General features: G+C 48.0%; 10 protein-coding genes across 33 annotated transcripts; 7 read left to right on the top strand and 3 right to left on the bottom strand.

Annotated features, from left to right (window-relative positions):
• Nucleotides 1-4,516: 4,516 nt before the first annotated feature.
• On the top strand, nt 4,517-5,847 carry LOC310667200 (mediator of RNA polymerase II transcription subunit 22-like). The gene has a single exon (XM_083418906.1). The coding sequence runs from the start codon at nt 5,113-5,115 to the stop codon at nt 5,596-5,598; it is 486 nt and encodes a 161-aa protein (XP_083275032.1). The 5' UTR covers nt 4,517-5,112; the 3' UTR covers nt 5,599-5,847.
• Nucleotides 5,848-73,702: 67,855 nt separating this feature from the next.
• NR1I3 (nuclear receptor subfamily 1 group I member 3) lies at nt 73,703-94,465 on the top strand. 4 transcript variants are annotated; one of them, XM_083418596.1, is made up of 10 exons: nt 73,703-73,848; nt 74,242-74,318; nt 75,934-76,149; nt 76,801-76,931; nt 83,196-83,392; nt 84,496-84,710; nt 88,308-88,453; nt 89,642-89,758; nt 91,112-91,217; nt 93,072-94,465. In XM_083418596.1, the coding sequence occupies exons 3-10, from the start codon at nt 75,947-75,949 to the stop codon at nt 93,208-93,210; spliced, it is 1,254 nt and encodes a 417-aa protein (XP_083274722.1). In that variant the 5' UTR covers nt 73,703-73,848; nt 74,242-74,318; nt 75,934-75,946; the 3' UTR covers nt 93,211-94,465. The 4 variants fall into 4 exon arrangements, with proteins under 4 accessions (XP_083274722.1, XP_083274720.1, XP_083274721.1 ...); XM_083418594.1 differs by having other exon boundaries at nt 91,097-91,217; XM_083418595.1 differs by having other exon boundaries at nt 73,704-73,848; nt 74,242-74,332.
• A 402-nt stretch (nt 94,466-94,867) lies between these two features.
• On the bottom strand, nt 94,868-109,252 carry TOMM40L (translocase of outer mitochondrial membrane 40 like). The gene is made up of 9 exons (XM_083418630.1): nt 108,516-109,252; nt 106,872-106,939; nt 105,611-105,703; nt 104,224-104,325; nt 102,674-102,779; nt 98,928-99,050; nt 97,398-97,474; nt 97,204-97,306; nt 94,868-95,664 (listed from the first exon to the last, which is right to left on the bottom strand). Exons 1-9 carry the CDS (start codon nt 108,619-108,621, stop codon nt 95,525-95,527), a joined length of 918 nt encoding a protein of 305 aa, XP_083274756.1. The 5' UTR covers nt 108,622-109,252; the 3' UTR covers nt 94,868-95,524.
• An 8,825-nt stretch (nt 109,253-118,077) lies between these two features.
• APOA2 (apolipoprotein A2) lies at nt 118,078-124,018 on the top strand. The gene is made up of 4 exons (XM_083418699.1): nt 118,078-118,277; nt 120,436-120,517; nt 121,844-121,994; nt 123,766-124,018. The coding sequence occupies exons 2-4, from the start codon at nt 120,466-120,468 to the stop codon at nt 123,878-123,880; spliced, it is 318 nt and encodes a 105-aa protein (XP_083274825.1). The 5' UTR covers nt 118,078-118,277; nt 120,436-120,465; the 3' UTR covers nt 123,881-124,018.
• Nucleotides 124,019-127,042: 3,024 nt separating this feature from the next.
• UFC1 (ubiquitin-fold modifier conjugating enzyme 1) lies at nt 127,043-131,065 on the top strand. Of its 2 annotated transcripts, none has more exons than XR_014506138.1 (6): nt 127,043-127,212; nt 128,395-128,462; nt 129,164-129,227; nt 129,573-129,649; nt 129,756-130,257; nt 130,627-131,065. XR_014506138.1 is itself a non-coding variant. In XM_083418679.1 (6 exons), the coding sequence occupies exons 1-6, from the start codon at nt 127,090-127,092 to the stop codon at nt 130,875-130,877; spliced, it is 495 nt and encodes a 164-aa protein (XP_083274805.1). In that variant the 5' UTR covers nt 127,045-127,089; the 3' UTR covers nt 130,878-131,065. The 2 variants fall into 2 exon arrangements, 1 of the variants encoding a protein (XP_083274805.1); XM_083418679.1 differs by having other exon boundaries at nt 127,045-127,212; nt 129,756-129,846; nt 130,806-131,065.
• Nucleotides 131,066-136,247: 5,182 nt separating this feature from the next.
• USP21 (ubiquitin specific peptidase 21) lies at nt 136,248-164,629 on the top strand (the record flags this gene model as incomplete). Of its 5 annotated transcripts, none has more annotated exons than XM_083418499.1 (15): nt 136,248-136,446; nt 141,923-142,016; nt 143,011-143,821; nt 144,956-145,048; nt 149,230-149,289; nt 151,951-152,074; nt 152,880-152,991; nt 153,117-153,254; nt 155,970-156,034; nt 156,489-156,592; nt 157,545-157,631; nt 157,897-157,975; nt 161,535-161,642; nt 161,750-161,864; nt 164,402-164,629. In XM_083418499.1, the coding sequence occupies 15 exons, from the start codon at nt 136,248-136,250 to the stop codon at nt 164,490-164,492; spliced, it is 2,280 nt and encodes a 759-aa protein (XP_083274625.1). In that variant the 3' UTR covers nt 164,493-164,629. The 5 variants fall into 5 exon arrangements, with proteins under 5 accessions (XP_083274625.1, XP_083274626.1, XP_083274627.1 ...); XM_083418502.1 differs by lacking the exon at nt 136,248-136,446 and adding an exon at nt 136,820-137,013; XM_083418500.1 differs by lacking the exon at nt 144,956-145,048.
• Nucleotides 164,630-167,260: 2,631 nt separating this feature from the next.
• Nucleotides 167,261-181,207, top strand: PPOX (protoporphyrinogen oxidase). Of its 5 annotated transcripts, none has more exons than XM_083418549.1 (14): nt 167,265-167,465; nt 167,764-167,809; nt 169,212-169,305; nt 170,974-171,108; nt 172,329-172,444; nt 172,562-172,694; nt 174,287-174,431; nt 174,543-174,733; nt 176,415-176,475; nt 176,580-176,698; nt 177,473-177,586; nt 178,089-178,238; nt 179,536-179,578; nt 180,526-181,207. In XM_083418549.1, the coding sequence occupies exons 3-14, from the start codon at nt 169,219-169,221 to the stop codon at nt 180,660-180,662; spliced, it is 1,431 nt and encodes a 476-aa protein (XP_083274675.1). In that variant the 5' UTR covers nt 167,265-167,465; nt 167,764-167,809; nt 169,212-169,218; the 3' UTR covers nt 180,663-181,207. The 5 variants fall into 5 exon arrangements, with proteins under 5 accessions (XP_083274676.1, XP_083274675.1, XP_083274677.1 ...); XM_083418548.1 differs by having other exon boundaries at nt 167,267-167,335; XM_083418550.1 differs by lacking the exon at nt 167,764-167,809 and having other exon boundaries at nt 167,261-167,335.
• Nucleotides 181,208-182,502: 1,295 nt separating this feature from the next.
• On the bottom strand, nt 182,503-201,356 carry B4GALT3 (beta-1,4-galactosyltransferase 3). 9 transcript variants are annotated; one of them, XM_083418560.1, is made up of 8 exons: nt 201,267-201,330; nt 198,397-198,430; nt 197,970-198,277; nt 193,371-193,606; nt 191,895-192,085; nt 190,922-191,044; nt 186,371-186,475; nt 182,503-185,121 (listed from the first exon to the last, which is right to left on the bottom strand). In XM_083418560.1, exons 3-8 carry the CDS (start codon nt 198,220-198,222, stop codon nt 184,524-184,526), a joined length of 1,506 nt encoding a protein of 501 aa, XP_083274686.1. In that variant the 5' UTR covers nt 198,223-198,277; nt 198,397-198,430; nt 201,267-201,330; the 3' UTR covers nt 182,503-184,523. The 9 variants fall into 9 exon arrangements, with proteins under 9 accessions (XP_083274686.1, XP_083274680.1, XP_083274684.1 ...); XM_083418554.1 differs by having other exon boundaries at nt 198,364-198,430; nt 201,267-201,326; XM_083418558.1 differs by lacking the exon at nt 198,397-198,430 and having other exon boundaries at nt 201,257-201,356.
• A 3,976-nt stretch (nt 201,357-205,332) lies between these two features.
• Nucleotides 205,333-227,154, top strand: LOC310667010 (palmitoyltransferase ZDHHC3-like). The gene is made up of 9 exons (XM_083418628.1): nt 205,333-205,522; nt 207,735-207,823; nt 212,900-212,982; nt 214,525-214,637; nt 215,578-215,639; nt 217,242-217,362; nt 218,898-218,970; nt 220,766-220,895; nt 221,680-227,154. Exons 1-9 carry the CDS (start codon nt 205,350-205,352, stop codon nt 221,769-221,771), a joined length of 936 nt encoding a protein of 311 aa, XP_083274754.1. The 5' UTR covers nt 205,333-205,349; the 3' UTR covers nt 221,772-227,154.
• Nucleotides 227,155-229,594: 2,440 nt separating this feature from the next.
• Nucleotides 229,595-247,472, bottom strand: ADAMTS4 (ADAM metallopeptidase with thrombospondin type 1 motif 4). 4 transcript variants are annotated; one of them, XM_083418492.1, is made up of 11 exons: nt 247,301-247,472; nt 246,685-246,758; nt 244,453-245,109; nt 238,458-238,781; nt 237,093-237,225; nt 236,537-236,704; nt 235,825-236,111; nt 234,766-234,952; nt 234,184-234,359; nt 233,781-233,956; nt 229,595-232,404 (listed from the first exon to the last, which is right to left on the bottom strand). In XM_083418492.1, the coding sequence occupies exons 2-11, from the start codon at nt 246,718-246,720 to the stop codon at nt 231,990-231,992; spliced, it is 2,559 nt and encodes an 852-aa protein (XP_083274618.1). In that variant the 5' UTR covers nt 246,721-246,758; nt 247,301-247,472; the 3' UTR covers nt 229,595-231,989. The 4 variants fall into 4 exon arrangements, with proteins under 4 accessions (XP_083274618.1, XP_083274617.1, XP_083274619.1 ...); XM_083418491.1 differs by lacking the exon at nt 247,301-247,472 and having other exon boundaries at nt 246,685-247,049; XM_083418493.1 differs by lacking the exons at nt 246,685-246,758; nt 247,301-247,472 and adding an exon at nt 245,644-246,302 and having other exon boundaries at nt 244,453-245,180.
• Between the last annotated feature and the right edge of the window lie 34,587 nt (nt 247,473-282,059).

Raw genomic sequence — 282,059 nt, 5'->3', positions numbered from 1 at the left:
TGACTGGCAGTAGCTCTCTAGTGCCCCAGGCCAAGAAAGACCTATCCCATGCAGTTGGGGGTGGGTGGGTTAGGGTCGGGAACTATTTTTAGACTGAGGGCCACATTCCGTTCCAGGCGTTAAGGCAAAAGTGCTGGCATTCATGTCTCGGAAGACAATGGAGTGTGCCTTTAGGTTGCAAAAGTCAAGATGTTATAGAAAAAAATGGGGTTTGCTTTTACAGCCCAGCTCTCCATCAATGGACTCAGTGCCCCCTAAGTCCATCATCAGTCAGACAAGAATGGATAGAGACAGGGTTTTGTGAAAGCATGGCAGATCTTTATTTTTCTGTTGCATAAGAGTTCCCCACCCCTTGCAAGGAGGTGAGGACCCAGAACAATGGTGTGCATAGCTTTTAAAACTTCAGAAATTGCCCAACCCCTTAGCCAAAGACCACCCTAAAGTCCCATGCATATATCACAGAAAGAGACATTTAAGAGAGTGGCTTATCTCCTGTCTGTCAAGATACTTGATAATGGTCACAGATTGCATTACTGGGCAGTCTGGGCCATTCTTTTGAAATGCTAATACCTTAGTTCTTGAATCCAGGTCATAGGACTACCCTATTCACACACAAAATATACCCTTAAAACAGAATTTGCAAGTGAAAAGAACCATTTGGAGAGATTTTTCCAAGACACTTAGTTCATTAAGAGTCAAGATGGCTTCAGGATTGCTCGCCTGTACTGTTTCAGGCATGTGGTTTTTGTGTGCACTTCTGAACATTCGTTTTATTTATGGCCCCTTGGAATTATTATAACATTTTCCGGTCACGCTAAATCATTCAAGGTGTGGCGGGGAGCTGGTGAGGGGTGCAATTTAGCAAGAGGGGGTGTGGTCTGGGGAGAGCTGAAAAGGGTTAAGGCTATAATCTTCCAACAAAGCAATTTTTATCTCTCCACTTTAAAAGTCAGAGTGGCAAAGGGCTATATCAGATGTTGGCTGAAGCCCATCATTGGGACAGCTGTCCCTCCATCTCCCAGCAAATACTGCACTCATTGTTGCCTGGTAAGCATAATCTTGACACAAGGGCTAGAAAATAGCAGTTAAGCTTGTGTGATTGACCCGCAGCAGATTGTCAAATGTTGTATAGGGAAGGGGCAACAGGCTGAAACAAGACCCAGGAAGAACTGACAGGTGAAAGAAGAGGACTTAAGGGAGGGCTGTCAGAACATTTTGATCATTGACACAAAAACGTAAAGATTTTCTACAGGGGACTGGAAACAGTCGGTGCTGTTCTACGCTCTCCTAGCTGCAGTGCAAGCTCTCCGCTTAAGAAATGGAAACCCGGGTTGAGTCACTCCTACATCATCACCAACTAGGGGCCTGTCCAATTAGCTCAGGCTAGTTAATGCAATTACGGACACCAACTTGATTACATTGCAACCCCCAAGAGCGTCCTATTAGCACATCTAAATGCGTTTGCTAGCTGGCTTCAGTCGGAAGGCAGTCACCGGAAAACAAGCTCAGCAAGAAGGGGAGATCCTCTCGCTCCTGGGAGCTGGAAGGTTTCCAACCAGAGACACCAACTTTTCTTTTAACAAGCCATGAAGCTATGCATGGAAAGCTGCCTTATAGCAAGCCAGAGGATTGGTCCTCTCAGCTCGGTATTAGACTTGAATGGCAGCAGTTCTCCAGCATTGCAGACTGAAATCTTTTCCCAGGCCTACATGGAGATGCCGGAGATTGAGTCTGGAACTTTGTGCATGCAGGACAGATGCTCTTCGGCTGAGTTAGGGTCCTTCTCCTAAAATAAAGTAAGATCCCGGTTTTCATGGTTCCACATGAATGCCTGATACAAATAAGAATACAGTGGTACCTCGAGTTAAGTACTTAATTTGTTCTGGAGGTCCGTTCTTAACCTGAAACTGTTCTTAACCTGAGGTACCACTTTAGCTAATGGGGCCTCCCGCTGCGCGATTTCTGTTCTCATCCTGAGGTAAAGTTCTTAACCCGAGGTACTATTTCTGGGTTAGCAGAGTCTGTAACCTGAAGCGTCTGTAACCTGAAGCGTCTGTAACCCGAGGTACCACTGTATAGGAAACTGGCCCATGTACCCTTGTGAGGAACGCTTGAAGGAGCTGGGTATGTTTAGCCTGGAAAAGAGGAGACTGAGAAGAGATACGATAGCCATTTACAAATATTTTAAGGGCTGTCACATGGAAGTTGGAGCAAACTTGTTTTCTCCTGCTCTGGAGGGTAGGAACTCAAGCCAATGGCTTCAAGTTGCAAGAAAGGAGACTTCGACTAAGCATCAGGAAGAACTTTCAGACAGCAAGAGCTGTTCAGCAGTGGAACAGACTTCCTTAGAAGGTGGTGAATTCTCCTTCCTTGGTGGTTTCCAAGCAGAGGTTGGGTGGCCATCTGCCATGGATGCTTTAGCTGAGATTCCTGCCTTGAAGTGGGTTGGACTAGATGACCCTTGGGGTCTCTTCCAACTCTACGATTCTATGATTCTAGCTCCGTACTGTCCACAGTGACTGGCAGTGGCTTCTCCACGGCTTCAGGCAGGTGACATTCCCAGATCTACCTGGAGATGGTGGGGATTGAAACTGGGACATCCTGCATGCAAAAAGGGGGGAAACTGGAAGGTTTGTTGCATACCAGCGAAAAATCCACTTTAATTAACTAACTGGTCTGTATGTGATTAATCTGCAGAATAGCAACAATCTGAAACATCCTTCATTCAGTGTATCTGAAGAAGTGTGCATGCACATGAAAGCTTATACCCAGAACAAACCAACTAAATCTCTAAGGTGCTACTGGACAATTTTCTTATTTTATTTATCCTTCATTTTGACTCACTTAAGATCAGGGCATAACATCTACAGAGGCTGATAGGTGTGTTTTTTTTGCTCTCTCCTAGCTGGAAATGTAAAGTGGTCAAAAGAGCCTGTCTGGCACTCTCCATTTGTGTTTTTTTCACTTTTCATTTCAAAGGAACCAGGAGATAAGAGGCACTGCACTCAGCAGCCTGTCAGGAGAAAGCAGGGAGATAAAAGGTATTCAATCATGTTCTCCTGACCTTAGTCTACTACTAATTGGTGATGCTTCAGGCAACACCTGGTCTTAGCGGAACCCCAAAATTTAGATTATAATGTGTATAACTTTACTTGTGGTACTTCAGCCCTGCGATGTCTGGGGGCCACTCCTGCTTGCTCTCCTGCAAGGGGGTTTAGACTTCTGCCCTAAAGTCCGCTCCTGATGATGTCATTACTTCTTATGTGCCAGAATCCAACTTGACTGGAAAGAAGTACAGATTATCAAAATTCTGACACACCCCACCAGGTATGTAAACCAGTAAACCCAACCTCAAAACCCAGACAGCATTTCCTTGAGGTTCTGACAGTACCAACACCCAAGGGGAAAACCAATCCTTTAAAGTAGTAAACTGCTCCCACTTTGTCCACCCAGCCTGAGCCAGGTGATACGGAAGGGGGGGGGCATGTCTTCTTCACCTCCTTCTTTGCTACAATATATCCATTTATTTCCAATTGTCAATGTCAAAAGGGACTAAAATCTATAAAATTCATAGAAAATCAACATGCCAATTTGCTCAATTTCTCTAGGACTCCATGACACCTCCCCTGTCCTCCATAATCCCTCAAGCAAGGTGTCAAGACCCTAATCCTGTCAAATCACTCTGCCAAGCCTTTCCTCTGGGCAATGCCAGGTGGCAGACTATGCATACATGGACCATTGTCTTCTCATCACCGGTACTCAGGATGTGCTTATCTGCGCATATCTCCAGCTCTGCATATTCCCCCCTCCCTCCTCCATATGTTAATCCTGTGTAACCCAACCTCTTCTTAATGTATTCATGATGTAACTGGGCTGTATTTTGCACTTCTGGGACATGGAGGGAAGTTTCAAAAGTTCATGTCACCCCTTTCTCGCTGTTCAATCTCACCTCGAACCTGTTGCGCAATAAACATGGATCTTCTGCAGTTTGCTCCTGTCTCCGGCTGAACTCATTTTCCTCCGCAGGGACCCGCGGACTTAGTCCGACGAGCTGGGTGGCAGAGCAGCCTCGCACCCAGATTTTACCATAACACAGGAGATCTCAGTCTGTACTCTGGATGTGCCCAGAATCCCAAGTATGAAGAGCTAAAGGACCAGTCTCTGCTTCTGGGCTCTCACACACTAAAAATGAATTATTATTTTTTGAACAGCATAAGACTAGCTGGCTAAGATAGCTTAGCTGGCTAGAGCATGGTGCTGATAAATGCCAAGGTTGCAGGTTCAGTCCTTGTATGGGACAGCTGCATATTCTTGCATTGCAGGGCTTGGGCTAGATGATTCTCAGGGTCCCTTTCAATTCTACAATTCTAACACCTGCATGGTGTTCCCAATCCTTTTCACTCCTGTTTACTGGCCATCTTTCTTTTTTTTCCCTTTTCCTTTCCTCCGCCCCATGAATTGGACGTAGCCAATGAAGGAGGACTTATTCGCAAGAGTCAAAGGAAAAATGGCTGCCTGTCTTGAGGATTACATGTACTGAGTAAGCGAATGTTATAAGAATTCAAAGGTCCCAAATATAAAATAAACATTCATAAATGTACAAGGCAAACACTTAAGTATATAAACCATGTGTCTGTAATAGTACAGGAGAGCAATCCTGAAGCCATTTTGACTCTGCCAGTGACCTCAAATATTCCTCTGCAGTGAGGAAGAAAATGAGAAAACTTCCTTATTGTCTCTTTACTCAAATCCTGTCTTGAGGGTGTATTTGTGTATGAATAGGGTGAGCCTGTGACCTGCATTCAGGAACTAAGCATTTAGCATCTCAAAAGGCATGGCTGGGCTGCCCAGGTGGAGCAGTCAGTGACGATTGTCAGCTATCTTGATAAACAGGATTCTGTTGGGGACCGCCTCCTCCTGTGATGTATGTATGATGTTTTGGGGGGGGGGGTCTTGAGCTACAGGATGGGCAATTTCAAAAGTCTATATAAGGGCTTGCACACCATTATTCAGGGAACCTACTCAAGGACTCTATACGGGCTCTTGGATACACCATAAGGGGAAAGGAGCGTTTTTTTCTATAACACTTAAGATTGTCTCCTTGCCACCACAATGTCGCAGCAGCGCATGCTCCCCCAGAGCAAGGAAACCTTCCTTCAGTCTTACAACAAGAGGCTGAAAGATGACATCAAGTCGGTCATGGATAACTTCAGAGAGATAATCAAAACTGCCAAGATTGAGGAAGAAACCCAAGTTTCTCGGGCAACCCAAGGTGAGCAGGACAACTGCGAGATGTATGTCAGAGCTGCAAATATTGTTCGGGCTGGTGAGTCTCTTATGAAGCTTGTCTCTGACCTAAAGCAGTTCCTGATCCTCAATGACTTCCCTTCCATCAATGAAGCCATCAACAATGGGAACCAGCAGTTGCGCAGCCTTCAGGAGGAATGCGACAAGAAGCTGATTGCCCTGCGTGATGAGATCTCCATAGACCTCTATGTGATGGAGGAAGAATATTACTCTTCCGGCTACAGTCTGTGTGACACCAACAACCTCCCGCTGTGTGAAGCATATTGGAGACAGGAGCCAACCATGGCCTAGCCATGCCTCTGGTGGCTGCCATGCATGGAGAAGGCCTGATGGAGCAGGCCTGAAAAGGGAGCCCGCAATTCTCCCCAGCTTTGAGGCATTTTGACAGTTGAACGGTCTGGTGGTGCCAGTTCACCTGAACACTTGATTGCAACATGTTTGTGGCGTTGTTAAAAGTAGGATTTTGTGGGGGGTGTTAATTGTAAAAATGTATATTCCTCTAATTGTTAATAAATTGTTTGAATAAAGTCAATTTTTATACATGCAAAAAAAACAACAACACCAATTTCCAACACAGCTGCAAACTGAGGAAGACCCCAGCTTTACAAGGCTGGATCACGTTTAGCGTTTGGCGGCTTCCTCCGCTCGCTGATCACCTTGCCAACTCGGATCCCACCCTGCTCCGCCTTGCAAAGCTGCCCAGGCGTGGCCTCCTTCACCTCCACCCTCCCGGCCCACATCGGGCCTTCGCCCTTATTTCTTGTTCCGGAGAGTCCTTGCTACCGATCGTTGGGTTTTTTTTAGTGCAAGGGGGATTTTGGAGAGGTCGCTTGCGCCGACTCTGCGCTCTCAGCTTGGCTAGAAGTGCCATCATGCAAGGTAAGCTGGTTTCCCCCACCCCCTGCTGACACCCCAAAGCAATATCTATGAGCTTTGTTTTGGGGTGTGTGTCTTCCTTCCCCGAATTGTGCGCCACGGGACGCAGCTGAGCGCATCGTGCGCCGTGTGGATTAGGAAGGTGGATTTGTACCGAGTCGGACTGTTGCTGCATCTGGTCCAGTATTGTCCACACTGACTGGCAGCAGCAGCAGCAGCGTTCCCCGGGGTCTTCTCCCTGCCCTACCTGGAGATGCCGGCGATTTCTGCATGCCAAGCAAGCGATCTAGCGCTCTGGGTGCTCGGTTTGGAGACGGGTAGTTTGAAAAAGCGCGCCCGGCTTGTACAGTAGAGGGCGGAGGCGGGCAAGGGCATCGGATGAAGAGGATCTTGGATTTACCGAGCCTGCAAGTCTCGGTTTTGCGGCTGGATCCAGGCCCTGTTTACTCCCGCCTATCGATCCCGGCGGGATTTATCACTCCTCCGGAATAGGGCGCCATCGATCGGGTTGGGATATTTGTAAGACGTGTCAGAGCCCGTGATCGATTTCGCTCCTGGAGAAATTGCTGTCTAGAGTTGCGCTGCAGCCTCTTGGGGATTTGGGGCTGTCTAGGGTTGTGGCAGCCGCCTTTGGAAGAGCTGTACAGATATTTATTACGTTTTTTTAGGGAGGCCTGTATGCCGTTTAATAAAAACAACATAGATGATATAAAATAGCCATTAAAAAGCATTAAAAAGAGACTTTTGAGAACAGTGCATCATAATTATCGAATTATAGATCAAATAAACAGATTTGAGAAACAAATGTGCACAATGCAAACACTGTAAGCTATAAAGGCATTGGGGTTATTATGATCCGCACCAGACCTACGGCTACTTTCCTTTAAGCTTGTCTGGAAGTTACTGTGCAGTATTTCCTATTTCCATTGAAGGATAAACGCTGTATTTGCTCAGATACACTCATTTCCTATGCTGCAGGGCTGACGATCGCTGGTACCCAAAATAGTTCCCAGGATTTAGCCTCCGTTAGTTCAGAGGCCATGGGGCATTTTCCCCAGTACAGTAGCTGGGAAGCTAATTGATTCACCGCCACCCAGGAATGAAATTCCATAAGGACTAGAAACGTCAGTCGTTGTTTTTAAAGTCACGTAGTTTAATCAGAGTATTTTTAATCAACAAACAATTGTTTCCAAGCCAGCACGTTGACGCTATAAGACAAGACCTGTGGGGGTGTCCCTGCAGAGGCAGAGATTATATGGTTTGCTTGAGAGAACGCAGGGAGGAGGGAGGGGCTGGTTGTCTTCGAAGTTGTGATAATATTATTAGTAATATTAGCCAAGGTGATTGCAAATGATTAGTGGCCAGTTACTGGGTGGCGCTGTGGGTTAAAGCACAGAGCCTAGGACTTGCGGATCAGAATCCCCACGGCGGTTCAAATCCCCGCGACGGGGTGAGCTCCCGTTGCTCGGTCCCTGCTCCTGCCAACCTAGCAGTTCGAAAGCACGTCTAAGTGCAAATAGATAAATAGGTACCGCTCCAGCAGGAAGGTAAACGGCGTTTCCGTGCGCTGCTCTGGTTCGCCAGAAGCGGCTTAGTCATGCTGGCTCATGACCTGGAAGCTGTATGCTGGCTCCCTCGGCCAATAAAGCGAGATGAGCGCCGCAACCCCAGAGTCGGCCACGACTGGACCTAATGGTCAGGGGTCCCTTTACCTTTTTACTGGTTAGTCAATGGCTACTTTGAGTAGAACCAACACTGAACACCCCTTATAGTTTTTGTTAACCCACACTAACTGTTTTTGTGAGGTGGGGGCACCCATATGCTTCTGTATTATTCCTTGACTCTGGGCCTCTGGAGGGAGATTCTCCTCGCAGTATCAAGATGGCTGGCATCCTGCTGAATGCGCCAGGCGGGCCTTGACAATATTTTGATGTTTTCTCCTTCCCGAGTAAAAATACCCATCTGCGTGAGCAGATTGGCAAAGGGGGTTTGGGGTTTCGCAGAGCATGTGTTCTGGAGCAGGGCTGGGTCCCAGAGGAGGCCGCAGAAAAGATGGCTTGCCTTAATTTTCTCTGTCACATGAAGTGCTTCTTCAGAAGAGCTGCGGATCTGCACGCAACGAACCAGCCGGCTACTTGTCTCGTTCCTGAACTGTGGAGGGTATTGTTGCGACAACCAAATTCAAGTCTTTCCTTTGGAATAACATCACAGCCAAAGTTGTTCATATCAGTTGCTCTGATGTTGCATACAGTGGTACCTCGGGTTACATATGTTTCAGGTTACATACGCTTCAGGTTACAGACTCTGCTAACTCAGACATAGTGCTTCAGGTTAAGAACTTTGCTTCAGGATGAGAACAGAAATCGTGCTCCCATGGCGCGGCAGCAGCAGGAGGCCCCATTAGCTAAAGTGGTGCTTCAGGTTAAGAACAGTTTCAGGTTAAGTACGGACCTCTGGAACGAATTAAGCACTTAACCCGAGGTACCACTGTATTTAAATTAGCACGCTTGTGGAGAGGGGGACTGTATTTTGGGGCGGGGGCCAAAGAAAGAGAAGAAAAGACAGTGAAAAAATGCATTTTCATTGGTCCAAATCTGTGTGCATTGCTGTTTCAGTAGCATTTCTGCCAATGATAATTTTAATGTCTCTCACTTGCTTTATGAGCGCTCTGTATTGAGCACTGCAGTCTCACATGATCAGGAAGCTGTCTTGTGTGGAGTCGGGACTGTTAGCCCATCATGCTCAGTATTGTCGACTCTGACTGGCAGCAGCTCCCCAAGGTTGCAGGCAAGCATAATTCCTGGTCCCAGCAATTATTGCATGCAGAAGGTCCCAGGTTCAAAGCAGATGCTTTGCCACTGAGTTAGCAGCCTTTGAAACAGGAAGCTTTTTATACTGAATCAGACTATTGGTCCACCTGGCACAGTGTTACTACACTGGCTGGCAGCAGCAGCCACAGGTTTCACATCGGATATTCTCAGCCCTACCTGGAGGGAGATGCTAGGGATTGAATCTGAGACCTTCTGCCTGCCTGTGCTCTGCCACTGACTTATGCCTAGTTCCCGATTATAGCACAGTGCACCATGTATCTTTATACATCATCAGCGTAGAATTTTTTTGGCTCCATGTGTCAGGACTTCAAAGCTCACAGCAGGCAGCAAGATACTGATAATGGGAAGAGATATTTTTTTTTTCTTCCTTTCAAAGGAAAGAGACTCTTCATTATCAGCTTTTTGTTGTCTGCCCTTTGTGGTTGAACTGAGCAGTTTCAGATGCGCAGGAGTGCGCTCTTGCACACCCAGAACCAGCAGGATCACTGTCCTGTCACATCAGCCAGTGGGGGTGGGAGAAACAATGCTGCTGGATTTCAGCCTCAAACAAGAGCACAGGGGTTGCTTTAAAGTCCTTTGCCCAAAGCACCCTGGCTAGGGGTCAGCAGATAGGGGAGCAGAGGTTGTGAATGGGCATAGCTCATGAAATAGTCAGATCCTGTTTTTCAATTATATTTGCATTGCTTCTTTCAGTTTCTCATATTGCATTGGATCATTTGTTTATTGTGTCTCAGATTGTTTTCTGTGGGATTCGAATGTTTATGCCACAAAATGCAGTGTAGGAAAGGAAATGCAATTAAAAACTATGTGGCATCTAGCGCAGTAAATCAGGCTACAACAGGGAGAGGAAAACCATTAAGTGACTTACCGAGGCCCTCAGCAATTTTAAAGCGGCGGGGCTTTAAGTTCTGGGCCTCTACAGCCAAACCTTGGTTCCTGAACGCCGAAAGCAACTGCTCCAGTTTTTGAACGATTTTTGGAAGCCGAATGAGCTGTGCGCCTTCCGTTTTGAGTTTCCCTATTGTATCAAGGCTTCCGCTTTTGGTTCGGAAGTTGAACGGTCTTCCAGAATGGATTATGTTTGACAACTGAAGTTTGACTGTACTACTGTTTGGCCCAGTATAGGGCAGAGGTGGGGAACCTCAGGCTGGGGGTGGGGGTCAAATATGTTTGGAGTCTGGCCAACACCAGGCCAGACCAGGTCATGTGATAGCTGCCTGGCTTCTGCAAAAGTTTCTTGAGATCATCTGTTCTTGTGGGCCTGAGTAGGTTTTGGAGTGCTCCACATAGCAGCCCATATTTGGACTCAAATAGACTCCACAAGTGAGAGAGAGAGAGAGAGAGAGAGAGAGAGAGAGAGAGAGAGAGAGAGGATAGATAGATAGATAGATAGATAGATGATAGATAGATAGATGATAGATAGATAGATAGATAGATAGATAGATAGATGATAGATAGAGAGAGAGAGATAGAGATAGATAGATGATAGATAGATAGATAGATAGATATAGATAGATAGATAGATAGATAGATAGATAGATGATAGATAGATGATAGATAGATAGATAGATAGATAGATAGATAGATAGATAGATATAGATGATAGATAGAGATAGATGATAGATAGATGATAGATAGATATAGATGATAGATAGATAGATAGATAGATAGATGATAGATAGATAGATAGATGATAGATAGATAGATAGATAGATAGATAGATAGATAGATAGATAGATATAGGATAAAAACCAGGCACAACCATTTTCCCCCTGATTATTTTATTAACATGCTAAAAGTCAATCCACAAAGCAGCTTCTGTCAGTGCCCCGTGGTGACGCTGATTGCCATTTGCAGAGGGGCCCGTTGGAGGTTTTCCGCAACCAGAGTAGGGGTGGTGGAGCGGCTTGCCAGTGCTCGAGAGTTATGTGGCGGCCATCTTTGTAGCGGGTTCTGGCCCAACAGCAGGCTGGCCCTGGAGCAGAGGGCGCGTGGATCTCGCGAAGGACAGTCCTTTCCCGTCGGTGGGATTGCGGGGCCCTTGTCATTGGGCTGTAGGTTTAGCTCAGGGCTTGGTAATAGGGAAATGAGACCCGCTGGAATTAAAAATTGCTGATGGTTTAAGGATTTGCCCCTTCCCTCTCCCCGTCTTGTGGGAGCAGATCTGTTTCAGTTTTCTGTAGCCCAGGCTGCGTTATGCACCATAGTTTTGAAGCACATTGCTTTCCTCAAATAATCCCGGGAACTGTAGTTTGCTGAACTCACCCCAAGCTACAATTCCCAGCACCCTTAAACTACAGTTCCCAGGATTCTTTTGGGAGGGTGTTTAAATGTATGGTGAATATGCAGCCCCAGTTTTAATCCAATTATCTGGACCAGTAAATTTCCATTCTTAGTTCAGATCTTTTACTCCCTTCTCACTACTTCTGAGTCTTAGCAAATGGCTCTGAATTAGTAGCTGTTGTGGTAATGGTTTAAGGAATCGATGAAGGGTTGTTTTTTTGTCACGTCTGCAGGAATTGAGTATATTCGGGGGGGGGGAGATATAGTATGCAAGAGATCAGATGTCTATTAAGTCTATTAGAATTTCGGGGAACGCTCAAGTAGCATAAAGCTAGATGGAATTTGCTCTCTTGGCAGATTCTTTCACTGGCTTGCAGCTGACCTCTGGCAGATCATATCTTAATTGCGTATGTTAAATTTCTCTAGGTTTTTGTGAGGATAATATGGAGAAGGGGAGAGCCGTGTCAAGCCACCTTGAGCTCTCTGGAGGAACAGTTGGAATAAATATGCAATAATATTTAAAAAATGAGAGATTCAAAACTTGACAAGTTTGGCTATCTCAGTATTGATGATTTTGAAATCTGAACATTTGCTCTTATTTCACGTGAGGTGTGTTTTGCACACTGGGGCTGGCGGGGGGTGGGACTTGTGGATCGTGTCTCAATGGTGGCTTTCATGCCATTAATGTTTGGATCTAATACTATGGTGTTCAGTTTCGGAGCACAAAACCTGTAAATAACTTATGTGGATAGTTCATAGTTACCCTATGAATGTTCTCAGAATGGCTTTTTAATTTGCCATTTCTAATAGGAATTGCTTTCCTGATCCCAAATATATGTGGAATGCCGTCTCATCAGATGCCAAACAGATAAACAAATACATGACTTTTAGAAGACATCTGAAGGCAGCCCTGTATATGGAAGTTTTTAATGTTTTATGGTATTTTTATATTTTGCTGGAAGCCACCCAAAGTCAGATAGGTAGCATATAAATAAAAAACTATTATTAGAATTATATATCTATATATCTCTATATATTGGAGGGGGTGGGGGAAGAGCAGCTATAAGGCTTTTCATTTTGTTTACTAGCAAAGAAACAAACAAACCCTGAATTGGGCAGTGGGCAAGTCTGACCTGACCCGCCAAACCGCAGTGGGGGGGTAGCAGCAGGCTAATTTTTCAAAGTGCAGACATTGTTTAAAAACGCATTTAAATATTACAAGTCTAGCAATGGCTATCTTCTCTACCTCTGTCCCAAGGCTGGCCTGGCCCCTTCTCTTCCCTGCCTCTCCCCACCCTGCCCACTGCAATCTAGTGCTTTCTCAATGGCTTTCAGTGAAGGGACATTGGCTACGCGGCTATCATCATGGCTATTGGAAAGTGGGAGCACCCTCCCGTGGGTGTGTGGCACGTGAGCTCGAGGGTAGCCCCCTGTTTTGTTTGTTACCCCCCTCCCCAAACTCCGGAGAGGGTCCAAGCCCCACCCTTGCTTTGAATATATTACAGTACGTGCAAAAAAATAAATACCACTAGCCCCACCTAATATGGGTAGGATAAGGGGACGTTAGGGTAAGGCAGGCTGTGTCTCGTGGCAGAGGGGTGGGGGGTGGCATGGGAGACGGGAGAGGTGGGTTTGGTGCTGCTGCAGCTGCTGCCGTTCAGGGACTGGGGTCCTTTTTCCGTTTCTGGAAGCGCCGGAACTTCCCCTGGATGGCGAGGGCGGCCTTCTCCGTCTCGGGCGCATTCAGGTCAATGTCTACTTCCTCTTCTTCTGCTTCTACCACCTTCTTGGCACTCCCCGCTTTGTCTGTGTGGAGAATCAACAGGTGCACGCATTGAAAACACTGTAGGGAATGGCACCGTAGCGGACATTTGCGCAAAAGTGATCGAGAGGGTGGAGCAACCCTGCTGCAGGGGAAGGTTGCAGTGTTTCGGACTTCTTAGCTCAGAGAAAAGGCAAATAAGCAGCAACATGATAGAAGTTATAGGGGGAGGTGAGCTCTTAATTTGTTATTATAGCTGCACTTCCAAGTCCAACTTGGCAAATCTTCCCTGGAAAGGCTAATGCTTGATGCAACCGGTCTGTGAGAGAAGATGGCGTCTGCCAGCGGTGAAATGGACTTTTGGATTGATTCAGCATAAACACCAGAGTGTGAGGATATACTGCAAACAATAGGCTTACCAGCTGCAATAGTGGGAGAGTCAAGCATACTAATTTCACACAGAAGCATATCATTGTTTACTTCAACTCGCCTGTGGAAACAACTGAGAGGCCATGAAAGAAGGAAGGGAGGGGAAAAACAGGAAGATTTTTAGGAACTATTGGAAACTCAAGGCAGTAGAGATATAAGATGATCAAAGCCCCACCGAACTTGAAGCATGGGAAGTCCCAATAAAAATTTATAATTTGGCGGAATATTTGGACTATATAATATGTATTTGTATAATTTGGAATATTTAATGTGATTTGATTGGATTGTTAAAATGGAAAATTTAATTTAATTTTTTTTTTTTAAAAAAAGAAGTTTATAAAGTTATGCTAGGAAAGGAGAAAGTGGATATAAAGTTTTCCTCCCTCCCTTATTGTTGGCCGCTCTGAGCCCGGCTTCGGCTGGGGAGGGCGGGATATAAATAAAATGTTATTATTATTATTCTAGAGTTTGTGGACATCCAAGAAAACGGATGGTTCAGGCAGATAAAAGAATAAACCAGGTGAGGGGAGCCGATGGGTCTCAAACCCTCAATGAATTAGAGGCTTCCCCTGCACGGGAAGACAGGTTCTGGAGATTTGAGTGGACAAGACCAATAGTGGGTCCAATGGTCAGGAAGGCAGTTTCTCTGTAGAGGGAAGTGAGGGGCAGGTAGGACTCGTCACCTGGGAAGGTAGCTCATCTAGGAGGAGGAAAACTCTCATCCTAAACCTTCACTGCCTTGCGGCTGTACTAATCTGCGAAGAAGGCTTCGGGAGTAAACCCCGAGGAAAAATCCATACCCGCTGTCTTGTGGGACATCTTTGGGAAAAGAAAACCCTACACAAAAACAGAGTGGAGTCCCTAAGATGGTTGGCTGGGGCCTTGTACAGTGGTACCTCGAGTTACATACGCTTCAGCTTACATACGCTTCAGGTTACAGACTAACCCAGAAATAGTACCTCGGGTTAAGAACTTTGTTTCAGGATGAGAACAGAAATCGTGCTCCGGCGGCGCGGCAGTAGCAGGAGGCCCCATTAGCTAAAGTGGTGCTTCAGGTTAAGAACAGACCTCCGGAACGAATTAAGTACTTAACCCGAGGTACCACTGTACACCTCCTTCTGGCCACTCCTGCCAAATGTCTTGCTCTGCTTTCCTTTGGACCACATCAGAGATGCTAAGAAGGGGGTCTTGTCATCTGGGCAGCCCAGGACCTCCATACACACTGCCCAGACATGCGCCCCAGAGAGGTCATTTTGGTGCTTCTAATGCAGCAAAAACCATGCAGAAGGCAGCAGTTATGAGTTACGGTCATAGCTGGCACTGTGGTTATCAAGCAGTTTTGTTGTAAGTCAAAAATCTCAGGAGATAAGCTATTTTTGGCTTACAACAGTTTGACTTGGCCCCCAGAGATGTGCTCCATTGTCTTTCAAGAGAAATGGACGCTAACAACCTTCTCACTGGACTACAACTCCCATCAACGCTGAACATTGGTCACGCTGGCTGAGGCTGATGGGGATCAGAGTCCAACAACAGCTGGAGGTCACCACATTGGCGACCCCTGACATGACTGAAATGACCCTGTTCAGCACGGTATAACTCAGCAACTGTTGTTTGAAGGAGACAGAGGACCACGGCTTCTGTGTCCCCCGGCAGCAGACACCACTACAAAGAGGACTACAGATCCCTCAGCCAATTAGCCATTGGTTAGGTCAGAGTGTCAGACTGCAGCTCCCATTAACCCCACAAGTATGGCCCATTGGCTAGGGATAGAGGGAGCTGCAGTCCTACAGAATCTGAAGGACCACAGGTTATCCTGCCCATGTTTCACAGGCCTGAACAATATAACAATCATTTGCCAGCTACTAGGTAGTTTTGGTTCTTAAGAGCCAATAAACTCGGGATGGTGCCAGCCTTCACCCACATAAGCTGTCATGTTCAGTCTTCACTCTGCCCCCATTTTTGATGATCCTTCCCAACCACCCAAATCCTGCCCTGGATCTGCTCCTCCCCCCACTCCACAGGGTCAGTATATTTAAATCAAATTGACAGAGAGTGCCGAATTACCCAATAAACAGGCTTGGCACGTGCTTAGGGTGTCAGCTAAGAGCAGCAGCGAAAGAAAAAATTATTGAAGAATTTGACATTTGATATTTAAAAAAGCATCAAAGTCGTCATCTAGACGTCGCTGCTTTAATTTCAGCATGCATCTCAGTTTTGTGTGATTTTAAAAAACAATTTTTTATTGTACGGTTTAGCATTGCTTTCATTTTGAATTACATATGGGGGGAACCATATCTTTTCAGTGCTTAGGGCCTTAATCTGGCCCTGAATAGGCAGCTGCTGGTAGGCAGAAATTTGGATGAGGGTATTGAATGTGATGCCCTCAGATATTGTTGGACTACAATTCCCATCATCCCTGACCACTGGCCATGCCGGCTGGGGTAATGGGAGTTAGCATCCAGGAGGGGACCACATTGGTGTCCCCTGATTTAGGAAAACATGTACATGTGTCAATTGTCAGTTGTAAAAAATAAAATAACAATTTTATTATTTATATCCCGCCTATCTGGGTTTCCTCAGCCATTCTGGGTGGCTTCCAGCACATAAAAAATAAAATAAAAAAGCACTTTTTAAAAAAAGCATCCAAATGGGAAGCCAAAAAAGGATCAAGACACTTCAGGACATTTGAAGTAGCCATTTATGCCTGCCCTCCACCAGGGGTGCGGCCTGCGTGCGTTTTGAACTCGGGACATCAGTGCCAGAGCACAGTCTACTCTTTGAGTAGGCCCTGTGAGGGCGCTGACCTTCACAGCCTAGCCCTGCCCTGCCCTAGAGGTGGTCAGGGCAGCATGGATATTGGGTTGCCTAGCAACCACAGGCAGAGAGCTGCAAGGGCAGAAAGCATCGCAGCCTGCAGGTTGCCTAGCAACCGTTAGCTGACGGGGCCTAAGTACCACTGCCTCTATTCCTCCCACCCTTTCTTCCTTTGGCGTTCTGTGAATGACAGCCCGCCTTACTCAGGCCACAATCACTGTCTAGAACGGGGACAAAGTGTGTGGAGGGTGGGTGTGGAAGTTGGAAGGGAGGTGTGTGCTCACACATTAACTTCCCCACGTTTTTATCTATCCCATTAGCTCCAAATGGCATGGCCAGTTGTTCGGGAGGATAGGAGTCTTAAGTCCAGCAACATCTAGAGAGTCTCAGGTTCTTCTCCCTTCTAGTTGAACATAATTCCACCCCCGCTATCAGTTGATAGACCCTTTTTTTTTTAAAAAAAAAAAATTATATTCACAAATATAACTAAGTGGGGGGAGGGTAAGGACAATATATATAACATTTTTTTTAAAAAAAGGAATGAAAGGGAGCTAATATATGAATAACAAAAACCCCACCATCATTTCATATTAAGGATTTTAGTATTATTATTAATTATAATAATAATAGATATTCACACTTTGGGCTGCTGTCAACTCTCAAGTAGAAAAAGGTCCCTGGTTCAGTCCTCAGAATCTGCAGGTAGGACTGAGAGAACCATCTCTGAAACCCAGTCAGTTGCTGCCAGTCAGTGTGGACAATACAAAGCCAGGTGGGCTGATGTTTTCATTTCGTATAAAGCGTCTCCCTATGTTCCTGAGGTAATCCATGTTTGATTAAAAAGAGTGTGTGTGCATGTAGGAAAAACATTGTTTTGATTATGTTACCTGACCCAAAGCAAAGGCATGCGGTCAAGTTTAATAATGAAAAAATCAGTTGTAAGTTCTTAAGTTCTTATGGGCTGCTTAGTCATTAACTCTTTTGCCCTTAATTAAGTCTGAGAACATATTACAGGCTTAGCATGCATCTGGGTTGTTCTTTTTCTCAATTTGGATCAAAGCCAGTCTGGGCAGAAACACACCAGTATGCAATATTTCATTTTTAAAAAATGACAGGATCGATATGGATTTTGGCTCATGTTTTCTGTGCACTACTTCCAAACCAGCGATGGGAGAACACTGAATTCAGAGTAAATGGAAGTGTGATGGAAAGGAAGACAACCCACTCCACCTGGAAAAGGTGAGGTCACTGAACACACTCTTGGGCTGGGGCATTGTTTATGTGGTTTTGTGTTACTGATTTTAATTTTTTGCATCTTTATTTTTAGATCTTACTACGCTATACATATGATTTCTGTTGAAATTATTCAGTTTGGTTGTGCGCTTCCTGATGTGCTTTATTTATTGTTCATGACTACTTTTGTTATGTCTGTAAATATGTAAACTTTTTTTACATGTTGTAAGCCGCCTAGATTTCCCAGTAGTGATGTATGGAAGTGAGAGCTGGACCATAAAGAAGGCTGATCGCCGAAGAATTGATGCTTTTGAATTATGGTGCTGGAGGAGACTCTTGAGAGTCCCATGGACTGCAAGAAGATCCAACCTCTCCATTCTGAAGGAAATCAGCCCTGAGTGCTCACTGGAAGGACAGATCCTGAAGCTGAGGCTCCAATACTTTGGCCACCTCATAAGAAGAGAAGGCTCCCTGGAAAAGACCCTGATGTTGGGAAAGATGGAGGGCACAAGGAGAAGGGGATGACAGAGGGTGAGATGGTTGGACAGTGTTCTCGAAGCTACCAGCATGAGTTTGACCAAACTGCGGGAGGCAGTGGAAGACAGGAGTGCCTGGCGTGGTCTGGTCCATGGGGTCACGAAGAGTCGGACATGACTAAACGACTAAACAACAACAAAGCCACCTAGATCATGGTTTTAGCTATGGAAAGGTGGAAACAAATAAGATGGTGATGATGATATACACAGGCCTCTAATGCAAATGAATTTCAAAAGGAAGCTGGATCTCTGTGGAAAGTTGGAGGGGAGATTTTTTGGGGGTGCAGATTTTGCCAGCATTCCTTACTGCTATTCTTGCTGCCAAGTCTAACTCCCCATCATGCAGGGAAGAAGACCACCAACAAGTTTCACACATACTCCTCCGACTCCTGCTCCCCACTCGAAATAAAATACAAAAGAGGGGTGCTTTCTCCCCCTCCTTGTTCTGATGTAACCCCCACCTCTCAAATTTTTGCAGAACATTCAGAATTTCAAATGTTGGAGCAAGAATGTCCCAAACGTCCCGCTTCTCAGTACTGAGCCGCCTCTTCCTGCATCTAGCCCTTAAAGGAAGTCTCCATGGTCCTGATTACATTTGCTCTACATTTTGCCAGACCTGACTGCCGGTCTGGAGCAAGAGATGGAGACCAGGGTTCAAATGCCTCATTCAGCCATGAAGCACCTTGCAGGATTGCTGTGCGGATGACATGGGAAGAGGGAGAACCACACGCAGCACCTTGAGTGCCCTGGAGAAAAGGTAGGAGCTAACAGAACTAACTCTCAAGCAACAAGCCAGTAGAGAAGGGGGGGAGAGTTAATGGCAGCTCCTTCTTGGTCCTTTTATACCAAGACAGACGATTGGTCCATCTAGCTCAGCACTGACTGGCAGCAGCTCTCCAAGGTTTCAGAAAGGAGCCTTCTCCCGGGTCTACCTGATGATACGGGTGGTGTTTTGGGTTGAAACACAGAGCCTAGGACTTGCCAATCAGAAGGTCGCGACGGGGTGAGCTCCCATTGCTCGGTCCCTGCTCCTGCCAACCTAGCAGTTCGAAAGCACCTCAAAGTGCAAGTAGATAAATAGGTACTGCTCCGGCGGGAAGGTAAACGGTGTTTCCGTGCGCTGCTCTGGTTCGCCAGAAGCGGCTTAGTCATGCTGGCCACATGACCCGGAAGCTGTATGCCGGCTCCCTTGGCCAATAAAGTGAGATGAGCGCCGCAACCCCAGAGTCGGTCACGACTGGACCTAATGGTCAGGAGCCCCTTTACCTTTACTTAAGCAGATGATCAGTTGCGGAACTGCGACCCTTCCCCAACAGGAGAAGCTGCCTTATACCGAGTCTATGGAGCTCAGTATTGTCTACTCTGACTGGCAACAGCTCTCTAGGGTTTCAAGCAGGGGGCAATGATAAACTCTACACAGTGATGCCTAGGATTGATCCTGCGACCTTCTGCAAAGCAGATGTTCCGCCCCCAAGCGATCAAGGCCCTTCTCCTTTGCAGCCGAGTGTCTGGCAAGAGCATCCTAGAGGGATAAGCTGTCATGCTCAGCAAAGGGGATCTGTTAGCAGCTGCAGAGTGTCATTCTCCTCTGAGCCTTCCCTTCCTCTCCAGCACTCCGGGATGCCATTGCCTGCCCTTTTTTGTCCGCTCTCTCGTTACAGCAATTTGCCCAAGTGGCATTGAGTGCCCTCGGTCAGACCTTGTCGAGTCGCATTTCCATGGTTAGAGCACAGCAGCTCCCTTTAATGAAGGCTTAATAGAGGCTCATCAGAACAGAGGAAGCTGCCTTCTACGGAGTCTGTCTTATGGGTTGTCTCCTGTTATACACAGAGTAGACCCATTCAAAATAATGAGGCTAAGGCCACATTCGCGCCATACATTCAAAGCATTATCGTGCCACGTCAAGCAGCCCTGGCTTCTCCCCAAAATGCTGGGAGCTGCAGTTCGTTAGGGATGCAGAGAGGTGTTAGGAGACCCCAACACTCCTCATAGAACTACTATTCCCAAAATTATCTGGGAGTGGGTCTTAAACCACTCTGGGAATTGTAGCCCTGTGAGCAGAATGTGTGTGTGTGTGTGTGTGTGTTTGTGTGTGTGTGTGTGTGTGTGTGTGTGTGTCCCCTAATGACTCTCAGCACCGTTAACTAATTCTACAGCTGTTTAAATGTGTGGGGAGGGTTTTGTTTTTTGTTGTTTTAACTATTTACTTGTGTTTTCACCTTGTATTTTTATCCTGTGAACCGCCTTGAAATCTTGTGATGAAGGGCACTATTTAAATCTAAACAACAACAACAACAACATTATTTGTGGGAAGCCATGACTGCTTTAAATGTATAAACAAACAAACAAACAAACCCCCGTGTTGCAAAATATGACTCAGCAAAATCGAAAGCAGCACAATGGCCAGAAACAATTACAGTATAGAAAACTTTATGGAATAATGCAAAATATCAAAACTATCATACTGAAGTCTCTGAAAGTCCTTGAATAAGTCATGGTGCCAGACTTTACCTGGCGGAGACTACATAATCGCATGAGCATTGTTCCAGAGTACTTTTCATTTTCTAAATGCACAATTGTTTTAAAATCATCATGTTTTAAAATTATCATGAAGTTCAATTTTTTTAAATGCACACTTGTTTTAAAATCATCATGTTTTAAAATTATCATGAAGTTCAATTTTTTTAAATGCACACTTGTTTTAAAATCATCATGTTTTAAAATTATCATGAAGTTCAATTTTTTTAAATGCACACTTGTTTTAAAATCATCATGTTTTAAAATTATCATGAAGTTCAATTTTTTTAAATGCACACTTGTTTTAAAATCATCATGTTTTAAAATTATCATGAAGTTCAATTTTTTTAAATGCACACTTGTTTTAAAATCATCATGTTTTAAAATTATCATGAAGTTCAATTTTTTTTAAATGCACACTTGTTTTAAAATCATCATGTTTTAAAATTATCATGAAGTTCAATTTTTTTAAATGCACACTTGTTTTAAAATCATCATGTTTTAAAATTATCATGAAGTTCAATTTTTTTAAATGCACACTTGTTTTAAAATCATCATGTTTTAAAATTATCATGAAGTTCAATTTTTTTAAATGTACACTTGTTTTAAAATCATCATGTTTTAAAATTATCATGAAGTTCAATTTTTTTAAATGCACACTTGTTTTAAAATCATCATGTTTTAAAATTATCATGAAGTTCAATTTTTTAAAATGCACACTTGTTTTAAAATCATCATGTTTTAAAATTATCATGAAGTTCAATTTTTTAAATGCACACTTGTTTTAAAATCATCATGTTTTAAAATTATCATGAAGTTCAATTTTTTTAAATGCACACTTGTTTTTAAATCATCATGTTTTAAAATTATCATGAAGTTCAATTTTTTTAAATGCACACTTGTTTTAAAATCATCATGTTTTAAAATTATCATGAAGTTCAATTTTTTTAAATGCACACTTGTTTTAAAATCATCATGTTTTTAAATTATCATGAAGTTCAATTTTTTTAAAGAGTACTTTTCATTTTCATGTATATTATATCAATTCGAAAAAAGATTGGTTAATGAAGAAATTACACATCTTTCTACTTACGAGTGTTTGTTGAACTAATTGGCTGATGAATAACTGAATGAAATAGTAGTTGCTATCCAGAAACACTGTTCAGCAGAGTTCAGAGTTGGCCATCAGAATTGGACATTTGCCAATTATACAAACCTTTACAAGCTTGCTCTCCGCTGGGTAAAGTCTGGCACCGTGACTTGTTCAAGGACTTTCAGAGACTTCAGTTCGATAGTTTTGATGTTTTGCACTATTCCATAAAGTTTTCTATACTGTAATTGTTTCTGGCCATCATGTTGCTTTCGATTTTGCTGCTTTAAATGCATGGCATGAATGTGGCCTAAGTGAGTCATGTCCGTTATTTTCATGGCTCTGCTCGAAATAGGACTAATGTTCGATACCCAATGGGCTGCGGGACGACGTCACCTTCGAGACCCAAATATCTCAGAAGCCCACCCTATACTAAACTACAATGGGACTCCCTCCCCCTGTACTGTAGAACACCATTCCTGTCCAGATACCATAAGTGCCCCACTATCTGTGCTCTCCGGAAACAACAGAAGACATTTTTTGTTCCTATAAACTTTCCCAGCTGGAGGTCTAGGTCTCTTCCATGGGTTTCTACTTGCTATTGTTTTCAGATTTATCTGCTGTTATTTTCTGCATCATTAAAAAAAACGAAAACTATTTTCCAGCTGTTTTTAATTGCATGTTTTGCATTGCCTTGAAACGTGTGTCTAAGGCGACATAAATAAATAGCCTTGGTTTTTCCCAGGATGGGGCTGCGTGGGGATGATGCCCCTGAGATTGGCAGAGAATTTGGCAGCCTGGAACAAAGAGGAGGAGACGATGAAGTGTGTGTGTGTGTGTGTGTGCGTGCGCGCGCCAGCTGCTTTCACTCACCTTTTTCTTCCTGGCCTGGAATCTCACTGGGGGACGGTGACTCATTGGAGCTGAGCTGCAGAGAGACAGACAGAGAGAGAGAGAGAGAAAAGGGCACTCCATTAGAACGTACTGTATTTTCGGGCACATGGCCTCATTTGCCTCCAAGCTCCCTTGTCATTCAGACATCCCTGTGTGCGTGTTTGCCTGTCAACGTCACGCAAGGAGAAGCTTCCGGAATAGCTACCAGGGAAAGAGAGGAACTTTATATAGGGTGGGTGTCTCACAGGCACCCCTAGGGATGTGCTGACCTCTCTCTGTACATCTTTTGTTCCTCTTTAAAATGATTTAACCCTGAAACACTTTTCTGTTGTGCGCCAAGTTTGTCCCAATGATAAATCCCAAACCTTTCTTCCTTGTATGGGATTTGCTTCAGCCCCTTGATCATTTTGGATTTGATATCCCGCTTTATCACTCCCCTTCAGGAGTCTCAAAGCGGCTCACATTCTCTTCCTCCCCCACAACAAACACTCTGCGAGGTGAGTGGGGCTGAGAGACTTCAGAGAAGTGTGACTGGCCCAAGGTCACCCAGCAGCTGCATGTGGAGGAGCGGAGACGCGAACCCGGTTCACCAGATTACGAGTCTACTGCTTTTAACCACTACACCACACTGGCTGTGCTGCGGCTTGTTCCGCAAATGTGTGTAATATAAAAGTCCAGCAGGTGATCTACACCAGGCAAAGTCTCTTTGGGTGGTTTCAAAAGATGAGAATGTGAGAAGAGCTTGCTGGATCCAGCCCATGACCCCCCCGGTCTAACATCCTGTACTCACAGGGGCCAACCAGAAGTCTGTGGGAAATTCGCAAGCAGGACCTGAAAACAAGAGCACCTTCTCATCCTGTGGTTCCAGCAACTGGCATTCAGAAGCATTATTGCATCCAAAGCATGGCCAGCATGAATTTACCCAATCCTCTTCTAAAGCAAGCTATGTTGGCGGCCCTTACTGCCAGTGTGGTGTAGTGGTTAAGAGCGGTAGTCTCGTAATCTGGGGAACCGGGTTCGCGTCTCCGCTCCTCCACATGCAGCTGCTGGGTGACCTTGGGCCAGTCACACTTCTTTGAAGTCTCTCAGCCCCACTCACCTCACAGAGTGTTTGTTGTGGGGGAGGAAGGGAAAGGAGAAGGTTAGCCGCTTTGAGACTCCTTAAAAGGGAGTGAAAGGCGGGATATCAAATCCAAACTCTTCTTCTTCTTCTTCTTCTTCTTTTTCTTCTTCTTCTTCTTCTTCCTGCAGAAGTGAGTTCCATAGTTTAACTATTCACTTTGTGAAGAAGGACTTTCTCTTATTGGTCCTGAATTTTCCATTGTTCAGCTTCATTAGATTACCTCCGTGCTTTCTCTTCCTGCCATTTCCCCATTCCAAATCCTCTCCACACTCCGCAGATAGCTGGGTAAAAGTTATTTTAAGTGAAATTAAATTAAATGCTTGAAATAGATTTCAATTAAATCAGTTGTTTTTTTAAAAAACCCAGTTATATTAAATGCCACTTTAAAAAATGTGATGTAGCTTAAATACAGGCAGCCCCGTATCTGGAAGTTTTTAATGTTTTATTATGTTTTGATATAACAACAACAAAAACAATAAATTTATTATTTCTACCCCACCCATCTGACTGGGTTTCTCCAGCCACTCTGGGTGGTTCCCAACAGAATTATAATAAAGAAATAAAGTGACAAAACATCAAACATTAAAAACTTCCCTAAACAGGGCTGCCTTCAGATGACTTCTAAAAGTAAGATAGTTGTTTATTTCCTTGATATCTGATGGGTGGGAGCCACTACTGAGAAGGCCCTCTGCCTGGTTCCCTGTAGTTTGCTTCTTGCAGTGAGGGAACCACCAGAAGGCCCTAGGAGCTAGACCTCAGTGTCTGGGCTGCGCGAAGGGGGTGGAGATGCTCCTTCAGGCATATTGGGCCGAGGTTGTAAGGCGCCCAGAATGGCTGGGGAAACACAGCCAGATGGGCGGGGTGTAATAATAATAATAATAATAAAAGTCTGAATTTGAATACTGATAAGCAAGTTAAATTATAAACCAAGGATCCAACTAAGTCCTACTCAGAGCTGACTCATTGAAATTAATGCGTCTAGGTTAGGCTCTGTAATCACACCTGTTTACTCTGCATCCAGTGTGTTCACTACTGCTTTGGGTAGCGCCATTCACACAGCATTAGCCAAAATCCACATCTATCCTGTGTTTTTTCTTAAGAAATGCAATATTTTGATGCATTATCCCCAAGCCAGCTTCAATCTGAATTGATAAAAATAACGACTTAGATACTGTATTCACAGCCTTAGTCATGTTCCCTAATTCCAATGGGTCTGAGTATGTCTGACATTGGAAACAGCCCCACGTGTTGAGAGCTGTAGCAAAGAATGTGGCTCCGTAATCCATGTGGTTATTTACATTTCATCTCCTGGAGAAAAGTTGTTTTTCTCCACCAATTACTAGCTTTGCCTCTGAAAAAATCGGTCTGTATAGTACAGCCTGTTATTGATTATGGCCCTTGTCTTTAGGAAAATATATCTGTTAGTCTTGAAGACAGGGGTGGAGAACCTCCATAAATTATTGGACCTCAACGCCCTTCATTCCTGATCATTGGTCATGCTGGCTGGGGCTGATGGGAACTGGAGTCCCACAATGTCTGGAGGCCCACAGGCCCCCCACTTTGAGGTGATGTAATACTTTGCTGTTTTTCGTCTTCACAAAATAAAAAACTTCCTTCCAGTAGCACCTTAGAGACCAGCTAAGTTTGTTATTGGTATGAGCTTTCATGTGCATGCACACTTCTTCAGATTCTTTTGTCTTCACATAAGTGATCTTACTCACTGTCCTTGCATTTGTACAGTGAAATTGCACAGATCTGTTAATCTCACAATTGCCTCGGGTGTCTCAAAGCAGACAAAATTGGGTTGCTCAACAGACTTGTGACATGCATTCATTGGAGTGGTTTTGCATTTGGCTCCAGAGAAGTCCAGCTACTTAATCTGGTTGCAAACCATTATCTCTTGAATTTGTCATCGCAGCCGACGGGTATGCAGTCTTTATTTCAGAAAACGCATGGTTTACAAAATACGGAACCTGATTTAATCATTGGTTTCCCTCCCCTCTGGTGTTCTAAATTATTAGTTCAATTGCCTCAACTTAAATTAATCCTCCCTGACGGGGATGCTTTCAAATCTCCACAGTGGGAGGACAAGAGAAAGTCACTTGGGGGGGGGGGGTGATTTTGAGCTGGAAAATAGCAGAAAGGGCAAGGTTTAAGTGCCTCCTCCTGCGGCATCTTCTCCACATTTGATTGCCCCAAATGAAAGCAGATCTGAATGGGCTGTTGGGCAGCTCTTGCACACATTGGCATGTACAGTGGTGCCCCGCAAGACGAATGCCTCACAAAACGGAAAACCCGCAAGACGAAAGGGTTTTCCGTTTGCAGAGGCGCTTCGCAAGACGAATTTCCCTATGGGCTTGCTTCGCAAGACGAAAATTGGCGAAAATTTTTGAGGTTTTTTCCCGCTCCAAAACCCCTTTTTCTGAAGTGCTAAGCTGCTAAAAGCATTTTAGCAGCAAAACCGCTAATCCCTTAAGCCTTTAATAGGCGTTAATAGCCCTTAAACTGTCAATAGCGCTAATCTGCTAATGGGCTTGCTTCGCAAGACGAAAAAAACGCAAGACAAAAAGACTCGCGGAACGGATTCTTTTCGTCTTGCGAGGCACCACTGTAATGTGTAGTTCGGGCCTTGAAATACCAAGACTTGCCCAAGCCAAACGATGGGAAGTTGAGCTGGCATGGGCGAAAAGCCAGTGGTTCTTCATTCCATGCATCACTTAGCCTGTGGGGCTCACTGCCACAAGATGTGGCCACAGGTCACACCTGCACATTTAACACACTTTTAAAGCACATAGCTTCCCCCACCAAGAATTCTGGGAGCGCTAGTTCAGTAAGCGAGGCTGAGAATTGGAGCTTTGTGAGGGGTAGACCACAGCGTCCCAGGATGCTTTGGAGAAAATTCATGTCCTTTGAACGTACAAGCATGGCTGTGAGCCTGTAACCCTAATTTAGGCAGCTTTTAAAAATAATAGGGACGCGGGTGGCGCTGTGGGTTAAACTACAGAGCCTAGGACTTGCTGATCAGAAGGTCGGCGGTTCGAATCCCCGCGACGGGGTGAGCTCCCGTTGCTCGGTCCCTGCTCCTGCCAACCTAGCAGTTCGAAAGCACATCAAAGTGCAAGGAGATAAATAGGTACCGCTCTGGCGGGAAGGTAAATGGCGTTTCCGTGCGCTCCTCTGGTTCGCCAGAAGCGGCTTAGTCATGCTGGCCACATGACCCGGAAGCTGTACGCCGGCTCCCTTGGCCAATAAAGCGAGATGAGCACTGCAACCCCAGAGTCGGTCACAACTGGACCTAATGGTCAGGGGCTCCTTTACCTTTAATAATAATAATAATAATAATAATAATAATAATAATAATGAAGCCCATTCATAGAACATGGGGAAATAGTGGGACTTGCAATGATGTGTTGATGTGTGGAGCGTTCCCCTTCAGCCACGTCCCATTCATCTCTCTGCTTCCCCTCCTGCAAAAGACCCCCAGTAAATCTGCATTCTGTGGGTGACTGTTCATACTCAGTCCTCACTGGGCTGTTTTGGGGTTTCCCCCTCGCTTCCCCCTTGGGGATTTTATTTGTGCTTTTGCAAACCCAGGGATCCCACCTCTGAGTCTGCTGATAATGTCCCTCCTGAGCGCAGATGGTGCGGTTTGGGCTATGTAAAACACCGGCGCTCCCCAACCGAACATCAGCGGATAGACGGAATTGTAACTAACAAAGGAGATGAATGAGAAGATGAGGCGTTAGAGCCTGAGGGTGCAGTTGTGTCAGCTTTGAGGCGGGGGAAGAGGAACAGTCCGTATCCCAGGCTGGGCAGCTCTTTGGCTGGGGCTGAGCATCACAATGCAAGCTGGCAACTCTTTTTCACCCCCCCCCCCTCTTTTTGCATGGCTTGTGGAGGGATTGCGGTTGTGCGTGCGGGGAGGTTGCAGCATTGCAGCATCTGCTTCTTTATTACACCCTAGTGGGTGATTAAACTCTCAAGCAGCAATTAAGCCCCTGCTATGCAAACCTCAGCAGTCCTGGCGAGAAGCGCAGCAGGGAGAAGAACTGGGGGGTGGAGGGGTGGAGAAGCTAGAAGGCTGCAGGGCAAGGGACAACTAGTAAGGGGGGCCGAGGGAGGGGGAAATGGTTCACGGAAGGGCAGCTGCAGGGTTTCCAAGACCCTGCAAGTCTTCTGCTCTTCAGGGACATCCCCACAAAGCAAGCTTTGCCAACCTGGGGCCCTCCAGAGGTTTCCAGTCCATCTCAGCATCCTGTTTCCAAAGGCAAGGCCAGGAAAGCAGCAGCTCTCCCCTGTGGCTGCCTCCCCATTGACTGGTATAGACCGGGGTCAGCAAACTTTTTCAGCAGGGGGCCGGTCCAGTGTCCCTCAGACCTTGTGGGGGGCCAGACTATATTTTGAAAAAAAATATGAATGAATTCCTATGCCCCACAAATAACCCAGAGATGCTTTTTAAATAAAAGCACACATTCTGCTCATGTAAAAACACCAGGCAGGCCCCACAAATAACCCCAAGATCCATTTTAAATAAAAGCACACATTCTACTCATGTAAAAACACCAGGCAGGCCCCACAAATAACCCCAAGATCCATTTTAAGTCAAAGGACACATTCTACTCATGTAAAAACACCAGGCAGGCCCCACAAATAACCCAGAGATCCATTTTAAATCAAAGGACACATTCTACTCATGTAAAAACACGCTGATTCCCGGACTGTCTGCGGGCCGGATTTAGAGGGCGATTGGGCCAGATCTGGCCCCCGTGCCTTAGTTTGCCTACCCATGGTATACTATAGACTGCCCCTGACCATTCAGGATCCATTTCACAACCTTGGCTGCTAACTCTCGATTTATCTCCCTCCTCCACAAACCTATCCAGTCCCATTTTGAGAGCCGTCTAATCAAGGCTGTGACAGTCACAGTTGCGCGGCATCAAATCCTGCACATTATTATGTCGGTGTGAAAAAGTCCAATTTGTTGCACGTTCCTGAATCTGCCGCCGACCAGTTACTTATAATTGGCAGGCCCACACTAGTGTAACCTGAGAGGGAATTGATCTCTATCTGCTCTCTATCCATCATCCGTAATTTTACAAACCTCCCTCTTCCCAAAACCCACTCTAGACAAATAGCCACAAGAAAAAAACATTATCCTTTCCGTGCAAGGAAGAGACTTTCCTCCACCCCTTGGTGGTTCTGGATGTCCTCGCCTGCCCCTTTCCGAGCTCTGCTGTGTCCCCTTTTAGAGATGGGGTCAAAACCGATCTCCGCATGCTGTAATCTAGGTTATAGCCGCAACTTGTTGGATTTATATAATGGCATTATTGTTCCAGCTGCTGTCTTAAGCCTCTGCTCTGTGGCTGATATAATGAGGCCTCCCCAAATGAGACAAGCCATCGGTGGCTATTCCAGGGGTGAGGCCAGATCCCTATCTCCCCATACCTTGTGGGGAAACTGTGACAGGTGGAAGGACCTGGGGAGGGGGGGGTCAGCTTTCACAGGGGGGTGTAGGGAGATGGTCACCAAGCCAGGCTGAGCTCCCCCACGCATCAACTGGTGGGTGGTGTGTGGCCTGTTCAGTGGGTCCTGCAAGGCAGTGGCATTGCGTAGGTTGCCAGAGCCCATGGCACAGAGGGAGGGAAATGGCCGGAGTATGCAAGTGCATTCAGCTGCCTAACCCAGGAGAACCCAGGAGAAAATAAGAACTGTTCCATTGTCTGGAGAAGTCACTTCCTGCTTTTCAAGTTTTCAACAGTGCTCAGCGACGGAAGCATGCAGCTGTTTTGAGATAGCACCGGGTGCAGAAATTCTGCGCCCCTAACAATTTTGTGCCCGGGGCAACCGCCCCTGTGCTATGCCACTGCTGCAGGGTTTGGGAATATGAACTGAGCTCTCCCCGCAGAACTGAATCCTCAGCTTATCAGCTGATGCACAGAGAGATCAGCCCTGCTTTCTGTGAAGAGAGTGGCTACACGTCTCCTCCTGCCCCAGGTCTGGTGTCACGTGTGACGGCTGGCGGGCCAAATGCAGAGGTCTGGTAGACCAAATATAACCCCATGGGCAGGAAGTCCCCCACCCCTGGGATATACCATTGGTCCGTTGAGCACAGTGCTGCTTGCTCTAACTATGCATCCCTCTTTGGAGTGTTATCCAACTCTTGACCGGAAATGCAAGAGATTGAAAGCTGGACCATGTGCCTTTGCAACCTGTGTCCTGCCTCTGAGCAATGCTCCTTCCTAAGCAAATCCTTTGTGATGTGCGTATTCAAACATGACGGGAACGTGGCCTGTGTTGGAAACTCTGTCCTGCCATGTGACCCTCAAAATCTTCCTGATGCAGTTGCTCCTGATGGTTGTCAGTTGCCCATGACTTGCTTCCATAACGCAGCATGCGCAACACAGAAGCAGGGCAGCCCTTCATCTCGGGAACGCACGTTAGCTTTGCATTCTCCCGTGGCCTTTCGGAGAGGTGAGCCATTACACCAGTGGCCTTGCTGGTGGTCAACAAAAGACGTTTAAAGACTGTCTCAAAGCAAATCTAAAAAATCTTTTAAAATGTAGTATAAACACCAACAATTGGGAAACACTGGCCTGCGAGCGCTCCAGTTGGAGAACAGCCTTTACCAAAGGTGTCATGGGCTTTGAAGACACTCGAACTCAGGACGCAAGGGAGAAACATGCTAGGAGGAAGGCACGCTTGGCAAATCCACACCGTGATCAACTCCCGCCCAGAAACCAATGTCCCCACTGTGGAAGGATGTGTGGATCCAGAATTGGCCTCCACAGTCACTTACGGACTCATTGTTAAAACTGTGTTCTATGGATCGCCATAGAAGAAGAAGGCCTTGCCAATAAGCTTGTCAATGGAGAGGCTGCTGGTCATGGTGGAACCCAGGAAGACAAATTTTTCTACCACCTCAAGCGTGTGCTTGTCAAAGCTGATCAGATGCTGCAACCTTCCAACAGTTTGACTTCACCCTCAAAGGTCCACTCCTCCTGAGACAGACGGATGCCAACAACGATACAAACACACAATGGACAGCTTATTTTTTTTAGTGGCTCTTTTGTTAATAGTGTTTTAGAATCATAGAATCATAGAGTTGGAAGAGACCACAAGGACCATCGAGTCCAACCCCCTGCCAAGCAGGAAACACCATCAGAGCACTCCTGACATATGGTTGTCAAGCCTCTGCTTAAAGACCTCCAAAGAAGGAGACTCCACCACACTCCTAGGCAGCAAATTCCACTGTCAAACAGCTCTTACTGTCAGGAAGTTCTTCCTAATGTTTAGGTGGAATCTTCTTTCTTGTAGTTTGGATCCATTGCTCCGTGTCCGCTTCTCTGGAGCAGCAGAAAACAACCTTTCTCCCTCCTCTATGTGACATCCTTTTATATATTTGAACATGGCTATCATATCACCCCTTAACCTCCTCTTCTCCAGGCTAAATCGTAGAATCGTAGAGATGGAAAGGGACCCCAAGGGTCATCTAGTCCAACCCACTTCAAGGCAGGAATCTCAGCTAAAGCATCCATGACCAGGGGCATCTTGCCCATAGAGGCAAGTGGTGCAGGGCGCCAGGGCGCCAAGTTCTGGACGGTACCAGGGAAGAGGTAGTGGCTGGATGCGGCGCCTACCAGCATCAGGTCACTGCCCTCGCCCGCCTCCGCCATGCCACACCAAAGCAGTGCCGTGCCTGGAGCCTCTGCCTGGCGTGGCCACTGCGGCACGGGCGCCAGGGAAGAGGCGGAGGCTGGGCGCGGCACCTCCCGGCATCAGCTTGCCGCCCTCGCCTGCCTTGCTGAAGCAGCGCCACACCTGGAGACTCCGCCTCTTCCCCACCGGAGGAGCTGCCCTCCAGCTGCTGCCCCCGCCTCCTCCAGCCCCGCAAAGCTGCCGGCAGTGCTGTAAAAAGGTCAGCAACTCTGGGGAATGGGGGGGGGGCACCAGAGGGATCTTTGCACCATGGCGCCAGATATACTTAAGATGGCCCTGTCCATGACAGATGGCCACCCAACCTCTGCTTGGAAACCTCCAAGGAAGGAGAGTCCACCACCTTCCACGGGAGCCTGTTCTACTGCTGAACAGCTCTTACTGTCTGAAAGTTCTTCCTGATGTCTTCCTGACAGAAGAGCAATGTCCAGCCACTTTTGATTGATGGGGTCTGTGTGGAGAGGGTAACAACGTTCAGATTTTTGGGCATTGAATTACAAGAGGATCTGTCCTGGAGTGTCAACACAAGGGGGCTTGTGAAGAAGGCGCAGCAGAGACTGTATTTTTGAGAATACTAAGGAAAAACCATCTTCCGCAGAAACTGCTGCTTGCCTTCTATCACTGTGCCATTGAGAGTGTGCTCACTTATGGCTTATGTGTGTGGTACGGAAGCTGTACTACCCAGGACAGGATGGGGTTGCGCAGGGTTGTGAAGGCAGCAGAGAGCATTGTTGGCTGCCCACTCTCCACCTTAGAGCAGATTTATGCCACAAGGTGCCATAGGAAGGCACTGGACATAGTAAAAGATCCATCGCATCCTGGTCACTGTCTCTTCGAGCTCTTGCCGTCGGGACGGAGATACAGGACGATGAAGACAAGAACGAGCCATCTTAAGAACAGCTTCTTCTCCAGAGCAATCTCGGCCCTGAATGGGAAGCCCGGACTTTGAAAGTCATCTAATCTCCCTTGCTGTATTATACTGTATTGTTTAATTAGTGTTTTTATGGAGCAGTCAAGTAATTTCGTTGGCCCCGAAGGGGGCAATGACAATAAAGATATTATTATTATTATTATTATTATTATTATTATTATTATTATTATTTAGTCGGAATCTCCTTTCTTGCAACTTGAAGCCATTGGTTTGAGTCCTACCCTCCAGAGCAGGAGAAAACAAGCTGACTACATCGTCCATGTGGCAGCCCTTCAAATGTTTGAAGATGTCTATCATATCTCCTCTCAGTCTCTTCTTTTCCTGGCCAAACATAACCAGCTCCTTCAGCCCTTCCTCATAAAGGCTTGGTTTCCAGACCTTCTTGATCATCTTGGTTGCCCTCCTCTGCACAGCTTCCAGCTTGGTAACATCCTTCTTAAATTGTGGTGCCCAGAACCGGACACAATGTTCCAGGTGTTTTTTTCTGACCAAGGCAGAATAGAGTGGTACCATGACTTCCCTTGACTTGGACCCTAGACTTCTGTTTGTGTCATGTCTTCCGGCTTGTAAGCTTGCTGGCAGAGATTGTCATATTTTGCAAGCTGCTCTCTGGAAGCCTTTTTGGCTCCAGAGCAGGGCAAAAATAATAAAGTGCTTTAATAAGTAAAGGCATATATGCACATGTAATTCAAAGCTGCATATTTATAGCTGCAGGGCTGACTCCCTACAGCTAAGCAGCCACCCGCACTGACCCCAGGGAGTTCAGTCAAAGAGGTTTCCAAGGGGCTGGGCCCGTCTGCTGACCAGAGATCTGGACCACGGCTCTCCGAGAAGAGCTGCAAAAAAGCATTCCTGTACCTGGGCCTGTTATGGAGTGCACAACCACAGGTTCCTTCACCGCTTGCCACTCCGAGAACTACAGACACGCAGAAACTCTCCATTATTCCAAGGCAGATCAGCAATCTCTTAATCTGCTTAACTTTGCCTTGCTATTGCTCAGCCGAACCTCCCAAATCTCGTTATCTGCCCGGGATCCCGTCTTCCCGTTCCAGCTGGCACCCAAAGGCTATGCCTGGCCAAGCCTCCTCACAGCACCCTTAGGAGTCAGGCCAGTGCTCCATCGAGCTCCGTATCAGCTGCGCCAGAACCTCAGAAACAGCAGCTGAGTGGACTAGATGACACTCAAGGTCTCTTCCAACTCTACAATTCGCTAAATTCTAACTGCAGAGGAGGGGGAACGGAATGGTGTAAGTGAGGAGTTGGCGTGGCCGGCTGGCTGTCACAAATCCAGAAGAGGAGCACTATGCGCTGCAACATTTTGTTGCAGGCCCAGCTTGTTTTGAAAAATAAGCACAAAGCCCAACCAACTGCCTACCCAAGGCTCTGCGATGGCAGTTTCCAAACTCCCACCCTTCAGAGGCCACGCTCCCTGTTGAGCTATATTCTGATAAGCCTCCCAAATTCTACTACAAAGCCCCTGAGCCTCGCAGGGGATTTCCCCGGCTCCCGGCTGCACCGCCGTTCTGTGTACAGTGGTACCTCCCGCTACCACTGCACCACCGCCGCACAATTTCTGTTCTCATCCTGAGGTAAAGTTCTTAACCCGAGGTACTACTTCCAGGTTAGCCGAGTCTGTAACCCGAGGTGTTTGTAACCTGAGGTACCAATGTACTTCCACAGGGCCACAGGCTCTGCTGCCGACCAGTGGCGTAGCGTGGGGGGTGCAGGGGGGGGCCGGCCGCACCGGGCGCAACATCTGGGGGGGGGGCGCTCGCACTCGCAGCTCTCTGCCCCTACCTGGCTCACTCACTCTCTCTCATTACAGTGCTGGCTGTGTGAATCCGATCCGAGCCGCCGGGTCGCCACCCACTGTGGAGGGGAGGGTGCCAGGCGTGCGGTGCGGTGCGGAGAGAGAGCGAGGGACTATCTGGGGGAGGGACAGTGCAGCGGGGGGGGCGCAAATTACTTGCCTTGCCCCGGGTGCTGACAACCCACGCTACGCCACTGCTGCCGACTGCTTGTTTAGGAATCCCTGGCAGCACTACTATTTGTGGAACCCCTGGACATGCTAGCAAGGAACCCCAATAATTCCTCAGCATGCAACTGGGGAAACCACAGCCCCACAGGAAAGAGTTCTCTCTGTTGAGCAAAGGGTCTCCCTTTTGTTTTCCAACCACGTCTTGTTTTCCATGCCTGCTCCTTTCCAGAAATAGCTCGTATTATCATCTTGGTTTTCATTCTGCCACAATGTGTTCTCTCCCCACTGGGTCACCCATGGGCTGTACGCAGCACCGAGAACCAGCTGTTTTCCCTTCACTTTTTTTGTGTGTCTGTTTGACTGTTGCAGAGGCTGGACCCCTGCTGCGATAACATCACCCATCATCCTGTAGCCGTCAGTCAAGGACAGGCGAGCCGTGGGCTGAGGGGAAGGAGAGGGCTTAGCGATGGAGATGGGGGGGCAAACATGGGCCATTGCCTCCATCTCCGCACCCCGCAGATAGTAGCTGGAACTTCTCTTAATTTCTGCCTGACTTGCTGCAGCCATAGGCAGCCAACATTTCTGCCTATATTATTATTATTATTATTATTATTATTATTATTATTATTATTTGCTTCTAGGCTGCCTTGAGAGGGTGAAGACCTCTCAGGGTGGCCTATAAATTAAATAGAATAGAATACAGCAGAGATGGGGCCTTCCAGATGTTTTGAATTTCCAACTCACATCAGTGTCAGCTTGGACAGCCTACTGCTGGGGGTTGATGGGAACTGTAGTCCAACAATGTATGGAGGGCCGCAGATTCCCCCAACCCTGTAATGCAACTACAGCCATGAAATCACAACTGGCCAGAACCAAACAGTGCTAAATATTTCATTATATAACTATGACTGTCCATCGGCAGAAGAAGAAGAGGAGGAGTTTGGATTTGATATCCCGCCTTTCACTCCCTTTAAGGAGTCTCAAAGCGGCTAACATTCTCCTTTCCCTTCCTCCCCCACAACAAACACTCTGTGAGGAGAGTGGGGCTGAGAGACTTCAGAGAAGTGTGACTGGCCCAAGGTCACCCAGCAGCTGCAGGTGGAGGAGCGGGGAAGCGAACCCGGTTCACCAGATTACGAGACTACCGCTCTTAACCACTACAAAGAATAAAACAGAACATGAGCATAGCTTTGTAAAGTTGGAAGGGTTCCAAAGGTCATTTAGTCCAACCCCCTGCAATGCAGGAATATTGTCAATATCCTTCTTAAATTGTGGCCCCCAGAACTGGACACAGTATTCCATGTGTGGTCTGACCAAGGCAGAATAGAGTGGTACTATTACTTCCCTTGATTTGGACTCTGTACTTCTGTTGATGCAGCCTAGAATAGCCTTAGCCTTTTTGTTGTTGCTGCTGCATCATACTATTGACTTATGTTAAGCTTGTGGTCCATTAAGACCCCTAGACCCTTTTCACATGTGCGACTGGCAAGCCAGGTGTCCCCCGTCTTATATTTGTGCGGCTGGTTCTTCCTGCCTAAATGCAGAACCTTACACCTATCACTTCTGAAATTCATTTTGTTGGTTTTGGCACCTTTCTCCAATCTGATTCTGTCTCCTGCTGCATTACAGTGGTACCTCGGGTTACAAACACCTCGGGTTACAAACACTTCAGGTTACAGACTCCGCTAACCCGGAAGTAGTACCTCAGGTGAAGAACTTTACCTCAGGATGGGAACAGAAAACGTGTGGATGGGAACAGAAAACACAGCACACGAAGATTTGAATACTAAGTGAAATTTGCACTAAAATTCTGGTCAATACTTCCAAGGACTTAAAAAAATAAATCACAAACTGATGCAATAATGTGGAAGAATAGTCTTAAGACTCGGGAAAATTTAGAAACTGGTGAAAACTGAAATTGAGAGATTAGCACATCCCTACTTAGGAGATAAGCAGCAAAGGGAAAAAGGATACAGGTGGAGACAAGGCTTGGGTGTGTGGAGTTGACCTCTTCATCTTGATACTGTCCTTCCACTATGCTCAGGAGAACGAAGTTGAAAAAGTGGGAAATACCAGAAAGAAAAGGGGGTTGAAAGGTTGCTATGGTGTGCTTCTGTGTGTGTGGCTTTTGTGTGTGTGAGAGAGAGCGAGAGAGAGAGCGCAGTGTACAACTGGAGCACTCCATCTTGCGGAAAAATAAATTATCTTCCGCTTGACAGGCAGCGGTGCCTGGGGGCCCCTGCGCAGACAAAGAGTGCTGGAGCCTGTGCAGAGAAACGGAAAGCAGAGAGGGAAGCGGTTTTGCTAAAACTCCCTCGCTCCGCTTTTCTGCACCAGGCATGAGGGAGACGCACTCAAGGAATAAAGAGTTTGGGTCATGTGCTTGCTTCGGCAACACATACACTAAGAGTTGGGGCCCCAAAGATGCTTTCTCGTCACCAGAAGATGTGAAGGGACCTGGGGGTTGGCTAGCCAGGGGACTGGATGGCTGTCCAATTAACCCAGAGGGGTGGGAAATCTGTAGGCTCCTTCCAACATTGGGAGACTCCAATTCCCATCCATATGTGCCATCTCTATGGGGCTGAGGACATCTCAGCCTCCCAAAGTATTCAGGGATGGGGCTGAGGTCCCACCCCCATTCTTGAGAGGCTGGGCCCCTTGCAGCCTCCTTCCAACATGTGTGACATCAGATGTGCGATGTGACATCACTCATGCAATGTGACATCACTCATGCAATGTGACATCACATATGTAATGTGATGTCATGTGTATTCGACGAGGCCCCCCCACACAGACTGATCCAGGCCCCTAAATTTTCCCAGGCACAAGGGAGGATACTAGTAGTATGCAGGTAGTAGGATACTAGTAGTATCCCATTCCTGGGCCCCGCACACGTTGGCGGAGCGTGCATAAGCCCGCCAGGCCCCTCTAGGCCCCTGTTTTGCCCTCTTCCAGGTCCAAAAGGACCAGGACATCAGCTGTCATGTGTCATTTGAACGCACACAAAATGGCCGCCACCTGAACTAAAAACTCCTAGAGGGGCCAGCCAATGAAATTTGGAAGATCCGGGACAGACAGGAGGGAGGACTCCTTCACACACAGGGCTTTTTTCCAAGGCAGAATTTGCCAGAACTCAGTTCCGGCACATCTCAGGTGGGCACCATTGCTATTCTAAGAGAACAAGGGAGGTGTTCATGCTGAGTTCAGGCCCCTCTATTTCTAGAAAAATAGTATTGGAAAGAAGTGTGTATGCCATACTGAGCTCTGTGGAGAAAAGGTGGGATATAAATGTAATAATAAACATTTTTTTTAAAAAAAGAACCCAAGTCCATGAACTCCTACAAGTGACACTTTAACAAGGTATCCACAAATTGTGTTTTTGCCAGGAACTGAGAGCAGAGGTGGGGAACCTGCAACCTTCCAGATGCTGGGATTCCCGCTAGGGATGGGGAGAAATCAATTTAAGTTTGCATTTAAAGGCAAACCTGACAAATTCTCATTCTCTGAATCAATATGAGAACTGAAATGCAGTTTCATCCTTTGCAATCTGCACATCTCCAGATTCTGCAATGCAGTTTTCCCGTCAAGTAACATGGACAAAAACATATATACTAGAATAAACTGTGCATAGAAGCATTGGTTAGCGAAAATAACAGGCAAAAAAATGTATCGTGTGAGGGAAAGTAGCTTTGCAGAAAATGCGTCTAATGGGCAAAATTGCAAACAAAATGTGTGTAAAAACACATCTATTAGTGAAAATAGCATTATGTTAGGGGAAATATAAGAATCAGGGAAAACATGCTTTGCAAAAATGTCTGTATTAGGCAAAACTGCACCCCCAAAATGTGTATTTTAGAAGTTTACACTTAAATGCCGATGAATTTCTATGAGGATTAGATCTCACGAACTGTGGAAACATGGATAACAGACCTTCAGACTGGAAGAATGAGAAAAGGAACGGAAACACAATGGACCTGTTCACTCATTCCTACCTGGAAATGATCACAGCCCGAACTCCTCCTTTGCCCCCCTCCTGCTTGCTCTCTGTAGCGCCCCCAGGTGGCGAGACTGCAGTTGTGCCACGCTCCCTCTCTCCTCCCCACCTGCACCAATTGTCTTGGAAGCTGCGCTGTTTTGAATATTTCTGCTTGGGGCTGTGGGTCTTCTGCATTTGCCGTTGCCAAGGCAACTGCAGCCCATCCCATAATGATCTCAATTGCATGCAGACACACACGAAGACGAAGAAGAAAAGAAGAGGCATATGCTCTGGGTAATCTCCCAAGGAAGAAACAGCAGGCAGCGGGGGGAGATAATATAATAGAAAGCTATTAGGGGGCTGAGAAGCTTTTCCCCGTTTTTGTTCACAAGGATTGGATCAGCACAGCAATATATGTATATATATATAACTCAGAGAATTCAATAAGAATCAGAGCTCTTGGAACCAAAAAAATAAAAAAGGGGGGGCAGACAAAAAGGGGGGCAGGGAAAAGGAGAGTACACAAAGGTCCTATACAATTTAGGAGTCGTTGGCCAACTTGACTTTTCCCCACCCAGAGTACGGATCTTGTGCTCTGAGCTGCTGCATAACAGAAATTCAACAGGTGCCGGCACATTTCTTCCCCTCTAGCATGGACAAGCGGTGATAAGGGAACTGCAACTGGTGGATTTCTACCTGTTAAAAGCAAAGGAGTCTTCCCGGTGACTGCATTTGCCATTCAAACTGACAAGCCACCCTGTTTCTACCCAAATGGCTTAGGAGATAAAGTTAATTCAGGGCCGGCACCAAGCCGTGGCACTCTTGGGCAACGGACAGGGCCTTGGCAGTGCCTACCACTAATCCAGGCCCTCTGAGCAGCTGGTTCCAGGTTCCCGTGGCGCTGTGGGTTAAATCACAGAGCCTAGGACTTGCCGATCAGAAGGTCGGTGGTTTGAATCCCCGTGACGGGATGAGTTCCCGTTGCTCGGTCCCTGCTCCTGCCAACCTCGCAGTTCGAAAGCACGTCAAAGTGCAAGTAGATAAATAGGTACCGCTCCGGCAGGAAGGTAAACGGCGTTTCCGTGCGCTGCTCTGGTTCGCCAGAAGCGGCTTAGTCATGCTGGGCACATGACCCAGAAACTGTACGCCAGCTCCCTCGGCCAATAATGCGAATTGAGCACCCCAACCCCAGAGTTGGCCACGACTGAACTTAATGGTCAGGGTTCCCTTTTTTACCTTTACCTTTACCACTAATCCAGGCCCTCTGAGCAGCTGGTTCCAGGTTCCCTTTTGCTTTCCCACAATGCCCTCAAACGACAGCACCACCAGGGGCATTCTGGGAATTTGCTATGTTTGCACACACAGGGGTGAAGACAAAAAGGCGTATTAACAAGGTGGGAACTGACAATGGCTCAGAAGCTCAGTAACTCATGAATTATGGCTACTTCTCAGCCAGCCCCCCCCCCCCCCGCCCACAGCAGAGAGCACTTTGCCTAAGCCCCCCACCCCCAGCCTGGAGCGGTCCCAGGTCCCATTGACTTCAGTGGGGCTTAGACTCCCAGATAAATATTCATGATCTTGCAGTCTCGGAGGGCTGGCAGCCAAAAATGCGGCTGGTTATTCCTGATCAATATATGGAACTTAAGTCGTCTGCAGCTGTCGACTCTGTGCGCTTCCATTCATTCATCCAGCCTGCGTACATACTGTACTTTTACAGCACATTTAAAGCATATGCCATCCAAAACAATCCCGGGAACAGTAATTCAATTCTCACAGAGCTACAGTTCTCAGCACCCTTAAAAAAACAACACAAAACTACAGTTCTCAATATTATTGAGATGGGAGGCGGTGCACTTTAAATGTATGGTGTGTATGCATCCATCCTCAGTCTCTCATTTTCTCTTTCATTTGTCCTTGGAGGTCTCTCCTCTGCTTCTGTCTTAGGACTATTTCAGAGAGCCAGTGCAGTGAGGTACCTGGCCTTGAATTAATAACTGGGGAGACCCAGACTGACATTTGGCCATCAATGTTTACTGGGCAGCCTGGACCAGTCTCTCTCCCTCCTTCTTTAACCCACCTTACAGGGTTGTTGGGAAGATTCTGAAGGTCCCAGGCCTCAGAGAGGTTAGGCTGGCCTCAACTAGAGCCAGGGCTTTCTCGGCTGCGACTCCAATCTGGTGGAACGCTCTGTCACAAGAGACTAGGGCCCTGCGGGACCTGACATCTTTCCGCAAGGCCTGCAAGACAGAGTTGTTCCACCAGGCCTTTGGTCAGGGCCCAGCCTGACTCCCTCCTCTGGCAACCTGCACAGAATTTTGCTTAACGGTTGCCATTAATTTGATTTTAATTAATTTTTATAATGGAATGTTTTTAGAATGTTGGATTATTTGATTGTTTGATTATTTAATTGTTGTTAGCCGCCCTGAGCCCGGATTCGGCTGGGGAGGGCGGGATATAAATAACATTTATTTTTATTTTATTTATTATTATTATTATTATTATTATTATTATTATTATTATTATTAAGATTCAGCATTGCATGGGGGCTACAGCTTTGAGCTTCTTGGAGGAAAGTCAAAATATAACTATAATAAATAACCTCTTTCTTCCCAGACTCCGCTGCCTGGCATCGCGACCCTCACCAGCCCTGACCACCACCTCCTCCTCCTCCTCCTCCTCAAGTGATTTTGCTTGACTGCAAAGTGTTCTTGAACTGTGACAATGCCTCATGCTTGTCTGGATGGAGGACAGAGAGGGTCAGGAGTGGATGTCAGGAATAAACCACTTCCTTGTTAGAAGGAACAAGGCCTGCTCAGGGAAGCCAGGCCTAATGAGCACAGCGACTCTTCTTGGTAGGTCTTGGCCCTATGTTATGTACTGAGTTGAATAGGATCCAAAAGGCAGCGGTCTGATTGGTCCTAGAACAATAGGATCCAGAATGCAGCAGTTGATTGGTTCACAGGAGCCACCCAATCCAGCTCCAGGTGGAAGGGAATCAGCAACCGGATTGGCCTACAGGAGAATCCCGGAATTAGCCAATCACGTGGGGCCCATTGTGTAAATAATGTATATAAGGCAGACATTCTGGGGGAACTTCCATTCTTCCTCACCACTATGAGCTGAATAAAGAGCATGAAATCTACTCTCGACTCCGAGTATATTTCACCCTATGAGGCAGTTGCAGAGGCTGAAGATCGCCTTCCCACAGCTGCCTAAATCTCCCCTGCAATCTGACACTCAGCCTACTTGCCTGTCTCTGCTCCTTTCTCTTCATACCTCTTCTGGTCCTGGGAGCTTGTTGCAGCAGGAGAGGGAGAGACCTGGCTTCCTCATCAGCCTGACTTATCCTGGCCTCCTTCCTCTCTTGCTTCAGCTCACTAAACCCTGTTGCCTCTTCCTCTCCTGACACCTTCTCCCAGTCGTCTCCCTCTGCCCACTCATTGTTGTCCCACCACCAATCACCGGGCTCTGAGCCTTCTTCCCTTTGGGATTCCCCAGCTGGTGCCTCGCACCCTCTGCATCCAATACGTCCATGACAGAAAGGTGTGTGTATGTGTGTGTCAGGGCTGGATTTACGTATATGCTAAACAAACTATAGCTTAGGGCCCCACACTCTTGGGGGCCCCAAAAAAATTTAAAGGGGGAAAAACACCTGGATGTACATTTCCAAAATATAGGATAAAAAACAAATAAAATAAAACCTACATACAGCAACAGTGTTTTGTGTTGTGTAGGCTCTTATGATGTACGTAATGGGCCCCGCCTGCTGGACTGCTCCCTAAAATATCACTGGTTGGCTCATTTCTATATATAGGGTGCCTACATTCTGCATGGACTGGTTGCAGGGCAACATGTGCAAATGGCTTTTGATACTTATGAAGTCCATAAATTATCATATAGCATATATTTAACACAAAAAACAGCGACAATTTGATGTTGACAAAGGACAGCTGGACATATAAAGGGCCCCATTACCTTCAGTAGCTTAGGGCCTCATCAAACCTAAATCCGGCCCTGGTGTGTGTAGACACCTCTGATTTCTGTGTGGTTGGAATGTCCAAACGAGTGTTACATTTGTTGCTTCACAACTTTAACTTCTGGCTCCAACCCCAGTTGACATGGGGCTCCTGTAAGGTCGCCATGAGAGAATACAGTGGTACCTCGGGTTAAGTACTTAATTCGTTCCGGAGGTCCATTCTTAACCTGAAACTGTTCTTAACCTGAAGCACCACTTTAGCTAATGGGGCCTCCTGCTGCCGCTGCGCCGCCGGAGCCCGATTTCTGTTCTCATCCTGAAGCAAAGTTCTTAACCTGAAGCACTATTTCTGGGTTAGCGGAGTCTGTAACCTGAATCGTATGTAACCTGAAGCGTATGTAACCTGAGGTACCACTGTACAGCCCTTGAGCTGAAAAAAGTTCTCATAGCCCTGCTCCTCCACATCTCCTTCCTCCCCTCCTTCTTCCCTTGTTTCCGCAGGTTGCTCCTCCGTCACCCTCTCTTGCATCACAGCAGCCCAGCCAATGGCAGCCAGAGGCTCACCTGCTTCTTTGCTCATGGCCCTCTGGCATAAACAAGACTCTTTGACCCCTTCACTTCGCAGGGTGCACCTCCACCGCAAGGAAAAACATCAACACCTCTCTCTTTCCTCTGTGTTCCAGAATCGCTGCCAATCTTTCTGCCTCACACAAAATGCAGTCGTTTCCCTCTCAAAGAGAGCGATCCAGCACCAGAGCCTTCAAGCAAAGTGGCGCAGATTCCTCCCTGCCCGCTCCCTCTGGGCCGTGGGAAATTCCAGCCCAGCCGCTTACAGTGTCGTCTTCGTTTTGGATGACGGAGCACTGCAGAGTGTTGATTTTGGGGAAGGCGAGGGTTTTGGGTTTAAAAAAAATCTATTTATTTACAGCTGCACAATTTAGCTGATTTTACAAGGGGGATATTGCACAGCAACAAGTAAACAGTAGAAATTATTGGTAACCAGGTCAGCAACACGCAAACAGCTTCTGCTAGGCAGTTCCAAAAAAGATAGATAGATAGATAGATGATAGATAGATAGATAGATAGATAGATAGATAGATAGATGATAGATAGATAGATAGATAGATAGATAGATAGATAGATAGATAGACAGATGATAGATGATAGATAGATAGATAGATGATAGATGATAGATAGATAATAGGAAAATTAAGCTTTCAATACCTTGAACAGACATGACACCAGGGCAAAAGAAACAAGGATATATACAGGGAACACAAGCTTTGCCACAACACCTCCTAACTTCCAACTAAGAAAACAGACTCATTTTTTTTTAACCTTTCCTTCCCTCAGCTGTGCAATTTTAGAGCAGCACAGGAACAGGCACACAGGAGGTCAGGTTGGATTTATAGTGCTATCAGTATTTTAAAAAATAAGGCCAGCACCTTCCAGGAGGCAGCTTTGAAAATGTAGAACTAAATTTGCCCTGGCCCTGAAATCCACCGGATTTCAGTGAGGTGTCCCGCAAAGGTGGTCAGAGGAGGAGGAGTTTGAAGTCTCCAGATCTCAGGGCTTTTTGCAGGTGTGTTGCAGGCGTCCGCTGCAACATGTCACTGATGTAATAGCAGCACATTTGGGGGATGTATTTATGCTGGACTGTCCACACATCATTCTCTGTATTCGTTGTTCTGTAAGACTACCTCAGTGTTGCTGCATTATTTCCATCGGGTGGGGGGCACTTTTGAACTTATAGCACAGCAAAACCAGGATAATCTCTCCCTCCCCAGAGAACATTGAGGATATAGAAAGTTACAAGACTTCAGCAAGAAGTTACAGAAACATGCACTGACATAAAACAAAGCAGGATAACCACCCCAGAACTACTGCAGACGCAAGCAAGTATTGAAAAATTTGCATATAATTGCCTTTGTACCATCATGAGCACAAATAATCACAAATGCCCAATAAAAAGGATGTCTCCAGAGTGAGGAGCCAGGAGCAATCCATACATCATCCAAGCTTGTTTCCTCAATGGTCCTACCACTTGAGAAGATCCAAACCACAACACAATCTCCTTAAATTCTCTGCAACTTTGCATGAGGGGTGGATCTCTGCTAGTCATGTGATGCTGCTCAAGGTATAAAAGGGGCTCAGTTGAGCCAGAGGCCGCCTTGGAGCAACATCTGCCTTTCTTGGGAGCTCTCCATGGTCCTGCAATGCCCGAGGTAAGAACCCAGTTCGTAAACCAGGGATGGGGAAACTATGGTCCTCCAGATGTTGCTGAACCCCCTGGCCATTGGCCATGCTAGCTGAGACTGATGGGAGTTGTAGTCCACCATCATCTGGAGCTTAACCACCCCTGTTTTACACACACACTCCTTTGCAGGGCCAGATAACTCCTGTTCAAGGTCAGGCCCCTCCAGGCCTTGATTAAAACAGAAGCAACTATGTCCAAATCTTTTTTAAAAGCCTTTAAAAAGGAATGAAAGGAAGCTTTAAATAATAGGGCCACATAGACAAGTCTATTAATATTCAGCCAGTCAGCCTGAGGGGTAGAGATGGAAAAGGGTTGTAAAATACTAAGATGGCTACAAGATTAGCCACTGAGAACAAAACAGGCACTGCATGAAATTGCAGGAAGCTAACAGGCCAAGTGTGAACCCAATGGAAGCTCATAAACCAGGGACTCCTGTGGTCCTCTGGACATTTGGACTCCATTTCCCATCAGCCCCAGTCAGCACAGCCAGTGGTCAGGAATGATGGGAGTTGTAGTCAATCAACACCGGGAGGTCACGGGTTCCTCACCCCATACCAGAGTTTACAAAACTTGGTTCTCTGGCTGTTTTTCGACTACAACTCCCATCATCCCTAGCTAGCAGTTTGGGAAACTGTGCTGTAACCAAAGTGTTTAGGGGATCCTCTCCAGGCAACTCAGGCAAGTAAGCCAAGCTGCGTGTTCCAATTGGAATGGAGATGGAGGCAAGGCAGAGATAATTCTTTCTCAACACCTAATAAGGCAAAAACATAACAATAACCAACTCTACCCCCTAAATGAAGTCTTGCTTGGACACAATCTCATGCCGACCCAGTACCTACGGGACCGCCTCTCCCGGTATGCCCCACGGAGAGCCTCAAGGTCCATAAATAGCAACACCCTACTGGTCCTGGGCCCTAAAGAAGTTAGATTAGCTTCAACCAGAGGCAGGGCCTTTTCAACACTGGCTCCGGCCTGGTGGAATGCTCTGCCTCATGAGACCAGGGCCCTGCAGGATCTGATTTCTTTCCGCAGGGCCTGTAAGACAGAGTTGTTCCGCCTGGCCTTTGGCTTGGAGCCAATTTGATTCCCTCCCCCTCTTTCTTTTTTCTTTTTCCTTTCTCCTCCTGTGATGAGGCTGCATTTTAATATTTTAATGTTTCAATATTTTAATTGTTGTATTTTAATCTTGTTTTTAAGTTGTATTCATTCAACTTGTTTTTATTATTGCTTGTTAGCCGCCCTGAGCCCGGCCTTGGCTGGGGAGGGCGGGGTATAAATAAAAATTATTATTATTATTATTATTATTATTATTATTACCCCTATAGACAACTCTGACTTGAAATGACTGAAGTTCTTTGCCTGGTGGAAATATGAAGTCCTCAGTTCAGATTTGTTGTGAGGCTATATTGAAACATTATATGTCCATGAATACTTTAGAAAGATAAAGAAAATCACTGCATAAATGCTGCGAAAATTATTGGTATTATCAACTCTACCCTGTTCTAAGAAGAGTTTCTGGGAATCAAAAGTGGGGAGAGCTGTACACAGGTACCACCTGGCAGGTTTTAGTAGGACTGACATTTCCCAAAACCACCATGAGATACATCCTAGTTTGTGCTCAGTCCCCAGGGCAGTCTCCCCCAAATGGCTCCCCAACGGCTAGATGTTGCTGGACTGCAATTCCCATCAGCCCCAGCCTGCCTGGCCAATGGTTAGGGATGATGGGAATTGTAGCCCAAAAAATCTGGAGTGGCACCAAGACTGGAGAAAGCTGTACTTGTGCAAAATCTGAAAAGTCATTCAAAAGATATGAGCTTTCTATTCTGGTCTGAAAAGAGATTTCTCATTGTCCCTCCTCTGCTTGTTTCATTCCACCCGCCTCCCTCAAAACTGAATATTTATACCTTTGCAAATTTCATCTGCTACTTTCTTTGCAGATAAACAAAGTTGTGCCTTTTTTGTATTTGCCTTTGTATTCTTCCTCTCCCTCTCCCTCTTGATCTTCTCAATCCTTCATGTTGTTGGGACGGGGATTGGGGGGGGGGGCAGAACCGCTTTAGTGTTTGAGTTTCGCAAAGTGGATCCAGTTTCCTGGGACGTGCATGGATGCTGGAGGACAATGAATTCTGCAAATCTAGCACTTGCTGAGGCAATAAAATAAAATAAACCAACCTTCTAGTTAGAAGGAGGAGGAAGTGAGGGAAATGGACAGAGGCTTATAGTGGGCTTACAGTTTACGCATAACTCTTCTCTAGATGCACTCAGGCTGCGTGCACAGAACACATTTAAAGCACACACACTCTTAAAAAGGAATCCTGGGAATTGTAGTTTATCCCTCACAGAGCTACGATTCCCAGCACCCTTGACAAATTACTGTTCTCAGGATTCCTTGGGATGGGAGAATGTACTTTAGATGTATGGTCTGTATGCAGCCAATATCTCTCATCTCAAGAGAGAGAGTTGCCTCTGTCTTCATGTCTCCATCTTTATATCCTGCTCCTCCTCAAGTACCGTATTTTTCGCTCTATAAGACGCACCAGACCACAAGACGCACCTAGTTTTTGGAGGAGGAAAACAAGAAAAAAAATATTCTGAATCTCAGAAGCCAGAACAGCAAGAGGGATCGCTGCGCAGTGAAAGCAGCAATCCCTCTTGCTGTTCTGGCTTCTGGGATAGCTGCGCAGCCTGCATTCGCTCCATAAGACGCACACACAGTTGCCCTTACTTTTTAGGAGGGAAAAAGTGAGTCTTATAGAGCAAAAAATACAGTATTTCATCTCAATAGCAACCTTAAGGGGCAACTAAGTCTGGGAATGACATCTCTCCAAAGGCTACCCTGTGAGCTCCAAAACTGAGCAGGGAATGGACTCTGAGTTTCCCACAATGAACCCTTGTGCAAAACTGCCAGCATGCCAGCAATGCTTTATCCTCTGGTTAAGTGTTCATCTGCTTGTTTGTTCTTTCCAGGGGGAGGGAAACTTGTGCACTTCCTGATGTTGCCGGACTACAACTCCCATCCTCCCTGACTGTTGACCATGTAGGTTGGGGGCTGATGGGAGTTGTAGTTCAGTACAGATCTGGAGGGCGTCCAAGTTGTGAACCCTCAACGGGAAAGTCGAGGAGGGACTCCCTTAACAGGATTACAAACCACCTGGTCTCAGGGTAGGAGGGGATCAAGGTCTCGTGCGCAGCTGAGAAATTACAACTGTAGATGTTGCTTGTGGTGGAGGGGACTTTTTCTGCATATCTCTGCCTTTACCAAATTTAGTCCTTTACCAAAGCCTAACCCATTCTCTTCCCCTTAGCTGTGTTCATCAGAATAGATTACTAGCCCCCCCCCCAACTTAAATGCATTAATTCTGTACGCGTTGCACAGCACCTGGTGCACTCCTGCAGTTAAGTCGGCTGAGCCACTAGTGCATACACCTACACAAAAAGGTTATTGCTTACACACACACACACGCACGCACACGCCAGTCAGTTGTGACTTATTCACAGCCTTCAAGGTGGAAAGGAAGAACTCTTGTTTGGTAAAAGGGGAAAAAATAAAAAAAAGCTTTCTTCCCTAGTCGCCACGAGGAGATTCCGACTCGCCACAGGCGACCGGCGAGTTCCAAGCCTGGGCCCGGCGCCTTGCTGGTGTGAACTGCAGTGGTGGAAGGCGCATTCCCACCCGAGGACGATCAGGCTGTGGGAGGGTGTGAAGAGTTGGCAGAGCCTGGCGTGAGCCGGTTTAATCGGCTGTGTCCATCTGGACGGATGGGGCGGCGGTGCCAATTCCCGGCCTTGAGCCCAAAGCACCAGCTACGGTTCTTGCCGGGCTCTCCGAGGCAATTAACCATGATTAAGAGAATCAGCCCTTGCCTGCTCACGCCTAAATAGCTCCTGTCAACCCCGCTTAGGCACAGACCGCCTCAACGGCTCTCTCCACGAACTGCGTCTTCGTCTTCCTCCTCCTGCTCCTCTTCCTCCTCAGGAAAAGAGGTCCGTGGCTGGAGGCAAGTACTGCAAGCACCCGGGCTAGCCAGAGGCCTTGCCCGGGCGATCACACAGAGAGGGGAACATCAGAATCAGGACAGTGGCCCATCTAGACCAGCACCCTGTTTCTCACAGAGGCCACCCAGTTGCTTATGGGAAGCTCACAAACAGGACTTATCTCCATTCCCGGGGGTTCCAGAAATTGGTGTTCCCAAACGTACTGCCTCCAATACGGGTTGTAGCCCAGAGTGCCCCATAACAGCTGGGAGGTCTTCACAAGTGGTGCTTGCAGAATAAGTTTGCTAAGGAGAGAAGCTCACAGGATGAGGCTCACGGTCTGTCTGGCCCATCGCTCCTCTGGTGCGCACTTATGATGCCTTCAGAGACAGCTTAAAGAGATTGACAGTCTGTCTATTGATATCAGGTGCCGCTCGCCGCCTCCTTCCCTGCCCCGCTTGTGGGCTTCCCAGAGGCACCTGGATTATTAATGTTATTTATGATTACAATTCTATCCCAAGGAGTTCAAGGGGGACACGCAATGCTCCCCATTTCCTTCATTCCATCCCCATAACAGCCTTGTGAGGTAGGCCACACCAAGAGAGTATGATTGCCTCCCCCTTCCCAAGGTCACACACACCCCAAGGGAGGTTAATGGCTGAGTGGGGATCTGAACCCTTGTCCCCAGTCCAACTCTAACCACAACATCAACACCCTCTCTGTCAGGTTCTCTGGCACTGCAGTCACGAGGCTGGGCTACCTTTGGTTTGATCCTGCAAGGCAGTTCTTTACGAATACAAAAATTATTTACACAATGTGTGCAATGGCTAAACGGAAACTCCATAGACAGAGGCAGTCTATCTTCACTGACACGAATATAAGAGCAGCTAGGTAAGGTCAATGGGGACGCAGGTGGCGCTGTGGGTTAAACCACAGAGCCTAGGACTTGCTGATCAGAAGGTTGGCAGTTCGAATCCCTGCGACGGGGTGAGCTCCTGTTGCTCCGTCCCTGCTCCTGCGAACCTAGCAGGTCAAAAGCATGTCAAAGTGCAAGTAGATAAAAAGGTACCACTCCGGCGGGAAGGTAAACGCCGTTTCCATGTGCTGCTCTGGTTCACCAGAAGCGGCTTAGTCATGCTGGCCACATGACTTGGAAGCTGTACACCGGCTCCCTCGGCCAATAAAGCGAGATGAGCGCTGCAACCCCAGAGTTGGCCACGACTGGACCTAATGGTCAGGGGTCCCTTTACCTTTACCTTAGGTAAGGTCAAAGGTCTAGGTAAGGCCAAATGGTTGTCTTCCAGATGCCCACGAGCAACAGAGGCAAACAGTCATCAGCTCCCCCAGCAACTGCTAATCACAGATAGGCTATTCCTGAACGTGGAGGCTACCTCGATTAGCCACCACCTCAAGGCTGCAAATCCCAAACGCGTCTGCTAGGGAGTAAGCCTCGCTGAATGCAGCTGGGGCTTATTTCCAAGTAAATACCCTTGAGGATTGTCGAGGGAGCGAGCCTTCCTAAATCTGCCTAATTTATTTATTAAGCCATCAGCGCTTCTCAGGGCAGAGAATTCCCTACATGAATGCCAGATTGCTTGAGAGAGGTGGCTCCTTGTCAGGCAATGTCTGGTCCTAGTACTGTACTGCTCATCAGTTTTGTGGGGTGACCACCCCACCCCACCCCGAGTCCTTATATCACAGAAGGAGGGAGGAAATAAATAAGCAAATGCCCACTTCTCACACCGCACAGCTCACAGTGTGTTTACGCATCGCGCACAATCCCATGGCTTTTGTCAGGGTTTGCCCATCCGGCTCCAGACCTGGGGATTCCTCCTGCTAGATTTGGATCTCACACACACGGTAGGTACTAATGCAGGCTTCAGAGTTAACACATACACATGCATTTGGATAAGTGTGTGTGTGTGTTTGTATATGTGTGCAGAGAAAGAGAGAGATCGATTGGGGGAAGTGGTAGCCCAGTGCTTGGAGGATCTGCTTTGCATGCACACAGTCCCAGGTTCAATCCTGGCCTCCCCAGATGGGGCTGGGAATTTCCCCAGTCGGAAACCCTAGAGAGACTCTGCCAGTCAGTGTAAGCAATACAAAGCTAGACAGATGAACCAACAGTCTGACTCGGTATAAGGCAGCTTCCTATGTTCCATCCAGAGATAGAATTTGTGGATTAACAGACATGGGGTTGTATTAGACACACACTTTATAGTCTTCTCTCATATATATATATATACACACACAATTTCCTGCATGCACAGAGCTGTATCTCACTTTGGCATAAATACAGGATAGGGGTCTTCTTTGCACCCCTGTCACTCTCTCACATAGGCACCCTTCTATATGGCCAACCAGATGCAAAACGGGAATGGGTTGCTTGCTGTATCTCTGACTGTTGTGTGGAAGAGGAGATTCCCCCCATCTTTTCATTCAGGGTGGATTGAAAAAGCTGCACTCCCTGAAATTCCCTTCGCTGGAGAACCGTTTGCTTACTTCTCTGTTTATTTTAGCGGTTTGTCCCTATCTGGGCAGGGAAGAAGAAGAAGAAGAAGAAGAAGAAGAGGAGGAGGAGGAGGAGGAGGAGGAGGAGGAAGAGGCATCCCATACACACACACACACACACAAACACACACCCCAAACACACAAAACTTACAAAAATCAACATACAAGTGAGTTGTCTCTCTCTTATACTCTCACTACTCATCTCTCTCTCTCTCTCTCTCTCTCTCTCACACACACACACACACACCCCTTAGCCATGCAGGTTGCTAACCTTTCTGAACAAACACACTCTCTCCTTTTCTTTCCAGACGCAATCAGCTGTTTGCACAAGAGGATAGAGTGTGCGGGTCACACGCAGCCAGATGGATTAGACGGTGACAGCAGAGCCTGTCTTCCTCTCTCTGTATATACCCCCCTCCTTCCTCCCTGCACCCCAAATGCATCACACAGTGAAGCTGTCTGTCTGTCTGTCTGTCTGTCTGTCTGTCTCCCTCCACTTTGGTTCACGCTCCCCACCCCCCAACCCCATCCTCCAGTGCCCGGGGATCACCTCCGCCACGCAGTCTGCCCAGGGGATGCCGAGCGAGCGGCGAGAAGCCTCCTCCTCCAAATGGGCATCCCTTGGGGGCAGGCACCCCCCCAAAAAAACCCCTCCTGGCACAAACCCTCCTCAGAAGACGCTCTCCATCCCATCTCCTTCCGGATTCCCGCATCCCCTCACCTTACTCATGGCGCCGGGATGGTACCCTAAGGATGCTCCAAGAAAGATGCTCTGGTCCTCTCTCCTCTCTTGCGCGCTCTCTCACTCTGTCTCGCTCGCTCTCATTCACACACTGCCCCCCCTCCGTCTCCGGCTCACTCGCATATATAGCATATTGCCGGACTCAAAGATGCCCGGCACTTTGAGTGGCAGGTGGAGGCAGCCAATGGGAGAGGCCCGTGGTTTCTGCTGCATTTGCAAACTGGGTTAATACAGCGGGATGGTGGTAGTAAACAGACGCGGAGGAGAGAATTGCCACCTTGTTGATTCTAAACTATCAACGTGGTTCTCTCTCTTTCACCCATCCACGCCCTCCCCCCCCCCCCCAACTTCTACCAACCTGACATTTATTTATTTCTTCTTTCTGAAATCCAGAGCTGAGTGCTGGGTAGTTGCAAATCTTCAGACATGTTAAAAATGAATAAAGACAGTTAAATAAAAGGAAAAGCAATTCTGTATGCGATTTCCCCATAGGAGCTGATGATCACAGAGGCTGCAAGTTTGGGGATGGGGACCCGGTTAATTGGGGAGGGGGAAGTTTCTCCTACCCAAATCAAATGGCATCCTTTCCAGATATCTTAAAGCAGGGGCAGCCGATGTTGTGCCCTCCAGCCATTTTCGGAAGGTAATTCCCATCGCCCCTCACCATGCTGGGAGTGAAAAGAACTGGAGTCTATTAAATCTGCAGCTTACGGCATTAGCTACCCTTGTCTCAAAGGGACACATACAATAAATTCCACTTTTATGTCAGATCGCTCAGTTTAAAATAGTGACTACTCTCAGTGGCAGGACTTTGGGGAGACCCCAAATGCAGCAAGGTGGGCTTAAAAGGTAAAGGTAAAGAGACCCCTGACCATTAGGTCCAGTCGTGGCTGACTCTGGGGTTGCGGCGCTCATCTCGCTTTATTGGCCGAGGGAGCCGGCGTACAGCTTCCGGGTCATGTGGCCAGCATGACTAAGCTGCTTCTGGCGAACAGAGCAGCACACAGAAACACCGTTTACCTTCCCGCCGGAGCAGTACCTATTTATCTACTTGTACTTTGACGTGCTTTCAAACTGCTAGGTTGACAGGAGCAGGGACCGAGCAACGGGAGCTCACCCCGTCGTGGGGATTTGAACCGCCGGCCTTCTGATCGGCAAGTCCTAGGCTCTGTGGTTTAACCCACAGCGCCACCCGTGTCCCATCTAAGGTGGGCTTACTCCAAAGCAAATACACGGAAGAGATAGCTCAGTCAGTAGAGCCTGAGACTTTTAATCTCAGGGCCATGGGTTTGAGCCCCACGTTGGGCAAAAGGTTCCTGCATTGCAGTGGGTTGGACTAGATGACCCTCAGGGTCCCTTCCAAGTCTACGATTATGTCATTTATGACATTATAGTCTAAACAGCTCCCCTTCCTTCCAGGGTGACCCATTAGAACAAATACGCACACCATTTGAATGGCAATGCCCATCAACTGGGGGGGGCAGCCCCTTCAAATATTTTATTGGGGGGGCTGAAGGGACCTTGGTGCCTAGGAGTGGGCTCCTATAGGGAGAAAAGTCAAATGAGCTGGACCCGCCTCTCCTTGTCTCTGGCGCCATCTACTGTTGGGCTCCCTGCCTTCTCCCCTATCAGCCCCAATGGGCCCCAATCACCCCGGCAAGAATCCAGAGTCAGGATTACCCAACTGATGGCAAAACCCTAACCCTCTCTACTCAGATGTCCTTTTGAATTCGTTGGGGTTTACTCCCAGGTATGTGGGATTAGGCTTTTAGCCTGTGCCACCGGCTACACGATGATTTCAAGGGTTGAAATCGCACCAATAAAAATGCGCTGTTAAGTCCAGCCCTTTAAGGACTATCATAGCTCTAGTCTGTGTTTTGAACCCCAGGAAAAGCGAGAAAACCCTTGTTTTATTTATTTAACACGCACGCACACGTATATATTGCTCCATTTTTCAAAGAAATCTCTGAGCTGCTTGCAATATCGTAAAAAAGCACAAACACAAACGTAGAAGAAAAAGACCCCCATTGGAAAGAGGCAACAAACAATTAGATAAGATATCCTCTTAAGGAGAGAAAAAAAGTCAGTGCTGTATAAACCAATCATTGGAATGCAACGAGACCATAGTAACTTCTAGCAGATCCAAAATACAGGAAGACAGCCGAGACAGGCAGCCCTACCCACAATGTATACAAGCCTGTATTTATAGGGAGCAGCAAGATTCTCACTTCTGCGGCTGTCTCCTCAACCTGACATTAATCTGCCTCCTTCTGTCCTTCCTTCCTTTGCTGCCACAGGCAATCTTGAAACATACGCTGTAAACACTTGGGAAGAGGGACTTTTTATTTTATTTTATTATGTTTATCCCACTTTCCCCCCCAGTGCAGGACCCAAAGCAGCTTACAACACGAATTAAAAGCAGATGCAATTTCAAAAAACTGACTCCCCCAACCAATCAGTTTTAAATAAAAATGGTTTCCATTTGAAAAAACAGCACTGAACCAAAGCAACTTAAAGCCATTTAAAACACAGCAGAAAGAGAAGAAAACGCACAGCAGCCCACCGTTGAAAAGACCCTGCCCCAACAGTCCAACAAAAAAGTGTTTGCCTGCTGGCGAAAGGAAGGCAGAGAGAGGACCAGCCTACACTTCCGTGGAAGGGAGTCCCACAATCTGGGAGCAACCACCGAGAAGGCCCTGTCTTGTGCCCTCACCAAATGTTCCTGCGAGGTTGGTGGAGCCAAGAGAAAGTTGTCCCCTGAAGATCTCAAAGCCTGGGCAGGCTCCTACAGGGAAATACAGTGGTACCTCAGGTTACAGATACTTCAGGTTACAGACGCTTCAGGTTACAGACTCCGCTAACCCAGAAATAGTACCTCGGGTTAAGAACTTTGCTTCAGGATGAGAACAGAAATTGCGCTGCGGCAGCAGGAGGCCCTATTAGCTAAAGTGGTGCTTCAGGTTAAGAACAATTTCAGGTTAAGAACGGACCTCCGGAACGAATTAAGTTCTTAACCCGAGGTACCACTATATGGTCCTTTCTCTCTTGCTTATCTTACTAAGGCAGTGTGGTGTAGTGGTTAGGACAGGCTTCCTCAACCTTGGCCCTCCAGATGTTTTTGGCCTACAACTGCCATGATCCCTAGCTAGCAGGACCAGTGGTCAGGGATGATGGGAATTGTAGTATCAAAACATCTGGAGGGCCGAGGTTGAGGAAGCCTGGTATAGGATGTCAGGTTAGGAGCAGGAAGACAAATCCTCCCCTACTCAGCCCCTTCAGACTGGTTTGCTGTTGTTTTGCTGGTGTATTCAGTGAGGCATAGTGGTTAGAGCGCTGGACTAGGACCTGGGAGACCCAAGTTCTCATCTCGACTCCGCCCTGAAAGTCCCTGGCCCAGTCATTATCTCCATTGTCTTACAGGGTTGTTGTGTGAATAAAATGGGAAGGACCCGGCGTGCTGCCTTGAACTCCTTGCAGAAAATGTGGGCTATAAATGGAATACTAGTAGAGGTGATAATAAAAATGTCATTGCTGTAATAATAGTGCATTAGCGATGGATTTATAATGGACCAGCCACACATCATCCTGTTTCCTTAGTTGTCCTGCTGTGCTTCCCCAGTGTTGCTGCGTTACTGCCATCTGGAAAAGGGGCTTTTGTTTTACAGTGCGTCAAAAGCGGGATTAAAAAGAAGAAAAGGCCCTGGAACGTTTGTGGCGTGAAAAGCTACTGTATTTCAGCAGGAAGTTACAGGGCCCTACACGGGTTGGAAACAAAGCATTCTGTCTGCCCTGAAACTTTTGCAGTTGCGAACAGTACTGAAAGCAGAACCACGTATCACTCTCCCGATAACATCAGGTGCACAATTAATCATGAATGCACAACAGAATAGACACACATACGCACTCCCCCCCCTAAACTAATATTGTATTGTCCAATCCTTTTTTTTAAAAAAACCACCCGATTTAATGGAGTAATATTAATCAGGTAGGTGACCCAAGGGCAAATGGCCTTCATGCAATAGGTAAAGGGACCCCTGACCATTAGGTCCAGTCGTGGCCGACTCTGGGGTTGTGGTGCTCATCTCGCCAGTGTGGTGTAGTGGTTAAAAGCGGTAGTCTTGTAATCTGGGGAACCGGGTTCGTGTCTCCGCTCCTCCACATGCAGCTGCTGGGTGACCTTGGGCCAGTCACACTTCTTTGAAGTCTCTCAGCCCCACTCACCTCACAGAGTGTTTATTGTAGGGGAGGAAGGGAAAGGAGAATGTTAGCCGCTTTGAGACTCCTTAAAGGGAGTGAAAGGCGGGATATCAAATCCAAACTCTTCTTCTTCTTCTTCTTCTTCTTCTTCTTCTTTATTGGCTGAGGGAGCCAGCATACAGCTTCCGGGTCATGTGGCCAGCATGACTAAGCCGCTTCTGGCAAACCACAGCAGCGTACGGAAACGCCGTTTACCTTCCTGCCGGACCGGTACCTATTTATCTACTTGCACTTTGACGTGCTTTCGAACTGCTAGGTTGGCAGGAGCAGGGACCGAGCAACAGGAGCTCACCCCATCGCGGAGATTCGAACCGCCGACCTTCTGATCGGCAAGTCCTAGGCTCTGTGGTTTAACCCACGGTGCCACCTGCGTTGCCAAAATCGTTATCCTTTCTCGACTCTGGTAATTGTACTATTAACGTCTTTGTTCATCTCCTGTGGAATTCAGTGAAATATTAACAAGCAGAAAGCACACCCATGTAGAATCAAAGAATTGTAGAGTTGGAAGGGACCATGAGGATCATCTAGTCCAACCCCCTTCAATGGAGGAATTTTTTGCCTACCGTAAAGCTCGAACCTACAACCCTGAGATTAAGAGACCTGTGCTCTAACAACTGAGCTATCCCAGCAGTAGTTGTTTTTTTTAATAAACCACAGCAATTATTTATATCTGTTCTGGTCAGACCTCACCTGGAGTACTGTGTCCAGTTCTGGGCACCACAGTTCAAGAAGGACACTGACAAACTGGAACGTGTCCAGAGGAGGGCAACCAAAATGGTCAAAGGCCTGGAAACGATGCCTTATGAGGAACGGCTAAGGGAGCTGGGCATGTTTAGCCTGGAGAAGAGGAGGTTAAGGGGTGATATGATAGCCATGTTCAAATATATAAAAGGATGTCACCTAGAGGAGGGAGAAAGGTTGTTTTCTGCTGCTCCAGAGAAGCGGACACGCAGCAATGGATCCAAACTACAAGAAAGAAGATTCCACCTAAACATTAGGAAGAACTTCCTGACAGTAAGAGCTGTTTGACAGTGGAATTTGCTGCCAAGGAGTGTGGTGGAGTCTCCTTCTTTGGAGGTCTTGAAGCAGAGGCTTGACAACCATATCGTCAGGAGTGCTCTGATGGTGTTTCCTGCTTGGCAGGGGGTTGGACTCGATGGCCCTTGTGGTCTCTTCCAACTCTATGATTCTATGATTATATAACAAAGGCTCACTGCATGGTGTTTGCCAAGCCGCAACTCTCTTGGCCTCCTGTCTGCAACTTGCTGTTAGTCCGCCTTAAAGGGTTGTTGCAAGGAATCCAGAGATAACTTGCATGAATTACTCTGAGCACGTGAAAAGTGGGCTTTTGTTGTTGTTGTTGTTATTTAGTCGTTTAGTCATGTCCGACTCTTCGTGGCCCCATGGACCAGAGCACGCCAGGCACTCCTGTCTTCCACTGCCTCCCACAGTTTGGTCAAACTCATGCTGGTAGCTTCGAGAACACTATCCAACCCTAACCCTAACCCTAACCCCTTCTCCTTGTGCCCTCCATCATTCCCAACATCAGGGTCTTTTCCAGGGAGTCTTCTCTTCTCATGAGGTGGCCAAAGTACTGGAGCCTCAGCTTCAGGATCTGTCCTTCCAGTGAGCACTCAGGGCTGATTTCCTTCAGAATGGATAGGTTTGATCTTCTTGCAGCCCATGGGACTCTCAAGAGTCTCCTCCAGCACCATAATTCAAAAGCATCCATTCTTCGGCGATCAGCCTTCTTTATGGTCCAGCTCTCACTTCCATACATCACTACTGGGAAAACCATAGCTTTAACTATATGGACCTAATGCCAACTATTGCTGCCGAACATGCAGAAGCAGCATGGCCGAGGCCCTGGTTTTGACCCGGAGCACAAGGACAGGTCATAGCTCGGTGGCAGAGTATCTGCTTCACCTGCAGAAGGTGCCAAGTTCAATCCCTGACATCTCTGGGTAGGCCTGGAAGAGAATCCCACCTGAAACCCTTGAAAGCTGCTGCCAGTCAGAGTAGGCGACACTGGGTGAGCCGGTGAGCCTGACACTTCTTGGTTGCTTCCTTGCCACCGCCTTCCATCCCACTCCCAGCACGTCAGATGTCAGAGAGAGGCGGCGTGTGCCAGCTGCCGTCACCCACCGTGGCCCATTTAGAGCTGATTAAAGGCCTTTATTTTTGGTGGCTTTCCCTTTCTGTTTTCTCCTCATGTTTAATTTAAAGCCCAAGAAGCAGGTGATAAAAGATTAATGTGGCACAGCCAGACCCTGTGGGCGGGGGGGGGGGGGGGAGAGAGAGACAGGGAACAGGCCGAGATGGGAAACACTGACTCTGTCACTAACTCTCTTCATCCAGCGAAGCTCACCTCCCCAAATCAATGGTCCTTGAACCAGAGGAGGCAAGAGTTGGCTCCCCTTTCCTTCCCAGATCCCTTTCGGAAGCAAATACAGTGGTACCTCAGGTTACAGACGCTTCAGGTTACAGACTCCACTAAACCAGAAATAGTGCTTCAGGTTAAGAACTTTGCTTCAGGATGAGAACAGAAATTGCACAGCGGCAGCATGAGGCCCCATTAGCTAAAGTGGTGCTTCAGGTTAAGAACAGTTTCAGGTTGAGTACGGACCTCCGGAATGAATTAAGTACTTAACCTAAGGTACCACTGTAATGTTTTATTATGTTTTCGCAATAAGTGGCTGGGGTAACCCAGTCAGATGGGTGGGGTACAAAGAAGGAGGAGGAGGAGGAGGAGGAGAAGGAGAAGGAGAAGAAGAGGAAGAAGAAGAAGAAGAAGAAGAAGAAGAAGAAGAAGAAGAAGAAGAAGAAGCATGAACAGCCTTACATCGAATCCGCACTACATGTTTACAGCACTGTTACGCCACTTCTAAACAGTCATGGCTTCCCCCAAAGGATCATGGGAAGTGCTGTATGTTAAGGGAGATGGTTGCAGACCCCGTCCCACCAGAACTACAATCCCCAGAGTGGTTTAACAACGGATCTCCCTTCCCTGGGAACTCTGGGAAGTCAGCTCTGCGAGTGGCTGCACATATTGAACTGTGAGTGGTAGATGTTCAAGACCCAGTTACGGCAGAACTCAAATTCATGAATTTGTGTGATGAGGGGCAGCCTGCTTCCGAATTCTGTTGCTGGAGAACAGAGGAGGGAGGGACTTTTGCCTACCCCCCCCCCCATATGGTTCTTGGGCTTCTCGGAAGCACCTGTGGCCGGGCCACTTGGAGACTAAATGGGCCCAGCAGATCAGCCTTTGCCAACCTAGTGACTTTCAGATGCTTCGGACTGCAAATTGGGATGGGCAAATTTCGGGGTCTCTCGGTTTTTTGTTTTCCCACTCTCAAGTTCAGTTCTACACATTTTCACATTAGCTTGCAATTCATTGGTTTGGCTCTAAAAACCCCCAAGCTCTATTGAAAGTTCGCCAGCAGTGCCTGTATGAATCTCTCCTCTTTCTCCCCCCTCCTCTTTTTATTATTTTGCAAAGCGACTTCCGCCAATGCAATGCATTTTAGTACTTTTCTAACAAGTATGCATTTTAATACGCACTTCAGCCTAATATATGCCCTTTTTTGTGTGTGCACAAGCTGCTGGGCAGAGCAATTAGCAGTGCAAAGTTCAGTGTCATGGACTAGATGAATGCAGAGGTGCGGTGGGAGGGAACTGTTAAGTTGTGGGTGAACATATCAGACGACACAGCGATTCTTCAAACAGCTCTTGTTTATTCACAGGCCAGAACTGAACTGAACTGAAGGGCTCAGTCAGCCTGCTTATATAGAGCTCCAGTACCCCGTTACTGTAACAACTTTCTAAAACTATCCAATCACTGAACGTCACTTTCGATCCTTCATTTGCATAACTATCTACGGTATCCCCCTGCTGGCCCAGGGTGAGAACTTCAGTACATAACAGGAACCCCTGGGGAAAGAAGGCTCAGAGCCAGGGGACTGGTGGTGGGACGACAATGAGTGGTCAGAGGGAGAAGAGGGAGCAGACTGGGAGGAGGGCAGGCGTTGGAAGCTGAATAGGCAACAGGGTTTAGTGAGCAGGAAGCAGCTGGGGCAGAAGGCAGTCCAGAATCAGAGGCTGAAGCGGAGGCTGGAGAGGAGTGTGGGCCAGGAGACAGAGATGAGGCAGGCTGTCAAAGCAGCCAGGGAGTCTCCCCTTCCTGATGGTTTCCAGAACATGCAGAGAAATGAAAGGATCAGATTGGTTGCGTGCAGGCGCAGTCTCTGATTGCTTGGGAAAAGCCCTAGAGAGGACTTAGGCAACTTCAGTCCTTGCCATTGCCTCATTGGGTCAAGACCTACTGGGAGTTCCTGGGATCCCTAGGCCTGTGCTATTAGGGTTTCTTTGAATAAACAGTTATAATAAGGTAAAGGGACCCCTGACCATTAGGTCCAGTCGTGACCAACTCTGGGGTTGCGGCGCTCATCTCGCTTTATTGGCCGAGGGAGCTGGCGTACAGCTTCCCGGTCATGTGGCCAGCATGACTAAGCCGCTTCTGGCGAACCAGAGCAGCGCGCGGAAACACCGTTTACCTTCCCGCCACAGCGGTACCTATTTATCTACTTGCACTTTGACGTGCTTTCGAACTGCTAGGTTGGCAGGAGCAGGGACCGAGCAACGGGAGCTCACCCTGTCGCGGGGATTCAAACCACCAACCTTCTGATCAGCAAGTCCTAGGCTCTGTGGTTTAACCCACAGCGCCACCCTTATGCCCCACCTATCTGGCTGGGTTTCCCCAGTTAACTTCACTGGCACTGGAGCTTGTTTAACCTCCTGACATGCGGAAAAGCGCAGATTTTGAAGAACGGCCGTGTTTTGGTTTGCAACTTCCTTCAGAAAGTGTCAGACAGGTCTGGGTTTAAATGCATGCTGCATCGAATGCCTTCCACATCTGTAACTATAATTCCCATCAGCCCCTGCTAACCGTAGTTGAAAACGCCTGAAGGGCGTTGGGTTGGCGAAGGTGGACTGAAATCATGATCTTGCCCAGGTTTTGGGTCTCTCTCCAGGCATCAGGAAGCAAACACGGGTCTGTCTTGGGCTTCCTTCTTCTGCTACTCTGGAAAGGCTCCCTCTTTCTCACTTGGGGCGCATGCTTCAGATCTGACGGGGACAGAGCAGTGCGGATCTACACGTCCTTCTCCGATTGCAGCCTACCCAGCTGGCATGCATCAGCAGCTTCAATTATACTCCCACTGGTGAGCTCGCAGAGATGCACTCACACCCCCATATAGGCAGGCCCTGCTCATACGCTCAGAGAGAGAGAGAGAGAGAGAGAGGCTGGCTCTGAAATTTATGGCGAGACCGCACTTGGAAAACCACGCGCGGTTCTGGTCACCTCGTCCCAAAAAGGGTACCTATCGCAGAGCTGGAAAAGGTTCGGAAAAGGATGGAGCAATTCACTGATGGGGAAAGCAATGCTCCCTAATGGAGCAATTCTCTAGTGGGGAAAGGTTTCAACATTTGGGCTTTTTCAGTATGGAAGGGGGAAAGACACATACAGTCATACCTCGGGTTGCGAACGTGATCCGTGCGGGAGGCACGTTCACAACCCAAAGCACCGTGTCTGCGCATGTGGATGATGAGATTCGGCACTTGCATGCGCATGTGCATGACATAATTTTGTGGTTCATGCGCATGTGCATGACATAATTTTGTGCTTCTGCGCATGTGCCAAAACCCGGAGGTAACCCGTTCCAGGTTTGGTGCGGTCCGCAACCCAAAAACACACAACCTGCAGCGTTCGTAACCCGAGGTATGACTGTAAAAGCAAAAGAAGAGCCTGGCTGCTGGATGAGGCCAAAGGCATGTCCAGTCAAGAATCCTGTTCTCATAGTTGCCAGGCAGATGCTTTGATGGGAATCATAGAATTGTAGAGTTGGGAGGGAACCAAGGATTATCCCTTGCAATGCAGAAATCTCAGCTAAAGCATCTATGTGGGATGGCAGGGTTGAGGGCAGGGATAGATAGATAGATAGATAGATAGAGAGAAAGATGATAGATAGATAGATAGATAGATAGATGATAGATAGATAGATATAGATATATACAGTGGTACCTCAGGTTACATACGCTTCAGGTTACAGACTCTGCTAACCCAGAAATAGTACCTCGGGTTAAGAACTTTGCTTCAGGATGAGAACAGAAATTGTGTTCTGGCGGCGCAGCGGCAGCAGGAGGCCCCATTAGCTAAAGTGGTACCTCAGGTTAAGAACAGTTACAGGTTAAGAACGGACCTCTGGAACGAATTAAGTACTTAACCCGAGGTACCACTGTATAGATAGATACAGATATATATAGATATATGGGGAAAGTGGAGAGAGAACCATTTTTCTCCCGGTCTCTTAACACAAGAACACGGGGACATGCAATGAAGCAGAAGGTTCAGGACAGTCAAAACAAAATTCTTCTTCACACAGTGTGTAGTTAAAACAGTGGAATCATAGAATTGGAAGGGACCCTGAGGGTCATCTAGTCCAACCCCTTGCAATGCAGGAATCTTTTGCCCAACGTGGGGCTCAAACCCACAACCCCTAGATTAAGAGTCTCTTGCTCTACCAATGGAGTTATCCCAGTTCTTTTAAATAAGACCAAGCATGCCAAGTTGGGCCCCAGATATGGGGGGGGGGGGGCTGCTGCATGTGCATGACAAGACACGTGCGATGCCCTGCCCCCATTGGGCCACGCGTGCTGGGACGAGCGTTTGCCTGCTGGGACACACTGGCAATTGTGGAGGGCGGCTTAGAGGGTGAAAATCACCCTCCAAGCCCCTCACCTGGTGCACTGGTGCTCACCCAGGGCAGCAGGGGATGGTAAAGGTAAAGGTAAAGGTACCCCTGCCTGTACAGCCCAGTCTTGACAGACTCTAGGGTTGTGCGCCCATCTCACTTAAGAGGCCGGGGGCCAGCGCTGTCCGCAGACACTTCCGGGTCACGTGGCCAGCGTGACGAAGCTGCTCCGGCGAACCCGCACCAGAGCAGCACACGGAACGCCGTTTACCTTCCCGCTATAAAGCGGTACCTATTTATCTACTTGCAGGGGACGGTAGCCCCCTCAATATTGGAGGAGGCTGTACCCCCTGCTTCAAAATATTGAGGGGGCTGAGGCCCCTTGTGTCCCATATACCTGCCGCTGCTGATTAAGACCACAAGAGTTAGTGATGGCCACCAGCCTGGATAGCTTGAAAAGAGGGTTGGACAAATTCATGGAGGAGAACACAGCTACCTCTGTGTCGGAAGCCCTATGCCTCTGGTCTGAATACAGTGGTACCTCAGGTTACAGACGCTTCAGGTGACAGACTCCATTAACCCAGAAACAGTACCTCGGGTTAAGAACTTTGCAGGAGGCCCCATTAGCTAAAGTGGTGCTTCAAGTTAAGAACAGTTTCAGGTTAAGAATGGACCTCCGGAACGAAATAAGTACTTAACCAGAGGTACCACCGTACCTGTTTCTGGGAATTGCAAATGGGCAGTGTTGCTATGCGTTCAGGCTTCCCGGTCGTATCTGGTGGGCCACTGTGAGAATGCTGGACTAGATGGTGTTTGTGTGTGTGTATTTGTGTGTGTGTGTGTGCACACAAACACTAGGATCCCTGTGGCCCATCAGAGCCTTTTAAACTTGCAAAGCAAAAGTTCACACCCAGTTGAAGCATAAGTCATCTGTGCGGAGGCAATGCTTGCTCAGTTTAGCACCCTTTCTGCAGAAGCTTCAGGATTTTCTCAAGTGACCAGGCCCTATTGCAGGGTTCTTTGCAGAGGTTCTAGCAACTGTCAGGTCAGGGGTGGGGACAGCGGCAACCCTTGGGCTTTAATATTTCAATAGCACCCTGTGCAATGCCAAAATTTGACACTCCCCACCTCTTGTATTCCGTTGTCCGTCATTCTTGCCATGTCCCCTACGCGGCGCCCTCTCAGCTTAGCACCCAGTGCGGGTGAGCCAGTTGCGCCCCTCTAAATACAGTGGTACCTCAGGTTACATACGCTTCAGATTACAGACTTCAGGTTACAGACTCCACTAACATAGAAATATTACCTCAGGTTAAGAACTTTACTTCAGGATGAGAACAGAAATCTGTCTCCGGTGGCACAGCAGCAGCAGGGGGCCCCATTAGCTAAAGTGGTGCTTCAGGTTAAGAACAGTTTCAGGTTAAGAACGGACCTCCAGAACAAATTAAGTACTTAACCCGAGGTAACACTGTATGCCTCTACTGTACTGGGGAACCTCAGGTCTGAGGGCCTGAATGTGGCCCTCCAAACCTCCCTACCCGGCCCCCTGGATTCTCCCCAGACCACACCGTTTACCAGCCCTGCTGCGGCACCTTACTCAAGTGCTTTGGCCTGGTTGAAATGTGTCCTCGAACTCTGTGCCTTTTTCACTTACCTGGATGGAAATGCAGACCTGGGGCTAATGAATGGTTCCTCAGCCCTGAACTAGGCAGTCTATGAGAAACTGGGGAGGAGTAATCCGCCTCTCGCTCACCTATTTGTCAAGACAAGAGATCCACAGATCCGTATGTGCATGTTCTGCAACGTTGCAGTCTCGTGCAGCATTGAACAAGGAAGTAAGAGCCAGCATCTTGAGAGTCGTCTTTAAAAGGAAACAAGTTTCTAGTCCTTAAGATAAAGCTCTGAATATGTGTAGCTTGTGCCGGGCAGAAGGTTAGGCACCCTGATGGTGTGGGGAAATGCTGAGCAGGATTACCACCAGGGCCATCTGGAATTGCTCTTTGGCCACAATGACTGCACCATACATTTAAAGTGTGTGGCTTCCCCCAGAGAATCCTGGGAATTGTAGTTTATCCCTTACGGAGCTACAAAGCCAGCGACCTTAGATATAGTGAGGCAGCTGTGGTTAGGATGGATGAACAACAATGTGGGAATACTGCCCCCTGTTGGCTGTAGGTTGCACCTCTCTCTCTCTCTCTCTCTCTCTCTCTCTCTCTCTCTCTCTTTCCCCAAACCACCAATATTTGGGGCATAGCTTAGTGGTAGAGCGAAAAAGGCCCCCACGTTAATAATAATAACAATTTATTATTTATAGCCCGCCCATCTGGCTGGGTTTCCCCAACCCACTCTGGTCGGCTCCCAACCAAATATTAAAAACACAATTCAGCATTAAACATTAAAAGCTTCCCTAAACAGGGCTGCCTTCAGATGTCATTTAAAAGTAAGAGAGTTGCTTATTGCCTTGACATCTGATGGGAGGGCGTTCCACAGGGCAGGAGCCACTACTGAGAAGGCCCTCAATTCACAGCATCTCCTGGCAGGGCTGGGAGAGACGTGGATCCCTGAAGAGCTGCTGCCAGCCAGTGTTGGCTATTCTGAGCGAGATGGACTAATGGTCTGACTTGGCATCTACTCTGAGATTTTGGGGGGTCAGGGAGAGTTATATGGGTGATACATGAACCAAGAGAGACTTTTGTAACCTTGGTGGGTTCACACAAACTTCCCCTTGATGTAGGTGCCAACTCTATGGGGCTTAGGACACCTCAGCCTCCCCACCCCCAAAGTAAGCTGGGGCTGAGCCCCTCCCCCAGTCTTGAGGGGCTGGGCCTCGCCAGCCTCCCTACGTGTTGGTGGCAAGCCTTGTTGGGCCTCACAACTGGCAGCCGTGGACAGTCTTGTCCTCTGCTAATTCCTCCAATCCTCTTTTAAAGACATCTACGGTCACATCCAGGGACACGGGTGGGGTTGTGGGTTAAACTACAGAGCCTAAAACTTGCCGATCAGAAGGTCAGTGGTTCGAATCCCCGCGACGGGGTGAGCTCCCATTGTTCGGTCCCTGCTCCTGCCAACCTAGCAGTTTGAAAGCATGTCAAAGTGCAAGTAGATAAATAGGTACCCCTCCGGCGGGAAGGTAAACGGCGTTTCTGTGCGCTGCTCTGGTTCCCCAGAAGCGGCTTAGTCATGCTGGCCACATGACCCGGAAGCTGTACGCTGGCTCCCTCGGCCAATAAAGCAAGATGAGCGCCGCAACCCCAGAGTCGTCCGCGACTGGACCTAATGGTCAGGGGTCCCTTTACCTTTACCTATGGTCACATCCACACCGTACAGTGTAGCTCTCTGAGGGGCAAACTACACTTCTCATAATTCATTGGGGGAGCCATGACTGTTAAAGTGGACTAGATGTGTTTTAAATATATGGTGTGGATGTGGCCGTCTCTACCTCTTGTGGGAGCAAATTCTGCAGTTTAACTAGGCGTTGCGTAAATAAAGTTCTTTTGTCTGTCCTGAATCTTCAAACATTCCGTTTTATTGGCAAGCCCCAAGTTCTAGTATTATGTATCCAAATTTTCTCCCTCCCTCTCCTCTTTTTACCTGCTGAAGTATTTCCAGTGTGGTACCAAACTTAACACCATATCTGAATCCAGGATGCACCGCCTTATCAGCAAAGCAAACACACTCGCTGCAGAGGTAGAAAACCTGGAAAAGGAGAATGGTGCCTCCAAGGTGACAAGGGAGGCAGAGATTTACAGGGAGAGATCTCTCTTTTTCTCTCCCCTCAGTTGGAAGGAAGAAGAGAATGGATTGAAGCCCCAGGGGATAAAAATCTGAGCAAAACAGCCTCAGCCTGAGGAGGGAAACGTCCCCTCAGGGATGCAGGAACAAATCCATCAATTTTGGTTTCTCTCAGGTGCAGACACATTCATGACACTAGCCGCAATCCATATCTAGCTGGTCATTTCTGAGGAAATAATTCATTTTGATGTGTTTCTCAACAAACAAACTGCAATCCAAACTGAGAAACAGGGTGACCCAGCTGCATTTTAAGCTGGTAATGTGCCTCAGTTTCTAATTTTTCCAATCTTAATTTCAAGTCTCCATATATTCACAATAACACAAACCCAACACATTAAAAGGCCATGGAAAATTAATCAGCCAAAGAGGAGCTGGCGCAATGGCGTGCGGTCAGTGGACTAGAGGGCTAGGCTAGTCCCTTAAATGTTCCCAGTAAATTAGAGTATTAAACTATTAAAGTCTAGCACCTCCTCCCCAAAGCTAGGGAAGCTTCTGCCTGGTTTAGGGAGGCATGATGCTCACATGAGTGACGTCACGACGTCCCCACGCCCCTCAATCGCCCTCACAAACTGTTGCCTCTAGCCCTAACTGTTCCCCTGTGGAAAATTTCACTGCACACCACTGTAAAGATGTATAATGAAGGTTTCAGTCGAACCTCCCTGAGGAGAGCAATTCCACAAATGGGGAGCCACCACAGAAAAGGCCCGTTCACATGTTGCCACCCTCCAACCTCATGTGGAGGAGGCACATGAAGAAGCGCCTCAGAGGAAGATCGTAGGAGCTTGGTCAGCTTGGAGAGGCGGTCCTTGAGATATTGTAGTCCTGAGTCATTTAAGGTTTTATGGGTCAAAAACAGCACATTGAATCGGGCTCAGATGCTAATCAGCAGCCAACGCATTCGGGCCGGGATCGGCATAATATACTCAAAGCCTCTTGTCCCTGTGAGCAACCTGGTTGCCGAATTTTGCACCAGCTGAAGCTTCCGAACCGTCTTCAGAGGCAGCCCTAGTATAAAATGTTGCAGTAATCTAACCTAGAGGTTATCAGAGCCTAGGCAGCACTACAGTGGTACCTCTGGTTAAGAACTTAATTCGTTCCGGAGGTCCGTTCTTAACCTGAAACTGTTCTTAACCTGAAGCACCACTTTAGCTAATGGGGCCTCCCGCTGCCCCCACCGTGCGATTTCTGTTCACATCCTGAGGTAAAGTTCTTAACCCGAGGTACTACTTCCGGGTTAGCGGAGTCTGTAACCTGAAGCGTTTGTAACCCGAGGTAGTGAGAGTCTGTAGTGAGAGTCTAACCCCATCAAGAGCAGGCAACCTCCCATTCATCTTCCTCCCCCCACTCTGGCCCCATCCTAAGCAAGAGTCAGGTGTCAACTGTCCAGTTTCCGCCTGTGTCTTGCCGGACCTGAACCAGTCTGGTCTCATTCCCAGCTTGTTATGGGAGGCATTTCCCGGCAAGTGGGCCCTGGAGCAGAACTATGGAGGAACGCTGGCTGCGCCTGTGATCCCCAGAGGCATGGGACGGACAGCTCCGTAGGCTGACCGCCACCAGGCTGAGAACCCAGCAGAGATTTGGCCTTCCTGGAGCAGACAAGGCCCACAACCATTAAGGGAGGGGTCAGGCGGGCAGCACCCCCACCCCACCGACAGGAGCAGTAAGGGATCTGGGACGAAGCTTTGCTCAGGCTTCAGTGAGACAGGGTAAGTGCGTCACCTTGCCAAAGAATGCGTAGTTTTCCTAAGATTACTGGCTGTGGGAAGGGAGAGGGGGGACTTCTGTGCCTTTAGCAGGTATAATGATCGCAGCAACAGGCAAAGGGGCATGTCCCACAGGGGTGTGTGGCCCTCTGGTCCTCTTTGTTTGGCCCTCGTGCTCTTTGGTCATCTAGGCGGAGGATGGAGAGGGTGCGCGCGTCAAGAAATTAGCACCCCGTGCAAAGGTAAACATCGCATTCGTCGCTCCGCCCACTTTTCCCCACTGGCCCCGCCCATCTCTGCCTTGCAGCCCTCCGGGAGTGGTCCAGGAAGGAAGGTGGGCTGAAGGCATCACTGACTCCAGGGTTGAGGGCATGGGACTTCCTGGAGATGCCAGGGAATGAGCCAGCCCTGCTTCCCATCGTTCAGCCCCGAACGCTGAGGTCCAGCTCCGAGGGCCTTCTGGCGGTTCCCTCACTGCGAGAAGTGAGGTTGCAGGGAACCAGGCAGAGGGCCTTCTCGGTAGTGGCGCCCGCCCTGTGGAACCCCCTCCTATCAGATGTCAAGGAAATAAACAACTACAGTGGTACCTCGGGTTACATACGCTTCAGGTTACATACGTTTCAGGTTACAGACTCCACTAACCCAGAAATAGTACCTTGGGTTAATAACTTGGCTTCAGGATGAGAACAGAAATCGTGCTCCAGAGGTGCGGTGGCAGCAGGAGGCCCCATGAGCTAAAGCGGTGCTTCAGGTTAAGAACAGTTTCAGGTTAAGAACGGACCTGCGGAACGAATTAAGTACTTAACCCGAGGTACTACTGTACACGACTTTTAGAAGACATCTGAAGGCAATCCTGTCTAGGGAAGTTTTTAATGTTTGATATTTTATTGTGTTTTTAATATTCTGTTGGGAGCCGCCTAGAGTGGCTGGGGAAACCCAGCCAGATGGGCAGGGTATAAATAATAATAATAATAATAATAATAATAATAATAATAATAATAATAATTATTATTATTATTATTAAATGCAAGCATGTGCTCTGCCACTGAGTTTGGGCTGTGGAGAATAAGTGTGTGTGTGTGTGTGTGTGTGTGTGTGTGTGTGTGTGTGTGTGTGTTGCTCAGCGAATTTACAGAACCCCTTTTGATTTTGCCATCTCTCTCTATCTGACTTTGCTCCTGTGCCAACCGCATCCCAGGGGTCTGTGTGGCTGTGGAGGGAGGAGAGGGCAGGGTGGGTGGGAAGCTAGGATGTGATGGAGCTGTCATAGGAAAATGAAGACATCCTGTTCAAATATAATTATCCTCTCCGCCTCAACCACCACCGGCGAGATGGGGATGGGGGGTGGGGAGGGTGTGCGGTGGAGAGACGGCAGTGGGAAGAATGGATCGGCCCGGCTTGCCTCACTGCAGATTAATCAAGCTCTTCAAAGTTTCATTAGCAGGAAATTGGTCTTCATTGCCGGGGGATTGGGGGATTAATCAGACGCTGGGGAATGAAAGGATGGGATCTGGTTCATTTTTCGTTCTGCCCTGCTCCTCTCCTTTCTCCTCTCAGGATTGCCACCTCTTTAATTAGCCGTTAGCCGGAATTTTGTGGGTGAACCTTTGCAGAGCCCTGGAGAGGAAGGTTAAAATTGGCAGTGGGGTGGGGTAGGGACATTACAGTGGTACCTCGGGTTACATACGCTTCAGGTTACACGCTCCGCTAACCTAGAAATAGTGCTTCAGGTTAAGAACTTTGCTTCAGGATAAGAACAGAAATCGGGCTCCGGCGGCGCGGCGGCAGCAGGAGGCCACATTAGCTAAAGTGGTGCTTCAGGTTAAAAATAGTTTCAGGTTAAGTAAGGACTTCCGGAACGAATTACCGTATTTTTCACTCTATAAGACGCACCAGACCACAAGACGCACCTAGTTTTTGGAGGAGGAAAACAAGAAAAAAAAATTCTGAATCTCAGAAGCCAGGACAACAAGAGGGATTGCTGCACAGTGAAAGCAGCAATCCCTCTTGCTGTTCTGGCTTCTGGGATAGCTGCGCAGCCTGCATTTGCTCCATAAGACGCACACACATTTCCCCTTACTTTTTAGGAGGGAAAAAGTGAGTCTTATAGAGCAAAAAATACAGTAAGTACTTAGCCCGAGGTACCACTGTATCTGGCAAGTGTCTGCGTGTCAGGCAGTTGACTAAAGGCAGAGGAGCAGGGCCAGGGAGAAAATGTGGCAACCCTGAGGAGGCAGGTGCTGGCTGGGAAAATATGCTTGGCCCAGGAAGAAAGGAGAGCTGGCCGTGGGGAAAGGAAATCCACCATGGGGATTAGAACAGATTTTGAGGCCTACGGATCAGCCTTAAGGAGCCTATTTCAGCCTGAGGGCCACATTTCCTTCTGGGCAACTTTATAGGGGCCGCATGCCAGTGCTGGGCGGGGCCAGAAGCAAAAGTGGATAGAGCAAAAAAATGTAAATATTGCCTTTATACAGGCAAAGACTTCACCTTCTGAGTTTTTGCCCGATGTGCATCTATTAGTGCTGTTGCTTAAGCCAGCTCAGATGCCAGATTGAAATGCTCACCCCTTAATCCCATAAATGGTGAGGTCTGGTTTGTAATGAATAAAAATACACACTGCACACATTCAGACACGTGCTCTGCTCCTGATTCCTGAGAAGGCGCCACCAGGACACTTCAAAGCACACTTTGAGCCAGCGCAAAGTGTAAAACAGCGGGTTGTGCATTGCCTGGCTCATGCGCATGGATTGAGGTGCATGTGCAATAGAGCCAAGGGGCATTATTTCACTTCAGGAAACCCTTGAAGGATGGCCATGAGAGCAATATACAGTGGTACCTCAGGTTACATACACTTCAGGTTACATTCTCTTCAGGTTACAGACTCCACTAACCCAGAAATAGTGCTTCGGGTTAAGAACTTTGCTTCAGGATGAGAACAGAAATTGTGCTCCGGTGGCGCGGCAGCAGCAGGAGACCCCATTACCTAAAGTGGTGCTTCAGTTTAAGAACAGTTTCAGGTTAAGAACGGACCTCCGGAACGAATTCAGTACTTAACTTGAGGTACCACTGTATGCCCATCTGAAAATATGAGCGAGATGCACCCCCCCCAAAAAAAAAACCACATGGGGGAAATGATTTACCAGGGACTAGGAAATAGGGACCATTTCAGATAAATGACGTGGGATGCGGGTGGCGCTGTGGGTTAAAACACAGAGCCTAGGACTTGCCGATCAGAAGGTCAGCGGTTCGAATCCCCGCAACGGGTGAGCTCCCATTGCTCTGTCCCAGCTCCTGCCAACCTAGCAGTTCGAAAGCACGTCAAAGTGCAAGTAGATCAAAGTGCAAGTAGTCCAGCGGGAAGGTAAACGGCGTTTCCGTGCGCTGCTCTGGTTTGCCAGAAGCGGCTTAGTCATGCTGGCCACATGACCCGGAAGCTGTATGCTGGCTCCCTCGGCCAATAAAGTGAGATGAGTGCCGCAACCCCAGAGTCGGCCACGACTGGACCTAATGGTCAGGGGTTCCTTTACCTTTACCTAGGAAATAGAGACCACCTCAGATAAATAAAGGGAGATGGGAGCATATCTCCTGACAAACCACTATAGCATGGATGGGGAAGCTGTGACCTTCCAGATGTTGCCAGACTACAACTCCCATTATCCCCGCCCACTGGCCTTGTTGGCTGTGGTGGTTGGGAACTGGAGTCAAAGCACATTATTGAACTACAACTCCCATCACCCTGAACTTTGGTTGGGGCCGGTGGGAGTTGGGTGTTCAACAGGATCTGAAGAGCCACAGTTTCGTCATTGCTCCAGAATCAAAGAATTGGAAGGGACCTTAAAGGTCATCCATTCCAACCCCCTACCCCCTGCTCAATACCACAACCAGACCTCTCCACCCAAAATCCAATCCTGGTCACACGTTCAACTCCAAGTCATCCAATCAGTTCCATGCAGTTGTGAACAGATGTTTGTCAATCTGAACTGGTTTATGTCAGGGTTTCCCAAACGTGGGTCTCCAGCTGTTTTGGGACTACAGCTGCCATCATCCCTAGCTAGCAGGACCAGTGGTCAAGGGAAGATGGGAACTGTAGTCCAAAAACGGCTGGAGGCGCACGTTTGGGAAACCCTGGTTTATGGCGTAAGTTTGAAAGGTTGACATAACCTAATATAACAAAAGATACTTCATCTTGGCCTTTGCTGATGCTGGTACCAGTCTGATCCCAGCCTCTTGTCTCCCGAAAGGCATTCAGGGATATCTTGAGTTCCTCACACCTTGCAGAAAGGTCAGCACATGCAAATTTAGTTGCCAGAGTACAGTCTATTCAGCCCTTGAATGGAGACCATCAAGATAATGTTAGGATAAACTGAAGGGAAAGAGGAGTCGAAAAATAACTACAGTGGTACCTCGGGTTACATACGCTTCAGGTTACATACGCTTCAGGTTACAGACTCCGCTAACCCAGAAATAGTGCTTCAGGTTAAGAACTTTGCTTCAGGATGAGAACAGAAATTGTGCTCTGGCAGTGCGGCAGCAGCAGGAGGCCTCATTAGCTAAAGTGGTGCTTCAGGTTAAGAACAGTTTCAGGTTAAGTACGGACCTCCGGAACGAATTAAGTACTTAACCCGAGGTACCACTGTAGTTCAGTCACAGCCCACTAGGATGGGAGTCTTTCAAACTCTTAATTTGCAAGATGAGCGAGGTGAGAAACTCGGGGAGGGGGGAACAATGGAAACAACAGGAATTGCTCATCTTTCCCAGGAAGGAAAGCACATAAAGGAACCCTAAAAATGGTAGTCAGTGGCTCTCATAGCTCCAAGGAAGACCATCACTCAGCACTCACAAGGAATGAACTGAACACACACACACTTAAGGACAGGTATACTCTTCTCTCCCTCCCCCCATTTTCTTACCTTACTATCAATGTGGGTGGTGCCAGAGGAGGGGGAGGCAAGCACCCCCCAACAAGAAGCTCACCCCCAACTCCTTCCCCCGCTGCTGAGCTCCTGTCAGTAACATAAATTGATATTTCTCCCTTTCACAGAGCTTTAACATGTGGGACACAACTCACCCTACTAGAGATAAACTTTGCCCCTTCTCTTCCCACTCACGCTAGATTTCCCCCCTGCTGCCACCACTGCACATCAGGCTCCAGTACTTGTGTAGCAGCTGCGTGACAGGCCGAACTCCAACAGATGCAGCTACAAAGCAAGACAGGAGTGGAGCCCGCGGTGCCAGGACCCTGTTTGCAACACGACCCCTTTTATGATTCCACCCAGCCCTCATTTTTGCTCCCTCTTTTTCCATACTGGCTCCTAACCTCCCTCACCTTGTGCCCCCCCTGGTTTTTCTTGCCTCCGCCCTGCGGACGCCAGCTGTGCGTGCCCTCGAGGCCAAAGTACAAATTTCACTTAGCCTTATCAGAATCCAGATCCTTTTCTCTCTCCCCACCGGAGAAACAAACGCCAGTGGGGAGGCAAACAAGAAGTCCGGCGCTGAGTGGCAGCCCTGTGAGGAGACCCTCACCCTCCCAGCTGCCCCCCTTGTTTGCACCCACCCACTCACAAACACACACACGCTGCTGGAAACTCAACTGGTAAGCTCAGCTTTATGGGGTGGATTGTGGGGGGAGTGGGGTGGCTTTCAAAGAGTGGGGGAAGGCATGGTGAGGAAGAAGAGCAGGACAGGGGGAAAGAGGACCTAGGAAAGGTCAGAGGTCAGGAACAGCTGCTTCTCCCCAAAGCCCCCCTTTCTCAGTACACAACAGGTATATACCAAAAGTAAGGAAGGAAGGTCGTCTGTCTGGGAAAGAATGGGCAGAATGAACCAGGGCCGCAAACGGGGTTTGTCTTTTTTATTGCTTTCTTCTTCGCAGCTCTTTGTTTTTCTCCGCGAGCCGAGCCAGACACTCAGGAGAGAGTTGCTTTCTTCTCTTGACCTTTCCTTTCCTTTTCTCTCTCTCCCCTCCCTCGTTCTCTTTCCTTTCCAGGTTGCGTAACGGCTGCCCTTTTATCTACACCCAAAGGCGCAGGCGCTTGCAAGGAGCTGGACGTGACATTCGCACAGGTGGTAAACTCAAGGTGCCTTAATGCAGATTCGTGAGACACTGTAGGTTCTCGGGGCAGGCCCCCACCCCACCCCAGCTGCCCCAAAGAGGTGTCACTCAATTCCCACTTGCTTACAGCAAGGATGGGGCACTTCAGGCCTGAGAGGCTTATATGCCCCCTGCTAAGCTTCTCTCGCTGACTCTCGGAACAACCCCCAGGCCACACCCCCTCTTCCTGAGGCCACACCCCTCACCTGCTCCACACCTTCCGTACTGTTTTCACCTGCCTGCGATGTCTCCTTGAACTCCGGTAATGCCCCTTTACTTGCTTTGAAGTGGGAGAGCACCCTTAACTAGGAAGTACAGTTCCTAGGATTCTTTGGCATTAAGTCACAGAACATTTTAGAAGTGGTGTGGTAGTGCTTTAAATGTATGGTGCAGATATGGCCAAATGGACAAATTTAAGGCATTCAAGTATTCAGAGTTGGCCACATCCGGCCAAAAACCAGGGGCAGCTGGATTGTATGCAGGGGCAGCCTCAGCAACCACAATCAACTGGGAAAACCCTCCAAGTGTCTCTATTTTTCAGGGATGTCCCTGATTTGGAGAAGCCATCCCAGTTCCTATTTTGATCCCAGCATGTCCCACTTTTCCTTAGGATGTCTCTATTTTCACTACAGAAATGTTGGAGGGTATGGAGTTATCTGACCCCTGAGCCATCTGAAGGCAATCCTGCATAGGGAAGGTTTTTTAAAAAAATGTTTAATGTTTTATTATGTTTTTATATAGGTTGGAAGCTGCCCAGAGTGCCTGGGGCAACCCAATAAGTTGTGTGGGGTATAAATAGTAAGATTATCATTATGGAATGGGACGTCAGATTGACCACCCGTGCCTGTTCTGAGCCCACCTTTTTAAAAAACCAAACCTCTGCATGGCACTCTGAGCAGAACTGGATGGGCTAGTCTAGCCACCATTTTAGTGTCCCACAGGGCATTATGGGAAATTTAAATGGTTGGCAGACCCATCAACAGCTGGGCTTCAGTAGAGGGCGCTTTGCCCAGGGCAAACTCTCTCAAACCTTAGTGAAATGTGGGGATATGCTTAATAATAATAATAATTTATTATTTATACCCCGGCCATCTGGCTAGGTTTCCCTAGCCACTCTGGGCAGCTTTCAACACAATATTAAAATACAGTAATGCATCAAAAGTTAAAAGCTTCCCTAAACAGGGCTGCCTTCAGATGTTATCTAAAAGTCTGGTAATTGTTGTTCTCTTTGACATCTGGTGGGAGGGCGTTCCACAGGGCAGGTGCCACCACCGAGAAGGCCCTCTGCCTGATTCCCTGTAACTTGGCTTCTTGCAGTGAGGGAACCACCAGAAGGCCCTCAGAGCTGGACCTCAGTGTCCAGGCTGAATGATAGGGGTGGAGACGCTCCTTCAGATATACTGGACCGAGGCTGTTTAGGGCTTTAAAGGTCAGCACCAACACTTTGAATTGTTCTCTGAAACATACTGGAGTCCACCCCGCTACAATGCAGGAAATGCAGTCATATTCCAAAATGCTTGTTTGGAATTTCAGCCTCAGGCACTGATGTGGGCCTGCCTGTCACCCATTTTCCTCCCTTCACACCAGGACCGCAGCTCCCATGGCATCGGTGCGTGGGGTCGCCGTGCAGTGCCCCTCCGACGGTGAGAGCAGCTGCAGCGCAGGCAGCCCAGCCACCACGGCCTCCAGTCGCAGCGACACAGACCTCGACGGGGAGGAGAAAACTTGTGCTGTGTGCGGGGACCGGGCCACAGGCTACCATTTCCACGTCATGACCTGCGAAGGCTGCAAGGGTTTCTTTCGGTACAGTTCCCCATCTCGGTTTCCACTCCTTCTCCCACTTCTGTAACCCCAGCTTCCCTGCATGCAAAGACTCAATGTTTGGGTTCCCCCCACCTTTTTTGCGACTGAGGTTAGTGTGCTTAGAAAGAGATTAAAGGTAAATGGACCCCTGACCATTAGGTCCAGTCGTGGCCGACTCTGGGGTTGTGGCGCTCATCTCGCTTTATTGGCCGAGGGAGCCGGCATACAGCTTCCATGTCATGTGGCCAGCATGACTAAGCCACTTCTGGCAAACCAGAGCAGTGCACGGAAACGTCGTTTACCTTCCCGCCAGAGTGGTACTTATTTATCTACTTGCACTTTGACATGCTTTCGAATTGCTAGGTTGGCAGGAGCTGGGACCGAGCAACGGGAGCTCACCCCGTCGCGGGGATTTGAACCACCGACCTTCTGATTGGCAAGTCCTAGGCTCTGTGGTTTACCCATAGCGCCACCCGCGTCTCCTAGAGAAACATTAAAGAGACGTTTTTGTGTGTAGTCATCACTCACATGTGGCGTTTATAGGCACACTGTTGTCTACACATTTTTATACACATTAGTGGGTACAAAAGTCAGAGAAACGCCACGGTGCGACTGTGAGGTAATTTCCGTTCCCGCCCCCTTGTCTTGCAGGCGGACCGTTATCAAGGGCATCCAGTTCACCTGCCCCTTCACCCGAAGCTGCGCCATCACCAAAGCCAAGAGGCGGCAGTGCCAGGCGTGCCGCTACCAGAAATGCCTCGTTGCGGGCATGAGGAAAGACAGTAAGTGTGGCTGGCCAGTGTTGTTCCTTGCTTGGTTTTGGCCCCAGGCAATGTCAGCGGCTCCCGGCTGGTTGCCCAGGAAAGTATAAAGGCCAGGAAAAGTTTATTACGGTCCTTTTTTATTTCAAACTTTGCAGAGAGAGGTTATAGAACCCAGCCTCTTGGATAATGGTGTTGTCCCGAGTGAATCTCCACCCCACCCAGTCTCTCCCACTTCCTCATTCGTCACTTCTACGGCTGCCGCTAAGTGCCCTCTGTCTTTGAGCTCTTTGCTCTCCTACTTTTAAGGCTCGCCAGGTTCTGGGAGATGGAGGGTCTGGAATGCTTTCAAGTGACAATGTGTCAGCCAGCTGCTGTTCTGGCTCTGATTGCTCCTCCTCTCCCATTACAGTGGTACCTCGGGTTACATACGCTTCAGGTTACAGACTCTGCTAACTCAGACATAGTGCTTCATGTTAAGAACTTTGCTTCAGGATGAGAACAGAAATTGTGCTCCGGCGGCGCGGCAGCAGCAGGAGGCCCCATTAGCTAAAGTGGTAAGAACAGTTTCAGGTTAAGAACAGACCTCCGGAACGAATTAAGTACTTAAACCGAGGTACCACTGTATTTCCTAACTTTTCCCCTCATCTGCCTCTGAGCTGTGACCTCCCTCAAACCCCTGTTATAAATCTATACTGTCTTCCTCTTCCTCCTCCCTGGAAGGGTCAGGATGGGGAGGTGGTCTGCGGTCTCCACCACTCCTCCTCCTTCTCTGCCCAGTCCCTGACAGGCAAATTACTGTACCAGGCAAGGCAGAACCTTTTCAACCTTTTCAATGCAGAAACCATCCTGGTTTCTGATTTGATCCTGGAATGTCCCACTTTTCCTTAGGATGGCCCTATTTTCATTGCAGAAATGTTGGTGGGTATGGAGTTATCTGACCCCAGAGCCGTCTGAAGGCAATCCTGCATAGGGAAGTTTTAAAAAATGTTTTATTATGTTTTTCTGTATGTTGGAAGCTGCCCAAAGTGGCTTGGGCAACCCAGTAAGATGTGTGAGGGTATAAATAGTAAAATTATCATGATGGAACAGGACGCTCCTATTTTCATCAGAGAAATGTTGGAGGATTTTATTTTATTTATTTTATTTATTTACTCATTCAGAAAACTTCTACCCTGTTTTATAGGGGCTGTTAAAGTGGCTTACAGCAGATTATCACAATTTTCTAAAAAAATAAAAAAAAATCACATTCAAGACTAGTATCAGGAAAAGAAATAAAGCGATGTCCCTAGGGTGCTTTTGCGTGCAAGGCAAAAAACAAAAACAAAACTCCCTTTGAGATCCTCTGAGGTAAAAGAGTGATGCTTAGCAGCTGGGCCTCACTCAGGTCCTCATGGACGCCTGGCTTTCCCTGTTGGCGGTTGCTAGGCAACAGCTGCCATCCGCACCTGTTTGGCCACTGTGAGAAAAGGCCTTTGGCCTGATCCTGCAGTTGGACTGTTACTACTCCTAATCTTATGACTTTGTTAAGTCACTTTCCCCACAGACTGACGCAAAGTGACGTATATTAAAATGGATTCAGAACAAGCGAGTAAAACCCCAACAACACGGCTATACAGATAAAAGGCAGGAGTAACTGCCCCATTAAAAGCAGCCACAGTGCCCCCCCCTTCAAATGAAAGGCCAAAAGCCTGGGTAAAGAGAAAAGGCTTTGCTTGACATCTAAAAATAGATAAAGATGGCGTCTGGCGTGCCTCCTTGGGGAGAGCATTCCACAAGCTTATGTTCTTAGGTTCTCCCAGTAAGGTCTTCTGAGGCAAGCGAGTGGGACTGACACACACACACACAGAGAGAGAGAGAGAGAGAGAGAGAGAGAGAGAGAGAGAATACATATGGTTGTCCCGTTCCATCTTTGGACACCGACAGCCCCTCTTGCCACTCCTGTGGCTGCATAATGAAAAAAACATTAGAATTGATTGAATTCTAAAAATGGCTGACGGTACAGAGGCCAACTGTTCCCTGCCTTACATCCAGGGATGAGGGAGAAATTTGCTTCAGATTGCTTTTAAAGGCAAACCTGTGTCATTTGCACCTTCTAAAAACACTAGGGAGAGCGGAACAGAGCCATCCTTAGAAATCTGCGCTTCTCTGAATTTTGCATTGCTATGTGTTAAGGGAAAGTGTGTGTATAAATGCATATATTGGTGAAATTAATATGCAAAAATGTGTGTGTGTGTTTGTGTGTGTGTAGAAATATGCTTTGAAAAAAGTCTGTAATAATAATTTAATTATTTACAGTATATGCCACCCATCTTACTGGGTTGCACATAAATGTGTATTTTAGGCTAAATTTTGCACTAAATGCTAATGAATTTTCATGAGGATTCTGAGTAGTAGTAGTTGTAATAATAATAATAATAATAATAATTTCAAACTGATGTGGAACTCTGGGGAACTGAACTTAATATTGTAAAAACGAGAAACTGAAACTGAAATTGACACATTCACCCAACCCTACTTACATCCTATGGCCTAAACAAGTTCAGCTGTGGTGGTTTTGAATTTTCCTACCAGATCCCATTTGTGATACCCATCCTCCATATATTTGCCTATCAATAGCTATTAGCGTTAATGCAGCTGTCTGGTCAAACACAAAAGTCATACTAGACCTGGAAGGGGTTGTGGGGAAGAAACAGACTGGATGGCTTCTGCCCTCAGGCCCTGGCTTGTGGAGTTCTTTTTAATTCCTATTACTATATGACCCAGGAAGCCTCTCTCTCTTTCCCCACCCCCCAATTCTTTCGGTCTGGTCCTTTTGTCCTGCACTTAACTGCATTCAGCAAGAGAGGTTCTCCTTAAAGGTCCCTGCGTTTTGCAGGAGAGTTTCTCTTTGAAGTCCCAAAAATATCAGATGCCTTCTCCACGCAGGGCTGCCCCCATTTGTGGGACGCTATCCCATATAGAGATATGGCAGGCAGACCACTACTATCTGCACTTTCAGGAAACAGCTGAAGGCATGTTTGTTTTGATAGGCTTTTCCAGCAGGATGCAAAGGTCTCTGGCCTTAGGGGTTCATTTTGTATAGTTTCAAAACTCATCCTTATTTGTTGTTGTCAATGTTCTGCTTTTAAAGCTATTTCCAGCTGTTTTTAATGGCACGTTTGCAAATTGCCTTGTAAAAGGTGGTTCATCATTTAATAAATTATAGTATAAAGAGACCCCTGCTAGATCAGATTCCCAGCAGACGTCAAATATCACCGTCGGGGCTGCTCACATTGGTAGCCCTGTCCTCTGTGAATTTCTCCAGTCCTCTTTCAAAGCCTGGTGGCCATCGCTTCCTCTTGCAGATGCAGCTACCACAGTTTGGCTCTGCACTGTGCAAAGAACAACAGTGCTACCTTGGTTCTCGAACGCAACCTGTTCCGGAAGTCCGTTCGACTTCCAAAACTTTCAGAAACCAAGGCGCGGCTTGCTATCGGTTGCAGGAGCTTCCTGCAGCCAAGCGGAAGCTGCGTCGGACGTTTGGCTTCCGAAAAACATTCAAAAACCGGAACACTTGCTTCCGGGCTTTCAGCGTTCGGGAGCCAATTTGTTTGTTAACTAAGCTGTTCGAGAACCAAGGTACCACTGTATTTTCTTTTGCCTGTCCCGGATCTTTCAACATTCGGGCTTCATAGGTTGTCCCCGAGTTTAAATATTATGAGAGAGACCTCTCTGTCCATCCCCCCACACCAGGCCTCGTTTCACACACACACACACACACACACACACACACACACACACATCATGCCTGCTCCTCCTTGCCTTTTCTTGGAACTAAAAAGTCCCCAAATGTTGTAACTTTTCGTCACAAGGGAGCTTCTCCGGCCCTTTGTTTATTATTTTGGTGGTCCTTTTGGGAAACTTTTCCCAGCTCTATAACGATAGCAACAACATTCACACACACACACACACACACCCAGGTAAACAGCACAAGATGGGCACTCTCAAAGGATCTTTCGGTGTCATCCTGAGCAGAAGAAGCCTTCAGCTTGTTTGCTTCTGCAAAGCCATCCTCAGTAAAGAAGAAGGATTGGAAGCAGCTGTAGGGTTGTGCGGAGAGGGAGGGGTGAGGAGGAGGAGGAGGAGGCTGTCAGCAAAGCCGCATCCTCTCTCCAGGGAACGATACACTGCGCTGGAAAGCAGGGTGGATTTGAGGCCGCCCAGCCAGCTTTTCCTCCGCATCGACTTGCCCAAAGGGTCAGATTTCATTAAAAGAAACGCCAGAGAGGAGCAAGAATAGAGTCATCTCCCTCCTCTAGCTGCAGAAGCAAGACACTTAAAAGCAAAAAAGATCTCCTTCTCAGAGCAGGCTGGCAGCAGAGCCAAACCAATAAAAACAAAACAAAATGGGCCTCTGCCTGAGCACAGATTAATCTGATGGGGGCAGTGGGGTGGGGTGAGGTGTGTGTGTGGGCAGACAATAATCTGGTCCAGGATGAATCCTGCCGCACACCCCGGGGCTTTGTGGAGAGAGGAGCATAAGCGCTGTGCGAGAGACTGTCAGAGGGTGATGCATTGCAGTCTCCTTACACAAGAGGGTGTTCCGCGCTGCAGTCGGACTGTGATGTAGCCGTGGGCACACACACGTTGTTGTTGTGTGTGTGTGTTTTAAGAAAAGAAATACAGCCTGGATCTGCCCGCAAACAGCTCCCAATCGCACCTGACCCTCTCTGCAGAATTCCATTAAGGAGCTTCTAGCCAGAGGCACCCCCTGTAAAGTGAATTGAGAAGGGCGGGGGAGTGTTGCAAATCAATTGGGGTTTCTCTCTGCAGAATCTTAAGCAAGTTCAGCTGGGCACTGACAGCAGGGGAAGGAAGAAAGAAAGCAGCGCTGCAAAGAGGCCGATGCAGCGGCAAAACCTTTCTGACAGTGTTGTGCCCTGCCTGCCACAGGCGGCCGACCCCCAAGCCCAGGAATGATGCAACAGGGCTTAATTTGGACAGTGGCAAAGCCCATGGGGGTTTCAAGAGCTACAACCTAGCCATGGAATGTGTAATATTAATAATAATGGAGAGTGTGTAATAACAGAGTCGGCATGGCGCCGTGGTTAGGAGCTGGGGTAGGGAACCACCGGCCAGGGGAAAATTGTGGCCCTCCAGGGCTCTCTGTCTGGCCCTTGGGATGCTCCCAGACTACACATTTGATCACAGGAAGCTACTGGAGTAGTCCCTAAAGTGTGTATAGGAATGCATTTTACTAGGGAACTTTGCAAAAAAAAAAGTATATAGGGCAAAAATCCACATAAACATGTGTCTGTTAGGAGAAATTTGCACTAAAATACTGGTGAATTTTCCTGAGGACTTAAAAAAAAATCCACACACTGCTGTGGGAATGTGGAGAACTGTACTTGAAACTGGGAAAATGATACACTGAGAGGAACCAAACGCACCCCGCTCGCTCAGGGATGGAAGGATCAGTTCATTCCGATTCTCTCTGTTTTCTCATTTTTCCCGTTTTAAATTCAGTTTGCCACATTTTGCAGCAATTTGCGGGGTTTGTTTGTTTAAATTCTCATGAATATTCACCAGCATTTTAGTGCAAATGTCTCCCAACGAGCACGTATTTATATGGAGTTTTGATTAACGTACACATCTTTGCCAACAATTCCCCCTAAAACAGTGGTGCCTCGCAAGACGAAATTAATTCGTTCTGTGAGTTTTTTCGTTCTATGAGTTTTTTCGTCTTACGAAGCACCACTGCATATTGACGGTTTCCCGTAGGAATGCATTGGCGGTTTTTTTAAAAAGGCGCAAGACTTTTCGTCTTGCGAAGCAAGCCCATAGGGAAATCCGTCTTGCGAAGCAACTCAGAAAACGAAAAACTATTTTGTCTTGCAAGTTTTTTGTCTTCCGAGGCATTCGTCTTGCGAGGTACCACTGTATAATGTTTTTGTGCGTGTGCCATTTTCACCAATATGTTCATGCTTCCTTTCACCTAATAGATCCGTTTTTTGGTTGACAACCCGCGTAGTAAAATTCAGTAAAATAGTAAAATTCAGGGAAGTGTGAATTTCGGAGGATGGCTGTGTTATGGTCCATTCGGAAAGTGTAGATTGGAAAGATTCGGCTTCAGAGGAGACGTGAATCAAATCCCTCCTTCAGAGGAGACGTGAATCAAATCAAATCCCTATACCCACCCATACTGGTGGGGGCGTTTGGTTTATCAGGTCCCTGGTAGCCCCCTGCCCATGGTCCACACAAGCTTCTCCTTTGAGCACTGCTTCCTTTTCGTTCCTGACACAGTGATAATGTCAGAGGAAGCTTTGCATGTGCGGCGTGCGCTGAGGTGGCAGAAGAAGCACCAAGGACAGAGTCCGGCCTCAGTGGAGCCACCTGAGGAAAGCAGCCTCACACCGGAGCAGGAACAACTGATTGAGCTCCTCACTGAAGCCCACAAGAAAACCTTTGACTCCAGCTTCTCTCAGTTCAACCACTACCAGGTGAGCTTTGCAGGAGTTCCAGACGGTTTGTTTCAGGAATGGGGGGGGGGAGGAACACCCTATGGCCCCCCACGTGCTGCTGTTGGGCCCCAGCTCCCAGCCAGCCTGACCAGTGGTCGGGGTGATGGGAAGTGGAGCTCAGCGTCTCTTAGAGAGGGGTCCCTCATCCCTAAATTGATTCATGTACCAGGAGAGACCTACATGATGGTTTTCAGATGTTGCTGGAAATAAAATATCACCAGTCCTAAAATATCTACAGTGGTACCTTGGGTTACAGACATTTCAGGTTACAGATGCTTCAGGTTACAGACTCTGCTAACCCAGAAATAGTACCTCAGGTTAAGAACTTTGCTTCAGGATGAGAACAGAAATCGCACGGCGGCAGCAGCTGGAAGCCCCATTAGCTAAAGTGGTATCTCAGGTTAAGAACAGTTTCAGGTTAAGAACAGACCTCCAGAACGAATTAAGTTCTTAACCTGAGATACCACTGTACATTGGTTCCTAGTATGCTTCTGAGAACAATTCAAAGTGTTGGTGCTGACCTTTAAAGCCCTAAACGGCCTCGGTCCAGTATACCTGAAGGAGCGTCTCCACCTCCATTGTTCTGCCCGGACACTGAGGTCCAGCACTGAGGGCCTTCTGGCAGTTCCCGCACTGTGAGAGGCCAAGTTACAGGGAACCAGGCAGAGGGCCTTCTTGGTAGTGGCGCCCGCCCTGTGGAACGCCCTCCCAGCAGATGTCAAGGAGATAAAGAACTACACAACTTTTAGAAGACACCTGAAGGCAGCCCTTGTATAGGGAAGTTTTGATGTTTTACTGTGGTTTCATAATTTTTGTAAGCCTCCCAGAGCGGTGGGGGCAATCCAGTCAGATGGGTGGCATTAAATAAATAAACAAATAAATAATGATCCTTAACTCACTGCGATGGATCAGGCAAATGGCTGCCTTACAGGCCTGCTTGACCAATTTCCATGCATTTCTCTTGAGGACTAGATGCTTAGGATCAGAAGCTGGTGGGAGAAAGAAAGCAAGCTGAGATGGTCTTGGGGTTCAATGAAAGGAAATTTATTGTGAGCCCCACTTAACCAGCGTCTCCCCTCCAGCCAGCGGTGCGTCTCTACATCCACAGCCAGAGATCTCAGAGCCCCCAGGATGCTGCCGTCCCTCCCATGTGCCCCTACAGTCCTCAAGACCACATGGAGAGCTTTCCGGAGGAGGTCCTCCCAGATGTCTTCAACCTCTTGCCGCTCTTTGCCGACATCAGCACCTACATGATCCAGCAAGTGATCCAGTTTGCCAAAGCCATACCGTCTTTCAGGTGAGAGCCTTGCTCTGAATCAAAGGGTCTTTATTCACCCCCTGCAAAGTCCTATCATCCTCCAGGAATCAATAAAGGGACCCCTGACCATTAGGTCCACTCGTGACTGACTCTGTGGTTGAGGCGCTCATCTCGCTTTATTGGCCGAGGGAGCCGGCGTACAGCTTCCAGGTCATGTGGCCAGCATGACTAAGCCGCTTCTGGCGAACCAGAGCAGCGCACGGAAACGCCGTTTACCTTCCCGCCGGAAGGTACCTATTGATCTACTTGCACTTTGACGTGCTTTCGAACTGCTAGGTTGGCAGGAGCAGGGACCGAGCAACGGGAGCTCACCCCGTCGTGGGGATTCGAACCGCCGACCTTCTGATTGGCAAGCCCTAGGCTCTGTGGTTTAATCCACAGCGCCACCCACGTCCCTCCGGGAGTCAATATGTGACTACTAATGGGGAACTCTGATCTAAATTAAGGAAGCTTCCAGACTGTTGCTATTTTCGTGCGGGAGATTCAATCACATACGGACATATTTAGGTCATATGATTAAAGTCGCTCCCGTGCATCAGACCTGCTTCCTTCCCCCCCCCCAAAAAAAAATCCTTCCCTTTTTTTGCAATAAGAAAAAGCATTGCGGAAACACACTGTAAAGTGGGGGCGGCAATTGCTTGACGCAATGTTGTCTGAACTCTCCATGAAGGTTGTGCAAACAGATCAGGGTGGGTGCTCAATAAACCACTCATCCAGAGGTGACCTCTGTCCCGTGTTGCCTGCTGATAACTCATAGGTGATGAATGCTGAAAGAGTGTGTGTAAGGCAGCCAGCTCCGCTGTAAGACAATGAAATTAATCTAAGACTAATTATCAATTAATTATGGAACTGATTTTAAAAGGTTTGAGGTAAGGATCAGTTAATGGAGGGCATCCCCTGTCTTGGGGAAGGGGAAAGAGGTTGTTTATAGCTCAGCAGTCAGTGATTGATGGCTTGAATAATGGATACAGGGGGATTGATAATAAACAACAAAATACGGGGGGGGGGTGTTTGCTACTATGTTATGCATTTTTGTGTTTTCATATTGTAAACCACCCTGCAATCCTTGGACAAACGGCGGTATAGAAATTTAATAAATACAGTGGTACCTCTGTTGCGAACGGGATCTGTTCCGGAGCCCTGTTCGCAACATGAGCAGAACGCAACCCGCGCATGCGCAGGTCGCAATTTGCAGCTTCTGCGCATGCGTGTGACGTCATTTTGAGTGTCTGCACATGCGTGAGCGGCGAAACCCGGAAGTAAACCGTTCCGTTACTTCCGGGTCACCGTGGGACGTATCCTGAAAGAACATAACCTGAACCGAACTTAACAAGAGGTATGACTGTAATAGCATCTTAAAAAGCAGAGACATCACCTTGCCAACAAAGGTCCGTATAGTTAAAGCTATGGTTTTCCCAGTAGTGATCTATGGAAGTGAGAGCTGGACCATAAAGAAGGCTGATCTCTGTAGAATTGATGCTTTTGAATTATGGTGTTGGAGGAGACTCTTGAGTGTCCCATGGACTGCAAGAAGATCAAACCTCTCCATTCTGAAGGAAATCAGCCCTGAGTGCTCACTGGAAGGACAGATCCTGAAGCTGAGGCTCTAATACTTTGGCCACCTCATGAGAAGAGAAGACTCCCTGGAAAAGACCCTGACGTTGGGAAAGATGGAGGGCACAAGGAGAAGGGGGCGGCAGAGGATGAGATGGTTGGACAGTGTTCTCGAAGCTACCAGCATGAGTTTGACCAAACTGCGGGAGGCAGTGGAAGACAGGAGTGCCTGGCGTGCTCTGGTCCAGGGGGTCACGAAGAGCCGGACACGACTAAACGACTAAACAACAACAACATGACTGTAATAAAATAATAATAGTTCCCCCACATCCTCAGCCATTCCCCACCTGCCCTGCCTTCTTGCTTTCATCTAGAACTGAGATCTGCCAACCAGAACCAGGTGTAAAATAGCCACTCTGTGAACAGGGTGCCTCTGAGCACATGCTCAGTTGAAGTAACAAGAAAGGAGATTCCAGCTAAATACTGTATCAGGAAGAACTTTCTGACCATAAGAGCTGTTTGCCAGTGGAACAGACTCCCTCAAGAAGTGGTGGGCTCTCCTTCCTTGGAGGTTCTTGTCCCCCCCCCCAATTTTTTTTATTGGTTTTCACAATATTATAAACAAACAAACAAACAAACACACAAGACAAGCAAACATAACAAACATAAATCATAGCCTTATTGAAAATTACCGTTATTAACTTTGTTAAGTGACTTCCTCGCTTCCCCTTAGTTGAATTTCATTGCATATCCTTTTAACGGTTTTCCAAATCCCAATTTTTATAAAATTTAACTTAAACAGTAACATCCTTAAATCTTCACCTTATATAATTAAACATATTAATTCATCACTTAACATAGACAGAATCCTAAGCCTATCTGCAAGCTGTTTGCAGTTACCGTATTTTAACTAAACAAATTTAACTAAATAATCATTAAATTTATTTCATTCTTCCTGATATTCCTCCTCCTTCTGGTCGCGGACTCTTCCGGTTAGGTCGACTAGCTCCGTAAAATCCATCATCTTCACCTGACATTCTTCTGCTGTTGGTAATTCTTGGGTTTTCCACTTTTTAGCTAACAAAATACGAGCAGCAGTTGTGGCATACAGAAATAATTTAACATCTTTCTTGGGCAATTCCAAACCTGTTATTCCAAGAAGAAAGGCCTCTGGTTTCTTTATAAATGTATATTTCAACATTTTTTTTCAATTCATTATAAATCTTTTCCCAGAAGTCTTTCACCTTGGGACAGGTCCACCACATATGATAAAAGGTTCCTTCCTTTTCTTTACATTTCCAACATATATTGTCACAATTATGATATATCTTTGCTAATTTTACAGGAGTCAAGTACCATCTACACATCATTTTCATTATATTTTCCTTTAGCAAAGTACATGCCAGTCCTTGGAGGTTCTTGAGCAGAGGCTGGATGGTCATCTGTTCTGGATGCTTTAGCTGAGATTCCTGCATGGCAGGGCGTTGGACTTAGGTGACCCTTGGTGTCCCTTCCAACTCTACAGTCCTGTGATTAGAACTTTCCAAAACAGTCTGCAGACCAAAATGCAGCTGGCCTTTGAAATTTGCATTTCTCCAAGTTTTGCAACACAGTTCTCTAGCCAAGTCACATGTACGAAAAGGCTGACTTTAAAGGTTTAATAAATCAAGCATTAAAAAAAAATAGTGAACGCAACAGGCAAAAATGCATTTTTTGCTCTGCAAAATTATGTATATGAGGCAAAATTGCATACAAACGTTTATATTAGGAGAAGTTTGCACTGTTGTTATTTTTTAAATTAATTTACAATACTGATGCGGAAATGTGGAGGACGTTGGAAAGACGAGAAACTGAGAGAAACCAGAACTGACAGATGAACCAATCTCTAAGTCAAGGGTGATGGAGTAATAGTTCAACAACATCTAGAGCGTCACAAGCTTTCTACCTCAAGGCTAAGGATTGGTTCCAAAACTCTGAGCCTGTCTTACCGCTTAACGTGTTTTCTCTCTCTCCCCCAACCAGAAGTTTGCCAATCGATGATCAAATCTCACTCCTCAAAGGCGCCACCCTGGAGATCTGTCAGATCCGGTTCAACACAGTCTTCAATGAGGAGACCAAAGCTTGGGAATGCGGCCAACACTGCTACACCATCCAAGATGGCGCCCTGAGTAAGTCGCAGGAAGTCTAGAGAGTCCCACAGCTGCCATGTGACTGGGAGTAGGACACTGTCCATGGGCTCTCTCAGGCTTGACTATAACAGCGCCCTGCTGGATTAGGGCCACAGTCCAACTTGTCTAGCATCCTGTTCTCACAGTGGCCAACCAGATCCCTAATGAAAGCCCACAAATGAGATCTGAGTGGGAAAGCCCTCTTCTCACTAGTGATTCCCCTCCTTTGGTATCCTGAGGCACGCCACCTTCCAAGCGTGGGGACAGGACACAGTCATCACGGCTAGTAGACATTGATAGCTTCTTCCTCCATGAATATGTTCAATTGTTTTGTAAAACCATCCAGGTTGGTGGCTGTCACTGTGGGCCACGACTGGCCCAGCCCATTAGCATTTTTTAAACTTCCTAATATCAATTTCCTACGCTCTTTGCTAATTGTACAAAGGAAAGCTGTCTTGTTTTGCAGTTTCCAGGCGCTAGTACTTCCATAAATTTAGTATTCAGTCTGTACAATCCAGTTGTTAGCATTCCTACCAAACAGAATGTATGGAGCACAATTTATGGCTGCCGTGATTATGCTTCCTGGGCTGGGTTAGAGAGATTACCCTGGAAGCAGCAGTGTAGGTACATGAATTCATGGAGAATTCACATGAGCTATTGTTTTTTGTTGGTTTGTTATTATGTTGTGCATTTTTGTGTTTTTATATTGTAAACTACTGGTACCTTGCGATCCTCTGATGAAGGGCGGTCTAGAAATAATAATAATAATAATAATAATAATAATAATAATAATAATAATAATAATAATAATAAGCTTCTGTTTTCTGAGGCAAATGATGCTAAGTGGGAAAAAGAGCCCTTTTGGGGCGCTGAATTCCTTCCTGGGTTCTTTCACCCTTTGTTCTGGCATAGTCCTGATCTGGCCGCCTTCTGGAACCAATTTTGCTCATGGGGTTCATACAACCAATCTAGCAAGAGACCCATAATTGGATTACGTTGTGTGAATGCTCCCTCCTGTGGTCAGAGGGGAGTATTTAGCACAGCAGAGGATCCTGGAGGGGCCAGTCCTGTGACCTCAGATTGGTTCCTTCTGTGGGCAAACTGTTCCACTATGCTACATGCCATAAGCATCACAGGCCCACAATACACAGAGACCCACTTTATCACCATCCCTGTCTTCTCCTCCAGCTGGATTTCAGCAGGTCTACCTGGAGCCATTGCTGAAGTTCCACATCAGCTTGAAGAAGCTGAGGCTGCACGAGGCTGAATACGTTCTGCTCCAAGCCCTGGTGTTGTTCTACCCGGGTAAGTCCTCCGCATCCCAATAGTGGCAGATTGCACCTGGACTAAGACTAAGACCTGGCAGGTGAAAAGGTAAAGGGACCCCTGACCATTAGGTCCAGTTGTGACCGCCTCTGGGGTTGCGGCGCTCATCTCGCTTTATTGGCCGAGGGAGCCGACGTACAGCTTCCGGGCCATGTGGCCAGCATGACTAAGCCGCTTCTGGCAAACCAGAGCAGCACACGGAAACGCCATTTACCTTCCCGCCAGAGCGGTACCTATTTATCTACTTGCACTTTGACGTGCTTTCGAACTGCTAGGTTGGCAGGAGCAGGGACCGAGCAAGGGGAGCTCACCCCCTCATGGGGATTCGAACCGCCGACCTTCTGATCGGCAAGTCCTAGGCTCTGTGGTTTAACCCACAGCACCACCCGCATCCCTCCAAGACCTGGCAGACCAAGGTTCAAATCCCCACTCAGCCAGGAAGCTCACCGGGTGACCTAGTCGCAGCCTCTCAGCCTGGCCTTCCTCACAGGCTTGTTCAGAGGACAACAATAGAACCGTATACGCCACCTAGAGTTCGTTGGAAGGAGAGGTGGAATAAAAAATGCCTGTCTGTATGCGGGTGTGTTTATATATCTGTGATTAAAAATAAATAAATATTTTTTGTTAACCGCAGTATCATACAGGCAACGGCCAGTCAATACATGTCCCATTGGTGTGTGACCGCACGGGCGTCGCACCAAACCTGGAAGTGTCTTTAAAAATGGCAAAAATGGCCCTAAAAGAGCCCAGAAAAGGGGGGAAAGGCGCTTAGCAATTCTACAAGCCTTTGCAAGTGCAATCCCATGAGCCTTTGCACTGACCGTTGAGGCCCGTGGAGAATTGGGAGTTTGAGCGAGGAGGTTGGGAGAGAGCGATGGGGGTGTTTGCAGGCTTCCCCAATGGTGTTCCCAATATATGTAGTTTCAGTTAAACGTGGTGCCTTGTAACATAACCCCTTCGTAAATGGGGAGTGGCCTGAATCTCTTGTTCCCGTGATTAACTGAATCTCAAAAGGGATCCAGAGAAAACATGGGTGAAGTGCTGTTTGCTCATACACACACACACACACACAGCACAGTATGTCGACCTCATTCTTATTTCAAGAAGTCTGGCATTTCCACACAAGGGCCTCCGGGTGCATGCAGAGTACATCTTCCTCAAGAGGGGGACGTTTTTCTTTGTGCCTCTGAGCATGCACTAAGTAGCAACCCATTTGGGTGGGTGGGTTTTTTTTTTTGCCGGCGCTCCCTTTGGGTAAGAGGGGGATTCCTCACCCTTTGCCCCATATCTCCTCTGCCTTGTCTCTCACTGCCCAAGCCTGCGACTTTGCAGACCACATGGACGTCACGCAGCGAGAGGTGATTGACCAGACCCAAGAGAAAATCGCTCTAACTTTAAAAAACTACATTGACCAGCGACATGCTCTGCCCGAAGGAAGGTGAGCAGGGAAGGTGCTTTGTGGTGGGGGAGGGGGTGCTCTCTACAAGGGGTGGGCAACCTGTGGCCGTCCCGATGTTGCTTTGGGGCTTCCAGACAGGCTCTTTATTTTGCAAATGTGATTGTTTTCGCGCAACTGACCACACTCCCTGCTTTTTTAGGATTGCCCTAGGTGTTCTGCTGTAGTCAGTTTTTCACAGAACATTTCTGTTACGTATTTTCTGACCTGTCCCAACAGTTACTACTTCTCCACTCTCTCACAAACCCAACTTTCCTGCCCCTAGTTATCGTGCTTCACAATGGGCAAAATGAAGGTTTGTGCTGGGTGTGTGTGCTGCAATTCCCAGAGTGCTTTACCAATCAATCCCTCTTCTGAGGGGACTCTGGGAACTGTAGCTCTGTGAGAGGAATAGGGGTCCCTGAACAATTCTTAGCACCATAGGAACAACTCCTAGGGGCCAAGGTCCCTTCACCCCCCCCAATAAAACATTTGAAGGGGCCACCCACCCAAAGTTGGCGGGCGTTGCCATTCAAATGGTGTGTGTGCATCACGTTCTGTGATTGATTATGTGGGGCGGGGCTTACCTGGGGCCCTCCCCATATTTTATTCAAGTTGGCACCCCTGCTCAGCACAAACTACATTTCCCAGGATTCTTTGGAGGAAGCCATGATGTCTTAAAGTGGTATGATACTGCTTTAAATGTACAGTGTGGATGGAGGCCTTAGTCTTTTAAGATCCCTTAAGCAGCCTTTGCTTCCCCCAATGAATCCTGGGAACTGTGGCTTATTAATGTTATGTACTGAAGTTCTCACCCTGGGCCAGCAGGGGGAGACTGTAGATAGTTATGCAAATGAAGGATCGAAAGTGACGTTCAGTGATTGGATAGCTTTAGAAAGTTGCTGCAGTAACGTTGTACTGGAGCTCTATATAAGCAGGCTGACTGAGCCCTTCAGTTCAGTTCTGTTCTGGCCTCTGAATAAAGAAGAGCTGTTTGAAGAATCGCTGTGTCGTCTGATATGTTCACCCACAACTTAACAATTAAGGGTGTTGAGAATTGTTAGGAGACCCCCTATTCGCCTCACAGAGCTACAATTCCCAGAATTCCCTGGGAAGAGGAATGGATATTGTTAAATCCCTCTGGGAACTGTAGCTGTGAGGGGGTCTCCTGAACAACTCTCAGCGCCCTTAGCAAGTTACAGTCCCCAGGGTGATTTGGGGGGAAGCCGTAGTTGCTTAAAGCAACGTAACTTGAATGTGTGGTGCTGATGGGGCCCTAGGTGGTGCTCAGGCAAGGAGCAAATGGAAATTTGGTGTGTGTAATAGAGAGCGCCCACTCAAAGTGGAACGTGTCCAGAGGAGGGCAACCAAAATGGTCAAAGGCCTGGAAACGATGCCTTATGAGGAACGGCTAAGAGAGCTGGGGATGTTTAGCCTGGAGAAGAGGAGGTTAAGGGGTGATATGATAGCCATGTTCAAATATATAAAAGGATGTCACATAGAGGAGGGAGAAAGGTTGTTTTCTGCTGCTCCAGAGAAGCGGACACGGAGCAATGGATCCAAACTACAAGAAAGAAGATTCCACCTAAACATTAGGAAGAACTTCCTGACAGTAAGAGCTGTTTGACAGTGGAATTTGCTGCCAAGGAGTGTGGTGGAGTCTCCTTCTTTGGAGGTCTTTAAGCAGAGGCTTGACAACCATATGTCAGGAGTGCTCTGATGGTGTTTCCTGCTTGGCAGGGGGTTGGACTCGATGGGCCTTGTGGTCTCTTCCAGCTCTATGATTCTATGATTCTATGAAAGTATCAGGAACAAGAAGGACTGATGGCTGCCTCCTTCTCCCTTCCACTTCTCCAGGTTCCTCTACGCCAAGCTTCTCTTGTTGCTGACAGAGCTGAGGACGCTGAAAGTCGAAAATACACGGCAGATCCTCCACATCCACGACACCCAGGACCTCACCACCATGACGCCACTGCTTTCGGAAATTATCAGCTGAAAGCTTGCACCAGGAGAGTGCTGCATCTTTCGTTCATGTTTTGCTTTAGGTGTAAAAAGGGACATATGTGCTGGGAGACCGGATCCAGAAGTTTTCCAAGACTTCTCTCGAGATCCGGTAGTTTTAGGGATCTGCTGGAAAGTCAGGCATTGCTCCCTTCTGCTGCTACCCTGAGCAAGGGCTGGTTACTTTTGCAGAACCGTAGTCTCTTCCCCCTCCATCTGCTGCAAACCCATATTTCCCGTCCCCCGCTCCCCCACAAACAATCTAATCTTCCTTCCACAGCTAATCCAATAGCAGCCAACCCTGTTCCTCCCATCCTCACCCCCAAGCTGATCCTGGCTTAGCCAAGCATCATCATGAGCCTCCTTGCAGCCAACCTTGTCTGATCCACTGATCCTCTCTAAGCTCCCCCTGCGCTGCCCCTCAAAACCCTCTTTAGGCTTCCGAGATCATGAAAGCGAAGCCCGACTGCCAGGGCCCCCCCACCCCCAGACAGAGAGAATTTCAGGGCAGCTTTTGCATATCAAGCTGGTGTCCTGTGGGAGGACAAGAGCTCCCCCCAAAAAGTGATGGCATATTTGTGTGTGTGTGTGTGTGTGTGTGTGTGTGTGTGTGTTAATGTGTTTATTTACAGCTTGAGAAGGATTTCTGGGGGCACATCAGATGCAAGGCCAGGGCCAGACAGAATCAGTACAGGCACCTAGGAGCAGCAGGCTTCAGAGTATGGAAAGCTATCTTGTCTACTCTGCACCTAGACTCTTTTGGCAGCACTTTAAAAATGAGGCAGCGCCATTTTTGCTGCAGCACACACTTTTCCAAGTGACTTTCAAGCAGGAAAATGGGATGATGATAATTTATTATTTATGCCCTGGGCATCTGACTGGGTTGCCCCAGTCACTCTGGGTGGCTTCCAACAGAATATAAAAGCACAACGAAACATCGGACATAAAAAACTTCGCAATACAGGGTTGCCTTCTGAAAGTCGTATCATTATTTATCTCCTTGGCATCTGATGGGAGGGTGTTCCACGGGGTGGGTGCCACTACTGAGAAGGCCCTCTTCCTGGTTCCCTGTAGAATGTCACTTCTAGCAGTGAGGGAACTACCAGAAGGCCCTCAAGCTGGCCAGAATTAGTTACTAATAGACAGCGCACAAGAGGCTTCCAGCTAGCTCTTTGTGAGATTTCTTCAGGGGCAAGTGAATTGAACTGCAGCTCAAAGGCTTGAAGCCTTGATAAAATTTGCTCCTAGTACACCTTTGAGGTCTCCTGTTTCTTTCCTTCATTCCTATGCTGAGCTCTTCCAACACACCCAAGGAATTTTAACAGAACAGAACAGCAGCCCTCCTGGATCACCCCCAGGGTCAAGTCGAAAATTCTGTTTCCCATCCGATGCCTTTGAGGACGTGAATGCTTTTGAACTACAACTCCCATCATCCCTAGCAAACAGGTCAGGGATGATGGGAATAGTAGTCTTAAAAAACAGTCTAAAAACAGCTGGAGACCCAAGTTTGGGAAACCCTGCTTTAGAAAAAGTCAGCTAACATAGTAGATGGCAATGCCTTTGTTTCCTCCTGCCAGGCGACTGGGTGGGCAAAGTATATCACAGGCAAACCTTCTTGCAGGTCTCCCAAATAAGCACCAACAAGAGACACATTTTTGAGGGGGGATGAGATGTCCCCAGCATGATTTTAATTATATTCCAAGCCATCACTACACAGAAGCCACAGCCCTTGCCCTCATCACAGTCCCAGGCAAGGGGAGTGGCACGATGCCCACATGCATGCCACCCTCTTCAAAATTCAGAGTTTTGGGCCAGAACCGACGTAGTGATGGCATCGATTCCCAGTTCCTCAAGGGAATGCCATGATCGACATCCTCCAAGCCCCAGCAAATGAAGGCATCCGTCCTTCCACGAGCCCCCTGCCCCGTCACCCACACCATAACACCTGCCGCGGAGTTTATGCCTTGACCGATCTGGAAGAAAACAATACGTGGTCATGTTTTCGGAGGAGAGCGCATCTCCCTCCCTGCCACACCAATGACATTAAATGTCCTTCTGGAGACAAAAAAAATTAAATAAAAATCCATGGACCTCCTCAAGGCAGGGCTGTGATGCAGGCACGCTGAGAGGATGCTGGGGCACCCAAATCATCGCTGCCCCACTGCAGAAGTCTGTGGTGAAGTGCCCCGCTCTGCCCACACAAAACACACAGACACACGGACAGAACGGGGGTCCCCTCTGACCAAGCAGTTTCGCAAAATCAAGTCCTACTGCCTGGCGCAGTCGAGAGAGATGGATCCTCAGGGCGCTCAGCCCACGATGATGCTGAAGCCGCAATGGAACCGGTTCTTCCAGTGGTTGAGGAAGGCGCCCAAGGCCAGGGTGACGGGCAGCGGGGGGAGCTTCTTCTCCAGGACAGCCCCCACACACCAGCTACTGTCCAGGAAACCTAGAAAAGGAAAGAGGGGGCACATTTTGCGTAGGTTTAAATATTTACAAACTGTAATCTGATTTTTTTTTTTAAAAAAAAAGGATAATAAGGCAGCAGGGCCCTATGGAAAAATATAGTATTGCTACAATAGGATTGCCATACATATGGAATTTCCCAGACATAGTATGGTACTCGGAAACAGTGTGCGGGTGAAAATCACTGCAATGTCTGGGGAAATCTGGATTTAGGCAACCCGTGTTGGAAGTGTTGATTTTGGCGAATTTCCTTAAAAATAGCTCAAAAACTTTATTTTGTTGTTGGTGAGATTTTGGAAATATGGCAACCCTATTAACTATAACATCAATAAAGATTGGTTGGTAAAACACACACACAGAGAGAGAGAGAGAGAGAGAGAAAGAGAGAGAGAGAGAGAGAGAGAGAGAGAGAGAGAGAGAGAGAGAGAGAGAACTATATCTGAACTGTATGGTTTTTAAAAGGTGCCTCAAAGAAAGCAGGGTGGACTTCAGCCGGCCTTCACAGGGGAGGTCCTGTCACACTAGGGACTCAGCTCCTGGTAAAGGCCACCTGAACCTCAGGGGAGTGGGGGACCCCCAAGTTAAGATGCCAATAGCAGCCACACAGTTTACAATTCCCCACCGCCGGAACATCTCAAGCAAGCTGCTGAGATGCAGTCTTATCTCCTCTCTTAAAAGTCTGGCCAGTTTCTCTCAGACTCTGCTGGATGGGCTTGAGAGCCCCCAAGCTTGGCTTCAGGAGAGCCTCACACTCAGGGAAGACTTCCAAGATGAGGCATCTCTCTGAAAATCCGCTTAAACCCTTCCTGGGATTCAGCTCCTGGCTTCTTCAATCACCAGCCCTCCCCCTCCAGCTCAGAAATTTCTTGAGGCCCCGATTTTGCCCTCTTCATGCTGCTTGGGGTCATCTAGCTGCAACCTCCTGATGTCTTTTCCCCTCATCTCCTCAGGATGTTCCTGTCCCGTTTCCCCGCCCCCCCCCCCCCGCCATGACACCTCCACAGGGCTCACGAGAGATGGGAACTCAGGTTCCCTATCCCTGCCAAACTCATTTCCTGTCAATATACGATATATACGATATACGATATCTTTATTGTCATTGTCCCATGCAGAACAATGAAATTGAAAAACTACATAAAACTACTACAAAACTACATAAAACTACTACAAAACTACATAAAAACTATATAAAACATTCAAAAAACCCCTAAAAACTCTGAAACCCCATTTTAAAATACACTATACTATAGAGACCCCTTATGCTGCATTTAGAACCAGAATTGCATTTGCGTAGAAACTGTTTCTCAGGTGGCTAGTCCTGGCCTTTATAACCCTATACCTTCTTCCAGAAGGCAGAAGCTGAAATAGATCATTTCTGGGGTGCGTACTATCCTGTCACAGGAAGACAGGCAATGGCGAATGAAGGAAGGGCTTATGGGAAGCAGGGCCTGTGGCAGGAAGGTTCAGGCATTTGATCACACACTGGCCTCGCACAGGGAGGGCGTCCCAACCCCTCGCTCACCTCTGAAAACCATGTTGGCCTGTGGCAGCGTGAGCTGATATCCAAAGGCAAAGCTCGTGTCTTGCAGCCGAGTGTTGGCCTCAAATTCTACCCCGACCTGGATCTGTTGAGGGGCAGAAATCAAGAGGTCAGACTTGGCCAAAGAAAAAGTGGGGAATGGGCGGGGGCGCCGAAGAAACTCCTTTTTCACTCACCTGGTCATTGGCACGGTGATAATAGCTGGCGTGCGCCCCGCCATAGCCAAGGTTCAGGGTGGCTATCCATTTGAGGGCTACAGAAAAAAGGGGGGAAATACACACAGCACAAAGGAACATATTGAAATTCATGGACCCCAATGAGGGTTTTTGGGGGGTTGTGGGGGGAGCAGATTTGTGTGGCTTAATGACATCTTTGGAACAACACCTCTATCCTGCCTCTATTGCTGGCTAAGAGTGTGCCAGATTAGGGAGTGTTAAGACTAAGCAGACACTTCTTGACACAGCCTTCCTGGCTACAAGATTCCATTTGAACCGTTAGACAGTTTTCCAGGGAAACCAAAGTATCTGCTGTCAGACTGGGCTGCTGTTTTGAGGAAGGGAGAGTAGAATCCTTAGAAAAAAAGGAGGGATGGTAGATCTTTTTCCTTGCCTCTCCTTCCAGCTTCCTTCAGAAAGTAAAACACATTTATTTCACTAAGGGTGCTGAGAATTGTTAGGAGATGCACACCCCCCCCCCCGGTGTTCCCCTCACAGAGCTACGTCTCAGAATTCCCTGAGAAGAGGAGTTGATTATTAAGCCATCCTGGGATTTATGGCTCTGTGAGGGGAACAGGGAGATAGCCTAACGACTCTCAGCTCCCTTATCGAACTACAGTTCCCAAGATTCTTTGGGTGCCAGTAATTAAACATGACTGTTTGGAAGAGGTACAAAAGCGTTTTAAAGGTATGGTGTGGATGTGGCCATCACCTGGGAGGCCACAGGTTTCTTTATCCCTGCTCTCATATGTGTGTGTGTGTGTGTGTGTGTGTGTGTGTGAAGCTGGATTATTCACAGTACAGTGGTACCTCGGGTTATAGATGCTTCAGGTTACAGACTCCGCTAACCCAGAAATAGTACCTCGGGTTAAGAACTTTGCTTCAAAATTGGGCGGCGGTGGCGCAGTGGCAGTGGGAGGCCCCATTTGCTAAAGTGGTACCTCAGGTTAAGAACGGTTTCAGGTTAATAACGGACCTCCAGAATGAATTAAGTTCTTAACTCCAGGTACCACTGTATCTCCCAGATGCAAAGGAAGAAGGGGAAAAAAATAGCAGCTATAAACTAATTCTGCCCTTGATACTAAGCCTCTGACCCAGAGAGACATTTGGACATGTAGGCTTCTTCCTGCCACATCCCGAAACAGGAGAGTCTGAGGGCAACTGAGAAATGAGCCTTTCTGCAAGTCTTTCAATCAGCTCTGTGTGCTCTTGTTCAGGTGTGGAAAACCTTTAGCCATCCCGATGTTGGCTGGACTACAACTCCCATCAGCCCCAGTCAGCATGGCCAAGGACCAGGGATGATGGGTGCTGTAGTTCAGCAACCCCTGGAGGGCTGAAGGTTTTTCATGCCATTCGCATCTGATGCCGAATCGGGCAATATCAAGAAGCTGCTCTTTGAAGAACCATGATGGAAAATGGAGGCCAAGTATGTGGGGGACCAACGCCTGCTCCTCAAGTCACACCCCAAACCTTCAGCAAACGGAAACCAACCTGTGTACTTCCCAGCAAGCGTGACGATGGCCCCCTCTTCCCCCGGCCGCCGGTGGTATACCATTTCCCCGCCAAGGACTAACCGCGAAGTGATGCTCTGCAGGAAGTGTGCCACGACAATGACTGCAAAGAAGGAAGAGCAAGTCAGTGTGGTCCCCCCCCAAAAAAAAGACTTGCATGCAGCTGCAAAAAACACCCTTTGGAGAAGAGCTGTGGCTTAGTGGTAGCACATCTGTTTTGCGTATAGGTCCAATCCCCGGGATCTCCAGGCAGAGCAGTGCTGGGAGAAATCACTGCCTGGAACCCTGGAGAGCCACTGCCAGTCAGTGCAGGCAGTATGGCGCTAGATGGACCTGTGGCCTGACTCAGTATAAGCCAGCTTCCTGTGTCCCCTTCTAGACTGAGCTAACCAAGGGTTGGGGCAGCTACAGGAGAGATCAGCAGCCTCTTGGCCTCCAGGTCTTGCTGAGCTTCCAATTTTTCCCTTCCCTGGCCAGGGCCGATGGTAAAAGGTAAAGGTACGGGCCAGTCTTGACAGACTCTAGGGTTGTGCGCCCATCTCACTCAAAGAGGCCGGGGGCCAGCGCTGTCCGAAGACACTTCCGGGTCACGTGGCCAGCGTGACATCGCTGCTCTGGCGAGCCAGAGCCGCACACGGAACGCCGTTTACCTTCCCGCTAGTAAGCGGTCCCTATTTATCTACTTGGACCCGGGGGTGCTTTTGAACTGCTAGGTTGGCAGGCGCTGGGACCGAACAACGGGAGCGCACCTCGCCGCGGGGATTCGAACCGCCGACCTTTCGATCGGCAAGCCCTAGGCGCTGAGGATTTAACCCACAGCGCCACCCGCGTCCCACCAGGGCCGATGGAAGTAGAAACAAATAAAATCTGTGAATAATGGGAGGGAAGTGTATTAAACCTGGGAAAGTAGATAGTGACCGGTCTGTTTTGTGAAAAGGGAACTGCATAACAAGGGAGGCTAGGAGATTTTTTCTGGATGTTTGTGAGGTTTGTAAAACTCGGATATTATGAATGAGAGGATGTTATTGAGGAAATATGATTTTAAATTACGATTAATGATTTATATGGACAGATTAGCTCTACTTGATTAAGTGGGAAAATAGAAAAAAAAGTCTAAGCAGGAATTGAACAGGCAGAGTCAATGGAAATAGCAATGGATGGGCAAGTATTATAAAATAAGAAAAAAGTATTTTACTGTGAGCAGCAAAGAAGGGTTGGAAAAGAAGCTGAGGCTGATGGGAATTGCAGTCAAGCACCAAAGGTTCCACATGCCTGCTCTATAAGTCACACCAACTTTGGTCCATCAGCACGGACAAAGGGAACTTTTTCTAGTCCGAAGGCAACCTCCCAAGAGCTGTCACGTGCCAGCGACGGGCAGGCCAGAGGCCAAAGTAGACAAAGCAATGCATGCAAATTTGTACTTTGCACAGGAGGCAACCTTCTAAACACACAAACTCCTCTTTTTCTCCTCCACCCAGGCAAGCCAAGAGGCATTATCAGAGTTCAAGGGCATGATCTAGCTAGGGAAAAACACCAGGGTGGGGGGACAGCAGGGCCAGGGTGGGCTGTGGCCTGGGCAGTTTTGAGCAGAGCCTGGGAAGTTCGTTTTAAAAATGGAACTAGTTCAAGTTCAACATGTCCGAAAAGGAATCTAATTACAGTTCATGTCTGTCCCTTAATGAAACGACCTTCAACAACGTTCAGTAGTTTATCCAAGTGATCCAGGACAATTTCCCTGTTCCCACACCCAGTATTCAAAAAGCTACAAACAGCCATGCTGAAATTTAATGGAAACTTAAGAAGATGTTTTTAATTGTGGCTGCTTTTAGAATGCTTTTACCTGCAACTGCTTTGAGAGGTTTTCAACTGTTGCTGTTTTTAAGAACGTTTTACTTTCTTCCAGAATGTTTTTGCTTGATCTTTGTTTTTATTTGTTTATTAGATTTATTTATTAGCTCTATATCCTCATTGAGATCTCAGGGCGGTTCACAGAGCAAAAATACAGGATAACAACATGAAAAATAAGTAAAACAAAACAGCGAAACAATAACCTCCCCCATTCCCACGGACGGATTCAAAAGGCTGTAGAATATTAATCCATTTTAAAATTGTGCAAATCCGTTTGCCTCGGCTCCTTGGGAGAGGAAGAGTGGGACAGGAATTCAATAAAGAAATAAAATAACACACTAGTCAGGAGTTGAGGACTGAAGCAAATTTGTCCCACCAGGGAGGGGGGGCAACTGCTAGGCTGCTACTCCACCCCTCTCCAGGCATCACTGTAGGCCACAAAGAAGCCATGATGTTCTTGCCCCATGTTAGAAGCTGCCACCAGGTGACATAGGGCTTCTCACTGTCTAGCAGGCCCTACATTACATGGTAGAAACTCCATCCTTCTCTAGGGTTGGTTGCTAAGCAACACAGCAGCTGTGGGAGAGTCGCCCCCTCTAGTGGTCGTTTGAGGGAAACATTGGTCTTAGGGGCTCCCCCTCCCATTCTAGGCCTCCAAATGTCTTTTCTTTCTTTTTTTAACTACATTTATTTACCACCTTTTCCCCTGAGGTGGTTTACATGGTTCTCTTTTTCCCATCTTAACCTCACAGCAACCCCTGTTAGGCTGAAAGATACTGACAGGTCCAAGGTGACCTACAAGACTAGGACTTAGCCGCCTGAGAATTTCTATCCAAATGCGATTTTGGTTTTAAAGGCAATGTAAGGTAGTCTCTATGTGAGCATATTGTATTCAGTTATGGGGTATCAGAGTTTTTAGGGGCTAACCAGGCTGGGATAGGTGGGATAGCAAGCTTGTTGGTTTTTGAATGTCTGGTGTAGATTTTTTCAATTTCGTTGTTCTGTATGGGACAATGACAATAAAGATTATCGTATCGTAAGTGAGCTTCGTGCCCAGTGGGGATTCAAACCCTGACCTCCCAGGTCTTAGTCCAACACTCTTAACCACCACACCAGGGTTTCCCAAACTAGGGTCTCCAGCTGTCTCTGGACTACAGTTCCCATCATCCCTAACCAGTGGCCGTGCAAGCTACGGATGATGGGAACTGTAGTCCAAAAACAGCGGGAGACGCACATTTGGGAAACCCTGCATCGTGTCCTATTTATTCTGTGTTTATCCAGAGGGTCTGGCTCCCTCTCATTGCCTGCCTGTCTCTCTCCCCATTATGTCAGCCTCTCTCTCTGTCTGCTTCTCTACTTTTGTACAGGCAACTCTCCATTTGCGCACATTCAAGGTACATGTGACCACAAACATGTGCATCGCGCGAACCAGAAGGGGCAAAAACAGCCCCCGAAAGAGCACAAAACAGCGCCTATCAATCCCACAAGCCTTTGCAAGTGCAATCCCATGAGCCTTTGCACTGACCGTTGACGCCCATGGAGAGTTGGGAGTTTGAGGAAGGAGGCTGGGAGAGAGCAACTGCGGCGCTTGCAGGCTTTTTCCAATTGTGTTCCCAATATATGTGATCTCACTTAAATGTGTGGTGCTTCAAAAGGTAACCACTGCGTAAATGGAGAGTTGCCTGTATCTATCTATGCATACACATACACACACACACACACACACACACACACACACACACACTTGTATATTTTCCCGGACAAGCTGCCAATCAAAGAACTAAGATATTTTTTTCTTTAAAAGAGGGCGGGCAGGATGCAAAGAAACCTCCGGCAATTGCAAAAGGTTGCCAAGATGGCAGACGGGCACTCACTCACTCGACTCGCTGATCAAGTCAGGGTTGCCCAGCGTCAGGGTGGCAGTGTAGTCATCTCCCCGGTACTCGGTATCAAACTGCCAAGTCACGAATTTGGACTGCTGAGTCTGGAACACAAAAAAGTTGGGGGGGCGGGAACAGGGTTGGGCATGGACTATTACTCAAAACGAGTTTACAGCCTAGATCTCAGAGATGCAAAAGCTCCCAAGGGGCTGTAGGTCAGGGCTGCAGGGGTGGAGGGCACATGTTAGAGGAGGCTGATCCATTAGGGCAAATGGGGCACTGCCCCACCCATCTCATCTGCCCCCCCAGCTCCCACCTGCCTGCCTTACCAACCACCAGTCCAGGAGGTGGCAGTACAGTGGTACCTCAGGTTATGTACTTAATTCGTTCCGGAGGTCTGTTCTTAACCTGAAACTGTTCTTAACCTGAAGCACCACTTTAGCTAATGGGGCCTCCTGCTGCTGCCGCTCCGCCGGAGCACGATTTCTGTTCTCATCCTGAAGCAAAGTTCTTAACCCGAGGTACTATTTCTGGGTTAGCAGAGTCGGTAACCTGAAGCGTCTGTAGCCCAAGGTACCACCGTATGGCCTGCCAGCTTCCCCTCTCCTCAGTCTCAGTGTTGCCACTTACAGAACTCACCAGCAGGGAGGAGGGTGGTGGCAAAACTAGAATTATTTGGCTCTGCTTGTCTTTAGCTCTGGCGCCACCCACTGTTGGGCTCCATGGCCTCCGCCCTACCAGCCCCAACAGGTACCAGTCAAATGCTGCTGGGCTCCGATTCCCATCAACCCCAGTCAACAATATCTGGAGGGCCCCAGGTTCCCAGTCCCCTGATTTGCAGCCTATTCAACCTCTCAGACAGGATGCCGTTGTTAACGTGACAAAGCCTCACAGGCGTGTGTGATGCCACCTCTGAATTTCTTCGTTTAGGATTCATTTTTATTTTGAAAAATGTTTGCATACTACCAATTCATAAACAATATACATAGTGTAAAATGCCATTAAAAATGGGGTGGGGGGGAGATAAAAAGGTAAAGGGACCCCTGACCATTAGGTCCAGTCGTGACCGACTCTGGGGTTGCGGCGCTCTTCTCGCTTTATTGGCCGAGGGAGCCGGAGTACAACTTCTGGGTCATGTGGGCGGCATGACTAAGCCGCTTCTTGCGAACCAGAGCAGCGCATGGAAACGCCGCTTACCTTCCTGCCGGAGCGGTACCTACTTATCTACTTGCACTTTGATGTGTTTTCGAACTGCTAGGTTGGCAGGAGCAGGGACCAAGCAACAGGAGCTCACCCCGTCGTGGGGATTCGACCTTCTGATCGGCAAGTCCTAGGCTCTGTGGTTTAACCCACAGCGCCACCCACGTCCCTGGGAGGAGATAGGATGGTTTTTTTAAAAATTAACCATTGCATAGGCCTGTTGCTTGCCATTGAACACTCAAAAAAATATACACTGATGAGTTTTCAGCCTGGCAATAACGAAATCATTATGATCCTGCCTTCAAGCCCATTGGCCTCAGACCCAAACACTCCCTGTGTAGTTTTTACCTGGAATACAGCTTTTGTCCTTATCCGCTCAGCCAGTAGGTGGAGCACCTGAGCGTTGAGGCTCCCAGCATTATTAATGTCTCCAATGAGCGTCGGGAAGGCCTATGATGGAAGCAGGGAGAAGGTAAGGAGAGCCAATGGCCCGTCTCGTCTCGCTGTGGCCAAGCACTGAAATTTAGCACCTGAGCTAGAGAACAGTCTCCCCACCTGTGTGTTCCAGCAACTGGCATTCAAAGGAAGGAAGACTGAATGAGTTAGAAACCCATGCTCAAGAGAGCAGATGCTGCCATTTTTTCCTTCCACCTTATTCAAGATGGCGTCAGGGCGAGCAAATGTGCATGCCAGGTATCATTCTGGAAGCATCTCTGCCTCTGCAGAGGGGGTGACTAAGCAGCAGGATGGAAGGAAGAAAAGAGATGCAGCTTTTTCTTTGAGGCAATGGGAATTTTGGGTAGAACATATTTATTTCACTTTTAACTTGTATATTGCCTTTCTGTACACAAAGAGGCTTACAGGAACAAAATATATACACCTTCTAGTAATCTGATCCAATACAGAAAGTCATAATGAAACATAACTTCAAAAGTAATATTCAATAATCGATTAGAATATAATAGTACACAATACAATTAATTCTCAAATCAGCAGCAAATAATAATTAAATAGAAAATTGGGGGACTGGGCAACCTGTGGCTTCATGGAATGACCCCGAGTTCAAGTTCCACCTTGGGCAAAGATTCCTCTAAATCAGGAAAAAGGCCTAAATTTTGTCATCTTTCCTCACAGGGGAGCTGCTCCAACTCCTAGATAGTTTTTAAAAATAAGCTTTTATTAAGACTGTAATGGTTCTAGGGGTTGCTCATGCATAAGCCGGTGCAAACACCTGGCTGGGTTGCCTGAGTGAACCTTTTCTGTCCGGACAGCCACTCACCCGTGGCTGTCTCAATCGCTGCAGAATCCGTCAGTGGGCGTTTCTTAAACTTCTTCCAGCAAAGAAGCTCTTTGACTCCTAGTCTCCTCCTACTCTCTCTGCGCAAAAGCCTTCTGCGCAAGGAGGGCGTAGGCAGCGGAGGACCCCTACTCTCTCCTCTGGTCCCCGGCAAGGAGTCATGGGACTGCCTCGCCGCTTCCCCCATCTGCCCCCCTTCTCCCCTGGTGCTACGCTGATTCTCTTCCCCAGAAGATGGGCTGCCTCTCCCAATCCCGGGACGCTCTCTGGAATCCCTCTGGATTTTGCTCTCTCCGTCCGGCACTGATGGCAGTTCCCTGACAAAGACTTTTCACAACCCCCCTAAGACCACATATCTAGAACCATGTTGCTGTTTTCAGCTCTTTCCCCACTTGTCACAACCCCACCCCCCAGGAAAAAAATAAATGCTTTGCTCACTTCCGTGGGGCTCAACTGCTGGTCTCCCACATACGTTGTATTGAGATGATAGCTTGATTGTCCAATTGTGCTCATGTGAATAGTATGGGTCACCTGGAAGAAGGAAAAAAGATGCGCTCTGTTGATGGAAGAGAGTCTTATCGTCTTTGAGAAATGAACACCATGATCCAGCAGACAGCTCATACTCCAGGTTTGGGAGCTCTGGGATCTGTAAGGCTGGGTGCCACAGCTGGTCAGCACAAAAATACAGGTAGCACAGAAGTATGTTTTAGCATAGGTGGTCCCAGCACACAGAACCTGTTGTACAGTAAAATTTTATCTGGTTCGTTGGGTTGCAATGGCATACATAGAAGCCTTATATGGAGTGCATAGATCTCCATCCATCAGCAAAAAACAGACACCCCCCCTTCCTATTATTCCAAAAAGAAACTCTCTGGAGAATTCCTTTGGGGAATCAATCCCTAGGCAAATTATTTTTTGTTGGCATCCATCTGTCTCGAGAGACAATGGAGTGGACCTCCAGGGGTGAAGTCTAAGCACTGCGTTAGCAGCACTGAAGTGGTCTCCCAGGCTGCAAGTCTCTTCAGTGTGTATGGGGGTCCTGGGCTGCCCAGGCAACAAGCCCCTCCTCTTGGCCTTGCTGATGTGGTCCAGAGGAAAGCAGAACAAGATGTCTGGCACCAGCTTGGCTGCAGGAGTTGCTGGAGGGAGGCATACAAGGCGCCATCCAACCGTCCTAGGGATGCTATTCCGGATTTCCGGAGGGTTTACCCCATCGCTTTTTTTCTCCTGAAGATAGTGGAGGTTTAGGATCAGAAGTTTCCTTCTCCCATTGGACCTACCCCACTCAATCCTTCAGAGCCTGTCTTCGCGTGCAGGGGAAGCCCCTAACTCATTAAGAGTTTGAAACCCATCGGCTCCCCTCACCTGGTTTAGTTGCCAGGGTGTGGCCGCTGTCGCATGCTGACAGCTTCTGGGAGCCACAGGTGAGATTTGAGTGCAGGCTGGGGACCAAAGGTGGACAAACTGCCCCAGAAAGAGCATGGCATGTGTCCCCCACCAGAGGCACTACCCCTCCCCTTACACCTTACAGGGAGCAATATGGTAAATATTGAACAGTATTTCCCGCTCCCCGGTTTTGCCTGCAAACCAGACTCTGTTCCGCTGCACCACAGCGCTTCCCCTGGGAGCTGGACCCATTTCTCCACTTTTTAGTCATATAAAAATAGCCAGCGTGATTAATAGCGGCAAGGGTACGCACCTGAAAATGGCTGGTGAGGGATTTATTAATGATAAGCTTGACTCCTTCTGTCTGCTGGGGGAAGACTTCTGGAACAGAAGTAGGGAGGGAGAAGAGAGACAGAAGCAGTATTTAAGCTTACAAAATGAAGAATGTGAATGATCCAGGAATTCCTAGACCAGAGATGGAGAACTTCAGCTCCAAGGGCCAGATGCGGCGCTCCAGTCCTCTCTACCTGGCCCTTGGCCCTCTCCCCAGGCCACACCCCTCTTGAGTCCTGCTTCACCCCTTCCTTGAGCGTTTTTGCCTGACTGGAATGCATCCTTGAACTCCCCTTATGCCTCCTACATGCCTGGATGGGCGATAGAAGTGTGCACATGGAGAAGCTAGTCAATTGTCCAAAGGCAAAACTGTTTTGCAGCCACATAAAGTGAGAGGTTTCTGCATGCACATATCTCTCCAACCTCCACCCAGCAAGCAAGAGGAATGGCACGTAGCTCAAGGACACATTTCTAGAGGATTATTAATATTATTAGTAGTAGTAACCTGCCCATCTGACTGGGTTGCACCAACCACTCTGGGTGGCTTCCAGCATATATACAAAACATTATAAGGAAAAAAAACCTTCCCTATAAAGGGCTGCCTTCAGATGTCTTTTAAAAGTCAGATAGTGTTTATTTCCTTGACATCTGATGGGAGGGCGTTCCACAGGGCGGGCACCACTACCGAGAAGGCCCTCTGCCTGGTTCCCTATAACCTCACTTCTCACAGTGAGGGAACCGCCAGAAGGCCCTCAGAGCTGGACCTCAGTGTCCAGGCTGAACAATGGGGGTGGAGATGCTCCTTCACGTATACCGGGCCGAGGCTATCTAGGTCTTTAAAGTTCTGTACTAACACTTTGAATTGTGCTTGGAAACAAACTGGGAGCCATAGTAGTTCTTTCAGGACCGGTGTTCTATGGTCCCAGCAGCTGCTCTCAGTCAGCAGTCTAGCTGCAGCATTCTGGATTAGTTGTAGTTTCCGAGACACCTTCAAAGGTAGGAAGCTGCAGTCAGTATTCTGTGCAGATTAACATCTCCCGGCTTTATGCGGAAATACTTGGGGGCTGAATCTGGGGACCTTCCACATGGAACATAGGAATCTTCCTAATAAGTAGTCATTGTGATCCTTGTGGTTCGGTATGAATGAATTTCTCATGAATTTCAGCCACGGGGAAGGAATGAAGAGGGAGATCATGCGGGCAACAGGGAAAGCTTCTTGGGGTCTGGAAGTGTGCAGCAACTCCTGCTCTGACTGGCAGCAACTCTCTGGGGTCTCAGGATGGGTCTCTCCTTTCCTCTCCCCTACTGGTCCTTTTTAATTGGCGATTCCAGGGACTGAACCAGGGTCTCCTTCATGCGAAGCAGATGCTCTGCCTACAGAGCTATGGCCCTTCCGCGGCCACTCAAAACTACTCAAGGAGGGTGCACGGCAGGGTGAGGGCCAGCAGAGAAGTCCGAGGGCCAAACAGAGCAGCCTGGAGGGCAGCACTTGCCCCCAGCCCCAGGGTTCTCCACCCCAGCAATAGACCGTCATGAGGACTAGGGGGCTGCCTGCACCAAAGGCTTCATGAGAAAGGCGAGAGCTTTGAGGAGGGATGAGGAGGAAGAGCAAACGACGGCTTACCTTTGCATTTCCGATGGAGCTCGTCGAAGCTGCCCGGGTTAGCAAGCGGCTCCTTCCGATGCGACCCCCTGCGCAGCGCAGGCAGAGGGGACAGCATGTTCCCCATGGCCCTCTAGAACCAGGCTAAGAAGCTTAGCTTCGGCCCATTGCTTTGGCGTTCGTTTGCTTCTTAAGGTAGAAATCTATTTATACGAACTCTTGCGTCCCACTTCCTGCCTCTCAGTTTAAAGAAAAGAATAGAGTAACGCCAGGTTTTAAGTGGAGGAGCGCTTTAACACCCGCAGCCGCAGCCATGATAACCACTCCCAACATCCCAGGACAACTCGCTTCTTCGGATATTTATTGCCAACGAGTTAACGAAGTTTCACAAGAAGCTTGCCAGGTCAGAGACATAAAGCGGGACCTGGTTTGCGGGGTTTGCAAAGGAAGACAAAGGATATGAGGGTTCTGAGCAGGGGAAAACCTGTCAGTGCATGTTTTGGATGCTCACGAGGGGCTTCTAAAGCAAGATCTGGAGCATGCACAGAAGAAGGAGAAGCTCGGATAATTGGGCACATACACGGACACAAAACAGCAGGCAGCGTCCTGGCAAAAAGCGGGGGGAAGCTTGTGGTGGTGGGGAAATAAGGGGCATCAGCCAGAAACTAGACTCTAGGAAGAAACCCACTCTGTGATCTTGATGGGGGCAGCCATCTTGGGCCCCCCTTGACCCCACCCGCCCTCTTCCAGGAAGCGATTTTCAGCGGTTGAAGCCTAACATGTGCTTTCAGCCGCCATGTTTGAAACGGGCACGCAACACGCACACGCGCGCGCGCGGAGGAGAGGAAGCAAACAAGGGCTGTGATTGGATAGGAATGTTGCAATCGCTGTTGTTGTTTCCTTCTCCCCCCGCCCGGAACTGTTCTGTGATTGGGTGAAAATGTTGCCGCCGCCTTCTTCCTTCCATTCAACATTCCGAAAGCGCCGCTCTGGCTTCAACCCGCTAAATCAGGAACATCTGTGGCTCTCCAGATGTTCTTCCATCTGGGCTCCTTGGGGAGGAAGGTTAAAATCCATGCTTACTTTGGGATCTTACTTGGGATCCCTTCTGAGTAGGCATGCATTGGATCGGGCTGCAAACTTCCGCACACACTGAGCGCAACGGGTTCCCTTCGAAGTAAATGCTTACCCAGAGATTTTGTTCCTAATTGGTGTTCATCTTTCAGTTGGGTGGGAGACAACGTGTCCTTTTTATGCGATTGCAGGACGAGCGCTTTTAGTTAAAAGTGCCTTCTAATCTTTTGGTGGATTTTAATTTAGTATTGTATGCTTTTTTAAAAAGGGAAGGTTGTAGTAATTTTATTTATTGACATTTATATTCCTGCATTGCAGGGGGTTGGACTAAATGACCCTTAGGGAGGGGTCTCTTCCAACTCTACAATTCTAAAATCACAAGCAATTAGTGAGGGAGCTGCCAGATGGTGAGGCCAGGAAGTGTTGCTTAAATAAAGCCATAAGAACCAGACAGAGGCTTTGAGGGCCACATTCAGATTGCAAGGTAACCCTAATAATAATAATAATAATAATAATAATAATAATAATAATAATTTATTATTTATACCCCACCCATCTGGGCTGGGTTTCCCCAGCCACTCTGGGCGGCTTTCAACAAAATATTAAAATACAATAATCTATTAAACATTAAAAGCTTCCCTAAACAGGGCTGCCTTCAGATGTCATCTAAAAGTCTGGTAGTTGTTTTTCTCTTTGACATCTGATGGGAGAGCGTTCCACAGGCCGGGTGCCACTACCGAGAAGGCCCTCTGTCTGGTTCCCTGTAACTTGGCTTCTCACAGTGAGGGAATTGCCAGAAGGCCCTCGGCGCTGGACCTCAGTGTCCGGGCAGAACAATGGAGGTGGAGACGCTCCTTCAGGTATACTGAGCTGAGGCCGTTTATGGCTTTAAAGGTCAGCACCAGCACTTTGAATTGTGCTCAGAAACCCAGTATTTATTTTGGGGTGCAAGGGCAAAGAAACTTAAATTCGTGCCCTGCTGTGTCAAATAAGGAACCAGAATTTCGGAACCAAGTTCTGGTTCCTTAGAACACAAGGAGAGCCTGCTGGATCAGGCGAATGGCCCATCTAGTCCAGCATCCTGTTCTTACAGCAGCCAAACAGAGGCCCCAAAGGCAGGACCAGAGCACAAGAGCCTCTCCCTTGGATTCAGAAGCATCTGCCTTCTGACCACAGAGCCACCAAGGCAAGCAGCCATCAATAGCCGCCTGCATCATTTTGCCCAGTCTTCTTCTTTTTAAATACAGTGGTGCCTCGCAAGACGAAAAGAATCCGTTCCGTGAGTCTCTTCATCTAGCGGTTTTTTCGTCTTGCGAAGCAACCCCATTAGCGGATTAGCGGCTATTAGCGGCTATTAAAGGCTTAAGGGATTAGCGGATTAGCTGCTAAAAGGCTATTAGCAGCTTAGTGCCTTAGAAAAAGGGGGTGGGGAGCGAAAAAAAATCGCAGGAACTCGCAAGACATTTTCGTCTTGCGAAGCAAGCCCATAGAGAAATTTGTCCTGCGAAGCACCTCCAAAACGGAAAACCCTTTCGTCTAGCGGGTTTTCCGTCTTGCGAGGCATTCGTCTTGCGGGGCACCACTGTATAAATCTTTATTAGTTTAAAATACAATCATACAGTAAAGGTAAGTATAACAAAATTAAGCACAAAAAAAGAAAAGAAAAAGGATTTGTCACCTCAAAAAGGTCGAAAAAAGGTTTAAAAGTGACCAAAAAAAAGACAATTAAAAGAACCACATATTTACACAACATGTCTTATCCAATAAAGTTTTCTGTGAAAAACTTCCAATCGTTCTCATTATTCTTTTTCTATTGTCTTGATTTTGTCGCACAGTTTGTTTTATATCTTTTCCCATATATTCCTCTAAGCTGTTTATTCCATTTATTTGTTGTACACAAATATCATTCAATTCTGCCAGGATGGTATAATGTTTACAATATAGTCTTCTATATTCCTTAAATATTTTCCATTCTCCGTATACTTTTTGATTTAAGGCTCCCCTGGTTTTTCCGGTCAGCTTTGCTAATTGGAAATACTCTATCATGAGTGTTTACCAATCTGTTATTGTTGGTGTTTTTTCGCATTTCCAGCTTCTGGCTACAAGTATTCTTGCACCCCAATCTTCTTTTAAAGCCTTCTCGGTTGGTGCCCATCACTGCCTCTCCTGGGAGCGAATTCCAACAGTTTAGCTATGTGCTACGTGATTCTGCCGTGCATTTTTCAACATTCAGTTTCACTGGACGTCCGCAAGTTCTAGTGTTATATAAGGAGAGAGAGTGAAGCTTTTTGCTATCCACTTTCTCCATGCCAGGCATAAATTTTATAAACTTCAATCTTGTGGCGCAAGGGGTCAGTGCACCCGGCTGTTAACCAGAAGGTCAGTGGTTCAAGCATTGCAGGGGGTTGGACTAGATGACCCTTGGGTCCCTTCCAACTCTACAGTTCTATGATTCTATGCTACCCCACCTGCTCACCTTTTCACTAAACTAAAAAGTTCCAAAGAAATCAACCTTTCCTTACGGGAGTAGCTCCATCTCCTTTATTATTTTAATTCCTTTTTTCCCCCCTTCTGGGAGCCACTTTCACCTGTGCATTATTTTTTATGGCTGTTTTTTGATTCTGTTTCGTTGACATTAATATTTTGCTTGGGATTAGGATGTTTAATATTGTGTGGTGCTTGGGATTTGTTAACCCGTGTGGTTTTCTTTCGGAAATTAAGTTTTTCTTTGTTTTCCCCCCAAAATACTTTTCTCCTGGAGCTACTTGGAGCTTTAAGAAAAATGCTTTCCAGTTATTTCAGCTTGGATCAGTGTGGTCTATTTATTTTATTTTTGTCAAATACTGCAGGGGTGATGATTGCTTAACTGAGCCTTTGGACTGAAGAGCACACAGCGACTCTTCAAACACAGGGGCACATGATGTGCAGCGGTGACGGAAGAAGCAGGCTGAATGTGCCCACCATGTTTATGTACAATAGCCCAGGTGCCTGCCAACCCAATGGTTTGTAATGGACAATTTCCCAGAATTTTCGATGCTGGGGATGAAGCAAAAAGGGTTCCCTCCCCCCTCTTCTCCCTCGTTCCTTCCCCCCACCCACTTGATTCAGGTTCGTTACCCTCTTGTTTATGCTAATAAGAATATTTGGCTCATGCAAACGGGTTCCTCAATTAAAAACATTCTTCCGCCAGGGACAGTATTCTTCAGCCACCAAAAGCCTGGGTTAACAGGAACGCTGTCATATTCCTCCTGGTAATTAATAGTGATGGAGACAGGCGCACCTCAGTAGGGAAGGCATTGCACAAATGGGGAGCCATCACCAAAAAGGCCCTGTCACAGGTCAGTGCCAACTGGGCAGCCCCGGATGGCAGCAAGGCCTCCCCTGTTGTATCGTATCGTAAAACCTTTATTGGCATCACATACAACATCCAAAACAAATCAATACAGCATTACCACTTCCCCAGTGGCACAAAACATTTACTAAGAGGAAGGAGGCAGAGCAGTGTATCGTCATATCTCTTGGTCTCCAGGGAGATCAGACGTCTGCAGTGTATTTTTGACGACAAAACAACAAACAGAGATATTTAGCCACTAACCTGGGGCCTCACCTGTTGATTGTAGAGTTCGAGATGGAAGGTGCTGTTGATCATCAGGTGTTGAAGGCCTAGGAGCCCTTCTGCAGGGGGGAGAGTTGAAATCCTGATGTGTTTAATAGTTTTCATAGTTATGCGCTGATGTCTCCTGTTTGTTTGTTTGTTTGTTTCTTCTCTCACACACACAGACAGCCAAGCGCACTCGGATGTAAGAAGTACAGTGGTGCCTTGCAAGACGAAAAGAATTCGTTCCGTGAGTCTCTTCGTCTAGCGGTTTTTTTCGTCTTGCGAAGCAACCCGATTAGCGGATTAGCGCTATTAGCGCTATTAGCGGCTATTAGCGGCTATTAAAGGCTTAGCGGATTAGCGGATTAGCTGCTAAAAGGCTATTAGCAGCTTAGGGCCTTAGAAAAAGGGGGTGGGGAGCGAAAAAAAATCGCAAGAATCGCAAGACATTTTCGTCTTGCGAAGCAAGCCCATAGAGAAATTCGCCCTGCGAAGTGCATTGAAAAACGGAAAACCCTTTCGTCTAGCGGGTTTTCCGTCTTGCGAGGCATTCGTCTTGCGGGGCACCACTGTAGTAATTTTTGGAGTCAGACCATTGCCTCGTGTAGCTCAGTCTTGTCTACTGGCAGCATCTATCCAGGGTTTCAGTAAGGGATTTATCCCAGTCTTACCTGGAGGATGGAAACCAGGACCTTTTGCATGCAAAGCAGATGGCCTGCCCCCTGGGCTCCAGCCCTTCATGTGCTCTGAGCACCAATGCTCACTCTTTTAAGCAGGCAGCTCCCCCCGCCCCCAAGTAGAACAAGAACTTTGGGCATGGTCTTTTTTGAAAAATTGCACGTTTTGCAAACGTACACAAGTTGACCAAGATGAAAGAGTACAGAAGCAAGCACACAGGCTGTGCCAGTTTGAGAGTGGTGTACTATTCCCCAAGGCTGCCTGAGTCTTAGGGCCTGTCCATACCTAACGTGGATTGTGAACCACTCCTGCAAAAACCCAGAAATTCCCTGTATCCTGAAAAATCCGAACAGCAAAGCCACATCCATCGCAAAGGGAAATCTCTGGACTTGAAGAGGAGAAAGGTCTAGGGCAGCAGTAGTTGGAGGAAAACGCTGTAAGACTGAGGGGGAATTAAGGGAGGCACTTGGGATTCACAACCCACCTGAAACACAGGTGTGGGTGGCCCTTAGCCAGCTTTGCGAAGAGCAAATTACTTAAACCTGTGGTTCTCAAAGGGTTTGGTGTGCCACACTGGTGTGGCAGGAGAGGTGGTGGGAAGGTTCAAGGCCAAGCAAAGAAACATTTCAACATAGCATAGTACCAAAATAATTGTTTTTATTTGGAGGAAATGGATAGATATCTTTTCAAAATGAGAGCAGGAGCATCAAGTTAAACTGGAAGCTCACACCTCTCACTGAGTTTGTATACATACTTAAGGTACACATGTAAGAGGCTTGTTTATAATTATATTTTGGGAGTGATCCTTATGTAGCTGCATTGTTTCATACTTTCTGGCTGTCCCACGATCCTATTACAGTGGTACCTCGGGTTACATACGCTTTAGGTTACATACGCTTCATGTTACAGACTCCGCTAACCCAGAAATAGTACCTTGGGTTAAGAACTTTGCTTCAGGATGAGAACAGAAATCGTGCTCTGGCGGCGAGGCGGCAGCAGGAGGCCTCATTAGCTAAAGTGGTGCTTCAGGTTAAGAACAGTTTCAGGTTAAGAACAGACCTCTAGAATGAATTAAGTACTTAACCCGAGGTACCACTGTATAAAGGTAGTTTGTGTTCTACCGTATGTTCTAAATCAAGCACTGCTAGTTGCTGTTTCTTTTTGTTTCCCAACGTATTTGCTACCAATAAAAAAATCAGTGTGGCACAAGCTAATTCTTATTCTGAAAGTGTGGCCCAGAGGGGGGGGGGCTTAAGAATCACTGGGTTAAACCATTCCTCCATAAAACCTTTATTTGCAACTTCAAGCAAAACTACAGTTGCACATTCCATGTGAGGTCAAAGGGAAAGACGCCAAAGATTTGGATTTTGGTTGTTGTTGTCTACCTTTTTAATGGGGGGGGGGTAGTTGTTTGCCTGACAGGTTTCCCCCCACAGACCAGGTCTACTGAGTTTCTTAAGGACCTCTTTACACGTCCTGGACTCCCGGCTTCCTTTTCTGCTGACACTGTTTTTCCCCCTTTGTCTACTTCCACATCTGCCCCTATTAGTCAACCTGACATGTTGGAGGTTAATGTCCAGCGATAAGATTAGAGCCAAACTCTGTCCTTCACCTCCCAGCCATTAAACCCTGGCCAGCCTCATGTGAGCTGACAAGACCTTTTATGCTGCCAATTCTCGTTGTAGACTGAAATCTACAGGAGCCTGGCTAAAGAAACTTTAAAGACCGAATCTCCCTTTTGGATACAATTTGAATGAGTTTTCTGTTTGTGTCTTTTGTAGTAGATCTTGTACCTTGTTCTCTCAATTTTTGGATTATTAATATAAGATTTAGAACGTAGAATGGTTTGGTAGTGTTTTGTGTGCTGCCTACTTCATATCAGTCTCCAAATGTGGGCAGCCAATGGTCACATCCACAGGATGCATTTATAACATTCTTATGCCACTTTAGCAGTCACGCCATCCTGCAAAGAACCATGGGAACTGTAGGCTTGCTACAGGGCACTCTGGGAATGGTAGCTAGCTCTGAGCGGGGACTAGGGGTCTCCTCACAACTCGTTGCCCCCTTCACAAACTACAGCTCCCATGATTCTTTGGGGGAAGCCATGACTTTTAAAAGTGGCATCATAGTGCCTTAAATGTTGGTGCAGAATGCACCAATTATGTTTGCAGGTGAAGGGGCAAAAAACTTCCCCCTGTGGATTTCTGGAGAGCCACTTTATTTTAAAATGCACAAGAGCAGGCTAGGCCCCCTTCCGTCCTCATCAGCTGGCAACTGATGAGGGAGGAAGATTCTAGCACGAGAGGTGCACACACAGCATTTAAACGAAGAATTGTTTAGCAGAGCTTGCTCCAGTTCAGCTGCAGGAGATGCCAGGGTTGCCACCTTCCCACCCCCAACAAAGCTCCCATGCCTTTAACAGCAGCCACAGTTGGCAAATTCAGCAAGATAAAACTTTTCCTGGCATGGAAATGAATGGGGGGAGTTGAGGGGAAAGATGCAGAATTTGTTTCTTTTTATTGTCAGGACCGTTTATTTATTTTTAAGTCGTTAAACTTATTGAAGCATCATTTTTATCTGTCATGTGACAAACTTACTGTTCTGTACTGAAGTTCTCACCCTGGGCCAGCAGGGGGATACTGTAGATAGTTATGCAAATGAAGGATCGAAAAGTGACGTTCAGTGATTGGATAGTTTGTATGCAAATGAAGGATCGAAAGTGACATTCAGTGATTGGCTAGTTACAGAAAATGGTTACTGTTGCATTCTAGTGGAGCTCTATATAAGCAGGCTGACAGAGCTCCTCAGTTCAGTTCTGTTCCAGCTTACAAATAAAGAGCTGCTTTGGAAGAATCGCTGTGTCGTCTGATATGTTCGCCCACAACTTAACACGTACTATGTACACAAAACACTTTGTTCAGTTTTGGTCGCCCCACCTCAGTTGTTTTTATAAAAGGTTCAGAAAATCACAGCCAAAATGTTCAGGTGGGTGGAGCCGCCACTCTGTGAGGAACGATGACAACATTTGGGTTTGGGGTGTTTTAGCTTAGAAAAGATGTATAACACTACTCTATTGAGGGGGAATCAAATTTGAGGCCAGGCTCCTTCTGCACTTTACATTTAAAGCTGTATTGTATTACTTTAAACAAACATGGCTCCCCCCCCAACCAAGGAATGCTGGGAACTGACTGCAGTTTGCTAAGGATGCTGGGAGTTTTTCAGAGACCCCTGATCCTTTCACAGAGCTACTGTTTCAGAGTGGTTTAATAATCAACCCCTCTTCAGGATAAACTCTGGGAACTGTAGCGTTGTGAGGGGGGGTCTCCTAATAACTCTCTGTGCATTTTGCAATCTACAGTTCCCGGGATTCTTGGGGGGGGGGGAGGAATACGTGACTGTTTAAATACTCCTTGAATACTCCTTTAAATGTTTAGTGCAGGTGGGGCCAGGGTAGTTTTTCTCCTTGTGTAATACTAGAACTCAGAATCATGCAATGGAGCTGAAAATTGGAAGATTAAGGAGTGGACAGACAATATGAAGCATATACCGTATTTTTTGCTCTATAAGACGCACCAGACCATAAGGCGCACCTAGTTTTTGGAGGAGGAAAACAAGAAAAAAAATATTCTGAATCTCAGAAGCCAGAACAGCAAGAGGGATCGCTGCGCAGTGAAAGCAGCAATCCCTCTTGCTGTTCTGGCTTCTGGGATAGCTGCGCAGCCTGCATTCGCTCCATAAGACGCACACACATTTCCCCTTACTTTTTGGGAGGGGAAATGTGAGTCTTATAGAGCAACAAACACGGTAGTTAAAACTCTTGTGATTCCTTGACGGTACAAGGGGGTTAGAAAAATTAAGGGATGTTTATGGCTATTAGACAGTAACGTTTCTGGATACCAATCGTTCAGCTTTTAGCCTGATCCACTGCAGCTGGGCTCTTCTGTTCTTACTATCCCTACACAACGTCCTTGTAAGGTAGGCAAGGATCATGAAAAAGGAGGAAGTCAAAACTGCAAACGTTACTCTAGATGTGACTGCACCAAAGGTTTATATGAGGGCGCTTGCCTCAAGCCAGGGCTTGCATTCTGCATTAACTCTGATATGGCCACGATTCCCTTGCCCACACTAAATGTTATCACTGAAGCAAGTGTGGGCCTCTGTGTGTACTTAACCCTTAGACCCCGAAGCTGTTGACATGGGAATTGCCTTAGTTAGCAGTTGCAGAAATCGCACATTGCACTTCCAAGAGGGACAGTCGATGTGGTGGCAGGCTGAAGGGGAGGAGGAGGGACCGGACGGGACGCAAGCACCAATCAATAGGGAGAATAGATTGGGTGAAACAGGCTGGTCTTTTGATGCCCTATATAAGAGCCTACAGTCTCAAACTAGCAATCACTTCTCTGTTGACTGGCTCCTTGTAATTGATCTTTTGGGTAAGAATGAATTGACTTTATTTTATTTAAGAAGAAAGGGTTTGGGGTGGGGTGGAGCAATGGAATTGTCACTTTACCCCCTGGCAGAAATTCTGAAACTTTATCAGCTATGTGACACAGGCAGAAATCCAACCGGTGGAGCTTCTGTTAATAGAGCTTGACTTTTTTTATGGATTACGGCAGAATTCAAGTGAATCCACAAGCCCTGCTCTTGAAACCTTGATGTGTGCGGGCACTTGTTCTTTCAGTGGGTGGGTGAAAAAAACACTCTCCTGGGTGTTCATATGGGTCTGAGGTGTGGCAATTGTGCAACGGGTGTCAAAGCACAGAATTAAGCCCCGCTGTGGTGCTGGGGGTAACTGCCCCAGTTTAATTTTAGCCTGTTCTCAAGAGGGGAAGAAGGTGTCAAGGGTGGAGCAGTAGAAGGATGGGAAAGTAGAAAATCTAGAAGGAAGCTGGTGACAAATGTGAAACAGAGGGGCTGTCCCTAACAGTAGTTGTTGTTTGGCTACTGCTAGGCTGCAACAAAGGGTTGCAGCGTGAAGTGCTCTGATTTGGGATAAACCGGATCCATTCCGTTCCCAACAGTCAGTCTGTATTCTCAGTCCTCAACTGCTGCTACTGGTGTTTCCTGTAGGCTTCCCCTGCCCACAATGTTTTCTTTATTTTTGCAAACCTTGGGGTCTCCCCTAGCCTGCTGATATTACCCCCTCGTGCTAGGGTTGCCATATGTCCTGAATTTTCCAGATATAGATGGGATTTGGCAATCAGAAAGTGTCCGGGCGAAAATCGCTTAAATGTCCAGGAAAATCCAGACATATGACAACCCGTGTAGATTTTGGCAAATTTCCTTTTTTTAAGAAAAGGTCAAAAAAACCTCTACACTGGTCCAAACCTGGCTGCGTAAGCACTTGAACTAAGGGAAGTGAAATTACTATTGTTCCATATTCAACACCACATTTTAATTTTTCATTTAGAAAGATGCTGTGCCACCTTTCTGAGTTTGGGATTTCTAAATTACTTTTATTACGTCTGGGTGGTAGACGTAGATGGGTACAGCTCTCTCCTCCCTTTGTCCCCCCCCCCTCCTCTTCCAACACCTTTAGCTGTTCAGCCTCTTCTCTAACACAGGAATTGCAGCCTTCAAGAATGGCTGCTCTCCATTGACTAAAAAGGAGGGATACAATAGTTTCTAGTCCTCATGAAAAGTTTTGGGTTTTTTAAAGCGTGCCATGCGGTTGGGCAGGAAACGTGAAGCGTTTTTTGGGGAGGAGGGGGGAATTGTTCACAAAGTTCACATATTTACTATATTCTTTGTTTTTAAAGCAGTAAAGTATTTAACAAGCAAGCAAACAAAAAAACCTGCCTCACGAAAAACCTGAGAGTTCACTTGGCCAACTAAGTCTATACCAGGGTTTCCCGAATTTGGGTCGCCATCTGCTTTTGGACTACAACTCCTATCATCCCTAGCTAGCAGGAGCCAGTGGTCAGGGATGATGGGAATCGTAGTCCAAAAACAGCTGGAGACCCAAGTTTGGACAACCCTGCACTATACCTTTAAAGCAATGCTTCTATCAAACTATCTGATATGGTGGGCCATCGTGTTTCCCCAGCCTCATTGTGCCAGGGGCTGGCACCATATTTGGTCTCTGAAGCTTCCTACCCAACCTGAGCTGTGGGAGGGTTTACGTGGCCTTTGAGCAGATAGCTTGTGGACTGCCCATGGTTTGTGGGCCATCACTTTGAGTACTACTGGTTTCCAGCACATTCTTTCCTCCCAGAGAATTCTGGGCACTGTAGTTGACCCCTCATGGAGCTTCAGTTCCCAGTAACTCTTAACGAACTACAATTCCCAGGATTCTTTGAGGAGAGCCACATGTCAAATGTACACTGTGGGTGTAGCCTGCGTACACACAATGCCCTCAAAGCACATCATCTCTATCAAGGAATCCTGGGCACAGGAATTCACCCCTCACACAATTCCCAGTAATTCCCTTAACAAACTACAGTGCCCAGAATTATTTGAGGGGGTGGGGAGTGCTTTGAATGTTCTTTAAAGGTATAGTGCGTACCAATCAAGCCGTAGGGTGCGCGGGCTTGGTCTTGCTTCCTCACCTCTTTTCTCACAACCTCTCCCCGTCCTCCCTTTCCCCCCCAGAAAGTAAAGGAGTCCTCCAAGAGTGCCAAAATGAAGGTGTTCGCTCTCGCAATCCTGTTGGTCAGCGTCTGCTGCATGGAAGGTACTGTGGGACAAGGGGGCTGGCAGCGTTCTTCATTGCATATCGTGAGGGAATCAAAGAGTGCTTCCAGGTGGAACTTAATTTGCAATAATAATAATAATAATAATAATAATAATAATAATAATATTATGGGCGGCTCCCAATCAAGTGTTAAAAACAATACAGCATTAAATATTAAAAACTTCTCTAAACAGGGCTGCCTTCAGATGTCTTTTAAAGATAAGATAGCTGCTTATTTCCTTCACATCTGAAGAGAGGGTGTTCCACAGGGTGGGTGCCACTACCAAGAAGGCCCTCTGCCTGGTTCCCTGCAACCTCACTTCTCGCAATGAGGGAACCGCCAGAAGGCCCTCGGTGCTGGATTTCAGTGTCTGGGCTGAACGATGGGGGTGGAGACTCTCCTTCAGGTCATTGGCAACCGTTGAGGGTGGGTGTTTGTTTTCCACTTATTCGATTTTCTCCGGTATTGTTCCATCGGGACTGAACTTCGAACGACACAGTGTGGACACAGGAGGGGATACTGCATGCGTGAGGAGCAGAGCTGAAGCTCTCTAGGTAGAGCATTTGCCTTGCATGCAGAAGGTCCCTGGTTCAGTCCCCAAGGACATCTCCGTGAGCCCAGGGAGTGGTGGTGGGACGACAATGAGTGGTGAGAAGGAGGAGAGGGAGAAGACTAGGAAGAGGAGGTGCTGGGAACTGAAGGGGTAACAGGGCTTAGTGAGCTGGGAGAGTCTGTGGCAGACAGAAGTCCAATATCAGAGGCAGAAGCAGGAGAGTTGGAGGAGAGAGGCCAAGAGGCAGAGATGAATCAGGCTGCTGAAGAGTCATGGGTGACTCCCCGTCTTGCTGCAACAAACTCTGGTCTCCTAGAACCAGAAGAGGCATGAAGTGGAAGGAGCAAAGACAGACTGCATGCCAGCTCAGTCTCCGATTGCTTGGCGGGGGGGGGGGGAGAGGAGGAGACCTAGATGATTGTGGGGAGGCAGGAACCTTTAGTTTTGGCAACTGATTCACGGGGACAAAAAACCTGGAGGTGGGTTCCTATGTTCATTGGCCTGTTACTCAGCCAAGTCTTTGCAGATCCTGTTCTTGCTAATAAAGCTTTAACTCCAACATGCACTATGTGATTTACTGCTGGCTCGCTCCTGTCGTTCAAGTAGGGCTGGGAGGAACCCCTGGAGCGTCACTGAAGATGATACTGAGCTAGTTGGTCTGATTCATTATGAGGCAGCTCCCTTTGAACTAAGAGGGTGTCATGGTTAATGGCTTTTCCCCTTCCTACTGTCGAGTGACCCCCTGTTTACGAGTCTCCCCCTGTCCTTGCAGGGACTGTGGTCAGGCGGCAAGCGGAACAGGCTCCAGCCGAGACTTCTGATGTCGTGCAGCAAGTGCAGAGCTACCTTAATAGCTTATCTGACTACTTCAAAAAGGAACTCGTGCCACAAGAGAAGATAGAGGAATTCAAGGCCCAGACAATGTAAGAGCTCCTTCCCCCACTCACATCTTTCTTTCTTTTTAAATGTATTTTTATTAAAAGTCCAACAATTCAGAAACGAAAGGCGATTGAGCATGGCCAGGTAAGGAGATGAAGTATTAAAAATAAAACTTGTACAAAAGAGGCAATATTTTGATTCAAGGCAAAAACAGCGGATCAAATACTCATATACAGTGGTACCTTGCAAGACGAATGCCTCGCAAGACAGAAAACTCGCAAGACGAAAGAGTTTTTTGTTTTTTGAGTTGCTTCGCAAGACGAAGTTCCCTATGGGCTTGCTTCGCAAGACGAAAACGTCTTGCGCCTTTTTCTTAAAACCGTCAATGCATTTCCTATGGGAAACCGTGCTTTGCAAGACGAAAAATTCACAAGATAAAAAAACTCGCAGAACGAATTAATTTCGTCTTGCAAGGCACCACTGTAAATGAAACAGCACCAGATCCAATCACATTTCAACTGAAATGGGGTGAGGACCCTTTTTATACAATCCTAAAAAAAACTCTGGATCAGGTAACCTTCCCCTCCACTGCTCAATAAAGGCACCAAAATCTACACATGGAACCTGGTTACTTTTACCAAGGCCTGATGGTTATTGGCTGGTGGTGAATCAGAGACTGGTTTTTCCCCTGATGGCACCAGTGTTGTGGAATGCAATCTCCCTGCTGATATATGAGATGCTCCATCTGCATTGGCATGCTGCCGGCTTTCGCAGTCACTTATTTATACAGGCATTCCCTTATTCTCTCAGCCCGAGCCTCTTGTTTTAATTGCAGTTTCATTTTAATGGGATTGTTTCATTGCACATGTTAATTACGGTCATTTATATATTAATGTTTCAGCTGGATTGTTTTACCATGCATTTAAATTACACCGAATTTTAAACAATTAGTCTGTATTTTAACAATACACACAGGTCCCGCTATCGGAATGCTCCTTATCTACAAATTCCAAATATAAAGAATTATGCCCAAACAACAGCTGATTCAGATATCGGAACATCTGGAGTTTGCCCACTTCCTTACTTGTTTGTGCTTTACTGGTCAGTCGCAGCCATTTTGGGGCAGAAAGCATGGAAAAGGGGAACAGGCAGAGAGAAGGGAGAAATCAGTTTTTCCTTTGTCTCTCTTTTGCTGGTTGGCTGCGGCTATTTCAGGATGAAACCATGGAGTGAGAGAGAAGAGAGATTGAACAAATCACGGATCAGAAATGTTCCCATGGGAAATAATGGAAATTGTCGTTATGCAAACTCTTGCCTAACGAACGATTTCCTGAGGAACGCATTGCGTTCTGAAAACTGCATGTACTGTACTGTGCAGTTGGTTCTTACGTTTTGTAAACTGCTTAGAAGCAATCTGGGCATATATATGTAATTAATTAACTCATAATCGGCAATATGGCTAGGAATGGAACCCCCATGCCCTGGGGCAGTCTATCCAAAGAACAGCTGCTGAGGACTACCAAAGAAGGGGAGAGCCATTTGCCTTCATGCTCTGCTTGTTGGCTTTCCAAAAGTGTCTGTCATATCACTTTTGGAAATGGATAGGATTAGAGCAGGCACCCCCAAATTCAGCCCTCCAGATGTTTTGGGACTACAACTCCCATCATCCCTGACCACTGGTCCTGTTAGCTAGGGATGATGGGAGTTGTAGTCCCAAAACATCTGGCGGGCCGAGTACTGGGATGCTTGGATTAGAGGGAAGCCCTTGGCCTCATCCACCTATTCTTTTATTCGTCCGTTTATTCATTCTGACAGGGCTTACGTGCAGCGGGCACAAGAGCATGTGACTCCTGTCGCTGAACAACTCAGGGACCAGGCTACCCAGTTCTTCTCCAGCCTTTTGAGTACCATCCAGAAAAAGACCAAGTAAAGAGTGGAAGCTGCGTTCAGAGAGGCTCCGTCCTCATCAACTGCTGAAAAGGAAATGAGGGAAAATCTAGCACCTTCTTGTAATCCAAAGACTGGCTGGATCTCACTCTGGTTGTAATAAAGGCGCCTTATTCTCTAAGTGTGTGCATGTGTACATGTGTCTGGGTTTTGATACAGGCAGAGCATCCAAATTCTGCAGGCTCAGCGCAAGATATTGCGTGCCCACTCCACTTAAAATGGCGAGCAATGGGGTGGGTGCCAAATGGGGACCCCGAAGCCCCCTCCATGTTCATCTTTTTCTTGTATACCATGTACCCACTGGTACGTCATCCCAGTTTGCTGTTCCTCAAGCTGCTGTAATGAGCTTCAATTATTTAAACAACAACAACATTTGATTAAAAGCCGCACTGTACATTTAAAGTACTTTTCTGTGTATAATACTAGGGCTTTTTTTTAAACTTTAAAATAAGGTTAGAAATCTGGGGGCGTCTTATACACGGATAGTGTATATGCCCATTTTCTAAATTTGGGGTCCTCAAAAGTAGGGGGTGTCTTATACACTTAAAAATACAGTACATTTAATACACATCCCGAGGTAGACTGGCACTGTACACTGAAGGGTCTATTCTGAACAATGCTACAAGAAGAGCCCCCCCCCCCAACAGAGGAAAGGGCTGTTTCCTCCAGCTTCCTCTTTTCCACAGCGGTCAGATGGGTGCCTCTGGAAAGCCTGCAAGCAGGACTTGAAGACAACTGTCCACTGGCGGAGGAACAGGGGTGTGGAGGGAGCAGACCATCCCTGGCACCATTATTCCAGTAGGGTGCCATCACAGCGCCCCCCCCCGACATGTGACACGCAGTGGCATAGCGTGGGTTGTCAGCACCCGGGGCAAGGCAAGTAATTTGCGCCCCCCCTCCCGCTGCACTGTCCCTCCCCCAGATAGTCCCTCGCTCTCTCTCCGCACCGCACCGCACGCCTGGCACCCTCCCCTCCACAGTGGGCGGCGACCCGGCGGCTCGGATCGGATTCGCACAGCCAGCACTGCAGTGAGAGAGAGTGAGTGAGCCAGGTAGGGGCAGAGAGCTGCGAGTGTGAGCGCCCCCCCCCCCCGATGTTGCGCCCGGTGCGGCCGGCCCCCCCTGCACCCCCCACGCTACGCCACTGGTGACACGCCCCCCCTGGTGGCGCGCCACGCCCCCAAAACGTGTGCCATGCCCCCCCGCCTGCTCTCCGCCCCTGGTAGCGGAACATGCAGCTTCACCACTGCAACTGCCCTCTGAAGATATTGTTCACTAAGGTAGAGTTTGCTTTGATCCAGCAAACGCTCCGTTTGTTTAATATAAAACACACACGGTTTAAAATGGAAGCACCTCGTGTGGTTTACAAACGGGATTAAGCAACATCTTTAAAATACACTGCTGGGAGGGATAGCTCAGTTAGTAGAGCACAAGACTCTTAATCTCAGAGTCGTTAGGGTTGCTGTATTTCAGAAAGTGAAAATCCAGTCACAAAAGTGAGTGGTGTGTGTGTCAAAGTTGTTAAGCTTTTTTTTGGCAAAAAATAAAAATCAGCAAAGACACCCACTTACAATATGGATTGCCATATGTCCAGGTTTTTACGGACATTTACAATGGACGTTGAAAATTCCACCAGGAAGCCGTTTTTGGAAGCCAAATCCCGGCGATGTCTGGGATTTTTTGGACGTATGGCAGCCCTAAGAGTCATTAATTTGAGCCCCACATTGTGCAAAAGATTCCTGCATTGCAGGGGGTTGAACTAAATGACCCTCATGGTCCTTCCAACTCTCTAATTCTCTATGTATATTCCTGTACAGCAGAGATTTTCAACTTTTTTGAGTCTCCGGCTTCCTTGACCAATTACATTCTTTCTGTGGCACCCCTGTGAGGCTGGCAGCCTCTCGCTTTTTTCCCCCGAACACCCCCCCTTGTGGTGTGTGACTTCAGCCACCTCTCCTCTCCCCTCTCCTTGGGAGTCCTCTGTTGCTGCCCTCCCCAATCTTTGAGCTGCCCCCTGACCCAAAGAGATGTGCCTCCTCACACTGTCCATTCCCAACAACAAGGGCTGGTGGTCTGGCTGGCTGGGCTTCCTTGCCTGCTTGCTCACTTACTCCAAGGCTGCCTCAGCTTCTGGCAAACAGCACCCCCTGGCCAGCCCCAGAGTCACCATTCGCCTGAGGAGCTTGTAGCCAGGGCTGCTGCAACAAACAGCTGGGCAAGCCTTGGGGAGGCAGAGAGGCAACAAGGAAGCAGAGGAGGGGGGGAAGGAAAGAAGGACAGAGGCCAGGTTGCCCACGGCACCCCTGACCATCATTTAAGGCACCCTAGTTGAAAACCACTGCTATACAGTATATGTAAAAATGTAAGGCTGTCATCACGCTGCGGTTCTTGTGGATGCCAATAGGTGGCCATGGCAACTGCAGCTTGATGAAAAGCAGGCAGGCAAGTGAGGTGGCAAAAGTGACAAGCAACCCAGGTGAACTATTTAACAGAGGGAGGGAGGTTAATGGGTTAAAAATAAAATAAAATGAATACTACTTGTTAGCTATAGGTCATTGTAATCACTGCAAGAAAAATGTCAAACCAAACACATAGAAAAGATGGATGTGTGCCTAATGGTACTATATAACTCTCAAAGGGAGGCAATCATCCTGTAAACAGAGCTGCAACCCAAGAGTCGGCCACGACTGGACCTAATGGTCAGGGGTCCCTTTACGTCAGATTTCGGAGAGCTTACAGTTTTGGACTACGACTCCCATGAGCCCCAACCACCACACGACGACTGGGGCTTGATGGGAATTGTAGTCCAAAAGATCTGGCGGGCGTTGGGGTGAGGCTGGCTGCTCCAAGCGCATGCGGCGGAGAGGAATCCGTCCGCTCTCCCAGTCCTTTGATGTTGGGTAAAAGTGGAATCCAAGGAAACCACAGCGCCCTAATTAAGCCACGCAAGAAACAACTTCCACCAACAGCCTACATGGAGCCTCTAACTCTTTTCTCCCAGCTCTACGATTCTTCCTTTCCCCCGCCCCGCCCTACACTCTATTTCCGCCCTCAACAATCATGCTGGGGAAAGCGTCACGCGATCCATTTCCGCCCAACTGCTCACGTGCTGGGTAAGGATGACAACAACGTCCGACGTTTCCTCGCCCTGCCCAACGGGAAGCCATTTCCGGTTTGCGTACCTCAACAAAGATGGCGGACGAGGCTACTCGCCGGGTAGTGGCCGAGCTGCCTTTGCTGAAGACGAACGCGGGTCCGCGGGACAAGGAGCTGTGGATTCAGCGGCTGAAGGAGGAATACCAGGCGCTCATTAAGGTACGTGGTCCTTCGCGGTGAGGAGTGGGAGCTATGTGCCGGAAGGCTGACGTGGCTGCGGTGGCGACTCCGCTGCACTACGGTGGCTTCAGATGGTCAAGTATAGTCAGGCGTTTTCGTGCTGCTGCAATAGGAGAAACTTGCGGGGCCTGAGGCTGCAGGGCTGTTGCCACTTCCCTGGGAGTGAGCCCCATCGAAATCAGTGGGACTTGCTTCTGAGAAGACCAGCCTCCACCCACTCCGACGCCTGCCAGTTGTTTCGAACTACGGCTCCCACCGTGCAGGGCCTTTGGCTATGTTTCCTGGGGCTGATGGGAGTTGTAGTACGAAACGTCCTGGACTGATGGTCCCCGGCCAGATGGTTGTACAGTGGTACCTCAGGTTACAGATGCTTCAGGTTACAGACGCTTCAGGTCACAGACTCCGCTAACCCAGAAATTGAGTTAAGAACTTTGCTTCAGGATGAGAACAGAAATCGTGCTCCGGCGGTACGGCGACAGCAGGAGGCCCCATTAGCTAAAGTGGTGCTTCAGGTTAAGTACAGTTTCAGGTTAAGAACAGACCTCCAGAACGAATTAAATACTTAACCCGAGGTACCACTGTACTGTGATTCAGGAGGGTTTGTGCCCAGGAAAGCTACCAACCTAAGTGCCATGTTCCGCACGCTGCTCTGTGCGGATGGCACTCCTGAGTAAACACACCCAGCACTTGTGTCTGAGTTCACCTTTCTTTTTCTCTCTCACCCCACGCCCCAATTGTTTTCTGGAAGCTTACTGAGATGAGATCTTGGGGGGGGGGGGGAAACAACTATATTTTTAACTGTAACTACTTTTGTAACATTTTAACAGTTTTACTTAAAAAAAAAAAAGTGGGTAGGTTTGCTGCCCTGGGCTCCTTTGGGAGGAAGGGTAGGATTTAAATTTAATAAATAAACCCACCCTTCTAAAGAACCCTGGGATCTGTTGCTTACTGCTCACAGAGCTATGATTCGCAGCACCCTTAACAAGCTACAGTTCCCAGAAATCTCTGTATGTGTGTGGGGGGGAGGGGTTATTTTAAATATACAGCTGCAGGAATAATCCGTAACCTGCCTCTGTCAGATTTTCAAAAAATGTTCATTACAGACATCATGCTATGGAGGTTACTTTGCTGACTGTTTTATTTTATGGATTCTTTCTGTAGTATGTGGAAAACAACAAGAACGCTGATAACGATTGGTTCAGGCTAGAGTCCAACAAGGAAGGCACAAGGTGAGTACAAGGGAGACCCCCAAAACTTTGTGGAGAATCCTGGGAACTGTAGTTTGTTTTGGGGTGCTGGGAATTATAACTCTGTGAGGTCTGCACTCTGAACAAACTACAGTTCCTGGTATTCTTCATGACTGTTAAAGTGGCACAATACAGTGGTACCTCAGGTTACATACGCTTTCAGGTTACATACGCTTTCAGGTTACATACGCTTCAGGTTAATAGACTCCGCTAACCCAGAAATAGTGCTTCAGGTTAAGAACTTTGCTTCAGGATGAGAACAGAAATCGTACTCCGGTGGCACGGCAGCAGCAAGAGGCCCCATTAGCTAAAGTGATGCTTCAAGTTAAGAACAGTTTCAGGTTAAGTACGGACCTCCGGAACAAATTAAGTACTTAACCCAAGGTACCACTGTAGTGCTTTACATGTATTGTGAATATATTCTACAGCACTTGGAGAATGTTGAAGACACACATTTTTACCCTGGCTTTTGGCAATTGGGATGTATATTTTTATTTCTGTAAGTTGTTTAAACTGTTTTTAACACTGTTTTACTTGCTGTAACCCACCCTGGGACCTTGATGTGAAGGGTGGGGTGATAGTGGCAATAATAATAGTAATATTAATATTGATTATTATGTGGATGTGACTTTAGTGCGACAGGAGATGTAACTTTGTCTTATCTCTCTTTCTTTCCTTGCCAGGTGGTTTGGGAAATGCTGGTACATTCACAACCTCCTGAAGTATGAGTTTGCTGTTGAGTTTGATGTGAGTCCTTGCCCCGTGCCCTCCTTTGGGCTTCCTGGCCCTCCTGCCTTTCATTCCTCACTTTCTGTGTGAGAGCTGCTTCCTTTACTTTTATATATTTTATTTCAACAATTTGTATATCGTTTAATCACAGTTGCCTGTAAGCAGTGAACAAGAAACCCAATGCAATGTGACTGAAAATGAGTTAAAGCTATACAGTCAGAGTTCAATTAAAAAGCTGGCTGGAATGAAATGGTTTTCAGAAACCGTCGGATGGTCAGCTACCTGTGGATTTTGGTGAGGGCTAATTAGGTCAGCCTATGCAGGATTTCTAAGTATTAAGCTCTGCTTAAACCCCATTTGCAGATTCCGGTAACATATCCATCCACTGCACCGGAAATCGCCATCCCAGAGCTGGATGGGAAAACAGCAAAAATGTACAGGTCAGATGCTCTCCTCCTCTATTTTTGGTGTGGTCTAGATCACAATTTCCCCTTGTATCTGTCCTGTTAATGCCCCATCTTAATACCTCTGTGTGTCTTCTTGCAGGGGCGGTAAAATATGTCTGACGGACCACTTCAAACCTTTGTGGGCCAGGAATGTACCTAAATTTGGGCTGGCTCATCTCATGGCCTTGGGGGTGAGTTGTAGGTGTGAGAGTGTGTGTGCAGAACATGTGTTTGACTGGGCTGCTTGGGACATCATTTAGTAAGCCCCAAAGGGCTGATCTTGTCAAATGAGTAAATTGCATTGGCAGCAAACCTTCTGATTGAAAAACTGTGTCCTGCAAATAAGTATCAAAGCATGAAAACAACACGGGAGTCTTCCAGTTTCTTAAAGTTGAAGAAATGCATTGCATTGGTTTTTGTGGAACAGAGCTCGTGTCAGTTGTATCCATGATACATCAGGGGTGGGGAACTTATTCTGGTCTGTAGGCCAGATCTTTCATTCCGCATCAGCTGGCAGGCTAGGATCAGAAAGCCATCCAGAAGGGAATGTGGCTCTCAGGCTGAAAAATGGGTTCCTCACCTTTATTGTAAATAATACAGTGGTGCCTCGCAAGACAAAAAGAATCCGTTCCGCAAGTCTTTTCGTCTTGCGGTTTTTTCGTCTTGCGAAGCAAGCCCATTGGCGGATTAGCGCTATTAGCACTATTGACATTTTAAGGGCTAAAAACGGCTTTTTTAGGCTTAAGGGATTAGCGGTTTTGCTGCTAAAATGCTTTTAGCAGCTTAGCGCTTCAGGAAAAGGGGTTTTGGAGCGGAAAAAAAATTCAAAATTTTTCGTCAATTTCCGTCTTGCAAAGCAAGCCCATAGGGAAATTCGTCTTGCGAAGCGCCTCTGCAAACGGAAAACCCTTTCGTCTTGCGGATTTTCCGTCTTGCGAGGCATTCGTCTTGCGGGGCACCACTGTACTGAGCCTAGATAGGCAACTTCATATGTTGGATGTGAACTGGGAAGCCTTGTAATTGTAAATATTGTTTAACAATCCTAAAAATGGAGGAGAGGGCTATTCTCTGTCAAGTATGTCACATGGCCAAGGAAGGGGAAGGGAAGCGGCCCTGGTGGCCTCCTGACGGTCCTCTCTCTGTCTTGCAGCTGGGACCCTGGCTGGCTGTGGAGATCCCAGACTTGATATCGAAAGGCCAGATTGAGCACAAGGAGAAATGAGGCAGGCTGTGCGGCCTGCGGGTGGAGGCTAGGCCTCGGCTGTTCTCCTAGGCCTCAACCATCAACAGCTGCAGACTCAAACATGTGCCAGTGACTTTGTTTTGTGCTTCTCTGTGTAACTTCTGAACCCCGGACTTCCCACTGATCCACAGAACATGACTCACTAATTAAAAAGAAAAGAAAAGAAAGCCTTTCCTCAGAGCTGCTGTTTTGCTTGTCTCTTGAAAGGCCACCCGAACGCACTGTTGTGGCAAATCTTATTTATTTATTGAGAAAGATTGATACACCACTTCATCAGAAAATAAAACTTTAGATGGTTTACATAAAATGATAGGGAATATTTATTTAAAAATAGCAATAAAAGCAGACCTTGGGTTGTAACCAACTATGTTTTACTTAGAGTAGAACCGGTGAAATTAATAGAGCTAAGTTAATGCTGCCCATTAACTTTAATGGGTCTGCTCTGAGTAGGCACTGGATACAACCCTTTAAAAACGTAATAACATTGAAACAAAGGTGAAAACCAAGAGGTGTTGAAGGCAAATGTCTGCATTGCTTAGCAGTAATAGCGCTGCTCACGCATTCTAAGATACCCAAAACATCAGTGCGGTTTTGAAATTGGTGGCAAATATTGGTGCAGTTTTGAAAGCTTCAGTCCGCAATCTTGATTCAAAATGGCATTTGATTGTATGTAGCCATAGAGAAAAACCTGCTCCTTGATCTCCAGAACCATCAAGCAAAATTGGGTTATGATATCTTAAGAGGTATCCAAATGCATTACGAACTGACAAACTACAGTGGTACCTCAGGTTAAGTACTTAATTCGTTCCAGAGGTCTGTACCTGAAGCACCAATTTATCCAATGGGGCCTCCTGCTGCTGCTTCGCCGCCGGAGCACGATTTCTGTTCTCATCCTGAAGCACTATTTCTGGGTTAGAGGAGTCTGTAACCTAAAGCATATGTAACCTGAGGTACCACTGTACTTTCCAAATACAGTGGTGCCTCGCAAGATGAAAAGAATCCGTTCCGTGAGTCTCTTCGTCTAGCGGTTTTTTCGTCTTGCGAAGCAAGCCCATTAGCGGATTAGCGCTATTAGCGGTTTAGCGGCTATTAGCGGCTATTAAAGGCTTAAGGGATTAGCGGATTAGCTGCTAAAAAGCTATTAGCAACTTAGTGCCTTAGATAAAGGGGGTAGGGAGCGGGGAAAAAACCCCAGGAATCGCAAGACATTTTCGTCTTGCGAAGCAAGCCCATAGCAAATTCGTCCTGCGAAGCACCTCCAAAACGGAAAACCCTTTCGTCTAGCGGGTTTTCCGTCTTGCGAGGCATTCGTCTTGCGGGGCACCACTGTACATAGTATAGGTATGGTTTTGCAGGGAGCAGCATTCTATCTCTGCTACCTAGGAGGGATAGGTGTGTGTGCAGGAAGAGAGGAATAATCTATGAGGAAAGACTAGCTCAGGGTAGAACATCTTCCATCTCTGTGTGTTGCTGGGACAGACCTCAGCCTGAAACCCTGGGGAGCCGCTGCCAGTCAGGGTAGACGATACTGAGCTAGATTGATGCTGGAAGATTCAAGCCATGGGATTTGCTCCCACAATATGTTGTGGTGGCCACCAAATTGGATGGCTTTGAAAGAGGATTGGACAGATTCATTTTCATACCATAAATTAGGGTTGCCATACGGCTTTGGCTGTAATGTCTGGAAAAATCCGGACATATAGCAACCCACGTTGGAAGTGTAGGTTTTGGTGAATTTCCTCTGGATTTTCACTTTTTGAAATATGGCGACCCTACTATAAATGTTCAGGGAGGTAGGTGGATTGTTATATTTTTGTTGGTTTACATAGCAACAACTGTGTCCCTCCAGAAAGCATGAATGCACCACAGAAAAACTAATAAATTAGAATGGTGTGTGGGTTAGGGCTCAGTGATATATCAATATAAATCACAATGTGGAGCCAGGCAACGCCTCTCTCGATTTCTGCAGCCCCTGTTAACTCCGCTGGCTCAACTCTCCCCTGTGTCCTGCAGGGGGCAGCGAATCAGAAGAGCTTGTGCTGGCAAAAATAATGCAGGGAAAACCGTGAAGCCAGCCAGAGCCTCTACATAGCTCCACCCTTATTTCAGAAATCATGATATGTCAGAATATTGTGATGTTCTGCATGGTGATATCTTCTTCTTTTTCTTTATTGGTGATCACTCGTAGCAGAGTAAGGTTCTCTTCCATAAACACAGTTTTACCAATGAGTCCATAAGTGACTGTGGAGGCCAGTTCTGGATTCACACGTCCTTCCACAGTGGGGACATTGGTTTCCGGGTGGGTGTTGATCATGGTGTGGATTTGCCAAACGTGCCTTCCTCTTAGCACGTTTCTCCTTTGCGTCCTGAGTTTGAGTGTTTTCAAAGCCCATGACACCTTTGGTAAAGGCTGTTCTCCAACTGGAGCGCTCGCAGGCAAGTGTTTCCCAATTGTTGGTGTTTATACTACATTTTTTTTTTAATTGCCTTGAGACAGTCTTTAAACCTCTTTTGTTGACCACCAGCATTACGCTTTCCATTTTTAAGTTCGGAATAGAGTAGTTGCTTTGGAAGACGATCATCAGGCATCCACACAACATGACCAGTCCAACAAAGTTGATGTTGAAGAATCATTGCTTTGACACTGGTGAGCTTTGCTTCTTCCAGTACACTGACATTAGTTCGCCTGTCTTCCCAAGTGATGTGTAAAAATTTTCGGAGACACCGTTGATGGAATCTTTCGAGGGGTTGGAGATGGCGTTTATAAGTGGTCCATGTTTCACAAGCATCCAGTAAGGTTGGTAGTACAATAGCTTTGTAAACAACCATTTTGGTTTCCTTGCAAATGTCCCAGTCCTAAAGCACTCTGCACTTCAATTGGGAGAAAGCCGCACTTGCAGAGCTCAGACGATGCTGGATTTCAGCATCAGTGTTGGCATGGTGATATATCATCATGTTGAAAACCAGATATTGCCCAGCCCTAGTGTGGATGGTCCAGATAGAATCATAGAATCATAGAGTTGGAAGAGACCACAAGGGCCAACCCCCTGTCAAGCAGGAAACACCACCAGAGCACTCCTGACATATGGTTGTCAAGCCTCTGCTTAAAGACCTCCAAAGAAGGAGACTCCACCACACTCCTTGGCAGCAAATTCCACTGTCAAACAGCTCTTACTGTCAGGAAGTTCTTCCCAATGTTTAGGTGGAATCTTCTAAACATTCATCCACCATTGAGTGCTCTATTATTCCATCAGTGACATGTTGCAGAATACGCCCATGAAAAAACATCAGTCTGGGGGCTTCCTCAGTGTGACTGGATGAGGCCCTGTGTGAGTTTAATTCTGTGCAAGCAACACTGCCTTTCCCCTCAGTTGATATTTGCTGAGCCATTAATGAATGGGTGGAAGGTAGCATCCAGCTGTGGATGTCCGCAAGCCTGGTGCGCCCTGCAGGAGGTCCCGCCGGGTGTGCAAGGTTTGGGGCGGCAGCCTGCAGCCCAAAGCACGGGGCGAGCTGCGGAGCCCGCCCTGTGCTTCGGGCAGATGTTGGCTCGCAAGGCTTGCAGGCAGCAGCCTGTTCTGGGGGATGGGGTCAGGGGAAGCTCGGGCTTCCCCCACACCAGCCCTGCGCCTGGGGGGGAAATAAACATTTTTTTCTTTATTTCCCCCTCAAAAAACTAGGTGCGTCCTATGGGGCGAAAAATACGGTAACATGCCCAGTATCCTCTCCCCTTCATCTTCTCAGTAAGCTGATATGAAGCGAGTAATTAATACAGAGGAACGTGAGTACTGAGATGAGCAGATTTTTGCAAGCTGATCTAGGAGGGTTAGCTTACCACCATCACAAGGAAACAATTCTCCTCCTCCCTGGGAAAGAGGAGTGAATTGCCTCAGAGGCAACAAAAAGCAGAATAAGCATCCTCACAGGCTTGTTATGAGGTTTCTCAAATGTGGTTAGTTTGCATAAAAATGTTTAATGTTTTTCGATTACAGTATATGGTTCAAGGAAACATGGGTGTGTGTGTCCCCCTCCAAGTATTCCATTTTAATTAAAAATAGCTTTTAGGGCAGGTGTCGTCCGCTATACACTTTTGCTTAGGGGGTTCAGCCCTATTTGATTCGCTAGTGGTTGATGTAAGAACAGTAAGGCATGCTCACTTGCAAGGAAAAAGGTTTACTTCAGTGTTACAACAAACTCCTTGCTCTGCTCAGAAGTAAGCCCTGCCCTGTTCAATGGGGCTTATTGTCATGTAAGTGTGCATAGGACTGCAGAATGTTGTACCAGCAATGCAGTCTTGTCGCATTTTAAAAAGACTAATGTAACAAATATAGGTAAAGGTAAAGGGACCCCTGACCATTAGGTCCAGTCATGACCGACTCTGGGGTTGCGGCGCTCATCTCGCTTTATTGGCCGAGGGATCCAGCGTACAGCTTCCGGGTCCTGTGGCCAGCATGACTAAGCCACTTCTGGCGAACCAGAGCAGCGCACGAAAACGCCGTTTACCTTCCCACCGGAGCAGTACCTATTTATCTACTTGATCTTTGACGTGCTTTCGAACTGCTAGGTTGGCAGGAGCAGGGACCGAGCAACAGGAGCTCACCCCATCGCAGGGATTCGAACTGACGATCAGACCTTCTGATCGGCAAGTCCTAGGCTCTGTGGTTTAACCTACAGCGCCACCCGCATCCCAATGTAACAAATATAGCACATTATAAATCTATTTGTTAGCCTTCAAGGTGCAGCCAAGATCTGGAAGTTCTTGTTACATTTGAATTAACTCCCGTCAAACAAAGTGGATATAATTATGATTAAATATCCTGCAATTGCAATTCCTATGCATTTAACATGGAAGTAAGCCCCATTTGTTTATTATCATTTCTTATTTCTTAAATGATATTTCACCCTTCCTCACAAAGGAGTTCAGGACTGCAGACATCAACAATAAACATTAAAGCGCACGCACACGCACACACACAGCAACCTGGAAATAGTTAAATACATTCTGAACAATAGTTTAAAATTTAAATTTAAAAGCATTTCTATTCTGCTTAAAATTTAAAAAATCTCTTAAGTGGTGTGAATGACTTCTGAATAAACATTCATAGGATCTGGTTGCAGCTCGCGAATAAATCACAGCGAACGACTCCCAACTATACAATACATAGACCGAATCCGGCTTGCAAAGCGTCCAGCCTCTTTTTTTTTTTTTTTTTTAAGGCTACTGCGCCTTTAAATTTCCTGGGACGCTTCCCGCCGTTTCCATGGCGACGGAAAAGGTGAGAGTGGCAGGTCGGGCAAAGCAAAAGCTGACTGTGACGCTACCGAAACAACAAAAGGAGCCTAGGGAGGATGAGCTGCGCACGCGCAGGTCCCGTCAGTCCGTCGCCTGCGCGCGCGGGGCCCGAAAGGCGTGCCAGCGCCTGCGCGTTGCAGCCGCGCGAAGCCGGCCTCGGCCGGGCAAAAGCGCGGAGTGCGGCGGGGAGGGGGGAGGAACAAAGATGGCGGCCCGTGCTGCAGGAGTTGTTGTTGCCATGGCGTCCTGCAGGAGGTGAGGCCCACACACCTGAACTCCTTTGCGCCACCGGGGGCCTGTTGCGGGACGGGGTGGGGTTTGAGGGCTGGGGGGGGGCGAGGGCCGTGTAGCACGAAGGGTTAAGAAGGGGGCTCTAAAGGCTCGGTTAAAAGGATGCTATGGGGGCTCCTCTCCTTACTTGAGTCGTGGGGCCGGCTGTGGGTCTGCATGGGGGGTACAACGCGACATAGGTAAGGCCCACCTGCCTAGATGGTGTCTAGCGCAGGCGACATGCACACGCTGTGCCTGTATAACGCGAGGGGAGGGGGAGGGCAGGGAGCACAATTTGACATTATTATGTAATCGCGGCATAATAATATGTGGGGTGAGTCTTGACGGGGTGGAGTTGGGGTTTGTGGTTTTTATTTGGGGGGGGGACTTCCCTCCCCAGAGTCCTCGGTGAAGGGGGTGGGGAATGGGCTTCTCATGGGGGCTCTGGACTGCGAAGGAGGAGGGCTCTAGAGGTCGGCAGATGAGGCTGTGCCGCCTAGGAGTTGGGGTGGGCTCTTTGTGACAGCAGGAAGACCCCCCAACCTCTATGGAGTAAGTGGGTCTGAAGTGTGGCTTGGAAGTAAAACAATTGGGGGGGGGTGTTCTGGGTGTCAGTATGTTTTTTATGGCATTGGCCTTCAGCTGGTGGGTTTGGGGACTCTGCTAGTGAGTCACGGCTTGTCCCAAGGTGGGTTACAGCAGGAGCATGAACATCATGCAGATACACGGTAAAAATATTAGGGAATGGGTCCCGAAATGTATGAATGGGTTGAAAGTGGGTCCTGGGAGTGAAAAGGTTGATGACTACTGTTTTATGGGATGCATGGACAAGGGCTACTAGGAGGCTGCCTCTTGAGAAGGACATCGTGTCGAGGGCGAAACCAACTTCATCTATCTGCCAGTGGAGGATCAGCTGCTCCAGTCCTTGGTTTTCCTCTTCCCTCCTCATTCCATTTTCCTTTCACATTGTGTCTATTGAATTGTGAGCTTGTGGGCAGATATTGTCTTATCCTTTAATTTACAAACAGTGCTTAGAGAATTTTTGGAGCTTTGATAATGATGATAATATAGGTTTTAAAGTAGGAAAGGTATGGACTGTCTTTTTAAATGGGAAGATGCACCCCAAATCAGGAGATGGATTTGTGGAGGGTAATAGATGTGTTTTAGGTGTTTAGATATGTTATTGGGTTGTACCCAGGGCTAGTTCTACCCATAGAAATGAATAGGCATGGCTAATTCAGTTCCATTTCAATGAATCTACTCTGAGTAGAAGTTGGATAAAAACCTAGTATTTAAATGGTGTACAGCAGTGTCATTATCTGGCTTTATGGTGTTTATGAAGATTTGGTCAAATTCACAGAAAATGATAGAGCTCTGAGTGTCTCTTTGCTGCCGCAAGATATGACAGTAGTAAAGATTTGAAGGAATTTTTTTTTAATGGTGAGGTGGAGGCCACCAGGTGTCTTGGCTTCAAACAGGGTTAGACATACTTATAGGAGAGGAGAAGGCTGTTGAACTTCCATATCCAGTAGAGGTGGAGAACCTGTTAGGCCCTCCATATGTCATTAGACTACAACTTCCATCATCCCTGGCCATTGTCCATGCTTGCTGGGGCAGATGGAAATTGGAGCCCAGCAGCATCTGGAGGGCCACAGATTCCCCATCCCTGATGTACAGGTTGAGACTACCTTTGAATTCCCCAAACATGAATGGAAGATTGATACTACTTTATCCCTGGATGATGGAAGCTTTCTGGAGGGACCTGACTGGACAAAGTTTGTACTGGAGAACTGGACCTTTGCCTGACATTGGTGGGCATGATCTATCTCTCCCAATAATGTTTTGCATAACAATGAAGCTTTGGAACTCCCAGGGGATGTCTTGTTTTCCACAGTGAAAAGAAGCCAGTGGTGGTTGTCCTCAAGGATCACATCTGTGAGCCTCCAGATGTTAGACTCCAACTCCCCTCTTCCCTGGCCATTGGCCGTGCTAAGAGTTGGGTTCCAGTTAAGTTGCGGGGGAGGGAGACACAGTTGTGGACCGGCTGATAATAAAGAGAATTCTGGGATTTTTGTGTATGTAAATAATAAGCTTCTAGAAACCAAGGGGACGTGGGTGGCGCTGTGGGTAAAAGCCTCAGCGCCTAGGGCTTGCCGATCGAAAGGTCGGCGGTTCGAATCCCCGCGGCAGGGTGCGCTCCCGTTGTTCGGTCCCAGCGCCTGCCAACCTAGCAGTTCGAAAGCACTCCTGGGTGCAAGTAGATAAATAGGGACCGCTTTATAGCGGGAAGGTAAACGGCGTTTCCGTGTGCTGCGCTGGTGCTGGCTCGCCAGAGCAGCAATGTCACGCTGGCCACGTGACCTGGAAGTGTCTGCGGACAGTGCTGGCCCCCGGCCTCTTGAGTGAGATGGGCGCACAACCCTAGAGTCTGTCAAGACTGGCCCGTACGGGCAGGGCTACCTTTACCTTAGAAACCAAGGGGAAGTGCTCTTGTGCTTGAAGCCCGCTTGTGGGTTTCCCGCAGGCAGTTGGTTGGCCACTGCGAGAACAAGATGCTTGACTAGGTGTTGGCCTGATCCAACAGGCTCTTCTTTTGTTCTTCTTTTGTTTTTCATAGAATCATAGAATTGTAGAGTTGGAAAGGGACCCTGGCAGTCATCTAGTCCAACCCCCTGCAATGCAGGAATCGCAACTGAAGCATCATTAGATGGCCATCCAACCTTTGTTTAAAAAACCCCAAGGAAGGAGAGTCCACCACCTTCTGAGGAATTTTTGTTCTTCTGTTTCATCTCCTGTGCCTGTCTCTATTCATTCCTCTTTCCTCTGTGTCCCTATGAATATTTTAGAATATAAGCAAAGGACCACTCAGGCTTCTTCAGTGTCATTTATATAAATGGGACTCTCTGTATATAAGTAAATGAGGACGTGTCGAAATTCTGTGTGCCGAGAAAAGCTAGATTCTATAACCGTGGCAGAAATTATGCTGATAATACATTTGCATATTCTTTTTTCATCTACTCTCTCTTGCTTCTGCTGTGTAGTGACAAATAACTATACCGGTTACAGAATCTTCTCTTCCCCTGCTTGCTTTCAAGTCTTACTTTGCAAAAAAGGAAATGTTTTTCTGAAGGCTAGCTCTTTACTTTGATCCCCTATTCTGTGATTGGGTGGAATTTGTGTGTCCCAGCCTGTTTCCTGTGGGGTCTCAGTGGGCATAGCTCTGTCTCCCATAAGAAGAGCCCTGTTGGATTGCACTAAAGCTGGGGTGGGGGGGGGGCAGGACCTTGTGACCTCTAGATGTTGTTGGACTGCAGTTTTCATCTTTGAGTCCAGTATCCTGCCTTTCCTAGTGACCTGCCAAATGCTCCACAGTCAGAGCATGAAGGCACCGGCCCTCTTCTGCTGCTTATTTTGTTCCTCAAGTCTGCATAATTCATGTAATTCCCATAGTTCTGCTTAAGCAGAACTGAATTTGGCACAGAAAATTGGTTTTCCCTTGTTTTTAAATATGTCACTCAGAATCTTGTTGCCTCTGTAAAGACCTCCTTGAGTTTTGATTTCCAAAGAATTGCGCCCGGAATGCAGAAGAAATCCCCTTTGGCCAATGGTAGCAGAGGAAACTGAAGGAGAACCTCTGATGGAGAATGGTTAGCCAGCAGCTCTCTGAAGCTCACAAGCAGCTCAAAGAGGCAATAGCCCTTTCCTGTTCTCCGCTTCTTCAGCAGCTGGTATTCAGAGGTATACGGCCTCTGAACTCCACTAGCCTTCGTGGCTGCTACCCATTCATAGACTGGTCCTTCACGAATGCATGTAAATGCCTTGCAGTACCACCTAAAGTCATATAACTACACAATGCCCTAAAGCTGTTTGGCTGATACCACTGTGGCAGAACTTTGGGCCTGGGGGCCGAATGCGGCCCTTCAGGCTTCTCTGACTGAGCCAGGTTGCCTCTGGCTTGCCAGGATGGAAAGATGTGTGACCTTTGCGTGGCCTACTATACAAAGTAAGAGTTGCACCCATTGCTCTGCCTGGTTTACCACTGACTCAGCCCTGACACTGGCATGTGGCCCCTGGAAGACGCCCCATGAGAGAATGTGGCCCTTGGGCTGGAAAAAAATGCCTGACCTCCCTGGAGTGTTTGTGATTTTTTGGTCAACCTTTAGGTGTCCTGGTTATTGTAATAAAATGTCCCATTTAGGTAAGTAGATGCACATGAAGCTTAATTCATGAAATAATTTAATGCAAATGTGAGTGAGCAGCGACGCTGCCTATTCCCTCTTGCTGCTCTCGAAGCTTGGAACTCCCCCCTAAATATGTACACGGCGCCACCTCTCCTCCCTTCCTTCAAATCACTTCTCAAAATTAACCCTTTTCTAAGGGATTTTTCCTCCTGAATTCTTCTTTCCAGCTTTAACCAAGTTTTAGGCCGATGTAACTGCATCTGCCCACAATTTCTCCCCCCTTCGTTGTTTCTCCCATTGTCTGTTTTGGATTGGAAGCTCCTTGCAGGCGGGCACCTCTCTGCACACCTCTCTGTGACTTACTGTGCCCCAGGAATGGGAAGACTATGGCCTTCCTGATTTTGCAGAACTACAACCCCCCTCATCCCTGCCCACTGGCCATGCTGCCTTGGGCTGATGGAAGGGCCGCAGGGTCTCTGGTGCTCCAAAGCTTGCACTGACTGGCCATACTGGGCCGGCTTCAAGGCTCTTAACAACTTGGACACCTCAGGGTCCACCTCTCCCTTGTATCCCTGCCCGGTCACAGAGGTATTCAGGGGAGTCGCTGTTAGTGTTAGTTTCCCCCCATGGCTCAGATGCGCCACATTTGGTAATGTGGGCCCAGTTTTATGGAACCTCCTTCTAGCCAAGGTCTGACAGGCCCCCTCCCTGTTGAACTTCTGTGCCTTCTTAACTGGGTTAAAAAAATAATAACCCAGCAGGCATTTTAATTTAATTCTGATTTTGTAATTTTAATTGGGTTTTGGTGTCATTGTATTGAGATTTTTGTGAGCTGCACAGAGATGCTATAATGGAGAGCTATATAAAATGTCTAAGCAAATGAATAAAAATGTGAAGGAAACACCCATTATGTTACAGGTACTCCCAGCCAGGTGGCCTTAGGCTTTGGTTTCCAAGGTTTTGACAATCTGCGTACCTCCAGAGCTCCTTTCATGCCGTCCTTGGAATGACGAGAACTATTAAACCTGTATCGCAGAAATAAAGCCAAGATTCTCAGGAAGCCAGAAGCTGAGCTGAATCCTGCATTGTGTTTACAGACTATGCTCACCCTTGTTTCTGAGGAATTGGAGTTAAGATGTGGCCTCGGTTCCCCCTGAGATGCAGGGAAGCGCTTCCCTTTCCATTGGGACCACCTATCCTGGAATCTGGCTGTGGGGAGCATCTCTGAGTAAAGGCGGAGAATTTTACCAGTTTTCCTTTGCTGTTTTTTTGTCTTGCAGGGCATCTGCCAAGAGGAGCCCTCCTGCGGTCAGCCACCTCTGTGAGGTGTGAGCCAGGGGCCGGCGGGGGTGAGAGTCTAGCACTTTTTGAGAGGTGCGTTTCCAGCTTGCTGGGCTGGGGTCTTTGTGCTGCTTGGCTTTGTGCTGTCCATTTCTGTTGAGTGCCTGTTTTGAGGGGCTAAAAAATTTCCATGCTTTTATTAAATTGGAAACTGGGATTTCCCAAGAGTCTGTGGGCTCAGTCCTCTGAACTGACCTTTCCCCACAGTCTCCTGGTTTAATTGCTGCATTGTTTTAATGTGTATTTCACTTAAGGGTGTCTATATTGTAAGGTGATTGTGTAGTTTAATTAGGAATGTTTCTACTTCAGTGTTTTGTTTCCTTTATACACAGTAAAAAGCACAGAAGCCTATCCTGAACGTTAAGTGGCATATAAAGTTGTTAATAACTGATTCTATCCAGCTAAATCCTACTCAGAGCAGATGCACTTAAGTCAATGGACAAATTAGTAATAGCTATTTATTTCTCAGTTGGCTCCAACCCAGTATTAATAACCAGTAGCCTCATATTTGGCATTGCTCTGGAATGATAAGGAACCAAAAAACCAGTGCAGCTCTGAAAGGTTCAGTCTGCCATCTTGATTCCAAATGATGCCCAGCTGTATCCAACCATAGACAAAAGCCTGGTCCTTGAGTTCTGGAGGAACCATTATGCCAAATTTAGTTATGATATCTTAGCAGGTATCCGAATGCACAGCCAACAAATGGTACCTTGGTTTAAGAACAGCTTAGTTTATGAACAACTTGGATTAAGAACGCTGCAAACCTGGAAGTAGATGTTTTGGTTTGTGAACTTTGCCTTGGAAGCAGAACATGTTCTGCTTCCTGCTGAGTGTGTTCCATTTGTAAATTGAGTCCCCCGCTGCTGTGGGAAAGCACGCCTCGGTTTCAGAACGCTTTGGTTTAAGAACGGACTTCCGGAACGGATTAAGTTCGTAAACCAAGGTACCACTGTATTTCAAAAACGTAATGTGAAGAAACAGACCTGACCGTTTCCCCACTTCCCGCTTTTGTTTCTTTTCTCCCCAGGGCCCTCCTCTATCTCCTCTCCGCCATGCCGCAAGCCTCCGAGCACCGCATGAGCCGGGCGAGAGAGCAGTCGGTCATCACCTCTCAGCCGAAAGCCACCTCCAAGCTCCCCAATGGACACCGAGCCCCGAGCCAAGAGCACCGTGGCTGCTCCTCCGCCGCCTCCAACGGACTTTCCGTGGCGTCCAAACTGCGCCCGTTGCCGCCCAGGCCAAGCCCTCTGGATGACAGGGGCAAGAAGCTGGAGCTCGACCGAGGCCGGGCCTCCAAGCGCAGCGACACACTGCGCGCCTCCGCCTCCCGCCGCGGCCCCGTCAAGGCAGACCACGCCCTCAAGGTGCCCGGCTGCCCGCAGGCCGGCACCATCTCTGGCAGCGCCTCCTTCACCATGCCACCCGGCGTCCTCCTGGGCGGGCCGGACTCAGACTGCCGGAGCAGCAACCTGCTGCGCTCCAAGTCGATCAGCATCGGCGACCTGAGCCAGTCCGGCAGCCGCGGGGAGGAGCAGCTGAGCGCCGTGCTGAACCGGCTTGCTCTCCGGGACCGCAGCCCATCGTGCAGCCACAAACATGGCCTGGGCGCCCTGGCCCTGAAGAGGAGCTCGTCTCTGCGGAGAGTCAACGTCACCCCCGGGGCAGATGGGAGGCCGTCGCCCACGCTGCTGTCCGTCCGCACGGAGGGCTGCCCCAGGACTCGCGCCCTCGACCCGCAGGCCACGGAATACGCTCGCTCCCAAGACGTCCTGGTATCCACCAGCCCACCCCAGAGCAAGGGCCCTGTTCCGAGCAGGCTGGAGGAGAAGGCCACTGCTGTAAGGGACTGGCAAGGGGTGCCCAGCAATGATCCTCTGTGGGGGAATGGAGGGCTCCAGGCTTTACAATAGGGTACACGGTGTGAAGAAAGTAGATAGAAGGAACTTTATTAACCTTAGAATCCAGGGCTGTCTAGGAAACTGATTGGCAGTAGATCCAGGGGCAAACTGAAGAAAGTAATTCTCTGCAGCACATATAGATTCACTCTTGGCATCTCTGTATTTAAGCAGTTGCCTGGGAGTTGTAGGCACAAAGGAATTCCCTGTGGCAGAAGGCTCCTGGATTCCTCTTCCGTCCTGCACCCCTCACCATTATCCCTCCTCAGCCAAAATACTTTGCAGAATGCTTTCCCCTTCCTCCCTGGCTGCTAAGAATCTGGTGTCCTGGGTTTCCATACTAGACATGGAGGACCAGCCTCTTAGCAAGCTAGTGTTTAGAAAGCAAAGTGTGGGATACTTATTATTTATTCAATTTATATTCCACCCTTAATCCAAAGATGTCAGGACGGTTCCTAAGATAAAAATACAGGATAAAAGCACAAAATCGATAGTTAAAACCAAAATGAAACAATAACCCCACCCCAAGAAACACATTTAAGAGCCGTAACTTTTGTGGCACTCTGGGGAGTACGTTGCCATGAAGTGCAGTCGCAGTCGCCATTTTGGTTTGTCTTAAAGCAGGATTGGTGTAACCTGTGGCCCTGCAAATGCTGCTGAGCTCCAGCCTCCACCCTCCCTGACCATTGGCCATGCTGGCTGGGGCTTACGGGAGTCCAGCAACATCTGGAGAGCCAGAGGTTCCCACTCCCTCCTTTAAAGGAAGGAGAGAAGACAAATTTGTGGATGACTTTTGTTCATCTCTTGATCGCCTGATAAAGCTCCCATGTTCAGTAGCAATATACCGCTGAATACCAAATGCTGGGGACAGGCTGTTGCCTTCACAACCTGTTTGTGGGTGCCCCAGCATGAGCCAACTTCGTTCTCTCCTCTCCTGGTGCATCCCCCCTAACCCCCCCCCCAATAATTGCCCCAGAGGGTTGCGTGAGCAGAAACTCACGCTCACTGGATTTCCCTTGATGTTTATGCTGTCCGCTCCCGCTAGTTTTTAACTGCTTTGTTTCATGTTCCTCCCAGGCAGACATGCACGCACGCAGGACTCTCCTTGGCAGGCGGCTAAGTATCTCTAACAGAATAGACAGCCACAAGAGTTCCCAGCATTCCTTGGGGGTGAGTCTGTGGGGGGGGAGCACCGTAGTCGTTAAGCTGGTTTTAAGTGGCTCAGCTGCATTAGACACACTTAAGTGGGTTTATCGGCCATGGAACCTTGCGGGTTGGGCTTCGGCGAGTCGGACAGAGATCCTTCTCTGAGAATTCGCAGGAAGCCACCACCAAAGGAAGGTTAGGGGAACTGGTGGTAGTTTGCCTGGTTTAGATTTGAACTTCCCTTATACTACTAAGGCAGAATACTGGCCCATCTAGTTCAATATTGTCCGCAGTAACGGGCAGCAGCTCTTTGGGATTTTCCATCCCTACCTGGAGATGTCAGGACCATCTGTGTCTAAAAGCAGATGCTCTACGCCACTGAACTATCCCTCCAAAAGAATAATAACCATTGAATGGGTTCCTGTAGAGCTGCCCCTAGCTGTTTGCTTTCCCCTTTGCCTCACAGGAAGGCTGCCTCTGTATCCTTCATATCAATTACTTACAGTCCTGTAAATACTGGCAGGTGGCCAGCATGGATCCGGTTCCCCAGGGCAGGAGGGTGGAGTTCTGGCCTGACTCCCACCACATGCCAGCTGCTGGAAAGTGAGACAGCACAGGCATGGCTTCTTACAGCAAGGCGCTTTTGGTGTCGTTTGGGTGGCAGTGAGAAACTTAGGAAGCCTCTGTATACAGAGTTGAGTTTTATCAGAACTGACTCTTGAGGGTTTCAGGCAGTTGGCATCCCCAGGTCTACTTGGAGAGGCCAGAGACTGAGCCTGCAACCTTCTGCATGCAAGGCAGGTGCTCTTCCACTCAGCTGCAGCCCTCCTCACTCTCAACAGTGGTCCAGACAGAGAGGAGGGCATAAGAAGCTGTCTTCTACTGAGTCAGACCATTGGTCCACCTAGCTGCTCAGTATTGCGTACACTGACTCCAGGATTTCAGGCAGGGTTCTCTCCCAGTCCCACCTGGAGATGCTGCCGGGATTGAACCTGGGACCTTTTGCAAGGCAGATGATTTTCCCATTGAGCTATGGCCCTTCCCCAAGGAGTGATGGCTGTTCATTGTGCTGTCGCCCAGACACGTGGTTTTCTTTTCTTCTTTCTGTTTATTGCATGGTGAAAATCAGTGAAGCTTTTTGTGGACAAACGTCGTCTCAAGGAGCAGCCTCTGCACAGTTGCATTGCAAACTGCTTCCGCTGGTCCATCTGCCCCTTTTGGAGTCATCTCAGGAGATGCCTCCTTGTGGCCTCTTCAACACTTGAAAGCAGGAGGCAGATGGGAGGGAGGGAAAGGAGACTTTTCTTTGGGGATAGCCTATCGAAAATCACATTTGTTTCCATAGAAACAGATGCATGGAACAAAATGTATAGAGTTAGCAGATGTCTCCCCTAAATCTTTTCTGTGAGTGCAGGGACCGGTTTTTATTGGAGGGGGTGGGGATGGCTTAGGGGAAGGCACATTCTCAAATGTGCCCATTTTCTTCCACTGCTGTCCCAAGCTGGCAGTCCTTTTGCTGAACCTGGACTGATTTGGGGGTAAAATGTCCACGCCCAGCTCCTAGCTCACTATCTGCACCCGGTTCCCCTGCTAGTGACTCTGGTCGACTCAGGTGCTGACATCTTCCAGAGTTGTAACGGCTAATTAATTCCCTGGGGCAAGGATTCACTTGCGCAGTTTTTATAGGTCTGTGTAACTGTCCGACTTGCCCTGCTCAAGGTAGCTTTTGGGGAACGTCCCCTGTGCCAAGGTGGGTTGGCCCACTGAGAAGTCGTCCGAAGCAGTTACCCGCTGGGTCTCGGGGCTTTTCTCGAGGACGCTGCAGGGGCCTCTTGGGGAAGCTGCTAGCCGTAACCCTGGTCACCCTGAGCTGTGTATATTTGCTTTGGTTGTGTTTTTGTTTTGCCGCGCCGTTCCCTCCCTGGCTCCGCAGTTCTCCGAAAGCGTTGCTGCTCCCCAAAGTAGCTCTTCCTGCTAATTAATCCCGCCGAGATGAGCCTCCAGGAGGAGCCAGGAATAGCCAGGGGAAATCGGATCAGCTAATGAGCTGCTGGCTTATAGGGACGTGAGGGAGGGCCCGCCAGTCCTTTTCCCCGCTTGGCGCCGCGCAGGACGAGGGCTGCGCCTCTCTCTCGCCGGCTCTTCAAGCGGGAACGGGCAGCGGGGGAGCCATGCCGGGGCTCCAGGGGGCCACTCTGGTGGAACTGCCCCGGAAGCTGCACCGCACATTGGCCACCAAGCGGGAGCTTCATGGCCGAGCGGCGGACATCTCTGAGTCCGTGGTCCACACAGCGGTGATGGGGCTGCTGCTGATGACCAGTGAGGTAACCCTCCCCCCCCAATCTCTCCCCGTTGCTGCCCCTAAGTTGATAATGTCTGACGCGGCTTCATTGCGTGGCTTTATTGTACAGAGGTGCCCTGAGCCTCTTTTTCCGTATCCTTTACCTTTTACCTTTTTGGTTCTTTGGCTGGATTTATACCATTCCGTTCCACAGTTTTCATTGTAATGAAGGATGATTAAGAAACTTGACTATTAAAAAAAACCTGCTGTTTGCTGGGAGAATTTGAGGAACAGGGAGCTTTGGCCTATGGGACACGGCTGCAGCTGAGAAGAGCGTGGAGAATGCTTTTCCTTGATTTCATAGTGGATGAGAGCAGCGCTTGTTGAATTATTTGTTTCTGACCCAGTAGTTGCCTTTAATTCTGGCCAGCGACTAGGGACCCAGTTACAGTGTTTGTGATGAGATGTTTCCCTCCTTCTCCTCTTCCGTCCACTGCAAGAAGAGGAGAGGACATTTTTAATAGCTGTTTGAAAGAGTTTTTTCTTGGAGGATCTACCCTGTGAGAGAAACCTGCATTTGCTGCAGTTCCCTTCTATGTTACTAAATTCATACCCCGCTTTTTCCTCCCAAAGTTGTCCAGAGTGGAAAGCACACAAGCAAGAAAACAATCTGAACATCTTAAAAACACCACTCCAGTACGGATGCAGGCCTGCTTTTATTGCACCACACAGCTACTTAAAAATGAAGAGGCTTGGTCTTCTTTTGCAGTTGGTCTCTCTGATCTCAAGCTCTTCCTCCCCTCCACCACAAAAAAGGAAATTGAGTAAATCGACCAGTTAGTGATGCTGCTGGGGTGAAGTGGCTGTAGGTCAGGGCACAACCTTCCTGTCAAGGGCCAGTGGTCTAAAGAAGGGGTTGGCAGGATATGTGGGGCTGATGGACTCCAGTTCCAGATATTGCTGGACTCCCACCAGCCCCAGCCAGCAACATCTGCAGGGCCACAGTGCCCCCCTTTGGAGTATACAACAACAACAACAACTTCATATGCTCATACAGTTCTCTTACATTGGAAAAGGACCATAGTTCAGTTGATCAAGCCCCTCCTCTGCCCTCAGAAGGTTCAATCCCTGGCATCTTTAAGTGGAAAAGACTCTGAAGAAGGCATGGCTGTTGGTGTGGAGCCTATTGGGTCTTCTGGATGTTGCTCAGCCACCTCCCATCAGCCCCAGACAGCAGGACCAAGGTTAGGGAGTTGGAGTCCAACAACGTCTGATCCCAAAAACGTCTGAAGGGTGCCTGATTCCTTCCCCCTGGAGCTAAGGAAGGATTGGTATCCGGACTTGTTTGGGGGCATGCAGCTCCTGTTTCAGAGCTTCTTGGTTGCAGTCTTAGAAAAATGCCCCAAGGGTGCCTCTCTCCCCCCCCCCCCCAACTTCTTGATTGTGTTCAGATTTCCTTCCTGTCACGGCAAGTCGCACAATATAATTGCGTGTATTTAAATCCTCAGCGGTTACCGCTCAGGCTAACCTGCTTCAGAGCCGCTGTGATTTGCTCACTCCTTCTCTGCTCGAGACGACTAGGTAGGGGAGGTGGAACTCCTCCACAGCTGGAAGGGAGAGGTGGATTGATTTGAGAAGCCTGCAAAAGGCAGCTTGGCCAGAAAGTGCAGTGGAACGACCCCTAGACCATGGAGAGGAATCATGATGGGGGGTTGGGGAGCTCTGGCAATGCCACAAAAGAGACCTGTGCCAGTCTTTGGGATGCTCACTCTGTATGTGTACTTAAGTACAGATGTATCTGTCCATCCTGCATGTGGAGACGTGAGACGAGCCAAACCTATTATTCCCGCTGTCACAACACGCAAAGCATCCCTCCCTCTCTGTCTCTCTCGTTCACTCTGTCATTTGTTTTTGTTTTTTCCAGACGCATCACACTCTCCTGCTGGGCTCTGGGCACATAGGTCTCCGCAACCTTGGCAACACGGTAAGAAGTGGGCGCTTAGCCTCCCCACCCCCAGGTGAAGAGAACGTCCCCCCCTGCATAAGGGACTTGTCACAAAGGTTTCTTTTGAAAGGCCCCAACAATGTGCAATTTTTGTTATTCAAAAGATGCCTTAAAATAACCGGCATTGAGAAGTCGAACTTGGTAGGAGGCGAGGTAGCCGTGTCAGACTTGCCACAATGAGAGCAGCAGAAGTGATGTCTCTTATTGAGTTTGTTGTGCGTGTGTTTTAAAGCAAAGGTGGCAAATCTTTTCTGGGTTGGGTGAGATTTGCATCTTCCCCACCCCTGGAGGGCCACATTTGACAGGGGGGTGGGCTTGCCCACCTGCCAATTGCCTGGATCCACAGTGGCATCTTGCGATGCAGCGCTTTGAAGTCCTGACTTTCGGGACTTCAAAGCGCAGCGTGGGACTGTTTGAAAGCCCTTTTGCAAACCGCCCCAGCTGCTCTTTAAAACTCCAGTTTCAGAGGCCACATTTGACAACCTGGTAGGCCAAGATCAGCCTGTGGGTTCCCCACCGCAGATGATTTTGACCTTTCAACTTGTGTGATGTGTGCATATTCTGCACAACCGCTCTGTGCCGAGTGCAGAAAACAAGTTTGGAATTCTGCATCCAGGTGTTGTTGAGGGTGGTGAGGTTGGGTGGTATGCTCCACGAATGTTCTGCACTAAGCACCAAAATCGGACGCAGGACCCAACATCTTTGGAAACTCGGTGGGATTTTAGGTGCTGCCTGAAGGCAGCTTGCAACCCTGCCGCTACAGTCCCCGTTCCTAACTCTTGATCCCCATCTGGAAGTTGTGGGAGCCTAGTAACAAGGACACACACACCCAGCAGCTGTGCCAACCGCAGCATAACTAAGAGCATACACTGTGGTTGGTTGTTCCAAAATGGTAGCACACTCCTGTTTCCCACCACCACCAGGAGGGGAAAAGGGGAGAGCGTGGAATTGAAGTCAGGATTGCTGGCTAGGAATATGGGTGTTTTATTGCATTCTGCACTGGAGCACTAGGTAGCGAAAGTTCTGTTCACAATTGTTCCCCCTCCTGTCCAGGCACCGACTCACCTCAGGCCTTCTTTGCTCCAGCAAGATTTTATTTATTTAAAGGCATTTTAAAACAGCTTGTTTATTACAGTCATACCTTGGATCCCAAACGCCTTGCAAGTCAAACATTTTGGCTCCCAAACGCCGCAAACCCGGAAGTGACTGTTCCAGTTTGCAAACTATTTTTGGAAGCCTAATGTCCAACGCGGCTTCCGTGGCTTCTGATTGGCTACAGGAGCTTACTGCAGCCAATCAGAAGCCGTGCTTTGGTTTCCGGATGTTTTGGAAGTCGAACGGACTTCCGGAACGGATTCTTTTCGACTTCCAGCGTACGACTGTATTATTATTCACTAAACAGTGTGCAACATAAAAACCGCGGGTTGTAGCCAATGCAAATCCTATTCAGAGTAGACCCATTGAAATTCATGGACCTAAATTAGGTGTGTTGGTTTTTGAAATATTTCTTACTGTGTTTTCAAGAATAAGGAAATACATCAGCATAGGAAGTTACTTGTTGAGTAAAGTACCGTATATATCCATGTACAGTGGTACCTCGGGTTAAGAACTTAATTCTTTCTGGTGGTTTGTTCTTAACCTGAAATTGTTCTTAACCTGAAGCACCACTTTAGCTAATGGGGCCGCCATGCCACTGCCCCGCCATTTCTGTTCTCTTCCTGAAGCAAAGTTCTTAACCCGAGGTACTATTTCTGAGTTAGCGGAGTCTGTAACTTGAAGCGTATGAAACCTGAAGCGTATGTAACCCGAGGTACCACTGTATAAGACAATTTGTTTTTCCAAAAATAATGCCAAAATTTATGGGGCGTCTTATACACGGATATTGCCGACTGGCGACTGGTTTTTGCTGCGAGCAGGAATGTTTCATTGGCGATAGGGATGTTGATTTGTGTATGCGGCAAGGGCTGCTGCTGATAGGCTGCTGCTGCGGGAAGTGGGCAGTTGAATGGCAGTTGCTGGCGGGTGATTGTTTTTGGGCCCCCTCCCAAAAACCCTCAAAAACTGTGGGCAATCCACTCCAAAAAAAGCTGAACAACTGAGGACAACCCTCCGCAAAAAAACTCAACAACTGTGGGGCATCTCCCCCCTGAGTCCCCAAAAGGGGGGCATCTTATAGACGGCAAAATATGGTGTGTTGGTACAACTGTATTACACAATTATACTTCCACCAGTCAGCAAACAACCATTCGCAGAGCCTCTGTAACAAACTAACTAAATGAAACAAAACTAAAATCTCCTGCCATGTTGGTCTCCCCACCCCTCTGAGTTGAACCAACATTGGATACACCCCAATGGGAGGGGGGTTTATTCAACTTGTTTTTGCTCAGAGTAGACCCGTTGAAATTGATGGCAAAGACTAAGTAACGGCATTCTGTAATACAGGGGTAAGGATGGAAAATGTCCCGTTTTCAAGTCCCCGCGAGTAGAATTTTCCCAGCCGATTTAAAGGTTCTCCCGGGACTGTACAGGGCAGGTGACCTTTCAGGTAGCTGCATCCTGTGTGTCTTCACACCATCCCTTTTGGGGGAACGGGAATGCTGCAGGCCATGATGATAACCCCCATTGTATCTCCCCCTCCAGTGCTTCATGAATGCTGTGCTTCAGTGCCTGAGTAGCACCAAGTCCCTGAGGGACTACTGCCTCCGTCGGGAATTCCGGCAGGAACAGCCCAGCGCTCTGCGGACCCAGCAGGAGCTGACTGAAGGTAAAGGGGGGAAGCGGAAAGACCCTGCCCTGCTTTTTCTGTTGTTGTTTTCCCTCCCGTCGGCAGAGTCGGTTATGTAACCAGATCACTGTCTGAACGAGCTTCAGCTAAAAAGGATCCTTGCAGTGAGCCAGCAATCTAAATTGGTCTCTGGAGGGCCTTAATCCAATCCCGGTTGACCACTATTATATAAGTACCTCTGCCTTGAACAAAGTATTATATAATTAGAGGACCTAATTCCAGCACTGTCCTGTCCTGTCCCTTTCTCACCTGCGAGGTATTCATAGGCCACCGTCTCTGGCCTTCAGCTTGCAAACGTATTACAGGAAACACCTCAATAAATATTGTGGGACAAACTGCCCAGGCTTATAATCCACAATTTTGAGGGTGGGGTGGAATGGTGGGACAGGGAGAGGATTATGAAAGTCACTCCTAAAGGAGCGGGCGTTTGATATTGCATTGTGTTTGCACATCTTTTTCCATTGCTCCAGCCCCTCCTCTGACCCCCTTGATAGTTTTCCACCAGCAGGATCTTTGAGCCTGTCCTGTTGGGAGGGAGAGGGTCTAGGTATGAGTTCTGCCTCTGCCACCATCTTCCCTGTGCGGCCTTGGACAGGCCACATACCTAACCCCAAGCCCCAATTCCTCATTTGTAAGACAAAACCAGGAATGGTAGCATATTTGCCGCGTTTCGAGGAAGAGGAAGCAAAACGAAATTTGCTGAGTGTTTCCCCCAGTGTAAAAATGGAGAAGGAGAAAGGGAACAACTCCTTTATTTTCTTTTTTGTGGCTCTTCATTCTCCAGCCTTTGCAGATGTCATTGCCACTTTATGGCACCCCGATTCCACGGAGGCCGCCAACCCCAGCCGCTTCAAAGCCGTCTTTCAGAAATATGTGCCATCCTTCACAGGATACAGGTGAGGCAAGTTGGGGTGCCCATGGCCTTATCCCTGCCCCAGTGCGGTTGCACATTTCTTACCCACCCCAACATTTCCCCCACCCCGGCCTGCCCCCAACCCTTCTGCCTTTCTTCCGTTTCTAGCCAGCAGGACGCTCAGGAGTTCTTAAAATTTCTCATGGATCGGTTGCATGTGGAGATTAACAGGAAAGGGCGCAAGACTCCCAGCATCCTCTCTGACGCCAAGCGACCCTCAGTACTAGAGGACACGGACACCTTGAGGTGAGGGCAGAAAATGTGGTGCCATCTTGTGAGCTGGGCAGAAGAAACTGCTCTGTACCACAAATCGGAGCATGCTTCTATTTTTTAAAGGGGAGAGGGCAGGGATTGAACCCGAGACCTTTGGCTTGCGAGGCGGGTGCTCTACCGCACAGCTACAGTTCCTCCCTGAATGTGTCAAGCTGCTGTATACCAGGTCATCTATCCCTGTACAGTCAAGTTGCATCATCTGGGAATTTTACTTACACAAATTCAGCTTTACATGCCCAGCTGCGGCTCCATTCCAGCCTTTTTCTTCTGCCTCCATTTCTCTCTCTCTCTCTTACTCACCTCCCCCCCGCTCCCTTCTGCTGCTCACTTTCACATGGGGGAGTGAGGGGAGGTAGCAGAAACATGGGGGAGGCCTGCCCATGGGACTTCACCACCACCAGCAGCCAAATGAAAAGTAACTTTAGCTATGCATGGTTTTCACATATATATGCAACACCTGGAACTAAACCCTTGCATGTGATGCAACTTGACTGCATTGTCTGCTGATAGTGGCTCTCTACAGCCTCAGGTTTTTGGCAACTCTGCTATCTAAGAGCTCTTACGTTTTGTTACTGTTTACAGTCATATCTCGGGTTGAAGTCGCTTCAGGTTAAGGCTTTTCGGGTTGCACTTGGTGGCGACCCGGAAGTAACGGAGTGTGTTACTTCCAGGTTTCGCTGCTCACGCATGCACAGACGCTCAAAATGATGTCATGCGCGGAAGCGATGAATTGCAACCCACGCAGACACGGGGTCGCGGGTTGCGTTCGCTTCAGGATGCGAACGGGGCTCCGGAACGGATCCCATTTGCATCCAGAGGTACCACTGTATATAAAGTGATCGTTTGAATGATGCCAGTTTCTACTATTGACACAATATATGCCGCTTTTCAGCCAAAAGAGACCCGCAAGTCAGCTCACAAAAGAATAGATACACAAATGCCAACACAAATGATAAAAGTTCAAAATAATTAACATTTGAAGAGTGTTTGACTGCGTTCGTTTTCCTGCCAAAGAGGCAAAGAGCATTCCCTAGACACAAAAAATTGAGAGCAAGATCAAATCTTTAAGCAGCGGCTCCTCCTTATAAGAGTCCCAGTTAGGGGGCAAGGCAGGTAGAAAAGCTTGCCCGGGTTGATTCCAGGAGTCTTTCCCATGACTGGAGATCCTTGGAATTAGATCTGGAACTGCTACAGTGGTACCTTGGGTTAAGTACTTAATTCGTTCTGGAGGTCCGTTCTTAACCTGAAACTGTCCTTAACCTGAAGCACCAGGTTAACTGTCCTTAACCTGAAGCACCACTTTAGCTAATGGGTCCTCCTGCTGCCGCTGCGCTGCCGGAGCACGATTTCTGTTCTCACCCTAAAGCAAAGTTCTTAACCTGAAGCACTATTTCTGGGTTAGCGGAGTCTGTAACCTGAAGCGTAGGTACCACTGTGTATGCAAAGCACAGGCTCTGCTCCTGCTTTATGGCCTCCTCCCCTAAACACCGCCTCAGAAGAGAGAGGAGATAATGCTAGAAGGGGCTTCCCAAGGAAGCTGAATGTTGGAAGATTCAGGACAGACAAAGGAAAGTCATTCACTCAGTACAGAGAGTTAACCTGTGGAACTCACTCCCACAAGACGAGTGGTGGCCAGCAACTTGGATGGCTTTAAAAGAAAATTAGGCAAGTTCATAGAGGAGAAGGCTCTCAATAGTTGCTTGTCTGTGTTCTCCCTCCACCGTCAGAGGCAATTGCTGGGAAGCGCAACTGAGGAGAGTGCTGCCACTTGCAGGCTTCCCAGGGGATCTGGTCAGCTACAGTGAGAGCAGGCCTTGATGGGCCTTCTGGTCCTGCAGGGCTTTTCTTATGTTCTTCCAATGGGCTCATATTTCCTGGTCCAGTGGCCTGTCCTAGGGCAGGGTGTTTCTGGCCTACCTGGGCTAATGTGGTGAACAGTTGGGCCTGACCTCCCAGTGTAGCTGAACTACTAGCAGCGCTCAGAGTGTGTCTGAGCACATAAATGCTGGAGGCCGGGTTTCTAGTCACTGCTTGAAGCCTGATTCATACTTGCATCTCCATTGCTCAGTGCAGAGCTTGGATGTGAGAATTGCCATGCTTGGAAAGCGTTTGTGTGTGGAGGAGGTGTTTGATGAAATTTTCCCTGCGGCGACTGGTTGTTGCTTACTTAATAATAATATCCAGCCGTTCTGTAGCGCTCCAGTTTTCCAGTGACATTGCAGACATTCTCAGGTCATTTTTACAACGCCCCCGTAACCTGGACTGGTATCATCACACCCACGTTTCAGATGCAGTCTGAGCCTGGCTTGCCAAAGACCATCTAGTGAGGTTGCTCCTGAGGCAGGATTCGAACCAGGAACTTACAGGTTCCCAGCTCAGTTTCTTACCCCCATGGCAGCTATCAACTTGCTGCCTCTGAGCTTCCAAAGTTCAGGGGTTGATGGGCCTCCAGTTCACCATCAGTGCCTGGGATTGTAAGCTCATCAGGGGCCTGTTTTGGCTTTCATTCTTCGGCAGTGATGCATTGATACTGTTGTTGCTGAATTAAAATAATAATCGTTTTGCAGGTGGGCTCTGCTTCTGTTCTCTTCCCCAGTAATCAATGCCCCACCTCCATCCAACCCTCTTCCACTTCCTGCTCATGTTGCTCACACTCTCCTCTTGGGTTTCTTTCCTCCTCTTCCCCAGTGATGACGAACAAGCCAACCAGATGTGGAAGCGCTACTTGGAGCGAGAAGACAGCAAGATAGTAGGTGAGCAGGTGCTGTTTCTTGCACAACCTTGGGCTGCCAGCTCCCATCAGCTCTGACAGTTAGCAAAGGACTGATGGGAGATGGAGTCCGGCAATCCCTGCAGGGCCGCAGGTTTTCCCCATCCCTGCCCTACAGCGTGGGGATAGTCTGAGCCGAGCCATAAGGACGAAATGATTTGCCTGTGACTAAGCCAGTCTAAGAATCGCCCACCTGGTCACACAGGAACATGAGGGCCACTCGAGGGTAGACCCAAATTCAAATGCCAGTGTGCAACTCCTACAGGGTGCTTTTGATTCCATCTATATCAGCTTGAAATTCTCCCTTGGAGCCAGAACGCATGAGCTGTAGCAGAATGTGCAAGTCAAACGCTGTTTGCAAGCTGGCCCACACAGTAACAGAAGCATATCTCCCCCCCCCCCCCCTCTCTCTCTCTCTCTCCCTCCCTCCCTCCTAGATCTCTTTGTCGGCCAGTTGAAAAGCTGCCTCAAGTGTCAAGCGTGTGGCTACCGGTCGACCACGTTTGAAGTTTTCTGTGACCTCTCCCTGCCTATCCCAAAGGTAGGCTCCTAGTGTCGTCACGGCAGGCTTTGGGGCAGATGCTGTGAAGTGACGGATGAAGCTTCCTTACATCAAGTCAGATGGCTGGCCTGGCTAGCTCAGAACTGTCCAATAATATGACTGGTTTCTTAAGGGATCCTTTTTAACTGGAGAGTTAATCTGGGAATCCTCTGGAGTGTTTTCTCTTTTGACTGGTTAACTGGTTAAAGTATTAGAGTTGTCCCCCTGTCCTGTAAGCCAGGAGTAGGGAAGGTGGGACTTTCCATATGTTGCTGAACTCCAGTTTCCATCATCCCTGATGACATTATACTGGCTGGGGATGATGGGAGTCGGAGTCCTTTGAACTCTGGAGGGCCACAGCTTCCCAATTGCTGCTGTGAACCACTTCAAGAGAGAGTTTTTAGTATAAAAAAGAAAAGGTGGTGATTTTAAAATTAAGATTCCTGGTTGTCATTTTGTGTTTATCTACTGATGAGCAATGTCAGAAATGGGCCACCCCCCTGCCAGTCCCCTGGTGCTACACTGACATCAGGCGATGCTTCCTTTTGAAGCCCCAGTTGTCAGGACTTAGAAGTGAACCGTAGGGCTTCCAAAGCCCCCCACGTTTCTCTTGCAAACTACTGGACTGTGGGCCTTTCATGTAATTTTGCAGTGGCTCAGAAGCAGCAAGAAGGAAAACAGAGTGGGTTTGGCCATCTGAGCAAAGGGACTTGACATCCCCTTGAGCAGGGGAGGTAGGCTGAGCTGGGGGAGAAGAGGTTTCTGGGTACATTTTGGCACTTCCTGGCCTGGCAGTGGGGCAGAGGGACTGCTAGAAGTGGAGATCTTCACCCCTGCTTTTGTTTTTACGTGTGAGCAATGATGTTTGTAAGCCTCCTCGAACGTTCAGCCTAACGGATAGGGTGGTGGTAAAGGTGATCTTTCCAACGAAACCCTTGCCCTGATTTCACAGAAAGGCTTCACCGGTGGGAAGGTATCTCTGCTAGACTGCTTCAGCCTCTTCACCAAGGAGGAGGAGCTGGATTCTGAAAACGCACCAGTAAGTTCATTGTGCTTTTCTGCCACGTGGGTGATGGCATTAGCAGTAGCACCTGTTTTACTGAATTTGTGGTGTCTTTTTGTTTAAATGATAATTGTCACACTGTTTGAGAGGTTTTTAAATAAAAAAATCTCCAGTGGTTTATAAAAGCTTTTACAGAAATAAAGTGAAGTATAAGCATCTTCTTCTTCTTCTTCTTCTTCTTCTTCTTCTTCTTCTTCTTCTTCTTCTCTCTCTCTCTCTCTCTCTCTCTCTCTCTGAGCAGGTGTGTGACAAATGCCGGCAGAGGACCCGAAGCACCAAGAAGTTGACCATCCAGCGCTTTCCCCGCATCCTTGTGCTACGTATCCTTTCTGCATTCTCTCCGCCCCCACTTCCCCAACTTCCCCCAAGAATTGGGAGCCAGTCAGGGCTGCAGCTGGCGGCAGAGCGCCCAAAGTCTTCTGTTTGTATTTTATCTGCAGATGTAGAAGCCACTTTGCAGCCAAAGGTTGCCAAAGTGGCGTACAGAAAAATATCAAGTTGAAATCCCCAAAGAATTGCCAACTCAGTAAATTACAAAGCAACAATAGCAATTTCTACACTTGTACAATTGTTGTCCTGTAGTTAAGACTGCGCCACACCGCAGGGCGAAAGTGGCTGCTTAGAACAGTGTTAAAAATGTTAAGATGGTCAAACTGGCCTACTTTTCAGGCTGGTTCTGCAGAATTACACAAAGTACTTGTGAAAAGCGATACACACAGTCATACCTCTTGTTATGTTTGCTTCACGTTGCGGCTTTTCAGGTTGCAAACGTGGCAAACCCAGAAGTGTCTACTTCCGGGTTCGCCACACACGCAGACGCGATCTGCACGCTTCGTGCATGCGCAGAAGCGCACTATCATGCTTCGTGCACACACAGTAGCGGCACTCTACTTAGGGACTTTTCAGGGTGCGGATGGCATCCCGAAACGGATCACGTTCATAAGCAGAGGTACTACTGCAAATCGAAATCGGATGCTTTCCTGGGTTTCCTAAGGAATTTGGGATTGGCTTCTGCTGGCCTCTAAATATGACGCTGCCAAGGCTATTCTGGCTTGGGTTTTCTTGTATGAGGAAGCATCAGGTTATGCTGCACTGATGTGTGTGATACTGGGTATCTTGCTCCTTTCCAGTCCTGCTGAGTTTAGGGGGGAAGGCAAGAGGCGTATTCTACAGCAGTGGGACCAATGGTCAAAGTGCCCTCGCTGCACTCGGTACAGGCATTACAGTCCTTCTCCAGGTTGAGTCCTGGAGAAAACTACCGTATTTTTTGCTCTATAAGACCCACTTTTTCCCTCCTAAAAAGTAAGGGGAAATGTGTGTGCGTCTTATGGAGCGAATGCAGGCTGCACAGCTATCCCAGAAGCCAGAACAGCAAGAGGGATCGCTGCTTTCACTGCGCAGCGATCCCTCTTGCCGTTCTGGCTTCTGAGATTCAGAATATTTTTTTCTTGTTTTCCTCCTCCAAAAACTTGGTGCGTCTTATAGAGCGAAAAATACGGTATATATAATAAAAGAGCTTGTGCAAGGTTTTGCAATACAAGGTGGATGCCAGGAAGCTGCTGAAGCCCACCTAGTCCCCTAGAACAGCTTGACGCATGAAGCGACAAATTTATATAATATATATTTCTTTTTTTAAAAAAAAAAATTTTAAATTAATTTTCCAATACAATTGTACATTTCTATCCAAATTTTAACACATTATCTCTTTTTAAGCTTCCTTCAGCTTCTCTGATAACCATCCCTATTTATCTCTTCAGTACGCATTCCCTTTGTTTGTATTGCCATTTATTTTCCCTCCCCCTTCTATTTCTTTTGACAATACATCTCAACTTTTACAGTGCCTCTTGAAACCCCACTAGCGTTGTTTGTACATCACAAACATTTTTCAGATATTCTACAAACTTTCCCCAGTCTTCGATGAACTTTTGGTCTTGCGCATATCTGATTTTCCCAGTTGGTTTGTCCAGTTCCACATAGTCTGTCAGTTTCATTCTCCATTCTTCTATAGTCGGTATTTCCTCTTGTTTCCATTTCTGGGCCAGTAAAATTCTAGCTGCTGTAACTGCATATTGAAAAAGTTTACAGTCCTTTCTTCTTATTTCATTTCCTGTAATCCCTAAAAGGAAAGCTTCTGGTTTCTTTATAAAGGTATATTTTAACATCTTTTTCACTTTCTTACATTCCCACCACATATGATAAAACGATCCTTCTTTTTCTTTACATTTCCAACACTTATTACATGTCTTATACATTTTTGCTGATTTAACCGGTGTGATGTACCATCTATAAAACATTTTCATAACATTTTCCTTCAGTGCCATACATGCATAAAATTTTAAATTTTCCTTCCCGTTTTTCCCAATCATCAAATTGGATATTATACCCAAAATCTTTGGCCCATTGTATCATTACCGATTTAACCTCTTCATCTTTCGTATTCCATTCTAGCAATATTTTATACATTTTTGATAAAATTTTACACTCATTATTTATTACATGTTTGAAATTTTGACTCTTTTTCTCCATAGCCACTTTCTTTTATGTCTTTTTTAAACATTTCATTAACCTGAAAATAATGCAACCAATCATATACATATTCTTTAACTTGCTCATATGGTTTTATCTTCCATTTTCCCCCTTCTTTGATTACCATTTCACCATACGTAATCCAATTACCTCTCATATTAATTTTCTTTACACTCATAACTTCTAGCGGAGATAGCCAGTGTGGAACTCTTGGTTCCAGTAAATTTTTGTACCTGTCCCATATTTCTATTAACGAATTCCTGAAGATGTGGTTCCCAAAACCTTTGTGGATTTTCTTCTTATCACACCATAAATATGCATGCCATCCAAATCTGTTATCAAAACCTTCAAGATCTAATAATTCCTTATTTTCTAATTTTATCCATTCCTTTAACCAACATAGGCATATATTTCATTGCCTTTATATCCCACCTTTGCTCCAAGGAGCTCAGGGTGGTGTGCATGGTTGTATGCCAGTGTGGTGTAATGGTTAAGAGCGGTAGTCTCGTAATATGGTGAACCGGGTTCGCTTCCCTGCTCCTCCAAATGCAGCTGCTGGGTGACCTTGGGCCAGTCACACTTCTCTGAAGTCTCTCAGCCCCACTCACCTCACAGAGTGTTTGTTGTGGGGGAGGAAGGGAAAGGAGAATGTGAGCCGCTTTGAGACGCCTTAGGGTAGTGATAAAGCAGGATATCAAATCCAAACTCCTCCTCCTCCTCCTCCTCCTCCTCCTCCTCCTCTTCTTCTTCTTCTTCTTCTTCTTCTTCTTCTTCTTCTTCTTCTTCTTTTCTCCTGACCTGTTTTATCCTCACAACAACCCTGCAAGGTAGGTTAAGCTGAGAGGCTGTGACTGGCCCCAAAGGTCACCCAGCGAGTTTAATGACCAAGTGGGGACTTGAACCCAAGTCTCCCAGCACTTTTAATTGCTTTTCCATCACAGGCACAGCACAGACATATAAGGATCGTGCTTAAAAAGCAGGCTAAACCCGTGAGATTCACTTAGATGCACACCTGCCATCAGCTGTAGAATTGAAAGGATGAGTTTACCTTATTTTTTATTAATCGTTTATTTTCAGCATTGATGCCACCTTTAGCCAAAATGGTTTTCAGAGCAGGTTTACAAAAAACAAATACTATCCCTGCCGTGTGGCTCACATTCTTAAAGGACATGACACACGAGGAAAAAATAAAGGGAGGAGGAAAAAGCAAGCTTGAGTACTTCAAGTTGCAGCCAGTTATATTGGTTCATGTGTGTTTTTTTTTCATCATCGTCAACCACTTTGAGAAACAGACGGTGAAAAGCAGGATATCACTTTTGAATAAGCAAAATCCTTTAACTCACCCTATCCCAGACCTGAACCGGTTTTCCACCACCCGTTACTCCATTAAGAAATGCTCCGTGTTTGTGGATTTCCCCCTCCAGCAGCTCAACCTGAAAGAGTTTGCCAGCGAAAAGGCCGGTGAGTTGGCGTGCCGAGTCTGGGCCAATCCCTCCTGTGCCGCCTCGGGGCCTGCTTGCTGGAGAAGGGGTAGTCTGAGCTCCTCCTGTTCTCTCTCCCTGTTCCAGGTACCCCTGTGTACAACCTCTATGCCCTGTGCAATCATTCTGGCAGCGTCCACTACGGCCACTACACAGCCTTCTGCAAGGACCAGTCTGGCTGGCGGGTTTACAACGACTCCCGGTGAGCAAAGAGAAGACGATGGCTTTCCTTTCCTTTCCAAATCTCCACTGCGCTGATTCTAGTCTAGTTCTAAGGAAGCTTTCCTAGATCAGAAGCGGGGGTGTAAACACTCTCCAGGGTTTTGTAGCCAAACGACGCTGGTCGGGTGATCCAAATTCTGCAACCCGGGTTCGAAATGCGTAATTTCCTTGTTGAGTAATTCTGGGGAGGAGAATTCCCCGACACTGAAGGCCTCTTCCATGCATCTCATAGGGAGATGAGGAGTAAGACCGTTGGTCCAGATCGCTCAATATTGCTGCGTCTGTCTGCTATGGAGTCAGGCAGGTGCTCTCTCTCCAGGACCTGCCCGGGGGTGGATGCAAAGGATTGAGCCTGAAGCCTTGTGCATGTAAAACACGCACTGAGCTGTGGCCCGTCCTCCCAAAAAAGGAACCTGGAATATATAGGAAGCTGCCTTGTATTGAATCAGACCGTTGATTCACCTAGCTCAGTGCTGCCTGCTCTGACTGGCAGCAGCCCTCCAGGGTTTCAGGCAGGGGTCTGTCTCTCCCAGCCCTACCTAGAGACGCCAGGGATTGAACCTGGGACCTTCTGCATGCAAGGCAGATCCTCTCCCACTCTCATTCAGCTGCACTTGTTGAGGTTTCACACACACACACTCAGTCACTCACTTTCAGCTGTTTTGTAAGCATACGGAGTAGAAAAGTCCTTTTTTTGTTCTTAAATCAAACTGTGAAGGGCAGGAAGCTGAAAACTGCACCCTGTGTCAGCATTTTCCAACTCTACAATTCTGTGATTCCGCACCCGCTGTGGGACTGTGGCGCTCACCTAGGCAAGCTCTTTTATGGGTCAGAAGTCACTTCCTGAACCCTTCCTGCCTGTGGCCTGCTTCCTTGCACCATAAATCCTGTGCTCGGGACCAGGATGCTAATATAATTAGGTAGCTGTACTAACTAAGTAGCTTAAGACACCTGTTCCTAATGTGTGCCCTGCTTGGCAAGGGTTTAAAGCAGGCCAGGCTGTTGCCTGAACACCCTTGATCCAGCCTTGCAGCCAGCTGCAAAACCCAGCTGCCCTAGAACCCAAATTCTGCAGTGTGAACAGCTCAGTTTTGCAACCAATGCTAACAACAGCAAGAGGGTTGTATCCAACATAAGAGTAGACCCATTGAATTCATGACTGACTAAAGTTCATTGTTTTAATTAGCTGACTCTGAGCAAGAGTGAGCAACCAAAATCTCTGGTTTTCCTCACCGGCACGTTTTCCCCCTGCTCTTTTGCACGATACAATCCTCTCCTGCTCATTATGGGATGCTGGACATTGGTGCCCTGCCCTCCAACCTCTCGGAGTCTTCTTTAGCCGTCACAGTGCTTTCTAAGATTTCATCTAGCATAGCTCATGTATCACCACAAAATAAAAATGGCTACAGAAAAATAAGAACCTGGCAATTAGATTGATAAATTATCTGGCCCATGCTACACCCTGTGACTTTGGCTTTCTTCTATACACTTGGCAGTGGTTATTAATTTTATTTAGTATCCTCTACACACATGGAAGGGACGCGGGTAGCGCTGTGGTCTAAACCACAGAGCCTAGGGCTTGCCGATTGAAGGTCAGCGGTTTGAATCCCTGCGACAGGGTGAGCTCCCGTTGCTCAGTCCCTGCTCCTGCCAACCTAGCAGTTCGAAAGCACGTCAAAGTGCAAGTAGATAAATAGGTACAGCTCCGGCAGGAAGGTAAACGGCGTTTCCGTGCACTGCTCTGGTTCGCCAGAAGCGGCTTAGTCATGCTGGCCACATGACCTGGAAGCTGTACGCCGGCTCCCTCGGCCAATAAAGAGAGATGAGCGCCGCAACCCCAGAGTCGTCCGAACTGGACCTAACGGTCAGGGGTCCCTTTACCTTACACACATGGAAGTTTACAAAAGTACTGGGCAGGGAGGGGCGGCAGTACAGGTGACCCCAAATTTCCATTTGGTTCAAAATGCAATTGCTTATTTGACACTGGGAGGAGATCAGAGCATAAGCTGTGATCTCAATACCATCAGCTTTGGTTATTTACTGGTTTCTAGACTAAATCCAAAGTGCTGGTATTAACTTCCTAGAACCAGCACAGCATAAGGGCTGCCGTCTCCCATGTGACCAAGTCTGAAGTTCATCTTAAGAGGCCCAGTTTCATGTTCCTTTACTGTAAGACAGATGTGGGGAACCTGAACTTCAGCTCCCTATGAGCCCCAGCAGATGTGATCAGTGGGCAAGGATGATGGGAGCAGGGGCAGACTTTATAATTTCACCAGCGCCCTTTGTGGATCAACCTCTTGCTTTCCAATCTGCTCAGTTCAGTACATCAGAGTTGTGGTGCGCTGCTCAGCGCCCGGTGCGGCAGAACTGGTCACTCTGCCTAAATCCGCCTCTGAGGGGAGTTGTAGTTCTGCAACATCTGGAGGAGTATCCCAGGCGAGTAAGATGAGCAGGCAGGTAAGGTTTCTCTGCTAATGTGCCATCCTTTCTCTCTCCCCTCCCCCCCCCCTTTTGCAGGGTGTCTCCCATCAGCGAGAACCAGGTCCCGTCCAGCGAGGGCTACGTCCTTTTCTACGAGCTGGACGACATGCACTGGAAGAAGCAGTAATAGTATTGGAACCCAGCACTTTCGGCCCTGCCGCCCCTCTTACCTCATAGAGACTGGTGCTCGGGTCTTTTAAAAAAAAATCATTTTAAAAAAGCGACGACGACAAAAAAACACCAACAATAAAAAAACAAACGACACTGTGTGGGGTTTGTTTCTACGAGTGACCCGGGTCATCCACTTCTCCATATATGTTCCCAGGTTTCCTTTTTATTTTTATTTTCCCCCCTCATTTGTTCTTTTTTTAAAATAAAATAAAAATCACCAGGTCTTAAGGCGGGATGGGAGCGAAGTGGTTGCAGGGCAAGGCCTGGCAGAGAGAGAGAGAGAGAGAGAGTGTATGTGTGGGAGCTTGTGAAGGGATGTGTGTGTGGGAGGAAGAATGCACAGAGCCTCCATTGTCCGTCCGCTTGCCCCCCCCCCCCAAGCCCTCAGGGGAAATAACATGCGCTTACCCCTCAGTCTGACTGTGGCAGCCACTACTGATTTTAAACGACTATGTGACTTTGTATATATAATGATGGGTTTGTACATAGATGACAAGAGAAAAATGAAGAGGTTGAAACTTTTTTTGTGAATAAATTTACTAAGAAAATAATAACAAAAATGGTGTTTGTCTCACTTCTGTTTGGGGGAAGGGATCATGGGGCTGATGTTCAGGGGGGGGAGAAGAGACATTTTGGGGTATTGGATTAGACCAGGCTTCCTCAACCTCGGCCCTCCAGGTGTTTTGAGACGACAATTCCCATCAGCCCTGACCACTGGTCCTGCTAGCTAGGGATCATGGGAATTGTAGGCCAAAAACATCTGGAGGGCCGAGGTTGAGGAAGCCTGGTTTAGAGTGTCGGACAAGGACCCAGGAGAGACCAGGGTTCAAATCCCTACTCGGCCATTATGCTCACTGGGTGACCTTTAGGCTGGGGAAACTCAGGCACTGGTCCCTTTGGATGAGAAAGAATTCAGGTACTTAATTATCATTTTTATTTCCAATTGTGAAATGGTTTATAGGTGTGTGTGTGTGTTCATTTTGTGTGTATGTGTTTGTAACAGTGCTTACATCTTGGCACAGAGTTCTGTGCAATCTAGAAGCAGGCACATGTTTTCTTGTTGCAAGACAAAAAACACTGGTACTTTTTGTGCTAGCAGAATGAAGGCCGACTGATTCCTGGGCAACACTCTGTTGGAAGCGTTAGTTGGTTGCTGGGGTGACCCCACCAGAGTCCAATTAGTATCTCTACTCATTTGGGATACAGGAAGCCCCAGCGATGGGGTGTGCATTTCTCACTGGGTTACTTTTTCTTTCTAAAATTCTCTGGTGTGTTTATAAAAAGTTTTTCTCCCCCTAGCCCTGAGAGTGTCATTTGTCTTTATTTGAGACTTCTGTGAACTAAAATATAATTGTCTTTAACACAGGAGAAAAAGGAAATGTATGTGAGAGAGAGAGAGAGAAAGAATTGTATCCTAGAGATTATCAGAATGGCAGTGGAGTTTAGGGACTTCTGTTCGGGTCAAGATTTAATTTTGAAGGGCATTATTTTCACTGTTACTGGGACTGTGTATTTTATTATTATACCTTATGAATTACAAGGGGATTGCTTAATTTTATTGTATATTTCTTAATGAACTGTTTTTGTTAACTTGTTTTTTATTGTTTAAATTTTGTTATATTTTGTAACAGTGAATTATGGCTTTTCCACACCATGAAAAAGACACGATAGCCAATGCTAGTTGATGGACAGTAGATTATTATTAATAATAAGTAACTTTGTTAGTTTCTTTGCCCAGGGAAACCCAAAGATGAATTCATTTCAGTGGGTTTACTCTTAGTACAGTTAGTTAGCTACAACCCTGGGAGATTTAAACTTCAACGTGCCAAACTCAAAGCCACTTCCCATGCATTATCTAGTTGCTGTCCTTACAACAACTTTGTAAAGTAGGCTGTTGTTGTGCCCATATTGCAGATGGGGAACACTGAGGCTGAGTGTGTTTTGCTTAATGCCACCTCGTGAATCCTTGACCTTGATAGCTCCTCTTGAGTCGCACAGAGACAGGTAGCTCTGAGCATTTTAAATTCTGATGTCTATCAATCACTTATGTTGTTGTTGTTGTTTAGTTGTGTCCGACTCTTCGTGACCCCATGGACCAGAGGACGCCAGGCACTCCTGTCATCTACTGCCTCCAGCAGTTTGGTCAAACTCACGTTAGCAGCTTTGAGAACACTGTCCAGCCATCTCGTCCTCTGTCGTCCCCTTCTCCTTGTGCCCTCAGTCTTTCCCAACATCAGGGTCTTTTCCAGGGAGTCTTCTCTTCTCATGAGGTGGCCAAAGTATTGGAGCCTCGGCTTCAGGATCTGTCCTTCAAGTGAGCACTCAGGGCTGATTTCCTTCAGAATGGAGAGGTTTGATCTTCTTGCAGTCCATGGGACTCTCAAGAGTCTCCTCCAGCACCATAATTCAAAAGCATCCATTCTTCGGCGATCAGCCTTCTTTATGGTGCAGCTCTCACTTCCATACATCACTACTGGGAAAACCATAGCTTTAACTATACGGACCTTTGCGAACGGGTAGCTCTCAGTATTTTCAATTCTGATGTCTATCAATCACTTATAAAAGCACCCCAGGCCCCGCCCACCAGGCGGTGCGCGTAAAGTAGGAATCGCTACAGAATGCTCAACGTTCCACTCGCCCCGCCTCCCCTGCCCTTGCAGCCTAGCGAGTCGCCCGAACCCTTACGTCATTGTCCCTATTAGCCAATCCTAGGCGGAGGGGAGGAGCCCTGAGCTCAGCTGCGGGGGATGAGAAGGAGAGAAAGAAAGAGGGAAGTGGATGCAACGTGCAGCCATCAGAGTAAGGGGGCCGGACGTCGCCCGAGGACGGGGGGGGGGGGTACACGTGTGTTTTGTGTTCGTGTGAACGCAGCCAGAGAGTGGCGTAGAGGGCATATTGGTGTAGGAGGAGTCAGTCGCTGTAAATCGAGGTGGGTCGGTCTGGAGTGTGTGTTTATTATGGTAGAGAGAAATTACATCGGTGGCAACTAAAAGAGTCCTTGAACTAGGGTTAGGGAGTGCGTTGTAGAGCCGGTTGGGGGGTAACAGGAGGGGAAATTGGGGAAATTGTTCGAAGGGTAGGATATCGGGGGGGGGGGGCGGGGTGCACGTTACAGACAGGAAGAGAAATGTCATCAAATGACGGGTTGGAAGGCATATTTGCTGGTGAGGTTCTGGGGCAATTGGAAAGAGTTTTACTCATCAATTACTGCATTTATATCCTCCAAGGAGCTGAAGTGTGGTGTCCATGTTATCCTCGCAACAACCCTGCGAGGTAAGGCAGAGCTGGTGACTGGAGTCACCCACAGAGAATTTTGTGGCAGAGGGGGGATTTGAACCTTGGCCTCCCAGATCATAGTCCAACACTTTCCCCACTATGCCACCGAAGGCTTTCATTGTGATCACAAATAATCCCTGGTCTTTACAGGGTGCAAGGAGTGGGTGTGGCTGGCTAGGTGCAAATAACATAGTAAAGTGAATGGGGGTAGGGAAGAGAGCAATCTTCCCTGAAGGGGGCGGTTGGTGGGGTGACCAGACAGGGGAATTGTGTGATCACTTGAACTCAATATAGACTGCATGCAAACCACCCATTTAAAGCACACACACACCCCAAGGGAACTGTAGTTTGATAATGATGTTGAGAACTGTAGTTCTGTGAGAAGGCATACTACGTAAATTTCCCAGGATTCTTTGGGTGGGTAAATGTACCGTACTTTAAATATATTGTGTAGTCACAACCCCATTAAGTGTTGGCTACTTTGCTGAGCACCTCAGGTTGTGCAACAATTGGTTAACAAGCCACATTCATGAAGGTTGTGTGGGCTGAAAAATTTATTCTCATGTGTGTTAATAATGGCAACCAGGAGTGGCAGCAGAGACTCATCTGGGGGTGGGAAACTTTCAATTGCAAGTAAATATATGGGCTGGGGAGGTATTTTGAGGGGACGACAATTTCAGAGTGGAACATTTCCTTTCTATGATTAAGGTGCACATGGTGAGGTTAATTTCTTGATTTCATAAAATTTATATACTACTTGGTTGTAGAAAACCTCAAAGCGTTTACAAAAAGTTTATTAGTTAAAAAAAGCACACCTAAAAATAAAAACCAGCAATTAACTAAAAACACATAAGTATTCTAAATATTTATATTAATTTCTATTATTATATTTATATTAAATTAATTAATTTATTACACACACACGCCTCCCACCTGTTCTCTGAGGCGCTCAAAGTGTACACATTCCCCTCCAGTTTGACTGGGGTCACATCCATGCCTTGCCTTCAGAGAATCCTGGGAACTTTGGTTTTTTAAGGATGCTGGGAATTATAGCTCTGTGACGGGTAAACTACACTTCCTGGGATTCTCTTGGAGGAAGCCAAGTGCTTTAAATGTATGCTGTTAGAGGTGCCATGGGTACCTTCAGCCAGCCCACTTGTTATCTCTCGGCCCAGCCAACCTCTCAGGGTTGTTGTGAGAACTGAAGACGGCTGTCAATATGGATGCCACTGTGAGCTCCTTGGAGGAAGAGATGTAAACCGCTTTGAGGTATATGAATAATTGTGAAATAATAAATGTAAGTTGTGGAATAATAAATGTAAAAATAATAATTTGGGGGGGCATGGTGTGGTGGGTGACCCCCTGTATGTAATTGGATCCTTTGCCCGACTCTCTCTAGAATCCCAATGCAGAGGACCGTGGCTGTCCTTGGTGGGGGGGTGAGCGGCCTGGCAACCTGCTACTACCTCGCCAGAAGCCCCCAGGCACCCAAGGTGAGTGTGGGACTGTCTCTGAGGTACTTTTGCCCTCTGGAGGGCAAGGCCCGGAGGGAAACAGCACGGCATTTGCTTCTTAAGTTGGCCATTTTGTGTGTGCGGGTGACCAAGGCCACAGCTTTAGACAAGCATGGCTTCCGCCCCAAAGGATTCTGGGAGCTGCCATTTGTTCAGAGCGCTGAGAGTTGTTAGGAGACTCTTGTTCCCCTCATGGAGCTACAGTTCCCTGGGAAGAAGGGCTGAGCATTAAACACAGAACTGCAGGTCCGTGAGGGGAACTGGGATGTGCTAATAGTTCTCAGTACAGCGGTACCTCGGGTTACAGATGCTTCAGGTTACAGACTCCGCTAACCCAGAAATAGTACCTTGGGTTAAGAACTTTGCTTCAGGATGCGAACAGAAATCGTGCGGTGGTACCTCAGGTTAAGCACAGTTTCAGGTTAAGAACGGACCTCCAGAACGAATTACAGTGGTACCTCAGGTTACATACGCTTCAGGTTACAGACTCTGCTAACCCAGAAATAGTGCTTCAGGTTAAGAAGTTTGCTTCAGGAGGAGAACAGAAATCGGGCTCCGGCAGCACGGCAGCAGCGGGAGGCCCCATTTGCTAAAGTGGGTGCTTCAGGTTAAGAACAGTTTCAGGTTAAGTACGGACCTCCGGAATGTATTAAGCACTTAAACCAAGGTACCACTGTACCCTTAACAACTCTCCTCCCCCTGGGTGCTGTTCTGGAGTTTCTCTCAACACCTAATTTGCGGAATTCAAGGGGAGCAGAGCGGGGAAAGGCCCCATTGTACGTTTCCGAGCACAATTCGAAGTGTTGGCGTGGACCTTTAAAGTCCTAAATAGCTTCAGCGCTGTATATCTCATTGTTCAGCCCAGACACTGAGGTCCATCTCTGAGGGACTTTCACCAGTTCCCTCACTGTGAGAAGTGAAGGGAAGCAGGCAGAGGGCCTTCTCGGTAGTGGCACCCGCCCTGTGGAACGCCCTCCCGTCAGATGTCAAGGAAATAAAGAACTGTGTGACTTTTAGAAGACATCTGAAGGCAGCCCTGCATTAGGAGGTTATTAATAGTTAATGTTTTATTATGTTTTGGTATATGCTGGAAGCTGCCCAGGGTGGCTGAGGCAACCCAGTCAGATGGGCAGGGTACAAATAATAAAGTTGTTGTTGAAGCTCTTGTATGGGTTTCTATAACAGAACCCATACGTTGGATCTGGCCCATAGGAAACAAGGAAGATGGTTCTGATAACAGTCAGCCCAGCATCCTGACAAACATGGGTCCCATTTGATGCTATTTGGTCACATTCTCATGCACACGCTAGTGTTCAAAATCCCCCAAGTGCATTTTGCGATTGCGAACAGTCCACTTGCCACCAAATGGAGATGTCCCGTTGCCAACTTGGCATCTCCAGCTTCTGGCTGGCACGCAGAAAAAAATCTGGTGCTATACCACCTACGCAGCAGCAAACTTGGTGAGAGAATTGCTTTCCAGGGTAGAAACAACAACAGCAACAATAATGATAATAATAATAATAAAATTTCATTGTAAAAATAATTGTGGTGACCATAACCTAGATTTAAGGTGCCATTTGGCAATTAGCTTATATATCTGAGGTTTTTTTAACACTGACACCACCACCCCACCCTTTCTCTGTCCAGGTAATCCTTTTAGAAAGCAGCAGCCGTCTTGGAGGATGGATCCATTCCACCCGTTCAGAAGATGGGGCGGTTTTTGAACATGGGCCCAGGGGGATCCGCCCTGCTGGGGCCGTGGGAAAGAACACCCTCCTTATGGTATGTGTTTTGTAAATCGGAAGCCCTTTACAATCAAGCAGTATATCAGTTGTATGAAATAAAATAAATTGATAAGTTGAGGCCCTTGATAGCTCAGTTGGTAGAGCATGAGACTATTAATCTCAGGGCCGTGGGTTCGAGCTCCTCATTGGGCAAAAGATTCCTGCATTGCAGGCGGTTGGACTAGATGACCCTTGGGGTCCCCTTCGACTCCACAATTCTATGATATATCCCTGGCAAGATACTCCCAGCTGTGCTAGCCTGTCACTGGAAACATGGCCACTTGACCCAGAGACAGATGATACTTAAACCTAGTGGACTACTTCTGAAATCACCTGCTTGCCAATTCTCTCTTATTACTGGTTTTCCAAATTATTACAAATTAGTCCAAATTACTTTAATTTAATACAATTGCTTTTTTTTGTTATACCAGGTTTCCCACTCCTGTTGCAAACATATGTCCATTACTTCCCCGTGCAGCCACTTCATTCTTCTTTAATCTCCTCTTAATCCTTCTCTTGAATTCTCTTCCATTTTGAGAATTAGCAAGAGAAGGACCTGCTTGCCAGTTCTCAAAACAGAATTGGTTTGCCTCAAGCCGTAGGTCAGGCGCCAGAACCCTTTGGCTTTCCAGATGCTGCTGAACTACAGTTCCCATCAGCCCCCAGCAAGCAAGGTGGGAATTGCGAGGCCACCGGGGTTTGAACCTGGGAGAGGATGCTCTGCTACTCAGCGATGACACTTCCCCAAAAGCTGATCTGGGCGGCATTGGCTGCTGTTATCCATGCATCGTCGTCTACAAATGGTCTTGGGTCGTTTTATCTTTAGAAAGTTCGGTGTCAACTTTCTAAGTCCCACAGACTGCAAATCATTTCAGATCCGCATTGCTCAGGGAGCGAAACAGCCCCCATAAGCAATCATGTTTGCTATACAGTGGTACCTCGGGTTAAGAACTCAATTCGTTCTGGAGGTCCGTTCTTAACCTGAAACTGTTCTTAACCTGAGGTACCACTTTAGCCAATGGGGCCGCCCGCTGCTGTTGCGCCGCTGCCACACAATTTCCGTTCTCATCCTGAGGTAAAGTTCTTAACCTGAGGTACTATTTCTGGGTTAGCGGAGACTGTAACCTGAAGTGTCTGTAACCTGAAGTACCACTGTAATACACTATTTTGAAGTCGAGCATCTGCACTGGGGTTAAAAGGGTTGCGATTCCTTTCTAGGTCTCTGAACTCGGACTTGACGCAGATGTCCTTCCTGTCCCCGGTGACCACCCAGCAGCCAAGAACCGCTTCCTCTATGTCCGTGGAGCCCTCCATAAACTCCCCTCGAGTATCAGGTACTTTCCAGAAACCCTGGGGATGGCTCTCAGGAGCCCTGAGATCAACCCGTCCCTCCTATCTGAGCCCGGAAGGTGATACTTTCTCCGCTGTGTTTTGTGGGTGGCGATGTCCAGTGGCGTCGTGCGGACTGTTCCTCCTTTCACCCGCCCTCTGGTCTGGAGTGGCCTGAAAGAGCTCCTGTCGCCCCGCGGCTCCGAAACGGACGAGACCATCCACGCCTTTGTGAGGCGTCGCTTTGGCCAGGAGGTACGTGCCCAGAGGGGAAATGTGGTAACGCTCATTTGGGGGAGTGAGCCAGGAAGGTTTTCTTATGGTGGGGCATTTTGTTTTGGCTGGCACAGGGCAGGGGGGGAAAGGAGAAGCAGAGCAAGGGTGGGGTGGGGGCCGTCTGTCTTATCAGCTCCACACAGGGCCCGAGAGAAGGGTGGGTCACACTGGTCTCCCTGCCCTGCCTGTTTCTCTCACACAAAGCCTCCCAACAGAGTCAGGGCAAGGTGTTCTCAAAGATATCCTGTCCATAAAAGAACAGGGCTACTGTCTGCTTAAAACAAGGGCAGGGTACTTTCCCCGTCTCCCGCCGCCCTTCAGGAGAACCTTCCAGAAGCCCCACCATAAGAAAGTCAGAAAGTGTTTGATGACACCAGATTGAATGTAAAAGGTTATTAGTAAAAAATTTAAAGATTAAGAAAGATTAATTTCTAAAGATATATGGAAATGTAATTATATTAGGACATTAAGATAATGATGAAATTAAAATATGACAGAGGGAAGGAATTTGCTGACAGAATATATGACCTGGAATACAGAGAAGGGAGGTCTGGGGAAGTCGCAGAAACTAGTTAATGCAAAGAATATAAGGAGACAAAAATTGCTTTTAATATTTTTCTTTTTTCTTTTTTATATTTTCTGTTGTTTGGTGTTTGTATGTTGTTGTATTCTCTTTTTTGTTCTTTTCTTGGTTTGTTGTATTGTGTTTTACTTTTTGTTCACTTATTGTAAAACCTAATAAAAAATATCATATAAAAAAAAAAGAAAGTCAGAAAGAGTCAGAGGCAAAAGTCATAAGAGTCAGAGACAAAAGTGAGCAGAGCAGTTAATGTGAATTTTACCGTTGCGCAGAGAACTAGCTTGTACATGACACTCATTCACCCCTTTCTGTCCTGTATCGGGAAGTTTTTAATGTTTGCTGTTTCATTTTGTTTTTATATGTGTTGGAAGCCGCCCAAATGGGTGGGGTATTATTATTATTATTATTAAGGTAAAGGGACCCCTGACCATCAGGTCCAGTCGTGACCGACTTTGGGGTTGCGGTGCCCATCTCGCTTTATTGGCCGAGGGAGCCGGCGTACAGCTTCCGGGTCATGTGGCCAGCATGACTAAGCCGCTTCTGGCAAACCAGAGCAGCGCACAGAAACGCCGTTTACCTTCCCAACGGAGCGGTACCTACTTGCACTTTGACGTGCTTTCGAACTGCTAGGTTGGCAGGAGCAGGGACCGAGCAATGGGAGCTCACACCGTCGCGGGGATTCGAACCGCCGACCTTCTGATCAGCAAATCCTAGGCTCTGTGGTTTAACCCACAGCGCCACCTGTGTCCCTATTATTATTATTATTCTCCATCCAGGCAAGTAATAGGCCTGATCCAAGTTCGAAGACACATTCCAGCCAGGCAAAAACACCCAAGGACCAGCGAGAGGGATGTGGCGTGCGGGAGATTCCAAAGGGCCAGATAGGAAGCCTTAAGGGGCCACATTTGGCCCCATGGTCTGAGATTCCCCACTCTTGATTTTAAAAAGTGCTGCTTTCTTGCCTTGAGTGCTGCATCCTTGATCTCCACAGCTGGCTGACATCGTCATCGACAGCCTCTGCCGGGGGGTGTTTGCCGGAGACTGCCGGACCCTCAGCATCCGCTCCTGCTTCCCGGCGCTGTTCCAGGCCGAGCGGAGCCACCGTTCTGTCATCTTGGGCATGGCCCTTGGCGGAGGTGAGGTGCCAAGGGGAGCCGGAGAAAAAGAAGGAGGCTTTTGGATTGCGTGTTTTGTAATTTCAGGACACATAGAGTAGTTTCTGATATCCTAACTTCCTTATCTTGTAGGGAAAGGCCCCCCTGTGGATTCTCCTCTGATCCGCAGAGCCCGGGACGAGCGATGGAGCCAGTGGTCACTGCGTGGCGGCATGCAGACTCTCCCCGAAGCCTTGGAGGGCTTCGTGAAGCAGCGTGGGGTGGAGATTCACTGCGGCGCTCCTGTGAAGCGGCTGGAGAGGGCGGCATCCGGCTCCTGGAAGGTAAGAAAAGGGCCATTGGGGAGTGAGAAAGGAGCATAGGGTAGCTTCCTCTCTAGGAATCTCCCTTCAGCTGCTCTGGAGGAATTTTGCCCCACTCCTCTTTCAGTATTTCCGCAGAGGCTGTTCAAGTCACGTGGTTAAAGTGTTGGGCTCAAAGACCTGGGAGATGTGGGTTCAAATCCCTTTCTCAGCCATGAGGGTCACTGTGGGCGACCCTGGGCCCAGTCACTATCTCTCAGCTTAACCTGCCTGGACACTGAGGTCCAGCGCCGAGGGCCTTCTGGCTGTTCCCTCGCTGCGAGAAGCCAAGTTACAGGGAACCAGGCAGAGGGCCTTCTCGGTAGTGGCACCTGCCCATCAGATGTCAAGGAAATAAACAACTATCTGATTTTTAGAAGACATTTGAAGGCAGCCCTGTTTAGGGAAGCTTTTAATGTTTAATAGACTATTGTATTTTAATATTTTGTTGGAAGCCGCCCAGAGTGGCTGGGGAAACCCAGCCAGATTGGCGGGGTATTAATAATAATAATAATAATAATAATAATAACAACAATAATAATAATAATAACAACAACAATAATAATAATATATAACCTGCCTCACAGGGTTGTTATGAGGAGGGCGAGATCCACATGCTCCACTTTGAGATTCTTGGAAAAAAGGTGGGACTGAAGTGGGATGATGAACGGTAATAAATCAAAGTCATATGAATAAATAAGCCGCCATCTCCTTGTGGAAGCACCTGCAAGCATGTGTAGGCCTTAGCCTTAGCTGCCCCTGACTATAAATTGAGTTCTATCCAATTAAAGCATACTCAAGAATCAACCTACTGTTTTATTATTGCATTTTATCTTGCCACTTCCACCAAGGAGCTCACGGGGGGGGGGGGCATGCATGGTCCTCCCCTTCTCCATTTTAACCTCACAACAACCCTGTGAGGTAGGTCAGGCTGAGAGACAATGGTTGGCCAAAGTTCTACCAGTGATCTTCGTAACCAAGTGGGGATTTGAACCCCGGTCTCCCAGGTCCTAGTCCAGCGTGTTGGGTACTGCAGTAACCAGCGCTGGGCTTGGTGCCAAGGCTAATTTTGGGAACATCACCCAGAGTTTTCTGAGTGGTCATTTTTGGTGGTGGTAGGAGGTCTGGACTTCAGCCAGAGGGCCCTGGCTGTTGTTGTTTAGTCATTTAGTCGTGTCCGACTCTTCACTCCCATTTCTTTAAGAACTTGCCATAGTTTGCTGTGGTCGACACAGTCAAAGGCTTTTGCATAGTCAATGAAGCAGAAGTAGATGTCTTTCTGGAACTCTCCAGCTTTCTCCATAATCCAGCGCATGTTTGCAGTTTGGTCCCTGGTTCCTCTGCCTCTTCTAAATCCAGTTTGCACTTCTGGGGGTTCTCGGTCCACATACTGCTTGAGCCTTCCTTGTAACAATTTAAGCATAACCTTGCTAGCGTGTGAAATGAGTGCAATTGTGCGGTAGTTGGAGCATTCTTTGGCACTGCCCTTCTTTGGGATTGGGATGTAGACTCATCTTCTCCGGTCCTCTGGCCACTGCTGAGTTTTCCAAACTTGCTGGCATATTGAGTGTAGCACCATCTGGTAAATCACTGCACTTGTGTTAGAGACCCTTCTGCGGCTGGCGCAGCATTGATTGAGGCTGGCTCTGCGTTTCTCCCTTAGATAGCGCTTGAGGACGGCGTTGTGGAGGCAGATCACATCATCAGCGCTTTGCCCGCCCAAGGTAGGAGAATCCTCTGTCCTGGAACAGGGACTGTGGAGCCTAAGGACCACATTTCATCCTAGGCAACCTTGAATAGACTTAATCTGCCTCTTCTCTCTCTCCAGCGCTTGCTGAGTCGCTCCCCGGCTGGGCCGAACCGCTTGCCCAAGAGCTACTGGCCATCCGGGCTGTTTCTGTGGGGGTGGTGAACCTACAGTACAGAGATGTGCATCTCCCCGTCACGGTAAGAGGCTTTTTTGATGCCCCCTGCTCAAAACGCAAAGCTTGCTGGCTCCCATTGCAAGGAGCTTTAAGGGGCAATGCAAGCAGGGATAATGTTTCTCGTTTCTCTCAGGGGTTTTTTTCCTGTTGTGTCACACAGGAGAAAATCCGTACATGCCCATAGTGAGATCTATTGCTTTGGGAGCTGGGAAGCTTTACCAGGTGAATTTCTACCTGTCACAGAGTGCAACAGCTTTGAAACCAAAGAAAAGGGGGAAATGTGGCAAAAATCTCCACATGCCCATAGGAAGATGTAGCGGTTTTAGGAGGGGGTGGGGACACCTTCCCAGCTAGAAATTCAACAGGTAAAGTTGCCGGCGCTGTCACGGGAAAGATTTCTATATGTCCACAGAGAAATGGAGTGATGTGACAAGGACTGGTGCTTAAGACTTAAATTTTGAGAGCTCTGGAGTGTACATTTTTGTAATGTTAACTTCAGCTAGAGTCAGTGGTCCTTGCATGTCCTTGCAAAAGGCTGTGATCAGCCCTCCCCCTATTTTCTCAAGGGGGTGTGCCCACCCATGTGCCCACCTGTCCCTTGATCTGTGAAATTGGCTGGGAAACTCAGGCAGGGCCTTCTTCATAGTGGCCCCAACCATTAGGAATAGGTTTAAATACTGTGTGTGTTTGTTTGAATGGGTTTCGTTTGCGTTCCCAGAACCTTTAGGGCAGAGTTGAAGTAAAAATAAAGAAACCTACACTTTGTGTGTATTTTCTGCCAATCTCTTTCTTCCAGGGATTTGGGCACTTGGTACCCTCCTTCGAGGACAGCTCGTTGCTGGGCATCGTCTACGATTCTGTCGCCTTCCCCGGGCAGGATGGATCCAGTGGTCCTTGCATGCGCCTGACAGTAAGAGCCGGTGGGAGGCGAGGGGCTAACCTCCCACCCCCACTATAGGATCATGTTCTAAATATAGCTTAATGCAGGCTTCGTCAACCTGGTGCCCCTAGAGGCTCCTCCATTAGGGCAGATGGGGCACTCCCCCACTAACCTCAGCTGGCTCTGAGCCAGCCCCTGTTTCCTGGCTGTCTTACAAGCAGTCCAGGGGGTGGCACTGCTTGGCAGCTTCCTCCTCCTTAGGCTCCGTGTTGCCCCTGTAATTGTGCTCATCGGGGGGAGCTCTAGGATGCTGGAAGTGGGAACTGACCTGCAGAAATTGACCCACCCTGACCACTAAACCACCGCCCAGCTTCTCTCAGTCCAGCCCTTTTGGACACTCCGGCTTCCATCAGCCTCAGATAGGCTGGGAGTTCTAGTTCAAAATGGGTGCTGTGCCAAAATGGGTCCCAGAAGGCAATGCAGCTTTCAGGCTGGGAAACCAGCTTTTTAACGTTCCGCTCCTTTTGCCCAGGTGATGCTGGGCGGTGCGTGGTTTACATCGGGGCTCGGAGATCCGGACACCGTCCCCCACACTGTGCTGCTGAGCCGGGCCAAGGCAGCTGTTAAGGAGCACCTGGGGGTCTCAGCCGAGCCCTCCCGCAGCATCGTCAAGGTGCAGAAGGTACAGACCCTGGAGCTGAGAGAGGGAGAGATGGGGGGGGGGAGAGTGTCAGTCTTAATTCCACAAACCTCCTTCTGTGTTCCAGCTGGATGCACAGCTCCCATTAAGTTCAAGAATCACACAATCACAGAGCTGGAAGGGGACCCTGAGGATCATCTAGTCCAACCCCCTGCAATGCAGGAATACGCAGCTGTCCCATGCAGGCATCAAACCTGCAACCTTGACATTTTCAGCACCATGCTCTAACCAGCTGAGAAAAGGGAACTGTTTTATGATGATTATATTGATTTCCTTTATTTCACAAAACGTATAATAAATAATAATAAAAATAAATTTTATTTATACCCCGCCATTCCTGGTTCAAAAACCGGGCTCAGGGCGGCTAATAACAATTTTAAAACACTTAATTATAAAAGCAGCATAAAATACAGTATAAAAACACGAATAACAATAGAATTCAAAATTCAAAAATCAATTAGATAATCCCCAGGGCTAGCTGGCTGAATTGGTCCTACTTGGGCCAGCGAGGAGGCCAGGGGAGAATTAGCTGTGGGGTCTCAGAGCGGGTGATCTTCATAAAAGGGGAGGGGGAGGGAAGAGAAGGGAAATGAAAGATCAGGCTGAATTCAGATTAAAGGCCAGGCGGAATAGCTCTGTCTTACAGGCCCTGCTTGCAAAGAAGAAACCCTCAAAGTGGTTGACAAGCAGAATGAAAATGAAATTATCACTGTGTGTGTGTGTGTGTTTTTTTAAGTTAAAAGCAACTATTTAAAACTTTTTAATAATGAAAACCAGCATTCACTTTTCTGCTGGTGAATGGGCTGGGCAGCCTTAGACAAAGCTGCTGTTTTCAGCTGCTCCTTTGCTCCTGCAATTTGGGGAGGGTAGTGCGCCAAGATGGTGTAGAGCATGACATAAATGGAGAGCTTTAAAAATGCAGAATTTGGGCGGAGGTTAAGAGCCAGGGTGCTTTGACCCACCGTCTGTGTTGCTTTCGTGATGACACAGCCACTGTGCTGGCTGTTCCCATGGTACAGATGGAGAATTGGTGGCTTGAGGAGGCTGTGGGGATTTGAACCCAGCCTCAATTTCTGTGTCTTGTGTGTGGAAGAAGCAGAGGAGAGGGCAATGCATTGGGTGAGAAGAAGAGAGAAAAAGAGTCGGGGAGGGGTATTGAAGGGGAGAAGAGAAAGGGGTACAGGATCTCTTTTTATATATATAACTCCAATTTGTTTGAAAACATTTTGAGTTGCTCAAGACCACCTGCAAACCCCTTTTCCCCTTCCTGTCTCTGCAGGCCTGCATTCCTCAGTATACACTCGGCCACTGGAAACACATAGGTAAGCCTTTCTTTTTTAACTATCAAGACAATTTAATTCAGCTATTTTCATGTTACACAGCCTTCCAATATGAGTGTGTGTGTGTGTGTGTGTGTGTGTGAAAGAGAGAGAGAGAGAGAGAGAGAGAGAGAGAGAGAGAGAGAGAGAGATAGCGAGAAAGAGAGTTAGGCCTCAGCTTCATTAATCAAAAAATAATGTTTTGAATTCATTATAAAAATGCAACACCGGATGGCGCCAGAGAGCAAAAAAAATTCTAAGTGATTTTTGCATAGCGTTTTTTCTTTCTTTCGTTATCACGATTTAATTTCTGACTTATTTATAGCCTTCCCCCCCGCCCCGTGTGTAGCTCCATCCTGACAGAGAGAGAGAGCAGACACACAAACAGCCTAGCGCAGCAACACCTTTCTATGTATATTCTATCTATATTGTATATAAGAGCACAGGTCTTCAGCCAGGGGGTCGGGACCCCCAGGTGGGTCGCAGCACAGCTCTTTCTTCTTGCCATGTTGAACTCCAGCTACAGCTGACCAAACCAAAGGAGTGCAGTGCATGCGGGATGCATCCTTATGAAGACACACTCATTTTTGCTACAGGTGCTGCAAACTGAAAGGCTAGAGCCTTTTTCCATAAGAAGAATATTTCTGGCAAGCTGTGTATAGCCTTCCTGTAGTGAGGGAGCTGTGACACTGTTTGCTTTCTGGTCTGTTTGTGTGGCTCTCTCGACTTCTCCCAGAACAGTTGAATGACGGGGACCAGAATGTGGGAGGGTGGTAACTCAGCGGAAGGGATGGCTGCAGGAAATCAGCTGGCGGAGGCTCCCACCTGGAACCCTGGACAACCGCTGCCAGTCAGTGCAGGCAGTCCTGAGCTAGATGGAGCAATGGCCTGACTCAGTATAAGAAGGCAGCGACACATGTTCCTTGCTGACCCTTTGCTCTTTCCTTTAGAGAGCGCAGCGGCTTACCTGGAGCAGCACAAGCTGCCTCTCAGCCTGGTTGGGGCTTCCTACGAGGGCGTCTCGGTCAACGACTGCATTTCCAGTGCCCACACTGCCACAGCCAAGCTTCTCGGCCATGTCTCCTGAGAAAGGCAGAGGGGACTTCGTCTTTCCTCGGCTTGTGGGACTCCTGCCCCAAAGTGCTCCTCTCCGCTGGCAGCCTTGGTTCTTATCCTGCTAACTGCCTGGAAGTGGAGTTGATGAATCTCTTGGCACAAGATCCAGGCCTCTCGCGTTGAAACGCAGAAGGGGGTGGTTCGTTGGCTCAGCTTGGAATGGATTTGCTCCTCTGAGCTTATATCTATCTGGTCCGCAAGCACCACACACTCTGTGCTCAGCACTGTCTGGAGAAGGCCTCGCTGAGGACTAGGAGCATGCGTTGCTGCAATTGGAAAAGCGGGTGTCTAGCCCCTGGCTTTCCTCCCTCCCTTGCAATTTGAGGTTTCCCCTGGTGCTTGGAAGTGTTCGTTGCTTTGTCTGAAGATTATGGGGAAGGTGTCTGAGATGCTCTGCTGTTGGATGGTGGGGTTTGTGTGGGCCCTGCCTGCTTCCTTCCCACCACCCTTCAGTTCTTCATAAAACTGACTATTTCATAAATGTCTGCTAATAAAAAAATATATCTATCAGCCCTACTGCTGGGGGTGGTTGGGCTGATTTCTCGCTCCCATTATTTGCGTACATAAAAGTGCAAAGCTTGAGGATTCAGGCAGTTGTGAAATCCACGCAGGTCTCCTCCTGTGCAGGAGATCTATAGCAGGCATTCATTAGAATTCACTGTGCAGCAAGACTGCAAGTTACACTGGAGTTACGTTCTTGGGCTCATGCCTGAAGCCCAAATCTCTCAGTGGTGGCCAAACTTGGCCCTCCAGCTGTTTTTGGACTACAACTCCCTAGCTAACAGGACCAGTGGTCAGGGATGATGGGAATTGTTGTCCCCAAACAGCTGGAGGGCCAATTGCCAAAGTCACTTTTCCTGGAATCCTGCCCCCTTTTAATTTTTTTTTTTTTTAATTGTTACCATATGCATAAAGCTGAATGTGCACTAGTTAAATGTGTGTTAAGTTGCGGTTTCAACTTGCAATGCAATGGTATACACGTGCCTGCTCAGAAGTAGGTGTATGTTTGCAACAGGGCTTACTTCCAAGTTCTGACTGCGACAGAAATTATTCTAGCAAGTAAGATCAGCATCGGCTGCTGCTGCTGCTTTGTTTGCGAATGACACATAGCTGGTTTGTGCTTCCTTTGCATTGAAATGAATGGACTAACATAATGAATATGGAATTCAATATGTAAACTAGGACCACATGCAGACTTGCACTTAAAGCGATATGGTGTGACTTTGAACAGTCGCAGCTTCCCTCAAAGAATGCTGGGAGATGTAGTCTGCAATCACAATAGGACACTAGTATTGGGAATAATTATTAGCCTTCCAATGGACATAGGCATTCCACAACCAACTCTATGCCCTGTGCCCTTTCTTCTTTGGTGCAGGTAGAAGTTCACCAGGTGATGCCCATCCTATTTCTGGTCCCTACTGGGGGGGGGGAGCCACACCTATTATACCTGTCCCACAGCTGACCTTTTTATTGCCTGAAGTCTACATTCCCTCATTGCAGCCTTCCAGGGGCTGCACATTGGGGGTTTGGTGCAGGGCAGAGGCAAAAGTGGTTGCATCTGGAGGTTATATTCCAGCCACACAAAAGCCAGAGGATTCTACCCCTACCCACACATCTCTCCACCCTCCTAGCAACATTATTCAAGGACGAGGGCACAGGCACACAAGGTGAGTGGGCCTGGAGGGGACAGTCCCCAAGGGCCACCTAGAGAAGGCCCGAGGGACACACCTGAGCTCTGGCCCAGAGGTTGGCCACTCCTGCCTGCAGAGGGCCAGGGCAGCCGCTCTTAACCAGGGAAAACAGCTCACTCATTTCCTCTTTAATCCACGGACCATGTTTTTATTTCATTAAAAAAATTGGTTTATCAAAAACTGAGGCAAGGGACAGCAGCTACAGCGAGAGAGAACGAGGACTCCATAAATAGAATAAATAACTACACACCACTGCCAACAGCTAGAGCGATTGTGAGACGCACACCTGCGGAGAGGAAGAGGAAAGGGCCTTTTCTGAGGCCAGGGGGTGGGGTGGGGTGGGGGGCACAGGTTGCAGGCTGGGACCAGCCCTGAGAGAGAGAAATGTGTGTGTGAATGTGTAGAGCTGGAAGAGGGCACTGTGTAATGTTAACTATATCACTATAACTTCCGTTCACAGGAAGTTTTACAATCTATCCCCTTTCCAGCTTATTTTGATTTTAAAAACCACCATGATTCAGCAGCTACAGAAAGTACAGGGCTGATCAAACCCCATTTCCAATGGTCCACATAGGCCTTTTTTCAGGCAAGGAAGGGGGCCCAAGGTGCTAGAAACAGCCTGAGAGGGCAGGCATCCAGCGGGCACCTTAGCCTATTTGGGATGGGGATTAGGGTACAAAAAATGGCACTACACCATTAAAAAGAGACCTCATTGGGAAGGAATATATTGCACGACAGCCCAAAGTTGAGAAGTAGCCCCACTTTTGACCCAAAAATGAAGCTAGGCCACCTTCATGCCATACATTTAAAGACCTATCATACCATTTTAAATGGCTTCCCCCAAATAATCATGGGAACTACTGAGGTGCTGAGAGTTGTGGGAGATGACCCCCTGCCCTTCCCCTCACAGAGCTGAAATCCAGAGTTCCCTGTGAAGAGGGATTGAACGCTAAATCCCATTCGTGAGGTGAACTAGGGACCCCACAGCAACTCTCAGCACCCCAAACGAACCGCATCTCCCAGAATTTTGGGGGGGAAGCCATGACCACAAAAGTGGCATCGTAACGCTTTCAATGCGTGGTGTGAATGTGGCCTTAATCCTTGGATATTTTAAAAAAAGGGATTTCTTGCTTGGCTCAGGATGAATAAATAAGTTCCAGAATCCATCTGCGTCCAGCTCCAGAAAACATGAGAGGGGTTGGTTCAGAGAACTGCAGGAAGCAGCCATCTAGGCTTCAATTCTCTGCTAGGAGGTGGTTTGATGGGGGTGGGGACACAGACCTCTCTCCTACCAACTGTTAGGTTCACCACCAGCACCTCGATTGGGCACAGTTCCTCCTCTTAAGGAAGGAGGGAGCCAGAAAAATAGTGTTTGTATACGGACATATTTCTTTCAAAAGGCTAAGCAGGAGATCCCCGCTTCGCCAGCCTTTTGAAGAAGTCACCCAGCAGCGCCAGGCTGTGGAGTGCCCCCTTCTTCAAGCTAGGCAGGGAAGAGGCCTGCATCTTTCCACCGGGGACGGCATGAGCCCAAGGGCTTTTGCAGGAACGGCCTTTGCTTCCGAGGGAGCCTGGCACCAGCGACAGGATGCAGCTTGGTGGATGTGCCCTCCTTCACTTCAGTCGCACGCAGCCACCTCTTCCCCCTGTTCTGTCTACTGCCTCCGACAAAATCCACCAGCACGCAAATGTCACAGCAGCTTAATGACCCCCTTTAACAGTACAGAACACCCCCAGGCCCCACAGTGAGAGTCAGCCCCAAAGCCAAGGGGCTACGGCTGCGCAGCAGCGAGGCCTAACTCTTCTGCAGAAAGTTGGTGGCACCTCTGAAGTAGGGCCAAAGTCTTCGGGAGGAGACGGCACCGCAGGTGGAACCAGGAGTCAATCACGGAGGGATCAGAATGTGGAGTGTATTCCCCCCCCCCCAGTGGAAATTTAACTACCATTTATTGCCCCTCCCAGGTCTCTCTCCATTGTCCAGTCCGGGTTTGTTGGGCCCTGGTGACCCAGCAGACACAGAGAAGGCAGCCCGATGGGCTCTAGGCCACAGCCTGATTATTATTGCAACTCCTACGATTGGTTCTAGAGGCTTGAGGCTTGGCTGTGGTGCCTAGTGCCCACCGGCTTGGACCGCACCCGCCCTAGCCGGCACTTCCTGGGCCAGTGTGATTGCTCATGGGCTTCTGGACCGGGGAGGCAGGGGTCTTGAGAAACTCTGCCTCCCCTCGCCCGGGTAGATGCTTCCCGGCATCCTCTGCTTCTCGCTTCGCAGCTTCCGCACTGAGTGCCGCCGGCTGGACGACCGTTCTGAGGATTCCTGGCCTGGGGCTGCCAGCCGCCGCATGGGGGGACCCCACCTCCCGCTCCGCCTTCCCCGCTGTGGGGCTGGTTTTCGTCTTTTCCAGTTTGGGAGCCCCCCGCTCTCCCGTCGCCGAATCCAGCAGGGCTTGGATGGTCCCGAAGGGCACTTCCCCCCAACCCATGGCCCGGGAGAGTTTGGCAAACGGAGTCTTGCGCAGCATCTCCTGGCGGAAGTCGTGGTTGCTGCCGCTCGGATAGTTCCTGCCACCGAGGCTGGGGATCGAGCCCTTGCCGCCCCGGGTGGCCCGAGGGTTGGTGCCGATGTCGGCCGTGATGTTGGTGTACAGAGGTTGCAGCTCCTTGGAGAGGAGCGTATACGAGAGCGAGTTCATCCCGTCCTGGGTCCAAGCCCGATGCGTCCTGATCAGCAGGTCAAACCTACGGGGTTGGGGAGAGACAGAGAGAGTGAGTATCTGCAAGGTTCCATTTCTGCCACACATTGAAAGCACTCTTCTGCCGCAGGTCCTGAAAGTGCTGTCCACGTAGAAAGACTGGGTCATTATAAAGAGAATAATAAATAATAATAAATTTTATTTATATCCCACCCTCCCTAGCCGAAGCCGGGCTCAGAGCGGCTAACAACAGTAAAATGGTAAAACATTCTAAAATCATTTCATTATAAAATTAATTCCAATCAAATTAATGGCAACCATTGGATTAGAAGTTCTGTGAGGATTGCCAAAGGAGGGAGTCAGAATAATAATAAATTAGTGGTTCTTAATTGATCGGGGATTCGGTAGCGCTGTATTGTATTATTTATGCAAATTGATTTTCTCTGGAGTTAAAGATCTGGCCAGGACAAACCTTGTTAGGTTGAGCTCATATTTTGCACAATTTGTATACGGTGTCTGTTTGATAATGTGTGGTTTGCTATGCCTAATATAGGATAAAGGTAAAGGGACCCCTGACCATTGGGTCCAGTCGTGACCGACTCTGGGGTTGCGGCGCTCATCTCGCTTTATTGGCCGAGGGAGCCGGCGTACAGCTTCCGGGTCATGTGGCCAGCATGACTAAGCCGCTTCTGGCGAACCAGAGCAGTGCACGGAAACGCCGTTTACCTTCCCGCCGGAGCGGTACCTATTTATCTACTTGCACTTTGACGTGCTTTCGAACTGCTAGGTTGGCAGGAGATAAGGATAACTACATATAAAAAGACCTATGTTGGCTCCCAGGACCGTTTCAGAGCAAAATTCAAAGTGTTGCTGCTGACGTTTGAAGTCCTAAACTGGCTCGGCCCAGTATACCTGAAGGAGCATCTCCACTCCCATCGTTCACCCACTGAGGTCCACATCCGAGAGCTGGTTCCCTCCCTACAAGAAGTGAGGTTACAGGGAACCAGGCAGAGGGCCTTCTCGGTAGTGGCCCCCCTACCTGTGGAACGCCCTCCCATCAGATGTCAAGGAGATAAACAACTACACAACATGTAGAAGACATCTGAAGGCAGCCCCGTTCAGGCAAGTTTTAGAAATTTAAAGTTTTATTATGTTTTTGTATATGATGGAAGCCGCCTTGAGTGGCTGGGGCAACCCGATGGACAGGGTACAAATACTAAAATGATTATTCCTCCAACTGCAGAGGTGTTTTTTTTTTGGGGGGGGGGAGTGGGAGGAGGGAGGAAGCAGCACACCTGTGTGGATTCTCCTCGTTGCCTTTATCTCCCTTATGCTTCACCATCTTGTAGTGGCCGACAGAGACAGGAGGCCGTGAGATCTTCATGCCGGCCAGGCGCACCCTGGAGACACAGAAGCAAGGAGGCCAAATTAGGATTTGCTAGCCCGGCCCTATCGTTAGCCACAGTGGAGCAGGTGCCTCAGGCAACATGTTTAGGAGTGCGGGGAGTGGTGGTGGCAACAGCATGTCCACCGCCAACCCCTCTCCGTTGGAGACCAGAGCTAGGTCTGCCACAGGCCTGTCACACAGCAAGCCAAAGTGCTCACTGGGACAGACTGTCACTATCATGTTACACTGCTGCTAGAAGCATGGCAAAGGCTGTCCGTTAACTACCAACTTAGACCTTGTCCACACCACACATTGAAAGCACCACGGCAACCCTTTCAACAGCCATGGCTTCTCCCAAAGAATTCTGGGAGCTGTAGTTTGTTAAGAGTGCTCCGCTACCCTGACAGAGCCACAGTTCTCAAGAGTTCCTTGTGAAGCAGGATTGGCTATTAAATCACTCTGAGTTGTAGCAGTGGTCTCCTAACAACTCTCAGCACCCTTAACAAACTGCCGTTCGCAAGATCCTTTGACAGGAGGGAAGCCATGACGGTTGACGTGGTACAAGAAGGCCTAAGGGTGCAGATGTGGCCAAATAAATGCACAGACACACGCAGCATGCTGCCTTGGGAACAGTGGGTGGCGCTGTCTCATTGACAATGTTCGATGAGAGTCAACTGCTAGGCCTGCCAGCTTCTGTACACAGAATGGGGAGTGCGAGAAGAAAGAGAAGGGGGACGCCATTTTGTTTTTTGCCTCAGGTGGCAAAATATCTTGGGCCAGCGCTGAGGATTTAGTCAGAAGGCTTGGGCATCTCCAGAGGCACCTTGCCTGGGGAGCTCCCTAACAGAGATGTCGAACCTGCTCTGAGGTCATGGACTCCTGACCAATCAGGAGGTGGGTAATGTGCATTGCTGTGCTAAACATCCCCCCTCTCTTTTTAACTCCAACGCTTTTGCACAGGGAATTTTCCAGAAGCAGAGCGTAGGCACGCCCTCACAGCCAATTCCCTCCTACCCCTACCCACTCGGGTCTCTCTCTCTCTCTCTCTCTCGCTTTTCCTTTATCTTCGCTCAAGGTTAAGCATTCCACTGCTGTTCCCTCACAGCAGGAGGTGGAACAGTTGCCATGGCGACGCACAGTCCTAGTCAAATCCATTGAAGAGAGGCACAATTTGGGAGCCAAAATGCTTCCCTGGGTGAGCTTGTTGGAACCAAGTACCAATTTTATTAATCCTTTGTTATCCATGTCTCTTACTTCCCTCTCCTCCCCCTTCCTGCCACCCCTCACTGGCAAATCTTAAGATTGTAAGCTCCTTGGGGCTGGGATCTTGCCTCTTTCCCAAGGCTTATGTGGGGTTTTTTTGCAAAGCGGTGATAGCGAACCTCAGGCCCGGGGTGGTTGTGAATGCGGCCCTCCAGGCAGTGGCGTAGCGTGGGTTGTCAGCACCCGGGGCAAGGCAAGTAATTTGCGCCCCCCCTGCACTGTCCCTCCCCCAGATAGTCCCTCGCTCTCTCTCCGCACCGCACCACACGCCTGGCACCCTCCGCTCCACAGTGGGCGGCGACCCGGCGGCTCGGATCGGATTCGCACAGCCAGCACTGCAGTGAGAGAGAGTGAGTGAGCCAGGTAGGGGCAGAGAGCTGCGAGCGCCCCCCCCCCCCAATGTTGCGCCCGGTACACCCGCCCCCCTTGCACCCCCCACGCTACACCACTGCCTCCAGGCTTCTCTATTTGGCCCTTAGAACTCTCTCTACAGGTCGTACCTTGGCTGCAGTTACAGTCTCTCTGAAGTAAAAGGCATAGTCTTTCAATACCTCTGTATCCATCAGTCTCAAGCAGCCTTAGTAGCACTGAGCGGCTTCCATCAGCTTCAGCTACTGGCATCCGTCTCTGGACAGGAACAGCCCAATTCTGTTGCCTGTGCTCTGGTAACCTCAGAGCTGGACTACTGCAATGCGCTACACACGGGGCTGCCTTTGAAGACCATTCGGAAACTGCAGCTGGTGCAGAATTTGGAGGCCAAATTGCTGACTGGAGCAGGACAGTCTGAACAAATAGCGCCAGTTCTGGCACGATCATCCTGGCTGCCAATTGGCTTCCATGCAAAATTGAAAGTGCAGGTTTTGACCTATAAAGACTTCCGTGGCTCAGGACCCCAGTACCGCCTCTCTCTTCCCACGTGAACTGACCCGGACCCTGCAAACATCATCTGCAGTCCTTCTTCAAGTGCCTCCTCCTCAGGAGGTTCAGAAGGTGGCAACACAATATTGGGCCTTTTTTGTGGTGGCCCCCTGTTTGCAGAATGCTCTTTGCAGAGAGGCATCTCTTTATTTTTAGGTGCCAGGTACCCTGGCTTTTGGCCCTTAATTTGAAGAATAGCATTGTGGCCTCTTTGAATGAGGTGGGATCACTAAGTCGTGCTCTGCTTTATCCGTTTAGTGGTACTTTTTGGATTTTTATTGGATGTTCCTAATCGGTTTTAATGTAAGTTGCTTTGGGTTCCCCTGTGAGAAAAGCAACTAACAAATAAAATAAATAAAGACTACACCTCACTGCCCTGATCTACACCCTCCTTAAATATAAAGCTACAATTTCCAAAGTTATTTAGCCATCCATCTTTCTTCTCAGGGAACTCTGGGAACTGTAGTTCTCGGAGAACAGGGTTCTCCTAACAACTCTCAGCTCCCTTAACAAACTACATTTCCCAGGATTCTTTGGGAATTGACAGTTTAAAGTGGTGTCGTAGTGTTTTAAATGTATGGGGTGGATGTGGCCCAATTCCTAGTAAGTAGCTCACAAGTGTGCTAAACCCAGGTTGGTGAGGTGTTAGGTACTCAAATTCTAATGTCTGCAGGGATAGATTAAGTTTCTCTTCTGGTGCCCCTTAGAAAATTCCTTTATCACCTCAAAAATTCTGGACATGCATTCTTTGGGATCAAATAAGCAAAATTAAAGCTTCACATCTGTTGCTTACAAGAGCACAGATCTTTGGATTATATACAAAGCTAGTTCTATTCAGAATACACCCACTGAAGTTAACAAACATGGATAATCTCTGTGAATTTTACCCCGAGTAAAACTAAGTTGGGCACAACCCTCAGAAAACATTTATAGCCCCACCTTTCCATTTAAAATCTCATTGTTCTGTGCAGTCTCCCTTTCCACCTTCTCTCACCGTTGCTGAGCTGACCCGACAACATCTCACAAGAGACACCACCACCCCAGTGTTGTAGCATTTGTGAACATCCCATGGCATCACAGACATTCAATTCGCCAACAAGTTCAAACCCTAATGCAACAAACACATGGGATTGCAGAGCTGGGCGCGTCATCAGGCTTGCTGCAATTTTCTCACCTTACCTGAATGCTGCAGCCCAAACCGCCACAGCCTGCGTGGGAAAAATGAGCATGCAAGGATCCGACAGCGTGCACAAGGCAGGGTGGAAGAAAGAGATAAAGAAAGATGATAATGAAGGCGATGAGAAGGAAAACAGCACTCCAGTTGCAGAGTGGGAAGTAGGGAGTGGAACAGACAGAGGCAGGGTGGGGAAACCAGTGCTCCAATAATCTCCCCTGCAACAGGCAGGGAAAACAACAATACCAAAGATCGTAAACCTACCAGCTGCAGCTAGTCTTCCCACTGCCCATTTTTAGCCTAAAAAACATGGCTACACTTATGCCACAGTTCTGCACAATCGCAGGGGGGGAAAGCACGAAGAATGATTATCCGGCCTGGAATTTAAGAATCTGAGCTGCTTCTACCACTTTTTATTTCTTTCTCTCTCTCTTTCTAGTTTCTAGTCCTTTTTAAGTTGGTAGAGTTGCCTCTGAAAAATGCACAGGTCAGTGCCTTCTTCGCAGGCACTGTAAGATAGCCAAGAGGATAATAATTCTTCTAGATCAGGCCAAAGGCCCATCTAGTCCAGCATCCTGTTCTCTCAATGCCATCAGGAAGCCTGCAAACAGGAACTGAGTACAACAGCAAGTCTTAAAAAAAAACCAACCCATTAATTTTGTCCAATCCTATTTTAAAGCCACCAAGTTGGTAATCATCACTGCCTCCTGCAGGAGAGAGCTCTATCATTTAACTACACACTCCTGTGGTTTCCAGAGACTGGCGTGCAAGGTTACCAACAGGGTTTAAACCACAGAATCCAAGAATTGTAGAGTTGGAAGGGTCCCTGAGGATCATCCAGTCTGACCCCGCTGCAATGCAGGAATATACAGTCATCCCATACGGGGATTGAACCTGCAACCTTGGCGTTATCAGCGCCATGCTCTAAACAACTGAACGAACCACCGCCATCCCCTCAGCTACAGTTCCCGCCGAGTCAGGTGCCAAAACAAAAAGAGCAATGCATGTTCTAAGCGAGTGGGAGAAATGGTTGCAGGTCAGACAGCAGAGGGCGAAGAGACAACGGCCACCACGGAAAGAGAGGGGTGAACGAGGGACACTCACCTCGTGGCAATGTCATCGTCCTCGCCTCCCCAGCCCCAGTACTCGTTGGGGAAGCCGTTGATCTTTAGGTACTGGTCCGGGGTAAGGGCCGACACACCGCCAAAGTACTGAGAATATGGGAGGCTGGAGTGGGAAAATGGAGAGAAAAGCCAGCATTGTTAAGTCGTTTTAAGTGACACTGGGAAACCCCCGCACTAGGTATTTCGAAGACACGGGGTTGCGGGTGGGAAAGGCTCTTGACCCAAATTTGCAAAGCATTTGCTTTTTCGCATGTGCTAGTGTACTGCGTATAGCTGGAAAGTCCTAGCCCAAATCAAACTTAATTGATATTTGGCCCGCTTGGCAATGATGGGGAATTACTTTTGGGTGTAGTTTGGATATTTTATTTTTTTTGAACTGATTCTATGAATTTAATGAAATGGAGTGAGTGCTGCCCTCAAAACACAAGAGCCTTTTTTGAGGAGGAGCATCAGGACCTGATTATATTTTCTGCTTCTGTTTTGAAATAGCCCAGAAATGGTGAAAGCTAGAACACTAAACATTCGACACAGATTTCGAACAATTTCATTGTCTGGAAAAAACAACCAGTGTGGTTAAAAAGGCTCCAGGAAAGTCAAGGCAAGGATCATTTCCTTATTGATTGCTTTCCCTTTCTTCAAAATACGTTAATTGTTCTAATCAAACAAGGAAACCACCTCACAAACATTGCCAGCTCTGAAGAGACGATTATTTCAGTATTTGGCACTCACTTTCCCCCTTTTTCTTTGGAAACCTGTTGGATTCTGCACTTGTTTTTACATTTTCTAATGTTTATACGTTCGTTCTGCTCTTGGTTGTTACGTGCTGTATAAAAATTAATACATATTTCCCCCCCAAAAAAAAACCTAACACCATGGAGCCAGCCCTGAAGACAACCACCCACCACAAAGCATGGTGCGATCAGTCCTGCCCTCCCTTATCCCTGCCTTCTCACTTGTAGCCAAACTTGTTCATGGCGACAGAGACGTGCTTGGGACTCCACGGGTCGCAGATGTAGAGATTGTGGTCGTTTTCGGGAATGAGGTCAACATCGTGGAGGAAGAGGCAGTTCCACTCCTCATCCTTTAGGGCTTCCTTCACGCCCACATTCAGCAGCTTCGCCCGGTTGAAAGTCGCATTGCCAGCCTACGGAGAAGCAGGGTTGAGAGGGAAGAAATGGCAACAGGGCGAGGAGCAAGACTCATGAGGCCCAGCCCTGTCAGAAACTCAGATAAATAAACTCAGATAAATAAACTCAGTGCCAAATGGCTCCTTAAAACAAGGTTACAGTCGCCAGAACAGAAGTTTTAGTTGCCATTTTGTGAGGAGATATGACTCTAAAGTCTGTCTTTTCAAATGATGGACTGTGTTTGATTCTCAGTTAAACATCTGGCTAGTTCAGATGGCCACCTTGAGCTAGGTTAAGAGCTCTGAGAACTTAAAGAAGAAAAGTCACTTGATCTAGGGAGAGGCCACATATATATTGGCCTATTCCGACCTTTCCTTAATGGTGACTGCGCCTGCTCAAGCTGCCCAGAAAAAGCATTTTGGTTCCCAAAATTCATTCCGATTGTGCAGATAAAATATAACTGGTAGAATTCCACAGGGTGGTGTATTTGTGTGGGAAAACAGCCAAGTTCCAATGACCCCCCCCCCCCCCAGATGGTGGAGATGTCAGGCACTGTCCTGGTGCCTGGGCATCTTCACTTGGTTACAAGTGGTCAAAAGCTGGGTGCAACCTTTGCATGGCAACTTTGAGTCCTGAGGGCCAGGCCTCTGGCTGGCTGCTTTGGGCCTGAGGTTCCCCCCACCCAGGGCCGGATTTAGGTTTCATGAGGCCCTAAGCTACTGAAGGTAATGGGGCCCTTTATATGTCCAGCTGTCCTTTGTCAACAAATTGTTGCTGTTTTTTGTGTTGAATATATGCTATATATATGTGATATACAGTGGTACCTTGGATTAAGAACTTAATTCGTTCCGGAGATCTGTTCTTAACCTGAAACTGTTCTTAACCTGAAGCACCACTTTAGCTAATGGGGCCTCCTGCTGCCGCCGCACGATTTCTGTTCTCATCCTGAAGCAAAGTTCTTAACCCAAGGTACTATTTCTGAGTTAGCGGAGTCTGTAACCCGAGGTACCACTGTATATGGTACTTTAGGAAGCAAGCAGGACCCATTACTTACATCACAGGAGCCTACACGACACAAAACACTGTTGCAGTATGTACGTTTAATTTTATTTGTTTTTTATCTTATATTTTGGAAATGTACATCCAGGTTCTTTTCCTTTAACTTTTTATGGGGCCCCCAAGAGAATGGGGCCCTAAGCTATCGCTGATTTAGGTTATACATAAATCCGGCACTGCCTCCACCCCTGGGTTGCACTGAACTAATCTCTCTTTCACACGCACATAAATCCCAAAGAAACGCACCTGATGGACCACATAAATCCCATACTGCAGCTGCTGGCGCTGGAGGAAGGGGTGTAAGTAGTAGAGCAAGTGGCGCAGGTGCGTCTCCCGGTTGCGGTGCGGGATGATGACAGCTGTCCGGGAGCGTGGCTCGCAGGCGGAAGGGCGGTACCTGCCCCCGAGGCCCACCGCCGGGTTCTTCTCTTGAATCTGCTCCAGATTCAGCACCTGGCTGAAGCTCACCGTCAGGGGGCCAACTGAGATGAGAGTCGGTAGGGTGAGAGGAGAAGAAGAACAGAATCAAAAATTCACATGCAGGCACTGGGCTCTTCCAACGAGAGCTGCTTGCCTCATCTCTGATGCAGCGTTCCAAAAAAACCCCAAAGAATCTGCCCAAGTTTCTAGTCTTCATGAGGCCTGCATGAATACCCGGCACGAAAGCCTCTCTCTAAATATCTCTCACCCCAGAGGCAGGGAGCTAAACTAACCTTTCCTTCCATGGCGCGAGGAGACTCTGTGCGTGTCAGGTGTGGCGACAAAGTTTTAAGCCGTAAGCAGGATTTCCCAGAAAAACGGAACGAGAGATGAGCACGCAAAGGCAAGGATAACAAGCTGTTAGGAGCAAATGTTGCTTTGTCCCCACGCCAAGGACATCTGGGTCAGGGATAATCCCACAAGACTGGAGAGAAGCACCCTCGACATCTTTCCTTTATAATAAAATAAGTCAGCGCAATCTGGATTGGGAGTTGCTGCTCTTAATATGACGGCAGGAGCCCCAGGTGGACAGTGCAACGAGTCAGGAGAACGGGAAGCACACTTTAAACTGAGTCAGACCCACTGGGCCATATAGCTCAGCGCTGCCTGCACTGGCTGGCAGCAGCACTTCACGGTTTCAGATGGCGGACATTCCCAGCCCTGTCTGGAGAGGCCGGGGATTGAACCTGGGACCTGCTGCATGCAAAGGTGATGCCCTGTCACTGAGCTATGGCCCTTCTGGCTCCCTGCACCACTGGAGCCGCCATCACTAGAGGAGGCATCTGTGGGCATCTCAAGCCAAGGCACCATCACCACAGCCCAGCATCCTCCAGGCCCAAAGAAGTCATGTGACACCGGGCAGCCAATCCTGTGCCACTACCTGCTATAAAAGGGTTCCAGGCCTGCCACCCTCTTCCTAATCCAGGCCGTTCGGCTGAGGGAGGTGGCCAGGGTCCTCTCTCTTACCTTCTGTTCCATATCCATATTATAAATATAAAGGACTATGACACCACTTTAACCTGTCACAGCTTGCCCCCAAAGAATCCTAAACAAACTGTCATTTGTTAAACGTGCTGGAAGTTGTTACGAGACACTCCCAAGTCCCTCCAAAGCTACAATACTCAGAATTCCCTAGGGAAAGGAATTGGTTGTTAAAACTACTCTTGGAATCGCAGCTCTGGGAGGGACTCAAAATTGTTATATGTATGAACACGTAGACTCGTTGAAATTCGTGGAGCCAAGTTGGTCATCTCCATTAATTTCAATGGATCTAAACTCTGAGGAGAACTTGGCTGTTTAGGGTAAAAACACTTTTTTATCCTCAGGTGTATAAATTTTAGAAAATAAAAAAATAAGCTTCATACAACTCTACGTTCCTGGATCTTCACTACCAAAACACTGTTGCTATATATAATCATGCATGGTATAATTTTGGCGCTATTAACATTCTTACTGTTAGCTCTGTTTTTAACCTTAAAACTATTTTCCTGGATATTCTGGGCTTTTGCTTTAAGGCAAGGGTGAAAAATATATCTTCTGCCTTTTACTTTTCTATTGACTTTTGGAAGTAGATGGGTTGCTATATTATCTTTTTTCCTGTTAGACTGCACTGTCAGCTTAGATCTGAGGTAGCTAACAAGGTACCCATTATGGTGCCATCAGTTTCCCCAACCCCTCTCCTATTTTCTCTTTAAAAAAAATAAATCAAAGGAGGGTGGCCTGCTTATCTGTTGGTCTGCAGTCCATGTAAGTGCATGTAAAAAAGTGCATGTAAGCATTTTGCCTCTTTGGATGTGTGTGAGAGACTCACCGGTTTTTCCACCTGTGAAATGGGTACTTTGTGGTGGCCAGAAGTTTCTTAGATTTCCAAATGTGCCCCCAAAAGTTGAGGATTCCTGGCCTAAGTTAAAAATATAGATTGCGATCCTATACACACCCCAGGAGAAAGTGCTGCTGAATACAGTAGGACTGAGTTCTGGAAATTGTGATGCAAATGATGCATTTTTACTGACATGCCAGGGACCACCTGACTGACGCTCGCAGTCCACTGGCAATCTGTGGACCACAGTTTCAGAACCCTTGCCTTAAATCACGTCTAGGGAACCTTTGGGCCCTCCAGATGTTGCTGGACTCCAGCTCCCATCAGCCCAAGCCAGCATGGCCAATGGTGAGGCATGATGGGACTCATAGTTCAGAAACATCTAGAGGGCCACAGGTTCTCCACCCCACCTTGGAGGAGTAGTAACTTTCATTTGCTCAAGTTACTGTTGTAATTAGTACACAATTATACTGTGTACTAAGGACGCGGGTGGCGCTGTGGGTTAAACCACAGAGCCTAGGACTTGCCGATCAGAAGGTCGGTGGTTTGAATCCCCGCGACGGGATGAGCTCCCGTTGCTCGGTCCCTGCTCCTGCCAACCTAGCAGTTCGAAAGCACGTCAAAGTGCAAGTAGATAAATAGGTACCGCTCTGGTGGGAAGGTAAACGGCGTTTCCGTGTGCTGCTCAGGTTTGCCAGAAGCAGCTTAGTCATGCTGGCCACATGACCCGGAAGCTGTACGCCAGCCAGTAAGCGAGATGAGCGCCACAACTCTAGAGTCGGTCACGACTGGATCTAATGGTCAGGGGTCCCTTCACCTTTATACTGTGTACTGGCACGGCTGTCAGTTTGCATGCCATTTTTACAGAGTGCAGAAGGACAAGCCACTACCCCAAGGAGCTTACAGTCTCAACATCTAACAAAGGGGAAAAGAGAAGCAACGAGTAGCACGGAAATCGCAGACAATGGACAGGTACTGGGGGATGCTTGAAAATCCTGCCCACACATCCCTGGAAGATCAGCCCCACTGCACTCAATGGACTGACACATGAGTAGACAAACACAGGGTTAAACTGTTCATGGCAACTGGGAAGGGAGTGGGGAACATTTCCCAGCCCAGTGACTACATTCTGTTCTTGGCTACCTCTTGAGGGCCGCATGCCAGTGGTGGGTGGAGCAAAACACATTAATTTCATCCTTGTGCAACAGGCTAGCTTCTACACCTGCTCTCTCACGCCCTTCTCCATCCACCCTCCAGATAAGCAAGAGGCAGAGTTCAACAGGACCAAAACCGCAAGGAAGGTGCAAAGCAGGGTGGGTGAGGGGTGTGGCCTGGGGAGAGTTGTAAGGGCCGTTCAGAGAGGCCCGAAGGGCCATATTTGGCCTCCGAGGGTGGGATTTCCCTCCTGCAATAGGAATTCCACAGGAAAAGTGATCAGGCTCATACACAGCAATACGAAACTGCTCCTTCAGCAACTTTGAAAAGGCTCAGCCACTTAATGGGGTGCCATGTGATCTAATAATTAAACATTTACCCAGGCCCAAGCAGCAGACAAAGAGACTACCAGGCATAAAGCTGTGATAACCGCCTTATCTCATTTATTTTTTAAGTGGCTTTGAGAGACTTTGTAATCTTGCATACACCCACCCACGTTTTGCGTCTGGGTTTTAATCCGGCAATACTGAGCTTTCATGGGAATAGTTTTCTCTGCGGCCTTTGAGAACCTAAAACATTTTGGAAAACAAAGCGGAGGGCTTTTTCCAGCCTGAGGGCCACGCTCCCTCGTGGGTAATATTCTGGAGGCCACATGCCAGTGCAGGACAGAGCTAGAGGCAAAAGTGTCCGGGCAACAAATGCAGCTCTTAATTTTCTACTGTAGGCCATGCAAAAGGCCTCCTCTGCACTGTGGATTTAAAGCAGCGTAATACAACTTGGAACCTGTGGTTTGTTAAGGGTGCTGAGAGTTGTTAGCAGACCCCCGTTCCCCACCCACCCAGAGCTACAATTTCCGGACTGGTTTAACAGTTACGTAATTCCTGTTCCCAGGAAACTCTGGGAACTGTAGCTCTGCAAGGGAAATAGGAGGGATTCCTAACAATTCTCAGCTTGCTTAGCAAATGGCAGGTCACAGGATGCAACGGGGGAAGCCATGACTGTTTAAAGTGGCATAATAGTGCCTTACATGTATAGCACAGCAGTCAGCATTTTTCCTCATGCACACACAAACCTCTCTCCATGCAGGTAAGCAGAAGGCATTGTTACAGTTCAAGAGCGAACGCACGCAAGGAGACCATGGAGCAGGCAGGGCTGGTGTGGTCTGCAACTTGGAGAGAGTAGCAAGGGCCAGAGAGAGACACATGGAGGGCCACATTCAGCCCCTGGGTGCAACATTCCCCATCGCCATTTCAAAGCCGATCGTGATTCTCTGTATTTCTAGGACAAGGGAGACTCTCAAGCCCCTCGTATGTCGGAACCTACATTGAACCACCCCTCACCCTGCAGTTTTGACCTCCACACTGAGCAACGTGGTCACAGGCCCCACTCACTGAGGTACGGCGACCGCTCCGGGCAGTAGGGCAGAAACTGAGTGGGGCTCCCATAGCGGGGCTGCTGAGGCAGGAGGCTGAGGTTGGTGTAGACGTCGTGGGTCCGGGAATAGTCGAAGGACGGGTTGGCGTCGTGCCCAAATATCGAGGCCAAGTTCCGGAAGCCACCAAAGGAGAAATAAGCCATGAAGGCAAACTGGAAGCCAATGAGGAGAGCCAAAGTGCAGGGCCGATCCAGGAGCCTTCGGAGCATGGTGGGGTGGGGGGCAAGGTCTTCTCCCTGGGCCTCAGAAGGACAGCAGTCGCACCTGCAAGAAGGTAGGAGAGCACATCTCTGAAGACCCGTTCCTGGGGAGCGGCAGGGGGAGAGGGATGAAGCTCAGGGGCAGGTCACCTGCTTGGCATGCAGAAGGTCCCAGGTCCTTGCCTCTCCTCCTTGCCTTCAGGCTCTTGGCCTGCTGAAGACGATGGAAACAAAGTAGGGAGGATAGGCGTGTGGAATGGTGAGAATGTATTTTAATACTTTGTTGGAAGCCGCCCAGGGTGGTTTGGGAGACCCACCAAGATGGGTGGGGTATAAACAATAAATTAGGGACGCGGGTGGTGCTGTGGGTTAAACAACAGAGCCTAGGACTTGCCGATCAGAAGGTCGGCGGTTTGATTCCCCGCAACGGGGTGAGCTCCTGTTTCTCGGTCCCTGCTCCTGCCAACCTAGCAGTTTGAACGCACGCCAAAGTGCAAGTAGATAAATAGGTACTGCTCCGGCGGGAAGGTAAACAGCGTTTCCGTGCGCTCCTCTGGTTCGCCAGAAGCGGCTTAGTCATGCTGGCCACATGACCCGGAAGCTGTACGCCGGCTCCCTCGGTCAATAAAGCGAGATGAGCGCCGCAACCCCAGAGTCGGCCACGACTGGACCTAATGGTCAGGGGTCCTTTTACCTTTATAAATTATTATTATTATTATTATTATTATTATTATTATTATTATTATGTCACACTCAGCCATAAAGTTCACTGGGTGACCTTGAGGCCGGTCACCATCTCTCAGCCATAGCTTACCTCACAGGGTTGTTGTGAGCTTAAAAAGCGGAGAGGGAGAACCATGTACGCCCCCCTTGAAGGAGAGGTGGGACAAAAAAATATTTATCGAAATAAATAAATAGAGCTGGAAGAGACCCCAAGGGTCATTTAGTCCAACTTCTTGCATTGCAGGTGCAATACAAGAATTGCATACAAGTATTTGATTCTATGAAATAACATTATGGACTAGCAACCTGTTGGCAAGGCCAAATGAAAAAAATGATTAACCAACCTCAGAAATCTTCAATGGACCGACAGCCTTGCTGTTACTTTATACGTAATTTGCTATTGTTATAATTTTTGGTTTTAACAATAGTAACTGGCAACAAAGCGTCAGGTTTCCTTTTCTCCCCCTTACAGGCAGCGTCGAGAGACGGCTTTGCAGAGGGACAAAAGAGAACTGGCGAGCGCTCACACAGCATTCCCAAAGAGAACCTGACCAACCCCGAGGCCGCATGCTGCCCAAACCTGTCTCAATTTCCTGCAAACTGAAACCTGCGACTTTTACCGATTAGGGGGAGCAGGTAAAGTGCACAGGCCAAAAAATTGATATTTCGCCCCATTCTTCTCTGGGAGCCCCAGAAGCTTTGGGCAGTGCAGATGGTTCGCTCATCACCCCCCATTTTATCCTCCCTGTGACCTTGTGAAGAAGGTTAGGCAGCGAGAGAGAGAATATGAATGTTGTGCAACTGGTTCAAAGTCACCCGGTGTGGTGGGTTGTGGCGTTCAGCTGTCCCCGGTCCCAGTCCAACCCCTATATTTATGAATAAAAAGGTTTGCATAGGAACGTAAGAACCACCTGGTGTATCAGGCCAGTATCCTATCTGATCCAGCATCCTTTTAAAGCCACCAGGGCTAGTAGCCTTCAACACCTGCTGAAGGAGCAGTTCCATAGTTTAACTTCGTGCCGCACCCTGCATTTTGGCACTAAGAAATAAACTGGACTCTCACATGCAATGTTCCTGAGCGATTCACACACCGAAGGCTTAATTTAAGGTTAAGACAGTTGCATGCAAAGCTACACAGATATCACAGTTCCACGTAACATGTTTGGGGTGCAAAATCCAATTTCAAAAAGGGGTGTTTGTGTGTTAAGAAACTAAGATTCTAGACCTCATGTTTCCAGAGATATGCTAGAAGAGCGCTTTGGGAAATGTCCGAAAGCTGGCAAAATAAGGTTGGCAGTGGCAGAGCACAGGGCTTCCATTCCCTGCATAATCTCCAGATTATGGGAAGCATAATATGTCATACGTCATCTTCAAAGTGTCAGAATAAGCCATGCAACAAAGACACAGTATTTGGTCCTAGGAAACTGGCTGAGGGAGGGGAGAAGAGAGAAATCCTCTGGGAGAAGCATAAACTAGGCATGTCAACATTTTAGCACTGTTTGTTTTTACCCACCACCACCATTTTTATCCCCCTTACTTGAACAGCCAACAAGAAAGGAATAGACCTGTGTAACTCAAAAGCTGGCGCGGTTCATTTTGAACGCAGCAGGTTCAAGTAAGAACTCTCCATCTTGGCGCTGCCTGCCTCCCCGGCTCCTTTCCCCATCCCCATCCCTCCCTTTCCCTCTGACATCCCGCAGAAAATTAAAGAGCCCTGAGTAACTCAAAAGGTAGCACACTTCCATTTGAACACAGCTGGATCCAGCAACTTTCCTTTCCTCCCTGACCTGCTTTCACCTGTATATAATCCTGGCGCGACCGACTCACCTGTCCTCCACCGGGTCCCTTCCCAATCTCTGCTCCGAGCAACTACCTCCTTATAAAAGCTTCGCCTTTGAAATCCCAGCGGGATACAGATATGGATATCGCACACACATATCTAATTATTTCGCAACGGAAGCACCAATTCCACCCTGCCGCTAAAAATCTGGGATGATCTCTACGGCTAAAGCTCAGTTGGCAAGGGAGGGGGATGGAGCCCAAGCCGAGCCCCTCCCCCACCCTTTAGGATCCCTTTCCCAATCCAATCCCCATAGAAACGCCGGGGGGGGGGAGGGCGCAGGGGTTTGCAAGAGGCGCCCCCCGCCTCCCTCGCCCAGGTGCAAGGCTCAGCGCCACCCTGGAGCCCAGGTGTCCCCTGCTCGCCGGGTGGAAGAGCCTCTCCCAGCGGCGCCCACCCTTCCTGCAAAACAGCGCACCCACCTCGGCCCCCAAGGGTGCGCGCCTGCCCTCCCGCACCTCCTGCCCCGCCCTTGCTCACCTGGGTGCTGGGAGCCCTCCGCGCCAGGAACGCCCGGCTCTTAACCCCACCCCAGAATCAGAAACACCGCCGCCGCCATCTTCAGTAGGTAAAAGGGAAAAAAAAGGGGGGGGGATGGAATTAAGGGGCGGGATGCTTTGGGGAGGGGGATAAGAGAAGGGCCGGTGACGTCGAATAACAGGGCAGGCCCGGATACTCCTCCCTTTAAAGCGCCCTGCGCGCGGAGGCAGATGCAGGAAGTCCGGAAGCTGCAGAGATTTTGATCCGATTTTATTTTTTTGCAGTATCTTTCCCCCCACGGCGGAAGCTCCAGGATTTGGTTGACTTTGGACGTCTGAGGCACGGCGGCGTCCGAAAGGCGAGAGAAGCCCTGAGCATGCACAGAGGGTCCGTTTTACTGCTCGCCTGCTGCCACCGCGCTAGCAGGAATCGGACCCTACTGCGTGACAACATTGGCAACATAGGAACGGACAGCTGTAGATGCACACTCTTTGGATAAAATACAATGATATTTGGAATGAATTTACACAGAGTATATTAGTTTATAGACAATTATGTGTGTATTAGGATGAGAATATATGCAAGTAAGGTAATGTAACAGTATCTTTTTTCATCATCACTCACTTTTTGCTTTCCCCCCTCACTCTTGTCTTTTTATAAATGAAATTCTAATAAAATATTATTAATAAAAAAGGAATCAGACCTTACCGACAGGGTGAGGCTTGGGGGGAGGGGGAATACATAAGCACCTTGGGTCTGTCCACTCTTGAAGAAAAATGCTCCATTCGCTGCATGTTACTCAGAAGTAACTCCTTCTGGCGTCAACAGGTTTTAAACCCAGGGTAAGAGGGTGACAGGACTGCAGCCTATAATCCTTGAACAGAACAGCCAGAAATGTCAGGAAGAAGAAGAAGAAGAGTTTGGATTTGATATCCCGCCTTTCACTCCCCTTAAGGAGTCTCAAAGCAGCTAACATTCTCCTTTCCCTTCCTCCCCCACAACAAACACTCTGTGAGGTGAGTGGGGCTGAGAGACTTCAAAGAAGTGTGACTAGCCCAAGGTCACCCAGCAGCTGCATGTGGAGGAGCGGAGACTCGAACCCGGTTTACCAGATTACGAGTCCACTGCTCTTAACATTACCCCCGTGATGAAGTTTATTCTTTATATCAGCTTTTGCCAACCTGGTGCCCTCCTATTCCCTTCAGCCATGGTCAGCTCAGCCAATGGTCAGCGATTATGGGAGGTAGAGCCCAACAACATCTGCATGACCCCAGGGGTTCCCTTTCCTGCAGGTTAGGGGTGGTCCCATTGACAATACTTTTTTCTGTTCTCCAGCCCAGAATGGACCATCTTTGTCTTTTTCTAATATGTAATTATATCTATGGGTTTTCAAAAAATACATTTCATCCCCCCCCCCCCAAACCACGAGTACGGTAATTCAAAACACATGTTCCCCAAGTATGATTGATAACACATCATGGTCAGTGAAGGATTAAACAAAAGAATCATTACTCGTGTTCCTGGGAGCCTTTGGAAGTTTATAAGCATCTTTTTAAACAGCAGCTCAAGAAATAAAATCAAGCCAAGTAGCATAAAATTTATTGTTTCTTATTGTGTTTTTTTCTCCAACAATTGGTCAGCTTTTCCATCAAAAACAGTTCCTAAATTTGTGCAAACCAAGCTTCAGTAAGTCCATATCCAGTGATATCCGGTATCTGGTTATTGTGAGGTGTGCAGGGATCATGAGAAAGAACAAACAAGTCTATCTTTAAGGTCTTGTGTATCTTCTGTAAAGACTGAAAATAAAGCTATTTTACGATCTGTGGCGGACTAGATTATCCTCAGGGTCCCTTCACGACAATTCTAAGATTCTATGGTAACTGATCAGGCCAATTTTGTGGGGTATCTTTGTCCAGAAGGAGTGGGGGAGGCTAGACTTACGGGAGACCCTTAGGTCCTTATAGACATCGGAGCTCTAGGCATCCATTTTTATTGACAAAAGCCACTGTTTGAAATGGCTTGGGGTCATATCCACACAATACATTTTAAGTAAGTTGCTTCCCTCCCACCTGCCAAGAACCCTGAGAACTGTTAGACTGGGAACAGTAGCGCTGTGAAGGGTGAACTACATTTCCCAGTATTCCTATGAGGAAGATGTGCTTTAAGTGTATGGTGTGCATGTGACCAATATAATGTCTGTCTCTACCACCCAGGTCCTATCTGCACTATACATTTAAAATAGTATCACACCACTTTAAATAATTGTGGCTCCCCCCATGGAATCCTGGCTACAGTAGTTTATGAGAGAGGAAAGGCTACAGTTCCCAGGATCCTTGGGGTGGGGGGTGGGGAAGAAGCATGTGGAAGAAGAAGAAGAAGAAGAGGAGGAGGAGGAGTTTGGATTTGATATCCCGCTTTATCACTACCCCAAGGAATCTCAAAGCGGCCAACATTCTCCTTTCCCTTTCTCCCCCACAACAAACACTCTGTGAGCTGAGTGGGGCTGAGAGACTTCAGAGAAGTGTGACTGGCCCAAGGTCACCCAGCAGCTGCATGTGGAGGAGCGGGGAAGCGAACTCGGTTCCCCAGATTGCAAGACTACCTCTCTTAACTGTGGTTAACAGCTGTGGTTAACAGCTGTGGTTAACAGCTCTCATTGTGGTTTAAGCTCTGTAGATATGACCGCATTTGAGATGCGGAGAGTTTTGTTTCGGTTTGATTTTAAACGCTATCCTAAGTAATGCTTTCCAACACTGTATGAGCACTGAAAAATAGTCATCCTCCAAAATCGGCACTTCTGTGAAGTTTGCAGTGCAGTTCTCAAGCCAAGCATTGTGTACAAAAAACGCTTAAATGCAAAAGGTACGTCTCTAAGAGACATTCACATGACAAGCCCTTGGGAAACCTTCCTCCGAGGGAAACCGAAAATTAGAAATTCCTACACGCTGCAAAAAATGCTATAAAATGGAGGCCTCTGCAATATATGGGGTGAAAAGAACGCAAATGACACCAGCCACAATCTGGACGCCATGGCACACTGCGTAAAGGTAAAGGGACCCCTGACCATTAGGTTCAGTCGTGGCCGACTCTCGGGTTGCAGTGCTCATTTTGCTTTATTGGCCAAGGTAGCCAGCGTACAGCTTCCGGGTCATGTGGCCAGCATGACTAAGCCGCTTCTGGTGAACCAGAGCAGCGCACGGAAACACTGTTTACCTTCCTGCCGGAGTGATACCTATTTATCTACTTGCACTTTGACGTGCTTTCAAACTGCTAGGTTGGCAAGAGCAGGGACCAAGCAACAGGAGCTCACCCCGTTGCGGGGATTCGAACCGCTGACCTTCTGATCGGCAAGTCCTAGGCTCTGCGGTTTAACCCACAGCGCCACACACTGCATACCATCCAACAATTCTCTGCTGAAAATGGGAACGTCCTATTCCATCCTCCTCCTCCTCCTTTTATTATTTATACCCCATCCATCTGATTGGGTTGCCCCAGCCACTCTGGGTGGCTTCCCATATATATAAAAGCATAATAAAGCATTAAACATCAACTTCCCTGTACAGGGCTTCCTTCAGATGTCTCCTAAAGGCTGCATAGTTACTTATGCCCTTGACTCGGGGGTCACATAACTTCATACCCTCCAATACCATTGTTTTTTCTTCTTCTTAGAGACTTGTAGCGTCGGAAGGATCCCCCGAGGGTCTAGTTCAACCCCCTGCAGTGCAAGAATCTCAGCTGAAGCATCCATGACAGATGGACACCCAACCTCTGCTTGTTGTTGTTGTTGATTTCATTTCCCAGATTTTTTGACCCCAAAGGCCTGCTCGGCCTTCGGTGCCCCTCCGCACGCCCGTCCCCAAGCTGAGGTGCGGGGGGGGGGCCGCTGAGCCCCCCGCCCCCCCCCCCGGGCGCAAAAGAAAAGGTTGGAGAGGGCTGCTGCTGCTGCCAGGCCGCGTCTCCATGGCAACAGGAGCGCGAGGGAGACGCTCGCCCGGCGGCGCCCTCGGCTTCCGCGGCCCCTCCCCTCTCCCGATCTGCGATTGGCTGGCGGGCGGGGAGGAGGCGGCGCCGGAAGTGCCTGCCGGGGGTTGCCATGGGTGCGGCGGTGGCGGCCGGGGGTCGGTGCCGGTGCTGGTGCTGCGGGAAGGGGCGGTGTCGGGCGGACCCGTGCGGGGTCCTCTGCCTGCTGCTTACGTACCTCAGTGTGGGCTACGCCGACTACGTCATCCTGGAGCATGTCCTGCTCCAGCCGGGCTTCCGGGGCAGGTAGGGCGCGCCAGCCCCGCAGGGAAGGTTCCCACCCCTTTCGCTCTGCACACGCTCAGGGGCACGGTGCCCTTGGGATGGCTCGGTTTTGTTCCTCCCCCTGTCAGCGGTTTCCTTGCCCCACGGTGGTGGGGGAAAGGAAAGAAGCGAAGCCGGACAAGGGCCGTAGCTCAGGGGCAGGAGGAGGTCGCAGGTTCTGTACTCTGCACATGCTCAGAGGTGCTTTCTCAGAGTTTTATTGAAAGAAAAAAAAAGGGGGAAGTTTCAGAATATACCTCGAGCCATAATGTTGCTGCTGCTGTTATTGGACGTGTTTCCTGCCCTTCACCAGTATTTTGCTTAGGATCAACCCAGCCGACTCAAAATGCCAGTGAGCAAACCTTCAGCTTCTCCAGAGCTCTGCATCGGTTTCGGTAATTCCAGGTGTGGGACAGTGAATAACTACAAAAATGAGACTGGATACTCATGGAACCAACATCCAACCCAATTTCCTGTTTTTGTTTTCCCTCTTACTACCCCAAGTTCTGCTTTGTGCAACAACTGGCCTGATGAAGAGGTTTGGTGGGCTGAAAGCTTGCTCACTCTTTTGTGACATTTTGGTTGATTCTAATATAAGTATTGTCTATTGGTGGATTCTGGATTCCTTATCCTGTAGAATGTCCTCCCATCAGATGTCAAAGAGATAAACAACTACCTGACATTTAGAAGATTTAGAACATTTAGACATTTAGAAGGCAGCCCTGTTCAGGGAAGTTTTTAATGTGTGACATTTTAATGTATTTTAAATCTTTGTTGGAAGCTGCCCAGAGTGGCTGGGGAAACCCAGCCAGATGGGCGGGGTACAAATAATAACTTATTTTTATAAGGCAGCCCTGCCCTAGTGGGACTTGCTCCTGGATAAGTAGGTAGAAGACTACAGCCTTACTTTTTGTTGTTGTTTAATAGATGTACATTCTTTAGTGCATATATTTTGCAGGGCGCCAACACAGGGCACAGTCATGGAGGAGGAGTCCTTTAACTTCTGTTAGTTAAATAGACATAATAATGGTTATGCAGAACCTGTATGTTTGAGGAAGTCTACCACTGAATACTTGTCACTGGGAGATTAAAAGGTAAAGGGACCCCTGACCATTAGGTCCAGTCGCGGACTACTCTGGGGTTGCGCGCTTATCTTACTCTATAAGCCGAGGGAGCCGGCGTTTGTCTGCAGACAGCTTCCAGGTCATGTGGCCAGCATGACTAAGCCGCTGCTGGCGAACCAGAGCAGCGCACAGAAACACCGTTTACCTTCCTGCTGGAGTGGTACCTATTTATCTACTTCATTTTGACATGCTTTTGAACTGCTAGGTGGGCAGGAGCTGGGACCAAGAAACGGGAGCTCACCCCGTCGCGGGGATTTGAACCGCCAACCTTCTGATTGGCAAGCCCTAGACCACAGCGCCACCCGCGTCCCTTAACACTGGGAGATTACAATAGAGAAAAGGCTGTATCCTTCAGACCTTGGTGGTGGTCTTTCATGAAGCATTTGCCTGGCTGGTAAATGGATGTTGGGCTAGAGACATACACCTGGTCCAGTTCAGCGTGTCTGCTATGTTTGGGTACATGGATTTTCTTACAGGTCCTGAGCATGCCTTTTTTCTTACCTGGTGCCCACCTTTTTTTTATCTCCCGCAGTTTAGCTAATTTCGGCTGTGATCCTAAACACTAAGGAGTAAAGATTGAAAAACATCGGCTTTTACTTCCAAGAAACCATGCAGAGTCAGTTATTTATAGGCCAGGATCATTAGTAATGTTTGACTTTGGAATTCTAAAACTGTGTTTTCCTTCCCCTTTGCATCCCCAATGCCACCCTTTGAAAGTGGGGAGTATCAAAAACACAACAGAACAACATAAAAAACCTCCGCTGAGTATGTCCAGGTCCCTGCCGTAATAAAATGTGAATATGCTCCCTTTCATGCACAAAGGTAATCCAAGACTTGCTGCATTAGTAAGATGATCCCTGCTTGCCTGTCAGAATGCATTGTTTGCAACCGGATAATAACGAGTTTTTGGGGATGATTATGATGATGCAGGGATAGAATGGGCTCTCATATTTCACTGAGTAGCCTCCTGGAAAAGCTGTTGGGAAAGGGGAAAGGGGGGGGGGGGAGGGAGAGAAAAAGAAAGAAAGTTTGCGAGATGCTGATGACCTCACTGCTTCCATTTGTCACAGCCTCTGGTGTCCGTTCCATGCCGTGGCGTTCAACTTCATTGTCGTGATGCTCTTGGCCTGTCACACGCGGGCTGTCTTTGCCGACCCAGGTAAGCCGCCACCACCCCTTACCTGGGCCCTGTCTGTGTCATCAGCTTCCATGCTTTGCTCTCTCTCAGTGGAGGTTGGTAGGATAAAAGGCAGAGGGTCCTACAACAGCCAGAGCCAGCGACAGGCAGAGCCAGTTGATTCTAGTTTTCTCCCATCCTCCTCCTTCCTGCTGAGTTCTTGAAGGGCAACGTTGAGGGCTGACTGGCCGCATTGGACTGCAAGTAGGCAGGTTGGTGGGAGCTGGCCGAGGACAAGCTGAGGCTGGTGGGGCCTTGAGGATTGATCAATCCATACCTGCTGACTTGCGGGACCATCTTTACGAAAGGAAAAGGCTGAGGGGTAAACCTACACAAATCCGGAGTAGAGTTCCTAATACTGTTGGATGGCGCCTTTTATGCCTCCTTCCAGCAACTCCTGCAGTCAAGCTGGGGCCAAATGTTTTGCTTTGCTTTGGACCACATCAGCGAGGCCGGGGTGGGGGTCTTGCCTGGGCATCCCAGCCTCCCCCCCCCCCCACTGCCCAGCCTCGTCCCAATTGCCCTGGATGGACCGGCCTCTGCTGTGCACACTTTCTCTAACCAGTACACGGTTACCTTATGGGACTCGCTGTCCCAAAATGGGGTAATATTGGCCACAAGCTTAAATGGCATTTCAAAAATGATTTGAAGTACAATCCTGTGTGCTTGGAAATAATGCCCCACTATGGCCAGTAGGAATTCCCTCACAAATATATGTGCACTTTCAGCTTCAGACAAATAATACAGGGAGGAAAGAGATTTATTTTTTTATTTTTTTTAAATTAAGCTGACCTTTATCCAAAATCAGATTTTGGAGCAGTATGCAAATAAAAAAAGAAAATGAAAGCAGCCAATGATGCAATAAGATTAAGAGGAATAAAATCACCCAACTAGCTAAGAACAAAATCATTTAAAATACCTGTTCAAATGGAAAGCCTGGTCTGAAAAGAATGCAGTGTCTACATGACATACTTTCCTTGGGAAGGCATTTCATAAATGGGCAACTTCTCAGCAGTGCAGGAATGTCCCTTGGCTCAGGAGTCACTGTGCTGGTTTGCCTTTGCCATTCTACAATTCCATAACAGGAGCAGGGCCTCGATCAAAGCACCAGCCATGCCTGGAAAATCCCCCTGAGCCTTCAGGAATCCCTTGGATTCCACAAGTATCTGGGGGCAGGCAGACCCTCCTAATGAGGGAATGTCAGTCACAGTCAATCCAAATCTCACTAGAGACTGATGCGTCCATGTCAGCCTGGACACCCCCTCCCCCCCAGGTTCATTCCCAATCCACTCTAGCAAAGACTAGATCGAGAGTGTGATTTGCAACATACACTGGCTGCGTAATGTTTTGAGACATCCCGTGGTTGCCATGGCAGCCATGAATTCCTGAGCTGGACCAGATAAGGAGGATGCAGCATTGTCATTGAGGCTCCTCAGAATTACTGACTTTATGGTTAAAGACCATACCAGCTAAGACGAGGAGGTTGTTGGGCTTCGGGAGATCTTTGTTCTGTCTCTGCAGCCCAGCATCACTTCCCAGGTTTCAGAATTTTATGACTGCAACCCCACCCTGACCCTCCGGCCTGTGTTGCTGCTGTGCTGAGTACCCAGGCAGGCAAAGCGCAACAGGCCGGCACCCCGACTGAGAATGTAGAACCTTACATTTGGGTCCTTGGGGGCAGGATGGAGGGAGCATCTCTTCACCTAAACAGCTGGGCAGCTTCCTGGTGGCAGAGGACACTGATGAAGGCTGCAGGGCAAGTGCAGTGATGGGAACTGTGTGCTCTCCTGGCCTCAGATGTCAGCCGCAAGGTGACACCAGCAGCACCTCTGGTCTGATACTGGGAACAAAGCAAGGGATGGGCTTCCTCTTCCGAATACCAGTTGCTGGAAGCCCCAGGAGAGGAGAGTATCCTTTTGCTCAGGTCCTTCTAGAGGCTTCCCAGTGGCATCTGGTTGGCCACTGTGGAAACAGGGTGCTGGACTAGATGGGGGCACTTTTTTATTGTGCTGTTTACGAGTTGGCTGCCCTCTGTGAAAGAGAGAATGCTGGACTAGACGGACCCGTGTCTGATTCAACAAGGCGTCCTGAGGCGTTCCCAAAGCAAAGGAAGGATTGAACTCTGATTAATAAGAATACACACAGAGGCTTGAACCAGCAAGACTCTGGGAAGGGTGCGTATAATAATCTGTCTGTCCCTCTACCCCTCGGCCCAGGTCGTTTTATTCACAAAAGACCTTTTTACAGAGTGTTCTTAGAACCAATCAGATTTCTTCTGAGCATTTCAACAAACCCCACGTGGGGACAAAGTTAAACCACAAACACTAGTTAAGCATGCATACGTTTGGGGTAAATAAATGAAAACTACAAAGGAGTGCATTCAGCAACCCCGGAGGTCATAAACAATCAATACACATGATAAGAAGGATGGCCAGGAGGACAGCGATCATTATCACCTCTATGTGAGACCTGTTTCCTGGCCCTAAGATTAACATCCTAAGATTAACATATCAGAAAAGCTACATCGAAGAAACTGCCCACTGTCTTTGATGACTCAGGATGCCTGCCTGGCTGTGTACAGGACTTGTCAAGAAAGAAAAATGGAACAGGGATGCAGAGGTGTGGATTGATCAAAAATCATATCAAAATAGTTTAAACCCAGTCAACACAATGCTTTCATTGCTGACACAGATGGCTTACTCTATACAGTGGTGCCTCGCAAGAAGAAATTAATTCGTTCTGCAAGTTTTTTCGTCTTGTGAATTTTTTCGTCTTGCGAAGCACCACTGTGCATTGACGGTTTCCCATAGGAATGCATTGACAGTTTTTTTAAAAAGGCGCAAGACGTTTTCGTCTTGCGAAGCAAGCCCATAGGGAAATTCGTCTTGCGAAGCAACTCAGAAAACGAAAAACGCTTTCGTCTTGCGAGGCATTCGTCTTGCAAGGTACCACTGTACTTGTTACAATTCCTCATAGCAATCCCACCTGATCACTACAGCGTCCTTTTCGCCATTTCCCCAGCCCCTCCTTCCTATTTCAGTACCTTTTGCAGAATAATAAACAAATGCTTGGTGTCCCCCACCCTTGCAAACAGAAGGGCTTTAGAGCCATTCTTTTTGAAACCATGAAAGTGGAGATTCCAGGGTCTCTCTCTCTGTGTTAGGAGCTGTATTCTAATCCTCAGTGGGGCACACTTTAGGCCACACCTATTGCCAGGCCACCCCCCCCCCCATCTGTGATGCTGCCTTTTCAGCATATCCAAGCAAAGCAGCTGCAGAAACTGGAGCTGCCCAGCTTTCCTTTGCCGGGTGTTGTTTTTCCGCAACTGCTTGCCCGGATCCTGCTGAAGGTCGTTGCCTTGGCTTCCTTGGAGGTGTCATCTTACCCTGGAAGAGGGCCCTTGGGCCTGTGGATCTTTGCGAGCGTTTATTATGGGATCAGCAAAAGCGAAGTCCTTGATCATCTTTTGCCAGTGGCATTTGGGTCAGAAAGCTGAAGTGGCATATTTGAAATTAATCAGCCTGCTCTGCACATTTCATCTGTTCTCTCTCTGTCTCTCCAAATGCAAAATCAAAATATTTATTGAGCAAATGTGCCTTTGTTGGCGTCACTGAGAGCTGGAACATCTCGATTGAGTAATGTGCCTGCATCATTGTTAGAAGTTCATTCTGTTCCCGTTTCTTGGAGTTTATTTAGTTCATGATATACTTTTGCAGGGTGGGAGGGAGAAGGAGAACAGCTCTGTTCTCTTGATCCTTCTACGCACATTCGGATTTTTCTGTGCTTTGTTTGCTTAAAAATAAAAGAATTTCCTTGCTGGGTCAAAACTAAGATCCATCTAGTCCATCACTCCAGTAGTGAGCAATTATTCACTCCAGGAAAACTCATAAGCAGGGCATGAGGGATAAAAGCCACTTTTGCCTGTTTGTCCCAAGCATCAGGCAAGATGCTCAGAGGTAAACCTGGAGGTTCCATTCCTAAATATGGCAGCTATTAAAGGGATAAAAAAAGGAGCCAATGGTTGATGCAGACTTGGTCAACTGGCAGTGGAGAAGCACACACACAAAAAGCATTTCTTTGGACATTGAAAACAGCTTTTTGTTGCTGAGATAAGAACAGCAAAAACTGAAACGAGAAAGTTAACCGTTTTCTCCGCAGAAAAAAACACCATGCTGGAAGTAATTAGTACGCCAGGGCTGGGAACCTGGACTGCAATTCCCATCAGCCCCAGCCAACATGATGGGAACTGGAGTCCAGCAACACCTGGAAGGCTGCAGGCACCCCAGCCTTGCAGCACAACTCAGTGGGATCCCCTTGAGGCCTGTTGGTGGGTAAATGCGATTAGGGCATGCATGTATTTACACCCACTAAACAAAGCCGAAAGGAATGGTAGATAACAGGGGGAGGTTGGAGGAAGAGCATAAGTAAATGGGTGTGAAGTTAATTTCTTCATCAGTCTGTCTCCTGTCTGTTTGTTCTGAGCCTTTTTTTTAAAAAAAAACACCATTCTTTCATTACTTTTTAATCTGTTCTTTTCCCCAAGGAGTTCAGGGTGGCACATTTGGTCCCCCACACCTTGTATTCTCACAGCAACAATGTTAGCCTGAGGCCATATCCACACCTTGTACTTAAAACACTCTTATACCACTTTAACAGTCCCAACTCCCTAACAGCCGGTGTGTGGGGCAGCGCAGCAGCTTTCCTGTGCGGCCTCCTGCCGACCCCAGAATATCAGTTCTTGTGAATATTTTTGGACACAGTATTTTTGGTCTGGATTGAAGAGAAAGCAGCAGAAAGGGCATTTAAAAGGTGTTTAGAGGGTGCCCCCCCTTTACATGATGTCACTTACGTGTGCGGGGCTCCGGAACCTAACCCCTGCATAAGTGTGGGGGATGCTGACACCGCCTCTGTTGTCTCTGGCAGTGATGGGAGAACATAGCCATCAAGACTGGTAGTCACCAATAGCCTCGTCCTTTATGAAACAGCTCCCCACCATAAAAAAATAATAAAAAATCAATTAGATGCTCACACCCAGCCTTGCCTGTGGCTCTCTTTCAGGCATGGTCCCGCTCCCAGATACAGCCATTGACTTCTCTGACTTGCGGAGTAGCGGCAGTGGCGGATCGCACAAGAACAGTCGGGTGAGTTGTCTGTACCTGGGGAGAGGGGAATGTGAAGCTGCCTTACCCGTCGCCTAGGGGTGCGGAAGCTGTGGCCCTCCAGGTGGGGGCTGGATTCCCAACTCCCACCAGCCTCGACCAGCATGACCAGGGTCAGGAATGGCAGGAGTTATGGACCAGCAATGCTGTGTTCCAGCTGCATGCTCCTCACACCTGCCTTAGCCCAGGGATTCGTCAAGCTCAACACCATCTAGCTGCAGCGAGTTACTTTAATTCTCTGCAGCTACCTTGCATTCTGACAAGGTAAGTGCCTTGTCTGCTGTAAATGCAAGGCATGCAGACTGAGGCCCCGTCGGCACTGTGTTCAAATCCTACCACTTTAAACTATCACGGCTTCCCTCAAGGAATCCTGGGGATTGTAGTTTGTTAAGGGAACTGAAAGTCCTTCGGGGGCTTCTATTCTGCCCACAGAGCTACAGTTCCCAGAGTTCCTTGGGAAGGCAGATTGACTGTTAAGCCACTCCAGGAAGGGTAGCTCTGCGAGGGGGATAGGGGCCTTGTAACAACTCACAGCATCCTTAACAAACCACAGCTCCCAGGATTATTTGCCGGAAATTCAAAATGGCGACGCCCCCAAGGGCATTGTGGGAATCGCAATATGGTGGCTCACAGACCCAGGGCAAGGTCTCCTGTAATATATGGAGCAGTTTACAGTGGAAAAACAACATCAACAACAAATATAAAATTACTGAAATAACATCTTCAATAGAATGGCACCAAGGAGCAACAGTAATAGATTCCACTGCTTCTCCTCTTGTGGTCTCCAACGGAGCAGAATTTCTGGGACTTGAGTCAGATCACCCCTCCATCCCACAGTCTTGCTTTACATACGCAGCTCCCGTGTTTATGCTTTATATATACAACTCACAGGATTGCTTTCTATAGACAATTGCAAACAGTGCAGGCTGTGGCTTGCTGACCTTTTAAATTTCCCACAATGCCCCAGGTGCAGCTTTTGCTCGGGGGCATGGTGTGAAATTAAAAGGGTGGCTGAGTCCAGCCTCCTGGTGCTTCTCGGAGCAGTGCTTTCATAGCAGGGAAAGGCTGACGGAGCCCACTGATGGAACCAGACCTGGAGTCAGCCCTGAGAGGGAACAGGCTTTTAGGCTAGATGGAATTTGGGCCTGATTCAGCAGGGCTCTTCATAGGTCCTTATGACGTTCAGTCTGCAGCAGTCCAGTCCAGACAAAGGTTTACTCTCTCAGAACTTAGACCCCTTGTGTGCAGATGAACTGTAGTCTGAGGGAGGTGGTGCTAATTCCATTTGATGATTTCTTGCATTTGCACCCTGCACTTTAACCCAAAAGGCTCTCTGAGCGGCTTACAAAAATCAGCATGAAGCTGGCCCCTGCCCTTGGGCTTCTGTCCAAAAAGGATATGTCAGGCAAGGAAAAATGGAATGGGAGGGAGGAGGTGAAAGCAAGCTCAAGCACCACCAGAAACAGAAGCAGAGCAGGTGACAAACACCTTTTGGTTCCTCTGCCATCTTCTTTGCCTCTCTAGAACAATGAGGACTGGACAGTGTGTAACCGCTGTGAGACATACCGGCCGCCCCGGGCGCACCACTGCCGCGTCTGCCACCGCTGCGTGCGCCGCATGGACCACCACTGCCCTTGGTGAGGATCCTGCCTCGATCCGTATGTGTCAGGGTTCGAGGGTTACTTTCGCTCCCCTTGCTTCCTCCCCAGAGAAGAGGGCTTCTCATCTCAGTCAGTGTTATGACGGACCCAGTTGAGGCAGCATCAGCCTCCCCAACCCCATCTCATCTTTGGGAACCAGAAGAACCACCCTTTTTAATTTTAACTTGAGCTGTTGTCCCTAGGGAGTGGGGGGGGGGGCGGAGGAACGTGGTTCAGTTTGCATATGAAGGCAAACCTCCCCAATTCCCATTTTCTGAAATGATTTGTGAACCAAATCACAACCATCCTTCAAAATTCACACTATATTAAAAAAAAAACCCAATAAAAAAGAACTCTACGCTTCTCCAAATTTTGCATGCAGGTTAATTACCTATTTGTTAGAAATATACTTATCTACCACTATTCAATAACAGCAACAATAGTAGAGTGGTTTATGACAATTGTCCATGAAACCATACGATAAAATCCATATAAAAAGTTTAAATCAGAAAGTGGCTGGCTGTTGTGGATAGATGGATTCTCAATTGTCCACCTAAACTGAACGGAATGGAAAAGTGTCCAGCAGGCATTTAAAGTTCTCTTGCCTGTGCAAAAATGAATGTACTAATGTGTGCATGCAAATCTACGTGTTAGTGAAAATTACATACAGAGCACATTATATCAGTCAATATTGCTTTGCAGAAATGACTGTGATAGGGGGAAATTGCATATACAAATGTGTATGGTAGGAGAAATTCACAGAAAAATGCTGATGAATTTCCATGAAAATTATTATTTTTTAATTGCAAACTGATGTGGAAATGTAGAGAGCTGAACTGAAGATTGGAGAAACTCGAGAGAAGCCAGAATTGACAGCTTCATCTCGTTCCTAGTTGTCCAGTTTTCTTTCTAACACGCACAAACGCTCTCTTGGTAGGATCAACAACTGCGTGGGGGAACTGAACCAGAAATACTTCATCCAGTTTCTCTTCTATACAGGTATGTCGGGAACGTGCCACCAGGCCATGGTTTGGGGGGGGGGGTCCCAGGGCATTGTGGGTAGCAATTTACCTCCCTGCTTAATGCCCCACTGCCCCATGGGCCCCTTCTTTGCCTCCCTAGAACAAAAAAATGAGGGTTTAAGGTTGCGTTTGTGGGTTGAGCTCCCCTCGTTCCTATCCGAAGAGCACTGTGGACTGAGGGATTGCGCTGACTGAAGTTGATCCAGCCCAGTTTATTAGATGTCCCTTCTGGTTAATCTCTGAAATCAAAGCAGCGATCGCTGTCTTTCCCCACTAGGGGCTGCTCTTCTCCAAGGCACACAGTCTTCCTCTTCCTCCTCACTGTAAAACTTGGAATTGTTCTCAGCTTCTGACAAGTTTCTTTGTCTCTTTGAGGGCTAAGAGTCCTTGTTTGCTTGTTTACCTGCTTAACTTTTAATGTCCTTCGTTGCTCCCAACTCACCTGCCACCAGCCGAGTGGTTCATAGAATCACAGAATCATAGAAGAGTTGGAAGGGTCATCTAGGTTCATTGCTTGCTTCAGCCACTCTGCTCGTTCTGCCTTCCTACCCCTTTGCTCCTTTGCCAGGCTGCCCCCTGCCAATGCCTGACCTCCCCATCTAGGTCTAGAGCTCCCTCCCAAGACAAAATAACACTTTCCTCTCTTGACTTATCAAAACCTAACATTTTGTGTAGAGCAGGGGTAAGCAGCCTTGGACCAGAGCAACCTTGACCCTTGGCCTGATGTCAGAAGCCCTCTTCAAAGGATCAGTTCAGACCTCTGGCAATAGCAGCCTGTTCCTCCCTGGTAGACTTCTGTCTGGGGCGGAAGAGCATGGTGTCAAGAGAGGGTGGGGAGAGGGGTGTCAGGAGAAGGAGACAGGGGAGTCAGAGGGAGAGGACATTTTAAACTTTTGATGTTTCATTGCGTTTTTCATATTTTGTTGGGAGCCACCCAGAGTGGCTGGGGCAACCCAGTCAGATGGGCGGCATAGAAAGAATAAAAATGTTACGGTCATACCTCGGGTTGAAGGAGCTTTGGGATGAATATTTTTGGGTTGCGCTCCGCGACGACCCGGAAGTAATGGAGCGCGTTACTTCCGGGTTTCACCGCATGCGCAGAAACTCAAAATGCCGTCACGTGCTTCAGGATGCGAACGGGGCTCTGGAACGGATCCTGTTCGCATCCAGAGGTACCACTGTATTAAGTTGGAGTGGTCCCACCCACCACCAGAATGCAGCCCCTGAGAGATTGCTCCCAGGAGAATGTGACTCCAGACCAAAATAAAATGAACCCCCACTCCCCACCCCTGCTGTAAAGGATTTGGCTTAGCCCCTCATTCCTTTTCACTGTCTCCTTTATCTTGCAAGCTACAAGTTTGTTGAAAGTTGGTCTTCTAAGGCATCTGGAAGTTGAGCAGAAAGCCTGTCTCCCCACCCAAAAAACCCATTCAAGCTTCATACTGACCATACTTGGGGATTTATGACTTGTATCCCCGAGGAAATGATGAAATGCACAATGCCTGCGTTGATAACCCTTTTTTCTTTTTGTGTTTCCTCTCCCTCTTGGCCTTCGCTGACCTGGTTCTCCCTGCCACAGGCTTGGCCAGCCTTTACGCCATGGGGCTGGTCTTGACCACCTGGCTTTGGCCCACGGACAAGAGCTCAGCCGGGAAGGCCGAAGGAGCCGAAGGAGGCGTTTCCAACAATCGCATCCAAATGTGAGTCCCCTCAAATGTGAGAGCCACTGTGGTGTAGTGGTTAAGAGCAGTAGACTCATAATCTGGTGAACCGGGTTTGATTCACTGCTCCTCCACATGCAGCTACTGGGTGACCTTGGGCTAGTCACACTTCTCTGAAGTCTCTCAGCCCCACTCACCTCACAGAGTGTTTGTTGTGGGGGAGGATGGGAAAGGAGAATGTTAGTCACTTTGAGACTCCTTCGGGTAGTGATAAAGCGGGATATCAAATCCAAACTCCTCCTCCTCCTCCTCCTCTTCTTCTTCTTCTTCTTCTTCTTCTTCTCCTTCCTTCCTTCCTTCCTTCCTTCCTTCCTTCCTTCCTTCCTTCCTTCCTTCCTCCTGCCACCAAGCTAAGGATTCTCCCCACCCCACCCCACCCCCCGTTGCTGGGGCAGGGAGAGTTCTAGAGACCATGTAGATGCCTCAGTTTGGCCTTTTGCAAAAACAGAAAAATTAATAAGCCGAACGAAAGAAAAGAAATTGCCATGTCACACAGTTCTTGCCAAGAACAGCTGGAGCTCCAGAGCTTTGGCTCAATGCCACAGGGAGGAGAGGAGGCTCCATGCTGGCTTTTCTATAAATGAGCAGCACACCCTCCCTCCCTCTCCCCCCTCTCTCTTTGGAAAATGGGAGCAGCTGAGGGTAGGGCGTTGTCCCTTTGTCCAACCCCCGCAGCCTCCTCGCCTGCTTCCTCCTGCTTGGGGTCTCTCCGTCCACAATCGTGGGGGTGGGGGAAGGCTTCCCCCCCTCCTGTCGAGGGCCGCATTCCCCTGCTGCCACGGGCTATTTATTTATTCTGTTTCACTTCTGAATCGCTTCCTGCGAACGTGACCTCGAAGCGATTTAAGCAGCGAAGGCATCAGCGTTAGAACAATTTCATGTGGAGAAGAAACGGAAAGAACGGGTTATACCCCGTTCGAGTTCTCCAGTTAATTAGGCATACAGCTCCGGCGGGAAGGTAAACGGCGTTTCCGTGCGCTGCTCTGGTTCGCCAGAAGCGGCTTAGTCCTGCTGGCCACATGACCCGGAAGCTGTACACCGGCTCCCTCGGCCAATAAAGCGAGATGAGCGCCGCAACCCCAGAGTCGGTCACGACTGGACCTAATGGTCAGGGGTCCCTTTACCTTTACTTAACGTAGGCTCCATCTGCACTCTGCATTTAGAGCAGTATCATACCACTTTAAATAGCCATGTTTCCCCGCCCCCCAAAAGAATCCTGGGAACTCATTTGTTACGGGTGCGGAGATCTGTTTGGAGGCACCTCTCCACCCCCTCACAGAGCTACAATTCCCAGAGTGGATTAAGAAATAATCCCTCTTCCTGTGGAACTCTGGGAATTGTAGTCCTGTGAGGGGAATAGCTGCTTGGAGGTGCCTGGTACACATGTGAAGCACAGCTCAGCCCTATTTTAAAAAATAGTCCCGTGCGCTCTGCTGCCCCTCCGGAAACACAAGTTGGAGTAGTAGTGTTCCTAGTTAACAGACTGACTGTACTTTTCCCTTTCCTCCTTCTAGCGCTCACCGCATCATCTTGCTGGTGGAATCCATCCTCTTTGGCCTCTTTGTCACAGTCATATTTTATGACCAGGTTGGTTTTAAGGCTTGCAGCGGGAGACGGGACTTGGTTTTTTAATCGTTTGGCAACCTTTTTAGTTTGTCAGCCATTTATTAAAAACAACAGCAACGCCCCCCCCCCAATTATTTTTTTAAAAATTGTTCCAAATCAATAGATTTTGAAAAATAGTTTATTTATATGTCGCCTTTCCACACTGAGCTGGGCCCAGTGTGGCTACAACACTTATTAGCAAAACGCAAAACTTTGTAGGGTGGGAGAGAAAGCTGTTGTCAAAATGCATCCATAAATTGAAGCAACTTTAAAGAAAGCAGCAATTTAACAACATTGGAATGGATTCAATACTAGAAATAATCTAGACATGAATATGCCAGCACAGAACAATTTTTTAATATTTTATTTTACAAGCAATTAAGTTCCAGCTGCTGGCGCTGGGCTGATTCCACTCCAAAGAGCCTCAGCAGCCTGACTAAGACACAGTTCAGAGAGGGAGGGGTCTTCTCCCTAGGCGTACAGCTGGCTCCCTCATCTCTCCTCTGGAGAAGATTTAACAGCAGCAAAAGGGAGATGCTGAGGAGGGCAAGAGTGGCAAGTCCTCTTCCCCAGCCTTCTTCCAGTTGCTGGTGCTGGTTTTCCTGCAGAGGACTAGAAGAGAAATCGTGTCCATGGCACAGACACTATCAGATATCAACAGCTGCATGGAGCTGCCTTGTAAAGTGTCCAATCAGTGGACTGCACAGCCCAGGGTGGCCTCTTTTAATTGGCAGTGGCTCTCTATGGCCTTGGCAGGGGTTGTCGCTGTACGTTGGAACTGGGGAGGGTGGGGGTGACTTCTGCATGCCAAGCAGTGTGCTGTACCATTGAGCTATGAGCACCACTGAGTATAGGGTGCAGCTTTTTGCAGGTTGGGTCCTCTCTGCTGTATCAGCAGTGGTTTCCCAAGGTCTTGTTAGATCTTACTGTGAATCATGCACATCAGGCTTGCATATTTATTGAGATGTTTCCATTGGTTTATCGCTTGTGGCTAAATTTTGTTACGTTTTGGTACCTCTTAGTGTGAATTATGTACGTTTTTGAGGTTGCAAGTAGGGCTGGGCAATATCTGGATTTCAGCATTGTGATATATCACCGGCTAAACATCGCAATATAGTGATACATCACAATGTCTGAAATTAGGATGGAGCTATGTAGAGGCATTGGCTGGCTTCACAATTTTTCCTGCATCATGATTTTTGCATAGCAACCACACACACCCCGAGATTTGCGATATATTGCCAGGTCAAAAATTATGAGAGTCACATAGGTGTAGCATTTATGTTTGTATTTTTGTATTGCCGGTATTTGAGTTGGTGTAATTGTGTGGTTGTACATGCATCGTAAATAATAATGTTTGTTTTTAATTTTAAAAAATACATTATGAAACCATTATCACGATATGGACTTCAAACTGGTTTTGGACGATATATTGATATCTCATCCAGTCCTAGTTGTAAGCCACCTTGAAGAAGGTTTAACTGTAGGAAGGCAGCATAGAGAGCAATGAAGCATCACGGCTATCACAGGGTGTTGTTCAGGGACTAGGGGGGACAGGTGAGCAAGGTTTCAGATTTTGCCTAGCGCCTCCTGAGGTGCCAAGGATAACCTTCCCCCAAAAAAGATGCACCGGTGGTGGTGCTAATAGGGGAAAGGGAATGTTAGTGTCGCATGGAGTGATAGACAGACACAAGTGCTTGTGTGTGTGTGTGTGTGTGTGTGTGTGTCTCAAAACATATCCTGCCCACCCCCTAACTGCCTAATGTGCATCTCCCAGCTGGTCTCCATTATCACGGACGAGACCCCAATTGAGCAGCTGCGCAACCGGCTCCTGAAAGAGGCACGGCGGGAAGTCTCGCATACACGGAAGCCCAAGATCGCCCTCCTGCGGGAAGTCTTTGGACGAGGTAGGTCTGGGGGTGGTGATGACTGGCGTATGTCCTTGCTGGTCCGTTAAAGCAGTGCCGGGAAGCCAGCAGCCCTCTAGATTAGGCAGAGAGTGTTGGAAATCAAGCCTTTATCAGGAGAAACTGCCAACTCTCCCAGGCACCCGGCTTGGTCTCCTGTTGACCTCCCTGTCTGCTTCCCCGGCAAGATCCAGGCAGAGGTCGCGATAGGCGATCCTTCTCAGCGTGAGAAGAACACCCCCCCTCTTTCCTGCCCCCTCGGCAGGGGAAAGAGATAGACAGAAACGTATTTACATGCCTTTATTTGTGTCTTTGCAGCGTTACAAAAAACATGACTGCTCTCTTCAAACTCCAGCAGTCGACAGAGCAAACACTTCCTGTACAGCTCATATTACACTCTGAGCTAATTCCGGTGCCCTCTGTTTCCCACGGACACTCCCAACATCATGTGATGTTGTTTTCAAGCAATCAGCTCGTAGCAGCATTGCTTCTATATCGTAACAGAGAGAACCTCCAGATGTTGCTGTGCTACAAGTCCCATCATCCCCAGCCGGCATGACCAGCGATGCTGGGAGCTGTAAATCAGCAACATCTGGGGGACCAGACACACACCTGTATCTGGAAGATGCTGAGCTCCAGCTCCCATCATTCTGTGCCATCGACCATGTTGGTTGGGGCTGATGCGGGCCGGGGGTCCATCCTCAGCCAGAGGGCGCTGGATTCGAGGCAAGCGTCCACGATGAGCTGTGTGCATCCAACCCTCCTTCCCTCTCTCACCACCTAGGTCTCGTCATCTGCTGGTTCTTCCCGTGCAACTGCAGCTCTCCGTCAGCCAGCGGGCCCTCCTACAGCTACTTGCCCAACTACGACGTGTGACTTCCTGGACTGCTCTCTCTCCGTGCTCTCTTTCTATTGGTGGAGGCGGAGGTTCCGTTCAGTTTCGTTGGCCACCTTCTGTGGAGGCAATGGTGGCTGCAGTTTCCTAACGTTTTCCCCCTGGTGGGGAAACGGTTTCTTCGGGAGGGGAGTGTGTGTGTGTGTGTGTGTGTGTATACTATAAGTGTTGATGCTCTTCATCCCAATGGGAACAGAGCACGCTCTCCCTTGAAGTGGAGCTCAGCAGGAGGTCCTCGTATTTTGAACTCTTGGCTCAACCTGTGTAACACTCAGAATTGGGGTGCTGGGCACAGCAGAGATCACCCTCAGAAGCGGCCCTTAATGCGCCTTGGGCCCTGGTGTGAAGCATGTGAATTTGAGCCCCTTCCTTCCTCCCTTCCTGCCTCACCTTGCCTGTGAAGGCCGTATTTAAGCCCTGCGTCCTTTACCAGGCTGCCCAAAGAGATCAAGCTCTGGCCTATCTAATAATAATAATAATAATAATAATAATAATAATGCGGGCATTAGCCTCCTACTCTGGAGAGCTGTGGCCTCTGCCCACTAGGGACCCCAGCCTTGCTTTTGCTCACCTGATTTCAGCCCCGAGGGTGGCAGTGTTTGGTACATGCTTCCACTTTCAACTTGCTTCAGCCTCTGATGCTCTGCTGTGGACTGGAAGCATGTCGGAGGCTGATGGTGACCAGCTGTCCCAGAGGAGGGAGCACCTTGTATTAGCATCCCCTTGGGGTTTCCTTTTTCAGAGGGCAGGGGCTGGCTGCCCTCCAGTGGATTTGACCACGGATAGCTCAGGTGGGTGTGAAGAGCACGCAGCCACACCTCCCCACGCTACACCAGCCTCATCCAGGATTTCTGCTTATCCTTCTGGTTTGCTGTGAGCGTTGTGTGTATGTTGCCTTTCAGCACATTCCCAGCAGTTCCTTGAGCTTTCTTGAAACATAAGAGTCGGAACATCATGCTTTGTGGTGCGCAGGGACTTGCTGCATCCTCCGCTTGGGGAGGTGTTCAGGAGGTTTCTGCCATTTTTGTGTCTAATCGCTGGGGGGATTCCTTGTTTCCTTTGCTGGATTGGCCCCCACCCCAAGGTTCCCCGGAGGCCTTGAAATTAAGAGGCTGGGTTTCCAGCATCATTTGAGCTGCTCAATAACGGGAGAAAAGGGAGGCCCAGGGCTTTTTTCCAGCCAGAGCACACCGGAGCGCGGTTCCAGCACCTCTCAGGTGGGTGACATTGCAGGCCAGCACCCTCCCACCTGCTTCTTGCCTTTACGTACTTCCGAGAGGCCCAAAATGAACATTTCAAGTCCAAAGCGAAGCTGGCCAGTGTGTGAGTCTACTTTTTTTTAGATCTAGCCACAGTTGGTCAAGCTATGGGGTCAGGCAAATTAGTATTTCCATTTCTTCAATCCAATTCCCGTATAGCGGCAGTGGGCTTTAAGCTTTCCAGCTAGGCCTCTACTGTTGCACGTGGGCGTGTTTGCACGAGGGCACTTCCAAGCTGCCCTAGCCATCTGCCTGAATCTAAAAGAATGGGGCGGGGGCGGGGCACATTTATGTGACCTGTACCAGAACCAGGGGCGACCCCCAAACCAAACAGCTTGCCGTAGTTTTTATCACCTCCATGGCTGGTGAACACTGCTGTTGTCAAACAGGCACCTGTCTATTCAAGGCTGCCCCAAGTCACCTGGCGACTTACTGTAGCAACTTCATGGTGAGTTCTGGCACCTATTTTTCTTGGGGGGGGGGGAGCACCAGAGAAGCCCTTTTTAGTAGGGGGCAGATTCTCCTGCCCCATGTACTTCAGCAGAGGGTGGCGGCCCCCTCTGAAATAATTACTCCCTGAAACTCATCTTAAAATGGTGGCTGGTATCCATTAGAGTTTGTAGGGCAGAATCTGGGAGCCCTGCAGGAGGCGGAGCCAGAGGCAATGACAGGCAGAGCTGCAAGCAATGAGTGGCGGAGCCAATGGAGTCTAGTTTTGTCCCCATCCTCCTCCCGAGACTGAGGAGGAGGAGGGTGACAGGCAGGGCCCCTCCTTGGACCGGCTGTAAGTAAGAAGGCAAGCAGGCTGGGGATGGCTGAGAGCAGACTAAGGGTTGTGGGGCAGTGCCCCATTCCCCTGAATGGAGCAGCCTCCACTGCCTTTCAAAGCACAAGAAGTGTGCCACATTTGATACCCATTGTGTCATGTGTTTCCCCCACACCCCCGACTTGCTAATCCTACACTGCTGCCCTTGGGTTGGGTGGTACTTATCTATTTATTATGTCGCCTTATAGCCCAGGCTTCGATTCTGCTTCTCAAGGCGGCTAAAAATATATCATGTTATAATAGAACATTATTTTAAGTATGCTAAACGGGTAAAGCAACTAAGCAGCAGGATTGCAACCCAAAGCAGAGAGGAAGGCCTCTTCTAACACAATGCCCTGTGTGTGTGTGTTGTCTGAAAACAAAGCATGCCTTCTGTTTCAGAAGTGTTTTTACCCATGTGCAAGTTTAAATGGCAAACTAAATCTAGCAAGGCTCATACAACGTACAGTAATTGGTTTAAAAAAATAAATAAATCAGGTTGCAGCCTTACTTTCAGCAGAGTGCTACAACCTGGGGAGTCAGTGTGAGGCACCCTCCCCCAGATGTTGCTGGTTTCCATATCCTATCCACTCCAACCACCATGGTTCGTGGTCAAGGGATAATGGGGGTAGTAGTCCAGCCACATCCCTATACTGCAGCATTCTCATTCCCCCACTCCTTTCTACATGCTGTGTTAATTCCCTGTGCTCTGGTCTGTGCTAGAATGAGGCTTTTTTCTACCACTATCTCCCTGATGCCTGACCCTGCTATCCACCCAACTTTTTAAAAAAGCGGGGTGGTTTTCGCTCAGACTTGGCAAACAAGTTCTGAGCTGCAAACCTAACTGCGGCAGGATTGGGGTGTGTGTGTGTGTGTGGTGAGGAGGGGAAGAATGTCTCTGGGATTTAATTGGGATAATTTCCTACCCTCTAATGAAAGTCTAGACAGCCCCAGATGCAAGTGTCAGGAACTGGAGGGTGAGCGATTGATTGCCCCCGGTGCCCTGCGGACAAAGCAGCTCTGGCTGTGGATTAAGTCTTAAGTGTTCTGCCGCTTTATTTATTTTCTCAGGATGTGTTTGCACTGATGCTTCGTTTAATAACAGGATGCCACTTGTTCTCTTTGAACCAAATGTGATGCCCGCCCATCTCAGAGATGAGCAGCTTCTTTTGCAAACCCCATAGACGATCGGTCTTGACATCTTCACGCTCGAGAGGGTGCCAAGGAGCAAGGAATCCGGCAACTGGAGCACATTTTGCTACCACTTCTTTTTTTAAAAGCAAGGTTCCGGTCCTCATTGCTGCAGAGAATAGCCAAATTTCTGACTTAAGAGAGAAAGAAAATATCTCTCACTCGGGAATCCAGTGCTCTGAAGGAGAGTCTCCTTATTTCTTTGCACGGTTATCGGGCTCCCAAAGTTAAGACTCTGCTAACCCTACTCTCAGAATAGACTCATTGGAATTCATGAACACAACTGACTTAGCTCTATTAATTTCAGTGGGTCTGTCTTGAGTAAAATTTAGTCAGTCTGTTCTCAGCAGGGGCACAGGAGGCAGAGTTGTGGCACTACTGCACACTGGGGCAAGGCAGCAGCGGGCTTTGCCACCATCCCAGCAAGGACGGTGCCGCTGCCAGGAGATCACTGCTGCTGCTCTTCTGCCCCCTTTGCATGCCTTTGCTGCTTGCCCCACTTTTGGTCATCTGCCCTAGTATTGCGATTTGTGTTTTGCAGCTTTAATCTTCCAGTCTCTCCACCACCCACTGCCCAGATCAAAACCTGTGCAATGACTCCCTCCAAAAAAGAGATACTGCCGTTCTTAACATTCCTGCATTGCAGGGGGTCAGGCTAGATAACCCTCAAGGTCCCTTCCAACTCTTAAGATTCTGGGAGTCTAAATTATTGTAGGTCATTCCAGTTACATCATTTCATTCCAGTCGCACAGTTTGGGAACTTCTGTTTTGTTAGTGCAAAACTCCAGACTCTCATCGCTGAGCTCTCTTCTGCTGGGTGGCACAGAGGAAAAGCTGCCTCCAGTTGCCTGTATAAGATCCAGGCTTTTGCATCCCTTTGTTTTTTTTCTGCTGGGCCTAGTCTTCAACCAGCCACCCAACACCCTGAACTTCTGATAGGTGACAGGTGTGAGACTTTGGCAGTCAAAGCCCTCCCTGTCCTCCCCCTGCTGTCTAGAAACGTGTTGTTGTTTTTCCTAAAAGAGCATGCATCTTCAGGATATAGAATCCTTTGCTTGTGTCTTGCAGTGGTGTTGGAATCTTAACGCAGCTCTCGTGGCCCCGGTCTCTTAACCACGCACAGCTTGAACGGCATCTTATATGGAGGCCAAGCACAACTGGGAGACGGGCAGAAAGTAGACTGGGATCAGCGGGTAGCTCTCTGGATGACTTTGATTTGGCAAGGGCTTCAGATTCCTGACTGTTTAACAATGACAACAACCGAGAAGTCTCTTCTCCCTTCTCAAATTAAGCTGCTGAAACAAAGAAAGAAGGGGAGACTAGGAGTGGGTTGGGGGGAGGGGGGCTGCAAGCTCAGTCTTGATGTCAAAAACAGAGCAGCGTGTGCATTCACGCTCGGTGCCCTGTTCCTGAAATCCCCACCGCCCCGTCTGTAGAGGAGCAGGTAGCTTTCTTAAGAAGTCATCTTAGCTCTCTCAGTTGTGAATGTGAACATTGCACTCAGGTCCTGTTTGCAGGCTTCCCCTTAAGGTGTCTGGCTGGCCACTGTAAGAGCAGGCCGCTGGCAAGGAGACCTTTGATTTGATCCAGCGGCCTGTCTCTTCTTATTTTGCTGTGGTAGTGGGGATGCAAACATGCCTTCAAAAAATAATAATGCAGCAGCAGATTGGTGGAGCTGCAACAACAATGGTTTCTCTGTAAGAAAGGGGAGGTGGGCCGACCTTGCCCTAGTCGCTGACGCCACAGACTTGCTCATCCATGCACGCTCAGCAGCCATAGCGCCCCAGCGCTCGCTGGCATGTATGAATGAGCCGTCGCAGGTCTAGCTCGACAACTGGAGGGACCATAACACCTCCAGTGCAGTGTTAGCTAGTAAGTGCTGATCCACAGAAATTTGTGCTTGAGGGGAGGGGGGGATGGCCACAGACAGGGGCCGTTGCCACACTCCAAAAATGTGTGTTTTGGGGTTGGGGGCCCAAAGGGGGTGCTGCTATGAAGCCTGATCCTGTTGCAGCCTAGCAGTATTATAACATAACGGGTCATCTCTGTATGTATTTGCTCTTTGTATTTACTGCGAGGATTTTTTATATATAAAAACACCCCCCCCCCCCCCGAATTCTGTTTGAAGGCGCTTCTTCTTTATTTGTGGCTCAGTCATTCCTCCACAGCAGGCACAATCAATTCCCCTGGCCCTCATCCGATCTTACTTTTAAAATCTCAGCCAGAGAGGCTAACCGTTTCTGCGTTCCTCCCCGTCCCACACACCCAGATTCCCCACCCCCTTCTAAGACCAGGAGTGGAAATTGCAGCCTCTGTACGGGCTCTGGAATCCGAGCCGGCAGCTCCGTGGCCTTGGGAGATTTGGGGAGTTGGAGATGGGCCCAGGAACCTTTCAGCGCCTGGGTGAGTCAGAGAAAAGCGACGGAGGAGGTGAACGTCTGGAAAGAAGATTTGAAGAGGCAGCAGGAAAACATGGAGGAGGAGATGTAGCGACGATCCTTCTTCTGGACCTCACCTCTGGGGACTCCTTCCTGTTTTATTTTAAAGCCTGGAACCCAAATTTTTGCTCTGCGCATAGGTCCAAGTAGCAGAGTAACAAAAGCAGCTGCCATGCAGGCGTTGGGAGGCTACGCCTTAAAGGAAGAGGGATTTGCCATTAGGAGGTGACGGGAATGGCCAGCTTGTGAACGTTGGGAAATTCAGGACAGACAAAAGCATTTCTTTACACAACACGTCATGAAACTTTGCAGTTTGCTCCCTTAGGAAGTGATGGCCACCAACTTGATTGACTTAAAAAAGAGAATTGTACACAGTCTTGCAGAATCAGGCTGTTGATGGCTTCCAACACTGTGGCTGTGTTCTGCTACCACCGTTAGAGGCAATATGCCTCTGAGTATCAGTTGCCAGGAATCACAAATGGGGAGAGAGCTGCTGTTGCGCTCGGGTCCTGCTTGTGGGTATCCCACCAGCATCTGGTTTGGCTGCTGTGGGAACAGGATGCTGAACTAGATGAGCCACTGGCCTGATCCAGTTGGATTCTTCTGCTATTCTTGAGTATTTGGCTGGGTACCATTGCTGATGCCAGCCCTGTCCCTACCATGTCAAGTAGCCCCAGGTACCTGTATCTAGTCACTCTTTCTGATTTCCCATAATATCCCCTGCTTAGTATTGGTGCCTTGCAAGACATCTTCAGGAGAAGAAAAAGCTAAGGAGTCAGCCTGCACAAATCCACATAGTGGAGTCCCTAAGACGGTTGGAGGGTGCCTGGTATGCCTCCTTCCGGCAACTCCTGCAGCCAAGCTAGTGCCAAACATATTGCTCCGCTTTCCTTTGTATCACATTGGCAAGGATGAGAGGGGGGGATGTCTTGTCATTTGGGTAGCTCAGGACCTCCATAACACACTGCTCAGGTTTGCACCCCAGAGAAGTTACTTTGGTGCTACAAATGCAGCAAAAACAATGTGGGAGGCAGCAGTTATAACCTTATCGGGAGACATACCATACGCCTTCATCTGCCCCAGCTGCAACAAAACATGTCTCTCCCGTATCGGTCTTTGCAGTCGCAGCAGGTGCTGCAACCTTCCAACAGTTTGACTTCACTTCTCCATTGGTGCATTTTGGGAAATTTAAAGGCTGGTCCAACCCATCTGCCGGGAAAGTGGCCTCCATAACCAAGTAAGCTCAGCAAAGTCATTAACAGACAAAAGAGTTGCCTTCTCAAACTGTTGTGGGGAGCACAGCCTGTTCTCCGCACAGTGGTCCATAGACAACCGTTTGCCGCACAACCGCATCCCCTTATAGATACTATGGGTGTCATAACGTTCATATAATTTTGAAGTGTGTGTCCTCCGGAATTCCTGAGGCATTGCATACCAAGCCCAAAGCAAGATCTAACAAGGCGATATTGTTGCACTCTCCTCTCCTAGCAGGCCGCAGTCAGCTTGGCCAGTGGCCAAGGGTGTCTGGTTCCCCCAACCCAAAAGTATAGAATGTTCCCTCTCTCATTTACAACTTGAAAGCTTTTCTTTCCCTAGCAAGGGAAGCTGAGGTCCAGCTTTTCACTGCTTCTTGATGAAACCGCATTACAGATGATATTGCATAAGGGTCGCATCCAGCCAACAGGCTGCATTTTGGCCAGCTGAGCTCATGGGGGCAGAGACAAGACTTTGCAACAGGAAGCTGCCTTATACAGAGTCAAGCCATTGCGCCATGTAGCTTAGTGTAGCTGACAGGCTGTAGGTCTCCCAGGATTTGGGGCAGGAATCGTTCTCCACCATCTGGGGATGCCTGGGACCTTCTGCTTCGGGAAGTGGACACCCTACTGCTGAGCTATGTGCCACCAAGTGAAACTGAAGCGCTGCCTAGGACAGATAACTCAGTCCCAGGGCCCAGCTAGAAAGATCTGGAAAGTTGCATTTGGCCGCTGGCCTGAGGTTCCTCACCCCTCCTCTTAATTCTTTCTCCCAAGCCACTGCTAAATACCAGGGGTGGCACCAAAAGAGTCACACCAAAAGAGTACCCACCAAAAGAGTCACACCAAGACACCGGGTTTATAAATAGCATTAAATAACCTGGCGGAGTTTTTATTATTTCAAAACGGAAAAAAATAACCCCAGATCCCCAACAATAGTTATTAAGATCAAACACACTGTTCTATACAAAACGAATATAAAACCCAACCTCATGACCCCTGGGGACTTGCCCCGGGGCCAGTTAAGGCTTTTGCTGCTATCCTCCTTGATTTATAATTTAATTAAATTATTAACTATCAGAGTCCCTGTGGTGGAGGGAAAGGGCTATCACTGACAAAACTGGGGAGTTGTTTGGGGGGGGGGATTGCCTCTGGTTCTACAGAGGTTTTAAATATAATTCACCCCCTCCAGGGGGAAACTTAGTGTGTATCAGCCTCGGTATGGACGTAGCTCATGTTGCTCAACTACAACTCCCATCAGCCCCAGCAAGCATGGCCAATGGCCAGAGATGATGGGAGTTGCAGTTCAACAGCATCTGGAGGGCCCAATGTTCCCTACCCCTGTTGTAAGGGCCGGTGCTTCTGGCACAGCAATGTGCAGAATGAGTTTCTTGTTCCCTTTTGCTGCCTCTTGGCCCATGTGCTTCTACTCAGGTGTCTGGGGAGGGGAGAGACAATGAGAAGACCCTGGCTTGGCATCCTTTCGCTCTCAGAGCTGGTGGAGCCCCGTTGTTTCCCACCTTCGCCCTACTTCACTGCTGCAACCACTAACCTCTGCTCTCATTTTAGAAGAATTGAACGTCAGCGTCTAGGGATGATAGCCAACTGACTTTTACTCAGAGTAGCCCCACTGAAATTTGCAGACCTAAGCTAGTCCGAACCATTGATTCCATTGGGTTTCCTCTATGGATGCAGCCTTCTCTCTTCCTGCCACCTCAATGAAATCACCTGCTTTCCCTCACTTTTTTTTTTTTAGGTTGGGAAAAATAATTCCCTTTTAACGGCCTCCTCATGCTAAGCCACTGCTTATTCCCTTGCCACTCACTCGGCAGTGCCTCCTAGCCCATAATGTTAGGGCCGTCAGCTCCCCTCGCAACCTGTGATAATTGGGAACCAGCCCAGACACAACATTATTTTCTGGGCTGAGGGGAGGAAATCCTTCGAGTGGCCTCTTCTGCAGGCCACAACAGCGAGAGGCACAAAGGCCTGGTCCCTTCGCCCCTCCCTCAGCACGATAGAAGAAGGGAGGTCTAACTGAGGTCGGCCTACTATGAGGAAAAAGCCCCACAGCCTGACCACTTTGGGACGGCTTTCCCCCCAAACCAAGGCCTGTAATTTCTCTGGTGCCTTGTCATTGCCGCAGGAAAAAGGAGAAAGGCACGTGCTGCCAAAAAAATAAGAGAGGCTCGCCTGTCCTGGCAGAAGAGTCTGTCCAAAGCCAGAGACAGCTGTGGGGTGGGCCAAAAAAAAAAGCCCATTTGAGAGCAGAGAGTGGGGGAAGGAGGAGGCGCTAAGAGGCTGAGGTAGACACCGCTGATTTGAGCACATTTTCTGGCTCTCCCAGAAAAAACGTGTGGTGTAAACTTGCCAAGTTTTGGTGAGGCTGAGGAACATTGCTGCCTCCTTTGTTCTGCTTTTAAAAAACCCAAAAAACCCAGCAGCAACAACAAATATATATATATATATATATATATATATATATATATATATATATATAAACCCTCCCCACAAGTAATACTCTTTATGCATCCAGAGTAGCGAATAAATAAAAAGGATAATAAATACAGTACACGAGCAGACAGGAATAAAAAAACGGAGGGAACAAGCACAATGGAGAATAGGCCTGTTGACGGCCTAGGCTAAGCCAGATGTTGTTTTTGCAGAATTGATGCCTGTTCTCTTCAGTCAGCTCCGTTGCTTCTGCCTGTCGCTCATTCCACCCCATCCCCGAATAAACCACAAAAAAACAGCAAGGGGCTTTTTTTCACCTCCTCCTCCCCACCCTGGATTCCATTTTGAAGCCTGGCTGACCATCGCCCTATAACTTATCAGATCCCTCGCAGGGAGGAGGAAACGGCTTGGCTTGACAACCCCACACTTGAGGTCAAGCCTTTTCAGGCATACAAGGCCTTAATAAGCCTCTGGGTGCTTTCCCCTGTTCCCCCACAACTTGGTTTGTGTCCTGAGTCTTCAAATGTCCAGGCAGAGCCAAGAAAGAGGGTCAGAAGGTCCTGGAAGGTCCCTGAGCCATTAAGCAAACCTAGACCAGCTTTTGCTGCTTAGGGTCTCTTGTTTGTGAGGTCAGCGGGTAAGGTTTGGTGCCGTTTGGTCATCTTCGGGAAAGCGACATTAAGAAGATGTGCCTTTGGAGCCCCCTCCCCACGCAGACGCCTGCCTCCGTTGTGGGTTGCAGGGGCCAGAGCAAGTCAGGAGGCCTGGCCAGGAACCACCTCTCCCCGAGAGGTGCGCATGTCTATTTGCGGCCTCGCCGGTTCCTTAGGACCTCCAAGATGCGAGCCTTCTGCTTCAGCCACTGGCTCGACAACCTCTTTGGAGCCTTGGGGACGAAGAAGGTGTACTTGAGGCGCGGGGTCTTCTGGTCGGTCACCACCAAGGCTTGCAAGGTGAGCGGTTCTTTCAGGGGCCCGCGCCCCACGATCGTCTCCATGGCCTTGGTGGCCCCGCCGTAGCGCATGTTCACTCCGCCTGGCAGGTGGACGTCCTGCTCAGAAGGTGCCAGGATGTAGTTGCCGTTGAGGGCGTAAGTGCCGTCCTGCCGGCGGAGAGCCAGGTAGATCCCGTCGCTGGAGGACGATGGGCCGCTGCTCTGGCGGATCAGGATGTTGGTGGCTCCAGCCGGGATGGTGACCACATCGTTGTAACCGTACCTGATTGGGCAGAAGGACAAGAAAGATCAGGGGTCAGCTGGGATGGAGAGCGGAAAAAGGCCTGCCTCTGAGGGGCAGGGTGGCCAGGTCTCCACAAGACTCAGGGCTCATTCACACTCCTGTTTTCCTTGCCACTTTCCTCCCCGGGAAAACTTGCATTTTAGTGCTGAATCAGAACAAAGGGAAATCCGGTTTTTATGCAGATTGCTGTTCTGAATTCGTGCAGAAGAACAGGTTTTCCAGAGGAAAGCGGTGGAAAACTGCTCTGAGCCGTGCTTTCTAGGCGTGGGACAAGCAAAAGTATGGCCAAGCGCCCAAATTTTCTGAGTAGTTCTCAGGGAACTTTGGGAATTGTTGATCTGCAAGGGGAATAAGGGGCTCCTGGTGACTCTCAGCATACTTGACAGACTACATCTCCCAGGGTTCTTTGGGGGATGCCATGACTGCTTAAGGTGCTGTGCTATGGCTTTAAATGAATGGTGTGAATGTGGCCCTAGGAAGTTGGTCTTAGGGCTGGATGGGATTTAAGGCCAGATGGGATTGGAAAGAGAGGTCCCCCCTTTCCACATTATTTATTTGTTTCAACACTTTGTATACTGCTTAATCCCAGTCATACAGGAACTGTGTACCCATGGACATGATTCGTTGCAGACAGCAGTCCATGGTCTTTTAGGAATCAGGGGCTGTTAAAAATTGCCCAGTTGTTCTGTTGGAATTAATTTATGTGCATTTGTAATTCTGTACTGAATTGCATGCAGGGGAAGCCACTTTATAGCTTTCCCTTCAAAATGCATGGAAGTTCTTACACCTTTCTGTTAGGAATGGGAACAGGATGGTTTTATAATTGGAGCAAACCATGTAAGTATGAATATATATGTATTTGTATCCAGTGCTTTTTTTTCTTTTAAAAAATGTTTATGGGTGCTCTCATTTTGACTCAAGAAAATAGCCATTTTATAGTTCAAATCGGGGGGAAATAAATACAGTAAATGGACAATAGTACAAAGATTCACAAAATGTTAGCCCTGCACCCCCCCAGAAAAAAGCACTGTTTGTATCCATCTAAGTTATACTCAGAGCCCAGAGTCAACTCCATTCATTTCAATGGATCTGCTCCAAGTAGGATTACTCTTGGATACAACCTGAAATTCATAAATGCAAGAACTATTCATCATTTATATCTGGGCTCTTGAATTAGGGTTTCAATGGATACTTTTGGCGTAGGCCTATATTTAACTGTTGAAGTAATGGCATCAGCTAGGTCTCAACTATCTGTAAAGAAATGCTTGGGGTTGGGAAGGAGGGAGACACATTGTGCATTCCCAATGTCTTAGCGCCACACAAAGCAGCGCCTGCAAAAAAAAAAGGTCACTCACTGAGGGTTGGTGAAAGAACCATAGATCTTGGTGCATCCAGAGTTGTCCCCTCCGCACGCCATGCATTTGTCAAACTTCTTCTTCGAGCCGATGACACGATCGCAACCAGCGTGGACGCAGCGCCCCTGGACACAGACTGAGGTGGAGTCAGGGGAGCAGGGTGTTCCATCAGCCACCTAGAACCAAGCAAGAGTCAGTTTGCTGCCCCAAGGGCTTATGGGAAAATCACTTCCTCTTCGGTCCTCTACTTCCTTCCCCACGACACCTTCCAGATTCCCCATCTGCCGCCTACACACTCTCAGATAGCCGTCCATTTTGTTTCCGAAAACTGTTCTCTTAAGTGTAAAATAACCTCAGGGTGTCCTGAGGGACGGGAGGCCTGCGTTGCCATGGTAACACTTACCTTCGGTTCCAGGACATAGTAGTAGCCCAGGGCATGGGATTGGCAGGTCAACTTGCACTGGTCACGCTCAGCCACACCACTGTAGCGGGGCACCCAGTCCATGGGGGCAGGGTAGTCCTTAAACATGTCTGTGCGGTGATTGTAGACAGCACACTGCTGTTCCCGGTAGGTCAGAGCTGGAGGGGAATTAACACACAGGGGTTAAGACCTTCAACTAGGGCTGGGTGACAAGGATAAAACGCCCCCAGGTGCATTATGCGTGTGAAATGGGCATCAACATTCATGTTAAGCCTCTTGACGATTGCTTCCGTCTCACGTTTTCGCTTCCATATTAAACAATTAAGCAAGACCCCTGTGTGCCACTTGGAATAATGAACCCAGTTAGCACACAGGAACACAGGAAGCGGCCTTATGTGGAGTCAGACAATTGGTCCCTCTTGCTCACTATTGCCTGCACTCTCTGGCAGTTGGCTAGCTCTGATTTCAGCCAGTAAGAAACACAAGCGAGGAAGCACCAGGGCAGGCTGTGGCCATCAGGTCTACCTGAGAAACGCTGTTTGAAAGCGGCGGAAACGATCTTACCGTTCCCATCAGGGCAATACTGGACGTTGCAGGAGCGGTACTGGGTGCGTTTCCCCTCGCAGTACTTGCCACCATTACGGGGGACAGGTTTGTTGCACTCGCGGGTGGAGTACTGCACTCCCCCTCCGCAGCTGCGGGAGCAGTCGCCCCACGGGCCCCAACGTCCCCAGCCACCGTGGGTGGGAATCTGCAAAAAAGGAGAAAAGGGAAGAGAGAGTGAAAAAGTGCTTTGTGTGAGGCAATTGATACGTCATACGGTGTTTACAAATGTACAAAGCACTTCACAAGCACTATGGTAGGAACAGGTGAATCTGTCAGTATCTGTTTCTCTTTTTTCTAAACTTAAGTTCAGTTTATGTGCCTCTTGTGTTCTTGGGTTTCCAAGGCTTGTATCCAGTGTAAGGTAAAGGTAAAGGTACCCCTGCCCGTACGGGCCAGTATTGCCAGACTCTAGGGTTGTGCGCTCATCTCACTCTATAGGCCGGGAGCCAGCGCTGTCCGCAGACACTTCCGGGTCACGTGGCCAGCGTGACAAGCTGCATCTGGCGAGCCAGCGCAGCACACGGAAACGCCGTTTACCTTCCCGCTGGTAAGCGGTCCCTATTTATCTACTTGCACCCGAGGGTGCTTTGGAACTGCTAGGTTGGCAGGCGCTGGGACCAAACGACGGGAGCGCACCCCGCTGCGGGGATTCGAACTGCCGACCTTTCGATCGGCAAGTCCTAGGTGCTGAGGCTTTAACCCACAGCGCCACCCGCATCTAGTGTAGTGCCAAGCAATTAAATCTACTAGCGTAAGAATTGGTGCTTGTGCAGCAGATCTTCTCCCCTCCTTCCCCTGTGCACCCCTTAAATCTGTCCTGAGCAGATTTGGGAGGGCATGGTGTCCATTCAGGGGAGGAGAAGAGGGAAAGCACCATTACACACGCACAATTCCCTGTGCTAACAGAACGAGTGCATTCAATACTGTACAGTGCGTCCTTCCCTGCTCAAAAAGTGAGCGCTGTGTCCTTTACGTCTACCCTGGGAATGCAGAGATACCGCTGGTGCGTCTACTCACATTGTACGCCTTCAAGTCGACTTTGCTGATGCACTGGCCGCTCATGCAACTCTTGCCTTCGCCGCAAGGTGTCCCATCAGCCCAGGGGAAGTATTTTGTCTGGCACATGTATTGCCCGTTGATCTGCCCCGTGCACCACAGTGCGGAACAAGGGGGACGCATGCTGGGGCAATGGCGCGAGTCGGGCCCAAAGCTCAGCTGGCACTGCTGGTCCACGTCATAATCACTACCGGGGAAGGCAGCTGGGAGGTGCAGAGGTTCACGTGGTTTGTCTAAGAGGCAGCGACCTGCGAGGAAAGGGATGAGGAAGGGGGAACCAGAAGATTGGTTAATTCTAGGCCTAGGAATGGGCAGATCTGTCAATTTTGAGTATACAGTTCTGCAAAACAATGTTCCCTAATAAAAATGCACTTTGGTGTGCCCTATTCACCAGTACTGCATATGCATTTTATGTTTCTTTGCACATCACTTGGCCGGACAACAGCATTACAACGTTTAGAGATGTGTGAATTTCAAAAAATGGCTGCTTTCCGTCTTTGCATTGTTTTGGTTCTCCTTTCAATGCAAACTGAATTGAATTGCTCCCCCTTCTCCCTAGGTGCTTAAGTTGTCACATGAGGCCAGGATGGTGAGGAAGGAAGCTCGACCACCGGGGCTGAAAAGATCCAACTGAACAGTCAAGGAATGTGCAGATCGGAATGTGAAGTCTTACCGTGGTCGTTGTCTAGGAAGTCAGTGATGAAGCGGGCACTGCACGGGGACCACATCTCTTCAGGGTCCACGGGGGACATGATGGAGGCCATCATGTGGCGTGAGTTTGAGTGGCGGTTCAGTTCTCTGCAGTGCTTGTCATCGTCATGGAGCATGTTGAAGACATGGCCTATGCAAGGGGGAAAGGAAAGAGAGAGAGAGAGGGAGAGAAAGAAAAAGAAAGAAAGAAAGAAAGAAAGAAAAGAAAAGAAAGAAAAAAAATTCAGCTCCAGCTCCCCATAAACTTGTGAAGCTGCAGGATATTTTGCATTAATTACTCGGCCATTCAAGAACAGAATCTGCATCCGAGAGTTGAGGCAGAGCATGGCCCTGATGGTTAATAGTCATTGATACATTATCCTTCATGAAACTCATATTGCTGACTAGACAAGCCTAGGCTTGCGCTCCAAACCTCTGTCTTTCTTGGGAATAGACTACCTGGCTTTTCGACAAGGGTGGATCCATAGGAATGCCCCCAAAAATGGCTGGTTGAGTGCAAGGTGCCAGTCCCCACTTACCAAGCTCATGCGCTGCAGTGAAAGCAGACTGGAGCCCGTCATCCTCCACGATGGAGCAGCTGCGTTCTGGGTCACACACAGTGCCCACGTCCGCCATACCGAGAGTGCCACAGCTAGAGCGCCCGCAGAGATCCTGCCAGGGAAAGACAAATGCATATTATCAAGGCCACCAATGCACAGTGTGGCAGAAACAGCCACTGAAGGAGCCTCCAAGGTGACACTGGCCACATGTGAGATGGCACCCTCTGCAGGACTCAGCAGGCAATGTCTACAGTATCTTTCTGGAGGAGAAGGCACCCACTGGCTGCCAAATCAGCTCTCCCTGCAAGTCTTGCATTCAGACCAAGCTAGAACTGATAGACCAAGCTAGAACTGATAGAATCACAGAGCTGTAGGGCTGGAAGGTTCTAGTTAGCTATGATTCCCTGCAACACAGGAATCATAGCCAACCTCCAGTGAACAATAGTTTGTAGGTAAAGTAAAGGGACCCCTGACTAGAGGACAACTCTGGGGTTGCGGCACTCATCTCGCTTTACTGGCCAAGGGAGCTGCCGTTTGTCCACAGACAGCTTCCAGGTCATGTGGCCAGCATAACTAAGCTGCTTCTGGTGAACCAGAGCAGCGCATGGAAACGCCATTTACCTTCCCGCCGGAGTGGTACCTATTTATCTACTTGCACTTTGACATGCTTTTGAACTGCTAGGTTGGCAGGAGCAGGGACTGAGCAACGGGAGCTCATCCCGTTGCAGGGATTCGAACTGCTGACCTTCTGATCGGCAAGCCCTAGGCTCTGTGGTTTAGACCACAGCGCCACCTGGATGTAGTAGCTTCTTAAAATGTCCCCCCCCCTTCTTCTAATTTTCTTTTTGTTGGCATCTATCTATCTATCCCTATCTATCTATCTATCTATCTATCTATCATCTATCTATCTATCTACCATCTATCTATCTATCTATATCTATCATCTATCATCTACCTATCTATCATCTATCTATCTATCATCTATCTATATCTATCATCTGTTCTTGGGGGGGTTTTGTGAGCTTCATGGCTGAATAGGGAATTTGAACCCAGAACTTCCTGGTCCTAGTCTTATCTACCCTCTGGCTCTCAACTAGCTACTTATTGCAAATACCCCTTAAGCCTCTGGGGGCTCTCTTTCACCCAAAGGAAACCAAACCTGTATTTTGCTGCAATCCCTGGAACATTTCGCAGATTAGGAAAGTAAGAAGCCTATCGCTAAATGCCAGTGTGACCAATTTGCAGAATTTATGCAGAATTTGGCCACTTTCCTTGGTGCAGAATTTTGGTTGTGCGAGTTCTCTGCGCAGCATATAGGGGGATACATGGCAGCAGTTCACTTACCTCTCTAGTGAAGAGAATGGCTGTGTCGAAATGCTCAGGATCCTCGTCACTCTCCTTGTTGAGGCCTTTCTGCCACGTGCAGAAATTCCGCAGCGTCTCGGCAGCGTTGGAAGACACCCGCAACCCGTCCTCGGATTGTCCAATCACAACCAGCCTGGTCACGACCAAGTTGACTGGATTCTTCAGGCTGGGGTGTCGGAAGAACTTTGCGGCCGCTGCCATGATGGTGAGGAGGTAACGCTTGAGGCCTGCGCCGTGGAAATGCGCCATCTCTTCATCAGCCACCACCAGAGTCTCCACATAGCGTGGGATGGAAGCAAACCGCTGCAGGGAACAGAAGGGATGAAGAGAGGTGAGTTGGAAGGAGGGCGAGTGAACCTCATTCTCACACACCATGGGGGAGCAAGCGTTGCCCTAAGTGCCTAGGCAGGGACAGAACACTGGGTGGGGATACATGAAATGACAGATCCATCAATTTAATTAATGTTATCTGCTATATATTTTGAGAAGCTGTTTGTTGTCTATGCATTTGGACACCTCTTACGATACCCCAAGTTTTTGCATGGCAGTTCCTGAAATTGAGGAGCAGGTATTTGTCTTATCTTTGAAAACATTTGGATGCCATTTTGAATCAAGATGGCAGACCGTTCCGTTCAAAACTGCACGTATTTTAACCGATTTTTTCGTGGCAGTTCCTGAGGTTGAGGAGCAGGTTTTTGTCTGCCTTTGGATACAGTTGGACACCATTTTGAATCAAGATGGCAGAATGAACCTTTCAAAACTACGCTGATTTTAAGCACTGATTTCAAGACTGCGCTGGTTTTTCTGTTTCTTAGAATTCCTGAGCAGCGTCAGGTACAAGTCTGCTAGCCAGTTACATTTGAAGAAGGATTGTAGTTCAGTGGCAGAGCACCTGCTTTGAATGCAGGAACTTCCACGCTGTTTCATGTTAGAAGTACACTACAGAAAACCTAATTTTCAGCCTGGGGGCTGCATTTCCTCCAGAGTGATCTTCCAGGGGCCACATACCAGGGCTGGGTGCAGGCAGATGTAGAAGTGGGTGAAGCAATGGACCTGACTCTGATCTTTGTATGGTAGGTTCCATTCCAGCCATGCAAAATGCAGGAACATAGGGAGCTGTCTTGTACTGAGCCAGACCATTTGTCCATCTATCTCGGTATTGTCTACACTGATTGGCAGTTGCTCTCCAGGGTCCTGTATCTGGAGATGCTGGGGTTTGAACCAGTGACCTTCTGCAAGCAAAGCACTCGTTCTACCTCTAAGCTATTGCACTTCCCCAAGGGCTTCTACACACAGAAAGAGATTTCTCCATCTTCCTTCCAGCCAAGAAGTATTATCACATTTCAAGGACACATTCAGCCAGCCAAAAGCACTTGAGGATATGGTTTGTGAGATGGGCTGCGGCCTGTGGAGAGACCCAAGGGCCACATTTGCCCCCTGGTATTAGATTCCCCAACCCTGCCACAGAAAGTGATGGGAAAGACTCTTCTCTGCCTGAGATTCTTGAGAGCTGCTGCCAGTCGGTGTGGACAATACTGGGCTATACTAGGCTGCTTCCTAGATTCCTGTTGATAATAGGCAGGGCAGGGAACACTTTAAAAAAACAACCTTTTAAAATCAAATAGATTTTATTGAAACGATTGCATGCAAAGGATGTGTGGCAAGTAAAATATCTGACACCAAAAAGGATTTAGGGCTTGGGGAATTTGAAACTAAGCAGTTTTGGTGGGGAAACAGTTCTTTAGCTGGAGATGGTCAGAGAGCTTAGGCGACAAGGCCCAACAGTTTTGACGGATGGATTAATCAACCCCGGGCTTCTGTTGATTAATCTGTCAGGCCCCATTTGAGCAAATAAACAACATATGTGCCTGAATGCCTTGATGTCTCCAGCCAGGCAGAGTAGCGGAGAGCTTGTGGGGTAGCTTTCTTGACTGGCTGCTGGAGAAAATTCCTGAGGGAGGGAAGGAGGGAGACTTTGAGGGCCGTCTCTGCTGTTGGCTCAGAGCCTCAAGCCTTGACTCCTTCGGTGCAGCAGGAGACCAGGCACCAGTGCCTGCCTTCCGCTAAGTAGGAGGCGAGGTCTCTTGGGGCCTGTGCGGTGCTGAGACATCTCCGCCACCGTGTGAGGTCAGAGCTTGCCACGGCTTTGCTGCATTACATGCGTCAGGCAGACCCAGAGGTGAAGGGTTGGGGTGACAAAATACAAACGGGGTTGATGTCAGATTTGATGGGGACAGACTTTCACTGGTGCTCAAAAGCTTGTGCTAGTTGCTCTTGCTCTGTCAGGGTCAGGTTCAAGGTTCTGGTATTCATTGCCAAGGCTTAATTGGCAACAACTTGAGCCAAGGATACCTCATTCCTTATATCCCTGCCCAGTCATAGAGGTATTTGGGGTAGTCACTTTCAGAGGCCCCCCCCCTTCTCTCAGAGGCACAGTGTTATACACCACCCCAATCTCCAAGAGTGGTGTGAGATTCAGGCGCTTACCCAGGGTTATTGCTTCCTCTGGGAAGATTGAGGCACAGTGGAGTCTAGTGCTTTTAAGAAATATATTACTTGTAATATAAATGGCTCTTATCCATTAGGAGCTGTGTGTTCAGTATTGAGGACCCAGTTTTATGGAACTCCCTTCCAGCTGAGGCCAGACTTTTATTCTAGCAGGCATTTCAAAGGAATTCTGTTTTTATACCTTTAACTCGTTTTTATTGTGCCGAGGTTCTGGAACAAATGCTTAGAGACTATTGTAATTAAGTGGTCTGTAAATGATTGAAATAAGTAATAAAACACTACCTCTGCTTCATGGAGGGGGTTGTTGAAAACTCAGGACTTGCTTGTGGGCTTCCCAGAGAGGCATCTGGTTGGCCACTGTGAGAACAGGATGGCAAATAGATGGGCCTCTGGCCTGATCCAGCAGAGCTTTTCTTATGCTCTCTGCCACATTCTTTTTGAGATCTGAAAGCTCTCTCTCGCTGTCTCCTAAACTTTAAACTTGTGCTTGCTTACTCAGCGGTACGGAGGAAGAGTAATTCTGCACATGCTTAGAGGAGCTCTCCTCTTGCTTCAAGGGCTGGTGTGTATCATCCACTGTTCAAATCACGGGGCGCTCGGAGGTGGGATGGCTCTCACTGAAATCCACAACCTTCCACCCTGACAATCCCAATGGGTCACCAGCCACGGCTATATATTACCTCCAGGACTAGAGGCGGGACCAAAGCAGGAGAAGGCCAGTGGGGTCGGCTTCCTCCTTTTTAGTCTCATTGTTGGCTTTGCAGAACTCAACAGGGAAGAGGATGGGTTCAAAACTAGAGTCACTTGGCTCTGCCTGCCGCTGGCTGCGGCGCCACCTGCTGTTAGCCTCCTTCTCTTCTGCCCTGCTGGTCCCAATGGGCACCAGCCCCTGCCAGGAGCCTCTCCCTTTCTCTTTGAAAGCGAACTTTCTTACAAGCATCCTGAACACTCAACAGTTGCTAGGCAGATTTCCATCCCGACAGTAGAGATGTGTTCAGGTTGGCTGGTGGCACTGAATGAGCTTAAGCTGGTGTGCAAAGGTAGAGCCTCAATCAGACTTAAGGGGCCAACTGTGCATCTCGAAAGAAAGAGGAAAACCACCCCCACCCCAAAAAAGAAAGAAGATGATGATGTACATTTGTACACAAAAATGCACACGATAAATTTTTTGCATAGCTGCCAGCACGGGTTCTTGGTGACCATTGGGAATAGCGGGGCAGAAGGCAAGGAGGCCAACAGTAGGTGGCGCCATAGCCAATCCCAGGGAGAGCCACCATGTCCAGCTAGGGCTGGGAGAAACCTTGGAGAGCCACTGGTAGCTGCTAAGCTAAATGGATCAGTCCTCTGACTTGTCATGTGGCAACTTCCTGCGTTATTATGACAGGAGCCTTCACTGTCCTCCTTTGCGTTCAGCCTCCCTTCCTCTAACCACTGGCCTGCTTTCTCAAGACATCTTGGCAGCTGTTCCAAGATGGCACCCAGACCAGGGAGGCCATGGCTTGCATCTGCATGGAGCTGCTTTCTCTCCCCAGCCTCCCTGATGGCTTTCTACAGCTTTGCCAAGACTTTTCTTGTCTCTTTCCCAACCCCAACTGATGACACCTCACAGCCAGGGCAAAGAGCAGTCAGAGGAGGGGAGGGTTGTGGTGGGTGGTGGGTGCAAGTGTAGAATCGCTGTCTGGGGGCTGGGCGTTCCCTGCTTCACTCTGTTCCATTATTATCTCTCAGACTTGGCCCCAAGGAAGAATCTGAAGGATGCAGACACTGCAACCAGATCCCCCACCACCCGCCTGCCACTGAGTGGGAGTGACAGAGATATCATAATTAACATGCCTTTAGAAAATGTGACCCAAACAAAATGAAAACATGAAAAATAAGACTTCTTTGTTAACAATAGGGCTGGGCAGAAACAGCGTGCTAGGTGCTGTATGGATAGGGATGGGCCAATCTGTCAGTTTCAACATCTCTCAATGTCTCATTTTTCCAACTTTACATGCATTTGGCTTTCTGCATTTTCACATCAGTTTGCATATTTTTTCTGGTGGTGGCTGGGGAGGGAAGTCCTCACGAAAATTCATCAACACTTTAGTGTAAATCTCCCCTAATGTTCATATCTCTGTATGCAGTTTTGCCTAGTATCTATGGTTCTTACTAATGACACTTTGCTGTGTTTGTGATCCTGCCAGGAATCAATATCTTTGATGGATTCACCAGGCCAGTGTTGTTGACAATGACAGCCTTCCCTAACCCCCTGTAGATGCTTTTGGACTACAGCTCCCATCATGCCTGAGCAATAGCCATGCTGGCTGAGGCTGATGGGAGTTTAGTGTCCAGTGACATTTCGAAGGCATGAGGTCGGGGAAGGTTGAACCACAATAAGGAAACAGGAACAATTCATAACTTGTCTGGCAAGACCAGGCGCCATTGGCTCAAGAGTCCCTGTACACAGCCAGTGTCAGGGATCAACCCCACTGGGCATTTACTGTGGCCCCACATCCCAAAAGGGGCCCTACTTTTGATACCCCATCTGTTGCCATCTGTTCACTTGCTTTTTCCAAGCTTGTCAGGAGAAGCAGCAACAGCAGTAAACACCTCTCTTGGGTCCAACTAAAGGGGCATTCAGACATGGAGTTTATTGCGGTAGTTTGCCTGGCTATAATGCTGGTGCTTCTGTTCTGGTTCCCAAAGTTCCTTTTCCACCGCATTGCCTGTTGCATTATGGAACAGTGGCTTTCATATTGGCATCTCATCATGCCGTACTAAATTTCATTCACACAAGTGGGCGTGGTGTGACCTGACCTATCACTGGACACATCGCCAGCCTTTAGGCGCATGCGTGCCTCTGTTCCCCCATGATTCGCCAATGGAAATGACAGAAACAAACTGTATGCCGGAATACCGTCTCAAATACATGTGAATGGCGGTGGCATGATGCATGAAAACTGCGGAAAGTACAAAAACTGCAGAAAGTGCAAAAGCCCCACAATTTCCTGGGCTAACTGGGTTGCAAATGGATTTCCCACCCGGAAGCAATTAACACGGAAGTGAGCACCAAACCTCCGTTAGATACCTGATACTGCTACGGGCTCCCAGGAAAATGGGGACATAGTGGGCAGTTGAGAACATTCCCACCAGGAACTTCCAAAGAACCTTTTGGGTGGGGAGAAGGGCCTTACCAAAATGGATGTAGAGGGACCCAGGTTCAGTCGCAGGTCAGGCTATTCATATCCCATGCCTGAAACCCCGGAAAGCTACCACCAGCCATTGTGGACAACACTGAACTAGATGGACAAGTGGTCTGAGCCTGTATCATGCAGCTTCCTTTAAGAGCAAGGCAGAAATGCTAAAACAAGGACTCAAAAGCTGGCCCTGAGCGCAACGTGGAACTAAATGGCGTGTGCAAAGTATTCCCGGTAAGTGTTTTTGGCAGCCGCATCCCCCCATCCCAGCATGCTCCCGCTCTTACCTTTGCTCTCCTGGGAGATGCTTCGCCCTTGGGCAATGGTTTGCCTGCAGGGGCTGTCATGCTCTCTGGCGCCTGGGACCCGACGCCGCACATTGGCCCATCCGCTTTCTCTGGCATCTTCTTCCTCACCACGTGGGCGCCGGCTCCTCCTGCCGTGTTTGGGGCTCCCCCTTCCAGGGGCTGCACGTGGTACTCGGTGCCACGGTACTGAAGCACCCCCAGCAGCGATGTCCCATCGTAGTTGACCGCCGCAATCGATTCTGGGTCAGAGTTCACTGTGCCGGTGAAGTAGGTCCCTTGCTCAGCTAAGCCGTCCACTGCTTGTCCCGACCTGCCCAAATACTGGACCGTCAAGCCCTCTGCGACGAAGCTGGGGTCTTTCTCTAAATTTAGGACCAGTTCTTCACCGAACACGCGAAGGCGGTAGGAGAGCCGCACATCCGAGCTGCCGCTGCTACCCAGGCCGTTGTCTAGCATGTCGCCCTCATCCCAACCCGCAGGATGGAATGTGGCATTGAGTCTCTCGGGGAAAATGATTTCTTCTTGATACTGGCCGAAACGGGCCCGTTCGTCCACAGCGAGGACCAGGTGGCAGCAGGTGATAAACCAAAGAAGAAACATTTGGAACTTTTTTTTCTTTTTTTTGCTAAAAGCAACCTTGCTGGGAGAAAGGGCAAAACTTGGTGATCTTTGAGGGAGAAGATTCTTTTAAGGAAAAAGAGGAGCCCCTAAGATTAGCAAAAATAAAAACAAACACAAATCAACAACTCGGCTGATGCACACAAAGGATGTGAGCAGTCAATGGAGGCAATTGAGGTCGCTCCTTCTGTCCTATCTGTGGCTCACAGCACCTAAGCAAGGAGCATCATCCACTCTCCTTTGGGTTTTGAAATCCACCTCCAGTCACCACCTCACACAGCCCAGCATGAAGTCCCTCACTGCCTGTTTAAATTTCTTAAAAATGGACCATCAAGAAGTCCCTTTTCCAGAATTGTGGGGATTCTCTCTCTCTCTCTCTCTTTCCCCACCTCAATGCCAAGTCTTTTTGAGCTGTCTTCTTTTCAGCGCACACACTCTTCTTTAAAACAAAAAACCCGGCAGCGATCTGGAAGCCTTTGCAACAGGATGGAGCTGAGGTTTTCCTTTCCTTTTGTTCCAAATTTTTAAAGAAATACAAATATATAAATATACCTCTCTCTTCAAAAAGGGGGCTTCCTTCCTTCTGAATAAAGGAGCTTGAATGAAAAGCCGGTGGAAGAGGGGGGAAAAGGAAAAGAAACCACAAGAAATCGATGTCAATTCCAGTTGGCGTTTTCTCTTTTCTTCGCGTCTGTCTAAGAATCCTTGGGAACTTTTTGAGTCTGAAAGAGTGCAAGAGAGAGAAAATGTGTGTATGTGATATATATATATTTATATGTGTGTATTAATCTCTCCTCCTTTATTAAATTGCGCTATAGTTGCTCGTTCAAGCATCCAGCTCCTTTTAACAGCTGTTTTTGGCTTCTGCTGATTGGCTGAAGCAAGGTAATTTTTTTTTATAGCCTTCCTTGGCCCCCCCCCTCCAATTTTGCTGAAGTACAAAAGACGCAAGCAGGCAGTCGTTTGATGAGATCATAAATTACAACAGTTTGTATGTGGGTTTTTTTTTTCTTTTTTCTTCCGTCCAAAGTAAGGGGGGGAGTGGGTTGCAGAGGGAAACGATGGTTCATCCATTGGCTAGAAGCCAATTTAAGGGTGGGAATTGCAGTTGTGACTCAACAGATTGCCAATTTCTGACACAGCTTTTTTCTTCATCTTTAAACACAGCGTCCGGACCTTTTCTTTTGTAGATTCCCTTTTGCTATCTCTGGCTGTGTACAGGATATTATTATTATTATTATTATTATTATTATTATTATTATTACTACTACTACAGATGTTGCTACAGTTAGTGAAAGCATTCTGGCTGTTTCAGAGTTGAAATCACCCAAAACCCACAACTACTTTTAAGTGGAGGGTGGGAGCCTTCCCTGTTCTGATTGCTACTAGTCCACATGGTTTGAACCTTGAATGCTTTTTAAAGTGTGGGAAATGGTATCATAGAAACTTCAGATCCCTTTTAAGGTACTTTCTTCAGGGCCCCCATCCCCAACTATTGGACATGACTGGCTGGGGCTGATGGGAACTGGAGTTCAACAGCATCTGGAGGGCCACACATTCCTCAACACCTGTCCTAATCCTAGAAACACTTACCTGGAAGTAACTTCCATTGAGCTGTATGGGACTCATTTCCAAGTCAGTTCTCAAGTGAATGGGACAGGCCTTGCCTGGCAAAATAAATATACAAGGAAGCAGGTGGAGGTTACAGGACATACCAAGAGTTAAGAAATGTATAGATAAAATCTGGGAAGAGTTTTGATGTAAAAACTGGTGTTTTTTATAAGGACAACAGCAACAGCAAAATGTATTGAGGAAAAACTGGTCCATCCATTGAGTAAAGTAATATTTTAACATTCCCAATCAAAAGCTGTTTTTAGATTATATTGAATAACATTGGATGTCTATAACAATAATATACTAAGTATCAGCTACATATATGCACATGAAAGAGGCCAAGTTTAGGACAATGGAAGACAGAGATGCATTACGTGTATATTTATGTATACTTATGTGTACATATACTTATGTGTACATATGGGACACGGGTGGCGCTGTGGGTAAAACCTCAGCGCCTAGGACTTGCCGATCGCATGGTCGGTGGTTCGAATCCCCGCAGCGGGGTGCGCTCCCGTCGTTCGGTCCCAGCGCCTGCCAACCTAGCAGTTCGAAAGCACCCCCGGGTGCAAGTAGATAAATAGGGACCGCTTACCAGCAGGAAGGTAAACGGCGTTCCGTGTGCTGCGCTGGCTCGCCAGATGCAGCTTGTCACGCTGGCCACGTGACCCGGAAGTGTCTTCGGACAGCGCTGGCCCCCGGCCTATAGAGAGATGAGCGCGCAACCCTAGAGTCTGGCAAGACTGGCCCGTACGGGCAGGGGTACCTTTACCTTTACCTATATGTGTACATATAAAATAGACAATACATATTACATGCGTGTCTATTTATATATGTGCATACACACTTATAATAACAAAGTATAATGTATATATAAAAATTATATAAAAAGCAATGTATATAAAATTATAAACACAGTTATTTTCTAGGCATTAGAAAGAACCGAAACAGGGAATAAACTGCTGTTTGTGATCTTGGTGGAGTAGAAAGCAATTAGGTTTGCATCCACATTTGTTTGTGCAGCAAGTATTCTCCCTTCTTCCTGTCTATCTGTTCTACATTTGGGAATACTGATGAATAAATATCAAAACGAGGGGGAAATATTTTACGAATACATTGGCAGGCAAGGACACTAGTAGCGCATCAACAAGATCAATGTAAACAGCCATTGATCTGGATTAACTCTTACCACAGCCTTCCACAAATCATTATAGGAAGTGTACTTCACATCAAGACTTGAGAAGTCGCTCCTTGCCCTTTGATAGGAAATCAGTTTCCATTCCACAGGTTTTATTCCACTGGGAGTAAAAAGAGGGGCAGCTAGTCTATTGGGGCAAATAGGGCCCTGCCCTACCAACCTCAGTCTGCCCTCAGCCAGCCATCTTCATTTAGTTTGATGTTTTATTATGCTTTCATATTTGTTGGAAGATGCCCAGGGTGGCTGGCAGAGTATTATCATCATCATCATCATCATCATCATCATTATTATTATTACCATCATCATCACCAATCAAGGGGTGCCTTTGCTTGTGATTGGCTCTCTAGCTGAGCCTGTGATTCCCTGGTTCTGGCTCCACCTATAGTTGATTTCCACCCTACTAGTCCCAATGGCCACTGGCCACCATACATCAGTAATAATCATAAAATTGTAGAGCTGGTCCAACCCCCTGAAATGCTGGCATCTTTTGCCCAACCTGGGGCTTGAACCCATAGCCCTGAGATTAAGAGTCTCATACTCTATCTCTTCCAGCTGAGCTATCTACACTGAATAAGTAACACTTTGCCGGCATTCATGATATCCCAAATAATTTGAGGCAGCACTTCCCTCTGCCCAACGGTAGAGCCAGGCCTGGCCAAGACCCGCTGTGCCCATCTGAGTAATCCCCATAGCAAAATGACAGGCCTCTGAGTTGGCCTCTGGGACAGTCAGCTTTGCATTTGTTCATGACTTCCCAGATGATTTTGCTATTTGTGATGATGGTGGTGATGGTGTCTTTGTACAAGATAAGTCTCTCACTCTTGAGGGAGTCAGACAAGGGCTGCCATCTTACGGCAGCCTCCCTACCCTTCCCAGACTAAGAGAGTTCTTCTGAGAACATGTTGTCCAGCTTTCCCACAGTCCCTTGGGCCTCCTTTGGGAAAGCCAGGAGAGAGGCCAAGCAGAGCAAGACGTAGCAGGGGTTAAGGCCTTGGAACTCTCCGCGCTTTTGAAAGAAGGGGGGAATCGGGCTTAGTTCCAGAGAGAGAAATCTTTCTCGTGGCTTGGCAGCCGAGCACTACAATTATACTTTCCTTAGCCTGTGGCGGTGATCTCGATCTCTTTCTCTTTCTGTCTTTCTCTCTATCTCTTCTTCCTTCCTTCCTTCCATAGAAGAAGGAGCTCTTTCTTCTATTGATTATGAATTTTAATGTGGTTTTTAAAAATTATATATAGACATCAGCCACATTTGCACCATACATTTAAAGCACTATGATACCACTTTAAACAGTCATGGCTTCCCTCAAAGAATTCTGGGAGCTGAAGTTTGTGATGGGCGCTGAGAGTTAGGAGACTCTCTTCCCCTCTCAGAGCTACAGTTCCCAGAGTTCCCTTAGAAGACAGATGAATTGTTAAACCACTCTGAGAATTATAGTGCATATCAAAAGAAATTGGCACTAAAATGCTGCTGGACATGTGACTTTTTTTAAAAAAAAGCAAACTAATTTTGAACTTCAGGCTGGAAAGATGAGAAATGGAAAGAAAGCAAAACTGACAGATTTGTCAATCTCTACAGAGCACTCCTAAACCATGTTACTAGCCATGGCTTCTCCCAACTAATCCTGGGAACTGTAGTTTGTTTAGGGTGCTAGGAATTGTAGCTCTGTGAGGGGTTTCTCCTAACAATGCTCAGCAGCACTCCTAACAAACTACAATGGGGGAAAAGCCTTGGCTGTTAAAGTGGCGTTAATGGGTGGTGCTTGAAATGCATGGTGTGGGTGTGATCTTTTCAAAAAAGAACAACTGACTTCTTGCGGTTTGGAAAGTAATAGGGGATGACTAAATGGACAACCTATATACACCCGGCAAGTAGATCGGACAAACGCTCATTGTCATATAACCAGCCCTGCAAACAAATCAGAACTAACACAGCTCAGTATAGATCAGACACAGTCTAATGCTGGTGTTCTGCAAACTTGGGCCCCCAGAAGTAATTTGACTATAACTCCCATCACCCCTGATCCATTGGCTAAAGTGGCTAGGGATGATGGGAGTTGTAGTCCAATAAAAACGGGGATTCAGGGTTGAAGAACATTGGTCTAACCTCCACGTAAGCTTTCTGCAAGTCAGTCAGCACTGAACGCTTATTAAACAGGTCATCTGCAAGGACCCACGGTTTCAAAAATAAGTAGAATGGATTCTTTGTTGTATTTTTATATATAAACAAACAAACCAAGAGACCTACTTGGTATCTTGTCACAGTCTATACAATGTTATGACCACAATGAACAAATTATATCTGATTCTCTCACTCGCTTGCTTTTCCTCCCTCCCCTCTCTTATTTTTCTTTGTCCTCCTCTAACCCCATCTCTCAGCCTCTCTCTCTCTCTCTCTCTCTCTCTCTCTCTCTCTCTCTCTCTCTCTCTTGGATTCAGGTTTCCTTGGATTAACTCCCCTCCAGCTCCGCCAAAGTAGCAGGAGGAGATCCCTCTGGCTCACCAGGCCCTCTGCTGAAAACTAAGCGACCCCTTTATGAATAAACTCAGTTAAAAAACACCAATTATTTACCCCCGCCTCCTATAGCTGTATTGTACATTCACCCCCATCCTTTAACTGCCTGTCTGTCTTTCTTTCCAACCTCCTAGCATTATTTTCATTCTTTCACCACGTTTATTTACCCTCTCTGTAGGTCTTGAATTTATGTTAGTGTGGTTTGTTCCATCTCTCCCCACTCCCCCTTTTCACATCTGTTCCACCCCCTCCAGCACACACACACACACACACCGCCCCGTGTGCAGAAGCCTTTTGCGGCCAAAAATATACTCTCATCTTTTCCTTTTCTCTTCCAGTCTGTACTTACACCCCCTCTCCCCCACCAGCCTCCAAGCTCTGCAGCACTGAGCTGCAGGAGATGAAAAAATCTGCAGCTCCAACCTGGAAATGGCCACAACTATTGTAGGTCAGGAGCAAAAAAACCATGGGGGGAATTTTTAGCTGCCCTGGCAAACCCATCACCGGTGACAAAACAAACACAAATCCTCGCCCATTCTTAGTTCTTTCAAAGCGGTGACAAAGTCTACCCTCATCCCCTGGTTCATTTTCTTGGCGGCCTGCCATCTCTACCACCTTGGCATCATGGAAACGGTAGAACACGGGTGTCAAACACAAGGCCCGCGGGCCGAATCCGGCCCGCCAGACCTCATCATATGGCCCGTGGCATCAAGGGCGAGGAAGCGAGCTTCTCGTCCTTTTTACCGGTCCCGACCCAGATTTTAGGGTCCGCACTCCGGCGGAGGCTCTCTGCCTTTCTAAAAAGTGACCCACGCGAACAGCCTTCCCTGCCTGCTTGCAGACAGGGCTCCAGCCGACGCGCCCCGTCGGCGCTGCCTACCAGCTGGTCTCACAACTTTCACCTGCGTCGCCGGCCGGGCAAAGAGGCTTTCTGCCCCTCGGAGCCTCCCAGGCGCAGCTGCTCGAGGGGGCGGGTCGCGCGCGAGGCAACTTTTGGAGTCCCAGAGCCGTGGAGGCTGGCAGTGAGGGCAGGGAGCGAGAGCCACGCTTGGGACGCCGCTCACTCACTCGCTCGGGCCCCCAAAAAGAGGCCACTGCGGCGCTGCAGCTGGTGAGGAGATGGCCGGGGGCGCAGGCGGCGGGGGTTTGCCACACCGCAAAGCAGGGGCGCCTCCCACCTTGAAGAGGACCACGCCGTCATCTGGGCGGCTGGAGCAAAGTGGGAGCCTGCCAGCAACTTGGCTGCGGAAGCCTGGCTACGAAACACCACCCCCCTCCCCACGCCAACACATCGGCTTTCTCCAGGCCGGAGAACTTGGCGGATAGCCTCCTCCCCGGGAGCAACTGCAGCAGCTCGGGGCCCCAGCAGGATATCCTGGCCACCCGTGCCCGCAGTGCGGCTGGGGCTCCCTTGCAAGGAAGAAACTGCTGCTGTCCAAACTGCAGCTCCGTATCCTCCGGCTTCTGAGTGCGGCGGCAGGGCGGGGGGAGGCAACATTTGCTTCTGCTCTGCTCTGTTGGGACAGGCTCCTGTCTCCTCCCCGTTGGAGCTCCAGTCTGCCTGGAAGCCCATCTCGTCATCTTTTTAAAAAATCATTATTATTTCTTCTTCTATTCTTATTTAAAATCGTACTGGAATAGGTATATTAAATAGTGTATAGGTTCAAGACAACACACACCAGTGCCTAAGGAAAAATAACTTTGATAAAGTCCTACAGATACAACCGGCCCTTTGAGGGTGACCAAACTGCTGATGCGGCCCCCGATGAATTTGAGTTTGACACCCCTGCGGTAGAACTTCAAACGTACAAAGCAAGTTTGGGAAGGCTGCGGTTTCTTTCTCTGAATATCCCTCCCGCCCGCCTCTTCCTGAATCAAACGTTCCGTCTCCTGATATCACGGTCCCAGCCCTTCTTCACACGGGGGCCAAATATCAAGGTGAGGAAACTAGGTCAGGTATTTTAAATTGCCTCCATTCATTACAGCTTTTCAAAAGGTATATGGGAAGCCATTCGCTGTGCTCCTCAAAGCTGGCCGGAGGGGTGGACAAGTGGCCGGGCCTTGTATTCCTATGACTGTCATTTGTATTAACTGTTTTTAATTTCTGAATTTTAAATTATTGTAACCTGCCCAGGGACCCTGCAGGTGGAGGGTAGGTAGTAATGATAGTGCTTCAGCAAGGAAGAACTACATACAGTGATACCTCGGGTCACATACGCTTCAGGTTACATACGCTTCAGGTTACAGACTCCGCTAACCCAGAAATAGTACCTCGGGTTAAGAACTTTGCTTCAGGATGAGAACAGAAATCGTGCTCCGGTGGCGCGGCGGCAGCAGGAGGCCCCATTAGATAAAGCAGTGCTTCAGGTTAAGAACAGTTTCAGGTTAAGAATGGACCTCTGGAGTGAATTAAGTACTTAACCCAAGGTACCACTGTACATTGAATGTAACGCACTGGCTAAGTTTTGCATTACTGCAAGCCCACAATTTACGGACATTTAAGTTGTGCGCATTCAGATTTATGTGCTTGGCAAAATAAATAAATAACAAAAAAAAGCAGGCAGGTGTCCAGGAAAAAAAAGCCTTTGGCAAGGCCACTCGCCATCAAACCCCATATGGTTTGACAATACACGACTTTGGCCTTAGGTGTGATTCCCGGAACATAATCCTCGCGTAAATTGCTGGTTTACGGGATATAGCTTGCGTTAGGCACTTGCCATTTTTGGAGATTTTCCAGCAGGTGTAGGGACTACAAACATATGTGCGCTTGTTATGTCCTTTGAGGAAACCAAGATAACCTGAAACCCAAATTCTGGGCCAGACAACAAATCTGAGGGCACAGCAACTCATAAAAGTGCAGGGTTGGGGTTTTGTTTTCTGGCCAAGCTGCCTTTCACAACAAGCTGCTTTATAGTACCCCAGGTCAGGCTACTTGTCCATCCTGCCCAATATTGTGAACTCTGACTGGCAGTAGCTCTCCAGGGTCTCAGGCAGAGAAGGGTCTTTCATATTGCCCACTACCTGACCCTTTTGACTGGATTTAACCTGAGAACTTCTGCCTGCAAAGCAGCAACACTCTGCAGCGGACCTTTCCCCTCCCGTTTAGAAGCTGGAATGTTTGTGAGCATTCTGTGGCATCAAAGTGGCTTAGCCATCCTGCAGCTGGGCTCATTTTTTTTTAACCAAATAATATGCTAACTGGTGTACTGGAATGTATGAGTTCATCATGCGTGAGAGAGAGGTTCTTCTTCTCGGCAAACGGCACCACACAGCTCTGAACTGTTGCCACTCTGTGTTCAGTTGAGGTTTCTGGCTGACTGGCCCAACGGGCTGAACTCGTCATCCACCATACCTCTTTATTGGCCTATATTTGGAACGGGAGCCTGGTCAAGGAAACCGGACCTGGAACTGGAAGAGCCATTTTCCACCCTCTTTTGTGCTGGGTGTTTGACTCAGTAGTAGGAAGGGGAAGGATGGGGCAAGGGGAGGGGGCGGGGGCTGATTGCTCAGGCAGCTGTGGAAGGAAGTGCTCTCCATCCGCTTGCAGAACAAAGTCTCGCTTCCGTCCATTTCCACCCCCAGCACCACACACACACACACACACACACACACTGCGGCTGTTACCTTTTTCGCTCCTTAGAAAGGCATACAGGAAAACATGACTCAGATGAGTCCAGCAGAAGAGAAAGAGAGTTGCTCACACTAAGAGGCATTGAGAAAAAACAACGGAATAACTAGTGGATGCTGCAGCAAAATGTTGCAGCGTGAAGTGATCCTGGCTCAGGTTTCCAGCCGACCAGACGTGCATCCTTCAAGGTTATTCCATTCCATCACCCACTCTGTTTTTTCTGTGTCCTACACCAAGTGTTGCAAGACGATAAGAAAAGCCTACTGAATGGGGCCAATGGCGCATCTAGTCCAGCACCCTGTTCTCACAGTGCCTCCCCAGATGCCCCAATGGGAAGCCCACAAGAAGGGCCCGAGCCTGAGAGCACTTGCCCCTCCTGTGGTTTCCAGCAACTGGTATTCAGAAGCATCACTGCTTCCCACCATGGAGGCAGAGCACAGACATTGTTGTTGTTGTTGTTGTTGTTTAGTCGTTTAGTCGTGTCCGACTCTTGGTGACCCCATGGACCAGGGCACGCCAGGCACTTCTGTCTTCCACTGTCTCCCGCAGTTTGGTCAAACTCATGCTGGTAGCTTCGAGAACACTGTCCCACCATCTCATCCTCTGTCGTCCCCTTCTCCTTGTGCCCTCCATCTTTCCCAACATCAGGGTCTTTTCCAGGGAGTCTTCTCTTCTCATGAGGTGGCCAAAGTCTTGGAGCCTCAGCTTCAGGATCTGTCCTTCCAGTGAGCACTCAGGGGTGATTTCCTTCAGAATGGAGAGGTTTGATCTTCTTGCAGTCCATGGGACTCTCAAGAGTCTCCTCCAGCACCATAATTCAAAAGCATCAATTCTTCGGTGATCAGCCTTCTTTATGGTCCAGCTCTCACTTCCATACATCACTACTGTGGTTAGCTGCCACTAATACCCTCATCTCCATGAATTTGTCCCATGCTCTTTCAAAGCCATCCAAGTGGATGGCCATCACTTGTCGGAGCGAGTTCCATACACGTCTATGAGTCCCAGCGCTATGAGAGGAGAAAGAGGAGACCTTTATCCGCTTTCTCCATGCATACTTTTATAAACTTCTCTCATGTCACCTCTTACTTGCCTTTTTGCTGCTCTAAAAAGTCCTAAACGCTGGAGCCTTTCCTCATAGGAGTGTTGCTCCATTCCCTTGATCACTTTGATTGCCCTTTTCTGAATCTTTTCCAACTCTTCATCCAGCCAGCCACTATGCTGTGCCCACTGAGCATGCTCAGTCTTCTGTGGACTGTTTTGGACTCCTTTCCTACATCCAGCGCTCTTCTTCCAGAGAGGAAAGGGTGCTGGTACTGCGTACCCTTGAATACCTCAAACATACCTTAGCACCATTAACAAACCACAGTTCCCAGGATTCTTTGGGGGGAAGCCAGGGTGGGGAGGTGGAATTATTACCTAGGAGTTTTGTAGTGGTCCTCCTCCTATTTAGGAATCTGTAACATTGGTCCAACCCTGCTTATGAAGGCTGCCTCTTAAAAATAATCAATACCAGCTCTCAAAACCCTGAAATATTTTACCCAGGCCTGATTAATGGTCTGTGTTTATTTGTCTACCCCTTCACCCCTTTTATTGTTGTTGGTTTTTTACATATTTTGTCTCTGTGCTGGAAGCAGATGGAGGTGGAGGAGAGAAGTCTATAGGAAGGTCTAGCCAGCTTTGCAATATATTTTCTCATGGTCTGGGAAAGCCAGCCAGACCTTCGAGCGTCTTTCTAAGAATACATCCAGCCATGATTTGTGAGTTGCCTCTGGATTTGATCTGAGAGTTTGCCTCATTGACACAATAGTTTGGGCTTATGTGGACACTTTATAAAAACAACAACCCCCAAGCACTTTTCTGCATACAAAATGCTGAATAGCTTGCATGTGCTATGTTTTAAATATATGCTGAAACAGCCAAATGCATTACTATCTCGTCTGCGAATCCCTTCACATATATTGGCTTAGCTGCTGTGAGCTACAGTTCCCAGAGTTTCCTGGGGAGAGAGATGGACTGTTAAACCGCTTAGGGAATTGTAGCTCTGTCAGGGGAATAGGGACATCTCCTATTAGAACTCTCCTCACCCTTAACCGAGTAAACCCATGTCTGTTTAAAGTAGCATGATACTGCTTTAAATGTATAGAGCAAATGGGACCTAACTTAGAGCAGGGCTTTCAGTGTGGCTGCTCCGTTCTGTGGAAAAGCATTACTGTTGCAATAACAAACTGGATTTTCAGGAAACATCACCTTTTTGTTCCAACAAGCCTTCCCAGCTGAATGGATGGGTATCTACCATGCTTTTAAATTTGTCTTCTCTTGTTTTTAAATTTGTCTTCTCTTGTTTTCTTTGTTCTTCTTTTGTCTTCTCTTGTTTTTAAATTTGTCTTCTCTTGTTTTCTTAACTGTTTTAAAGTAGTCTTTATTGCATTTTGTACAAAGCGTTTGTGAGGCAATAAAAAAATAAACACTCAGAACAGATACTCAGTATTATTTGTGGGGCTGCTATATGACCATGAGCATTCATGAGCTCCTTGCTTGCTAGAGCTGATGGGAGTTTTACCCCAAAACATATGCTTGGTGAAGCCTGTCCTAGAGGAAATGGTGTTTCCCTCTTGCCTTCTTTCCCCTCCATTTCCTGCTGGGATATGATGATCACCTTGCTTCCAATTTTCCTGCCTCAGCCCTGATAACCAGTTTCCAGACTATCGGTATCCAGTCAGAAGAGCAAACAGAGGCAGGGCTTGGGCTGCAGCAGGAGGAAGCAGAAAATTTCCTGTTTTAATAGGTTCGGTTTCCGCACTGTCAGGAATTACTCTTCCTCACCTACAGAGAGACAAAGAAAGGTGGCTTCGTACTGTTACTGTGACGCATCAGTTGCTCCGCTAGGCCAGTTGACCTCCCCAAAACACCTTCGGGGTGCTTCCTCTCCCTTTCCCTTGAAATCCCTCCTCCAAACACACCTTTTTCCGTGAGCCTTTGAGTACAACCCTCATCCTGTATGGAAAAGAGGACTAAGTATGTATATCAGTTTCCTATCTATTTCTGGTGTTCAGGCTGTGCATGTCATTGGTTATGTAACTTCCTTGGGAGGAGGAATAGATTACTAAACTGTTCTGGGAATTGCAGTCCTGTGAGGGCAACAGGGGGTCTCCTTACAACCCTCAGCACCCTTACCTAAGTACACCGTGGCTCCCAAGAAACATATGCCCTCGCTCATTCTGTTCTCCTCAAGTGCCTGTCCGCGCCACACACTCTTTCACCAATGCGTTTTCTAAAGAGGGAAGAAAGAAAAAACTAAGGCCACACCTACCCGATACATGTAATGAACCATGTTTACGCCGCTTTAAACCGTCATGGCTTCCCCCAAAGAATCCTGGGAACTCAACTGTTGGTTGTCAAGCATGCAGAGAGTTGTTAAGGAGACGCCCTATTCCCCTTGCAAAGCTACAATTTCCACAGTTACCAGTGAAGAGAGATTGGTAGTTAAACCACTCTGAGAACTGTGAGACAAATTGGGGCCTCTTAACATCTCTCAGAACCCTTAACAAGCTACATCTCCCACAATTCTTTGGGGGGAAGGTTTTGACTGACAAAGGTGGTATAATAGTGCTTTGGATGTACGGTGCGGATGTGGCCTGACAGAATGAATGCCTTCTGCCATAAGCACATCTCATCTCCCATCATGCACTTCTTCCTCTGCACTCCTGCCCCCACACCAGCAACACTGCCTGCTTGCAGAGGATGAAGGCTTTGCCCAGAGAGGTGAAGAGGAGCAAAGGCAGGACGTATCTAGAGGAGACATCGCTAAACCCGCAGGGCCGAGGACACATGAAAAACAAACCTCGGCCCTCTCAAGAGGAAAACAAAGGAGGCTACGAGATCCCACAACAAAAAGACCTCAGTGCCTGCCTGGGGGCCTGCTACTGAGCAGTGCAAGCTAAAGATGTTCCCAGACAAAGCTTCCCTCAGTGTGTTGCTGGCACAAGAAGTGATGCTAGGCTGCTAAGCCCGTAGGGGGCCCAGCTGCACATTTCAGCTTCCCACCTGATGTGGAATCAGAGTACGCTTTGGACCACAGCTAATATTATCACAGTTGAGGGAACAAGCAGCAGGGCTCACCAGAACACCAGCTAGTCGCCCTCCAAATAATTGTAGACTACAACTCCCATCATCCCTGACCATTGGCGGTGCTGGCTGAGGCTGATGGGAGTTGGAGTCCAATAACATCTGTAGGACCACAGGTTCTCCAGTCTTCTCTGACCTAGACCTTCTGTTACAAGCAGAATCAAAGACAAAAATTATCTACATGTATTCTCAACATGATCACTCTGTACTTCAGGGATGAGGACCAGGAAACTCTGAGAATTGTAGCTCTGTGAGGGTCTTCTAACAGCTCTCAGCATCCTTAAAAATTTCCCAAGAGTCTATGGGGGAAGCCATGACTGTTCACAGTGCTATGGTTCTTGTGTTTATTGATGTCAAGACTCGGAGCAGATGGACTTAAACTGGAAGAAGGAACGTTCTTGGAGAAGTTTCAGCACCAATGTTCTAACCAGAGCTGCAGCAAGGGCGATGGAGGAGATTAAGCCAAGGAGGTCGTTGTGGGTTTGCAAATTTTTGAAGGAAACAGAAGTGAGATAAGTATCTGCCGGGGAGGCTTTGCGCAGATGGACTGTGCTGAAAGGATGGTTGGTGGCCCACATTTCCTTATAAGGTGCCTTTCACCCCAACATTTCAGGAAATCGGTCAAGCAGCCTGTGGAGAATTCAGGCTAGCGGCTCTTTTGGATTGGAGGCCCTAACTCTTAGCAAGAACGTGTGTGAATCAGCCTGAGGAGATTGTGACGGAGCGCCTTCTGAGTGAGCCAAGAGGAAACTCACTGGTTGCGCTGAAAAGCAACCGCGGTTTTCAGCGGAGTACACAAATGATGAAAAACGGGACGTCCTAACTGTAAGGACAGTTGGGTAACGCAACAGGATTGTACTGTGGTAAATCCTCTTCCCCTGGAGGGACATCAAGAAGGGACTCTTCTTGGCAAGCGTCTATGGGCCAAGGAATACTTCACACAGGCTGTGCTCACAGTTGACAGCTGGGCTCCAGATATGCTTCGCAACAAGTGGGAGGAGGAGTTGGATGAGCTGGGACCCACAGAAGAACAAATAATAGTGCCTTAGATTTAGGCCGCATTCACACCCATTCATGTAAAGCACTGCATGGCTTCCCCCAAAGGATTCTGGGAGCTGTCGTTTGCAAAGGGTGCTTATAGAGTTGTTGGGAGAGCAGCCTATTCCCCTCAGGGCATTACAGTTCCATCCTCTTTTCCTGTTTGTTTTCATCTGCACTATACATTTAAAGTACAGTGGTACCTCGGGTTACATACGCTTCAGGTTACATACGCTTCAGGTTACAGACCCCGCTAACTCAGAAATAGAACTTTGTTTCAGGATGAGAACAGAAATCGTGCTCTGGCAGCGTGGCAGCAGCAGGAGGCCCCATTAGCTAAAGTGGCGCTTCAGGTTAAGAACAGTTTCAGGTTAAGAATGGACCTATGGAATGAATTAAGTACTTAACCTGAGGTACCACTGTATCACCATACTTTAAAAATAATGCCCCCCCCAATAATCCTGCAGTTTATTATCAGTGCCGAAATCTGTTCAGAGAACCAAACAAAACCCCAACTCCCCTCAGAGAACTTCAATTCTCAGGGTAGATTAACAACCATCCCTCTTCCCAGGGAACTCTGGGAATTGTAGTTCTGTGAGGTGAATAGCAGAGTCACCCTCAGCACCCTTAACCAACAATGCTACCCAGGATTCTTGGGTGGGTGGGGGGAGCCATGACTGTTGAAACTGGCCCAATCCTGCTTTAAATGTACTGTATAGCAGAAATGGGGGCCCCGTGAGTGTGTGTAGAAAGCAGGCTATTGTACAAAGCAAAAGTCACACACATTGCTCCACCCACTTTTGCCTATCGCTGAACCCACCACTGCTATGTGACCCCCCCAGAAGGTTTCCTGGAAATCTGGAGGTATCCCTTTAACAGTCATGGCTTCCCTCAAAGGAGTCTGGGAATTGTAGTTTACCCCTCACAGCACCCTTAACAAGGGAGAGGTCCCTGGATTCTTTGGGGGAAGCTGTGTGCTTTCAGTTAATAGTGCGGCTATGACCTTACGCCAATTCTGCCCTGAGATTCTCACTCCTTATCTTCTCCCTTCTTCTGTTTCCTCCTCAAATTGTAAAACAAGTAATAATCTCCTCCCCCCACCCCCACCCCATGATTCATATTTATTGTATTTAGGTTACTGTGTTTCCGTCCAAAGTGGAAGCTCAAAGCAGATTAGTATCTAAGATCCATATGGATATGCTAGGAACAAAAGAACAATAATAAAGAAGTCTTCTGCAAAACGAAACGAAACGTAAGGAGAGAGACGTCCCGGTTCATTCCAGTTCATCAGCCAGCAATAATGTTCTTCGGAGCAATTTAAGACAGGCCTTCTGAATACTTCAGTCTTCCCCCTTGTCGTTAAAATAGAAGACGTTCTGTTGATCTCCATGGGAAAGGAATTCCATATTGCGGTGCCAACACAAAGAATGTCCTGCTGTGATTTAACCTTGAGGATGGTGACCCCCAGCTGCAGCGCTGCCAACCCTGGCATAGAAAACAGTTTCCAGCCCTTATCCCTGGCTCATGTTAAACCCCGTTCTAAGGCTCTGCTGTCTCTTGGGGGGATGTTGGACAGTTTACTGCGTACTGTTCTTGTCGCTTCACCTCAGAAAGGATATTGCAGAGTTGGAAAAGCTTCAGAAAAGGGCAAGCAAAACGATTGAGGCGATGGAGCAACCCCCCTATTAAGAAAGAAAAGTTTGGGACTTTTCAGTTTAGAGAAATGGAGAGTCAGAGGTGATACAATAGAAGCTTACAAAATCGTGTGTGGAATAGAAAAAGTAGATGAAAGTTTTTCTCCTCTTATAACTTGAGACATCTAATGAAGATGAATGTTGGAAGATTCAGGACAGATGAAAGATAGAATCATAGAATCGTAGGGTTGGAAGAGACACCGAGGATCGATCATCTAGTCCAACCCCCTGCCAAGCAGGAATATGTAGCAGTCCAATATGGGAATCAAACCTGCAACCTTGGCGTTATCAGCACCACACTCCAACCAACAGAGCTATCCAGTCCAGGAACGCACTTTTTCACACAATACATAGTTAAACTATGGCACTCACTCCCACAGGAAGCAGGGGTGGCCAACAACCTGGATGGCTTTAAAAGAGGATTTGAACCATTTGTGGAGGAGAGGGCCATGGTTGGCTGCTAGACGGAACGGCTGCATTCTGCCTCAGTGGTGGTCGGGGACAGAAATGCTTCTGAATACCATTTGCTGGAAACCACAGGAGGGGAGAGTGTTCGTGTGTTCAAATCTTGCTTGCTGGTTTCCTACAGGCATCTGTTTGGCCACCGTGAGAACAGGATGCTGAATTAGAAGGGCCTTTGGCCTGATCCAGCTGTTCTTCTTCTGCTCTTACGTTAATCCTATCAGAAACAGAAACAGGGGAAGAAATGGCCACGATTTGACTGCTTGTCCAAGGTCAGGAATGGTGAACATGCAAGCAAATAAGCGCAGTGCTCAATATTGCTCTACTTCTTCTTTTTCTTTAGCCCACAAATATTACGTAAAACAATTACATCAACTTCTGCTTTGTTTTTGATGTTTTCCTTCCACAGAAATGAAATGAGATTAATTTCATAATTATTTCCATTAGTTTCCGCCGCAGCATAGAGTGAGTCAGATGATATGCATTTCAGCAGAAGCCAAACTGTAGCAGACCTGAAACAGCACCGATTGCAAGGATGGGGTGAAGATTGCTGATTCCTTGTGTCCCTACTTTAAGTGTTTTGGAGGATACTCAATATACTCAATGCATGGGCACAGACAGGATTTTTTTTTCGGGGGGCAGGCTTTATGTTGGGGGGACAGAACTGAGTTATCTGCAACACAATTGGTCAGTTAGTTAAGCATTTTCCTTTATTTTCTTTGTTTAGGGGGCAGCTGCCCCCCTGCACTCCCCTGGCTATGCCCATGACTCATCGTGTCCAGTGGGAAGGGAAGGAAATCATAGAATCATAGAGTTGGAAGAGACCACAAGGGCCATCGAGTCCAACCCCCTGCCAAGCAGGAAACACCATCAGAGCACTCCTGACATATGGTTGTCAAGCCTCTGCTTAAAGACCTCCAAAGAAGGAGACTCCACCACACTCCTTGGCAGCAAATTCCACTGTCGAACGGCTCTTACTGTCAGGAAGTTCTTCCTAATGTTTAGGTGGAATCTTCTTTCTTGTAGTTTGGATCCATTGCTCCGTGTCCGCTTCTCTGGAGCAGCAGAAAACAACCTTTCTCCCTCCTCTATGTGACATCCTTTTATATATTTGAACATGGCTATCATATCACCCCTTTACCTCCTCTTCTCCAGGCTAAACATGCCCAGCTCCCTTAGCCGTTCCTCATAAGGCATCGTTTCCAGGCCTTTGACCATTTTGGTTGCCCTCCTCTGGACACGTTCCAGTTTGTCAGTGTCGTTCTTGAACTGTGGTGCCCAGAACTGGACACAGTACTCCAGGTGAGGTCTGACCAGAGCAGAATACAGTGGCACTATTACTTCCCTTGATCTAGATGCTATACTCCTATTGATGCAGCCCAGAATTGCATTGGTTTTTTAGCTGCTGCGTCACACTGTTGGCTCATGTCAAGTTTGTGGTCAACCAAGACTCCTAGATCCTTTTCACATGTACTGCTCTCAAGCCAGGTGTCACCCATCTTGTATTTGTGCCTCTCATTTTTCTTTGCCCAAGTGCAATACTTTACATTTCTCCCTGTTAAAATTCATCTTGTTTGTTTGTCTTCTCCCCCTTCGCATGTCAGGCAGCACATCCATCCTCGGTGCAACTGAATCATTGGGTACCTTTATGAAGACAAGAAACATAGGAAGCTGCCGTCAGACCACTGGTCCATCTATCTAGTTCATCAATGCCTACCCTGACTGGCAGCAGCTCTCCAGGATTTCAACCAGGGTTGTCTCCCAACTGTCCCTGGTGATGTCATGAGGATTAGGACCTTCTGCATGCAGGGCAGATGCTCTCACACTGATCTGTGGCCCTTCCCCACCCATGACATCCTCCTCCCGAATACCAAATCCTTAAACTGAAACCGAGTGCATTTATTGAGACATTTCCCTCCCACACTTCTGTTAAACAAGCTTTGGAGACGTCTTGCAAAATATACGAGATGGCAAAAAGGGCAGTAAAAACCTTGCATAATAAAAGAGAGGCTTTAACAATAAAAGTGTCAAAACTCGCTTGGTTAACCCAGCAGGAAGTGTAGATAAAAATCAAGGCATTTAAGCATTTCAAGCCCATTTGTCCTACTCCCAAACATCTCTGTAATAGCCATTCGCTAACCAGTGTCAGTCAGTTTCCCCCACTCCTCAAAAGACCCTAAGACAGCCATCTGCTCACCAAGGGCTCTTGCTTAACAACCCAGCTTCTCCATAAGATCAGAATTTTGGTCAAAAAAAGGAGATAGGGCCAAAGTGCTAAGCATTGTCTAATTTCCGTGCCAACGAATCAGGATGATAACAAATCAGGATGAGGGAACACCTCAGTTCAAGTCAACTTGGCTCTCCCCAAATGTCTCTGCAATGCCCATCTTAAAGTGCAGGAGTCATCTGTTGGAAAGGGGTGAGAATTGTCCTGCCTTCATATTTTAGGGCGCAGGCACTCTGCATATGCTCATAGACACTCTGTCCAGGCTGCCAGCACTGCTAAAATAAAATAATAATGGCCAGCTCTAAACTACACTGCAAGAGAGGGAGCTGTCAGCCAGAGGTCTGAGATGTGTTTGGCCCCATTCCGCTCTCCTTTTGCTCCTGCTAAGCGTTCCAAGAACTTGGATATAACATTTCCAGCTTGGCAGGTACAAAGCCTGGGAAGGAATGCACACTTTTTCTCTCTCCAGCCTAACACTTAACCGTTTCTCCATCTGCAGTGCTAGAGGAAAGCTGATTTTGGCTCTTTAAAAAAGTAGAGGTGTGTGGAGCATATCAGAGGCATCGGACTAGGACCAGGTAACCCCAGTTAGTATCCTAATTCACAAACAACTGAGTGACCTTGGACCAGCTTCTGTCTAACCTACCTCACAGGGTTGTTGTGAGGACAACATTTCTTATTTTATTTTATTTATTGCATTTATATACCCGCTTTCCTCCAGGGAGCTCAAGGTGGTATACATGATTACCCACCCCACCCCGTTTTATCCTCACAACAACCCTGTGAGGTAGGTTCCACTGAGAGACTATGATTGGCCGAAGGTCATGGCTAAACAAGGATTTAAACTCTGGCTTCCCAGGTCCTACCTAGTCCAACAGTCTGATCACTACACTTATATACACAGCCTTGAGTTCTTTGGAGGAAGTGCGACAATAATACGGGTGGCATGCAACTAGGCCCACTGATATGAATAGACCCAACTTAGCATGCAATCCTGAGCACACCTACCTGTGAGTAAAGGTAAAGGGACCCCTGACCATTAGGTCCAGTCACGGATGACTCTGGGGTTGCTAGAGGCTCCTGTTTTTCTTGCCAAGTGGGGCACTGCCCCCAAGTTCTGCCCTGGCAGCACCACTGCTTGCAGTCCTATACTTCACAATTTCTTAGCTCCATATGTTTGCAAATCATTTCCAGTCATGTTCATAGGTTAGTTATGATTCTGTACCTGGGCAAGGTACTCTGTGTATGCTCAGGAACTCTCTTAACATTCACACAATTGATCCTCCAGAGTCCAGGCAATGAAAAGAGGGTTTGGGGGAGGCGAGCTCAGATTAACCCTTCCCCCAGGCACTTGGTTTTCAGATGGCTTGCTCTTCTGGATAAGTAATTGGGCAAATCATGCCAGACCTTTTTGGCAGACGCACAAGTCTGGGGAGACCCCCTTATTCAGCCCCCATGGGCTAGCCTCAGACTGTTTTAACGACAGTAAGTAGAGGCTTAATTTGGAAATGGCCATCTGGATTTGGTTTGAGACAAGATTCCTGACATGGCTTCCTTGTGGGGAACATCTGGATCCACCACATGGACTGAAAAAGGCAGAGCAGCAAGGAGCTTTGGGGATGTACAAGTGACTCATATGTGCCAGGACTCATATGTGCTTTGAATGAATGAAATAGAACAAACCCAACTATCTGCTCCCACATTTCTACTTCGAAGAAATCTGGATACTGAAACCTGCATGCATTATGCAAAATTATTTATTTATAGAATTTATATCCCACCTATTTCCTCCATGGAACTCAAGGTCACTTAAATGGTTCTCTCCCTCCTCATTTAATTCCCACAACAACCCTGCGAGGTAAATTAGGCTAAGAGGCAGTGACTGGCTTAAGATCACCTAGTGAGCTTCATGGCCAAGTAGGGATTTGAACTCTGGTATTTCCTAGGTCCTAGTCTGATACTACATCACACTGGATTCTGGATTCTGTGGCCTGAACGCATTGCAAAGATTCTGGATCTTGTGACGTGAATGTGTTGTGCAAATTCCATATTCCGTGGCCTGAATGTGTTATGCCAGTTCCAGATTTTACAACCCAATTGGCAAATTCTGAATTGTGCTGCCTGAAGGTTTGAGTGGCGCATTAGTCATGATGGGAACGTAAGTGAGGTTGTGTCTTCTCATCTTTTGCTTTACCAGTGTGTGTGATGGCCTGGTGTCTGCATTCCACCTTCACTGTAGGAGGCAGTGATGCTTCTGAATGCCAATTAAGGGAAGCAGTAGGATTACAGAGAGCACTTGGGTCCTGCCAGCAGGTTTCGCAAAGCCATCTCGTTGGCCCCTGTGAGATCAGGATGCTGGATAGATGCAGAGGCAGATGTCCGCAATGAAACTAATGAAGCTTAAGCTTCAGAGCCCCTAATCTTGGAGGGGCCCCAGAAGTGAATTTAGTCCACATTGCTTTCTTTAAAAATTGGTCGAGTAGACCCAATTTGAGTTGCATGACTCAAATTGATTATTTTTGTTGTTGTATCTATTTAACAATCCCAAAGCTTGAGAGTCAGTAGCATAGATGTGTTAAGTTGTGGGCGAACATATCAGACGACACAGCGATTCTTCCAAAGCAGTTCTTTATTTGTAAGCTGGAACAGAACTGAACTGAGGAGCTCTGTCAGCCTGCTTATATAGAGCTCCACTAGAATGCAACAGTAACCATTTTCTGTAACTAGCCAATCACTGAACGTCACTTTCGATCCTTCGTTTGCATAACTATCTACAGTACCCCCCTGCTGGCCCAGGGTGAGAACTTCAGTACATAACAAGATGTTGTAAAGGTTGCAAACTATCCCATTGAAGAAGATAACAAGGGTTACCCAGACATGGCTGGTTGCGAAGGGGCTCCCACAACAGTCTGAGCTTCAGGGCCCCCAAAATGTAGGTCCGCCACTGACTAGATGGGCTACTGGCCTGATCCTTCAGGCCTCTTACTGAATAGAGCAGGCATGTCCAAAGTTCATTTCGGGGGCCTAATCCGGCCCGCCGGTCGATTTAATCTGGCCCCCGTGGCAGTATATGTCCTGGGGTCAGCCCTCATGCATGTTCACTTCATCAAATCTGGCCCTCTTTGAAATAGGTTTGGGCACCCCTGGAGTAGAGAATACACACCGATTCAAAATAAAGCTCTCTGTCTGCCCTGAAGCTTCGGCAGGTACAAACAAATTTTGAAATCGGGATCACATATAGCCATCCCAATGCTACCTGGAGCACAAATCGGCATGAAGGCATCACAAGGAGGCCCAGAGCAGCTCACAGTGTGAGTTTCTGTCTCAAGCACCCAAACATCTTGGGTCACCCTGCCAGCTAGTTAGGCTTCCTCAAGGCTGGCCAAATTTACGAGGTTCGGAACAGGGATGATGGAGGCTTGAGTCAGAAAGATCCTGATGTGTTTCTGTCAGAAGTACTGCCTGGCTGGGGATTTATTATTTCTTCCCGGCACAGCTGCCGTGGATCGTGGCGCACAGAATTGAACCAGAAGGATGTGGGGAGGGATGATAGGCCCGGGAATGACCGAGATTTCACAGGGCCTGACATGGGGAAAAGGGGGACTTCCTTCTTTTCTCAGGGCTAGGCTCCAGAAGAGAATCCCTTCTTCGCAATTCCCTTCCGAGAATCTCCCAGGCTCTGTTCTTGGCGGGCCTTGGGAGACGTCACGGCCCCTCTAGGCCACGCAGGCGCTGGCTGGCCCTGACCCAGGGGATCTGTCAATCTGCCATGCCTCTGCCAAAAGGCTGTGGGAGCAGGGTGGGGCAGAGGGGGAGAGAGAGAGATCAGCTGTAAATCATCAGGGACACAGAAAACGACTGCTGTCAGTGGGCGACCTGAGCATCCGCTGCAAAGCGGTGAGCACCCAGTGAGCAGGGGAACTGCAAGAGAAGGGCAGGTGAAACTGGGAGTTTAAGAGGCCAGAAAAGGCAACAGGATAAAAGCACGTAAAATCCATGCTGTGGAAAAAGGCAGCAGAGGTTTGTCCCCCCCACCCCCTGAATAACTCTAGAGCTCATGGACCTCCAAGGCAAAATAAAGTACTTCTTTAACACACACTGCATAGCTCAACTATGGAACTCACTGCTACAAGATGCAGTGATGGCTACCAACCTGGATGTCTTTAAAAGAGGATGGGACAATGTCATGGGGGAGAAGGTTATCAGTGGCTGCTGACCGGGGTTGCTGTGCTCTACTTCCCTGAAGGCTGAATGAATGCTTCAGAATATCAGTTGCTGGAAACGGCAGGAGGGGAGGGTGATCTTGTGTTCGAGTCCTGCTTTCAGGTTTCCCTCAGGTATCCGGTTGGCCAGTGGATGCTGGACTAAATGGGCCACTGGCCTGTTCCAGCAGGGATGTTCGCACATACTTACTGAATTGGTCCATTTAGCAAGGGGTTGTCAACACTGACTGGTAGTAGCTCTCAAGGATTTCAGACAGTCTCTCCCAGCCCTACCTGGAGACATTGTGGATTGAACTTGGGACCTTCTGTGTGCAAAGCGAATGCTCTGTCACTGAGCTATGACCTGTTCCCTGATGTGTGAGGAGCCATAGCCTCTCACGTGCCAGCAGATCTTGTGTTGTACGTTGCACCCCTTGTCACAGTAAGAATTGCTGCCCAGAGCATGGAAAGTTCATTTGTAAAAGGAACGAGTTCAACAGGTCCACAAAGGAACTAAATTCGAGTTTATGTTTGTCCCGTTACGAAACAAAACTAGTTCAGGTCACAGTTCAATTCAAATTCATCCAAATGACCCTCTGTAACTCCGCTCCGCTCTGGCAGCATTCAGAATGTTACAAGCTTCTGTGCTGAAGTATAAAAGATAACATCAAAACACAGAGCGGGATGCAAATCCTTTATGTTTCCCCAGCAATTATGATTGTTAAGTCATGGAAAAGCCATGGAAGGGAATGAAACAGAAGATGAACTAGAAATTGCTCCGACTTATACCCCCAAAACAAACTTAATTCACTTTTGCTTTGCTCAACAATGATGGGAACTGCTCTCAAGTGTAGCTCAAAGATTGTTGAACTGAGCAGGGAACTTTGTGAAGTTTTACTAGTTTGTTGCAAACCGCTTGACCTTCCCTCTGCCGCTCCTTTGTAGATTTCATAAGCCTTTTCTCTGCCTGTTGTGCATTAAAATCATCACCATGGTTTATTAAAGCACACATGCACATACATACACATGTATGGAAGAACTGGACCATAAAGAAGGCTGATCGCCGAAGAATTGATACTTTTGAACTATGGTGCTGGAGGAGACTCTTGAGAGTCCCATGGACTGCAAGAAGATCAAACCTCTCCATTCTGAAGGAAATCAGCCCTGAGTGCTCACTGGAAGGACAGATCGTGAAGCTGAGGCTCCAATACTTTGGCTACCTCATGAGAAGACTCCCTGGAAAAGAGCCTGGTGTTGGGAAAGATGGAGGGCACAAGGAGAAGGGGACGACAGAGGACGAGACGGTTGGACAGCGTTCTCGAAGCTACCAGCATGAGCTTGACCAAACTGCGGGAGGCAGTGGAAGACAGGAGTGCCTGGCGTGCTCTGGTCCATGGGGTCACCAAGAGTCGGACACAACTAAATGACTAAACAACAACAAAATGGGAGGGCCCCATCTGCCTTAATGAACCAGCTTCTGCTGGAGCTTATCAGGGCCAGCCCTCCCATGAGGCAGGGTGGAGAAGCCACCTCAGGTGACGGGAGCCTCCATGGATGCCACACTTGCCCCATTGTTGGAGAACCTCCGACAGCAGCATCACCAGAAACCACTGTCATTGTTGTTGCTTTGTGGGCACTGTCACGTGACCCAGGAAAGGGTGGCATTTGTGGTGGCGTGCAGCACGTTCCCATTCTCCTCAGGCGGCGAAACGTGATGCACTGCCCCTGGAGCTTTGACATATGTTAAGTGATTTGTTCTGCACCAGCAATAGGGGGTTGAGGCAAAAAACAAAACAAAAACCCATCAAGATGTATCAGAATCCGCTCTCTCTTGCTGTGAGACTTGATGGATGTTTCCATAATTGACTCTGATTGCAGGATCGGAGGCAAAACAATGAAGAGGAGGGAAATCATTGGTATTTGGGTTGTTTTTGCGCAATTTGTCACCATTAGAATGACTGTAAAAAGGCTGTTGTTAATTAACAGTAGTGCTACTGATTGGACAGAGCCAGTCAAGACAAATGCCTCCGGGGCTTTCCAATCCCAGCTGCTGCAAGTTAACGCCTGGAGTGAGCGGGTGGGGAAGAAATCCCAATTGCTTCCAGTTTTTATTTCTGTAATGCAAGTTTCCTAATTTGCCCTTCCTGAAAGAATACGCACCAAAAAACATACAGCCGTCCTCTGAAATCCACACTTCTCCAGTGCAGTTCTCAAGTAATGGGTGTGATGAAAATGCATAAATTAAGGAGTTTGTGCGTAAAAATGCATTTCCTGTAGAAAGTAACTTACAAAAATGCACTATATGTGGGGAAACAGCTTATACCTCAAGCGCTGCCTCTCCCCACATGAACTGGCCTAGGCCCTGCAGCCAGCATCTGAGATGAACAGGGGCTCTCCTAACAACTCAAGCCCACAACAAACTACACATCCCGGTTCTTTGGGGGAAACCATGATGGCTATTTAAAGTGGCATGATAAATTGATGTTTTAAATGTATAGTGCAGGTGCAGACTTAGATTACAAGCCTGGGGCCAGGAACCTTCTTAGAGGTGGTTTTTGTAAACGGAGGGCCTTTTTGGCTAAAGATTGGGGTATAACTACTCATAAACAAGCAAACAAAGAAGGCTGCATTTTTTCCTGCAGTTTTATAAGCCAAGGCTTTTGCGACCCACTGTGTGGTCTAGCAGTAGTGATGCCTAGCTGGGATTACTCAGCGGGCTTTTGGACAGGCAGGTTTATCTAGAAAGACCCCGAGTTTTTTAATCTCCCCCCATAATCGTTTTGCCCCTTTGATATGAACAATGAAGTCTCTGTTCCACAGGGAATGGCACAGGGCTTGGAGTCGAAAGGAAAACTGCAGAGGGGATTGAACTGTCGGCAGTGTTGCATCCTGTTAGTGGTTCATCTGTAAGAACAGGCAGCTCTCTGTTCATTCCCGCCTTCAGAACATTGTGATGGAGGCGTGACATTCCCCTCGCTCCATTGTAGGACAGTGTTTTGTGGCACTCTGTGGTAGAGATGTCAAGGCTGGTGGGAGCGGGGAATGAGGGGAAAACCAGTTCCCCCTTCCTTTTCTTTCTTTCTTTCTTTCTTTCTTTCTTTCTTTCTTTCTTTCTTTCTTTCTTTCTTTCTTTCTTTCTTGGGTCCCTCCCACTTGTTTCTGCAAAATTGGAGAAGGGACAGAAAACATAGGGGTGGGAATAGTCTCTCCCCATTTTTATCCAAACCCCATTTTTATCCAAGTAGATCTCTACTCTGAAGGTGCGTTGAACTTGACAATTTGTCACAGGTTTTCAAAGCTACACTATGGAACTTCCTGCCTATTGACATCAAGCTGTGACTTTCGCTAGGCTCTCTTCAGTCCCTGCTAAAAAGATGTTTGTTTAAGCAAGTCTATTCAGGCAGGTGTTTTATTTGGTTATTAGTTTAAGATTTTGATTTCTTAAAAAAAAAGCAGAAACAAAAAACCAAACACCTGCTTTTAACGTTGTGTTTTATCCATCGTTTTAGTGTTTGTTTTGTTTTCTTGTAAACTGTTTGGGGTCTGGCTTGCATTCAAGGCGGTGTTGAGTAACCATCCCGTCAGCCCAAGGATTTCCGCTTGCACAACACGACTTCCCCCCACCTCACCTCCTCAGGCACGTGCCCCACACTTTCCCCAGATCTGCTCTGGAAGGTTGGGGGTACTTCCAAGACAAATTTCAAGGAGGAAGTGGGGTGAGTCCCATTTGCACAAGCAAATAGGGGGAGCACTGCTGTGCTCAGGTTTGCTTGAGGGCTTCCTGGAGGCATCTGAGCGGCCACTGCGAGAACAGGATGCTGGGCTTGATCCAGTTGCGGCAGTCTTCATGTTCTTAGGGTGCCCATGTGCCCATAGAGGGTGGTCCTTGCTTGGAAGGCATCTGTCTAGTTTAAAGATCAAGAACCTGGCCATCAAGGCTACAGGTGACTGCTAGCTCTGGTGGCAAAGCTCTACCTCCATGGCTGTAGGCAGTATGCTTCTGAACATCTGTTGCTAGAAACTGCAGGGGAGGAGTGGGGTAGGAGACTTGGGGGCGGGGAAATCACATCTGGCAACCAATGCACCCCTATGGTTTCAGATCGTACACACGTAGATGAGTCTGAAAAGCCCGGGAGACCAATTTTCACAGCCCTCTAATGACTATGGTGGCTCATTTACCAGAAGTAATATATTTAGTGCTAATTCTGGAAGTGTATAATTGATTCTGACCAAACTAAGCCTGAAAATCATAGAACTGTAAAGTTAGAAGGGACCACAAGGGTCATCTAGTCCAACCCCTGGAATGCAAGGAATATTTTGCCCACCATGGGGCTCAAACCAATAACCATGAGATTAAGTCTCTTGCTCTTCATATCGAGCTACCAATTTTGCTCTAGGAGGCTTAGTTTGGTCAGAATCAGAGTTAAGGCTAAATGCATTACTTCTGGTAAATAAGCCACTAGAGGACTGAAACCAAAGGTTTTGGTTGCCAGATGTGAAACATATTGGCATTATTTTCAGCTCTCTTACCCCACTAGAGAGTTCTTGGGCTCAGATCCTGCTTGTGGGTTTCCCACAGGCATCCAGTTGGCCACTGGGAGAGCAGGATGCCCAGCTAGGTGGACCACTGGCCTGATCCAGAGGGCTGTAGTTATGTTCCTGACCCCAAGAAAGGAGAGCAGGCAGGGGCGTCCACTGTGAGCCCCAGGACTGCAAGACTGAGCAGCCACACAGGTCACTCGGTAACAGCTTTCCCCAGTCTGGTAAGAAGTGCTGGATTTCTTATTCGCTGGGCGAGCCAATGGTCTGACTCAGTAGAAGGCAGATTCCTTCATTCTCCTTAAATTATAGCAATCATCTCTAAATTTGCACCTCTATGTATAAATTAGCCCGTGCAAATTTTATGCCAATCTGTCTCCTCTTTTGCCCTCTGTTATTTTGATGACACATATCCTCCTTTTTTGGGTGATATAGAAGTGGCCACCTCATTCTTCTTCTTAACTGTTTATTGAAAGGGAAGCAAACAAATGTAGGAATGATCAACTAAACAAAAAAGGCCACAACTGGCGTTACAGAGGACATATGCCGCTTCCAGTGGCCTTATATTATCACAGGGCATATTCATAAATAGACATATTCCATAGTCTATATATGTCATGTCTGGCCCTGACCTGTGCCACATTCTCACCGTGGTGCCACATTAAAGAGTCATGGCTCCCCACCCCCAAAGAATTCTGGGAGCTGCAATTTGTGGAGGTGCTGAGAGTTGTTTGGAGACACACCCACTCCACCTTCCCCTCACAGAGCTACAAGTTCCAGAGTGGTTTCACAGTCAACCCCTCTTCCCATGGAACTTTGGAAATTGTAGATCTGAGGGGAACAGGGGCTTCCTAACTCTCAGCACCCTTAACAGACTACATCTCCCAGAATTCTTGGGGGGCGGTGCTGTGTGACTCTTTAAAGTGGTATCATCGTGCCCTAAATATATGGTGTGAATGTGGCCCTGGTACCAGGCATGGAGTCTTCAGAGGGAGAACTGGACACCCCACAGTTTGGGGATGTTGAGGATCAGGAAACCCCCCTCAAAAAAAGCACAGCACAATGTTTGTTGATGGACCCTGAGTCATCAGTCTACTTTGACTAAGCAATCCCTGATACTCCTTCACTGCTAGCAGATGGGATTAGGGTACAGTTTAGGAGGCCAGAGTGATGTTATGGGTTCTTGGGTGCCAAAGGTTTTGGTCACCTTGATTTAGTAAGTGCTAGAATTTAATCAATGCTTGGAGTATTGAGATGGGCTGCCAGATGCCTATATAGGCAGTGCCAGACAGCAAGGGGTTGGAGTTAGCAAAAACAAACCAATTGAGTTTAGGATTGCAGTGCTGGTTATGTGAACTAGGAAAGAGAGGTTGCAGTTTGTTAAATGCGGCAAACTGCAATGGTCGGGAGGATCAGGGCACAATGTGGGCTGAGAGTTTGAATCCAGGACCATGGCCATGGGAGAAACAGGAGCCCCTTGGAGTGTAATGCTTTGAAACCTCTCCATCGTAAGCTCAGGTTGTATATATGTGTAAATAAACCATACATCGCAAAGACACCACAGTCTCCGCAGCTCCTCATTTCCAAAGGAAACACCTGGACCTGGACCCCTGGAATCTCACACTGCTGTGGAGATTGTGGCAGTATGTGACAGCCTTCTTGTTGCTGAAAATGTCGCAGGTCTCTGGGTCCTAGATATGAAACACAGGCCTCTGCCTATCAGACTCTATCTTGTTGCCTTTGTAGAATTCTGCAGAGAGGAGGACTGGAACTAGCTGGCTCTGCCTATCATGGAGGAGAATGCTATCAATGGCTACCAGCCATGATGGTGGTGTTCTGCCTCCACAGTTGGAGGCAGCAATGCTCCTGAATACCAGTTGCTGGAAACCACAGGAAGGGAGAGGGCTCTTGGGCTCAGGTCTTGATTGCTGGTTTCCCACAGGGCTCTGGTTGGCCACTGTGAGAACAGGATGCTGGACTAGATAGGCCATTGGCCTAATCCACCAGGCTGTTCTTATGTTCTTATTGTCTTTGGCTCCACTTGCAGTTGGGCTCCCTGCCTTTTGCCCTATCAATCCCAATGGGCACCAGTGCCCCTAATTATTTCTTTTGTGGTGGCGAAGTCCTCATCTTTCTGGTTAAGAGGCCAATATATTAGATAGGCAACATTTGCAGGTTCAGCTCTGTTTTGGTGGTTTGGTTTGCCCTCAGAAAAGCCACTTTGAATTGGTCTTCCTCGATTAGAGATCTGGAGTGTCCTCTAGCAGTAATTGTAGAGTGGGCCCCGGCTGTAAAACCTACAATAGCAACTTCAAATTTCTGTGGGTTTAAGAGCATTCCCTTGTCTTAGTAGCGAAGCATTGTCTGGGCACGGGTTTTCTTGTGTTGGTTTGGCAACACCGTCTGTAGACCAGAGGGGGAAAGTGGTAGGTTGCTAAGTTCAAACCACCAGTTCGCTTAGGAAAATAGCCCTTGAAATTGTTTTTCCAAGATGGGCATCTGCTCAGTGACTGTAGCCCAGTGGGAAAAGCATACAGGATGAAAGTATAGTCACTGGCATGTTCAAATCACAGTTTCTTTCTTAATTTTCTTCTTTTTGTTATTACATTTCCTCCAAGGAGCTCAAAGTGGCATACACATTCCTCGTCCCCCTTATTTAATTCCCACAACAACCTTGTGAGGTAGACTAGGCAGTAACTAGTCAACCAGTCAGCTTCTTGGTCAAGTGGGGATTTGAACCTTGGTCTCCCAGAGTTGATAGGAGAGCTCTACATATTCCCCTCCCAGAGCTCCAGTCAGTGGCGTAGTGTGGGTTGTCAGCACCCGGGGCAAGGCAAGTAATTTGCGCCCCCCCCCCACTGCACTGTCCCTCCCCCAGATAGTCCCTCTCTCTCTCTCCGCATTGCACCGCACGCCTGGCACCCTCCCCTCCACAGTGGGCGGCGACCCGGCGGCTCGGATCGGATTCGCACAGCCAGCACTGCAGTGAGAAATAGTGAGTGAGCCAGGTAGGGGCAGAGAGCTGCGAGTGTGAGCGCGCCCCCCCAGATGTTGCGCCCGGTGCGGCTGGCCCCCCCTGCACCCCCCACGCTACGCCACTGGCTCCAGTTACATTCAAGAGGAACTGATTGTTAAGCCACTCTGAAAATTGTAGCTCTTCGAGGGGAATAGGAGCTCTCAGCACCCAAATGACAGATCGCCAGATTCTTTGGGGGAAGCCATGATTATATAAAGTGGAAATGAGCGCCGCAACCCCAGAGTCGTCCGCGACTGTGTATGGTCAGCGGTCCCTTTACCTTTACCTTTTACTGTATCATGGTGCTTTAAATGTATGGAGCAAATGCAGTCTCGGTGGATCTTTTGGTGTGATCTACAAGGATTTTCCCTAAAATGATTGGGGTTTAGATTCTTTCTTTTAAAAAAAAAGCTGCTTGAAAATAGTTTTTGTGATTTTAAGGCTATAGTGCTTGTAGCTGGATTCTCTCGCTGCTTTCTGATGTTTTATGGTGTGTTAATGTGTTTGAGTGCAATGAGGTGTTGTGTTCTATTTCTTGGAAACATCCGAATGTGGGCATGGCCTTAGAAGGCAGCCCAGAAATCTCTTAAAGAAACAAAATAAAACTTGCTTTTATGCTGACAGTCCTGCTGTGGTCTGTGTATCTCACTGGTGTTTTTTTTTAAATCCATTTGTAGTGGAGGCTGGCCCATTACGGCAAATGGGGCACTGCCGTAATGACCTCAGTCTACTCTCGGCCACCCTCCATCTGCCTGCTTTCTTACAAGTAGTCCAAGGGGTATCCATGCCTCTCAGCTTCTTCCTCCTCAGTCTTGATCTAAAACTCAGCAAGAAGGAGGAGGAGGTGGAGAAGGAAACTACGGTAGTATGAGTTGACTCCGCTTGTCACTGGATGTGGGATAGCACATGCGGCAGAACATGAGGCTCTTAATCTCAGGGTTCTGGGTTCAAGCCCCACATTGGGCAAAAGATTCCTGCATTGTAGGGGGCTTGACTAAATGATCCTTCCAGCTCTACAACTCTATGATTCTATCCAGCTATTGGGCGTGGCGAGGTTGCTGCCTCAGGCAGCAGAAACCTCCAAGGCGGCACCCCTTCTGCCCTGCCGCCTCCAAGATCTTGCCCAAAATTACCGCTTCTCCATCAACAGTGGAGGCAACAGTGGCAGCGGCAGGTATGGTGGTGCAGGCGGCAACAGCACAGGACAGCACTTCCTGTTTCTCCTCAAGGTGCAAAAAGGGATGTCTGCACCTATCACTGGCCCTGGCTCCACCTACTGTTGGGTTCCCTGTCTTCTGCCCCACCAGCCTTGAACATAATGATGGGAGCCTTGTCATGGGATGACCCAGAGCCCCAGATCTCTTGCTCTTTCTCTCCATTTTTTCCCAACAGAGAGGCTGGGCACAGTCCTGGGTGCAGGTCTGATGAGATCCCAGCCACCCAACAGCAGAACTTCCCAGCACCCTTCACAAACTGCAGATCACAAGATTCTTTGGGGTTTGAAATTGTGCTTTAACTGCGTTGGCAGCCTGAGATGGTCAGATTTCGCCCAATGCCAGGTGCAGCCAACCTAGCAGGGTGATGCAACCAGGAATGCAGAAGGCATGATGAGCAACTGTGTGACCTGCCAGCTGAAGAAGAGCAGTGACCCCAATGCTTAGGAGCAACGTGAGCAGCTGCCGGCCATCCTGAGCGCTGCTTGCCAAGTTGGATGCTGCAGAAACCAACGCTTCCTATTCCAGGGTCATTGAAAAACCACAGGCATTATAGCCGGACAGATGCTTTCAGAGCCCTTCCTTCCTACTTGGAAGTTCCTGTCCATGTGCAATTTTGTGCTGTGCTGCATCAAAGCCGGCCTCACGCTCTTTGAAGCTGGAGCTGGCCCGGATCCCTGCCGCACCTACGCTCGTGCAACAAGGCTTCCATCCGGAAGGTGCTGAGAGTAGCAACTACCCTGCCTGCTAATCGTCTTCTCCAACGGGATTGTTCCAAGAGATTGACCTCATCTGCCAATGTAAACAGGGCCGTGTGTAGGCTGTTACACGCAACCCCAGTCTCTGAGTGGGTTCCAGCGCTTACTCAGGGTTCTGTTTCCTTGGCAGGAAAGCCAGCAGAGGCTGTGGTTTTATAAGGCTTTATTTACACATATACGGTACATGAGTCTCCCCACTTAACACGTGTTCGACTCGCGTGCCTGGAAATAGTTTTAAAAATCAACCTAAACTCTGATACAGTGGCACCTCAGGTTACATACGCTTCAGGTTTCACACTCCGCTAACCCAGAAATAGTGCTTCAGGTTAAGAACTTTGCTTCAGGATAAGAACAGAAATCGTGCTCCGGCGGCGCGGCGGCAGCAGGAGGCCCCATTAGCTAAAGTGGTGCTTCAGGTTAAGAACAGTTTCAGGTTAAGAACGGACCTCCGGGACGAATTAAGTACTTAACCCGAGGTACCACTGTAGTTCATTTCTCATTTTATTTTACACAATATCTAGCCTGAAGAAGAATTCTGAGGAACCCAGAAGCTTGCTCGCTCACTCCTTTGGGGCTTCAGTTGGGGCTGATGAGGTGTTGCATTAAATGAAATAAACTCCCGGTTCAATCGACCAACAATTCCCAAATGGGATGGTCTCATCTGGGATCCCCCGTGAGTCGTTATGGGGGGTTCTGTGGGCCAAAGAAGCACTTCCCAGAACCCACTTTATGTGGCCTGCTGACCTCCCCCCAGCATCCAGACAAAAGCGCAGCTGGAGAACAGCTCATGTACCAAGTCCCTGGTGAGTCAGCGGCTCACCCCAAGCGGCTTTTAAAAAAAAAAACTGACACAGGAAATTCCTGCACTCTTCCTTTGTGTCCCATGGGGAAGTGGGGGAGAATTCTGTGGGAGAGGAGGGCAGACAGGCTATCTCTTTGCTTGGAGGCCACAGGAGGCCTTGTGTTCTGGTCAAGGGTGCAAGATCCTGGCCTGCCAACCAGCCAAACATGAGTCAAAAGTCTGGATGGAACTCAGAAACCGTTAAAAAGCCAAAAATAAAATAAAATCCCGGAGTGAGGGGAAAAAGTCTCCCAATCTTAGGCCACATTTGCCCCATACATATAAAGCTCTACAATACCACTTTACAAAGGCATGGCTTCCCCCAAAGAATTCTGGGAGCTGTAGTTTGCAAAAGGTGCTATGAGTTGTGAAGAAGAGCCCCCCCCCCCCCCAGTCCCTTCACAGAGCTGCAATTCCCAAAGCGGCTTAACAACCCCTTCCTCTCCACAGGGAACTTTGGCAACTGTAGCTCGGTGAGGGGAATAAAGAGCAGTGAAGCTAAGAAACGGAAGGAACCCGAAAAAGACAGATTTGCCCATTGTCTAACCTTCTCAGTTCCCTTAAACTACATCTCCCAGAGTTCTTTGGGGGAGCCATGACTGTTTAAAGTGGCATCGCAGTGCTCTCAGTTTATGGTGCGGATGTGGCCTTGGACTCATCCTTAAAAAGACACATTGGTGAAAGAGTGTGTGGAGAACAGAAGGAGAACATTGATATTTTTTGGGGGGTTTTGAGCCTCCACACCTATTTAGGCAGTAATGTTCATTACTTAGGAACATAGGAAGCTGTCTTGTACTAAATCAGTGTTCTCTGCACTGACTGGCAGCAGCTCTCTGGCTGCTTTTGGGAAAGGGTCTCTCCCATCTTTACCTGGAGATACCAGGTGTGAACCTGGAACCTTCTGCATGCAAAGCAGGTGCTCTGAGCCACAGCCCCTCACTTACTTCAGAAGCCATTCTGACTGGTTTCAAAGGGACCCAGCCTGCTCATTTTGCTGAGTGCAGCCCTGACCTCCTGTCCCAAAGCCCAGCCCTAACTGGCTTTGTTATCCGATTGGATTAAGTTCACCTTTCCATGAAAGAAAAACAGTGTTGATCAAAAGTGAACTCTGGAACCAGAAGCCAAATGTGGCCCTCCAGTCCTCTCCATCTGGCCCCCTGGGACTCTCTTGAGGCCAGCCCTGCTGTAACCCCTCCTCAAGTGTTTTTGCCTGCCTGGTATGTGCCCTTGTATTGTGATTATCATAGAACTGCAGAAGGGGTCCCAGGGTCATCTAGTCCAACCCCCTGCAATGCAGGAAACACGGCTAAATCCCTCTGGTTTGCCCGTCTCTACCCACTTTCACTTCTGGTCTCTGCCCACCACTGGCCCCTAGAAGGTTTCCCACGAGGGACTGTGGCCCCCAAGTGGGAAAACACCCCCTGCCCTCCAAGAATATACAAAGTGGGAAAACAACAGCAGCAATCTGTTTTTAGAAGCCCACAAAGAACAATGCCGACAACAGAACAATTCCTTTTGGCACATAAATGCCGGCATATCCAGTTGCCTTTCAATAATAATTCTAAGCAGAGCATTTTGAAAACATGGGCAGGAATTTCTAAATGTAATAATGATAACAATGCTGTACAGTAATTTGGTTTTCCTCATAACCTTTAAACGGGCAGCTGTGGTGAGTGGAGAGGCAAAGTTTCCTCCTCGCAGCAGGGGGCTATCTTGGGCCTCTTGCTCACCTCCCACCCCCAATGTTCAGGCTGTGTGGGGCAAATTTATCTCCCCTGGGTTTGTAGGCTCCACAGGGGGCGAGAGAGGGCTTTTGACAGCCTATGTGCTCATGCCAGACCCTGACAATGAAAAATTAAAAGATATAAATGTATATTTAGCTGTGTCAGGAAATAGTTGGCTGATGTGTGTGCCTCCCTCTCCAAGCCCCTGCCCCACCTCAGAGGGTTCATTCCCACCCACCCGCTTGTCTTTGTGGAGGGAGGGTCAGGCAGTGGCGGCAGCAGCTGAAACTGGGACGGGGTCAGACTGCGGGGTGCCAGAAGGACCAGCCGACCACAGAACACAGCATTGTACATTTTGATGTTTATTTGAGGTGAAAAGCAGTGCCCCCAGCTGGTCCACACCAGCTCTGCAGCTCACCCTTTGAGGTTCTTCTAACTCCTTTTAATCAGGTTCTGTGCCGAGATAGCCCCCAATTCCCCAAATAGGAAATCAAGGCCTGTTGAATAAACCAGATCTATCTCAGTGTGAATGTATATATCAGGGGTCAGCAAGCTTTTTCAGCAGGGGGCCGGTCCACTGCCCCTCAGACCTTGTGGGGGGCCGGACTATATTTTGAAAATAATAATAATAATGAACAAATTCCTATGCCCCACAATTAACCCAGAGATGCATTTTAAATAAAAGCACACATTCTGCTCATTTAAAAACACAGGCAGGCCCCACAAATAACCCAGAGATGCATATTAAATAAAAGGATACATTTTACTCATGTAAAAACATGCTGATTCCCAACCGTCCGTGGGCCGGATTTAGAAGGCGATTGGGCCGGATCCGGCCCCTGGTCCTTAGTTTGCCTACCCATGGTCTATATGTAGGAATGGATTTGGGGATTTGGTGTTTGGTGGCTTTCCCCCCAGCTCACTCCCAACACATAAGTTGGGGGGAAATTTGATTGATGGTGTTGTAATTTTGTTGGGATGGGGGGGTGGATTTGCAGTTGTTTGCACTTAAAGGCAGACCGAACTATGGTAATGTGCACTTTCAGAAACAATGTGTGAACTGAAACAGTCACCTTTTGAAATTGGCACTTTGAAACCCCTTCAAAGTACCCTGAGTGTTGCAATGCGGTTCTCCAGCCCAGAAATGTTTGTTAAAATGCATATGCTGGGGTGAAGTGCGAAAAGTTTTTTTTTGGGGGGGGGGGGGCTTGTGAAAATGACTTGCAAGAATTGCTTTGCAAAAATGTATGCGTTTGGCAAACTGTGTACAGGCATGTATGTTTTAGGAGAACTTGGCACTAAATTGTCGATGCATTTTCACAAGGAAGGACTTTGAAAAAATAATACAGTGTTACCTCTGGTAACGTACTTAATTCACTCCGGAGGTCCGTTCTTAACCTGAAACTGTTCTTAACCTGAAGCACCACTTTAGCTAATGGGGCCTCCTGCTGCCGCCGCACCTCTGGAGCACGATTTCTGTTCTCATCCTGAAGCCAAGTTCTTAACCTGAGGTAATATTTCTGGGTTAGCAGAGTCTATAACCTGTAGCCTATGTAACCTGAAGCGTATGTAACCCGAGGTACCACTGTAATTGCAAAATGATATGGAGATGTAGAGAACTGAAGTTTAAAAAGCAGGGAAAATAAGAAATGGAGGGAAACTCAAATGGACAAGTTTGCCCACACCTAAACCTCCCCATAAGGTTTTGGGGTACAATTGAGAGCAGGAAGAAGAAGAAGAAGAGTTTGGATTTGATATCCCGCCTTTCACTCCCCTTCAGGAGTCTCAAAGCGGCTAACATTCTCCTTTCCCTTCCTCCCCCACAACAAACACTCTGTGAGGTGAGTGGGGCTGAGAGACTTCAGAGAAGTGTGACTGGCCCAAGGTCACCCAGCAGCTGCATGTGGAGGAGCGGAGACACGAACCCGGTTCCCCAGATTACGAGTCTACCGCTTTTAACCACTACACCACACTGGAGAATGAGAGGGACAGATACAACCTTACTGGGGGGTTATAATTCAGTGTGGTGCAGTGCCAGACTAGAACTAGGGATGCCAGGGTTCAAATGTCCACTCGGCCATGAAGTTGTTGTGGAGATTAAAGGAGGAGGAGGAGAACCACGTACACAACCTGGAACTCCTTCGAGGAAAAGGTGGCGTATAAATGCGATTCATTA

This window comes from Podarcis tiliguerta (genome assembly GCF_965153285.1).
Source record: "Podarcis tiliguerta genome assembly, chromosome: 16".
Taxonomy (NCBI): Eukaryota; Metazoa; Chordata; class Lepidosauria; order Squamata; family Lacertidae; genus Podarcis; species Podarcis tiliguerta.
Note: the sequence above shows the minus strand (reverse complement) of the source record. Positions and strands in the feature narration are given on the sequence as shown.

Bases quoted from the DNA above. Each gene is read 5' to 3' on its own strand.
- APOA2 (XM_083418699.1), top strand. From the start codon at position 120,466: ATGAAGGTGTTCGCTCTCGCAATCCTGTTGGTCAGCGTCTGCTGCATG. The intron at 120,518-121,843 runs GTACTGTGGGAC...CTGTCCTTGCAG, and splicing joins CAGCGTCTGCTGCATGGAAG to GGACTGTGGTCAGGCGGCAA. The intron at 121,995-123,765 runs GTAAGAGCTCCT...TCATTCTGACAG, and splicing joins GAATTCAAGGCCCAGACAAT to GGCTTACGTGCAGCGGGCAC.
- B4GALT3 (XM_083418554.1), bottom strand. The intron at 186,476-190,921 runs GTGAGTGTCCCT...CTGTGTCTCCAG, and splicing joins GACGATGACATTGCCACGAG to GGTGCGCCTGGCCGGCATGA. The intron at 185,122-186,370 runs GTGTGCTGCTTC...CCAACCCCGTAG, and splicing joins AACGAGGAGAATCCACACAG to GTTTGACCTGCTGATCAGGA.
- PPOX (XM_083418547.1), top strand. From the start codon at position 167,284: ATGAGAAGGAGAGAAAGAAAGAGGGAAGTGGATGCAACGTGCAGCCAT. The intron at 174,432-174,542 runs GTGAGGTGCCAA...CTTATCTTGTAG, and splicing joins GGGCATGGCCCTTGGCGGAG to GGAAAGGCCCCCCTGTGGAT. The intron at 179,579-180,525 runs GTAAGCCTTTCT...TCTTTCCTTTAG, and splicing joins CGGCCACTGGAAACACATAG to AGAGCGCAGCGGCTTACCTG.
- UFC1 (XM_083418679.1), top strand. From the start codon at position 127,090: ATGGCGGACGAGGCTACTCGCCGGGTAGTGGCCGAGCTGCCTTTGCTG. The intron at 127,213-128,394 runs GTACGTGGTCCT...TTCTTTCTGTAG, and splicing joins AATACCAGGCGCTCATTAAG to TATGTGGAAAACAACAAGAA. The intron at 129,650-129,755 runs GTCAGATGCTCT...GTCTTCTTGCAG, and splicing joins AAAACAGCAAAAATGTACAG to GGGCGGTAAAATATGTCTGA.
- LOC310667200 (XM_083418906.1), top strand. From the start codon at position 5,113: ATGTCGCAGCAGCGCATGCTCCCCCAGAGCAAGGAAACCTTCCTTCAG.
- LOC310667010 (XM_083418628.1), top strand. From the start codon at position 205,350: ATGGGTGCGGCGGTGGCGGCCGGGGGTCGGTGCCGGTGCTGGTGCTGC. The intron at 207,824-212,899 runs GTAAGCCGCCAC...GCTCTCTTTCAG, and splicing joins GGCTGTCTTTGCCGACCCAG to GCATGGTCCCGCTCCCAGAT. The intron at 218,971-220,765 runs GTTGGTTTTAAG...TGCATCTCCCAG, and splicing joins CAGTCATATTTTATGACCAG to CTGGTCTCCATTATCACGGA.
- ADAMTS4 (XM_083418491.1), bottom strand. From the start codon at position 246,945: ATGTTAAAATATTACTTTACTCAATGGATGGACCAGTTTTTCCTCAAT. The intron at 245,110-246,684 runs GTAAGTGTTTCT...TCTCCCAGCAAG, and splicing joins TCAATGGAAGTTACTTCCAG to GTTGCTTTTAGCAAAAAAAA. The intron at 233,957-234,183 runs GTAAGTGTTACC...GCTTGGTTCTAG, and splicing joins ACTATGTCCTGGAACCGAAG to GTGGCTGATGGAACACCCTG.
- NR1I3 (XM_083418594.1), top strand. From the start codon at position 75,947: ATGGCATCGGTGCGTGGGGTCGCCGTGCAGTGCCCCTCCGACGGTGAG. The intron at 83,393-84,495 runs GTGAGCTTTGCA...TCTCCCCTCCAG, and splicing joins CTCAGTTCAACCACTACCAG to CCAGCGGTGCGTCTCTACAT. The intron at 91,218-93,071 runs GTGAGCAGGGAA...CCACTTCTCCAG, and splicing joins CATGCTCTGCCCGAAGGAAG to GTTCCTCTACGCCAAGCTTC.
- TOMM40L (XM_083418630.1), bottom strand. From the start codon at position 108,621: ATGGGGAACATGCTGTCCCCTCTGCCTGCGCTGCGCAGGGGGTCGCAT. The intron at 104,326-105,610 runs GTGAGCAAAGCA...CTTCCATCATAG, and splicing joins AGCAGTTGAGCCCCACGGAA to GCCTTCCCGACGCTCATTGG. The intron at 97,475-98,927 runs GTTGGTTTCCGT...TTTTTTCTGTAG, and splicing joins GCTTGCTGGGAAGTACACAG to CCCTCAAATGGATAGCCACC.